The sequence below is a fragment of the Capricornis sumatraensis genome, chromosome 14, assembly GCF_032405125.1.
Source record: "Capricornis sumatraensis isolate serow.1 chromosome 14, serow.2, whole genome shotgun sequence".
Taxonomy (NCBI): Eukaryota; Metazoa; Chordata; class Mammalia; order Artiodactyla; family Bovidae; genus Capricornis; species Capricornis sumatraensis.
The window spans coordinates 76,349,334-76,637,691 of NC_091082.1; the positions used below are offsets into that span (position 1 = coordinate 76,349,334).

Here is a 288,358-nt window from a genome sequence, read left to right on the forward strand (position 1 = left end):
GTGATTTCTAAATATTGAAGCCATTAGAATTATTAATTCAAGAATTCCTGCAAGTAGCTATTCCTGTTTGTCTAAGTGTAGGGGGCTCAGAGGAAATCCTGTGTGGCAAAGGCTTAACGGCTCCCTGACTTAGGGAATCAAATTAACAAAACGATCATACGAACAGGAGATGATGGTTCTTTGTGCTTCACGGGAAACAGAAAGTTGAACAGAGAGGCCATGTGGACATGTCTAGCTTCTTTGGAAGATGAGAGCCCTGGAAACCTCCCAGCGAGAGCATTGCTGGCACAGGGCGGGTGGTAAAGCTGCTGTTGTTATTTTATTCTTGTGTTGTCCATGGCGATAATGTCATCACTGGCATTCATGGGACATCTGGGGGTCAGTAAATCTTGTTATTACTGAGTTAAATTTAGTGTAGTTTGGTGACGGGCTTTTGCATCAAACATTTTGTAAAGGAACAAAATGAGAATAGGGTGGTTCCCCACATCTGTCTAAATATTTGGTGAAAAAAGGATACAGCCGTGATTTTTAAGTACATTAAAGAATTCATGTATTCACTTTTTCTTAAAAAAAAAGTTGCAGACTAACTCATCATTAATTACTAATTAATAATTAAATGCATGTTCATTTCATTTTCTATCACCCAATAATATAAGAAAATAAGTATTAAAAATAGAGACAAATAATGTTAAAGAGGAGCAAGATTAGACTTTAAGTTCAGGATCAATGAATTGCTTAAATCGTTGAACCTCACTTTTTCCATCTGTAAAATAGGGATTATAAGTCAACACCAGAGAGCTGGTAAATGGGGTTGAAATGGACAATATATTTAGAAGTTTAAAAAAAGTTCAAATTTCACTCCTTCTTTCTTGAGCAGACAGGCTGTATTATGTAACAACCTAAATAGGAAAAGAATTTGAGAAAGGATACATGTATATGTATAATTTACTCACTTTGTTATATACCAGAAACTAACACAATGTTGTTAATCATCTATACTCCAATATAAGATAAAAAGTTTATCTTAAAAAAGAATAGAGAAGAGACTTAAGAAATTTGAAGTTAATGATACTTGAAGCAAACTTTCTGATAGCTGGGTAAAGAGGGGCAGTGAGATATAAATATCTTATTGAACTCCAAGTTTTGCTGCCCATCTGAGACTTCTCCAACCTTACGGTTAAAGTGACTTCAATACAAGCTGTTGGATGGTTTTAATAGAAGGTTGGTTCTTGAGTAAACATAATATCTTATTCACTATGTTTTTCCCGATCATTAAAGCAGTGTTCACGACAATAAAAACAGAAAATCAAGAGTAGTCAAAGAAACGTTTAAACCGCAAAGTCTCTCATAATTCCATTCACCTGAAACAACCATCATTAAAACTACCATGGGTACACTGAAGGAGCTTCCCAGTGGCTCAGAGGGTAAGGAATCACCTGCTGTGCAGGAGAGGGTTCAGTTCCTGGGCCAGGAAGATCCCCTGGAGAAGGGCATGACTACCCACTCCAGTGTTCTTGCCTGGAGAATCCCATGGACAGAGGGGCCTGGCGGGCTACAAGTCCATGGGGTCACAGAGAGTGGGATACAACTCAGTGACTAACACTTTCACTTTCATACATTGAAGGAGATTTTCTTTACCTGCGTTGTCATAAATATTCAGTTTTTAACTCAACCAGAGTTAATACAGTAACTTTTCCTTCTATCATCCGCGATCTAGGAGCACACGTTTTGGCTACCTATTTTTTTCAGTTATAAAAGTGATACTCTGTAAGTAGATTAAGAATAAATCTTTATTAGAGCACACAGAAAAGTAAAAGATTTCTCTCCCAAGAAGCAGCCACCCAACAGTTTTCTGTGCATCCTTTCAGAAATATTTAATGTATACACAAGAATATATCTTTTCTACGTATTTTTAATTTTATGCAACTGGAATCTATGCATACAGTAAGCATCTTGCTTTTTTAAATTCCATTTAATTCCATGTTCTAGACTGCCACACTAAAAACACTAGCTACCTAGCCGAACTCAAACAACTTTGCAAATGATATATTTATTTCAATTGTCAGTGATAGCATATTTTTACACTCTGTGGGTATAGTACTACTTATGTAACCAATCCTCTGTTGACAGAGAAAATGTTTCAGTTTTATGCTATATGCACATGCTAAGTTGCTTCAGTCGTGTCCAACTCTTTGCAGCCCTATAGACTGTACCCCACCAGGCTCCTCTGTCCATGATTCTCCAGGCAGAATACTAGAGTGCTACTTATAAACAATTTTTCAGTGGATGTCCTTTTCAAACTTGGTCAAATGTATCTCTAGAAAATATTTCTTAAAGTAGAAGTTCAGAGAGTAAAAGGATATATACATTTAAAGTTTTATGTATTATTAGTAACCAAGCTTTGTTTTTTTAGCATTTCATCAGTTTACACTCTCACCAAAAAATATTACCCAGCATTTTCCTCAGTGGTGGGTATTACTAATTTTTTTGGTCTGTGCCTATCTAATAAATTAAATATGATCTCTTAAAAATGTGAATTGAAATTGCATGGACATCGGTTTGAATACTGACTTTGCCATGTGGGTTCTTGGATGAGTCTTTTTAATCCTCTGAACATCCGTGTCTCTAGCCATAAAGTGGATCTTGTCATATCACCCTTGTAAGATAAGGTCAAGTGCATGGGTTCCACCAAGGCGCTTGGGAGCATCAGAGTTTGCAGGCTCTTGAATCTGGGCCTCAGGGGGATGTGCTCATGCGGGAGGAACGTGTGCCGCCTGGAGCTTCCCTTCCAGCCCGTAACCTTGCTGCTACATTTGTGTTTGCAGCGACCTTCCGGAGCACCACGCCGGGCATGGACGCCCTTTTCTGCACCTGGAGGAGCACGGGTGGTAGTGCCCCGTCACGAAGCTGCTAAGACCATCTCAAGGGCGTGGGCGCCGGGACACGAGGGCGGCATCCCAGGCCTGCAGAGCCATGCCTTTCGGCCTGAAGCTGCGCCGGACTCGGCGCTACAACGTCCTGAGCAAGAACTGCTTTGTCACTCGCATCCGCCTGTTGGACAGCAGCGTTATCGAGTGCACGCTGTCCGTGGAGAGCACGGGGCGGGAGTGCCTGGAGGCGGTGGCCCAGAGGCTGGAGCTGCGGGAGGTAAGGGTGCGCGTGTGAGGTGTGGACACGAGGCCGTAGTGCGGCCGAGGGCCTGCTTGTCAGCCTCAGCCTGGTTTCTAAGCATCCTGTGATTCCCAGCGTGGCCTCCTTCGTAACACCTTTCAGTGGATGTGGGGACCTGCTCTGACGCTGGGAGAAGCAAGGATACCCCCTAGAGCTTGCACAGGGATGGGGGCGGTGGGGGGGAGGAAATAGGTGTGTGTGTGTGGCAGCTCCCCTTTGCTTTCAGCCCATGAGGAGGTTGTAATGAGATTCTCCTCCCCAAAGTCATTTACTCTCTTTAAAAACAATCAAGTGGGGTAGCTGGGGTTTTGATGTTCCAGCTACATATCAAGGAGAAAACTCCCACATACTGGGTGGATATAGCTGCTTTTATTTTTTGTTTGTTTCTATACTCTCCTCTTCAAAGAGGGTAAAAGAAAAAAAAAAAGAAAAAAGCATTTATAGTGAGCATGACTATTGAAGCTTTTTTTGTGGGAGCTTGTAAAATGGGAGTTTTGTTCCTCTTAAGATTCCTCATGACCCGTGTTTTCTTTGGGCTTTAAGCAAACCCAGGGTTCACCATTCAGACAGTCACGTTACCTCTCTTTAGAAGAGACTCTTAGAGCAATATGCCCTTTGGTAATAAGCAAGCCCTGCCGTTTTGCAGCCTTGTAGACATTCAGGAGAAGAGACTTTTGAGAGGGACCCACTCAGGCATTTGTTTCTTGAGAGCTTTGTAGGTTGGTAGGTAAGGGACCGTGGTTGAACAGTTGCCAGCGTTGAACTGATGGCAGATCCCTGAGAGTCAAGCCCTCCTTAGGGTAAGGAAGAGCCTGTGATTGCCCTGGGCTCTGGGATATCATTGCCCAGTTCTCAGGGTAGTCCCTCTGGAAAATGATCATATTTGATCTCTTTCCTCACTTCTCAGGATCCACACCCTCTTTCCATTTGCACAAGGAGTTGGGGTCAGGGAAGGTCTTCCTCTCCCCTTGGCACCTACCGCAGGCTGCCTCTTATCTTCTGAAGGACTGTTTCACCTGAGCACTTGTTTCTCTGACTGGTCTTCATGTTTATACTTTGGTTTGGGTGTTCAGGTCTTCCTTTGACTTTTCTTTTCCTGTGGAGGAGACTGTCCGGCCCAAAGGATATATGTAGCTTGGTAACTTACACAATTGGATAAGCACGTGAAAGGTTCTGACCTTGGTGGTTGGTAGTTGGCTCTTTTTTCCTTATTAGTCGCACATTTGGGTGTATGCGTTTAAGCATCCGTGTGTAAACCGGCATGAAGCATGCATGTTTTAGAGTTTGCTGCTGCTGCTGCTGCTAAGTCGCTTCAGTTGTGTCTGATTCTGTGTGACGCCATAGACGGCAGCCCACCAGGCTCCCCCGGCCCTGGGATTCTCCAGGCAAGAACACTGGAGTGGGTTGCCATTTCCTTCTCCAGTGCATAAAAGTGAAAGTGAAGTTGCTCAGTCGTGTCCGACTCTTAGTGACCCCATGGACTGCAGCCTACCAGGCTCCTCCATCCATGGGATTTTCCAGGCAAGAGTACTGGAGTGGGGTGCCATTGCCTTCTCCGCTTTGTATTAAGAAAATAAAATAAATTTTGATTTCAGTTTTGATAGACATTAATTACAGTTGGTGTTGTATTAGATAACTTAAAAATAGACTATAGGGGGGATCCCTGGTGGTTCATTGGTTAAGACTATATGCCCCCAATGCAGGGGGTCCAGATTTGATCCCTGGGCAGGGACCAAGATCTCACAAGCTAGAATTAAGAGTTCACATGCCACCGCCAATGCACCCCAGAAAACAAAAACAAAAAGCCCAAAACATTGTAGGGAATTTCCTGGCAGTCCATGCTTCTATTGCAGAGGACACGGGTTCAGTCCCTGGTTGGAGAACTAAGATCCTGCAAGTGGTCAAAAAAAAAAACCCCAAAAAACATAGGCTGTATTTTTTCAGACAGTTTTAGGTTTATAGCAAATTTGAGTAGAAAGCACAGTTCCATATGCCTCCCGTCACGCCCACACTGCTTCCCCGCTGTCAACACCCCACACCAGGGTGGCACCTTTGTTACAGTCAATGAACCCACATTAACACATCATATCACTCAAAGTCCATAATTTACGTGAGGGTTCACTCTTGGTGCACATTCTGTGGATTTTGACAAATGTACAATGATCTCTGTCCATATGGTAAACTTGTTTTTTAATTTAATGAACAGTGATTTTTTAAATATACTCAAGCGTTAATGTAAAAGGATACACGTTTTAGCGTTAAACACATATTCCTCTTCCAACAAAATGAAAGGTCATCGTGAGGCACCTGGGGTCACCAAAGGCCTCGTTGTCTCTCTACTGGTGTTTGACTGTGTCCTGTATGACTTCATCCTCCTGTTACTGAATGCAGGATCCTGTGTTTGATACACAGTGAGGCCAAACCAACATATCCAAGTTTGGAGCAAAAAAAGGTTTATTGCAGGGCCACGCAAGGAGAACAGTGGGCTGGTTCTCAAAAATCCCTGAACTAATACGGTAAACTTTTCGAAGGTCAAATCTGGTTTTGAATGCACGGCTTTGCTGCCATTTTGGTTCCCAGGCCTGGTGCATGTGATTCGCAAACAGTCATCTCCTGGGGAAGCAGAATATGACAGGGTCTCTGCTCCCAAAAACCCAAGAGCTGGGAGAATAGGAAAAACAAGAAACAAAGCAAAGAGAACATCCTGTGCCAAGGTATAGAAACAGGAAAGAACGTGGAATTTTCAGGTAAGGGCAGAGGGCAGTTTGTACTGATCTGTGTATGTGTGTGGGTGTGTGTGGGTGTGGGTGTCTAAGGGTTATGGAGGGGAGGAAGGAGCAGGTGCGTAGATAGGTGGAGACCACTTTTGAAGGGTTTGATGTATCTAAGTACTTTTAATTATTAATAGATCCCATAGCACATTGTTCCTAAAACATGTCACAAAAATAATTAAAATAATCACCAGCTTTTAATGTATCAGGTGCTATGCTGAGCACCTTTTGTTGATCAACTCATTTAATGCTTCTTACAAGCGTGCCAGGCGACTACTCTTGGTTTCTACTTTTATGGTCCAGGTTGGCTGACTCCACTGTTCTAATTCCCAGGGATGTGTAGTGGCAGAGAAAGGGGCCGTGGTAAGATGCTTTGAGAAACACTCTCATAACTTCTGCAGTTAAAAAAAAAAAAGAATGTGTTGAGCTCAGTGTTTCACAGTTATTTACGCCTTCCAATAAATACTCTTTGAATCCTTTAGGGAATAAAACACTGCCTTGAAATAGAAAGCCATCAAAAGATTCCAAGGTGAAGCATGGCACAGGCACCTTGTGTTGTAAGAAAGAACCAAACGGCAGAAAAATGATGGGGATTGGGGTGACGGGAGGAAGTAAGTAAGCGCAAGTGTTAGCCACTCAGTCGTGCCCAACTACTTGTGAAGCCTGCCAGGCTTCTCTGTCCATGGACTTCTCCAGGCAAGAATACTGGAGTGGGTTGCCTTTCCCTTCTCACAGAGATGCCAATTAGGCATAATAAGAACCTGGCAAGAGAAAATAAAATGAACCCTTTAAGAAAAAAAAAATTTAATTCTTTTGAATAAGTTCAGAAAAAAAGGTGTGAGTTTCTGACTGGGAACTTTTATTAAGGAGGAGACGAGAGATACAGGAAGCTCAGAAAATTAGAATTCTGATAATACAGCTACAATATATTTGAATCAATGGATTTTACCCTTTCCCTTTTCCCCAAATAAACTCTTGTGTGGAACTCCGATAGATAAGTTGGAGCTGCTCTGTTTGCTGAGGGGTCGATAGGGTTTTCTGGAGTCCCATCTCCTTGTGCCTTTCTTACCCCCAACATGGCTTGAAAAATAACTGACCTAGATTGGGAGGAAAATAGCTAAAAACAATGCTGCCTTATGATTAGCTCTTATATTTGAAAAATAAACACATGGAGAACAGCAGAGTTTAGTGGCTAGGAATGTGAACTTGAGCCAAACTGTCCGAGTTTGAATCCTGGCTCTGTCACTGATTTGGGTTGTGATCTTGGGTAGTTTCTTAACCACCCTGTGCTTTTGTTTTCTCATCTGTGAATGGAGATGGTAAGAGTGGCAGCCTCCATGCCTTGTTGAGAGGATTAAGTGAGTTAGTTTTTGCAAAATTGCTACTGTATCACAGTGTCGGGCACACAGGAACCACTCAATACAGTGGTCTGCTTGGCAAGACAAACCACTCAGATCAGACAAAGAGAAACATCCTATGATATTGCTTATATGGGGACTCTGAAAAGAAATGATACAAGTGGACTTATTTGCAGAAACAGACACAGACTCACAGACTTAGAGAAGGAAATTATGGTTGCCAGATGGGGATGGGGGGAGGGGGGTAGTTAGATAGGGAGTTTGGGATGGACATGTGCACACTGCTATAGAATGGGTAACCAACAAGGACCCGCTCTATGGCACGGGGAACTCTGCTCAGTATTACGTAACAACCAGAATGGGTAAAGAAGTCGAAAAGAATAGATACCTGCATATGTATAACTGAATCACTTTACTGTACACCTGAAACTAACATCATGTGGTTAACCGATTATTGTCCAATATAAAATAAAAAGTTAATAAAACAGATATTACCCAGGCCCCTCCAGAGATTGGACTCTGACCCTTTCATAAGTCTTCTTGTTGCATTTTTAGGAGGCTTTAGTCATAGAAACTATGATCTACCACTGAGCTAAAATCTTGCAGTTCCTTGAACAGTTGCTAATTGCAGATTGTGCTGTCCAGTAGGGTGGCCATCGGCTACACGTGGCTATCGAGTGCTTGAAGTGTGGCTAGCTTAAACTCACACGTGCAGTAAGTATAAAATATACAGCAGCTTTTGAAGATCTAGTATGACAAAAGGTTAAAATAATCTCATTAGTCATTTTTATATTAATTACATAAGTAAGTAAGTGTTAAGTCACTCAGTCATGCCCGACTCTTTGTGACCCCATGCACTGCAACCCACCAGGCTCCTCTGTCCATAAGATCTTCCAGTCCAGGATACTGGAGTGGGTTGCCATTTCCTCCTCCAGGGGATCTTCCTGACCCAGGAAAGACCCAGGGAAGAAGTTGCATATTAAAAGCATAGAACTTTGAATGACCATTTAAAATAAAATGTATTGAAGAATTTTACTTCTTTGTACTTTTTAATGTAGCTGCTGGAAAATTTTAAATTAAGTATATGGCTCACATTATATTTCTGCTAAATACTGCTGCTCTAAGGAAAGCAAGGAGGCCACTTTAATAGTAATAAGGAATATAAATAATTCCAATAAAATATAAAAATATGCTGGAATTACTTCCTTTAGGAATAATCTTGACTCTACATTTTTTTCTGCGTTATTTTTATTGGAATGTAATTGCTTTATAATTTTGTGTTAGTTTCTGCTGTACAATAAAGTGAATCTGCTATGTGTAGATATATTCCCTCTCTCTTGGACCTCCCTCCTACCCCCACCCCCATCCCACCCATCTAGGTTGTCACAGAGCTGTGCTAAACAGCAGGTTCCCACTGCTTATCTATTTTTGCATATGGTAGAGAATTGACTATACTTTTCCCCTCGTGGCTCAGAGGGTAAAGCGTCTGCCTGCAATGTGGGAGATCTGGGTTCGATCCCTGGGTTGGGAAGATCCCCTGGAGAAGGAAATGGCAACCCACTTCAGTACTCTTGCCTGGAGAATCCCATGGATGGAGGAGCCTGGTAGGGCTACAGTCCATAGGGTCACAGAGTCAGACATGACTGAGCGACTTCACTTTTACTTTAATTAAAAAATAATAAAGAGAGATAAATAACAGAAGTACTTGAGACTACTCTTCCTGGCCATATTCTATTCAAGATCGATAACTTTTTTATTAGGAAATCCAGCACTTTGTGGAAGGATGAATTTGATAACTCTTGGGTCTCTTCTCAGGCTGAAATAAGAGTCCTGGTTTTTAAAGGAGCCTAAAAAAATCCATAACCATTTCATAGGGTTGGTGATTATCCTCTAAATTATCCCCTTTTCTTTTACAAATTTGTATTTTCATCTTTACTGAAAGCTGATTTATCTAAAGCTAGCAGTTATGGTAGAAGTGTCTCACACTTTGCTATTTTCATAATGGCTAGAGTTTATAAAGGTATAGCATCTTAACATGCATTTCCTTTCATCAAAGTAAAGCTAGCCTACATTAAAGACATTGCTATGGCTTGATTTTATGTTAATCTTTTGGGAATTGGAAATTTATCTGTGATAATGGGAGTACTCGAACACCTCATTCCCTGGCCCTGTGAGATAATAGCGGAATTTGCTGTGTTTTATAGCCAGCTTAAATGCATCTAGATATGTTTGCATTTGCAGAGGACTAAAATAGTCAACCATGATTAAGAAACGATTGAAGAGTAGGCTGCTGGGGAGATTTCTGAATTTTGTACTGTGTTTTCTCTTTGTAAAGATTATAATGTGAAATCTTATTAGCTTAATGTCAGTTTTGTAAGGTAAATTGGCACTGTCTCTGTTTTCTTGATAGACAGATTGTAGGTGAGGTAATCCCCTGGTCTTCATCTTTTTGTGTATTCCAAGTGAGTGGTATAGCCTCTGAAGGAAGGATTTTTCTTGGCTATGAGATTTGCTTCTTTGGTCTGTGTTACTCTGCAATTTCTTTTCCTGTACTTTTACGAAGAGATTGCCTAGGAAAATGAAGATGGTGCAGTTGTTAATTATAGACGTGTCAGTTACAGAAATCCCAGACTACCCAGAGTAGAGGTTGATTGCGCATAAGTTGTTTTTTGCAGTTATCCAACTGATGTATGGTGGTTTATGTTCCAAAGCCGTTGGAATGTAATTGCGTGAACTGCTATTTCAGAGTCTGCGTCTAGTCATCTTTTGAAGTATTTTCCATACTTCAGTGAAGGTTTGAATGCTTGTATGTAATTCCTCTATATTTTATGTGGAGGCATCTCAACTTCTCTGCTTCTTAATTTACAACCGAACTATATGTTCCTACAGAGAAACCCTTACAACCTAATGCAAGGTATTTTAAACTTTTGCTTCTGGATGATTACCTCTTCAAAATGCTTGTGATAAGATCATTGAATTTAATCCCTGGTGCCTAGTAATTGCCAAGACTGTGTCTGTAACCCTTATAAACAGTTAGCATTTAAGCTGTGCTGTTGGTCACAAAACTAGAAAAACAAAACCCTAAAAAAAATAAAAACAAAACCTTACCCTCATTAATAACTACTGTGGGTAATAATACCATTTTTACAGATAAATGGACAGCAAATCAAAAACATCTCAAATTGTTTTTAAAGGCCTTCTTCACTATAGTCTTTTGATGATCCCACAAGAGGGGTCTAACTTTCATGCTGGAGGATTTACAGGCCAATCTGCCACTGAAGAAACCTATTTTTGTGGGCTCACATACACTTATGCTTTCCTGTTAAAATGCAAAACTCCAAACCAAATAAACCAGGAAGCTACTCATATGAAAATGACAGTTTAGGGTGACTCTTCTCCCGTTGTTATTTTAGTTGTGCATTTTTAGCAGTTGATTCAGAGATGTGGTTCCTCTCCCTGGGAACTGGTTCTTCTGTCTTCTTTTTCTTATCTGCAGTGAACGCATTGCAGAATTCACAGCATCGGAGCTGTTTTTCTCTAAAGAAAACTAGAGAAAGAAAATGGGATTTAGAGCTCACACAGAGGTATTGTGAGGCTTAGATGGACCTGGCTTATGTTTGGTGCTTTGGAGATAAATCAAGCAAGTGTCTCAGGCATTTTGCTTGGGCAGTGCGGTAGAATCCTTTGGTCGTGGAGGAGGGGGTTTCTGTTCGGAATCCACCACGTTTTCTTCAACCACGTGGCAGTGTTTAGCAGAGGAGCTCAGCTTTCAGAATTCAGCTGGAGTTGAAATTGGCAGGTGGCTTATGCACAGGCCTGGTGTGGCCTCAGCTGGGCTGGATGGGATTGGTGTCCCCTTGGATGATACACAGGAAGTTAACTGGCGTGCATGTTAGTTTGAGTGAGAGGTTAGGTTCTGGTTCTGTTTCTTGTGACACACTGTGAGACATGGCTGAGTAAACGTGCGGCCTTGTGGACTTGAATAGAGCAGGGTAATAAGAACTTGGGGACAGGGTCTTTCTCCTCTGTTGAGCACTCCAGAGCAGGCATATGGCAGAGGAAGAATAGGGAGGGGTGAGGTGGGAATGGAGAACGTTACTTGGAGCAGAGCTTTACGAAACAGTGTCGGATGGGGTGGATAACGGAATTGAGCACTTCTAAAACTAGGTCGTTCTGGCCATAGCAGGTAGAAACTGTGTCCTCCAGGCTATCTGCCTCTTCTGCACTGTAACCCCATTTCTTGGATAGTTAAATAATTGTTTCACTGGATAAATGCATGTGAGTCACCCAGAAATACCCTGTATCTTGTGGAAAAGGCTATACTGCAGCAGCAAAAGTATCTTATGCCATGGATTAGGTTTCAATATTGAAAGTGATTTGCCTTGTTATTTGGAATTCTATACTATTAATTATAGCTCAAGACTATTTTCACAGCATGATTCTCATACCTCATCACCTTCCTTTTCTGTGTATGCACATGTGCACAACATGTGTATCTGTGTGTATATGTGTATTCCATGGAATACTTTCTCAGGGTGTTTTTTCTTTCTTCCTTTTTTATTTTGAAGAGCAGAGATCAGGTCTCGTTTAATGATTGGGTGGGAAGGAGAAAAGGAAACTTAAAATGCTGGCCTTTAAAGCACAGGAGAAGTAAAAGTTACCTTGTTTTGTTTCGTTTTTTTGCAAAATCAATTATAGAATGTTTATGCAGTTATGGTGGACCCTTTATAGTTTAAGTGCTACTAATTTGAGTGAATGTTACAGTTTGAGTGAAGTAGGGACCGTAAAATCATACCTCCAAATGTCAAGACTGCTTTTAGTGAAAGGTGATAAATCACAGCTGGCCTGCGAAGCAGTTGCAAAGTTTGCCCTCACTTTCTCCACGCAGGGTTACAAAAGGGCTCTTTTCCAAGTAAAATAATTATCACATAGCCCATCACTGCTTACATATATTACCTCATTTATCATATACAGACTCACTCCTAGTCATCCTGAATATGGTGGAATAATACCCTTATACGGCACCATGCTCCGTGAAGGAATTTGGTGCAATGCAGAACTGCATCGGATCTTTTTCAGATGGTTTATTAAATTAAGTCCCCGGATTGCCTCATTTTCAGGCTAGCCTAACCCACGTGATAGATCCCCTCGGAAAGCTTCAGAGTGATATTCCAGTGTCCCATAAACACCTTTAGTGAGACTCTTAAAGAAACTCTTCGGGGAGACACTGCTTTGTGATGTTTTTTCTTATACCTTTTAGATTTTTATGTTACTCATGGACCTTCCAGCTTCTGCTTTTGCCTGCCTCTTCTCCTTTATTTTCAGATAACTTCTGTTTTCTGATTCTTTGGTTGACAGGGATGGCAATAGCGGCTGATGACAAAGATGCTTGAGGCTTGCCTGCTTTTGTTTTTTTTATTACTGAGGAGGATGATCGTGGCGATACATAGCTGCAACAGAAAGCACCATTTGTGAAGTAGTTACTTAAGGTGGGCCACGCACATGGTGGATGGTCTTTATCTCATTTACGCCCCTAACAGCCTGTGGCTGATGGGGGTAATCACCATCCCCATTTTGCAGAGGAGAAAGCGCTGAGACTCTGCGAGGTTCTATCACTCATACAGTTACGGAGACAGCGAGTATAGAAGCTGGGAGATGAACTGACATCAAAGCCTATTTTCTTTCCGTTCAGCCACATTTCATTTCTTCTATATCATCAGTCACATTGGAACAACTAATGGACTTGCTGGAGCTGGGAAATGAACAATAGGGTCAGAATTCACTCAAGCAAGTTGGCCTAAGTTTTGAATAGAAACATAGCCTTGATTCTGTTTGTTGGCATTTTGTTGCTCGAGAAATGCATAGATTTCTGGTGTGGACTTGCCCTGTGAAACATCATGGAGGAAATGGTCCCATCTGAAAGCTCACACATTTAAAAATATCCTTTAGAATTTTTAGATCTGCAGTTTTATGTAGGGAAGGACGTGTCTGGTTTTCTAGTAAACTCAGAGTCAAGACTTGATTACACATTTTGGTGGCTTGGTGATGGGGATTGACATACTATATCGTTGAGGGTGCAGCCAGCTGTAGTGGGAACTTGGGCACAAAAATGCCTTTGGAAATTAAACATTGTAATGAAATCATGCCTTTGAAGGCAGATTTCCAGGTGTGCTGTAAACCATTCTAGGCTATAATTGAAATATAAAAGAATGCTTCAAAAGCAGTGATCTGTTTTGTGTGGGTTTTTTTTTTTTGGGTGACTGCTGTGCTAATCCTGAAATCCTAGCATGAATTAATATATAAAGACAGGATTGAATGCATAAAAGTACCTGTTTTAATCATTTAGCACATTGTTCAAAACTCAACCAGTTGAGACTTCAAGTCCAAGGGTGAAAAATCTCACTTTCATCTATCAAATCCCCCCCCCACTAATCTGCCAAGAACAGCCACTGGGGGCTCCTGTGGCAGCTGTGAAGAGCGACTCCTTCCACTCTCCATGCTTAATATAGGGGAGAGACTCGTTGCAGTTCATGTATAATGAAGTGGTAGAGGCCGATATTTCTTAAGGTACTTCATTAAAGCCCAAACAGAGTGAATCCATTTTCTGTTCAAATCAGGTACCCTATGAAAACATTCTACACTGCAACGCTTAACGCTGGCAGAAGGGTTCATCTTCGGAGTTGAGTAGAGTTAAGCTACTTTGCAGCAGGTGCAGGAGCTGTGTTTGCCTCTGCTAGCGAGCTCCACGTGATATCATGAAGCATTCCAAAAGCACAAGGAAGTCAGCCTCGAGATCTTAGAATAAGTCCGCACAGTCTCCACTCTGTATCACCCATTGCCCTTACCTAACACAGGTGCATCCGTACCCATGTTTACAAAGAGCAGCCATGGGTAGGAATACTGCCATCTGGAGACTTGGGGTGGTTTACAGTAAGTACTGTGTGCCTCTGGTTTCTTTTCAAAAGTTCCAAAGTAAAAGCTGGATCCTAGTGTCCAGGCTGGGGGACCAAAGGTGAGGTTAGACGCTGGAGTCTTATTTCCTGTGTGGTCTCAGGATGCCCCTTAGGAGGCCCGAACTGACGCTGTCTTGTCTTTTTACCTAGACACACTACTTTGGCCTTTGGTTTCTCAGCAAGAGCCAGCAAGCACGATGGGTGGAGCTGGAGAAACCTCTGAAGAAACATCTGGACAAGTTCGCTAATGAGCCTCTGCTTTTCTTTGGAGTCATGTTCTATGTGCCAAATGTGTCATGGCTTCAGCAAGAAGCCACAAGGTAGGTGCTTTTCTCCGTGTTTCAAGGAAGGGTGTGGAGTAACTGAGGCTTCAGACGAGGTAGATGAGCTGGTTGCTTTAGGGGTGTGTGTGTGTGTGTGTGTGTGTGTGTGTGTGTGTAGTGGAGAGGGGAGGTAGTTGGGGATTGTTTACCAGTCAATTTGCAGCTTTAGAATTTTTGTTTGAATCCATGTAGCTCATGCCAGTGGTCCCCTCTTCTGCTTGTGAGGTAGCAGTGATCCTGAGACAGGTAGAATTTTGTGTCTAGAAGCATAGAAATATTAATTGGAGACTGTGAGTAAAATAAATATGCTAGAATTTAATAAAAAAATTAATTAACCACCTAATGCTGTTTGGTCCACTCCTTTCCTCAAAATGTCCCCAGACAAAATGCATCATCTGACTTTGGATTTGAGGCTTGAGAAGGTCACTGAAGATGGGAGTAGAGTTGAGGAAAGCTCAGACAGGGTAAGAGTTTTGATTTGGTAGGTTTAATACAAAGAAACAGGAAGCCAGCAAACCGAGAGACCTGGGGATTGGCCCCACCCTCCTGCTCATGGGCTGCTTTACCTGGGAGAAACCCTGTGTGGTCTTTGAAATGGTATTTCTCCCCCATCTGTAAAGTGAGGGATTTGCATCTAAGTCTTCAATGATCTGATTAGTCTGCAGCTCTGTGAATGAAATGAGTATGTTTTTATTGATGTTCGTTAAAATATGCAGGGCGGGCTGTGTGTGCTTATCAAATGTTTATTTCCAGTAATGAAGGGAATTGCATAAACTCTCTACTTACAAGCCTTTTACTCGGATCACGACATTCAGAGTGCTTGGGAAGCAATGCCAGTGACATCTGGGGTAGAAGGAACAGTATGCTACTTGATTCTTAAATGTGTCATTTCTTAGATTTTAAATTTCTGAAAGAAGGATGCAGTTGAAATTTTTATTAACATTTTAAGGTGATAGTGTCCATCCTCTTCTTTTTTTAATCCAAACTATTGTTACATAGGTGGTGTTTCTATAAAACAGAGGCTGTGAGAGGGCTGACTGTCTGACCCAGGAAACCTACATCAGTCTTCAGGTGTCATTCATTTGAAGCACTTAATTATAGACCATCATGTGCTGGTTTTGAGTGATTTCATTTAAGTCCTTTCTGTCCAAGAAATTATCTCCTCAAATCTCCTCAAGTCAAATCAGATCAAGATGATTTCCTCCAGCTTTTGAATCCTTCTTGAGTACTTTATACAGTGTTTGGAGCACAGCATTAGGTTAATAAATACTTGCTGATTCATGGCTCTTGGACCTTTAAATGCAAGACCATGAGTGCCAAGGGTGAAACATGGGCTATAAATTAATGCATACTGAGAAAAGTTCAGCCTGTAAGAAAAAAAAAAAATGAAGTTGTGTTCCTCTAGACAGATTTATTCTGTAAGGTCTATTTAGGAAGAGCAGTTGAAGTGGTGAGGGACTCAGAAATTATGCTTTATGAAGTTAAAAAATGAAAGATTGTTTAAGCTTAGAAAGATGAAGACTTGCAAGGGTACAGTAGCTGCCTTTGGACTCTCATGGGGAAGGAATTCTGTGTTAGCTCTGGAGAACAAAATTAGGGTCAGTAACAATGAAGTTCAAGGAGTTGAAAGACGTTGGTTATTTGGCTTGACGTAAGAACAGAGTTTCTAGTAATTAAAGCCATATAAAAGTGGAAGAAGCAGACTTAACCAAAGAGCAGGCTCCTTGGTCTCTGGAATTGCTGTAGCTCAGGGTGAATAGCCTGTGTGGTGTCTTGAAGAGGAGACTGCCATACTGGATAGGATGTTGGAATCATCAGTGATTCTCAGACCAGAGCTTGCTGGATCATAATTAAGCCAAAGCATTTATTCGAAATATGGATTCTAGGACTGCACCAGAAGTCTGAACTAGAATATCTCAGGCTGGGGATCACAAGGATGTGTTGTTTAAAATAAACAATATTCCTCAGGTAGTTCTGATGTTCATCCAGACTTGGGAATCAAAATAAGTTAGTTAACCTATAAAGCTCTTTACAGTTTTAGATTTTCTAGATAAGTAAACTTAATGCTACATTATTTGTCAATATTTGCCTATATAAGCTGAAACAAAGCATGTTTAAATCTCAAAACCTGAGGTAGAGAATAGGAACTTTTGACTTTCTTTTTGCTTGGTTAGGTTGGTTCATGTAAGAGGTTTGATAAGGAAGGAAAGGAGTGTTTTTCAACACAGGAGTTTGAAGCAGACTCTCTTACTGCTGTTTGAGCAGAAAAACTAACTGAAAATAATTCAGAACTTTGAAGGACATTTTTTTTAGATGTAAACTCTGGAACTAACCTATGTAAATTTCAGGTATAACCTTCTCTCTGTGAGAAAGGATATTTGTAATTAGGAGCTGGGTTTGCAAGAGGAGTTTTTTGGTACTCCTCCCCGCACCCCACCCCCGAGCCCCCTGCACCAACATTGCAGGAATTTTTGTTGTCTCAGAGGGCCTGAAAACTGAAATGTGCCAAGGGGTATCAGAGCAGGTCAAAGACTTATGCTGGAGAGATGGAGAAACAAGACAGAAAAGTGTTGTAAGTAAATAAAGGAACATTGATAGAGGGATAAAGAAAAGAAGCAGGGAATTCCATCGGGGTTCAGTGGTCAGGACTCAGCGCTCTCACTGTGGGGACCCTGGGTTCCAGCCCTGGTTGGGGAACCATAATTCCATAAGCCACACAGTGTGACCGAACAAAGAAAAAGAAGAGAAAAAAGGAATGCATATACTTGGGCAGGTTGAGAGCCACCAACCATCACCCAGATTTGGCTCACTGAGACCCACCCTTAGTTTTGGACATATAGGCCAGAGTGTAAAGGAGGCCCGGTTCAGACGGAACAACACTTTGGAGTGTTTAGGATTTCTGAGTTTGAAGTTAGAGATGAACAGATGAGCTGAATTCAAGTGGAAGAGAGCTGTGGTACTGATAGTCATTAGGAGCCCTAGGGAATGTGAACCTTCCTGGGAGGTTTTAGAAGCATCTGGGGTCTCCACTGAATATTGAAACTGTCTTCCAGGCAGAGCGGCCGAGGAGAAGCCGTGGTGGGGCGGGGTCCCTGAGGACTGTCTCACCGAAGGCCCCAGCAGCGCGCACACGAGGAGCTGGTTAGTGACTGGCTCCCCAGTCAGTTCCTGTTTCCTGAGTGACCAGGGTCTCAGGTGCAGATGGCCTTGGGCTTCTGAGAGCACCTGGAGTCCGCAGCTTTGACACAGAACAGTTAGTCTTTGTGATGCCCACACAGTAAGATGTTTGCATAGATTAGAACTAGAGATCTGTCTTTCACTGCAGGCAACCCTTTGGAGGAGGCAACCATTCAACCATCTGTGCTTAAAAAATAAGCCTTTGTCTGGAGCCCACCACACTTGTTTTCATGCGACACATGTTTGCAGTGATTTGGCTACCTCTATTTGAGAGTAAAACAGGTTCTATAACATTAGCCACTTCTCTGGATAAGAACAAAGAAGTTAGAATTAATACTGTCTCTCTCTGTGTGTGTGTGAATCTATATAAAAACACAGAGGCGAAAAGAAGATATATTTAATGTATATTTCATTATGTGTGTTTCATTTGTGGTCTTCAGACAGTTCTATCCTTGAAAACTTGCAGGTTAATACAGTATTTGGAACAATACAACAAAAATTGGAGAAGGATGTTGATTGCGTGCTGTTTAAGAAGGTGATTGACTTTATTAAGATGATCAATGTTTTTTAAATTAGAAAATTGAGATACTGTTTTTTTAAAAAATAATTTTACTTATTTATTTTATGCCGTGCTGGGTCTTGGTTGCTGTGCGGCTCTTTCGTGAGCTGTGGCGAGTAGGGGCTCCTCTCTAGTTGCAGTGTGCGGGCTTCTCGCTGTGGGGGGCTCTCCTGTGGACCACAGGTTCTAGGCCGTGTGGGCTTCAGTACTTGCGGCTCCCAGGCTCCAGAGCACAGGCTTACTTGCTCCTAACCCTTTCTTACTGGCGTGTGGGATCTTCCCAAACCAGGGATTGGACCTGTGTCCCCTGCATTAGCAGGCAGATTCTTAACCCCGGGACCACCAGAGAAGCACCCCCCCTTTTTTTTTCCTCTAATTTTGACATACTGTGTTTCCTCTCATCTCCCAGATCTGACTTTTCAAAAACAAGCCTCTTCATAAGGGAGGGAAAAATGCCAAGATAACTATGGTGGAGTCAGGGATGAAACAGGCAGTTCAGAACCAACATTTAGGTGGTGATTGAATAGAAGACCAAAGTTATCAGAAGGAACACACACACAGAAGTACACATAAAAGGGGGAAAAACCTCTTAATATTCTTAAAGAAGTGTGAAAAAGCTGGTGAAGAGGACACACTAACAGACAGATGGAGGATGAGTCATGAAACCATGAAAAGGAAAGAGATTAGGGAGAGAATTCTCTCCAAGCTGTAAGATACATTACCTTGGGGCTTTAAAAATGTTCGTTTTTCCCCCTTTGGTTAAAATGACTCAAGGATGGACCACCATAATTTTTTCCATTTTGCTTGGCTTCTCTTCTGCCTTTTTGCCAGCTTTTCTGTTCAGCAATGGGACTCTGGTTAGGAGTTTATCTTCCCCCGTTCTGCCCTCCTCCTGACTCAAAGGAAAGATTTTTGTAATGTGTTTTAACGATGTGCATAGCAACAGGCTCATTATAAACACATGGTGTTCAGATTTTTCTGGACACAGAATGAAGAAAGATGGTTTGTGAGAGGTGAAGAAATTCTTAGTCAAACAGAAGGATCCTTAATAATAGCCAGGGAAAACCAGAAAGCTGCTGGCCAAGATCACTGCTTTTCGTTTAGATCTGGGGTTTTTCCAAGTCTTCCTCCAGTGAGGAAGTCCCTATTTAGTTTTTTCAATACTGAAGAGAACACTTTGTAAGAGAAGAAGTAATTTTTGAAGCGTGAATTGGCTTCGAGGTTGAAGTTACTTGGTTTCTAAAATTTTCAATTCTGGGGCATTTTTCCGTTATCAGAACGTGTTTATCTTTGCTTTATCCCTATTGAATGGTCTATTTGCATAGTGCCAAGGGCCTTCTAGGCTTCCCGGATGGTTTGGTGGGTAAAGAATCTGCCTGCAATGCAGGAGACATGGGAGATGTGGGTTCCATCCCTAGGTTGGGAAGATCCCTTGGAGGAGGAAAATAGCAACCCTCTCCAGTATTTTTGCCTGAAACATCCCATGGACAGAGGCGCCTGACAGGCCAAAATCCAAAGGGTCGCAAAGAGTTGGACGCAACTGAGCAACTAAGCAGCAAGCAGCAAGGGGCTTCTGATTGTCCTAAGGAGGCCAGATAACCGTTCCTTCTTTTCCAGGACACGTTTGTAGCCCGCTGTGGAGGTGGGGTGGTCCGCGCTTCTAGAGGTGAGCGTCGTTTAGGCAAAGCAGTGCAGCCGCCTCTGTGGCCAGCACAGTCGCTCTGCAAGGACCGTCTCGGGACACTGTAGCTCATCTGCTGGGGACTCCAGGTCTGTGGGACCTGTGGCAGGCTCCCTCCACCCAGTGGGCACTGCCTCTGGTTTCTGCACTTCTCAGCCTCTATGAGTCGCTCTTCTCTTGGTATCACTCTTCTCCTGTGCATCTCCCAACTTCCCTAAAGTGCTGGACAATGAGGCTACATGCTAGTCTGCTTGGTAGAACTGCCTAGCAGTTATTTCCAGAAAGATTTTGAAAAAAATTCTTAATCTCTTTATGGACTAGTAGGGAGCATTCCACAGTGGTAAATGTAATTCCTTGTCTGGGAAGAACTAATGGGACAATGTGTCATTCCACTAACTGGAAATACACGGCCGCGTTGCAAGCTGCGCTCTTTCGGTGCCATAGAGAGCATGGTGCATTTTCTGTTGTGATGGTGAGTGATAGGGAGGTATAACGTTATTACAGTGTTAGATGGTGGTGGGGAGTAGTACCCCACTTTTCTTCCAGTTATATGTTTTGGGCTGTTGGCAATTCTATTGATGTTTAAGGTAGATTTGCTTAAGACTTTTTATATCCCCGTGAAGGTCAAACTGGTGTTTTGATTTTTTGTTTTTTAACTACGCTTCAAGAAGTGGTTCCAGTGACCTTACAAAAGCTTTCTTCACCTTACCTTTCTTGTAAATACCTAAGGTTTCCTCCTTAGTCTCTTGACATCTGCCTCGAGTGCTTTTGTAAACAAGTCAGTGTTCAACCAGTGTTTAAAATGTCTCTTTTAAAAGCTCTAATTATGGTAACGTTTCCATTTCCTTTTACAACACCATATATTTTGTTCCTCCGGTTCTCTGAGTTCTTTTATTATTTTGAAATGTCATTTTAATGGCTATTTAAAGTTTACCCGTGGGCTGGGAAATAGGGACTCCCTTCAAGTCAGACTTAAGATTCAGCATGAATTCCCTGTGGATAATATAATTTGCTGAGAATGGCAAATCCTTCTCCGAGCCAGCTCCAGCCAGTGAATGAGAACTTGTTCTCTCTGTGTCTGATGACTGAGAACGAAATTGTTTCTGCCAGATATTTTAAGATGCTGTTGATACTGAGATTTAATCTCAAACATTATACTGTGCGGCCAATGTCACGTATGATGAGATGGGAGGGGAGGGTGACTGTGTGCCACAAACAGCCATCTTGACGGCCAGAAGAATTGATTCCCCAAAGGAGATGAGTTGATGAAGATGTGAGTTGCCATTTGCATTATTTTTTATTTCAACCTTTGTGTTAAGCGCCTGTTCCATGTTAAGACACTTTGCTAGTCAGTTGGGAGTATAAAATGAACAGATCTCAACACGTCCTCTCTCTTCTGAAAGAGCAGTATCTCCAAGCAGCGTCTATTTCATTTCCACTTATTTGATTTATTGGAAATTGGAGTTTGTCTGTAAAGCTTACACTGCTCATGTTATTTACTTCCTGGCGTGGGCTTTCTCGCTCTTTTCGTGAATCACAGGGAGCCTGGTAAGTATCTTCCTGGCCCAGCTTTGTGGGCCTGTGACCTGTGCATTTATTTGCACGGGGCCCCACACTCGGAAAGGTACTGAACTTGGCTTTGTGCTCTGCTGCCATTCTTTGAAATTCTTAATGATTTCTTTTTTTTTTTTTGGCTGCACCAGGCAGCATGTGGAATCTTAGTTCCCTGACCAGGGATTGAATCTGTGCCCCCTGCAGTGGAAGCTTGGAGTCTTAACCACTGGACCACTGGGGAAGTCCCAGAAATTCTTAATGATTTTTGAATTATGAACCCCGCATTTCATTTTTCACTAGACTCTGCAAATTTTGTAGCCAGTCCTGCCCAGGACAGCCTGCTACCTATGTCCCTGTTCATTCATTTCTGCTTGTTTTGTTATTGCCTTGTGACTTGCTGGGTGGATCTGAGTCTGCTGTTATGGGTGTGATCAAAGAGGAAGAGTAAATAATAATAATAATAATAAAATCCACAGAGGAGCAAAAATAAAATTTTCACTCTGTATGCACACTCTGACAGATAGTATGGAACAGGGAGGCCTGGTGTGCTGCAGTCCATGGGGTTGCAAAGAGTCAGATACAACTGAACGACTGAACAACAGCATGTAAATATGAAAATAAAATTGAGGCCTTAGTAACCGTTTCTGTCCCAGGACTTGACTTAGGGCAAAAATCCTGCTGAGTTGGGGGAGCCATTAATATTCTAAAATCAGTTGAATTTCCTTTAGGGAAGCTGATTAATTAGCTTATCTCAATCCTCAACTAGGATTTCCTTACGTTTTTCTGTAAAGAGGATGACTCTCCAAAGTTTAGACTTTTGTTAATTAAAGCAGAAGCACGCCTTAGTGCCTACCTCATCATACCCAGTCTTCCACATGTATGGATATCCTTTTTATCCTTGTCTTTCCCCTCTTGGGAAAAAGATCTCATTTGCAAGAATATGTAGAGAGATAGAAGTTTAGGCAGCAGAACAATGAGGGATACCCAAATAAAATGAAGTTAGTACTTAAACACAATCTGGTTGTTTCTTTGTTTAAAATTCTCATTTTCAATCATGTGGCTAATGTGTATTTACTAGTATTTGATGATCTGTTCTGAAATTCTCAAAAGCAAACAAAAATCATGTGTTTCTGTTGAGCTACTTGGATATAACTTGATGTCTTAAGCAAGGGCAACGATTTTGTTCATTTTGTATTCCCTGATCTTCAAAGATACATTTATTCATGTGTTTATTCACTGATTCATTGATTCCAAATGGTTCTGAGACTGAGAAGGATCCAACATTTGACTCATGGAGTAATAAAGATTTATAATACAGCAGGGATTAAAATTTTAGACTGTTGAATTATTTCAAAAGCCTAGTAGAACCCAATGATCCCACACAACAGTGTTTACCTTCAGAGAGGTAGAGAGGGGGTGAAAATAAACAGTAGTGATGAGAAGAGGTGTTTTGTCGTGTCAAAGCATGCCAGCTATGCTGTATGGATTTTTTTTTAAGAAAGCATCCACTTCCTTAAAAAGTATTTATTGGATTTTTTAGGATACCATTTGTAATGGGTGGGATTGGGAGGAGTGTGTACATTTCAATACTGGGGTTTTAAAAAAATCTTGCAGGGAGAGAGAGGCACAGGGGGGGAGATGTTTTAGAATCCTTTGCTCTGCTTTTCCCCTGGCATCTCAGTGAGGGGGACCTTAAGTTGGGGCAGAATGGGTGGGGAGGGAGGAGGGAAGTGGCAGGCGTGCGGGACTCCCACGTGAAAGAGCCCCACAGTGCCTGAGCAGCAGCAGCATCTAGAAAGCATAGAGTCCTTTTTTGTGCTTTTTTTGGCATAGCTGTTTTCTGACCCAATACGAGACCTCCCAGCCTAGCCAGCAGGGCCTGAGAATATAACTCTATGGGGTTTCGTGGAAGAAGGTAGTTGGTATTCTGTCACTCGACAGAATTTAATAGTAGTAGACATGAGAGTGCGAGGTACTGCAGTAAGTGTGTTCAGTAATTTTCTTTTTTGGTCCTCACTTGTGTGGTTAGCCGCTTAGTTGTGTCCGACTCTTTGTGACCCTATGGACTGTAGTCTGCCAGGCTCCTCTGTCCGTGGGGATTCTCCAGGCAAAGATGCTGGAGTGGGTTGCCATTGCCCTGCCTCCCGGGGATCTTCCCAACCCCAGGGATCAAACCCAGGTCTCCTGCATAGTAGGTGGATTCTTGTCTGAGCCACCAGGCTACAACCCCATAAAGGGGGCTCTATTAGCATTCTCTGAAAAAGGATTGTGGGTTTTTCCCCTAATAGAAGTTTTATTACTAATACGTGGACATTTCATCCATCAAATTAGTTGAATTCTTTACATTTCATTGCCAGAGAAATACTTCTGTCCACGTGTCCCCCGACTCCCCAGCTTTAGTAGAGAAACAAGAGTGGGGGTTAGTTCCTATTGAAGGGTCAGCAGAGAAAGGCGAGGAGTACCTGTGAAGTCAGAGATGGTGAACTGGCAGTGTGAGAGCTGATTCTGGTCTACTGTGGGTTTTGTTGTACCTGGACCATTATTTAAAGAGTTGGATTTGGATGCCTTGCAGGTGGGCATGTGCTATCCATCCAGTTTGCCCATTACCCCGACTCCCTGTGGTGCAATATGGACTCCTTCAAGTGATGTTCTGGTTCTATAGGCATTTAGGTTGTGACCACTGATACTTGTACTTTCTATATAACTTGGCGTGCTTCTCAGTACTGCAGTCAACCCATATCTCCGCAGTGGCCCATCTGGATCTATGGCACTCAGAGTCCAGCGGTCTTCATGCTTTAGCCACCTACCAGAAACTGGATGGTCCAGAGGGATGTGCGAGTATCGTTCTCCTTACATCCTTGTTTGAAAAGTTTCTTTCTATGTCAGATCTCTGCAGAGTGCCAGATAACATGTTCCTGTACTTTATGTGGTGGAGATATGGCTCAAATCTTTCAGATTTCTCCTCTTTATTGCTTTCAATATCTGCCTCATCTCTGATTACTCATAAAAGATTCCATCCATCAGAAAGGTACCAAATGTTCTGTAGGGCCAAAAGGAAAAAAAGAGAGAAGAAACCACCCAAATTTTAAGCAAACATAGCTTATTTGAAAAAGTAGTTTGCTGTCTATCAAGATAAACTAAGCTTTACCAGAGGCATGGTTTTATATCCAAACGTGAGATGCCACACATTCTAGAGGCCACTTGCTTTATTGTACAGATGAAGGAGACGAGAACTAGGGAGATGAAGGGGCTTTGCCCACAGTCACACCACTGCTTAGAGATGGAAGTCTGGCTCTTCAGCCGGTACTGGCATGGTTTGTAGGTTAGCCAAGGATCCAGACATGGGAGAGGATTTATTTAAATTTCCAAAAGCCTTAGCCCATACTCCCCTCCCTTGCCCTGCCACAGCTAAGACACCCTGTAGAACTGGAAGAGATGTGTTTTGTCAAAGGGAAGGAAGTAGTTTAGACGGAAGAAACAAAGGGCAAAGGAAAACAGGCGCTTCTTTGAATGGAGTCCTTTAAATAGTGAGCTTTCTGTCGAGATTGGAACTGAGATGGGTTTTATTTAGCATTTTTATCAGTGATCTGCCGCCCTGGGCATAGAGTGAAAGTGCCAAGCTTTCAGATGACACTAAGCCCTTTAGAAGAGTGGAAAATTGAGACATTGGAAATAAACAGTAGAAAGGTGTCAGCTGGTGTCAAGTTCCCAGGTGTGACTGTGAAAGGATGATACTGTGCTTTCTGGTGTAATTTGTGAGCGGGGGGAGGAGTCGTCCTAGCAGGGACATGTTGCAGCGTGTTCCAGTTTACAGCAGCCCAGCTCTCAAGGTTAGCCCATCAATCTTGTGCCTGCAGCTGGCCAGAATGAGTGGATGTGTTGCCAGTGTAAAAATGTTTCCTGCCAACATGAAAAGGTGTTACAGTTATTCAGAGCAAATCCCAGCAAATTTTACGTAAGTTTCACTGAAATACAAGCCAGACACATGATAATTTACCAGAAAATCAGAGAGATTGAAGAAGCAGTGTTAGAAACAAATGTTTTTGACCAGGAGACCAAATGTTTTGAAGAAGGTCTTCAGAAGACATGAACTGTGATAAATAAGCAGAAAAACCCACAGATCAAGGAAAACTCAAAAAGGTCAGTAATTTGGATCCTTGAAGTAAATGACCAACTGTGAAAAAATGGCTATTGGTGGAAAATATGAAGGCAAGTTAGGTATCTGCCAGACTGCACTGTGTATATATTTTGAATGACTAATAGAATCAGTGAAGAACTGGTATTTGGTCTAATCTTCAAGGAAAATATTAGCTGGAAGTAAAATATAGTTCAAAAACAAACTCTGCTGTAGTAGATTTGTACTCAGGAAATCTGCTTTGCAGTTATTTGTTTCTTGGTCAGGGTCTGTAAACTCCCTCAAACTCAGCTTTTGTGTTTATTATCAACTGGAGATGATGCCAGCATAGCTCCTGTGAGGATTAATTCAGAAAGCACCCATTACTATGTCCAGGACATAGTGGATATTCAAATAATGTTTGTTTTTTAAATAACAAAGAGGTACTGTGAGGTAATGAGAAATTGCTGTGCAGATAGTTGTCAATCAGTTTTGGCCCTGGTAACCAGAAATGTACAGGGAAGAGAATTCTGGGAATGTAGATTAATCTAGTCATGTTGTGACATTACGGTGCCACCGAGGGACTTAGTATCTGACTAAGCTAACTGAGCTCACTGTGCTCAGTTATTCAGTTGTGTCCGATTCTTTGAGACCCTAAGAACCATAGTCCATCAGGTTCTTCTGTCCATGGAACTTCACAGGCAGGAATACTGGACTGGGTTGCCATTCCCTTCTCCAGGGACGATTCCTGATGCAGGGATCCAACCCCTGTCTCTTGTGTCTTCTGTACTGGCAGGCGGATTCTTTACCATTAGCACCACCTGGGAAGCTCTTGATTCTGCTAACTGATGATTAGCAGGGTCCAAATCACTAAAAACCCTGCTTTTGTAGAAACTCTTACTGGCTAGAAACTTTTTAATAGTACTGACTTATGAGTGCTAGCCCCTTCATGGATCATACCCTTGTCATGGTGAAGGGGCTTGCCATACAGAGCCACCCAAGATGGACAGGTCATAGCAGAGAGTTCTGACACAATGTGGTCACTAGAGGAGGGAATGGCAAACTGCTCCAGTATTCTTGCCTCGAGCACTGCATGAATAGTATGAAAAGGCAAAAAGATAGGACACCGGAAGATGAGCTCTCAGAAAGTGTCCAGTAGACTACTGGGGAAGAATGGAGAAATAGCTCCAGAAAGAATGAAGAGACTGGGCCAAAGTGGAAATGATGCTCAGTTGTGGATGTATCTAGAAGTAAAGTCTGATGCTGAACGGACAATTCTGCATAGAAACCTGGAGTGTTAGGGCCATGAATCGAGGTAAATTGGACATGGTCGACCAGGAGATGACGAGAGTGAACACTGACCTCTTAGGAATTAGTGAAGTAAATTGCACTCATTTTACATGCTGGCAGGGTAATGCTCAAAATTCCTCAAGCGAGACTTCAGCAGTACTTGAACTGAGAAATTACAGATGTACAAGCTGGATTTTAAAAGGGCAGAGAAACCAGAGATCAAATTGCCAACATCCACTGGATCACAGAGAAAGCAAGAGAATTCCAGCAAAATCATCTGCTTCACTGACTTCTCTCAAGCCTTTGACTGTGTGGATCACAATAAACTGGAAAATTCTGAAAGAGATGGGAATACCAGACTACCTTGCCTGTCTTCTGAGAAACCAGTATGCCAGTCAAGAATGGAACAACAGACTGTTTCAAAATTGGGAAAGGTATATGTCAAGGCTGTATATTGTCACCCTGCTTATTTAACTTCTATACAGGTTACATCAAGCAAAATGCCAGGCTGGATGAATCACAAGCTGGAATCAATATTGTGGGGAGAAATATCAACAACCTCAGATATGCAGATGATACAACTCTTATCTCAGAAAGTGAATAGGAACTAAAGAACCTCTTGATGGGAGTGCCAGAGGAGAGTGAAAAAGCTGGCTTGAAACTCAGCATTCAAAACACTAAAATCATGGCATTCGGTTCCAACACTTCATGGCAAATAGATTGGGAAACAGTGAAAACAGTGACAGACTTTATTTTCCTGGGCTCCAAAATCACTGCAGATGGTGACTGTAGCCATGAAATTAAAAGACGCTTGCTCCTTGGAAGAAAAGCTACGACAAACCTAGATAGGGTATTAAAAAGCAGAGATATCACTTTGACGACAAAGGTCCGTCTAGTCAAGGCTATGGTTTTTCCAGTAGTCATGTATGGATGTGAGAGTTGGACCATAAAGAAAGCTGAGCACTGAAGAATTGATGCTTTTGAACTGTGGTGTCGGAGAAGACTCTTGAGAGTCCCTTGGACTGCAAGGAAATCAAACCAGTCCATCCTAAAGGAGATCAACTCTGAATATTATTGGAAGGACTGATGCTAAAGCTACAATACTTACGCCACCTGATGTGAAGAGCTGACTCATTAGAAAAGACCCTGATCCTGGGCAAGATTGAGGGCAGGAGAAGGGGTGACAGAGAATGAGATGGTTGGATGGCATCAGTGACTCCATGAACATGAATTAGAGCAATCTCAGAGAGATAGTGAGGGTCAGGGAGGCCTGTCATGCTGCAGCCCATGGGATCCAAAGAGTCAGACGCAACTTAGCGACTGAACAACAGCAATGTGAGTGCTAGAAATCAAATTACCCTCCAAAGATAGAGGATTTGATGTCATTGAAATGAAGTTTAACTTTGTCCCTTATTTCCTCTGGCACTTCGTAAAAGTAGAGTTGCAAAAAGTAATTTAAGCAAAACCTGTATTGTTATCATCAACGTGTATTTCCTAAGTAGATTCCCCACTCCTGCCCCAGTCCCATATGAGGGGTCAGATCTTGCCCAGAGGGTCGTGCTTACTGTGCAGAGGTTATCAGACCAGTGTGAGAAAACAGGATAAGGCAGGCCTGGCCTGCAGCTTCACAGATGGTCAGAGCAGCTGTTCAGGGTCTTGAAGCCAGGTTGGCTACAGAAAGAGGGGCTAGTCTTGCAGTACTTGTAACTTGAAGAGGGTGTAGTTTGAAGAGTATAAACAGATTTCAATTAAATTATTTAAGAAAATGATGACTCTTGGTAAGTGATGATTATAATTTTTTTTTTTAAAAAAAGCAAAACTAAGAAATTGGACTGCTTGTGTCTTTAAGTGTGGTCTTTAGCGTGCATGGCTCAGAAGCATGAAAAAATGCATGAAAAAATGAAAGTGTTGGTTGCTCAGTTGTGTCTGACTCTCTGCGACCCCATGGACTGCAGCCCACCAGGCTTCTCTGTTCATGGGTTTCTCCAGGCAAGGATAGTGGAGTGGTTAGCCATTCCCTTCTCCAGGGATCTTCCTGACTCAAGGATCAAACCCAGATCTCTTGCATAGCAGGTGGATTCTTTACTGTCTGTGCCACCAGGGAAGCCCTTTGCTCTACAGAAGAAATTAATACAACATTGTAAATCAACTATACTTCAGCAAAAATTTAAAAAATGAATCTATACCTTAAAAAATTGCATATTCTTGTACCCTGCTCTTGATTGCCTGGTCAAAATCTTTTAATTAATGCCACGTTGAGACTTAAACTTTGTTTGGTTAAATGAAAGGAAATTCTACCCTGATGTTCTTTCAGGTGTAGCTAGTGTTTTATGTTTGGAGAAGGCAGTGGCACCCCACTCCAGTACTCTTGCCTGGCAAACCCCATGGACGGAGGAGCCTGGTGGGCTGCAGTCCATGGGGTCGCTAAGAGTTGGACACTACTGAGCAACTTCACTTTCACTTTTCACTTTCATGCATTAGAGAAGGAAATGGCAACCCACTCCAGTGTTCTTGCCTGGAGAATCCCAGGGACGGGGGAGCCTGGTGGGCTGCCCATCTATGGGGTCGCACAGAGTCAGACACGACTGAAGTGACTTAGCAGTAGCAGTGTCTTATGTTGTTAGTAAATAGAGATTCTCAAGATACAATCTCAAGATATATTGGAAGAATTGGAAAGGAATTAAAGAGTTGGAAAGGAATTAAAGAGTTGCAAAGTTCATTTTAGGCTGAGGAACCTGGAGGATAGATTATTTTTGTTGTTTAGTTACTCAGTTATGTCAAACTCTTTGCCACCCAATGGCCTGTAGCCCTCTAGGCTCCTTCTGTCCATGGGATTTCCCAGGCAAGAACACTGGAGTAGGTTGCCATTTTTCCTCTAAGGGATCTTCCTGGACCAGGGATCAAACCTGCATTTGCAGGCAGATTATTTATCACTGAGTCACCAGGGAAGCCCAGAGGATAGGTGGTCTTATTTGTACAATAAGTGGGCATCTTCACGATGCCTAACATGAACACAATGGAGAAACCGAGGTTCTGCAGTAATTTTGGTTAGTTTTTATTTCTCATGTTTTATAGTCTAAAATTTTAGCCTTTTAGTTAAAATTTGTAAATGCATAACTGGTTATATATAATATAATGTGTGGTATATCCTCAAATAAGTCATTAAATTTCCTGACTGTACAAGAATTTAGCATTATGTTGTTGTTCAGTCTCTCAGTAGTGTCCGCCTCTTTGTGACCCCATGGACTGCAGCACACCAGCCTTCCCTGTCTTTCATTGTCTCCCGGAGCTTGCTCCGATCCATGTCCATTGAGTCGGTGAGGCCATCCAACCATCTCATCCTCTGTCGTCCCCTTCTCCTCCTGCCTCTATCTTTTCCAGCATCAGGGTCTTTTCCAGTGATTGGGCTCTTTGCAGCAGGTGGCCAAAGTATTGGAGCTTCAGCATCAGCATCAGTCCTTCCAATGAACACTCAGGACTGATCTCCTTTAGGATGAACTGGTTGGATCTCCTTGCAGTCCAAGGAACTCTCAAGGTCTTTTCCAACACCACAGTTCAAAAGCATCCATTCTTCAGCACTCAGCCTTCTTTATGGTCCAACTCTTACATCCATACATGACTACTAGAAAAACCATAGCTTTGACTATATTGGCATTATGTACATCCTTAATAGAACTGGGCTAAATTGTAGTACTCTAGGACCCTAAAACCGTATGTGAGACCTTTTCCATTGTTTACTCATGCTTTGAAATTATAAATTTAACTTAAAAAAATATTTCAAAACTGAGAATCTGTGTGTGGATTTCAGTAATTCTCTTGCCATGCCAATATGTCAACTTCTACTGAATTTAGGTAAATGTAAGATAAAACAATAGATGAATTTAGAAGTGATGATGAAAATATTTCAGCCAAATAAAATTCCCAAGTTGTAAAAACATCAGAGTTTTCATCATTAGTTTTATTAAAGAAGGTATAATTTTCTAGACTGGTTTATGGAATCCTTGATTCTAATTACCAACCAGAAGCACAATATATTTAAGTAAAAAAAAAAGCAAACTAAAGATAAAAATTCTCAGTTCTAGATTGGAGGTATTTTAATTTTCTAAACTATCTTTTGTGACCTTTCTATACTTTGAGAGGTTTTGTGTTTTGTGTGTGTGTGTGGAAGTGCTCCCCTTTGTTATGAGTACTGAAAGTTTTATCCTGAGAGCTAATACTCTGACAATCTTTTACAAGAAAATTTAACTCATATTTTTTGAAAACTATGGCCTGGAAGTTTTTTATCGACAGGAAGTTGGAAAATACCACATAAAAGAAAGCTGTGTTCTTTACATCTGGTTCATTTTCAAAAGAGTGTCACGAATCTTATAACCATTATACACTAAAGGAGATATTTTTCCTTCCTGATTTAATGTGATTATTTGCCAATTTGTAACATTGTATGATTATAAGGACAGTATGATTAGAAATCTGTTTAGAGCTTTGACCATCTGCAGGAGAGGAATGTTGAATCACAGAGGTTCTTATTCATTGCTCTGTGATACTTGCATTTACACCTGAAAATACACACACACACACACACGCGTGCGCGTGCACACACACACACACACACACACACACTAGGACTATAATATTTTACTTTTCTTTTCCCTTGACTCATCATATAAATAATTGGTTAGAGAGCATTAAATAAATGAGAGACTCAATCTAGCTTTTGATCATCCATAATGAAATACTGTATATATAATTTAATTATCATGTTTACTAACGTTGTGAATGAGGCTCATTTGGCCATTGTACAGATTCTCCTCTTATGATGTTCATTTAAGAAACACAAAACTTTATCATGATAAAGGACAGTACAGACCATCAAATGGGGCTCTTCTTTAAAGAAACCTCCCTGATCAGATCCAGAGCCAGAAGCCCAGGCTGGCGTCTGCTTCTGGAGTGGCGTCCTGTGCCCATTAGTATGTTCCAGCTCCTGCTTCTCTTCTCCCACCCTTCACCAGGCCCCAGGACTGGGTGTCTGCTGTCTGCACGAAGGTTGACCCTTCCACTTTTTTTTTCTTGACTGTCATTGCTTTCCCCAGGCAAGCTCCAGTTTCCAGTGATGTTCAAATATCTTTAATATCTGCTTCTCATCGATTCCTTGCCTTTTTTTTAATCAGACTTTTTTTTTCTATTTTAAAAACTCACCCCAAATATTCATTTCACATTTTTACTTCTTAATTACCATTTAGTATTTCTATTACCTCTGGGTGCCTGGTGTTTCTGCGTGTATTCTATTTATCTGCTTACTGCTTCCATCGTTTTTTGTTTAGCCATTCCATCTGGAGCCCTTGAGAAATTATGTCCATCATTTATTTGGCTCATTTGAGCCCCTTGCAGGTTACCATGGGAACCCCCACCTCAGAACCAGGGACCTTTTCCTATTCATTTCACTCCCGACCAACACTAGACATGGAGAGTCCACTCCTGAAATTCTCTCCCTCTTAGACTCCCAGTCCCGTTCCCTTATCTGATCCTTCGTTTGCCAGAACTCTGCCCATCTAAAGTTTTCTTTATCTATGATCTTTATAAAGCTTAAACATCTTCTGACTTTACAGGTAGTTTCTGATAGATGTGTCTTAACTTACATCTTATTCTTGATTCCTTACTGAGGACAGTCTAGAATACATTCTTACATATATTGAGTATCTACTGTATACATGGCCCTGGAAGCGTATGCATAGTACGGCCTTTTTCTTAAAGCTTCTGCGTTCATAGGAGCCCTTCTGTGGCCTGTTAGTCTTGCTTTAGGCTCCTCGGGGTGATGAGGGCAGTACTGTTTGTTGATAACCTCTCCCTGGGGCACTTTGCTCACTCTTGCACAACAAAGTTTTGCAAGACCTAGAAAGCTAGACAGTGATGAACTGTTACCCTCCTACCACCTTCTCCTGACCTTAAATCCTTCTCTAAACATCCCATTTTCCTGTAGATAGCTCTGTCTTTCTTTCCCTGTCATAAATCGACCGTCATCCAGGGCTCTCTATCCTTTTATCATTTGTTGTACCAGGCCCTTGCCATTCCTCCGCGCTCTCATAGACACTTCCACTTGAAGTCATGTTGTTACCTTCTTTCTCTACCATGAATCATTTTTTTTAGGTAAATTTTTATTGAAGTGTGATACATACAAGTGCAGAAATCAGACTGTGTGGTTACCAGTCCTTAGATCAAAACTTGGAGCATCACTAGCCCCTCACATCCTTTCTCTTGTTCCCTCTCAGCCTCTATGCCCCCAGAGTAACCATTAATCTGACTTCAAACAACATAGGTTAGCTTTACTTTATTTTTTAAAAAACTTTTTAAAGTGACTAATATGATATGTTGTCTTTGGTCTCTTCTGTAATCACCATTTTGTGAGTCATCCGTGTAACAGTATAGGAGAGTTAGAGCTCAGTCCTCTTCATTGCTGCCTAATATTCCAGGACAGACATATGCCACAGTTTGCACATTCTACTGTGAGGACATTTGGACTGGTTTCAGTTTGGGACATGTAACAGTATAGGAGAGTTAGAGCTCAGTCCTCTTCATTGCTGCCTAATATTCCAGTACAGACATATACCACAGTTTGCACATTCTACTGTGAGGACATTTGGACTGGTTTCAGTTTGGGACTGTTGTGGACTGTGCTGCTGTACGTGCAATAGACATTCTAGTACATTTTCTGTGGACATTCTCCCATATGGCTTTGACAGGTGGACTCGTTTCCTGAATATGCACGTTTGTTTTATTCAACGGTTCTACAGAATTTTTCATTATTACTGGGAAAATGAAAAGCAGATTTTAAGGCTAGAAAATTTGACCTTGCTTTCTCTGGGCTCCGTATATTGAGTTCATTATTAAACAAGCATGCCTACTGTGTTTGAGGTCCCTAGAGCACATCAGTAAACATAAAAATAGGTATTTGGGCACTTAGTTGCAGATCCTTATGATTATTGATCTTTCTAATTATTAACAATAATGACTATTATCATTTATTAAATGTTTAATATGTGCCAGGGTACAATTCTAACGTCTTTATGTGTATTAAGTCTTTTAGTCCTTAACAACAGCTCTTAAAGTTGTTGTTACTAAAATACTACTACTATTCTGATTTTACAGAATAGGCAACAAAAGCCCAGTGAAGCTGAGTAACTTGCCCCAGGTATGAATAAGTGATGGAGCTGTGATTCAAACTTATGCATTGTGGTTCAGAATCCATGGTTACCCCTGTGCTTTCCCACTTTTCATTTAAATCCATTCCAGCCTTGTTTGCCCTGCTTTATGTTTTCTTACCTCTGGCCCAAGATATAGGGAAGTGGTGAGGACCACAGGCTTTTGAGTTGCACAGACTTGGGTTTGAATTCTAGCTCTGCCACTCACTCTCTGTATGCCCTTAGGTGAGTTATTTATCCTTTCTATGATTTAGTCTCTTCACAGCCAGATCTGGTGAAGATTAATCTGGCTAGTAAATGGAAAAGCATGCTTCATAGTGCCTGACACCACTGTCATGGTTATTGTTTGGCCTCTTAACTTGTATCTTTCCCAGCCATCTACATGTTACATACCACATACATACCAACTTTAAGCATCTTCCTTAAGGGTGGTTGTTTACATCATTTTCCTTTTATCAAAAAGGTTTAAGTATCATTGCCTTGAAGATAAAGACAAACATCCACAAGCATTTGAAGCATTGCAAAATTGTATCTTCCTTCAGTTCATTTCAGTTCAGTTCAGTTGCTCAGTCATGTCTGACTCTTTGTGACCCCATGAATCGCAGCACGCCAGGCCTCCCTGTCCATCACCTACTCCCAGAGTTCACTCAAACTCATGTCCATCGAGTCGGTGATGCCATCCAGCCATCTCATCCTCTTTTGTCCCCTTCTCCTCCTGCCCCCAATCCCTCCCAGCATCAGAGTCTTTTCCAATGAGTCAACTCTTCGCATCAGGTGGCCAAAGTACTGGAGCTTCAGCTTTAGCATCATTCCTTCCAAAGAAATCCCAGGGCTGATCTCCTTCAGAATGGACTGGTTGGATCTCCTTGCAGTCCAAGGGACTCTCAAGAGTCTTCTCCAACACCACACTTCAAAAGCATCAATTCTTTGGCACTCAGCTTTTTTCACAGTCTAACTCTCACATCCATACATGACTACTGGAAAAGCCATAGCCTTGACTAGACGGACCTTTGTTGGCAAAGTAATGTCCCTGCTTTTGAATATGCTATCTAGGTTGGTCATAACTTTCCTTCCAAGGAGTAAGCATCTTTTCATTTCATGGTCGCAATGACCATCTGCAGTGATTTTGGAGCCCCCCAAAATAAAGTCTGACACTATTTCCACTGTTTCCCCATCTATTTCCCATAAAGTGATGGGACCAGATGCCATGATCTTAGTTTTCTGAATGTTGAGCTGTAAGCCAACTTTTTCACTCTCCACTTTCACTTTCATCAGGAGGCTTTTTAGTTCCTCTTCACCTTCTGCCATAAGGGTGGTGTCATCTGCATATCTGAGGTTATTGATATTTCTCCCAGCAATCTTGATTCCAGCTTGTGCTTCTTCCAGCCCAGCATTTCTCATGATGTACTCTGCATAGAAGTTAAATAAGCAGGGTGTCAATATACAGCCTTGATGTACTCCTTTTCCTATTTGGAACCAGTCTGTTGTTCCATGTCCAGTTCTAAGTGTTGCTTCCTGACTTGCATATAGGTTTCTCAAGAGGCAGGTCAGGTGGTCTGGTATTCCCATCTCTTTCAGAATTTTCCAGAGTTTATTGTGATCCACACAGTCAAAGGCTTTGGCATAGTCAATAAAGCAGACATAGATGTTTTCCTGGAACTCTCTTGCTTTTTCCATGATCCATGTCCACCTTTAGTACTTCCTAAAAATTTCTTGTCATTAAATACCACATATTTATCCTTAGCATGGAATATGGCAATATAATTTTTTATTAGCTTAGACCACCAGTTGGGGCAATATACCAGTCAATTGGGCTTTTCATTTATTCATTCATGTGAGCAGGTATACATTCAGTAAGTATTTACTGAACATCTGTTATGTGCTGGGAATATCCTAGTAATTAGAGATACAACAGTGAACAAAATAGCCTACCTCCCTGCCCTCTAAAAAGGTCGCATTTTAAAAATATTTATTGTAGTTTATGAACGTCTCCTTCCCTTTTATAAAATGGTAGCTAGTTATCTGAATAATTAAAATCAGATACCAGATTCCATAAAGAAAATTGTGAAACAGTTTTGTTCAAGTCTCCCCAAATGATTTCTTCTTACATAGTTATTAAAAGCCTTGCCATAGAGAAGATGATAATCATATAGATATTAAATACACACACACACATATATAATAAATATAATATAAACTATAGAGGGGTCTACGATGTTTGTTCTTTAAATAAGCTTTTGATCTTTAGGCTTGACTTAAATCTATGATTATGACTTTGATGAGAAAGTACTTGTTTACAAAGCCAGTCATTTCTTTATGTATGAATTGATGGAAGTTATACAGAATATACTAACTTGAGACAGTGAAGACCTGCTTGAGCTTTAGTTCTGTGTGGAATGTTTTCAGGGCTTCAGTTCAGTTCAGTTGCTCAGTCGTGTCCGACTCTTTGCGACCCCATGAATTGCAGCACGCCAGGCCTTTTCAGGGCCTAGTTGCAGTGTTAAAGAGGATAGTGGCTCTTGATGAGTCTTCATAAAGACAAAATTTAACAGGAAATGCATGAACTAGTAACTAGGAATTACACAAACTTGTTTTTTTTTCCTCCCTAGTCTTTTTAGTGCAGGTTTTTCCATCAAGTTATTTTGCAAAACATTTTTTTAGTGTTACTATTCTTTAATTCGATGATGACGATGTTGTTTTTAAAGTATGGCGGTTTTATCATGGAGTTGAAGTGGGAAGGGCCCATGGTTTGGGCTTCCCAGGGGTTTTGCAAAGACTTGATGGGAGTCATGGTTCATTTCCCATTTCCTACATGTCCTTTTGCTCGCTCCACATTTGCCACATGGGCCATTTTGCTGTTCTTGATCAGAGCTCAGAATTCAAATCACAGGGAATTTCCTGGTGGTCCAGTGGTTAGGACTTGATGCTTTCACAGCCGTGGGCCTGGCTTCAATCCCTGGTCTGAGAACTAAGATCTCACAAGTGTCACGGCACAGTTGGAAAAATCCCCAACAGTTTAATCATAGAAAAGAGGAAGAAATATCTATGAACTTAATTCATTTCTGCTTTTTTTAAAGAAAAAACTATTTCAGCCATGCCATGTGGCATATGGAATCTTAGTTCCCTGACCTGGGATTGAACCTGTGCCCCTTACGTTGATAGCACAGACTCTTAACCACTGGATCACCAGGGAAGTCCTTCATTTCTGCTTTTACAGAAATAGAAAGCAGAAGATTTGGGGGGACAAGGGAGAAGAAGAAACAGAAGAATGAGGAAAAAAAAACGAATCCATTACTATATCAAAGACACCCCCTTGAAACCTAAAAAAGAGTAAATCAAATATTCAAATGTTTGCAGTGTTTTAATGAACTCATCATAGTAAAAGATAATCTGGTCATAATTGCCTTTTAACTGATAGTAAAATCCATTTCCCTTCAAATTGACTTGTTGAAAACCAGTCTGTCAATTTTCCATAAAGGAAAAGTCTTTATCTGAAACCGTTAGTTTAGTTGCTCAGCTCAAAAGTCTTGCCATCATCCTTAAATTCTCTTTCTCCTACACCCTGTAGCCGGCCAGAATATGTCCAGATTCTAACTACCTCCCGTGCCCACGGCTGCTGCTCTAGCTCAGTGTGTGGTCATTTCTCATGATTGGTGTCCCTACTCCCACCCTTGCCCCTTGCAGCCCATTGTCTACACAGTAGACATGTCAGTTTATGTAGGGGCTTCACTTGTGGCTCAGATGGTAAAAAGTCTGCCTGCAGTGCAGGAGACCTGGGTTCTACCCCTGGGTTGAGAAGATCCCCTGGAGGAGGGCATGGCAACCCACTCTAGTATTCTTGCCTGGAAAACCCCATGTACAGAGGAGCCAGGCAGGCTACATACAGTCCACGGGGCTGCAAAGAGTCAGACACGACTGAGCGACTTCACTTTTTTTTTTTCTTTGCCCAGCTCCTCCACTGATTTGCCATCTTCCTTAGAACAGTCAAATCCTGACATTTTGCCCTAGAAGCTGTTTACAATCTGTACCGCTTCTTGTCTTTCACCCATCTTTCCCTGCCATCTGACTTCTTGCTCACTCCTTGTTACACTGGCCGTCTTGCCATTCTTGAACAATCACAACTTGCACTTCCCCACAAGCCTTCGTACTGTCTGTTTATCTGCTTGGAATGAGAGCATCCGGCACCACTCCCACCTCCCCCTCCAAGTAGCCACATGTCCAGTTCCTCATTTCTTTTGAAAATCTCTGCTCAGAGTTCATCTTAGCGGTGAAACCGTTCTTGACTGCTTCCACTTTGTTACTTCTTACCTCCTTTTATCTCAGTGAGCTTATTTATTTACTTAAATATTGCTTGTTGTCTGCACCAGATGTAACCCACGTGATTGAGAGCAGGGATGGGGACTTTTGAGCCACTGCTATTTCCAAGTGCTGAGAACCGCTCTTGGTATAGTAGGTCCTCAGTAAGTTTTATTGAATGGGTGAATACATAATTGAATTTATTTGCATTTTACCAGTAAATTGGGTCTATGTTGGCCTTACTTGTTTTTTTTTAGAGAGTAAGTTGGCTAAAAGGTTGAAACTGACTCTTTTTCGAATGTAATTCTCTGTATTTATTTTGGGCTGTGCTGGGTCTTCACTGCTGCACAGGCTCTTCTCTAGCTGTGGTTCTTGGGCTTCTCACTGCGGTGGCTTCTGTTGTTGTGGAGCCCGGGCTCTAGGGCGAGTGAGCTTCAGTAGTTGCAACGCCTGAGCTCCAGAGCGCAGGCTCATTAGTTGTGGTATGCGGGCTTAGTTGCCCTGTGGCATGTGGGACCTTCCCAGATCAGGGCTTGAACCCATGTCTGCTGGATTGGCAGGCAGATTCTTGACCACTGAGCCACCAGGGAAGCCCTTGACTTTATTTTTGAATAAAGGTGTTATAAGAGGTTGAAAAAAAAAATCACTGTAGTAGTAGAATTTGATGGCTTTTATTAGAATTACTCCCCAGTGGGTCTTGTGCTGGTTTCATGAACAGGTTAGCAAAGTGTAAGAGGCCATGTCTGTTCTGCGGTCATAATTTTTAAGGAGAAGCCCACTGAACTTTTTGCTTAAGGGGGAGTTTGAGTGCTTACATAGTCCTTTTCTGTAGGAATCCTGCCCTTTGAACATGGCCCCAGACCCCGTGTAGCCACTGACTCTCCGGAACTGGCTCCCTTCTTGGTTTTGTGTACCTGGGTTTTTGGTTCCTAAAGAAACATTTGCTGTGTTTTTATTCTGGTTCCTAGTGAGATAATTTTAAGTTCTTAAACACAGAAGGATAAAGAAACAGGTGTTTGTAGCAGCTTTCTGCATGAAATGAGAAATGAGGAATTTTCTTTGATGTGGGAATTGCAGTTCTCTGCTTAACAGTCCCCTTCCCTGCCCTCACACCTAAACAAAGGGCTTCTTTCCACCTGGGTATGGCATGTTGTCACTGTGGGTCATCATATTCATTTCTAGGAAATTAAATTTCCTATCTCTGATAGCTCGGTTGGTAAAGAATCCATGTGCAATGAAGGAGACCCCAGTTCGATTCCTGGGTTGGGAAGATCCGCTGGAGGAGGAATAGGCTACCCACTCCAGTATTCTTGGGCTTCCCTTGTGGCTCAGATGGTAAAGAATCTGCCCACAATGCGGGAGACCTGGGTTCTATCCCTGGCTTGGGAAGACCCCCTGGAGAAGGGAAAGGCTACCCACTCCGGTATTCTGGCCTGGAGAATTCCATGGACTGTATAGTCCATGGGGTCACAAAGAGTTGGACACGATTGAGCAACTTTCACTCACTCACTCACCCCTTTAAGTATTAGTAAACTGAGACTCTAATGGAAGAAAGGACAGTGAAAACTGTTTCAAAATTACATGCACCACAGGGACTATCTAGTCCTTCAATCCTAGGGACCCGTGAAAGGAAGAATTTCGAGAGACATTTTCATGCCTGAAAATATCAGAGACAGTTTTGCCAGGAAGCAACAGGACAGGAAGATGGTAGATTCTTGCCCAATGAGATGTTTGCTGGTTTGGTATTTTATCTTTGGCTGTTGTTGCCACATTTGACATTCTCAGCTGCTTTTGAAGATTCTGCAAAAGAATAGTAGTATTCATTTCCAGCAGTACAAATTCAGTAAGTGGTCAGCGGATTCATGTTGCAATGTGTTTACAACCTCCTGGAGTTTTTTTCTTCCTTCCAGTTTCTCCTTTGAGGTTTATGCTTCAGACTTATAGAAACTACAGACTCTGCCAGTTTACTGCCCAGGCGCAACGTTGTCATGAAAGAGCACTTGACTCTGACATCAGAAGTCTTGGCAAGTCTTCTTGCCTTTCTGAGTCTCTGCTTCCTCACGGATGAGAGGGAAATTGTAGGGACTGTCTCGAAGGGTTGTTGTGAATACGAGGTAATGTGTCGCAGTACCCGTGAAAACGCTTGGAAAATAACTCTTCAAATGGAAAGCACTGTTACTATTAAGGATTATTTGAATCTTCTGATTTCTTAACATCTAGAGAATTTCACTTGTGGAGAATGCAAGTTGTCCATAGGTTTTGATGCACAGAGGTGCGTTTTTATTGTTTCTTTCAGAGAACCCCGAACGATGTAAAGTTTCTTTCAGCTAGCCTGTAATTAACTGGCTTTTAAGTAAGGCTGCATCACACATGGCTGGCGTGATGTCTTGCTCTAATGAAGAGATGCAGTGAAGACCTACTTTATGTAGATGTTGAGATGAAATACAAAGATGTACAAAATAAGCTTATAAAGTAGCCAAAGAGGCAGAAATAAACCCCCATAATTAAACACATTGCCTGATTAGGCATGCGAGAGTTACCAAATGCTGCAGGAACATAAAGGATGGAAAGAATGACTCCAATTCTGTGGCTGGGGAAAGTCTTTATTTTGTAATACCTGGAGAATAGGTGATTTGAGGGTTTTGTTTTGCTGCTGAGTGTAGTATTCTTTTATGCCAACTATTTGGGTGGCTGGCTTCCAAAAAAAAAAAAAAAGTGTTCTATTTTATCCACTGGGTTTCTGTGAGTCAGTAAATGATCATAGTGTTTTTTTAGCACAGTTATTAATGTCATGTCTGGGATCATCTGTGGGTCTGTGAATCACTGAGCGATGAGGGGTGGTTCTTGCCCTCAGAGTGCTTCTGGCTTGATGGGGATGGGTGAGCCTGCCATCATTAGGAATGTGTAAAGTCTGTGATAATGTGAAGTGCTGTGATTGGGGAGAAGTTGAACATGGATCTCATTGGCCAGATAGAAAAAGGGCTGGAAGGGGCTCAACAGGTCCACACAATGGGAATTTCAACCATCCCTTAGGATTTCAAGGTCTCTCCTGTATTTCTGACTTCAGGACTGAAATTGCAGCTGTTTTGTTGTTTCTGATGAACAATCCATCCAACTTACGTGTTGTTGTTTTTTTTTCCTGTCAGTGTTTTTAAATATACTTTTAACATGAGTCACTCCGTTAGGTCTCAGACATTTTAAGCAGTGTATATGAGGAAATGTGTAGTGAGTGACTAAGAGAGCATGGGGTGAGTGGGCACCTGAAGACTTAAGCACTAAAGTCCAAAGCCTAGTGATGAAAAATATTTGTTATTATTATTTTTTAAATTTATTTATTTATTTTTTTAATTTTAAAATCTTTAATTCTTACATGCGTTCCCAAACATGAAAAAATATTTAAAACTTAATTGGTCACTATGTAAAAACAGCAGCAGGAGTGTAAAATTAGACTTGGCTAACTCTTAGTTCGGAGAAGGCAATGGCACCCCACTCCAGTACTCTTGCCTGGAAAATCCCATGGGCACAGGAGCCTGGTAGGCTGCAGTCCATGGGGTCGCTAAGAGTGGGACTCGACTCACTTTCATGCATTGGAGAAGGAAATGGCAACCCACTCCAGTGTTCTTGCCTGGAGACTCCCACCAGCCCTGTCTCCAGGCTCTGATACCTCAGTACTCTGTATGATCAGCACAAAGACACACACCGGCCCCACCACACAGTATCTCTGTCATCAAAACCATGACCCCATTCAGGTTTTGTCCCTAAGAGCTGAAAGTGTGCACAAGTGGGGGAGCCTGGTGGGCTGCCATCTCTGGGGTCACACAGAGTCGGACACAACTGAAGCGACTTAGCAGCAGCAGCTCTTAGTTGGAACTTCCCAGGTGGTGCTAGTGGTAAAGAATGTACTTGCCGAAATGGCAGCCCACTCCAGTATTCTTGCCTGAAAAATGCCATGGACAAGAGGAGCCAGGCAGGCTATAGTCCATGGGGTCACAAAGAGTCTGAGTGACTGGGCACCACTGGCTGCTTAAGTTACTGACCTAGTTATTGGGCTTCCAGGTAGTTCAGTTGGTAAAGAGACCACCTTTAATACAGGAGACCTGGGTTCAATCCCTGGGTTGGGAAGATCTCCTGGAGAAGGGAATGGCTACCCAGTACTGTATTCTTGCCTGGAGGATTCCATGAACAGAAGAACCTGGCAGGCTAGAATCCATGGGATCGCAAAGAGTCAGACAGGCCTGAGTGATGAACACTTGTGCACACTTTCAGCTCTTTGGGACAAAACCTGAATGGGGTCATGGTTTTGATGACAGAGATACTGTGTGGTGGGGCCGGTGTGTGTCTTTGTGCTGATATACAGAGTACTGAGGTATCAGAGCCTGGAGACAGGGCTGGTGGAAGACAGCTAAAGGCAAGGAGGATTCCCAGCCCATCATTGTGAACAGGAAAAAACCTCACAGTCGATGACAGATTATTCTCTTCCAACACTTATTTTAGACTAGAGATTCCCTTGGCCGGAGGGTATTGCCTTGGTTTGACTTGTCACTTGCCTTTTGCCAGTGTAGAATCTTTGATTATTTCTCAAGTCTAGTGGGGGTGTGTGAGAGTTGGATAGACTAGCACTTTTCATTTATAAGAACGAAAGAAAGCCGCCTCTTTGTGTTGTCCTGCTCTGACGATAGGAAACTGAGTTGGAGAAGATACTGGTAGAATCCTAGTACTCAGCGGTCTCCCCTTTCTGCTCTATCCATACTGAGTTTCCTGGGCACAAGTAATGATCAGATACCCTATGGGTCAAACCACGTGACTTAATACAGAGTGGAAACTTCTGTTTTTATCATAGTTTCTCAGAATGTGTAATTGATTAGTTAGTTACTTTCATTCCATCATTCATTCATCAAACATTTATTAAGCCCATAGTCAGAATGTCCTTCTCATTTCTGGGGCATTACCTCGTTGACCGAACTGGCTTCTTTTGACAGTTGCTGTGGAAATGTGGAGCTACCTTTAATTAAGGATTCTATCCCTAACTATGTTATATTTCCTCCTCCCACTGCAGTCACTGATCTTTTGGCCATTTTCATAGGTTTGCCTTTTTGAGAATGTCATGTAGTTGGAATCAGACAGTATGTACCCTTTCACACTGGCTTCTTTTGTCGATTGATATGCATTGAAGTTTCCTCCGTATCTTCTCATGACTTGATAGCCTAGCCACAGAGATGATCCACTTGCCAGCCTCCTGTTCATTGATTTATACTCATTTTCTCCTTCAAACCAGGCATATTGCTAACAGCAGTACTGCTTTTCCATCTGCTAGCTCACCAACATTTTAAGGATGTTATGCAAACTTTTTAGCCACAAACCTGGCTCTTTCCCAGGAAGCCAGATCTTTGAGCAGTTGACTCACCCAGTGGCCAGGTATAATTGAAGCACTCTTTTTCACACAGTGTTGTTATAGGTGATATTGTGAACATCTGATTTTCGGGGCAGGCAGATGTGTAGTTGGCGCTGACGAGTCAAGACATATTCATTCCTAGTGTTATGGGGCTGCGACTCCTGTTCTACAGCAGTGGTGTAGAGGAGTCGTTTGCCCGTGTAGAGTGCTAATTCAAATGGATTTTGTTCCTCCTTGATTTGTGCTGCTTTTGCCACCAGGAGGATTTACTTCATGCTATTGTTGATCGTAGACTGTGATTCATCCCCAAATTCCTTCTTTGCCTCTTGGTAGCTCAGAAAGCAGCATAAATAATTTGCAGGTAACCAAATGATTCACATGCTGAAGGAGTATTTATTTTTATTGAGTCTGTTGTGTGTTTTTTTTTTTAGCAGTTTTAGGTTTATAACAAAATTGAAGGATGGGTACTGAGATTTCCCGTGTACCCTGCTGCCCCAACACATGCATGGTCCCCTGCATTATCAATACCTCTCAGCAGGATTTTTACCACAGACCTAGGCTGACACATCATAATCACCCAAAGTCCATAGTTTACCTTAGAGTTCACTTTTGATGTTGTGCCGTCTAAGGGTTTGGACAAAGGTATAATAACATGTATCTGTCATTATATGGGGCTTCCCAGGAGGCACTAGTGGTAAAGAATCTGCTTGCCAGTGCAGGAGACACAAGAGACATGGGTTCAGTCCCTGGGTCAGGAAGATAATCTGGAGAAGGAAGTGGCAACCCATTCCAGTATTCTTGCCTGGAAAATTCCATGGACAGTGGAGCCTGGTGGGCTGAAGTCCACGGGGTCACGGAGAGTCGGACACGGCTGAGTGACTGAGCAGCTTCTGTCATTATATAATCATTGAGGGTGTTTTCACTGCCCTGAGCCCTGCTCTTTGCCTGTTCATCCTTCCCCTGCGACCACTGTCCTTTTTACTGTCTCCATAGTTTTGTCTTTTCTAGAATGCCTTAAAATTGGAATTGTACAGCATGTTGCCTTTTCAGATTGATATCTTTCACTTAGTGATGTGCAATTAAGTTTCCTCCATGTCTTTTTGTGGCTAGAGAGCTCATTTCTTTTTAGCCCTGAATAATATTCTAGTGTGTGGATGTACCAGAACTTATTTATTGATTCACCTACTGAAGGACATCGTGGTTTCTTCTGAAGTTTAGAAATTGTGACTAAAGCTGCTGTACACACCTATGTGTAGGTTTTTGTGTGGACATTAAGTTTTCAGTCCCTTTGGGTAGATACCAAGGAGTGCTGTTGCTGGATTGTATGGTAAGAGTATGCTTAGCTTTGTAGGAGATCACCAAACTGTCTTCCGAGATAGCTGTGCCATTTTGCAGTCCCCCAACAATGAATGTGGAGAAGGCAATGGCACCCCACTCCAGTACTCTTGCCTGGAAAATCCCATGGGTGGAGGAGCCTGGTGGGCTGCAGTCCATGGGGTCACTGAGGGTCGGACACGACTGAGCGACTTCACTTCCATTTTTCACTTTCATGCATTGGAGAAGGTAATGGCAACCCACTCCGGTGTTCTTGCCTGGAGAATCCTGGGGACAGGGGAGCCTGGGTGGGCTGCCGTCTATGGGGTCGCACAGAGTCAGACACGACTGAAGTGACTTAGCAGCAGCAGCAGCAACAGTGAATGAAGAGTGCCCATTGTTCCACATCCTTGCCAGCATTGGGTGGTGTCAGTGTAGTAGATTTTGGCCATTCTGATGGATACATAGTAGTATCTCATTATTGTTTTGATTTGCATTTCTCTGATGCTTTATGAGTAGTGCATCTTTTCATGTGTTTATTTGCCATTTGTCTGTGTTCTTTGATGGGATGTCTGTTAAGGTCTTTTGCTTTTTTAAAAAATTGAGTTATCTGTTTTCTTATTATTGAGTTTTAAGAGTTCTTTATGTTTTGGATCAGACTTCGATCAGATGTGTGTTTGGTAAATATTTTCTCCTGGTCTGTGGCTTGTCTCATAATTCTCCTGATATTGCCTCTTACAGAGCAGAGGTTGTTTTTATTTTATTTTTGTATGTATTTGGCTACACTAAGTCTTAGTTGCAGCATGTGGGATCCCGTTCCCCGAGGGAACTGAACCCAGGGCCCCTGCGTTGGGAGCATGGAGTCCGAGCCACTGGACACCAGGGAAGTCCCACACATCAGAAGTTTTTTAATTCAGTGAAGTCCAGTGTATCAATTATTTCTTTTATGAATTTTTGTCTTTGTTGTTTATCTAAAAAGCCACTGTCATACCCAAGGTCATCTAGATTTTCTTCCGTGTTCTAGGAGTTTTATAGTTTTGCATTTTGCGTTTAGCTCTATCATTCATTTTGAGTTAATTTCTGTGAAGAGTGTAAGGTCTGGGTCTAGGTTCATCTTCTTGCATGTCGATTCAGTTGTTCCAGCACCATTTGGTGAAGAAGCGATGTTTCTTCCATAGTGTTGCCTTTGCTCCTTTGTCAGAGGTTAGCTGACTGTGTCTGCGGGGGTCTGTATCGGGCTCTGTATTTTGTTTTGCTGATTCATCTTTTGATAATACCACACTATACTCTTGCTGTCACATTCTAGTAAGTCTTGAAGTCACGTAGTGTCATTCCTCCACCTGGAGTCTTCTTCAACATTATGGTGGCTCTTCTAAGTCTTTGAATATTTTTTCGCTTGGCCTGAAAATAAATAGGTGATGGCTTACATTTCTGAAACTTGAGGTGCCTGTTTCATACCGTCAAGACAGCAACTGAAAATCTTACCCTGAGGAGATCAGCCTCGCTTTCTCCCGCTTTCTCTCTCTGTCAGTATTTCTTCTACTCAGAAGCACATATTGTGTCTCTCCTTGGCACCAGGTACTGGCATTAAATGGTAAGACTTGTTCCCGAGTCTGTGGAGTGCGAGAGATGCTGAGAGCGGTGAAGAGGGGCCTGGGTGAGGCACTCTCAGGGCTGGGAGAGAGGTTTGTTAGCTGGGTGAGAGCATTTGGGAAAATGAGATACGTTTCGACAGAGCTTTGAAGGATGAGGAGGGGAGTGTCTGAATGGGATATTTCGTTTTGTTGAGATACAATTCACATAATATAATATTTACTATTTTAATGATGGTAAAGTATACGGTTCAGTGGTTTTTACTATATATACAAAGTTACCACAGCCACCACCACTCTCTCATTTCAGAACATTCACCGTCATACCCCGTCCCTTATCTCCCAGACTCCGGTAACCACCAGTCTACTTTCTATCCCTATGGATTTGTCTGTTCTTGGACATTTTGTGTGAATAGAATTATCCAATACATGGCCTTTTTTGTCTTGAGTTATTTCACTTAGCCTAATGTTTTCAGAGTTCATCCATGTTGTAGCAGTCTATCAATACCTTCTTCATTTTTGTGGCTAAATACTATTCCATCGTATGACTAGACCACACTTTGTTTATCCATTCATAGGTTGATGGATGTTGGATTGTTTCCTTTTTCTTGGTTGTTACAAATGATGTTGCTGTTTGTGTACCAGTTTCTGTGTGAATATGTGTTCTCAGTTCTCTTGGGTGTATACCTAGGAGTGGGATTGCTGGGTCAGATGATAACTCCATATTTTGAGGAATTCCTGAACTCTTCTAAGTCGCTGTGTTTTTTCAGCCATGGCAAAACATATTCAGGTGCTGTTTTAACATCACACACTTGAGGTCAGTGGTTTTTTTTTTTTTTTTTTTTTTGAGATGGAGTATTTATACTGCTGTTGCCTTGTTTCACTACTTTAGAGCATCACAGTTCACAGCAGGAAAACATATTTGGCTCTTTAAAATTCCATTGATGTGATTACCGTAGAGCAATCTGTACCCAGTAGCACATAGTGGGACAGAAAGAAGTACTGTCAGGGTATTGACGTTCTCTGTCTAGGATGTATTGTAGAGAATGAGTTTTTCTAGTTTAAAAAGAACCCTTGATTAAATTATAGGCTATTATTAGGGAGCTTATTGTACATATAAACTGCACTTGGATTCCCTGTAATTTGTTATAATTAATGCAAGAGTTCAAGAGCAGAAAGCAAGGATCAGGTTGTGGCATGCGTTGCTCTTTTGCAACACCTGGCTATCATTGGCCTTTTTTTCACTAGCAGTTAAGGCCCGTGTCTGTTTGTGTGCATTTAAACAAACATTATCCTTTTTAGGAAGGAATTGCAATCCTTTGACTCACTGAAACTTAAGGAGCCTAGGTAAGAAGTTAAGTGTCTCTGGCAAAATGGACTATTGATCAGTGATTGCCAAGAAAGTCTTGTCTGTATGTATTTGAATGTGTGCACATGTTTGTATTTTCAGGTATGCATGCGTGTTGGCTTATAGTGTGAAAAAGGCAAGAAGAATAACTTTCCCTTTTAAGGTTCTCTTTGTCGAGTTATGGTTTAGCCTTTTCCTTTCTTTTATCCCCACTTTGTTGGTTTGTTTCAGTTTTGCATAATTGCAGGCAGTGTGGAAATCTGTAAGCTGCTTGATGACGCAGAGTTCTCATTGACTGTCAACCTGAACATTTCATTAAATAGAAAAGATTTTAGATCGTTCATGGCTCAGGTACCGAACACATTATTATACTTGAATAATCACAAGCTGGGATCTCCTCAGAGGCTTTGAGGACAGAGAGGCTGAGAGAGGGGAGCCTTCAGGTTTGTCGGGTTGCCTGCTCACGTGTGGGCTTCCCTGGTGGCTCAGCTGCTAAAAAATCTACCTGCAATGCAGGAGACCTTGGTTCAGGTCTGGGTCGGGAAGATTTGCTGGAGAAGGGAGAGGCTACCCACTCCAGTATTCTCGGGCTTCCCTGGTGGCTCAGCTGGTAAAGAATCCACCCGCAATGCGGGAGACCTGGGTTGGGAAGACCCCTTGGAGAAGGGAAAGTCTACCCACTCCAGCATTCTGGCCTTGGAGAATTCCACGGAGAATTCCATGGACTGTATAGTCCAGGTGGTTGCAGAGAGTTGGACATGACAGAGTGACTTTCACTTTCACGCTCACGTGTGTACTGTTTATCTGGTCCTGGCAGATAGAGAGCAGGGTGGGCCACCCTCTCTATTATCTGGATTTACAGCTGTGAACACTCTTCCGAATGGCTGGAATGTGCTGTTCCTCTCGTATTGGTACCTCTGTCAGTCTAAGAATTAGATTTATGCGTTGCCATCCCATATCCCTGACTTTAAGGGCAACTTATGTTCAATCCCCTCCTTTTTTTTTTTTGTAGTAGAGAAATTTGTGTGTTTATTTCTTATTGGCCCAATATAATGCCAACCAGAAAGTAATGCGAGCGTTTCAGCACCTGTTGCAGTGTCCTGGGAGAAACGGGTTTTTAGGACATTCTAGCAAGATTCTTCTGATATTGCTGATTTTACTAAAGAGAGTTTTCTAATGAGGAAAGGACAATTTAAGTCTTCAGTTCAGTTCGGTTCAGTTCAGTTGCTCAGTTATGTCCGACTCTTTGCAACCCCATGAATTGCAGCACGCCAGGCCTCCCTGTCCATCACCGACTCCTGGAGTTCACTCAAACTCATGTCCATTGAGTCCGTGATGCCATCCAGCCATCTCATCCTGTCATCCCTTTCTCCTCCTGCCCCCAGTCCCTCCCAGCATCATAGTCTTTTCTAATGAGTCAACTCTTTGCATGAGGTGGCCAAAGTATTGGAGTTTCAGCTTTAGCATCAGTCCTTCCAAAGAACACCCAGGACTGATCTCCTTCAGAATGGACTGGTTGGATCTCCTTGCAGTCCAAGGGACTCTCAAGAGTCTTCCCCAACACCACACTTCAAAAGCATCAATTCTTCGGTGCTCAGCTTTCTTCACAGTCCAACTCTCATGTTCATACATGACCACTGGAAAAACCATAGCCTTGACTAGATGGACCATTGTTGGCAAAGTAATGTCTCTGCTTTTGAATATGCTGTCTAGGTTGATCATAACTTTCCTTCCAAAGAGTAAGTATCTTTTGATTTCATGGTCGCAATGACCATCTGCAGTGATTTTGGAGCCCAAAAAACTAAAGTCTGCCGCTGTTTCCACTGTTTCCCCATCTATTTCCCATGAAGTGATGGGACCAGATGCCATGATCTTAGTTTTCTGAATGTTGAGCTTTAAGCCAACTTTTTCACTCTCCCCTTTACTTTCATCAAGAGGCTTTCTAGTTCCTCTTCACTTTCTGCCATAAGGGTGGTGTCATCTGCATATCTGAGGTTATTGATATTTCTCCCAGCAATCTTGATTCCAGCTTGTGCTTCTTCCAACCCAGTGTTTCTCATGATGTCCTCTGCATAGAAGTTAAATAAGCAGGGTGATAATATACAGCCTTGATGTACTCCTATTCCTATTTGGAACCAGTCTGTTGTTCCATATCTAGTTCTAAGTGTTGCTTCCTGACCTGCATATAGGTTTCTCAAGAGGCAGGTCAGGTGGTCTGGTATTCCCATCTCTTTCAGAATTTTCCACAGTTTATTGTGATCCACACAGTCAAAGGCTTTGGCATAGTCAATAAAGCAGAAATAGATGTTTTTCTGGAATTCTCTTGCTTTTTTGATGATCCAGTGGACGTTGGCAATTTGATCTCTGGTTCCTCTGCCTTTTCTAAAACCAGCTTGAACATCTGAAGTTCACGGTTCATGTATTGCTGAAGCCTGGCTTGGAGAATTCTGAGCATCACTTTACTAGCGTGTGAGAAGAGTGTAATTGTGTGGTAGTTTGAGCATTCTTTGGCATTGCCTTTCTTTGGGATTGGAATGAAAACTGACCTTTTCCAGTCTTGTGGTCACTGCTGAGTTTCCCAAATTTGCTGGCATATTGAGTGCAGCCCTTTCACAGCATCATCTTCTAGGATTTGAAATAACTCAACTGGAATTCCATCACTTCCACTAGCTTTGTTTGTAGTGATGCTTTCTAAGGCCCACTTGACTTCACATTCCAGAATGTCTGGCTCTAGGTGAGTGATCACACCATCATGATTATCTTGGTCGTGAAGATCTTTTTTGTACAGTTCTTCTGTGTATTCTTGCCACCTCTTCTTAATATCTTCTGCTTCTGTTAGGTCCAGACCATTTCTGTCCTTTATCAAGCCCATCTTTGCATGAAATGTTCCCTTTGAATCTCTAATTTTCTTGAAGAGATCTCTAGTCTTGCCTATTCTTTTGTTTTCCTCTATTTCTTTGCATTGATCGCTGAGGAAGGCTTTCTTATCTCTCCTTGCTATTCTTTGGAACTCTGCATTCAGATGCTTATATCTTTCCTTTTCTCCTTTGCTTTTCACTTCTGTTCTTTTCACAGCTATTTGTAAGGCCTCCTCAGACCGCCATTTTGCTTTTTTGCATTTCTTTTCCATGGGGATGGTCTTGATCCCTGTCTCCTGTACAATGTCACGAACCTCTGTCCATAGTTCATCAGGCACTCTATCTGTCAGATCTAGTCCCTTAAATCTATTTCTCACTTCCAGGAGAAATAATGTACAATCATGAGGGATTTGATTTAGGTCATACCTGAATGGTCTAGAGGTTGTCCCTACTTTCTTCAATTTAAGTCTGAATTTGGCAATAAGGAGTTCATGATCTGAGCCACAGTCAGCTCCTGGTCTTGTTTTTGCTGACTGTGTAGAGCTTCTCCATCTTTGGCTGCAAAGAATGTAATCAGTCTGATTTTGGTGTTGACCAGCTGGTGATGTCCATGTGTAGAGTCTTCTCTTGTGTTGTTGGAAGAGGGTGTTTGCTATGACCAGTGCATTTTCTTGGCAAAACTCTATTAGCCTTTGCCCTGCTTCATTCCATATTCCAAGCCCAAATTTGCCTGTTGCTCCAGGTGTTTCTTGACTTCCTACTTTTGCATTCCAGTCTCCTATATTGAAGAGGACATCTTTTTTGGGTGTTAGTTCTAAAAGGTCCTGTAGGTCTTTATAACACTGTTCAACTTCAGCTTCCTCAGCGTTACTGGTTGGGGCATAGACTTGCATTACTGTGATATTGAATGGTTTGCCTTGGAAACGAACAGAGATCATTCTGTTGTTTTTGAGATTGCATCCAAGTACTGCATTTCAGACTCTTTTGTTGACCATGATGACTACTCCATTTCTCCTGAGGGATTCCTGCCCGCAGTAGTAGATATAATGGTCATCTGAGTTAAATTCACCCATTCTAGTCCATTTTAGTTCGCTGATTCCTAGAATGTCGACGTTCACTCTTGCCATCTCTTGTTTGACCACTTCCAATTTGCCTTGATTCATGGACCTAACATTCCAGGTTCCTGTGCAATATTGCTCTTTACAGCATCGGACCTTGCTTCTATCACCAGTCACATCCACAGCTGGGTATTGTTTTTGCTTTGGCTCCATCCCTTCATTCTTTCTGGAATTATTTCTCCACTGATCTCCAGTAGCATATTGGGCACTTTATGACCTGGGGAGTTCCTCTTTCAGTATCCTATCATTTTGCCTTTTCATACTGTTCGTGGGGTTCTCAAGGCAAGAATACTGAAGTGGCTTGCCATTCCCTTCTCCAGTGGACCACATTCTGTCAGACCTCTCCACCAGGACCCACCTGTCTTGGGTGGCCCCACGGGCATGGCTTAGTTTCATTGAGTTAGACAAGGCTCTGGTCCGTGTGATTAGATTGACTAGTTTTCTGTGATTATGGTTTGTGTGTCTGCCCTCTGATGCCTCTCGCAACACCTACCGTCTTACTTGGGTTTCTCTTACCTTGGATGTGGGGTATCTCTTCAGGGCTGCTCCAGCAAAGCGCAGCCACTGCTCCTTACCTTAGACGAGGAGTATCTCCTCACAGCTGCCCCTCCTGACCTTTACCCTTTTCATAATAATAACAGTGGCAAAACAATCTGTCTTTCTCATTCTCCCATCCCGGTAGTTTTATGGAAAAGCTTCTTCAGTTTGAGGATTTTCAGGACGGATTTTCAGGGCACCGATAATGCCCCCTCTCTCTAGATTGTCACCGTGCTACTGACCGTGCGCATGGGAAGAGAAGGGTCGATTGGACTGACATTGAACTTAGAGAAGGGAAGGGCATATGTGGCCCTCTGATGGTAACACTGCATGTGCATAGCTCGATAGGCAAACAGAGTGCTTTTACTGACCTGTTCTTAACTATGAAGGAGCATTTTCTTTCTGTCCCAGATCTCCTTGGGCACTGGGCACAAAAGAGGTCAATCTGTGGATGGTATCTGCTGATCAGACAGCTTCAAGTGTTATTAATACCTTAATTGAGGGAAGTCTGTGTAACTTTTAATGATCTGTAATAGGGAAGTATGGTTACTCAATGCAAGGCGGTAAAGACTGTATGTAATACTGATGATGAACTCCTGTTTATTCTTTAAAAACATGCTGCATTTAGAAATAAATGCATTTAAGAGACTAGTCTGCGCCTGCTTCTGGGTATAACCTCTCCTTTTAGGTAGGAGCCTGTAATCCGAGAACCCAGTCTCTAGATTTTACTTTTTTCCCTCAGTGCGTCTTTCAAGGTTGTCAGTGAGTAGCTAGAATGCATGGCACAGTCTCTTTCTCCTTCCTTCTGCCTCCGGGGGAGGAACATGCAATATCCCAGAGGCTACTGCTGGGAGAAAACACAGATCTGAGTAATCCACGGGCCAAACTGTGAAACGTGTCGTGTAATGTCTTCACAGAACAGCTTCTGCCTCAGTGTTTGTCTCATACGCTGTGGCATAGATGCTCTAACAGGGGCGGGAGGGCAGCGTGGTTATTGAAGCCTGGGATCATGAAAATCACCCGGCAGTGGTGTTTGTATTTTCGTTTCTCTCTCTCTTTTTAATGTGGCTGTGCTGCACAGCTTGCATATCATAGTTCCCCAGCCAGGGATTGAACCCAGCAGTGAAAAACTCCGAGCGCTAACCACTGGACCACCACGGAATTTCCTGTACTTTTATTTCCACAATACTTTTTGACTTCAGTGAAATCGATGGCTTGCCTACAATGGCTGGGAATCCGATCCCACTCTCGTCACCTCGTGGTTGCCATGCAGAAACGGATCTCCAAGCTCTGGTCTGTGTGGTCCTGCCTTTAAGGAGCAGTATTACCTTGGACCAGTCCTTCTCCTCCCTCAATGGAGCTTCCTTCTTTAGAAACGAAAGACCTGGACTTGAGTTGTTGAAATCCTTCTGTTATTAGATCACTTAGGCTAACTCATGCTGCCACCGTGTATGACCTCCAGCTGTGTGTGGCTTTCAAAACCAAAGGCTCACTCTTCACCATCCTCCATGTCCGCTGTGTCCACTGCCATCTTTCTCTGGGGCTCAGACTAACTGAGCAACAGTGCCTGCTTGGGTGCTGCACGTCTCATGGCAGAGGGAGGCCGAACAGGGAGCCCGACACGGGTTGGAAGGCTTCTGCTTGGAATCCGCACGCGCCGTTTGCTCCTCCATGTCATTGACCCCAGAGCTAACCGCAGAGTTAATTCGGTAGGTGGCTGTGCCCCTCTGGGAGGGGCAGCCCCGTGGCGCATTTCGGCAGACATTCAGAACAGTGATAATGACTTTTCGCCCTCCTGCCTCCACCATCCTGTGATTTGGGCCCAGGCTCTTGCCCTCGTGGGTAGAAGCCCAACCAAAATCACATCCTAATTTTATTTATTTAGTTTTTTGTAGCATAGTACGTGGGATCTTAGTTCCCTGACCTGGGATTGAACCTGAGCCATCTGCATTGGAAGGCAGAGTCTTAACCACTGGACCGCCAGGGAAGTCCCCCCAAGTCACATCTTAAAGCTTTCAGATTTTCATGTCATTCCTGTGTTTAAGGCATTTCTGCTGAACTGGACTTGGAAAGAATATTTCATTTGTGAGAGTCGGAGGGGGGAGTACTTCAAAAGCAGCACGTACTCTGCCTCCGAGTTCTCTCGCCTCATCTGTGGTTCTGTGGCAGCACAGTCCATACTTTCCAGGCCAACACATGGAATTTCTCAATCTGAGAAGTATCAATAGACCTGCAAGGGAAATAGGCTTGTACAAGTGCTTAGATAGAGTCCTCATATGTGAATTAAAATGAGAGATGAAAGATCTTAGCGGTACATCTGTAAACATTGAGGATAATGTTATGGGGTTTTGAAAGAGTCCTTTGATACCACTGGCAGAAGTACTGAATGCCTTATTGATTTAACTCACTGTGGGGTTTTTTTTTAAAACTTTCTTTTCATAATCTTAGGGAGAGGAGGGAACATGGAAAAGTCCCTTATTTTCTTGAGTTTGTATAGAAAATATCCTGATGCTGGGAAAGACTGAAGGCAAAAGGAGAAGGGGATGACACACGATGGGATAATTAGATAGCATCACTGATTCAGTGGACATGAATTTGAGCAAACTCTGGGAGATACTGAAGGACAGAGGATCCTGGCATGCTACAGTTCCTGGGTTTGCAAAGAGCTGGACATGACTTAGTGACTGAACAAAAACAAAATCAAGACAGGTGAAATCTCTGGGGATAGGTTCTCAGGGACTTCCAGTTTCCAGGTGTGATGTTTAATAGCACCAATTACCAGGAAGCCTTTGTTACTTTACCTAGAGAAACCTGCGTTCAATCCACAAATTACTATTCTCTGGAGATTCAAAACAAAAAACTTTGAAAACAGAAATGTAACCCTTATTCAACAAGCACAATTATGTTCACTAATTCTTAGAGAGAAAGCAAAATCTTCACCTAAAAGCATTCATTGGACCTCAGCAGTCAGATGGACTATTTCCAGGTCTTTGAATATAAAAATTATTTAAAAGTTTTCCTTGTGGGCTTGGGTTTTCAAAGAGGATCCCTTTGGAAAGTTGGCAAATACTTACTTTCCTGGCACAAAGATTGGTTTTTTTCTTTTCCCCCTCCACCCAAAGCTATGACAGGGTGGAGTGGAGTATACTTCCATGAAATTGCATGTTTCCAAAATAGGATTCACTGTTACATTTGACTTCTGTTAGATTTGAATCTCTAATCAAAAATAAGCAAAAACCAAACACTCTAGAAATAGAACTTCAGCTCATATTCTCTAATTTGGTCTTCATATAGGATAGAATTATTATATTTTATAAAAGGGCCTTTTGAGCAGAAATGTAGCAAACAATCAATTAACAAAGTGGTTCAGATTCCATTCCCGTGTCTGTGATCTCATGTAGTAATATCCACAATCTCAAATAGCTGTTGTACCATATCATTAACGCTATTCAGATTCTCTTGTAGTCTGGATGGCTTCCAGGAAAGAGCACTGCATTCTTCAGCTCCTTGGTTTAGTTTCCCAGTATTAGACCACGTTTAACCTAAAGGACCAGGAAACATCCGCGTGTTCCCTTGCTAATGGATTGGGATTCGCTGTTGCCTAGTATCGGATCTGTAATAGAACCTGCTCATGTGTTTTATAGAAGGATAATTGTAGCTGAAAGTTGGGATCAGCAAGGTAAAAATAAAATCATGACTGTTGTTTAGCTGGATCCTGTGGATTATATTTCCCCGAGGTCTCAGCTGCTCATTCTTTCCTCCAGGTGATGGGCAAAAAGGCTTCTAGCTGCGGTAGCTAATGCTAGGATAATACCTTTTACAATGCTTTTACTCACTGGTTCTTAAGCATTAAACCCTTAATAGTGCACTAGAGAGAGAAACCATGACAGCAATGGTCCGAGAGATGATGAGCATCCTTGCAGGGCAGAGACTGCCTTTAGACTTCCTTCAGGAACTCTTCAGCTTCTATCCAAGTTGGACGTACAAGGAAGTGCTTAATGACTATGTGTGAATATCCATGCGCGGAGCAGAAGATGAGTCGAAACCACTTGAGCTAGGATGGTTTCACGTATATAGAAGAGTTTCAAACATTCTATTAATAGGAGGAGTAGGCAAGCTTTACTCTCCCTTCCCACCTTGAAACTGTGTCTTCTGGCTTGTTTGGGTTTGGGGTTTTGTGCATGATGTTCTTGTCGTGAGATTCCCATTGTAGCTTTCTTCAATAAACATTAACATTCCTTCCTATCCTGAGAGTCTGATCTTGAGGTTTTGAGATGTTTTGTTTATTTGTTTTTAATATCCAATAACTTTTCTGAAAAAAGCTACGAGTGGAGGGTTCTCTGGTCATAGGCTGGTTAACACTTTTCCTTATCCCTCTTTTCTTATTCCCCTAGTTTTGAAAGTGTGGTCTTCAGATTCTAAGTGACCCTCCTTTAAAGGTCTATCTGCTTTCACAGTGAATTCTTGCCACTTGAAAGATCTTTGATGCCTAAGGACCCCCTTGTTTGCCTGGGTTTCCATAGGAAGGTGTTCTGTCTGAGAACCAGCTAGGTTATAAGCATAAAAGATCTTCCACGAAAGCGTTAGTTGCTCAGTTGTGTCCGACTCTCTGCAACCCCTTGGACTGTAGCCCGCCAGGCTCCTCTGTCCATGGAATTCTCCAGGCAACAAGGGTGGAGTGGATTGTCGTTTCCTTCTCCAGGAGATCTTCCCAACCCAGGGATCGAACCTGGGTCTCCCACATTGCAGGTAGATTCTTTACCATCTGAGCCACCAGGGAAGACCCACCAGATTCTAAGCATAAAAGATCTTCAGTGAAAGCCTCCCAAGCAATTCCTTAAGTCTCTTGAGGGAGAAGTTACCCTTTATGAATGAGTAGACCTTTTACTGTTTCCTGGAGAATTGGCCCAGAAGCACAAGAGAGGTGCCAGAGAAAAATCAAGAACCAGTTTAGGGACAGGGAAAGAGTGAGGCAGAGAGATACTGAGGAAAAACCCTGAAGGAAGGGTGGAGGACACCCCAGAAAACGTGGACTGTAGCTTCGCACCAGAAGAAAGCTCCCAACGCCTGTGTCTCCTTTCTTCCAGGAGATGAACCAATAGTGTACATCAGTAGATTATGGTTTTAGGCATGAAACTGTTATTTAAGTAAGGGCTATAAAATGCTGGGCTTTGCTTGTATTGATACTTAATAAGGGTGCATGCTCCTTGAAGCAAAGTGTAAAGCATTTTTGTTGGGGCTCTTGATTTGCTGAATGAAACCGTGGAACCTGTGACCCTTGGCGCTTGCCATGTGTGGGCTGGCCGTCCTTCCTCTTGGAACAGCAGACACGCAGGCAAACAGCAGGTGTGTGGATCCCAGGAATGTATGGGACTGCCCTTCTGTGATGGTAACTTTTCTTGGGTGAAACATCTGAAAAATATGCCTGAGCTTAGGGACTTGACTTGAGTGAACAGGGAGGAAAAATGGAAGCTAGAGGTAACATGTAACGTATTTTAACTCTGTAGCAATTTAGGTTTCTTAGGTCTTCAATACTTTGATCTGCTCTCATGCTGTTTCTTTTTTAATTCCTGTACAGTTACTGCTTCAAAATATTTTCATTTACTCCGATTCTCTCCTATGAAGAATGAGCAGGCGGGTCATGGCTTCCCCTTTTCCCGCCATTGTGTATTATTCCCAGAAACTCCATCAACAAAGAAATGCGCGCGCGCACACACACACACACACACACACACACACACACACACACACACACACACACACAAGGGCTGTATCTTCAACTTTACAGGATTTTAAAAAGCATCCTATCTAGTATTTGCTCCAAATTGTGCACACTCAGAAGCAGCAGACCGCCCCTTGAGTACCAGGAAAAGACTTTCAATCACAAGTTTTTAGATGTAACCTCTGTTCCTATTTGTTGAGATTTAGACTCCACGATGCCTTTAACCAGCTAAGAATGCAATGAGTAGGTGAGGGCAAGGCTGTGTCCTCTGAACTCAGGGTGGTGAGTGGACACAAAGATTTTTTTCTACACATACCAGGGACTTGTCTCTGAAAATCATTGAAGATACTTGTTATGTACATTAATTGATTTCAGTTCAGTTCAGTCGCTCATTCGTATCTGACTCTTTGTGACCCCATGGATTGCAGCATGCCAGGCCTCCCTGTCCATCACCAACTCCCAGAGTTTACTCAAACTCATGTCCATTGAGTCCGTGATGCCATCCAACCATCTCTTCCTCTGTCGTCCCCTTCTCCTCCAGCCTTCAATCTTTCCCAGCATCAGGGTCTTTTCCAGTGAGTCAGCTCTTCTCATCAGGTGGCCGAAATATTGGAGTTTCAGCTTCAGCATCAGTCCTTCCAATGAATATTCAGGACTGATTTCCTTTAGGATGAACTGGTTGGATCTCCTTGCAGTCCAAGGGACTCTCAGGAGTCTTCTCCAACACCACAGTTCAAAACCATCAATTCTTCGGCACTCAGCTTTCTTCACAGTCCAGTTCTCACATCCATACATGACTACTGGAAAAAACATAGCTTTAACTAGATGGACCTTTGTTGGCAAAGTCATGTCTCTGCTTTTTAATATGCTGTCTAGGTTGGTCATAACTCTTCTTCCAAGGACTAAGTGCCTTTTAATTTCATGGCTGCAGTCACAATCTGCAGTGAAAATGGACCCCCACAAAATAAAATCTGTCACTGTTTCCACTGTTTCTCCATCTATTTGCCATGAAGTGATGGGACCAGAAGCCATGATCTTAATTTTCTCAATGTTGAGTTTTAAGTCAACTTTTTCATTCTCTTCTTTCACTTTCATCAAGAGGCGCTTTAGTTCTTCGCTTTCTGCCATAAGGGTGGTGTCATCTGCATATCTGAGGTTATTGATATATCTCACGACAGTCTTGATTCCAGCTTGTGCTTCATCCAGTCCAGAATTTCTCATGATGTACTCTGCATATAAGTTAAATAAGCAGAGTGACAATATGCAGCCTCGATGTGCAGCCTTAATTGATTTAGTCAGCTGATTTTGACAGGAAGTCAAATTATTGACTCACTAGTGGACCCCCTGAGAGGTAGGGAAAATAGGGGAAGGTTGGTAAAAGGGTACAAACGTTTAGATAGAAGATGACTAAGAGCTGAGGAACTAATGTATAGCGTGACTGTGGCTGATAACACTACACTGTACGTGTGCTCAGTCGTGTCCGACTCTTTGCAACCCTTGGACTGTAGCCCACCAGGCTCCTCTGTCCATGGGATGCTCCTGGCAAGAATACTGGAGTGGGTCACCTTTTACTCCTCCAGGAGATCTTCCTGACCCAGGGTTCAAACCCACATCTCCTGCACTGGCCGTCAGATTCGTTACCACTGCGTCACCTGGGAAGCCCTGCTCTACTGTATAACTTTGTATAATTGTATTGAAATTTTCTAAGAGAATAAAACAATTTTTAACCAAGAAAAATGAGAATAAATAATAATATTCTCATATATATATGTATATGCTGCTGCTGCTAAGTCGCTTCAGTCATGTCTGACTGTGCGACCCCATAGATGGCAGCCCACCAGGCTCCCCCGTCCCTAGGATTCTCCAGGCAAGAACACTAGAGTGGGTTGCTATGTCCTTCTCCAATGCATGAAAGTGAAAAGTGAAAGTGAAGTCGCTCAGTTGTGTCCGACTCTTAGCGACCCCATGGACTGCAGCCTACCAGGCTCCTCTGTCCATGGGATTTTCCAGGCAAGAGTACTGGAGTGGGGTGCCATTGCCTTAATGGACCCTGTAAAATGATTATGAACATTTTAGGTGAAAGATAAAATGGTGGTAGGAAAAATAGGTGGCTTTTCTAATAGATACTAAATTTGACTAGAAAAAATATTTAGATAACTCAGAGTGTTGGTCTTTCTAATTTTAAGTAAACGTTTTCCCACTAGAGACTTCCCTAGTGACTCAGATGGTGAAGAGTCTGCCTACAATGTGGGAGACCCGGATTCAATCCCTGGGTCAAGAAAATTCCCCTGGAGAAGGGAACGGTAACCCACTCCAGTATGCTTGCCTGGAAAATCCCATGGGCGGAGAAGTCTGGTGGGCCCCCAAAGAGTTGGACACGACTGAGCAACTCACACACACTTTCCCACCAGAGGCTGACATGGCTGTCTTTACCCTGCCCTGTAGACTCAAGAGGAAAGAAGTAGAGAACTGTTTTGTAGAGAGAACTGGACTCTTCTTCTCAAATAGGTGCTAGGTTGACATGTAATAGGCTTCCGCAGTGGCTCAGACAGTAAAGAATCCGCCTGCCAATGCAGGAGACCTGGGTTTAATCCCTGGGCTGGGAAGATCCCCTGGAGAAAGGAAGGGCTACCCACTCCAGTGTTCTCGCCTGGAGAACCCCATGGACAGAGGAACTGGTGGGCTACATACAGTGCATGGAGTTACAAAGGATCAGACACGACTGAGTGACGAACAGTGCTACTGGCATGTGATGATGTCCTTGATATCAAGGCAGAGACAGCAATAATTTGCTCTCAGGACTGATTGCCTCTCTCCAAGAGAGCAGGGTTTTGGGTCACTCCTAAGTTCCCTTGGTTGACATGCTGAAGTTTTGAAGGCATTACAGAGTTGTGGTTACCAGGAGCAAAGAAGTTGTTAGCATTTGCCAAGAATTAATGCCTAAAAAGTGTGACTGTTCTAGAGGTAGCTTGTTTTAAGAGTATATTTAAAGGAAGTGGAGTCCTGGGATGTAAAGTTTGGGGTAAGGAGATTTCAAAACGCTTAGGTAATTCTAATTATGATTTTACTGGCAAGGAAACAATAGCACTCTGTTAGCTTCTGAGAACAGTGGTCTGATCTGAGGTTGATGTTGTATACGGGCAGATTCTGTCTGTCTGCACTTTGCTGCTTTGAGGATGTACTTTGGGTTGGAAGGCTCAGTGTCACATTTGATTAGATTTTTATGAGTCACAGATGTGGAGGGTGAGCCTGACTCTGAAAAGCTTTATCCTGTCCATTAGCAGAATTCTAAATGATTTGGCCTGTTTGTCTTCTACCCTCTATAACCTTGGGATTTGAAAAATGAGTGTGTTCCCATAATTTTCTTTTTCAGGAATGCACACTGTGGCGTGGCTTTGGCAGCTGTGTGTTGTGCGTGTCCAGGTGTGCAAGAGTGCTCCCATCCTCAGTCTCTTGTTATGAAGAGCTGGTCCTTATCAGTAGTTTCTCCTGCCGGCCTGCCATGAAATAGTGTAATGAGAGCATTTTCAAACTCAGAGCGAAGGGGACATGGCACCTGCCACATCAAACAAAGACAAACAGGGCAGAGGTCACTTTCCATCTTTTATAGACCTGACCTTTATCGACATCACCTGTGTATCCTGCTGTGTGCACAAGGGGTCATATCTAGAGGCATTCATGGCGTGGGAATATATTTCAAGTATGTGTTTTTAAGGTTATTTTTTCTTCTGTTTCCATGAATAGATATCAGTATTACCTGCAAGTCAAAAAAGACGTGCTTGAAGGGCGGTTGCGGTGTTCGCTGGAACAGGTGATCCGGCTGGCAGGCTTAGCTGTGCAAGGTAAGATTGGGGACCGGTGTGTGACAATCCAGCTTGTCTTGAATGCTGGCACCACTAGCCTCTCGGAGGGAAAAGTTAAATTTACTTAAATGATCCCTTCGTAACTCTTTTTACATTTTGAGGTATCTTACATTAAAAGTGCAGAGGTGGTGACTTTTGGTGGCAGAACGGTGGATTCCTCAAAGCTGTTTGCAAACTGCTCAAGCTTGTATAATTTTAGTTTTATTTGAAGAAATAGCAGCTTTCATCCTGCCTCTAATTAAAACTCCATTGCAGGGTTTGTAGACCATTTTCTTAGAATTTTTCCACTGCCCAGTGTGGTCCTATTTTGTGGCTTGATGTTATGACTATGTGACTTTCACATCAGTTTCAAGTATGAGAGCTTATGACATTATAGTGCACTTTATTCTGACAGTTAAAGAGAGAAATTTAAAATGCAGTGTTGTAATGTGAGATAGCTAATGTGTGTTAGAGTCAATTTATCTTTCATCCTACCCTACTTACATCAATCTAGATCAATCAGACAGCTGTTTTTTTTTTAATCTTCTGTAAATTTTCACACCTGTTTGTGTAGCACACTGTGTAATCTTTTACATATATTTATACATTTTTCTTTATCGACTGGTAGCTTCATTGTCTTTAGTCATGTTAAAAACAAGAAGATAAAAGACAAGTTTCTTTTTAAAAAGAAACATGTTTCCCTTGCAGAGACTTTCCTTAAAATCAGATACCATCCAAATATACGCCTGTCAGCTGCAGAGTCCTTGTTGTGTGGATTGTTCTTTTAGAAGCTGTGAACTGAACTTCTCATCCCAAACTCTGCACTGAAGTTAAACCTTCTAGATTTAAAATGCCTAAAGTGGCAGCCTTTCCTTGATAACTTTCGTTCCTGGGATATTAATGGGTTGGCGGTTTGGGTTGGCCATATGACGCTTATTAATTAGCTTCTCCCTGTGGATTGGAAGTCTGAAAAATACATTGTATCTCATCTGTTCACCTAAAGACTGGAAAGGGAAGGAGCAATGCCCAGACTGCATAACAGAACCATCAGTGGTTATAATTGAAAAATCAAACAGTGGAGAAGATACCCTTAAGAGGGGTGGTGCAAAGAAAGATCTGGTGGGTCCCTCATCTTCCAATTGGGTCTTTCTCCTTTAAGTGCTTCCTTTTCTTCTTCTTCCTTTTTTTAACTCTCTATTTTCCCCTCTCACTCTTCCATCATTGGGCTCATTACAAGCATCCTGGTTATTGGAAGGACCTCAGTGATCACTTTTAGGCTGAAGGAAGTTGGTGAACTTACTCTGGGGTCCTTTTACTTGGATTCTTGAAGTTCGCTATTCAATCTGATGAAATCCTCTAGCTATAATATTTGTAGAATATTTTTTTCTGAGAACTTTCATTGGGCAGTTAGAAAGTCAAATCAAGAAAGATATAAGCTGTGACAAGTATGATAACAGATGACTGACCTTGGAAATAGGCAGAGCTGTCGGCCTTTGGTATTTCCAAATGCCTCACCTCAGCGATACATGAACCGTGAACTTCCAGATGTTCAAGCTGGTTTTAGAAAACGCAGAGGAACCAGAGATCAAATTGCCAACATCTGCTGGATCATGGAAAAAGCAAGAGAGTTCCAGGAAAACATCTATGTCTGCTTTATTGACTATGCCAAAGCCTTTGACTGTGTGGATCACAATAAACTCTGGAAAATTCTGAAAGAGATGGGAATACCAGACTACCTGACCTGCCTCTTGAGAAATCTGTATCCAGGTCAGGAAGCAACAGTTAGAACTAGATATGGAACAACAGACTGGTTCCAAATAGGAAAAGGAGTATGTCAAGGCTGTATATTATCACCCTGCTTATTTAACTTCTATGCAGAGTACATCATGAGAAACGCTGGGCTGGAAGAAGCACAAGATGGAATCAAGATTGCTGGGAGAAATATCAATAACCTCAGATATGCTGATGACACACCCTTATGGCAGAAAGTGAAGAGAAACTAAAAAGCCTCTTGATGAAAGTGAAAGAGGAGAGTAAAAAGTTGGCTTTAAAGCTCAACATTCAGAAAAATGAAGATCATGGCATCTGATCCCATCATTTCATGGGAAATAGATGGGGAAACGGTGTCAGACTTCAGTTTTTTGGGCTCCAAAATCACTGCAGATGGTGACTGCAGCCATGAAATTAAAAGACACTTACTCCTTGGAAGGAAAGTTATGACCAATCTAGAGAGCATATTCAAAAGTAGGGACATTACTTTGCCAACAAAGGTCCATCTAGTCAAGGCTATGGTTTTTCCAGTAGTCATGTATGGATGTGAGAGTTGGACTGTGAAGAAAGCTGAGTGCTGAAGAATTGATGGTTTTGAACTGTGGTGATGGAGAAGACTCTTGAGAGTCCCTTGGACTGCAAGGAGATCCAACCAGTCCATCCTAAAGGAAATCAGTCCTGAATATTCATTGGAAGGACTGACGCTGAAGCTGAAACTCCAGTACTTTGGCCACCTCATGTGAAGAGTTGACTCATTGGAAAAGACTCTAGGAGGGATTGGGGATAGGAGGAGAAGGGGACCACAGAGGATGAGATGGCTGGATGGCATCACCACCTCAATGGACATGAGTTTGAGTGAACTCCGGGAGTTGGTGATGGACAGGGAGGCCTGGCTTGCTGCAATTCATGGGGTTGCAAAGAGTCGGACATGACTGAGCGACTGAACTGGACTGAACACCTTATAATTACTTGTAGGAATTTATACATACTTGTATGTGCAACCTTGCCTTCTTGGTAACGTCTTTACACTGGCCTTCTGTGTGGATCCCTTATTCTTGGTACCTTAAAGATGTCTGGATCCATTTCTACCTGAAAGTGAACATTTAACATAAAATTTAAATATCATACTGTTTTGATTTTGTTGTTGTTGTTGAGAGCAAATAGGATAAGATGCAAGACATTTATTGATTTATGATAGAGGTTCTCTGTGTTCATTTTACGTGTGTTCAGACTTACAATTGTGAGATGAAAACAGGACAAAACGGAATTCGAGGCATCTTGTAACACATGGAGTTGTTTAGGAGGTGTAAAAATTTGCAGCGTTGCTTGCCAAGGATGATTTACAGTGGGAATTTCCAGCTGCAAATATATGAAGAGATGCAGATGGGTTTGGCTCTTCAGTTCTCAAAATTAACCTTGTGTTAAAAAGTCCCCTTGGCAGATAGTCTAAAGATCTGTGTTGGCACGTATTTCATAAAAGATAAATATAGTTTGTTTTAAATTCTTAAAATAGATTAAGAATCACTTTCAAATGTCTCTATTCTTTCTAGAAAATATGTTGCAGTGCTTGCCTGCTGATATTTACATTATTGCTATGTAAAAGCAGTAGTAATAGCAAACCCATCTTGGCACTGTTTGTATTTAATACTAGTGCAGAAATAGGATGAGGTGAGAAGAGTAAATATGGTAATAAGTTTACCCTATTTTATCCCATCTTTAATGTCATATAATAAAGACTACCCTCCCCGCCTTTTCTTTTCAGCTGATTTCGGAGATTATAATCAGTTTGATTCTCAAGATTTCCTCAGAGAATATGTACTGTTTCCTATGGTAAGTGTATCTTCCTTATTCTTAATTCATGTTCTATCTTCTTTGGATATTTAATTCTTTCCTTCGAAGATCTCAGAGGAATTTACACATGTATTCCCTGAGAAGAATGTCCCTGCATTTATGGAGATGAGTTTTATAAGACCCTGAGAAAAGTAAAGATGCCTTTTCTTACCTCTTAAGAACCCTTCCCTGCCTCATACACTAGCCTTGAGTAGTGAGCGCGCTCTTCCATTTTTTTTTTTAATATTTGCGTGTTTATTTGGCTGCACCAGGTCTTAGTTGCGGCATGTGAGATCTTGCTGTGGCATGTGGTGTCTAGTTTCCTGACCCGGAATCGAACCCGGGCCCCTGCATTGGGAGCTCAGAGTCTTAGCCACCGGAGCCCCAGGAAAGTCCCTCTCTTTCCTTCTGAGCCTCTCAGCTTGGTCCCACTCCAGAGCCTCTGTCCCGTCCGTCCTCTGTCTGGAATGTTCCGCCCCGGGTCCTCCTGTGACTGCTCCTTCAGATCTTGATTCAAATACCGCCTCCTTGTCCTTGACCGCCTGTAGGATGCACTCCACCCATCCAGCGCTTCCTGCTAAATCCCCTTTTATATGCATGCTTTAGAGCTCTCTCAGGATCTAAAGGTGTTCCTTCTTTCCTTCGTTTTTATTGTCAGCTGAAATGTCTTCTCAATGGTGCTTAAACAGGGGGCTTCTCTGTCTTGTTCATGGTTGTCTGGTACATAATTTTGTGCTCACGTGGGTTTGTTGAATGAGTCTATGAAGTAAAATGTCCATTCTAGGGTTAAATTAGGGATGAGGCTAGGTTTCTATTCTTGGGAAAGTTTTGGTAGCTTTGGAGTAATTGAGAAGAGTTTTCATCAGGAAAGTTAAAATATTTGAAAAGCCATCTTAGGGAAAAGCCATGCCCACTCCAACATTCAGCTCTGATTTTATAAATCATGATCATTCACCACTTTGTGTGTGTGTGCATGCTCAAAGCACTGACCTGGGTTTGCAAAATCTGAATGCATATCCAAGTGTGATAAAATATGATCAGGATTTTATGTAGGGAGAGGTTACCTGTGTTTTGGGCTTGAGGGACTAATGGTGTGTGAACTGCATCTTAAAAGATGAGCAGCTGTGTGGCAGGTGGTGGTCAGGGCGAGCAAGGGATGCTCTAGACAGAGGGAGGAGGACCAGAGGTGAGGTGGCAGGCATGACTGGATAGGCGTCAGCTGGCCATCCTGATGGCCACTCAGGGGAGCGGCGGTAGAGAAACCGGAAACATCTGAGGGGTTCAAATGTGTGGGCTCCGTCCAGGGGTTCACAGACCCCACACTTTGAGAACTGCTGGATTACAGCAATGAGACTGTTTGCAGGAGGATGTTGGATGAGTGTTCTTGGCATGACATAGGAATTAGGTGTTGGTTCATGTAGCTCAGATGGTAAAGAATCTGCCTGCAATGCGGGAGACCCAGGTTCAATTCCTAGGTCGGGGAAGATCCCCTGGAGAAGGGAATGGCCATTCCAGTGTTCTTGCCTGGAGAATCCCATGGACAGAGGAGCCTGGTACAGTCCACCGGGTTGCAAAAGGCTGGACACGACTGAGCGACTATCACTACTACACTATACGATAGAAACAAAAAAAGCAACACGAGATATTTTGGAAGTGCAATGGGCAGAGCTTGGCATCTAACCTACTGTGGCCTCTGAGAGAGAATTGAGTGTCTGGAGACAAAGGTATTAAGTTTTGAGAGGCTAGAAATTATCTGTGTTAGTGCATGAGAGGAATCTAAATTAGTCCCAAGTTAAAAACTTTAAAAAATTTTTTATAGAATTCTTAAAGGTTAGTTTCAGTTTACAATTATTACAAAATCTTGGCTGTGTTCCCCATATTGTACAATACATTCTTGAGCCTGTCTTTTGTCCAGTAATCTGTACCTCCCACTCCTCCACCCCCATGTAGTTCCTCTTCCCTCCCTCGACTGGTCACCACTGGTTTGTTCTCTGTGTCTGTGAGTCTGCTTCCTTTTGTTATATTCAGTACTTTGTCATATTTTTTTAGATTCCATATATAAGTGATATCATACAGTATTTGTCTTTCTCTGTCTGACATGTTTCACTTAGTATAATACTCTCCAAAGCCATCTACATTGCTGCACATGGCACAAGTTTGTTCTTTTTATGGCTGCATTACCTGTGTCATTGTGTGTGTGTGTGTGTGTGTGTGTGCACGCACGCGTGCGCCTGCCACATCTTCTCCATTCATCTGCTGATGGACGTGTGTGTGTGTGTGTGTGCGTGCACTTAGCACATTTTCTCCATCCATTCATCTGCTGATGGACGTGTGTGTGTGTGTGCATGCGCATGGCACATCTTCTCCATCCATTCATCTGCTGATGGACGTGTGTGTGTGTGTGTGTGTGTGTGTGTGCGTGTGCATGTACGTGCGCGTGAGTGTGCTTGCCACATCTTCTCTATCCATTCATCTGCTGATGGACGTGTGTGTGTGTGCGCGTGCCTGCCACATCTTCTCTATCCATTCATGTGCTGATGGACGTGTGTGTGTGTGTGTGCATGCACGCATGCGCGTGAGTGTGCTTGTCGCATCCTCTCTATCCAGTCATCTGCTGATGGACGTGTGTGTGTGTGCATGTGTGCCTGCCACATCTTCTCTGTACATTCATGTGCTGATGGATGTGTGTGTGTGCACGTGCGTGCGCTTGGCACATCTTCTCTATCCATTCATCTGCTGATGGGCGTCTAGGTTGTTTCTGTAGATTGTCAGGGGCTTCTTCCCTGGTGGCTCAGGCACTAAAGAATCCACCTGCAAAGCGGGAGACCTGGATTCGATCCCTGGGTTGGGAAGATCCCCTGGAGGAGGGCACGGCAAGCCACTTCAGTATTCTTGCCTGGAGAATCCTCATGGATGGAGGAGCCGTGGTGAGTCCGTGGCAAAGAGTCGAACACAACTGAGCGGCTGAGCAGAGCACACAGTTTGTCAGCTGTAAATATTGCTGCTGTGGACTTTTCGGTGCATGTATCTTTTAGAATTAGTGTTTTTGTTTTTTCCAAGTACATACTCAGGAGTGGAATGGCTGGGTCATGTAGTGGTTTTTTTAATTTCTTGAGGAAGCTCTACACCGTTTCCTGCAGTGGCTACAGAAGTTTGCATTCCCGCCTACAGTGTACAAGGGTTCCCTTTTCTCTAAATTCATCTGAACCTTAACCTTATTCTTCTAAATTAGGGAAATACTGCGAGATCTCTAACTTTTTATGAGTAGCTCTGTCTTTAGTCTTATTCCAAGATAAGAGCAGTATTATCTGCTGGACCTGCTGTTTTTGGTACCTTATTAATTCCGCTGATTAAATCAACCTCTGTTCAAAGAGATTTGCAGATCACTTAGCAGAGAAGTTCTGCATGAGACTTGGTGTCCATGTCTCTGACATCTCAGAAGTTCACCTTGAAAGTCAGGATATTTTCCTGTGTGCGTGATGGAAGGAAAAATGAAGCTCATTCCTCAGAATTTTAGAGTGTGCATGGTTGTGTCAAATGAAGGTGATGAACTTGATCATTTTCTACAATTTCTTTCCTTTTTCTTTACCTTTCTCTCATTAAAGGTCTCTGCCACATAGCCTTTAGGCAGAGGCCAGGAGAATATTCAGAGTTGATTTCCAGCATGAGATGTGTGCATTTGTGGATGGTAAAATGCTTTGACAGGTTTAAGTGCTGTGAAGCAGTAAAGGAGTTATTTTGTACATATCATATCTTTTTCAGAATAAAACCTATCTCCACTTGTCTCTAAGCAGATTGGATATTAAAATAGCCAGACCTCATTCAGTTTCATTATGGACAGACAGATATTGGTGGTGGTGTTCTTGGGTCGAAAACTTCCCCTTTTGGGATAGTAGCTACTAGTGATGGGTGCCTATTTACAGTCAGATTGACATGAATTAACCTTAAATAAAATTTTAAATTTAGTTCCTCAGTTGCATAAGATACATTTTAAAAAATACTCAATAGCCACCTGTGGCTTGTGGCTACTGTCTGGAACATTTCCGTTGTTCCAGAAAGTCCTGTTGGGCACTGCTGAGGATGAAGTGGCAGAAGCTGATGTCGGCCTGTATGTCTGAATCGTGAATATTCCTTGGCTTTTGTCATCAGTCATGTATCTTCTAGGGCTTCCCTGGTAGCTCAGCTGGGAAAGAATCTGCCTGCAATGCAGGAGACCCTGGTTCGATTCCTGGGTCAGGAAGATCCCCTGGAGAAGGGATAGGCTACCCACTGTAGTATTCTTGGGTTTCCCTGGTAGCTCAGAGGGTAAAGAATCCCCTTGCAGTGAAGGAGATCTGGGTTCAGCCCCTGGGTTGGGAAGATCCCCTGGAGGGAGGGCATGGCAACCCACACCAGTAATTGTGTCTGGAAAATCCCATGCACAGAGAAGCCTGGTGGGCTACAGTCCATGGGATGGCCAAGAGTCAGGCACAGCTGAGCGATTAAGCACAGCACAGTGCGTGTCTTTCCTTCCACCACACCCCCCACCCCTGTTGTATTCTGGATGCACTGTGGCCCGTGGTCAGGCGGTCTAGAGTATAGGGGTTAAGTGTTCAGTGCCTGTACCCTGGCTGTGCCATTTACTGGCTGGACAAACTTGGGCACGTTATTTAGCCAAAGACTCCATTTTCTCATGTAAAAATGAGGAAGACAAGTCTGATCTGATTGTGAGGATAAAAGGAGAGAATGCATGATGTGAAGTGCTTCATTTGGCACACGGTAAATTCTCAGTAAGTGTTTATTCATTCATCACTGTCGTCGTCATTCATGTTATCGTCATCATCAGCGTATTTTTCTGTCTCAGGCAAGCACAGGATGCTGAAGTGCGTGTTTTCTAGGCATGAATACTCTGTGCTGTTTGAAATGTGAGCAGACGAAGGACAAGCAGAGGGTATCAGTGATCACTCAGCAGCTTTGTGTAGTTCAGACTCTACTCAGTACTCCATAATGGCCTGTGTGGGAAAAGAATGTAAAAATGAGTGGATATATGTATATATGCAACGCAGGGGACCCAGGTTCAATCCCTGGGCGGAGAAGATCCCCTGGAGAGGGAAATGGCAACCCACTCCAGTACTCTTGCCTGGAAGATCCCATGGATGGAGGAGCCTGGTAGGCCACAGTCCACAGGGTTGCAAAGCATTGGACAGGACTTGGTGACTAAACCACCAACCAATATGTACATGTATAACTGATTCACTTTGCTGTACAGCTGAAACTAACACAACACTGTAAATCAACTATAACCCGATAAAATTTTTTAAAAAACCTAAAACGAAAACAAGACAATCTCATTTGGCAACATGAAACTGACATGTTGTGTATTTGGTTCAGCTCACTCGACACTCATTGGTCACCTACTGTATGCAGAGAGTTTGTGAGCAGGTATCATTCAGAGCCCTGAGATGGGCCATGGAGGTGATGTGGAGGCTTGCAGCTTGCTGAACTTGTCTCCGTCATTTCTAGTAGGAGGGAGACAAGGATAAAGGGTAAGATGAGTATCCAAACAACTGTGTAAGAAAGACAGGGCTTCCCAGGTGACACAGTGGTAAAGAATCCACCTACCTGTCAGGGGATACGAGGTCAATCCCTGAGTTGGAAAGATCCCCTGGAGAAGGAAATGGCAACCCACTCCAGTATTCTTGCCTGGGAAACCCCATGGATGGAGGAGCCTGGTGGGCTGCAGTCCATGGAGTTGCAAAGAGCTGACACGAATGAGTGACTAAACAGCAGCAATAATGAAATGTAAGGAAGACAGTAGGCAGATTCTGGTAAGGACTACGGGAGAGACACACAGGGCCGAAGATATAGCTCCAGAATGGGAAACGCTTCTGTCCTGCCGGGGCGAACATGGAAGCCTTGTCCAGGCAGTGGTAGGTGTAATGGACCTCAAAGACGTCAGGGTGAGATGTGAAAGTGGTTTGTGTTGGGAATAGTTGGCCTGAGGTTACAAACTCTTCGGAGAAGAGGTCTGAAGGGACGTCTGGGTCGCCCTGAAGCGTGGTCTGAATGCCAGGCCCAGGTGGTGACCTGATTGAGCAGGCGGTGGGGAGCCATGAGAGGTTGTACACTTTCTGCTGGGTTCCACTAGTGCTTTCAAAGGGAAGAATGCATTCCTTTGGTGGGGGAGGGAACCGGGGATGAATGGCTGTGTTTGATCTCATAAAGCCACTGAAATTTGTCAAATGGCATTTCTGCGGCTGAGCAAAAGAACAAAGTTAAGTACACAGGGCGCTCCCCAGGTGTGCAGCTGTGTGCAGGCTCGCTCCCCGCCATTTTTCATCCCAGCTCAGCCGCTCTGGCCCGGCCCAGTGGCGGGGCCGCATGCCTCAGGGAGACCTGGATGCAGATGGAGCTGGTAGGGTTGAGTGAGTACAATAGTGGAGGGTCCCTTTGGACTTTTTCTTCTTTCAGAGAATCGGAGACAGCGGTTTACTAGAGCACTCTTTGATCTTCACTCAGCTTTATTTTATCCTATTGTACCACGCCTTTTATTGGCTTTTCAAAATTAATATCGAGTTATCCCTGGTCCTCGGTAGCCAGATGTATACCCAGAGCTAGATTTCTAAGCCACGTAGCATCTTTGTGATCCCACAGCGTAAAACGGAAAACGTCAAGCTTTGTTTCCTAACATGGACTTGAGTTGCTTCAAGTGGGTGGCTAAACAGACAACAGCAAATGAAACAGCTCACCTATGAAAAATAAGAGCTGCCAGTAATTCCCTCAGTCTTCTCTAAAGTGTCTCAGGACCATCTGCAGAGCTCTAAGAATTTCCAATATAGAGCTATGCTAGCATTTTCCAACTTTAAAAATATTCTGATTTTTTTTTCTTTTTCTTTTTTTTTACAATTTCATCATTTGAGATGGGATGTTTCTTACAGTTTTGAGATGTACCTTCTTGGGGATAGTGTTTCATGAAAAGTGGCTGAAGTAGAGGTAATCTTTATGTACCTGATATTTCACGACCAAGGGAATGAGGCATTTTGGATGGTTTGAAAGCATCAGCCCTCACCGCCTCACACCCCGCCCCCACCCCCAAGTGGCTGTGATGAGCCTCGGAGGACCTCCCTGGGACACACAGCCCTCCACTGGGGCTCAGAGGAGGATAAAACTTTCCAGGTTGCTGCCTAGGAAAGGCAGAGACAGCAGAGTTCCTGGCTGGAACCACCCACAGGATAAGCTTTAGAATCACCATGCCGGTCAGTGTCTCAGGAACCAACTGGTCTCCCCGCCTTGGATTTATGCCTCCAGACTCCATCTCACTTTCCCAGTAGGTGTTTAACAAGCTCTGTAAATACTCACACTGTCCTAGAAGGGGAGTTGAGAAGCCCTGTGTCCAGTTGACTCTACTCCCAAGGGAGCTGGCACAACACTGGTCCAGGGGCCTGGGGTTTATCTGGTCGAGACGCCAACTGGTTAGTTCCCCAGCTGTTATCTTCCGGAGCTCCCTTGAGGTAGTTTAGCTATCGTGGCCTCTTTTGCTCCCAAGGCCCTGCCAAGTAGCCCCTGAATGAGCCTGCTTTGCCTAAAGTGGCTCTGAATTAGTTTGCTGGGATTCAGCCAGTGGATAAGAAGGTCAGGCACTGTCCCTTCCTGGGCTCAATGTTTGAGGAGATGATGGGCTCAATTTTTTGAGGAGATGATGGCCTGGAAACTCATTTGCCTGTATATCCTCACATTTTTGTTAAAAATGTATAGGCACTTACAAAGCTTTTTTTTTTTTTTCCCTTGCCAGGTGGCATGCAGGATCGTAGTTCCCCAAGTAGGGGTCAGCCCCATGGCCCCTGCATTGGGAGTGTGGAGTCCGAACCATTGGACTACCAGGGAGGTCCCTTACAAAGCATTTTAAATAAAAGTCTGAGAGGCAGGCAGATAGGGAAGAAGAAGCAAAATGAAAAAGAGCTATTCTTAGGCCCTCCAGAGTTTAAGTGGCATCTCCAAATATGCCTTGGAGTAGCCTAAGTTATAATGCAGAGCCCTGTTACAAAAGTGAACACAAACCTCTGTTCTAAAAATGACAACCTTTAATTCAAAGGAATACAAGGCGCAAAACAGAAAGAGAGACATAGACGTAGAGAACACATATATGGACACCAAGCAGGGAGAAGGGGGTGGGATGATTGGGAGATTGGGATTAATATATACACACTACAGTGTATGAAGCAGATAACTAGTGAGAACCTGCTGCATAGCACAAGGACCTCTGCTCATGCTCAGTGGTGACCTCAGTAGGATGAAAATCCAAACAAGAGGGGGCATCTGTATGCTGCTGCTGCTGCTGCCGCGAAGTCGCTTTAGTTGTGTCCGATTCTGTGCGACCCCATAGACCACCAGTCTGTCTCCCACAGCCCACCAGTCTCCACCGTCCCTGGGGTTCTCCAGGCAAGAACACTGGAGTGGGTTGCCATTTCCTCCTCCAGTGCATGAAAGTGAAAAGTGAAAGTGAAGTCACTCAGTCGTGTCCAGCTCGTAGCGACCCCATGGACTGCAGCCTACCAGGCTCCTCCATCCGTGGGATTTTCCAGGCAAGAGTCCTGGAGTGGGTTGCCATTGCCTTCTCCAAGGGATCTGTATACATAAAGCTGATTTGGGTTTCCATAGCAGCTCAGATGGTAAAGAATCCACTTGCAATGCAGGAGACCCAGGTTCGATCCCTGGGTTGGGAAGATCCCCTGGAGAAGGGAATGGCTACCCACTCCAGTATTCTTGCCTGGGAAACCCTATGGACAGAGGAGCCTGGCGGGCTGCAGTTCATGGACCACCAAGAGTCAGACATGACTGAGTGACTACCACTTTAACACTTTAAAGCCGATCTGCTTTGCTGTCCAGTAGAAACTAACACAACATTGTAAGGCCACTCTACTCCAGTAAAAAATTAACTTTAAAAGAAAAAGGAATTGCAGAGAGGTAAAGGGAGGTTGAGGAAGGGAGGCGGGTCAGGGATATCTTTTAGAAAAAAGGAGCGTGTTCAAGGCTTAGAGCAAAATCGCAAGGGACCTGAACTGCTTTCCATTTTGACAGGACTTGGCCCTGGAGGAAGCTGTTCTGGAGGAACTGACGCAGAAGGTGGCCCAGGAGCGCAAAGCCCACAGGTGAGGCAGGGCTGCCCGCTGTCCTGTCTGAGACAGGAGGTGGTGGCCCCCAGCCCGCAGCCGGCGGCTTGAGTCCCCGCAGTTCTGTTCCTTGTAGCAAGTGGCTCAGCTCTGCTCTGAGAGTGCATGCAGACTGGAGATCTGTGCGCCCTGCCCCTCCTCCCCTTTCTTTTTTTTCTCTTCCTTTTTTTTTCCTTTCTCCCCCCGCCATCCCCCCTTTCCCCTGTTCTTCGACACCGGTAGACCCACGCTGATGTGGAGCTGTTGGCCAGAGGAATTCCTCTCTGTGACCTTCCTAAAACTCTGCTGCTGGACTTGGGAAGCCTGGGGCTGCCTGTGCTGAGTGTAGACCTCAAGAGCTACTTTGGGTGGGAAAGTCAAGGTCAGGGAGAAAAATGGTGAGATTCAGGTCGTCACTGAGAGCTTGCTCAGGGCTGCTTGGAGCTCTTTGGGATGAAAAGAAAATAAACAGCTTCTCTTCCAACTAAACCACCACCACTTCCAACCTCAGAGGATGTGTGCAGCGGTCCTGGACTCTCTTAACTTGGTTACTTGGCTCGCAAATTGTCATCCTCATAATCTTTTTCCTTTCTTCCTTCTTTTTTTCTTAACAGTGGAGATATTTTTCCCAGGTTGGAGAAAAATATTTTTTTTCAACCCCCCCCCAATGGTCAGCATTATTCACCAGGACTTCTGGATAATCCGTGTTCATAGGGCTGGGGCTCTCAATTAAATGCTTTGCCTTCCTCTTATTATTCCCTGTTGAGTGAAAGATTACTGGGGGAAATGTTAATGAATTACTTAGCAATGCACTGTGCCCACAGTTGGGTGATGATGGCTTTTCTCAGAACTAAAGCCACAGTTCTGGAATTTGCCACTAGGAGGGTCGGGCCTTCCACTGATTTTATTGCCCTTAACCATTTCCTCTTTTGATGCTCTTTTGGTTTTAGTGGAATCCTGCCAGCAGAAGCCGAGCTTATGTACATCAACGAGGTGGAACGTTTGGATGGATTTGGACAGGAGATATTCCCTGTGAAGGTAGCATTCCCTGTCCTTGCTTCAGCTGTCTCAGAACAGCACAGGCGTTTGGGAAACCAGTGTTGCTTGAGAGCAGAGCACCAGAAGGCTTGGCTTTCTCATTTCTACGTGGCATTAGTTAGCAAGTCCAATATACTTTAGTGAAAGCAAACCCTTTTCTGTTAATGGAGAGATTTTGAAGCTTTCCACAGTTCTCAGCAGACTATCTCAATTGTAAGACAGTGTTCTGAGTGAGTACCAACACCAGCCCATCTGGTGCTGAGAAGTTATCAAGGTCACAGCCGACCTCACAGCAGAACACGTAGCAAACGTCGCGTGTGGCTTAATACAGACCCTCCCTGGCAGTTTTCCTCCCCAGCCTTTTATTTTCTCTTCTTGGGGCTAATGCAGGGATAACTGTTTGTGAGAAAGAATGAAACATTTCCTGGATACAATCATACTTTATTTCTCTGGCTCTAGAGAGACTCTGTTGTGGATTTCCAGCCCCTTTGGTGTTTTCTGGAAAGTATGCGTAGGAAATGGTTATAAGCACATCCCACCCTTTGCAACAGATTCACCTCCTGAAGTGAGGGTATGGTGGTGGGGTCATGGTGCAAGGTTGTCTGTACAGCGGAGTCCATCATCCAAACTCATTTTCCTCTCTCTGCTGACCCACTTTACCAAAGACGGAGTTTTATCAGAAACCTAAAGCAACTGGCACATTTCAGCAATTTGGGAGACGCCTGCAATTTCAGCGTAAACATTTCACTCCAAACTGGCTCCACTGGCTGTTTTATAAGCGTTCTGTTCCCCCTCCGTTGCACGTTTGCAATTTGCCTTAATGAGAACTGCCCATGTGTATCAAGTAGAATCGAGCAGGGTGGCCGCAGCTTGCAAAAAAGGCTAAATGACTCTTTTTTAGATTTGTTTAATTTTCTTTTGCTTCTCTAATAGCTGCCCTTCATAGGGTTGTAATCCATTTTCCTTGCAATAATGCCTTATGAAGCCATCTGCATCCCACTTACATTTCAGCAGCCCATATATAGTCATGATATTTTGGAAAATCAGAGTAAACTTTTCTCCACTTCTAGAAAACCGACTTCTCGGGCCCTGGAAGTTGGAGGTTTGGTCGTGGGGGTCATTTGCTTGCGTGGTTTTTAGTCATTCTGAACTGTGGGAAACAGAGGCAGTGGAGACGGCGTTAAAATCTGCTGTGCTGGGTTCGGATGCATTTTTGAGTCTGTCCTTCAGTGGGAAAAGTACAGGGAGCTACCAGAGCTACTCCGAGTGGGCAGACGGGCTCGGCTGACTCACAGCCTGTGGGCGTAACTCCGCTGGGCTGCTGCCTTTTTTCCTCCCCCACCGCATATCTGTGCATGACTCAGGTGACCACCTACAGACCACATGATTCCTGGTGGCCCGAGGATGAGGGGCAGGGTGGTGGTACCCATGGGGGCTGTGATGGAGCCGGCTGTAAGTGAAAAAGCACCAAGGGCAGCCTGCCCATGGTGACGGAGTCCCTCTGGGCTGGTTGGGTCCTTCTTGACCAAGGAAGGTTTCAAACATATGTTATGGATATGTGTCAGGGAGGACCGTTTAAGTTTAGTGTGGGGTTTTTTTTCCCCCCATAAGTGATTTCTCAAAAAATTTTTCAAGATTGGGGAGCAGGAATACCAGTGCATTTCCTGACAGGTCTTCCCTTGCCCTCGACAAACACGGGTGTCTGCAGCCTCCGTGGGCTCCTGTACTGTCGGAGCAGGTGGGCATGGGGGGAGGGGGCTTCTGGAATGGGTCACACGGGGTCTGGAGCCTCAGTCCTAGCTGCGTGTGCTGTTCTAACGGGGGTCTGGTCCGTGTTTTTCCTTGTCCCACGCTGATGGCCTGCTCCTCCCACGTCTCCCTGCACCCTCCTTGACCTCTGCACCCACCTCCTGGCAGCGTCCCCAGCGAAGTCTTTCCACCGAATTTTCCTTTTTCTTTCCATCTCTACTTTGCCCGTCTTCTTTTCCCGCATAGATTCTTTTTTTTTTTTTTATCATGTAACTTACCTTTTAACCCCTTGTAATTACTGAGGCCCTCTCCCTACTCCCTAGTTCTTTCTCGCTCAGCTTTTGCCATCAGCAGTTGTCTTTCCCTTTCTCTCTCTCTGTGAGAAGAGTCCTACGTTAATGGAAAGTTTTGGGGAGGCGGGTTGAGAAGAGGTCCTTGAGAAGGGGGTCTTTGTGTCTTAAATGGGTATTCCGAGGAAGGTAGGGGTTTATTTTTTCTTTCTTGGGCTGAGTTGGACGTGTCTCTCCCCTCACTCCACAAAGAGGATGCCTCCCAAGTGAAAGCAGGGGACTGGGTGACAGTTTGCTCACTGGATGCTGAGTTCTGCTCCTGCTCTGCTCTCAAGAACACTGGAAGCTGGGTTATGCTTTCCCAGGCAGGAGGTTGGAGGCACCTGAGTGGACCAACAGACGGGACTGAAGACAAGACCCCTGGCCTCTCCCAGACAGGGCCCAGCGGATTGCCCAGCAGTGAAGCTTACAGTCCACGTGCCCGTCCTGTGCTCACAAAGGTCCCAGACAGTGTTTAGCCTCCCACTCTGGAGTGTGAATACATATCCAATCATACACCCCCGCCCCAGGGTTGCCCCAATAGGAAAAACAGAGCAATGAGAATGAAGCATCCCGAAAGAGGCAGAGATTCTGCAGGGTGAAGGATTCCACCATCCCTCACACTGTGAGCTTCAGGGATTTTACATATATATGTATAGGTATTTATATATATATTATGTATTACCTCATTGAAGGAATAGATTGCTTTTAAAAGAGAACATTTAGAAAATAAAAACTCTCAGAAATTTACAATACGATATTGGAATGGTAAACTTAATGGATAGGTTAGAAGAGAAAGAAAAATTTCACCCCAAAACCCGAAGTTAGAGAACGTGGGCGGCAGGAGATAAAATTGGAGGGCCAGCCCAGATGTTCAGCATCTGAATAATGGGAGTTCTGAAAAGAGTGAACGGGGGAAACAGAAGGTAGTAATTTGAGAAAATATCCCAGAACTGAAGAACACGAGGTTCTAAATTGGAAGGCCAAGCGTGGTGGGTGCAGAAAGACACACTCTAGGGCTTTAAATGGTAGAAGCGGATGCCTTTAAAGGAGAGGAAATGGTGGGGCTGGGTCTGCTGCTGGCTGCTTTAAACAAGATCTAAAGAATATTAGATTCTTCAAATTATGTGCCTGTGTAAATTGTACATATACAGTATGGATATATAATCAAAATGTATGCACATGCAATTTTGATTAAAAAAAAACGCACAAACTAGGGTTAAAAAAGATATCAATAGATGCACATGAAAGAGGTCTTAACTGCCAGCCAGTCTGAGAAAAATCCTAAAATTCTTTCTTAAACAGGAAATGTGACAAATTGAAATAAAAGAAGAAAACATATCTGTGTAGTCTCTTAGGAGGTGCAGCGGGGTGCCTGCCTTCAGATTGCCTTGTTGCCCCGATGCCGTCTGTGATTCATTCCCCGTGTGGGTGAGAAATGGGATGTGGTCCCCAAGGGGAGGCTGCCCGACCGCTGGGATGTTTTTCATCACGACGATCTCTTGTTGATCTTGTGCAGGACAATCATGGAAACAGTGTGCACCTGGGCATTTTCTTTATGGGGATTTTCGTGAGGAACAGAATTGGAAGACAAGCAGTAATCTACAGGTAGTCTGATTTGTCTCCTTTCTCCTTTTTCCCCTGGAGGTGCTCTCGCAAACCGCATGGAGTATGAAAGTTATACGGATGAATTAAGAGCCAGACCGTGGATAAGAGTTGATCATCCCCCTCTGCAGGGTTTAAGTGGTTATGAAGAAATTCCTCTCACTTTCCCTGGGGGTTTTTTTGGGAGCGGGGGATGGAGAATGCTCTTTCTTCCCACTGACTCCAAGAAGTGCATAGTTGAACCCCCACTGAGCCAGAAGCGTGGAACCAAATTCTATGAGTCTGGTTAGAAATGGGCTCTTTAGGCATGAGGCTCCTGCAAGATCACCTTTGCCCAGATTACCCATGACCAGTCATTACCCATGACCAGTCATTAAATCCAACCTGGCTTCCATCCATTGCCCAGCGTGCCCTTTGCCTAATGCCATGTGCTATAAAGGTGCAAACTAATTTTTCTATTAAAGAATGAGGGCTCTTTGTGAAAGTGTGTTTTGAAAAATCAACATTTGTTATCATTAATGAAAAGACCTTGGTCCTTTTTTATTACTTTGATCCTTCAGCCTTCTTTTCCATTTAGCAGCATAGGGAAGTGACAGGGTGTCCCCTGCATTACAGGTCCATGAGCTTGCCTTGTTATTGATGCCCACAGGTCCCATGCTAGTATCAAAATCTGAAAAACTGCATGCTTGCTTTCATTTATGAGGGTAGTGTGGCCTATTATTTACAGGAAAAGCAGCTTTCCTGCGTGTGCATCTGATAGGCAGAGCTGCATGTCCTAGGAAGATCAAAGATGGCTCTTAGAGGTAGAGCATGGTCCACCTTCTGGAAGTAAATTCTTGGTCAGCCGTGTACTTGTTGGATCATCAGTTACTGCAGGTCATTTTGAGAAAGTTTTCCCATTAAAAGCTTCCTAATTGGCTTTTGTTTTCCTAGGTCCCCACCCTGCCATTATTTTTGCCCATTTGTTTTCTTTTGCTCTTTGAATAGAGACATTATTGAAGGAGAGTGGAGAGAGAGTGCGTTGGGGCTACAAAATAAGCTTTTTGATTTTTGGACATGTTTTTGACTTTGGGACATGTTGCAGGACTCACATACCTGCAACGAATTGAGCAAAATATATAAATATGGGCAGAGTCGGAGCTATACATCTCTATGCCCAGGTAAAGCTACCCAGGCCTTTTGTCCCACACAGTTCTCTGTGGCTAAATCAGTGCTTGAGTCCAGAGAAGAGAATCAGATAGATTTTGCATTCTGGGGCTCTGGATTAAATCGAAAATAGCAGTTTGAAAGTTCACTGATCATAATAAGCCCCTCACAGGCTTTGTTCAGTTTCCCTGGGAACTGCTTCCAGCCCACTTCCTTTAGCATGTGCCTTGATAACCCTTATAAGATGTGAATTTACTGCTACTATAGTGTCCTGTTAACTGTGCCACTAAAGGTGAAGTCATATGGTGGCGTGAGGAGTGGATCCAGAATTTTGGCCATTGATTTCAGGGAATGGAGCCAGAGAATATCAAATATCTTTTCTCTTTCAAGACCCTCAGTAAGGAGCATGTAGCTGTGAGGCCATGTAGATGTGATCTTATGGAACTATTAGCAGACAGCTTGCAGAGTACCTGTAGATGTATATAAACACAGATGACATTGGTGTAATAGAAGGGTGATTGGAGGAAAACCTAAAGGGGATTGATAGAACTCATGCTGATAAGGAAGGTTGCTGCTGCTGTTAAGTCGCTTCAGTCCTTTCCAACTCTGTGCGACCCCAGAAGCGGCAGCCCACTGGGCTCCCTTGTCCCTGGGATTCTCCAGGCAAGAACACTGGAGGGGGTTGCCATTTCCTTCTCCAATGCATGAAAGTGGATAAGGGTAATTCCTCCCCTTTGACCTGAGTTGCCTCATCTCCAAAGTGGGAAACTTGTCTACCTAGAGAGCTGATAAAAGAACTGGCCTTTATACAGATAGGAGGCAACATCATTACTTTTCATCATTTCAGCAAGATTTGGCATATGGTCTATTCCAGATGTACTTGGCCCATGGAATACAGAGATAAAGCAAGCAGAATCTCTGCCCAAGGCGCGAGACCTATGGCTGAGTTTGGTTTAGTTAGGAATCTGATCACAGACATAAACCACTGTAATACAATGTGGTGACTGATAAAGGACTACACCCAGCTTTTTCCTGGCATGTAGGTGGTTGGGAATGAGGAGAGGCTGCCTGGAGAAGGTGGCCGCTTCTGAGTCTTAAAGGAATCACGCAGGCAGAGATGGGAGTGCAATGAGCAAACGCAGGATGGAAAGGGACTTCCATGGCAGTCCAGCGGTTAAGACTCTGAACTTCTACTACAGGGGGTGTGAGTTGGAGCCATGGTTGTGGGACTAAGATCCCTCATTCTGCCACAATGTGGTCAAAAAAAATTTTTTTAAGTTAAAAAAAAAAAAAAAGCAGGATGGAGAGGAAAAGGCAATGGGCAGGGAATTATAGGTTGGGGAGCAGACTGAAGGGCAGGTAGTGTAAGAGATGATTAGAAACTGGCTCTAAATAGAATGAGAAGCAGGAACTTTACCTTCCCTTGTCTGGTGGTTCTCTCTGTGTATCTCATTTTAGGTCAGATCTCCATAAGGAAAGGGAAGGAAATTTGTCTCTGTGTGTGTTTAGATCACAAAAATGTAGGCACACTGAACATTCCCTCAGCATTTTTTCTAAGTGGCATAATGAAATCTGTAGTGTACATTGCAACACAGAATCTCCGTGAATTCTTCAGCCTAGGTTCCTAAAAATACATAATTTATTATTATTATTTTGCTGTCCTGTGTGACTTGTGGGGTCTTAGTTCCCAACCAGGGGTGATCCAGGGCACACAGCAGTGAAAGGCTGAACTCCTAATCATTGGACCTCCTGGGAACTCCGCACATGACTTTTAAATGACCTGCTCTCCCAGCATTGAAAATGGGGTTCAGGGGAAAGACTTTGTTCGTCTGGAAATATGAAAAACTAGGCAGCAGAGATCTCTTGCATATTTTTCTCCTAGCTCATAAGGGAAAGTGTACTTTATCAAACAACAACGTTGAGATGGTGTGTAGCTGTTTAAGTAGATGAATATTGCATTTTATTTCCATTTCTGCTTTGAAGGAAGAAACGTTTAGCTTTTAAAAATACAGCTAAACCATAATTTGTAAAGTGAGGCTCAGTAATAGCAGATGACCCTCCTGTGGTGTCATAAATGTCTGGAAAGTCTTTGGGCAAACACTGTGGGATTTCTTCTGTGCAGGTGGAATGACATGGGAAACATCACCCACAACAAGTCGACTATCCTGGTGGAACTCGTCAACAAAGAGGAGACCGCCCTCTTTCACACGGTAAACAAAACAGACAATGAAGGCATGATCCTGCAGGCAGCTTGCGGCCTGACTTCTCAGCTCCTAATGTGCTTTCCTTGGTCTCCATGTCATGAGAGAATGAATAGTCTATCAGACCCATAACTTCCCATTACGTGCCCAGTGCTGCCATCGCTCATTTCCAAGGGGTGTTGGTGACCTGATGCTCACAGTGCCAGGGTTCCAAGCTGAGTTTCACTCCAGGCTTTGCTTTCCTCCGCCGGCCTTATTTGTGCTGGATCGCAATGTCTGGCATGCCCTTCACCAGTCAGCTCTGATGATATGGCATGGTATTTTCTTTCGTTGGCTTATTTGGATTTTCTTTGCCATCACAGCCCAAGGCTGATCTGAAGCAAACTGGTGATTGCCTTGAGTGCCTCCTTGGGAACCAAGGCAGTTCACACACCTCTCTGCCTCTAACTAAATGACGCTAGATATCCATGCCACACTCTGCCTTGATTCATTTATTGATTTGCAGAGCACTTGGTTTGGCATGATGTAAAGACACGCCAGATCACCAGTGTAACTCATGGACATAAGGGATTCTCTAGCAGGCAGTATCATCTAACATCCTTGGGTGGGCTTCATCAACATGACCGCCGCTGAATTTCAGCATGTTGGTTTGTGGCTCAGGCGGCTATTTTGTGTCTGACGTGAAGGGAGGAAGGGACGTGTCCCTGACGAGAGGAATCGTAATAAAACGCATATACAAACAAATGTTTATTTTTTCACCATTTCTTCTTTTCCAAGGAGGATATCGAAAATGCCAAATACATATCTCGACTGTTTGCTACGCGGCACAAATTTTACAAACAAAACAAAATCTGCACCGAGTAAGTAAACATTTCATCCACCTGCTCCCTGGATGGCTCGTTTCAGCTTAAATTCTTATGCTTTCGGAATGTTGTAGATCACCTTTTCGGCTCACTCTTTCGCCTCATTCCTTGTAGAAGCTAAAGGGGCAAGCTGAAGCCAGGCGGGAGGGAAAGAGCTTTAATGATGAAGACCGTCTGGTATCGCCTATATGCCTAGGGGGAAAATAATTTGCAAATTGACTGTGAATGCTTGACTTCCTGGACGGAGTGGCCAACATCAGTGCCTTTCCAACCTCCGCCATGAGTTTGGAGGAGCCGAGCGGTTCCCAATTTGCCAGGGCGCCCCTTCGTGTCAGATGTAGTGTGTGTTCAGAAGCGTGTAGCAGAGTGATGAGCCAACTTGAAAGAGAAGAAGCTGCTGTCATCCTCAGCCCTGTGGCACTCACACAGTTGGCTAACCCTGCGTGTGCTTCTGGGTCAAGTCACCCGCCTGTAAATGAGAGGCCAGGGTAATTAGAGGAAGACTTGGAAGACACTAATAGATGTCACAAATCCATGTGTGTGTTTTCAATTTAATTTGGAAATGGGGATGATAAAGAGAGTCTGATGAGAGAACTTAACCGTGACCTGACCTTGGATAGAGTGTGTCTGGCTCATGCTATCGTTGAATTTCCTCTGGTTGCCTTCAAAAGACATTCCTCAGCAGAGTACCTCAGCAGTTGGGGCGCCCAAGGTGCTTAATTTTGTTTCAAAGAACTTCAGGGATGTAAATGCAAGAGAAGAACTGCTTCCCTGCTTCCCCAGTGGACACAGCCAAGAGTGTGAAAACGCTGTCCTAGAGCAGATCCTGCTGTAGAAGGCACTGCTTTAAAACTGGAGGATCAGGTCCTGGCTAATTTTTTTGCCTACGTGATGGAGACTCTTCTAAGCCAGTCTCTGCCACTGGTCACTCTTGGAGTCTGAAAGTATATTTGATAGTACAATCAGTCAGCCCTCTCTATCTATGGTTTCACATCCGTGGAGTCAACCAACTGTGGATCAAAATATTTTTTAAAAATTCCAGAAAGTTCCAAAAAGCAAAGCTTGAATTTCCTTTGTACTGGCAGCTGTTTACATTATATTAAGTATTATGAGTAGCCTGGGATCATTTAAAGTATGTGGGAGGATGTGTATTGGTTATATGCAAATCCTATGCCATTTTACACAAAAGCATAGGTGGATTTTGGTATCAGAGGGGGTCCTGGAACCACTCCTCCTTGGATATCGAGGATGACTCTATCAGGTCTGCAAACAGAGTTTGCAAAAGTAAACAGAAGAGCACTGATTCAGGAGCAGCAATTTAAACAGCCGTGTCTGTGTTATGAAAGCATGTGTGCATACACATGTTCTCGTGCGCACACACAAACCCCATTCTTGTGCACACGTGCACACACACACATACCATTCTTTTGCACATGTGCATACACACACAGCCGATTCTTTTGCACACACACACCATTCTTTTATGCACACACACACCATTCTTTTGCGCACACACACACACCATTCTTTTGCACATACAAACCATTCCTTTGCATGCTCACACACAAACACACCATTCTTTTGAACAGATTCCCTATGGGTCACATCTTTGCAGTTTTCTGCTACTGCCTTTTATTTGTTGAGATGTCTTTGAATTAACAAGAATTCTATAGTTGACTTCCTTCCGTAGGGTGGGTTTAAGAAGAAAACTATTTTGAGGAGTAAATATCACTGTAGTCTTCTTGTTCAACCATATCTTAGCAAGTGGCTTTATTATAAAACTTTCTGAGTATTTGTATTTCTTTTGTGTCCTTTTCTTCTTATACAAGTGAGCATCACCTATTAGACTGAAAATTAAGGAAACTCTGTCCTCCTTCGTACTTCTGTAATAACCATTCCTTTCTTCTTCCTAACCAGGTGTGGGAGGTTCCTATTCTCATATCTGATGAAAACTGGGACTCTCTAAAAACACCCTCATCCCCTACATAGACAGTAAACTCTGTATGCAGTTTCAGAGTCTCACCGTGGGCTACATGAAGGCTTGGGATAGTTCTCTGGAGTTTATGAAATCAGCATCATCTGAGCAGTATCCTTCTCCAGAGGTCTCTGTTCTCTGACCTCTAAAAGATGGTCATTGATTTTTATTTCCCTTGTAATTCATCTTTAGAAAGAAGCCTCATTCTTTTCATATTACTTTGTAAAACATTATAAAATATCATTTATTCCAAACATTTTGCAAATAAAACAAGAGGAAAAAAGGAAATTAAATTGTCTTGGCTTCACCAACCAGATATAGAAAATGTTTTTGTTTTACCATAGTTCTTATTTATTTGATATGTAGGTCGGCTGGATCTTCTTTGCTGCCCTCAGGCTTTCTCTACCTGTGGCAACTGGGGGCTGCTCGTCATTGCCGCGCACACGCTTCTGTTGTGGCGGCTCCTCTTTTTGCAGAGCACAGGCTCCAGGTGCGCGGGCTTCCGTAGCCGTGGCCCAAGGGCTCAAAGCGAGGGCTCCAAAGCCAGGGCTCCGTAGCTGTGGCGCGAGGGCTCCAAAGCCAGGGCTCCAAAGCGAGGGCTCCAAAGCGAGGGCTCTGTAGTTGTGGCCCGAGGGCTCCAAAGCCAGGGCTCCGTAGCTGTGGCCCGAAGGCTCCAAAGCGAGGGCTCCAAAGCCAGGGCTCCGTAGCTGTGGCCCGAGGGCTCCAAAGTGAGGGCTCCGTAGCTGTGGCCCGAGGGCTCCAAAGCCAGGGCTCCGTAGCTGTGGCCCGAGGGCTCCAAAGCCAGGGCTCCGTAGCTGTGGCGTGCTAGCTTTGTTGCTCCTCGGCATGTGGAATCTTCCTGGACCAGGGATTGAACCTGTGTCTCCTGCACTGGGAGGCGGGTTCTTATCCACTGTACCACCAGGGAAGTCCCTGTTCTACTGTAATTCTTAACCCATTTTGTCTGCTTTCCCCTCTTCTCCCTCTCTCATCTATCAGCTCATCTTATACATGGTAAATAAGAATAACCATCCTCATTTTTTTTCAACTTTTCATATAGACAATCCAATTCTCCACCCCCTATCAGACGCCAGCCCACCTGGAGCCGGTCCTCCCTGGTATGTATGACATCTTCAGTTATCAAGTCCTCTGGCTGCTGGGATTCACGTGTCCTTCTGTGGTTAATTTTGCGGGGAGGGGTGGCCAGGGCATCATGACCAGGTGAAATCTGGTGAGAACACAGAAGGACATCAGTCTGCTCTGCAGGTGGGGTGTGCACACCCATGGCCCATCACTTCTCTAAATGTGACCCCAGGTTCACCCCTGGGAGTCTTATTCCAGGCCGACGAGGTCTTAGGCCTTCAGCATGCAGCTTACTGTGTGTGGGTTTTGTTTTTCCTACTTGCTTTATCACTGTTTCTGATTTTTGCACATTTAGACATGTCATCAGTTATAATCTCTGCAAATTCTTTTGTATTCACTGCCATAGACAGTTTAATAAACTAGTCAGAAAATGACTACTTGAAGGAAATATTGAAGGAGTCTAGTTGATGCTCTCAGGTAGAATATTTAGTGGGGAAAAAAATTAAGGTTAGTTAATTTTCTAATTTTAAGGTCAACAGAATTTGAGTTGAGGTACTCTTCTACCTACTGTTAGCTTTAAAAAAAACACACAAAAAACTGCTCTCCTCATATGAATAAGGAAACAACTCGTGAATAAGGAAATAACTTATTCTAGGTTATTATTTATTTTACACAAAATCAAAATAAACACATGACCTTTAAATGTCTGTAGGTGAAGAGTTCCTTTGAATTGATAGGAGAATAAAATTTTTCTTTATACATGATATATATCCTATAGGACATCTTTAACCTGTCATTTAAAAGGATCTATTTAAGGATTTTTTTTTTTTTTTCTGGAAAATGCGTTCACATGAATTCTTAGAATTCTAGAGTTTGGACATCTTATCATCACGTAATAATTCCTGAGAACCCATGTAAATACAATTAATTCTCTGTGTCAATGCACGATCTCTCACAGAAAGTCCTTGGAGATGTAATGAGTTGCTTTGGGCTTCTCCCCTGGAGCAGCAATGGATTTCCCTCTGGCACTGTTTTCTTTATTCCTCTCCTTTGTTGATATTATTTCACTTTTCCCTTCCTTAGAGTCCACAGGTCTTTACTAGTGAGATAAATGTTCACTTGTGTCCATGAAAAGCCAGGGGAAGCAGAGTGTTTCAGGGCTATCTTGTGATTTGATCGTATCCTGATTATCTGGAGAAGATGCAGAGGCTTTCCTGTTTCATTCGGATGCAGATAATCTGCAGGAAGCCAGGTTCCTGGCTTCTCCCTTTCCTCTGCCCTTTAGGATTAAACGTGTCAGCAAGCGTTCCTTGGGATGAGTGAGAGTAAAGCCAGATAACGTTGTCGCCTTTGGGTTTCCTAGCTGATAACCAGGGTTCCGGCTGGTTGTTTTTCTCTTGCTCCTCTGGCTCCTATATTGTGGCATCTAATTTGCTGTTGTCTTAGCAGATCTGGAAAGAAACAGAATAATACACTGAAATATATAAAGAGATAGAACAAATAATACAATCCTGAAATGGTATTTGGAAGATTGCTATTATTACTTCTCACTTGTATTGCTTATACACTTAGGTCGGTTCATAAACAGTTACTTGTAGGATTTTTCTTTTTAAAAAAATTAAAGCAAGAGAAGGCAGGATGAACCAACTTTGCCTTGCTGTGTATTTCTATTCTCTTGTATGAATCCTTCCCCACTGGCTTTTTTTTTTTTTTTTGGTATGTTTTTGTTGACTTGAAAACTGGCTATCCAGTCATGGAAAAAATTGAGTTGAATTAGGTGTTACCAAAAAGAGGACAAATATTTTTAAACTGCTAGTCAAAAACCAGCCAGAGAGAGATTTGGGAATGTTTAGAAGAACTGATACCCTTAACTACTGTATTAAATTGGTTTCAATTTTTATTTCTTCTCCTCTGATTCTCCCTAATTTTTGGATTTCCGGTCATTATATCTTCTTTATTTGCTCTTTTGATACATAAATATTATTTGCAGAAAAGGAAATAGTAGATGAGTATCAACCCAGCTTCATACTGCCAAGTGTTCTTCAGTCTAGGGATACTGAGAAAGTGTGACCCCTGCTGGCTTTGTATAGTTTTTTGGCTTGATCTCAATTTATGTCCCAAAGCAGTAATATTTAAACCAATGTCTATAAGACAAATTTAAAGATAATCAAATAGAAATGTAAGAGACCATCTGGTTTGGTGGTTTACAAGCTTAAAGTTTATTTTTTTAGCATTACAACTCTTTCTTCAAACACATTTTTACTTGCTGCTGCTGTTGCTAAGTCGCTTCAGTCGTGTCCGACTCTGTGCGACCCCAGAGACAGCAGCCCACCAGGCTCCCCCGTCCCTGGGATTCTCCAGGCAAGAACACTGAAGTGGGTTGCCATTTCCTTCTCCAATGCATGAAAGTGAAAAGTGAAAGGGAAGTCGCTCAGTTGTGTCCTCCATTTTTACTTGGAACCCCAATATCTAAATAAAATGGATAATGTTCAAAGGAGAAGACTGATTTGATTGACAGGAAGCTGAGACCTACTGAGATTAAATGACTTCCTCTAGACCACATTAACAACTAATTATATTTCCTTTGTTGGCTCCCCAAATAGCAAAACTGTCTAAGCATTTTGCTGTTTTGTCTAAGAGTTTTACCCTCTTCTGCAACACGCAGGTATTCAGATTGAGTGTAAATGGCTGTGTTTGAGTCTTATGGCAATGAGTCTTCACTGAAAGGGGAGATGATTGCACCTGCAAGGTTCTCTGCAAGACCTTTCCACATTTGGTTCTGCAATGGGGGAGGGTCAGTAAGTGATCTTGGGAATTGCAAACTTACTGTTATGGGTCCTCATTTCAGATTATATACGTTTGCAAGTGGGCCCAGCTTAACACTCCCCCATCCCTATTAGAGGTTGTTGTGGCAATGGAACTTGGGCCACAGGTACAGCTATGCCGATAGATAGAAGCCTGTGGCTTTAGGAGGGACCCAGTTTTGAATAGAAGGAAACAGGCTTCCTCTTGACTCTCATTATGTTTTAGGTGGAACATAATAATATGCATGTTCTGAGTTATTCCTTTGAAAAATGGCAGTGGGAACTTTGCAAGGGTGTTAGAAAATAGGCTATAATGAAGTGCCTTCATGTTGATTGCAGCCTCTTTCTCACCTTGAACCAGCATCCCCATTCCCCGTTTTGTGTGTCTCCAGTCCAAGGCTTGGTGATGAGATGAGGGTGCAGATGCTCAGAAGAGGGTGGCCTGAGGGAGGAGGGCAGAGAATCCCTTGCACGTCTCCTTGCAGGGATGAGGAGTGGGGCCCGTCGTGTGCTCGGGCTGGCACTCGTGAGCGTTTCGGTACGGGACCTCCCACGTGTGCTGTGTTCTCTGTTTCAGCCCCGGCAGCAGCCCTACATCCTTCCTCCCATGCACGTCCAGTGTGGCGAACACTACTCGGAAACACACACTTCTCAAGGTAACGCTGGCTTGCTGCTGTCCCTTCTTAAGACCTGAATTTGAGTACTGGGGATCAGTGCTGAGATTATTTTGTTTTAGGTGACAGCGACACTTTTATTTTAACTTTGTCATGATCTGAATGGCAGCAGTTTGGGATTTGTGAGAGTCACGGAATACCATTTACCCCTGAGACGAAAATTTCCCCAGAATTGCGTGCAGAAGGAGTTGGGGGAAGACAGAAGGCGAGTTCCTTTCTCTTCCTCCTCATCCTCGAAAGTGGGTTAGAGAAGAGAGTGACAGCTAAGCCCAGCAGAAGACTCTTCACCTTCCTTGCCAGGGTCAGAGAGCTTGTAACAGTCAGCCAGATTTTCGTGGTGACAGAGAACACAGGCGTCCAGAATAATTGAAAGAAACACACACATAATCTCAGCCCCTCATTTTAGCTCTCATTTGCCACCTCTCCCCCAGTCTCTTTCTCAGTGTACTCGTTAAACTCTTTAGTTCCTTGTCCCTCTAAACACTGCCCTGCAAAATGTATGGGAAAAAAAAAAAAAAACTCATTTCAATAATGGTCTAGCGATGAGCATTTATAGAGCAATTCTTTTCCTTAAGCACTGTTCTAAGTACTTGCATTTCATTGTCTCATTTCATCCTCAAAATAAACGAAGGAGATAGGTACTGTTGATGTCGTTATTTCCATTTGCTATAGAAACTGGGATACAGAAAGGGTATTGGAGGAGCTTGGATATGAAAATCAGTGTCTTAACTCTGGAGCCGGTGCTCCGTGATCATTTCAGTAACTGCATCTTAGAAAACGAATGGGATTAAACACTGGATGTTGACAGTGGGGTAAAGGATAATTCATTTCTGGGTTATTGTATGCTGGCTCTTGCACTGTCAAAGTGCAAGCCTGGAAACTAAGATCATCAAGATAACGTAATTTAATAAAACACGACTGTTTATGAGCAGACTAGCAAAAGTTACCCTGCTTCTATGGGAAGGCACCAAACCCCATTAGAGGTGGATAAATGCCGTGTTCTCTCTCTCTAGTTTTCCTTGCCTCTATCATTTCATTTTGTCTGTGTTCCCACCTCTCCTCTTTAGGCAGCCGAGTATTTTCAGCCACCTTTTCTGTTTTTTAACCTTCTCTGCCTTTGAATTCCTCTACTCTGCTCATGCTTAAATCTATAGTGTACAAACGAATATATTTTGCCCACAGAAAAATGTGTTTGTAAGAGCTTGCCTCCCGAGGATGTCTGTGTGTGTGTGTGTGTGTGTGTGTGTGTGTTAAAGGAACACTGGATGCATAGAATGGTCCTGACTTTAGAAATCTGGTTTCTATTCTCTTTGTTATTGCTGTTGTTCAGTCACTAAGTCGTGTCTAACTCTTTGTGACCATAGACAGTAGCATGCCAGGCCTCCCTGTCTTTCACTGTCTTTTATCTCTTTAGGTACCTGTTTAAAGTATTAATAATTTTAATGTGAAATTGACCTTGGTGATGAAACCAAGTCTAGAGGTGGGTTTTAGACAGTGGCTAAAATTACACTCCTGAGTCTTATTTTGCCTTCCCCTGGTGATCATAATGAAGTAGCCATGTTTGCTGACATCCTGACTTTGTTACTTGCCTTGTGTCTTGATTGATGTTCGGCAGTCCCTTAGATACAGGGAGTTTTTCCATTGCAGTCAGGAAGATCAGCTCCAAGAACTCAAAGTTCTTCACTTCCTGGCCCAAATATCCAGTTCTGTCATTAAGCCCTGCACAAGAGGGACCGGTCTTCCAGTGTGAGGACCGTTGTTGGTACCTGATTTAAAAACTCAGGCCAAATCAAGAACTTAACCCAGCTGACAACAGTTCCATATGTACCGAGCTTCATTTGTTTAGATTCACTCTTTCTTTATAGTGTGCTTTAAAATACCCTTTCAGTATGTTGGCATCTTGCCCAAGAAATTGCTGGGTTTTTCTATGGAATATGTGGGGGGAGACCTTGGGATTTCCCTTTTTATGACTTCTGTGAGTTAAAAATTACCCCCATGAGTGTGAGGACCAACTCGATGGAAGCAGGATGGCGTGGAGGTTCATGGGCCTCTGTTTGACTTCTTGCAGACAGCATCTTCCATGGGAATGAAGAAGCCTTGTATTGCAACTCACACAACAGCCTGGACTTAAGTTATTTAAATGGCACCGTCACCAACGGCGGCAGCGTGTGTAGCGTTCACAGTATCAACTCCCTCAGCTGCTCCCAAAGCTTCATCCAGGCTTCTCCCGTCTCCTCCAACCTCAGCATCCCTGGGAGTGACATCATGCGGGCGGACTACATCCCCAGCCACCGGCACAGTGCCATCATCGTACCATCCTACCGGCCCACACCCGATTACGAGACGGTCATGCGGCAGATGAAGAGGGGCGTCGTGCACACGGACAGCCAGAGCCAGTCCCTGCGAAACCTCAACATCATCAACACCCACGCCTACAACCAGCCGGAGGACCTGGTGTACAGCCAGCCCGAGATGCGGGAGAGGCACCCGTACACGATCCCCTACGGGCTCCAGGGGGGCTATGCGAACACACTGGTCAGCCCGTCGGACCAGCTCAACCCCACGAATCCCACAGTGCCGAGCAAGCCGGGGGGGCCCAGTGCCATCTCACACACGGTGAGTACGCCGGAGCTGGCCAACATGCAGCTGCAGGGCGCCCATAGCTACAACGCGGCCCACGTACTCAAAAACTATCTCTTCCGGCCGCCACCCCCCTACCCACGGCCCCGGCCGGCCACCAGCACACCGGACCTCGCCAGCCACCGCCACAAGTACGTCAGCGGCAGCAGCCCCGACCTGGTGACCCGCAAGGTTCAGCTGTCCGTGAAGACCTTCCAGGAGGACAGCTCTCCGGTGGTGCACCAGTCCCTCCAGGAGGTGAGCGAGCCCCTCACGGCCACCAAGCACCACGGTGCGGTGCACAAGCGTCACAGCCTGGAGGCGATGAGCAGCATGGTGAGGGGTATGGAAGCCATGACCCTGAAGTCGCTCAACATCCCCACGGCCCGCCGCAACACCCTGCGGGAGCCGGGGCCTCCCGAGGAGGGCCCCGGCAGCCGCGAGGTCCCCCAGCTCCCCCAGTACCACCACAGGAAGACTCTCTCGGATGCCACCATGCTGATCCACAGCAGCGAGAGCGAGGAGGAGGAGGAGGAGGCTCCCGACCCGGTGCCCCAGATCCCCGTGCTCCGGGAGAAGGTGGAGTACAGCACCCAGCTACAGGCCGCCTTGGCCCGGATTCCAAACAAGCCCCCACCCGAGTACCCCGGGCCCCGGAAAAGCGTGAGCAACGGGGCGCTGCGGCAGGACCAGGCGTGCCTGCCTCCTGCCGTGGCCCGGGCCAGGCTGCTGCGGCACGGGCCTGCCAAGGCCATCAGCGTCTCCCGGGCCGACCAGCCGGCGGTCAACGGGGCCTCTCTCGGGCCATCCATCTCGGAGCCCGACCTGACGAGCGTGAAGGAGCGGGTCAAGAAAGAGCCTGTCAAGGAGAGACCTGTGTCTGAAATGTTTTCCCTGGAGGACAGCATTATAGAGAGAGAGATGATGATTCGGGTAAGTGGCCACTTCTCCCGGGGGCACCTTTGAAGGGACGGTTAAAGGGGCTGGTCCCCCCCGACCCCCACCCCAGAGCACCCTCTCTGTTCCTTTTTGGTGATTCAGACACACCTCCCTCCTCTGGGCATGGAAGAAAGCGTGAGGCTTATCAGGGAACATGGGAGGATTTAAACATGTGATAGAATGTAAAAGTCACTTGCTTTTAAACAGGTAGGGTTTCGTTTCACAAAACTTTGCTTTTTGCTCCTTCCATTCTCATTCATGGCTTCTCATAGGCCTGCGTGGGGCAAAGTGCTGTGACAAAGTTAGGATCTTACAGGTATGTGGTATTGAGATCAGTGTCTAAGCCAGCATTTTGGTGTATATATTCAGGGTCAGATTTCCCATTGCCTGAGCTGCCAGGAGCTCACCTTCCTCCATCTCCTGGCATTTTGGTTTTCTCTGGGGAAAGCAGTTCGTCCCCAGTTAGATTTTAAAAGAGCAGCCTCCCTTCCAAGCACAGCTTTCTGTGTAGATCTGGATGTCAGGATTGCTCATCAGTGTTGACCTTGGTGTGTCCAGTTTCAGTTTCAGATCTGCTTTCAGTAGATGGTCAGCACAAATCTATGAAAAATTACAATAAACTCAGAAGCGTGCAGTTGAGCTTGAATTCACCAGTGAGCTTACTCTATCAAGAACTCGCACAGGCATCTTCATACACTCACGCACACACGTGTAACATTTGACAATGCCTAATATTAGACGTAAGTCACTCTTCTTCAGTATGTTTCCTCTGGAAGGTTAGTTATGTTGCCGGAGCAAAAGTATGCAGTAACAGTTGGACATCTAGAGCAACAAAGTGGATTACATCTTACTAATGAGGAAATTGCTGGATTGTAGTTGCTACTTTACAAAATATTTTATAATACCATTGCTGTTTGTCCTGGAGATGTTCACTCCCTTAAAAAAAAAAAAAAAAAATCCTTTCATTATCACTACTCAAACCCAGATTGACTTCTCCTCTGCATGTACCACATCTGGGTCATAAGGTAGCCAGCGCTTATTTTAGGAACTCCAGCACAGTTGTAACTTACATTTTGCTCTGAGGGAATTCATCAAACTTTCTTCGTGTATAAGTCTCCCCAGTTCTGCAGTGGGAATCAACTTGTAAAGAATCGTAAAGAGCCAACGTTTTAAGAAAGCCAAGTCCCTAGGTTTAGGAATCTAATCCATAGCAATGTTCCGGCTTGAGACAAACCTCAAGAACATTCTCAGCCTCACGGTTTTAGCCATCCATGGAGTACTGCTAGGAATTTGGTTCAGGCATAAGTTTTTCCACTTTTCGCAAACCTGGAGGGAAGTTGTGAAAGACGTGCTTGTGCCTGTGGCAAATAAAACCGTTTGGCTTGGGGATGGAATGAAGTGCGGGGTGGGTGCCTGGGGGAGAACTTTCCACGTTCGGGAAAAGTAATCATTGGTAGAGAGGGAGTTGCAGCACTTCTGGGCCGGCCCCTTTCACACAACTCAGTGTCAAGAACTCATCAGTCCAACCATTTGGCCTTGTTATTTCCCTTGCGGACTGGCTGTTTACTGCCACCTACATGATTGCCTAGCCTCACTACGGTCATATTCATCCTCTCGTTACCTGTATTAAACAAAAGCCTGCAGCTAGCTGATACTTACGGCACTGATTCCTCACATAGAGCTTCCTGCATTATCACAGAGCAAAAACAAAGCCTTTCTTCACTGTGTATCCACATGTCCTCCCACCCCATCCATTGGGTAATAGTGAATAGCTGATTTTACCTCTTAACTAGTTCAGTAACGTTGTTACCCTGGCCCTATGTCATTTTCCCTTATTTTTTTTAAAGTGTACCTTTTCTAAAAAATTGTTTTTTTGTTTTTCGGCCACGCCGCAGAGCTTGTGGGATCTTAGTCCTTGACCAGGAATCGAACCCATGCCCCTCACATTTTAAGCACAAAGTCTTAGCTACTGGACTGCTAGGGAAATCCCTTCCCTGGTTTTTCTCCAAATCCTACATACTCATGAGCTCAAGGGCAGCCACCCTTGGTTGTTGTCCCGACCTCAGAGGAAGACTTGGAGGGTCTTCAGTGAGCCAGGCAAGATGGTGACCTGGCCCCTGACACTGGAGCTTGGGGTGGGTCTCCATTGTCTTTCTGAAGAAACTCACCCCAGTGACCTCCCCACATCTCAGATGCCTCACTCTGGTGCCCATCATGGTCGCTTTTGCCTGGCTTGTTAGGCATAGCTAAGAGAAGGCTGTCAAGGCCTTCCTAGGATGAGAAAATGTCACCAAATAGGAACTGGAAGCAGACAGCTATGGTGAGAATTTGCCCTGCAGGCAGCCCTCTCTCCCTTTCTGGAGCGGCGTGTCCCCTTGATGGATAGTTCAGGCCTGTGGTGTGGATCCGCACAGCTCCTGCAGCTGCTTTGAAGACATTCCACTGTCTGTGGTTCCCAAACCCCCAGTCAGGTACTGGGGAGAGAAGAGGCCAAAGCAGATCTTTGAATTCATTATTTTTGATCTCTGGTAATAAGCTCATAGGATAAATGAGGAGGAGCTAAGAGAAATAGTTTATCATTGGGGTTTCAGTGTTGCCTGGGTAGTAATCCTTTCCCAAGAAAGACAAGTAAGTTACTTTTTGCTTTGGGTCCAGTTGGGGTCACCTTATGGTGCAGGTGAGAAGGAAGCAGAAGGACTGTCAGAAGGATCTGAGGACCATTTACAAAAAAAAAAAAAAAAATCATTGCTGTCTCAAAATTTTGCGGAGGAGTGAAACATTCTCAACTGAAAGAGATAATAGCAGGCAGAGAGGAAGTTCACCCTTACAAAAACAAACTAGTAAGCAAATACACCGACAAAACTCCCCAAATTTAAATCCTGAATTTTCAAAGTCTGCCCAGGGTTGAGAAACCAGGATCATTCTTCAGAATAGAATATATTTTAGCCCTTTCTCACTTTCTCACAGTTAATCCTCCTCTGAGATGCTCCTTCGGTTTATCTGATGGGTTAGCCCTGTCACGGGACCAAGCATCTTATTGACAGCATCACCCACAAAGGCCAGGGCTCCATTCTTCTTTCTTTTTAATTGAAGTATAGTTGATTGGCAATGTGTTCCCTGGTGGCTCAGATGGTAAAGAATCTGCCTGCAATGCAGGAGACCTGGGTTCGATCCCTGGGGCAGGAAGGTCCCCTGGAGAAGGGCATGGCTACCCAATCCAGTATTCTTGCCTGGAGAATCCCATGAACAGAGGAGACTGCAGAGATACAGTCCATGGGATCAAAAAGAGTTGGACACAACTGAGTCAACACACATAACAGGTGCTCTATCCTCCCCCAATACCACAGCTCCATCAAGACACTTCTTTAGGAAGTAAATTGCTAAATGACAGGCTAAGAAAAAAATACCTGAAGATTTGAAAAAAAACAAAAAAAATCAGAGTAAGATCACTCCTTCATCTGTGGCAACCAAAGGAACCTGCAAACTGTGGGCCAAAATTGTAGACTGTGAAACTCATCTCTTTCTGTGCTTTATAGAGTCCCTCTGTCCTTTTGTCTTCTAAGACAGAATTATTGGGTGGAAAATGCCCCTGTTGCCTGAAGTGAGCAACTGGAGATTGGTCACGCCCCAATCAGCTTAGAGGAAGTGGGAAAGCACAGCTGTAGATGAAATAACAGGAGCCCAACAGTTTCAGAGTGTCTGTGCAGGTGAGGACAGAGAGGGGTCACAAAGTCATAAGCAAGGGCTGGGCGCGGTCTGCATGGTCCCCAGATGGTGTTCTCCCACGGTTTAGTCACCGGGAGCCATGGCGTCCATTCCCGTGGGTCTTCTGGATGAAGCATGAAGGATCCTGCTGGGGGGTCATCTCAGGTGGTTCCACGCTATGGTATTAGTGAGTTTGGTAAACTACATCAGCTCCCTTTCTGGGGATAATATCCCAGGGACCAGAGAGATTCAATATAGAGTTAACACCTCAGTCTTAGCCCCTCTGAGTGGGAACTTGGGAAGGAAGTTTTTTCTCTACTTCTGTATGTATCCATCCTCTTATCAAAGGGACAGTTTTTCTGCTATATCCTTCTGCTTCTCTATATATTCATTCTACTGATTTTTGAGAGTTTGATATTGAAATTGCAACTAAAAATCTTTAATTTTGCCACTTAAAAAAAATAATTATGTGATGGAGCTGTATATAACCTTGTTCTGTATTTTTCAAATCTCCTATAAATGTGTTATCACACTTACATAATTTAAAATGTAAAAAAATAATCTAAAAAAAGAATGCAGCAGTTTTTATAAGCTTTTTACCATTTAATCTGAGTAAAAGGCCCATCATTTTGATTAGCTCTGATTATTCATGAATCTCTGTTTCTCTTTTCTTTGTCCTGTCTTCGTTCAGTGCTCACCGTCCTAAGGTGACTCACGCATGCTGTTTTTGTGAGCCCTGTGGCAGGGTGTATTTGTGTAGAGTCTCTGCTCTTGTTTGTTTATTTACTCCATTTTTAAAGAAATGCTCAGGAGGCCCAGAGGAGCCGGCTTCCTTGGGCGCAGTGGGAATGGAGGGGAAGGCTGTGTTTGAATTTGCCCTGCTAATGGTAATTGTCTGCATTCCTTGGCTGGGGAGTTATAGATTTGGGGAGATTAAAACACATTCCAGCATTCTCCTGATATTACAAACAATGAGAACATGCCTTTTCTTGCCGCAAGAATCTAGAAAAGCAGAAGATGGCAGGCCTGGAGGCGCAGAAGAGGCCACTGATGTTGGCAGCCTTGAATGGACTCTCAGTTGCTCGGGGCTCAGGGCGGGAGGAGAGTCGCGTCGATGCCACCCGAGTTCCCATGGACGAGAGGGTAAGCGCTGGGCTCGTCAAACACGTGACTCATTCTCTGTGGTCTTAGGATTCTGACGCTCTCTCCTCGTCCAGACACGCCAGCACGAAGGTGTGTTGGACGAATTCATTCTTCAACTTGAAGATTAGGGCGACCTGGGTTGTGCTGTATTAGACTGATCCTCTCCAATAACTCTTGTTTCTTGGTCAGGTTGGTTCAGTGATGACGCCTAGAGACACCAGCCCCTGGCCACCTGTCTGTGTGGCCTCAGTCAACCCATATTTCTCTGGGCCTGTTTCTTTGTTTTGCAGAGTGAAGAGGTTAAGCCCTTGCCCTAGTGCTCGACTTCTGTGATTTTTGTGAACAAGTACCCTTTATTAGGGAGTAATTATTTTACCCAAGCACTTATAGAATTCTTTAATATGCTGGCCCCTTGCTAGGAACTTCCTAGATGGCGCTAGTGGTAAAGAATCCGCCTGCTCACGCAGGAGATGCTAGAAATGCAGGTTTGATTCTTGGGTGGGGAAGATCCCCTGGAGTAGGAAGTGGCAACCCACTCCATTATTCTTGCCTGGAAAATTCCATGGACTGAGGATCCTGATGGGCCACAGGCCATGGGACTGTGAAGAGTCAGACATGACTGAGCAACTGGGCACATGCTTGGCTATAGAGTATGACTGATATATAATTCTTGGGGTAATGCATTGTGAGAACTTTGGTTTTGAAAAGCAAAGAAAGTTGCACCGTAGTGTTTCAGAGGTGAACAAACATGTTCCTTTAGTCCCTAAAATTGCTGTCAGGTTAAAAAACAGGTTGTGTAAATGTATGAGAGTGCCAGTAAGATTAGGGGTTTAGGTTTTGTCAGCGTATATGAAGTATTAGCATGCTCTGAGAGCCAGAAGTGTCCTACTTCTTTTTTTTTTTGGCCGCATCACATGGCATATTCCCTGACCAGGGCTCGAAAACTGTGCCCCCTGCATTTGAAGCATAGAGTCTTAACCAGTGGACCACCAGGGAAGTTCCTAGAAAGGTCTTCAGCAGGATCATTTAATCCAATTAATACCACGTTATTGTAATTAGTATTTTGGCCATGGGAAAAATAAAAGGAAGGTGTCTAATCTGCATGAGTAGAGAACTACGGACCAGTATCACCCTAAAATTTAGCTAAAAACAACTACATAAGTGGAGAAAAGGACTTTTTTTGATAACTAAGCTTTAAAAATCTCCTTATCACTAGAACTTGAAACAGCAGGTGGCTCAGTGGTAAAGAATCCTCCTGACGATTCAGGAGATGTGGGTTGAATCCCTGGGCTGGGAGGATACCCTGAAGGAGGAAATGGCAGCTCACTCCAGTATTTCTGCCTGGGGAATCTTGTGGACAGAGGAGTTGGCAGGCTGCAGCTTCTGGGGCCGCAAAGAGTCGGGCACAGCTGAGCGGCAGAGCATGCATACATGTTAATACCAAAATGCTAATTTTGAATTTCACCTCTTGCCTAGTCTGGCAGACCTTACTGTTTAAGGTGTGAGTGAGGAGGCAGTTGGTTATTGGACAAGAGAAACTTGCAATATGGTGAATGAAGGAGACCGAATAATCAAGTTTTGATTGTCCATCTTGAAACTACTGATTAACACTCTTCGCTGTAAATATTTTGAGAAATCTGGTGGTTTTGTCAGAGTGTTTGGATCAGATTATTCAGAGAGCTGAAGATCACCTTCTGTTGCAGTTCAGAACCCTGAAAAAGAAGCTCGAAGAGGGAATGGTGTTCACAGAATATGAGCAAATTCCAAAGAAAAAGGCAAATGGCATTTTCAGCACAGCGGCTCTGCCAGAAAATGCTGAGCGCAGCCGAATCCGCGAGGTGGTTCCCTATGAGGAGAACCGCGTAGAGCTAATACCAACCAAAGAAAATAACACAGGCTACATTAATGCCTCCCACATCAAGGTAAGAAGGGGGGCGTGTTGGGAAGGCTGGTCGAAGATTGCTGGGTTAACGGTAAAAATGCAGCGAGGAGAAAACAGATGGGCTGCCACTGCGCAATTTGGCTGGTCCCCAGACCCTGAGGGAGTGTTTTTGAACTCATGGAGTTTTTCTTAGTCAACTCGAAGGCCGTGCCTACTGCTGCAGAGAGGAGGAAGCCGAGTGGCCTCAGGGAAAACCTCAGGTCAGCTATTTCTGAAGCTTGATTATGTGGAGGATTTAACTTTTTCTTGTTTCTGTAAGTGGTAACTTTTCAGGAAACTCACAGGTAAAGCTGAGGACTGTCCCTTTCAGTTTGTAATTTGCAGGCGATTGAGGCTGTGGAAGTTACTGGCACTGTGTTTCTGTCACTGGAGTTTTCCTGATGTTCAAGAGAAACAGAGAGTTGTCATTTCTCACTTGTGATACTGGTTATGCATTTTATAGCTGAAATCCCCAATTTGTATGATATTCACAAGAGTGGACTAATTTAACCATCAACCACAATGGTGACGTTGATAATGAATTTTACAAGGTTTGCCAACTTTATTCAATGTATTTGAGTCGTTACATTTTTGTTAACTAGTTTGAATACTCCAAATCTTCATATCTCAGTATTTCATAGACTTTAAAGTTAGTCAGCTTAGCTTTACTTCGGTTAGAATTTAGAGTTATAGATACATCTGTGCATGCAAACAAGTTTTCCCTAAACAGCTTAATTTCACCAGGGCCCCTAATGACAGAGCATATTTCTTTAGACTGTCACTGTTTGCCCTGGCCTCCAAACTAGGGGAATTATTTGTATACTAATGTGAATTGTATCCGTGTCACTCTTACAGTTGTTACGGGATGTTTTTCAACAATACAAGGTTCACGTTAGTAGTCTGTTGTGGTCAATAACCTTAGAAACCTATCTCTGGCATTATTTCCTTTCTTCATTGAATTTTTCAACTGTAGCCAAATCACAGGTAGGTTTCTTTGAGCCTCTAAAATACAGCCAGTTGTTGGCCCGTGTATCAGTTCAAACAGTTTTGATGCAGAATGTGGAAAGTGTACCATTGTTGATATAGTGTTTTGTTCACTGAGCATAGGTAACCACATATTTTTCTATTGGAATATAATTGCTTTATAATGTTGCACAACATTGTGAATCAGCCATATGTGTACATATATCCCCTCCCTCGTGAGCCACCCTGCCACCCTCTCATTCCACTCCTTTAGGTCATCATAGAGTGTTTTTTTTTTAAACTGTCAGAAAGTCCTGTCCAAAGGAATAGAATGGCATAACTCTCATGGATCATAATTGTGTATTTTAGTCATATTTTTGAGAGTGAGAACTCTCGAAACAATACTAATGCAATAAAAAAACAATAAATAAACTAAAACAATAAAAACAATTTAAAAAAAACTGAGCCCCATAAAACTCTTCAGGAAACTGACAGTGGTGAGTTTCCTGGGCTGAATTTAGATGACGAAATAATGACCGAAAAAATGGACTCAAGCAGAGATGCAGATCGCACAGCTGCTTCTTGCTAGAGTATCTCTGAAAATCTTCCACAGCTGTAATATGCTCTCTTCTTTTGGCCAAATCGCCTCTCCTGTTTTCCATCTACTCTCTGGAAAAAGCTGTCAGTCTGCATGGGCTGTGCCCGTCGGGCGTTGTTAACAGAAACGTGCCTTCCTCCATATTCTCCGAGGCCCACATTTCATCTTGTGGATCTGGGTTAGACATGGGTGCGTTTAATAGACCCAGAGAGCCTGTGAGAACTTGTCCTTGTGTTTTTGGAGTGGAGTTGTATATCTTGCCAGTGTTTCCTCCCTGGATTCCAAGCAGCCGTTAACACAGAACAGAGATTTATTTGCTCCAGAGGTGAAATCACATTTGTGAAACCCACCTCAGTAGCATTGGCGGTTGGGTTTTAATACCCTCCTGTCAATACTTGGGAATATGCTGAAAGGCCCCAGGCAGCAGCATACTCTGGAAGTATTTATGGCTCCTGTATGTTGGGTGCCAGAGAGGATAATGTTTAAAAGCATGATTCCACAGATAAGCCAAATTCCTAGCCAGCCAGCAAATACACGAGTGTCATCTCCCACCAGTAATCAGAAAATGGATTTTGCTTGCCAGCTTTGACCTAAACATGTCTTGTGTCACGAGATAATAACTGACATGGTTTTTGTTTGAATCAAGTTAGTATATAGTTTCATAAAACAAATGAGAGAAAAAGTTGCAAACAGTGATAACTCCATTACCCCTAAAGCTATCTTGAGATCCACACCGGTGAATGTGTAAGGAAGCCTTACTTGGCAATATCAAGGCACAGGAATGAAGAGATACCCAGAAAGAATCCCTCCAAAGGCCCATTTCCCCCTGCTAGCATCACCTCCCACACTCGGGGCACGCCTTTTTATTGGTGAGTCTCCACTGCTGATATTTATCTCTGCAGAATTATCCTCCCAATGTGGGCTTTAAAAATATTCACAACCTAAAAGTTGAGAGTTATGCTTTATTTGGTGGGGATTTTTCAGAATGTAAAGCCTAGGAGACAGCATCTCAAGTAAACCTGAGGGAATTGCTCCCTGGAGGCTAGGGGAGGAGCCAGGTTATATAGAAGTTTTGCAACAAAGGGCGGGGTAGTCAGAACATCAGGAGATTATTGTTAATTAAAGAAAACCAGATAACCCAAGTTAAGGAATTTAGCACTTTTCTGAGAATGGGAAGATGCAAGAGTCTGGGCTCACTGAAATCATTCCTTTGATATGCACCTCAGCTATCTGGGGCCAGCATGGTCTTTTTACCACCTGAGCTCCCTGGAGGCTCACCATGGGGAGTGGCTGCAGTCTGATGGCTGCTAGAGGGCAGGTGTTCTTTCCTTCCCGAGTCCCCTCAGGGCTCACCAGCTCACCATCCATGCTGGTGGTGACTGTGATATCCTTTATTTACTGATATGGCAGGAAATACTCCATTTCTCACGAAGGTCACCCTGAGCTGTGTAGGGTAATGATTTTATTATCCAAAATCATGTCAGGGTTCCAGAGTTGAGTTGGATGCTGTGATACTGCACAAGGGGAAGGTAGCGATGAAGTATCATGCACTGCTGGCTTCTGTGCATTCGTAACACCTTTACTGTATGCGGTACAGAGCAGTGGGTGCAGCGGACGTTTAGGACACACTTCCCATCAGGGCAGTGGCAGAAGGACATTGTTATTCCAAAGGGGTGTTATTCCATGGTAGACTTTTCTATTATTTAAAAGGATGCCACCAAGTACTGTTTCTCAATATAGCAGTGGGGTATAAAACCAATTTAGTAAGGGAGAGCTTGTGGGGTTTTGTTTTGTTTTTTTGCTTGTTTTGTTTTTTTAATGGATAGACTATAAAAAAGGAAAAGAACGGCAATTATTAATGCATTGCATATTGGAAACATAACTATTATGTCTGTAAAAATTGTTAGATTACGCACATATATATTCATATAATATACATGTGTGTATATATATGTGTGTGTGTGTGTGTGTTTAATATGCACTGATTTATACATAATTACTGTGAGTTGAAGACCAAAACCCATGAGATATATTTTGATAAGCTTGAGTGGCATAATGTTTTCATGTGAGTCTGTGTTGCTAGCCACTCCTGGTCTCAGGACTGTTGATAATGGCACTAACACATTGGACCTAAAAATGTTATCCAGGGTTTTCAGGTGGCTGCAAAAGGACCTGTGGTCAGCATGGAATTCTGTCCTGGATTTGGGGTTCATTCACTGATGCTTCCCTTGGCTTCCAGGTGGTGGTCGGTGGGGCAGAATGGCACTACATCGCCACTCAGGGGCCCCTGCCACACACATGCCACGACTTCTGGCAGATGGTGTGGGAGCAGGGAGCGAACGTGATCGCCATGGTCACTGCAGAGGAGGTAAGGGGCACGGGCACCCCGCCATCTGTCCCCGGGGGAGGGAGTGGTCGGAAGATGAGCTTTGTGTCGGCGACCCCACTGCCCTGTCCCCCTCTGGCATCTTTTCTCTGCCAATCCTTTTCTCTCTGACGCACCTCTCTTTTCTCTCCTTATTTCCATATAGGTTTGTTTTGTTTTCCAAAGATCAATTTATTGTTATGTCCCATTTTGATCCAGCTTTTAACTGTTTTTCTTGAATCACCATGTACTACAATTAAACAAGCAAACAAAAAACAACCAGACTTCAGTCCAGCCAGCTCACTTTTGTTGTGCCAAACAAAGCAATGGTCTTTCCATTGGAGTCTGAGAACTTTGGGGGATCTCCGAGTAACTCGGCGTATATTCCCAAACCCTGGGCATGGCAGCTCATAGGCTCTCCTGTTTATCAGCTGAAAAGAGACCAGAAGTTGTTATTTCTGTAGAGGAGGCCTCTATTCTTCGGGGAGAGAGAAAAAAAAAATCTGTTTCTTCCTTTGCCAAGTCAAACATAGTTTTTCCATTGTAACTGAAGAAGTCTACGTGGTGTTGCCAAAACTGGCATATACCCCCAGTCCATCTAGCAATTCACTCAGAGCCTCTTGTCTTTGGGGAAAGATGTTTTGTGTTTCTGCTCTTGTCACAGTCTAATTTTTTTTTAACCACTTCCTTTGGTTCCCTCCATTAAATTTTACCTTATGTTTTGAAGTCATTTAAGGGTCAGGCTTCATCTGGGTGTCTGGTTTTTTTTTTTTAACCATGTACGATCACATGCTTTCCTGGTGGTTCAGACAGTAAAGAATCCACCTGCAGTGTGGGCGACCTGGGTTCAATTCCTGGGTTGGGAAGATCCCCTGGAGGAGGGCATGGCAGTCCACTCCAGTATTCTTACCTGGAGAATCCCATGGACAGAGAAGCCTGGCGGGCTACAGTTCATGGGGTCACAGAGACTCAGACATGACTGAGTGACTAAGCACAGCACAGCATGGTATCATATACCTATTTCCTAACAAGTTTTAAAGGATGGGAAACAGAAAGATGTGAAAAACAAGTCATATTCCTTTTATTGACTCTTCTGAGCAGATGCTTTCCAGAACAGCCCATTAGAAGGTGGTGATGAAAGGACTTCGGGCCCCTTCAAGCCAGCTGTATTTCTCTAGGCTGACCTTTCTGTCCGGACAGGGAGTAAACGCTCCTTACAGTCTCTAGTTTTATCACCCTATTGAATTACATCCCCAGAAGGGATTCATTCCATTGAAAACAATGTACTTGCCCTCTGTGCTGACCCCAGGGAGGGACAAGGTGGTAAACACAGCAGGTATGATCCTTGTCCCCAGGGAGCTTACATCCCAGTGGGATTTACCATAAAAAGTGAACCAATAAAGTCAGCTTACCATAAAAAGTGAACCAATAAAGTCAGCTCAGATAGTGGTGAGTGCTGTGAAACCAGTAATGGGCTGGAGGGTGACTGCGGGACTACTTTAGGTTAGATGGCAGCCCAGGGCCCTCCGAGGAGGCTGCATTTGAGCTGAAACTTGAGTGACAGGAAGCCTTAGGAAAAAAGTCCAGTGATCTGTGAAGCAGCCAGAGGCTTACAGTCTCTGAAAATCTGTAATTGATGTAGGTTATTGCTGAGTCATGTTGAACTCTTTGCAACCCCATGGACTGTAGCCCCCCAGGTTCCTCTGTCTGTGGGATTTCCCAGGTAAGAATACTGGAGCAGGTTGCCATTTCCTTCTCTAAGATGATGTAGGTACTCAGCAAGTTATGTAAAGACCTCCGATAAATCCTCTTTCATAGGATGGTTCAGTAAAAGAGGTGTGCTTCAAATTTAAGAAGACTCAATTCAACCAAAAGAGCCAGGGCAGGACCACTTGGGTCCCTGAAGCTGTGTTGCTCTGTCAGCAGACCAGCCACCACTTGTGGCTCATTCCCCCCGCCCTGTACGCTGGGCTTCTCTCCTCTCTCTCTACCCACCTCCTGCCCTAGGTACCCTTCTTTATTTTTATTTTTAAAAATTTTTAATTAAAATAATGTTTTTTGGCTGCACCATGTGTCATGAAAGATCTTAGTTCCCGGACCAGGGACCAAACCTGTGCCTCCTGCATTGAAAGCACCAAGTCTTAACCACTGGACCACCAGGAAAGTCCCCTGGGTCCCCTTGTAAGCCACCATCTCATCCACCCTGGCTCCCACCCCTGTGATGTCAAAATTCTGCAACACTTTAAAACAGACCCTGTTTTTGTCAATGGCTAAGAATGCATATTCCCCAGAAAAGATTATAAAATTAAGAGAGAGCAAAAGGGGGTAGAGCCAGTTTTCTCCTCTGCTTCAGTTGCAATGGAATTAAATGAATCAGGCTGGGAAAAAAAAAAAAAAAAAGGAAATTGACACCAGATGATAGAGACGGTGTCGCTGGTTGGTGGGGGTAACAGAGAGTAGTACCAGGGTCAAGCATATGAAATGAGAAGCATGACCTAGAATGGGAGCTTCCCAGGTGGCGCTAGTGGTAAAGAACCCTCCTACCAATGCAGGAGACGTAAGAGACATGGGTTTGATCCCTGGGTCAGGAAGATCCCCTGGAGAAGGGCATGGCAACGCACTCCAGTATCCTTGCCTGGAGAATCCCATGGGCAGAGGAGCCTGGCAGGCTATGGTCCATAGGGTCACAAAAAGTTGGACATGACTGAGGTGACTTAGCATGCATGACTTAGAATGAACTGGGATCTCTCTCACCTCTGCTGAAGGTCACTTCATCACCTTCGGATGGCGTCCCACCATCCATGGCATGAAACCCCTCCCTGCCATGGACCACAAGGCCTTTCTAACTAACCTCCTCTCTGCCATCCACACTGAAGACCTTCCTGCAGTTCTCACAGTACCTAGCTTGTTCCCATCTCTGGCTCGTCCTTACTCTGGTTCTTCTCTCTAACATTCAACTGCAGCCTGGTTGGGAATCTTTACATTTTTCCATTGATATAACTGCATGGTAAGTCTTACTGCTGGCCTTAGCTAAACTGTATGAAATCTGCTCTGTGGGAAACACTGCGTGATGTTACTGAGTCAGTGACTTAGAAGCCATTCAGGTTTTCTGCGGTCCTCAGATTTTAAAACAAAGAGGATAAGATCTTCCCTTGACTCCTGTCCAATTTTGCTTCTCTGTGTGATTCAGGAAGGCGGACGAACCAAGAGCCACCGATACTGGCCCAAACTGGGTTCCAAGCACAGCTCAGCCACCTATGGCAAGTTCAAGGTCACCACGAAGTTCCGAACAGATTCCGGTTGCTATGCAACCACAGGCTTGAAGGTCAAGCACCTTCTGTCTGGGCAGGAAAGGACCGTGTGGCATTTGCAATATACTGACTGGCCAGACCACGGCTGCCCAGAGGATGTCCAAGGATTTTTGTGTAAGTTTTTGCTTCCCAGTCGGAGTTTTACCAACAGCATGTATGGTCTGATCAGTTAGAGGTGAAATGAAAAGAGAGGATACTTTCTCTTAGGTGGTGAAAGTATTGTAACATTGAAGTGTATAGTACTTTATATGGTATGTGTAGAGCAGAGAAGATTAATACTTATATTGTTTACCATTGATGGAGTGAGCTAAATATGGTAAACTAATTGGTTCTACCGTGATTTAGATCTTTAGTACCTATTCTGATTCACAGCGCATCCTGGAACCTTGGAAACATGCTAAATAAAATAAGCCAGATAGAAAAGGACAAATGCTGTGGGATTCCACTTATGTTGAGTTACCCAGAATAGGCAACTTCATAGAGATAGTATAATAGAGGTTACCAGGAGCTAGGGGGAAGGGGAATGGGAAGTTATAGTTTGATAGATACCAAGTTTTTCTTTGGGACCACAGAAAAGTTCTGTAAGTGGATAATGGTGAGGTTTGCAGAACTCTGTGACTGTACTTACTGTCACTGTATACTTAATGTTATGTACTTTTAGAATGATCAAAGTGGTACATTTTATGTTATGCATTAAATGTGTTTTACCACAATAAAAAACAGAGCAATAAAGAAAAAAAAAACTTTAAAAATTTCTCTTGTAAAGTAAAATAAAGTAAAAATAAAAATTAAAAAAAATTTGTAAAGTAAAATAAAGTAAAAATAAAAATTAAAAAAAAAAGCTGGCTTAAAACTCAGCATTAAAAAAATAATTAAAAAAAATTTCTCAGGAAGATTTATATCTCAGAAGCCTTGCATTTCCTACAGCAATAAATCCCCATCAGTAGTTTCTCCATACCTATGATTAAAGGTAGGTGGCTAACTCTAAACACAGAGAATTATTGAAATCAGCCTGTAGCATTTGAAACTTTCATTTTCAAATTCATTCATTTATGTATATTTTTCAAGTTATGATCCTCTTAGAAACGAATTCATCCAGATTGTATGCAGTAGCTATTTGAAAGGCCAACAACCTGGGCGTGCGTGTCCACCATGTGCCAGACACTGAATGCGGCTCTTAGCATGCAGAGATGAAATGGTCTCTGTTTTAAAGACTCTCTCAGTCTTCTGATGAAGGCAGCCCAATGATCACAGTCTGGGGTGAGAGCTGATGCTTCTGCTGCTAGCTGTAGCATCCTCTTTCCTTTCCAGAGACTCCCCTAAACATCCTGCACTTGTGGGAAGCCCCATTGCTTCCTCACCCATAGGAAGGTGGTGCGAGGGTGCCCTGCAGATTATTGATTATATCCCTGCTAAGTTGTTGATTCACTAGCTGGCAGAGGACCTGTGACCACCACAAAGGGAGAATGTTGAATGTCAAAACCTTGATTTTCATTTTGATAAGAATAGGAGGGGTGGGGAAGAGAAGTGAGAATAAGTTTTCAAAAACCTAAAAGTACCATTTCACAAGTCCAGCTAGAAAGACTGTGGTGCAGGTAATTTCATTCCCCATTAATGTGCTGATGGTTCTTGGGGAGTTGGACACTGAAAGTAAGAAAGATGACTGGACTCAGAGGACCTAGAACAAGGTCTAGAGTGGGTTAGTGGTTTGCCTGAGGCCCGACAGTTACCCATAGCTCAGAATATTAATAAGGAGCATGGCGACCTCTGCAGAAGTTTCTTTCTTCGTAACAGTGTGCTTTTTATTCTTTTTTGGTAATCTTTTGCTAATTGCTATTAGAAACAAGACTTAGAAATTGGAACCAATGAAAGTCAGTCCATCAGATGGTTGACTAACAGCTCTGATAAAAGATTGAGTTTATAAGATGGCTAAAATTACAATCAAATCTTTTAAATCTGAGCCAGTTTAAGAAAGATCAGTCTAAATTACTGAAAAAAATAGAGAAAAATTTTAAATAGTATTAATTACTTTACCTTTCTAAGAAACTCAGGACAAGTGTGCTGAGCAGGGTCTTAGAAATGATGGCTCTTTAGGTCATTAAGAATTTTAAGAGATTTTTGTTTGTGTTTAAATTAGATTGCCTGGATACAGAGAAACTGGGTCAAACTGTCTTCCAGCCTCCAGAGGTCTTCACTGAGTTATAGCTCAAGAAACTTTATTAATATGATTGCTGGAGAAAGAATTCATTGAAATCTAATTTCTCTGTGTTTCATGAAATTCCATTTGATAGTGGCATCTGTTTTATTGATCAATATTCTTTTCACTTCTCTCCTTAAATTTAACACAAGAAAAACCTTGTCTCTTGTATGTGAACATTGCCTGCCATCAGAGAATGTTCCTCGTTTAATATCTCTGGAAAAAAATTGTGAAGGGGATTCCATGCTCAGTATTTAGCTCATGTTGGTACAAATAGCAACTACTTTATGTAGTCACCTCAGACTGCCTTCTGCCTTGTTTTTTTCTATCTCATTTTACATCACTGATGGTGGTAGTAAATGTTCATTTGGGTAAAACTACTTCAGATTACTAATTAAATAAGGTTATAAAGGAAAATAGGAGTTCTTAGTCATTGTATATAAACTGGTGCTTTTACATTATCAGAATGGTTTGAATGCAGTTTTTTTCTCTTTAGCAGTCTGAATTTTTCTCCTCATTTGATTTTACACTACTGCCCTGGAACAAAATTTTCTGAGCATCAAGAACCTTCAAATCTGCTTCTCCCCTGAACTATAACAATCTCAACTACAAACTGACTTTTTCTGATTCTTAGACTGCATGAGGATTACAATTATTCTTTTCCCTTTTTTTGTGATCATGGGGAAAAAAAGTCTTTAAGGTTTAGATTGACTAATTTTTCATTTGTGACCAATTGGAATATTAAACAGTTCCTTGCATAGCCCTGCGGGGCCAGGCAGATGTTGGAAGCAATGAGGGAGGTGGCACCCCCCTCCCAACCCACACATTGCATCCAAGAAAGGGGGGGCCATTACCTTGAGCTACTCAAGTAACCACAAGGGATCCAAGCTGAAAACCAGGCTCCCCAAAGTCTATTTTAAAGTCTGAAAATGGAGTCAAGCCTCAGCTGATGTTCACTCACTCAGTGAAGGGAAGGAAGGAAGGGCAGATGGATGCTCTTCCCACCAGAAATTGGCTCTGACAGGCGGGCATTTCAAGGGGACCTAGCTGGTGTTCTGATCCCAGTCTGTTAATAGTAGGAATTGCTGTAAGTAATGTCGAGAATCATCTGCTTGGGGGACTTTGGGATTTGCAGAGGGGAAAACAGAATTTAATTTTTAAAAAAGAACTATTTAATTTAAAGAACAAATTCTCCCATGGACTAATTGACTCCCAGCTGGTCCTTTCTGGATCCAGGACTGTACAGTGGGTACCAGCCAAATAATTAGTGTCTTGTAAGAACTGTAAATTATTGTCACTTAAAAAAAAAAAATTCACCGTCATTTTTGCCCCCCTCTCTTGTATGGAAAGCCGTGGAGGACTTCAGTGACGAGATTTGCATTTTGTCTTGCAGCCTACTTGGAGGAGATCCAGTCAGTCCGTCGCCATACCAACAGCATGCTGGAAGGCACCAGGAACCTGCGCCCCCCGATCGTGGTCCACTGCAGCGCCGGGGTGGGGCGGACCGGTGTGGTCATCCTTTCTGAGCTGATGATCTACTGCCTGGAGCATAATGAAGTAAGTCTCTCCGGGCTTCTGAATCATTCCCTTTGGGGGCCAGGCTGCACCACGGCCAACCTTTGACCTGTGCCCTTCCATTTCCACAGCTTAGTTTCCCCTCTTGACAAGAGTTTTCCAGACCCGTGATTCCCACCTGGACTCTGACATTTACAACCTTCCGTATCTTCTTTCCCTTTCATTGCTCTGTGTAGAGACCCAAATAATATAGAAGAAGAGTGCAAAGTGTAAGAAAGGAAACATTTAGAAAATCTGATCTTCACTGGCATCGACTTCCAAAAGCCTGCAGTGGTTTTTGTAGAAGGTCTGGTTTTATTGTGGGTAATTCTCCATGGTGGGTTATTCAGTCCATATAGCTTAGCATTTCTGGGATGTATTTTGGCTTAACTCCTCCGTGAAAATGTGTGTATTTTAAAAGCCTGTTTCATTCTTCAGAGGGAGGTTTCATTGAGGAGGCTGTTTGCTCTTGTCTAGGTTGGCAGTGGTGTGTAACAGAGCTGGGTGGATGACCTGAGGGTACTGACATGGCCCGCCTTTGCCCAGGCTAGACGTGGCTGGCTCTTTCCCACTAGATGCGGGCTGTGGCTATCTGTGCCCACACGGTGCATGGCATTCCCTTCTTGCTATAGGTCAGAGTTACACTGAGGGACTTTTGATTTTGTGGAGATGAGAAAATAGCAATTAAAGGCTAAAGACCAGTTCATCTGCCCTCTATTCTCATGAGGCTTTAGGGGGTTTAAATGGCTTTCATTTTTTTTTTTTCTTAACTGGATTCTTCATAGCAGCTTTGTTAGTTTTCTGATTTTAGAGATGATGATACCAAGGGCCAGAAACAATCGAATGACTTGCCTAGTGCCAGGTGGCTCTTAAGCACTGGTGCCAAGGTTTGAAATGAGGTCCTTCACTTCCTGGCCCCGAGTTATTTCTTGTCTTCACTCTGCCTCCAAATGCCGAGTGTCATTTGGTTCTTGTTCAATTTCCAAATTGTATAACTTGGCGAATCAAAGGAGACTTTTGAAATGATAGTTTTAAAATCAGGAGATGTTATCATGCACATTCTGTGAAGGAATTTATCCAACAATACATGTATTTGCTCAGTAGCATCAGTGGTTTGAAAAATCAGATTAAATATTGCCCCATGAAATTTATTATATTGAAATGTCTAGGAAGACAGTCAATGCAGAGTTTAAACATGTTCAAAGGATGTTTTAAGTTCCCTGACTATAAAAAGTTAATTTTGGAAACTTTCAGCCTGTACATATGAATGTTTATGCTGCTAAAAAGTAGAAGAAGGATTATATCCATGTGGCCTTTTGTTCAAACAGACAAACATTCTGTTGGGGAATGAAATGCCCATCACGGAATCAGTTGAGTCTACATCACAGAAATCTCATCATCTTCTGTGAGTTTTTATCCTTTTTTCTCACAGAAGATTTCTGGGTTGTTTCCTTCCCTGTCCCTGCTAGAAGTCTCTAGGAGTTTCTATTAGAATAATGGCTTACCACTAAGTCGCAGATCCACTCAGTGCTGGGAAGGTGGATTGAGAGACAGTAGAAATGGGGTACATATGACTGCAATGCATCCCAGCTCCCCTGGTGGGTTCCTGGGGAGGAGAAAGGGCCTCATCGTCCCTGTTCCACTTAAGAGATCTTGTCCCCATGTCAGTTTCTTTGACAAACTCCTTCTTTTTGCCATCCCCCACATACCCTCCTGTGCTCCCCTTTCCTCCTTTTTGACTATGAGAAGCTATTTTCTCTGTCTTGTCTGACATGGAGGAGCACTCTGTTCTGAGCGCTCTTTGGAGACCCATCAAAGACTGAGCTTCACTAATGCAGTGACATGAAGGCTCATCGATCACCAGATGTCATTGGCCCAGGGGAACATAAATAACACGTGTCAGAGCCAGCTTGGTGCAGAGTGAGGGATGTGGCCATGAGCATCCTGTGTGGACTTGGTGAAGGCTTGGGGGGATTAGACTTTCCATGGGGTTTATCCAGACGTAGCGGATTTCCTCAATGCCTAGTTGCATGCCAGGACATTCTTTATGGGAACCGGCGGTCAGTCCAAAAACGACTTCTGTTCCCATTGATATTCCAAGATAGCAAGATGACTCATATTTTTCACTTCCCTTCCCCTAGCACAAATATAGTGAGCCTTATCTGTGCCATTTCCCATAACTGCTATTGGTAGCTGGCTAGGGGAAAAAAGTTCTCTACTTGTTCTGCTTCAGGCCTGTCTAGTAAAATTCAAACCCTTATTTTAGGAGTGGGACTCATTGCTTTGTTTTTTAAACAAAAGATTTTGCTAAATCAGTATAAAATCAGGTGACCGATTTTTCTCCTGTCTAAACTTTCCCATCTCCTTTTCCTGTCTTCTGGATCTCGGATACTTTATGTTTTAGTCAATAATCCATGGAGTTTGAATTTTCTCAGGGAGATGCTTTTTATTGGAACGAAGATCCTTACTGGGAAGTTGGGCAGCTGTGAGGTAGGAATGGGAGGGGATTCTCAGGGGCTGCCCTGAGAAGCTTCTGTGTGTCCTGTTACCTTTGGTCACCGAATGTTAGCTGTAACATTTCAATGCCCAGACATTTTTTTCCTCCAGAATGCACCAGTTTCATGGTTTGTGATCCTCTCTCCTGGCTGCCTGTCCCCGATCAGCTAGATTACAAAAGGTCAGGTCCTCACTAGCCACATAGCAAGATGTCTTGATCTTGCTGCTTTTCTGAATCGGCTACCCCCTCCTCCCCGTTCATAGAGTAGGAAGAGAAAATGTCTCCTAAACAAGGTAGAGAAAGCATCAATGGCCTCCTGATTCCTTGAGCTAGGGACAATGGACAGCGGAGCCTGTGGGAGTGAATCTTCAAGGCAGGTTGAAGGATTTCCTTGAGGACCAGGGGAACCTTGGTCTTGTCCCCAAACGGCCCCACATCAGCTAGTACATCACCCTTGAGTCAGCCTCGGGGGCTGAGTCTTGCAGGCTAGGGAGATGGTAGTGATCTTGATGACAGTGGTGGTGGCAGAGATGCAAATGGAAGTGATGGCGGTGGTAAGAAGGTGGTGGTGGCGATGATTATAGAGGTGGGGAAGTTGGAGGAGATAGTGGTGGAATTGGAGGAGAAGGTGGAAGTAAAGGAGATGGCGGTGGTGGAGGGGGTGATATAGATGGTGAAGGGGGTGGTGGAGAGGATGAAGGATGGTGACAATGACGAGAGGAATGAAAATATTCTAATAACCACAACTAACATGTGTTTAGCATTTACCAGGTGCCAACACTGGGATTTCCCTGGTGACTCAGCAGCAAAGAGTCTGCCTGCAGTGCAGGAGACTTGGGTCCAACCCTAGGGTTGGTCAGATTCCTGGGAAGAGAGCATGGCAACCCACTCCAGCAATCTTACCTGGAGAATCTCATGGACAGAGGATTCTGGTGGGCTGCAGGCCATAGGGTCCCAAAGAGTCTGATGCAACTGAAGCAACTGAGCACTTGGACATGTGCCAGCATTGTTTTAAGAGCCTTACACCTCGTAGCCTTTACAGCAACCTTATGAGAGAGGTCCTCCTAGTGTGTGCGTGCTTGCTAAGTCACTTCAGTCATGTCTCACTCTGTGTGACCCCGCAGAGGGCATGGCAACCCATTCTAGTATTCTTGCCTGGAGAATCCCTATTAGAACCCACATCTAACAAAGAGAAAATGAGGCACAGGGAGAGAACCTCTTAGCTCCTATGTGACTCTGCCTCTCTTGTCAAAGCCTTTGATGGGCGTGAGGTGGAAACAGTCTTATCCTATCCTTCCATTCAGGGCCCCACACAGAGCAAGGCTCATCATGCACTATGTTAATTGTCTCTGTTAGGCGCCCTGTGGTACTTTAGAATATAGTTTAGACACAGACCCACTGGTTACCATCAGAAGCTTATGGTCTAGGCTCTGTATTTTGACAAATGGTTTGAGGATTCACATGCTTTTTTCTCTTTCCTTATTACCAGGGACTTGTCCCTTTGAAATCTGTGGTGTGTGTTACTTAACTCGTTGTGCTCAATGAAATAGGACGGTATGTGTGGTATGGCTACACAAAATTTGGAAATAGCTGAAATGACTTTTGAAAGTAAAGGAAGAGAAGACATATGACTGAGTTTTTATTGTTATTCTGTTTTCGATGCTTGCTGAGTCCTTGGTAGTTTCCTGGGTGTGGTTGTTCCCCTGGACCAAGGGCTCCCAGAGCAGGGGGCCGTGTGCCAAGGGCATGATGGCACATGGACTCCATGGTGCTTCTGCCCCAGCTGGTGCAGGAGGATGGAAGTGACACAAGGAGGGCACACCAGGGCACTGGTGACCCACTTTTTCACTCCTTTCCATTGGAGATCCTCAAAGGATTTACACACAGGCAGTCTCATTTAACACTCAGGATATTGTTCGTTAAAGGCGATCACTCCAAACACGAGTGGTGTCCAGAGATTGTGCTTTGACATTTTAAAGGTTTACACATACATGATCTCACGGGGCTATACCTGAGGTCCTGCGAGGTAGCAGGATAGGCACGGGTGCTCTTATTTCACCAAGACTGGGACACTGAGTAGGCTTTATCGAGAGCTCTTGTGTGCCAGACACTGTGCTAAATGGTTGACATGCACTTCTTCACTTGATCCTGTGAGCTGGGCATGGTCCATCATCCCGTGTGACTGCTGACGAACCATCACTGACTTGGTCAAGGCTACATGGTGTTAAACCAAAGCATCGGTATGCTGGTATCACAGAGGAAGAAATGAAGACCCAAAACTGGCTTAAATCCTACCGTTGGGCCATGGTAGCCTTGAGAGGAACCAGTTGGGTTTAACTCCAGCCTCTTTGTTTTCTCTAACAGACTGGTCTGTATTTAAAATATCACACCAGTGGTGCGGGACAACCAGCTTCTCCGGTTGTAGGCACGGTCTTTGACGGGGTAACCTAGAGGGGGGCTGTCTTTGGCTTCCTCCTGTTCCTGTACAGGGGTCACAGGTAAATACATTCCTCATTCCAGGTAAGGGAATGAGAAATGACCCAAGGGAAGCACCCCCCGCCCCAACCATCTCAGAATCTTTTCTTTTCTTGCAGAAGGTGGAAGTACCGATGATGCTGAGGCTCCTCAGGGAGCAAAGGATGTTTATGATCCAGACCATCGCTCAGTACAAGTTTGTCTATCAGGTCCTCATCCAATTTCTCCAAAACTCCAGACTCATTTAACCCCGCATCCCCGACAGCAGTTCCTGGAAGAGGGGCCCAGCTCCATCTCGCGGATGGGGAAACACCTCCAGACAACATCTGTTTCCCAGCAGGGCGCAGATGGCCGGAGCAGGCAGAGGCCGCGGACTCCCTGAAGGCGGGAGCCAAGATCACTCGCAAACATTGTGTACTATTTTATATGAGATAATTTATTTTTTCCTCCTTCGGGATAACTTTTGTGAATCATCCTAACTCAGTTTTCACAATAATATAGTCTTTTCATTTGAACCACATTTTGACTGATCTGCAGTGTAAATAGGGCTGTATGGAGGGAGGGTTGCCTGGTGCATCCTTTGGGCGGGGGGGCAGAGGCAGAAGGGAACACATCTCTAGTGAAGTTGGAGCCAGATTTGTGACCAACCCTGAAATTCATCAGCCTAATTGCTCATATCCAAATCAAAGATGGCAAGAAAATGAGTGCATCCTAAAATATAAAGCGCTAAGACCCTATTTCTGAAGGGGAAAAGCAACACTATTCTCTTATATAGGGGGTTCCTGTGGCTTGATGGGGGCTTTCCAGGTGTCTCTAGTGGTAAAGAACCTGCCTGCCAATGCAGGAGACATAAGAGACACATGGGTTTGATCCCTGGGTGGGGAAGATCCCCTGGAGGAGGGAATGAAAACCCACTCTAGTATTCTCGCCTAGGAGAATCCCATGGACAGAGAGCCTGGCAGGCTACAGTCCATGGGGTCACAAAGAGTCAGACATGCTGAGTGACCAAACCATGACACCGTTGGTTTGCTGGTCACCGTCCTGAACTTCATAGGTTCGTACACAATAAAGCATGTTCCGGGTGCTTTCCCTCTTGCTGACTTTGGGGAATTCTTCTGTCATCTGGCTTCTCTTGGTGCAACTTTTCAGTCGTGGCTTTGTTCTTAAAGTGACTTTTGTGGGTATTCTATGATGTAGTCCCCCACTGCTTTTTTCCCCCCTCCTGAGCTGTAAATACGTGGAAAGAATGGCACCCAACCTACCAGAAGGATTTCCAGTCACCACACAATAGACGGGTGTGGAGGCTGATTCCCGATGGGCTTCTTTGGAGTATAAATCAACTTGGTTTCATTCCTGGCCAGGTATGAAAAACTCAGTTTCACACCTGAGTCTGTATTTGGACTCAGAGTATCTGGCGAGGGAGGGTCTCTTCCCTTCTCCTCCAAGGACTGAAGAATCAGCCAGGAGTAGAGCTTCTACTGAGCCCCCTCGGGTCTGGAATTTTGCTGAATGATCTGAAGAAGGAAAACCACTAGGATGACATGTATTTTCAGCGGATCAGAGCTCATAACTCTCACGAGGAGATGCTCAGAACACGGATCAGCAGCAGGCAGAGAGGTACTTGTTTCCTTTTCCTTAGAGACTTTCCATGCTTGGGATACTCTGCCATTAGGGATGTTTTAACGGTTGGTCTGCAGTTACTGGCTTATTGTTTGGTGAACCACATCAGTATTCCTCTTTCCTCTCTCAGCCCCCCGCGTGGGCACTGTTGATGTCTCATGTGGGCAGCGAGTAGATGTGCAGTCTCTTTGAGCCCACCACTCTTGGACCTCCTTTCAACTCACCCACTGTTGCCACTTGGTGCCAAGGGAATACTCATGAATGCACAAAATGTGGAGAAGAAGTAGGTTCGGTATCCAACTTCCTAGCCAGAGTTTATATTAAAACGCGAAGGAAAGCATTTAAAAGTGATTCCCCGTATTTTGTTTTTAAAAACAAATGCTTTTGGTCCTTGAGCCCATTTTGCACTCCTTTTCGCATCTGCAGTAAATGCCAACCTATCTCCTGTTAAATTAGCAGCAGCCATTTAAAGTCCTTTCAGTGGCATCTGCATTGTAATTGCCCAGAGATGCTTTATATCTGGGAAGCAAGCCAAGGAATAAACCTTGAAGCAAAGTGTATTAAATTAGTTATCTAGTTAGAGCTTTTGGAATGAGTTCCTGACGACATATCAAGTCTGAAGCTGGAGCTGCCGGGGTCTGTTGCTGCAGTGGGGAAAAAATAAAAAATGGAGGGGGAGAAAAAAAGACACTGTGTCACCACAAGGCTGTCCAACACTTTCAGGCCTCTGGGTTTGCAGCTTTTCTGGTTGAAATGTCTTGTTTCTTTCATCCATCTCATTTGGATGCATTGACCCAGGGTTCATCCTTGTTTACTATGGTCCTTGGACCAGGGGGAGCTGAGTTTGATGTCTTCATCCTTGAGCTGAGCTGAGGCTGCCAGCAAAGCCAGACCATGTCCTGCTGTGCTTTACTGGAATCCGTAGGCTCTAAGGAGACACCACCTTTTGGCTGTATTTATCTTTAGACCCATCTCTTTCCCTGGATGGGAAGCAGATAAGGATTTGCTGGCTTTAGGCAGGGATGCCAATCGCTGGTCCCTTTATAGGCAAGGAATGGGGTTCCTCCCCTCAGCTGGAGAGAACAGTAAGGTCAGGGACATCTCCACGTGGACTGTTCTGAGTAATAAACTTCGGAGAACTTTACTTCTACATTTGTGGTCCTAGATTGAGAAGCACGACTATTGTTTTGACTGTCGTTAGTCATTTGCCTCCAAGTTCCTTGGTCCTCTGGCACCTTCCTCCATCAGCCTGGATAGAGGGTCCTTGTGGTCTCTGCTGGGTGGGGTCCCGTGGGACTTGTCCATTGGCTGCCCAGGACACATTTAACCTTTATCCTGCCTACACTCAGCTCTTTCTATAAACCCTGGTGGCTACAGTAAGTCAGCACTCTGATCCAGTTGCCGACCTTTCTTATCCTTTTCCAGGTTGACTGCTATGAAATTTCCAGTATTTGGACCATTTAAAAAATTCACAATGACAGAAAATTCACTTGGATCAGCCTAATATGTACAGTTTGTTTCTTCCCCTTGATTAGTGGGGATCCCAATGTGCCATATGTCTTTTCTCAAGAGCTAATGAACACGAAAGCGTGTACGTTGGGTTCTTTCTGTGAACCTGTGGCCTTGCTGCAGCGACCCTTGCCTCACTTGATGAGTGGGCTGTCTCCTGGGGCTTGGAGTCACACTTTGCAGAGATCCCCGTGCACTTTGGATTCTCATAAGCATATGTCTGGGGGTTTTCAGCTGTTGTTCTTTCTTGATGTATAGTCCGTATTAGCTGGCCTCAGCCCAGTGGTTATGGAACATAATCTGTGGGCCCAAAGGTGCCCAGAGTGACAAAGCAAAATGTGCTTTCAAATCTCTCCCCCACTTCCAGTCGTGTGTATGATGGAGAAAGTGGGTAGAGTTATTGATTTGGGGGGGGGGGAGGAATCTGTCAATCAATTGAGATCAAGGGGTGGGTAAGCACAGGGGCCTTCTGTTTGCCAGGAAGCTTAGATTCAAGGAATGGAGATTGAGTCCCAGGTATATCAGTGTTAATCTACCCTTCATTCCTCTTTCATGTTGGGAATAACTGTCAGCATCCTAGAGGAAGAAACTTCCAGAAGCACCAAGTAATTCCTGTTGGGCTGTTAAGGTGGCTCTTTGTGGGAATTCAGTTTCCTCGTGTTTTACCAAAGATTCTTCTGCAACTGTGTTTTGTTTTATGGCCTAGGGATTTCATCAGGCATTTATCATGCTCTTATTTACTCATTTCTTTTTGTGAGCAAAGTAACAATTCATCTAGCACTACTTTCCAATGGAGAAATTTGGGGTTTTCATGGAGACTGCACAAAATTTCCATTGGTCTAGAACTTTATGGGTGACAAACTAGTTGGGCCTATGGGGTTAAAATAGTCCTAGTTGGCCCTACCGGGTGGAAATCTCTAGGACGTTTGACACTTCTGAGCCCTGAGCAAGGTAGCAGAGTGGTCTTTCTCTTTGCCTCAGCTTCTAAGACATTTGGGGGCAGAAGACCTTACTGTTAAAAGGAGCAGCAACATTCCTGGGAGAAATGGGCAGGTGTATTCAATCAAATTCTGCCAACTCATATGTATTACCCTGAAAATTCGATGACCTGCTTGCCGAATACTCAACCTTTATCCTGCCTGCTCTGAGCTTTTGAATTTCCATTAGAAACTCAGATGGGTAGGTGTTTTTACCAGCTTACTACTTTACTTATTTTTTCCAGCTTATTATAGCTGCATCTTCTTTCTCAAGGCCAAACTAAAAAGTTCTCTGTTAAATGTCCATGAGGCTGGCATTGAATATCTGGCATCCAATCGATGTCACAAGACCGCATAATTTATTGTTGTTTGGTGCCGTAAAAGGGAGGACGTGCATCAGTTCCTATTGTTCAGCTTCGGTCAGCCTTCCCATTTCAAAAATAAATTCAAGGACATTTTAAGACAGGAGGGCATGAGCTGATGGGCAAGCCTGACTATGATGAACATCTGTCTAAAAGTGTCTGTTCCCTCTGCATGCTCTGGGCTGTCAAGGCCATTCTTTCCCCAAAACACCAGGAGCTTGCCCAGAGAAGAGCTGTAAAAGGGGGGAGGAAGAGGAAGGCTTTTATAGATCAGCTGTGGAGTTGCTATCAAAACGTTCTGGACTCAAAGAACTTTTTGAACTCAGGGGTGTCTCTCCTACTCCGTCCTTCTCTGCGAGGTCAGAGGGGTGCAAGTGAAGCCTCACTCCTAGGTAAGACCCGGCTGCAGTGGGAAGATCGATGGCACCCTCGCTGGTCGTTTTAAACTGTGTCCTCGCTGTTGTGGAGAGCTTGAAGAACGTTCTGCGTTCTGCTCCCTGCCTCGATCCACTGCTCAGGAAGACCCCTCCCCTTGCTTGCTAGTGGCCCTCCCTTTGCTGGCAGCCTTTTCAGCAGAATGTTTTGCTTATCCACGCAGCTCTGGAATTAGCCATCGCCGCTCCTGGGCGTCTTGACTGTGTCTCTCCTGAGGGCCCCCGGGTGGCTGCAGAGTGGAGCACCCCCTTCCCAGCATGCCGTGTTTGTAATCAGCTCATGAGAACCAGGAGGATGTCAATACATAACGGCAGTTCCCTGGCTCACTTGAGAGCACAGGTGGGAATACTTTCTGATGTCACCCTCTCCTTTCTAAGAGCACCCTGCGTGCACTTAGGAGGGTGCTGACCTCTCCTTTTCTCATTTGCTTTTATGGAGCAGCTCTCGACAGCAACACCTTTTCCTTCCTTACCCTCCTGGTGCAACCCTTACAAAACGGTTGAATCTAGTCATAGGGACTCACTCTTTAAAATCTCTCCAAATTATAAAATTAGAAAATCTAATTCTTAACATGCTTTTATAATTTCAAAAAGTAAAATCTGGCACTTGCGTGGTTTCAAGGAATAGAATCTGGCAAATGGAAGTAACCAGAATGAAAATAGCCAGGTGCTGTCAGCAACCAGGAAGCCGACCTTCCACCCTCTCTTTCCCCTTGGTGATCAACACTATCATTCAGGACTAGAAGGGATGAACGAAAAGCTGGATTCGATAATCAGTCCTGTTTGAACAAAGATTGCAGCAGTCTCTCAGGCTTATTTTGAGGTGACCTTTTATGGATCCCCAGTGACTGCCTTTGGCATAATGACACGTGTGAATCAGATCGTCTCCAGCCCCCTCCTGCAGACCGTGTTCCTTTCATCGTGGCCCCTACAGAGCCTAGCTGGTCTGGTGAAACGGGTGAAGCTCTGGGCTCTTTGAGGACTTTTTACAAGCTGCAAAGCTGTCTAGGGAGGGGCAGGATTGCTATTCATCCAGTCTGTGATGGGACCTTTCTTCCCAACCTCCTCCTCAAGGGAAACACAGAGGCCGCCTTACCTGACAGAGGTCCTGGGGACAAGCCTGGAAACATTGGATTGGGGTCTTTCTGTGCTTTGGGGTGGAACTGTTTTGCTAACAGCTCAGGAATCCTGCTCCGAATTGAGCTTGGCTGGCTCTCAGAGCAGAGGTACCTGGTATTCTCAGCATTTCTCAGGGGCCGCCCACCTCCCTGAATTGCAGTGTTAGCTAATAAATACCTTCAGCTTGGAACTGAGAGCTGTAATTCAGAGCCATTTTCTGCCCCCCACGTGAACACTGTAAGATGTTACTGCAACTTCCTTTGACTGAACTTTCTTGCCAGTTTGGAATCTTTAAAATCTATCAAACTTATCCTTTCAAAAGTAAGGTTACTCTTCATCAGAGATGATTTCCTGTGTATGCCCTTTGTTCCTTCAATAGTCAACTGACTTGCTTGAGGATATATATGTAAATGGGATAAAAAAGGGTTTACATATGCAGATGACTATTAAATGTGTAACCTTATGTAACCTGTGTTACATCAAGTAACATGCTAATCTGTTTTGTTTCATTGGACTGTAATTGTGCTACTTAATTCAGTATTTTGAAGTTTTCCTTGGTCTCTGTCTTTAATATGTTGTCAGTTTTTATATCATTCAAGCCAGTTGACATTTAATAGGCCTCATTTTGGATGTCCAGACAAGTCCCTAATGTAGAAACCAGTTTGTTCTTAAGGTTCTTGAGTCAGTCCATGGAAGCCTTCTGACATCCAGCACCACTGAACTGCAGGGCTGTCAGCCGTGCGTGGCTGGCTGGCTGGCTGGCTGGCTGGCAAGGGCTGACCTGGACATTTAACCACCTATCGAGTTCTTGCTGTGAGACATGCATTCCAGAGTGGGGACTTAGGATCCTGAGAACACATTCTTCTCCCAGAGGTGTCCACTTGCTACCGTGCAAGATGGAAGTCCAGTCTCATTACGACAAGCTAGTTGTAAGGAGAGGGGGAGGGGCAGACATTTATAGGATATTCCCTGAGTTGGGGAGTGATTAATATTCAAATGTCAACTTTACTTTTATAGACTCTCTCTCGAAAATATTAAAAGCCTTAAATAAATCTATGCATGCTCTTCTATGTGCTTTTTTTATATCAGTAAATAAGCTTATGCTTGTCAGTTTTATACGCAGTTATGAAGTGTATGAAACTGACTTTTGACAGTATTTTTGCACTGTTTCTTATCTGTTTTTATAAAGTCTTTAGATATTGGTCCTAGTTGTGTATTGTTTTACGTCCTCACTGCCCTTGTCATTGCTGTAAAATGTTTCATATGTGCCTTTACAAATGTGAGATCTTTATTCTAACCTTTTTTGTAAAAGATATCTATTGACTTCCAAATGCAATAAACTTTTTTTTTTCCAGAGAAAACAGTTGAATCTTTTCTGTACTCTGTATGTTTTGCCTTAGTTGAAAGCATCTGCTCACTTTTAGGATTATTTTCATAGGCAAATTGTGCCTGGGAAAAACCTGCTTCTTAACTTCTTTAAAGCCCATTTATTTCTACCCACTTTTCATTCCTGTATAACACGCTGAAGAATTAGTTTGAAATTTCCCAAAGTCATCATTGTTAGAACAAAACCTGAAAGGGGTAATTGCTAGGTAAATGGAGTGTGAAGAGCCTAGAAATGGAGCTTTCTCACTGCTAGTGATAACCCTTATTAAACGCCAAGAATGTGCTGTCCCCACCCCACCGTCATTTATTTACATCCCGATCTGTCGAGGGAGAGAAGACAGGCAGAGGCTGCTATAGAAAACCCAAATTCTCGTTTTTGTCTTTCAAGTTTACTAACAGCATGACTCATCTCTTTAAAAATGGCTTCCCAGGTGGTGCAGTGGTAAATAATCTGCCCACTGATGCAGGAGACACAAGAGATGTGGGTTCGATCCCTGGGTTGGGAAGGTCCGCTGGAGGAGGGCATGGCTACCCACTCCAGTATTCTTGCCTGGAGAATCCCATGGACAGAGGAGCCTGGTGGGCTGCAGTCCAGGGGGTTGCAAAGAGCTGGACATGATTGAGCTGGGCAGAGCATAGCCCCGGCCCGTATTTTCAGCCAACTGATCAACCGCCATAGACTCTCACAGCAAGCCCCTGGTGATGAGGGTGGACACCTTTCCTGTCTCTTTGATGAGTAACAGGGCACTATAACCGCTTCAGCAACTAACCCACTTTTCAACCCTATTACTGTACAAGGAGTCACTCACCCACAGAGGCGTCCCGGCTTGTTTCACGTCATGAAGATGGGAGGCACCATAAGCCGCAAGGGGTGACAGGAGATGCAAGCAGACTTCACTAAACACACGGGTCATTCTGCGTAGAAGCTGACTGTGGCAACAAGACAGTGATACGTCTTCAAAAGAAAAACGACGTCGTGTTTGAAAAGAAAAGCTTACAGGAGATCCTCAGAGCCTCAGCTCCCCTCCTCTCACAAACACCCCCAAAATCACAACTGTCTGCAGCACCACCACTGATGAGCAAGCTGGAACCCACCAGCAAAGATCTTCTACAACTAAACACACGAGAGAAGGAACCGTAATGAGAAGCGGCAGCAGGGGCAGACTCGGGACATCATCAAGTGCCTGGGTCCCGGGGTGACCCACAAACTGGAAAATAACTCGACTGCAGTGGTTCTCCCACAGGAGTGAGGGCTCTGAGCCCCCCATCAGTCTCTCCCGCCTGGGGGTTCTGCACAGGAAGATAAGTCCCCAGAGCACTTGGCTTTGAAGGCCCATGGGACTTAATTTCAGCAGCCCCACAGGACTGGGGGAAACAGAGACTCCACTCTTAAAGGGTGCACGCAAAACCTCTCGCACTTCGGGACCCAGCAAAAAGCAGCAATTTGATAGGAGCCTGGGCGAAACTGACCTGCAGGTCTTGAGAGGCAGGGATGGCTGTGGCTTATCCTGTAGATATAGACACTGGCGGCAGCCATACTGAGGGGCGTTCTACCACGTGGCCACTGGGGCAGGTGCCATCGTGGGATCCTCCCTCCAGCGCATTAGTGCCCAAACTGGGCCCCACCCAACAGCCTGTAGGGGCCAGCGCGGGGCTGCCTCGGGCCAACCAGCTAACTGGGGAAGTGACACAGCCTCATTAATTAGTACACAGGCTGCCTAGAAGCTTCCTGAGCCCACAGCCACCTCTCAACACACCTTTAGACGGGCCCTGCCCACCAGGAGTCCAGCATCCACCTCTGTCTGCCAGCAGACAGGCCCCAGCCCTGCTCTAGCCTCTAGACCAGCCTTACTCACCAGGGGGCAGACACCACACCAAAGAAAACCACAATCTTGCAGTGGAATGAGTTCACCCAAAAGAGAGACCAGACCCTACCCTGGAATCAGCCGGTCCCTGACACTGCCCACTAGCAGGGCAACACAAGCTTTCAGACACCCAGACTCCACACCCAACTGTGTCAATAACCGGTCTCCAATGACGGTCTCCAGTAACTGGGTCTCCCCTGGTCCTCCCAGCAATCCGACAACAGCTCTGGGATCTCTGAGCCCCATAACCAAACTCCAGGACCCAGCTCTGCCTACCAATAGGCCAGCACTAAGTCCAGGGCCTGGTGTCACCCACCAGGGGGCAGGCAACAGCCCTGGAGGCTTCTGGGCCCTGACTCTGCCCACCAGTGAGCCGGCACCACCCCAAGGCCCCCAAGGGTTCCACGGCCAGCTGCCTCAAGACCAGGCCCCACTAACCAGCAGCATCCATACAAGGCAGGGATGACAACCAACCAGACTAGGGGCCAAACTTATCAGACCACCCACAAAGCCCCCCAAAAGAAGGATACATGCAGCTCTTTTAGGGGGCACTCCTCGAGCATACAGCTTGGGCAACGAGAGGGGGAGTGTTCTGCTGGGAAACAGAGGACATCTCCTACAGAGGGCCACTTCTCCAAGGTCGAGAAACGCAACAGAGCTACCATACACATAAAATACAAACAGCAATTCAGACAAAATGAGGTGGCAGAGGAAGATGTTCCAGACAAAGGAACCAGACAAAGATGCCAGAACAAAGTGAAGTGGAGACAGGCAATCTACCAGCGAAAGCGTTCACGGTAATGACTGTAAAGGACTCGGGGGAAGAATGGATGCACAGAGCAAGTTTTTAACAAAAAATTAGAGAACAAAGAAAACCAGAGATGAAGAACACAGTAACTGAAATGAAAAAGACACTAGTTGTTCAGTCACTAAGTCTTGTCTGACTCTTTGTGACCCCATGGACTGCATCACACCAGGCTTCCCTGTCCTTCACAATCTCCCAGAGTTTGCTCAAACTCATGATGTCCGTTGTATCAATGATGCCATCCAACCAGCTCACCTGCTGTCGTCCTCCTCTCTTCCTGCCCTGAGTCTTTCCCAGCATCAGGGTCTTTTTCCAATGAGTCGGCTCTTTGCAGCAGGTGGCCAAGGTATTGAAGCTTCAGCTTCAGCATTAGTCTTTCCAGTGAATATTCAGGGTTGATTTCCTTTGGGATTGACTGGTCTGATCTCGTTTCTGTCCAAGGGACTTTCAAGAATCTTCTCCAGCATCACAGTTCAAAAGCATCAATTTTTCAGTGCTCAGCCTTCTTTATGGTCCAACTCTCACATCCGTACATGACTACTGGAAAAAACCATAGCTTTGACTAGATGGACCTTTGTCCATCTAGTGATGTCTCTGATGTTCCCCCAACCAACAGAGGGGGCTTCCTTCGTTACTCAGATGGTAGAGAATCTGCCTGAAATGTGGGAGACCTGGGCTCAATCTCTTGGTCAGGAAGGTCCCCTGGTGGAGGGAATGGCAATCCATTCCAGTATTCTTGCCTGGAGAATTCCACAGAGGAGCCTGGTAAGCTACAGTCCATGGGGTGGCAAAGAATCGAACATGACAGAGCGACTTTCACTTTCACCCAACAGAGGAAAACACAAACTTCAAATCCTATTATGTTTTTTATTCTCTTTCATCATTCATGTTTGCTCAGAACATTACAGTAGTCGTGAAGGGAAAAATAACTACAGTTTTAAATCTTCGGACACAATCTGTCCGAAGTATAATATATGAAACCATGCCATTATCTCTTGGGGTGGGGGGAAGCATTCAAAACTGAATTTGATATTTTAGGTCAAAGATTAAGATCAATGTCCAAGTAAGCCATGTGCAAGGTTTAAGTGCAAGTCATGTTTTCATTCAGTGAGTTTACAGAAATGCTGGCGTGACGTGAATGATCTGAAATAGTCAAATCCTTGAAGGTTTCTGCACTAGGATTTAAATAAAAACTAATGTCAGCATAGTTTCAGTGGCTTTCAATTTCCTGTTTGATCTCAGAAATGTACGGATGGTCTTTGCCATGAGCTACTTCCATGATGGCGATGGCCTAGGAGAGAGAGGAACAGGGGTTGAGAGTTTGAAGCCAGCCCCGTCCCTCCCCTAAGCTGACTTTAATTCAGGCTAGATTTCTCTGCTTGACGGTGCAGGATACTAAGTGGCTGTCAGAGTCCTTGGCTTTAAAAAAAAAAAAAGGAAAAAGACAAGATTGTCTCATATCTAGTCATCCAGTCTCTACTGTTGAGGAAAACATTCTTCAGTAGCTGAAGAAATGATAGGGAAATGATTTAGGGACAAACGTTTCTGATTTTAGTTCATATCACTAATGCATAAGACACAACCAAATCATTTTTCCCTTTCGAAAAGTGTATGCTGACGTCTTTTTATGTATTCTTTAAAAAACCTAAAAATAGGCATGAGGAATCCAGAGAGAATATGTTTAATAAGATTTCTTTCCAATGAGAGTGTGGTGGCTCCATCCTTCCTAGCTGTGTGACCTTGGGCAATTTACTTAACCACTCTGTGCCTCAGTTTCCTCATCTGTAATAGTAAAACAGGAGCAATACCTCCCTCTCAGAGTTGCTGATATACATCAAGTGTTTAGAACAGTGTCTGGCATATAGGAATGACATATCTAATGTAATCCATAATAATTTATCTTGCTCTTCTGTGTTCAAAGGTATTATTCACAGATAGAAACACTTAAATCATTCCCATTCCCTCAAACAGGGAATTTTTGGCGGCTTGTGACTGTTGAGCAGCCTTCCTTTCTGTTCCTATTCTCTTCCTAGGTCTCAGACCAGCGGGAGTGCAGGTCTTCAGGAACTGTGTGACTTAAATGTCTCTCCTCACTCCCTGCATTCACCTCGGGATATGCGTTCCTTCCTCAGATCCACTCTGTCCTTCAGGGATCTACAATCAGTTTATTTACTCTGCAACTGAGACCTAACTGCTTAATGTTCCTCCAACCTCACCGAGGCAATAAACGTCTTAGAAAAACCAATTCCGTGGTTCAAAACCAGAATATTTGATCCTTAACTCCCACGTCCAGGCTGGGTGGGCCCTGGCACTTCCTTCCACCATGTGGGACCATATTCCATCTTCCTGTATAGTATACTGGGGAGGTTTGGGCAATCTGGAGGGTTTGGCATCCAGGCCTAGTCCATGACCCTAAGGTGTTTCTCTTAGTGGTACAAAGAGACTGTCCCAAAGGTTATAGTTGATCAACTTTGGGCTTCTCCATAAATAATGACTGTCCCAACGATTGTATTTCATCAGCTATTGACATCCATAGAAAGAGCAATGAGAAGAAAGATGCAGGACAGTGACTGTGCTTCTGTAAGGAAAGGGGCACGGCCCGGCGCTCTCACCCACTGGGCACAGGGCAGCTGGCAAACACCACGCCCAGAGTCTTGGTTCTCCCTGCATGTTTGTCCCGGCATGAGTGGGTAGACTTGAAGCTTTCAACTCGGAAAGACCCCAGTTTGAATGAGAACCTCACCATGTACCCTCAACAAATTACTTAACCTGCTTGCATCTCAATTTATTCACTGGGAAAGCCTGTCTCATTTTTTTTTTTGAGAATTAAAAGAAAAGGACCACATGAAGGTCCTGGCATGTAACCGGACTCAGTGAACACTGTCAATGATTATCAGGTTCACTTTAAAAAGCATAATTCTCACACTGAGGGCCTCTCCAGGCCCAAATGCCTTGATTTTACCACAATTGGGCATCGTGAATCTATAAACCCCGAAGAGCAGAAATTTGGAGAATTCCTTCACCACAGTCTTCTGACCTATCCTTGGCGTTTTTTTTTTCCTTTTTATCTGTTATAGTGGATCAGAAAAGACATTTTAATAATGCTGGCCTCTTAGCATGGTCATATTCAGCACTTCCAAGGCTTCCCAGGGCACAAGGGCAGTACCCCCTTAACAGCTGTGAGCCTGTAGCCACAATGTGGACATACCTTTCTCAACAGGAGGGTCAGGACGCAAACTTGCCAAAGGCGCAATTACTTCGTCCCCTGCTGCCTGCAAACCCACCTTTGTCCACTCCTATGGCCAGAGGGTGGCCCACGGCTGGTCATTCTCTGTGGCTCTATCAGTCACCCACGTCCCGCAGGAAGGGAAGTGCAAGGAAAGGAAGTGCAAGGCACTGGGCAGCCCAGTTGCATCACACACGCACCTTCTTCAGGGCTCTCTCCCCAGCCGCTTTGTTCTCCAGGCCCATGTACAGTCTTCCTAGCTTCAGCCACATGGAGGCCACGTTGAGGGAGTACAGAGGGTAGTGCTTACTGGAAAAAGAGAAGACAACAGGCCACCTTGTCACAGCTTCTGAGGGTCCACAGGCCTGACACAGTGAGCCTGTGGCTGCCCAGCTGATGGCTGCACTGTCCACAGCAGCCAGGCTCCTCCAGACCCTGGCAGGGGCTGGGTGGAAGACATGGATGGTTCAACCCTGCCTGCTCATTGTGGATGCACTTCCTTTTATGCAGTTTGTGTGCTTCTGAAAAACCACATAAAATCTACAGGGGAGAGCCTACATAAAGACACAAATAAACACAAAATTCAATCCTAGCCTCAGATTTTTGTTTTACGTGCACCTGCTGCAGGCATTGGGAAAAACGTCTTTTAAAATAAATTCCTGGGACTTCCTGATGGTCCAGTGGTTAGGAATCTACCTTCCAACACATGGGACGCAGGTTTGATCCCTGGTCGGGGAAGAAACATCCCACATGTCTTGGGGCAGCTAAGCTTGTGTGCCTCAACTAGAGAACCCGCATGCCACAACTACAGAAAGCTTGCACACCGCATGAAGACCCAGCACAGCAAAAAAATAAAAAGGTAAATTCCCTCTTTATGAATATGCCGTCACGTTAAAAAGACAGTATCCTTAAAGATACATACACACCAGTGAATCAAGACCTCAGCTTTCTGTCACACTCTATGATGTCATTTGGTTTAGCAAAATTATAAGCTCTCTAAAGTCATACTTCCTACTTCTTTTCTCCACTGTCCAAGAGAGGGCTTTGTATACAAGAGGTCTTCTCTTTCTGGTTTCAACTGAAGGCTGACTGATAGGCCTGCCTAGGAAAGAGCCATCTCCCTATGAAGAGCCCAAGAGGCTTTTGGGGGTGGGGAGGTAGGAGCTGGAGGTGTTTGTTTACAGGCTGGTCTGTTCTACCTGCTGTGTCCTCAAAGTCCATAGACACATTCACGCTGTATTCCCAGGCATGTGGAATCCCTGGGGATGCCCACAGTATCAAATTCTTCCCTGGTAGCTCAGTTGGTAAAGAATCTGCCTGCAATGCAGGAGTCCCTGGTTGGATTCCTGGGTTGGGAAGATCCCCTGGAGAAGGGATAGGCTACCCAGTCCAGTATTCCTGGGCTTCCCTGGTGGCTCAGACAGTAAAGAATCCACCTGCAATGCAGGAGACCTGGCTTTGATCCCTAGATTGGGAAGATCCCCTGGAGAAGGGAATGGCAACCCTCTCCAGTATTCTTGTCTAGAGAATTCCATAGACAGAGGAGCCTGGTGGGCTGCAGTCCATGGGGTTGCAAAGAGTCAGACACAACTGAGCCACTAAGCACGGCACAGTGACCCAGGGAAGGCAGTGCTGGGCCTCCCCAAAGGGCCTCCCTAAAGCTAATAGAGGGTGGAGCATGGCAAGCCCTGCTGGGAGAGCAACCACAAGGCCAAGATTCATGCACGTTCTCTCCCCCCATACAGATCTCAAGGGGGGAAGTGTACATGGACTTCCTCACCCATCTCAGGAAGGACAGGCTGTGAGATTATCCCCACAGGATCAAATTCTGCTGCTAGAAGCAGATTTTAGGAGCTGGCTGCCCCGTGGGCTCCCCCTGCTGGCTCATCACGGCACTGTGGGGTAAGTAGAGGGCCAAGTGGTCAGTGGAGATTCAGATTAGACACAGGTTACAGCCCTGATCTTAGAACTTGAAGGAGTACTGAGGACTAAGCAAAAGCACCGGGGGGCCTGACACACAGAGATTTCAGGTGCGATGCCAAGAGACTCGAAGCCGCTTGGTCTTGAAGAGACTCTGTGACGTTTAACAGAAATATGTTTAGCAAGCACCCCAGTGATCTGATCTAGGTCAGCCTGGCCCTGAAGCAGCTAGTCAGAGCCGCCTCCTGTCACCCACTTTAAGGTTTACTAACCTTCCTAACCCTCTCGATAGGAAACCTTCCCATGATTTACATTCATTATTATTACAGGTTAAAATCCAACTTACTTTAATCAAATCTACGGGAGAATATTAAATAACTGCAACCAGCAGTCCCAGAGTTTCCTTATTTGCAAACTGAGTGAGTGAGTGAAAGTCACTCAGTTGTGTCTGACTCTGGGACCCCACCGACTGTATAGCCCTCCAGGCTCCTCTGTCATTGAGATTCTCTAGGCAACAATACTGGAGTGGGTTGCCATGCCCTCCTCCAGGGGATCTTCCCAACCTACAGGTCAAATCCAATTCTCCCGCACTGCAGGTGGATTCTTTTCCACCTGAGCCACCAGAGAAGCTGGTGCAAACTGAGGCTGCACTTTTAAAAAAGAAAAAGAAGGAGATGGAAAACAAAAGAGCGTTTCTGAGGCCACCGCTAACCAACTACTCAGAGCCATTTAACTTAAAAGGCACAGCAAGGAGGAGAAACCAGCCGGTGGCTTTTCCACACTAGTCTGAATTAACTCCAGTGAACAGTGCATCCTGGACGGGTCCTAGGAGGGATCCTGCCCCAGCCCTCCCCTCACCCGGTGTCACCTCAACCTGCCTCCCTGGGTGTCTCTTCCGGGTGGTAGAGGGCACAGGCTGGGCCCAGGGGAGGCACCCTGAGCCTGCACCTGCAGATGTCATGGAGAGGAGAGAAAGCTGCTCCCGGCCCGCTCCAACATGGCAGTGTGAAGACACGGGACGGCCAACGGGCGCATTCCAAACCACCCAACTCTACTCCGAGCTACGCTAATGGGAAGAGCCCGTGCAATCACCTGTAGGGCTGGATGATTTTCTGTCCGTACCGCAGGGCTCCCTCCCAGTCCTGCATGTACAAGCAGACGCCCATGGCCTGGTACATCATGTGCAGCATGTACACGTTAGTGTCCTCGAACACGCAGCTCATCTTCTCCTGGCTGAGCTCGCAGATCTCCAGCAGCTCACTAGGGGGTGCTGTGGAGTCAAGGAACCAACCGGCCCGGCAGTTCACGAGGACGCTTCCCAAGGGCGGGGGGTGGGGAGGGGGCGAGGTGGGGAGAGGGAAGGGGGGAGAGGGAAGGGGGGGAGAGGGAAGGGGGGGAGAGGGAAGGGGGGGCGGGGGGCGGTGAGCAGCGGAAATGGGGCAAGGAGTTACTGTTTTGCCCACTCCACCCCCAGCTACACCCTCTGAAAACGTAAATTACAGAAAGGCAAGCAAGTGAAAGGACTCATATTTTTCTGGAAGGAAAAAAAACCTAGGAAAAACGGAAGACCTCAGCTGTTAAACACAACTAAAGAATTTTAGCCACAGGGAACACAGCCTTCCTTCAGCTGTGAACAATGTTGATTAGAATAAAAAAATTCTTCAATCTTCTGGTTAAATCTAAATCCTCACCCAAGCTGGGAACTTTTGCTAAAGCTCTTAAGGAAGCGTTCTCCAACACAGGAAAGTTCTTTCTTACACTCCGGAAAAAAAAAATGCCTTTCTTTAATTCCCTTTCACTGGTTTCCTTTCTTCAGTACAAACCTATCCAAGAAAACGCTATAATATGGTGGTTAAAAATATGGATTGTGCTGGCAAACCTGAGACAAAATCTTGCCTTGCTGAACAGCGTGCCCTGGGCAAATAACCTGCTACCTATAAGCCTGTTTCCACCTGTTACACAGCAAAACCCTCAGTAAGGTGCCTTGCCCAAAGGAAGATACTCGATCAGTAAGGGTCTTCAAGGAACTGTTCTCCACTTTTAGAAAATAAAAGCCGTCCACCAGGATGAGCTCCTGAGCAAACTAGTCCAACAAAGAAAAATAAGGGCAACGAAAAAAAATAAAATAAAAAATAAGGGCAACGTTGTGAAACACTGACGCAGCTGACTACAGGTCGTGGATGGCCAGTAAGTCTTCACCCTGGCCATCCTTTGATAGGAAACGGCTTGCCTTCAATACTCAGAAACCCACCCTTCTCCTGCTTCCGGTGCCCAGCTCGCCGACGCCCCCTGTAAGACCGGGAAGGTTGCGAAGGATATATTTGTAGTGCTTGGCTCGCCGGAACTCCTCAATGACATTGCGCGCGTATCTGACCATGTCGCGGATGGTTTCTGCCTTCGGTGGGTCGTTGAGCTTCCGAATTTCCACCTTGGCCTTATCCTGAGGGAAATGGCCATAGGTTACTTCCCACGGAAACCATACTGATGGGTGAATCTCTCAAATAGAACATTTCCCCACCCAGAGGTACAGGCTTGCCCCTTCTAAGGTTACGAAAGAATGAAAGGGAATCAGGCAGCGGGAAAGTTCGATATTCATTACCTACTCACAGAAAGACAAAACTACTCATTTTTGAGGTGCTTCTTATCGAGGCAGGACACCTGCCTCGATGTTTGCTGTGGGCAAATATGTCTTCACACATCTATGAAGTCAAGGGAGTAAAATAAGGAGGGGAGGCACTGACGAGGTAACCTGGGCGATGTCCGAGAAAATTCTGTGGAGTCTGCTGAAGAAGTGGGAAAGCTGGAGAATGCTGTCCACCTCCTTGTGGGTGGACCTCGCTGCTCATCTTTCTCCCTCCCCTCTCTTTGGAGCATCCGTTTCTTTTAAAGAAATAGCAATTTGGTGAATCCTTCTCTTATTTGTACAATGTGATGGAAATGTTTTCATCAGCTCTGAGAATCAAGTTGGAACAGAGACCTGGTCTGACTGGATCCCCTGGGCTGTGCTAGTAAAGCAGGTTTAAAGGCTCAAAAACACAATGAGGAGACGCCCAACTCAGGCAGGGGTGCTCGCTTGGCAGAAAGGTCCCGAGAGAGAGCTGAGTCAGCATCTGTGCTGGGAGAAGGTGCTGACCTTGTCTTTGGTGGTACACTCCTGGCATTCACAAGTGAAGAAATAAGAATCTCTTAACCGGTCATTCCTATCTTCCGTTGGGTACAGGAGGTCAATGTAGCTGGTAAAAACCTAAAGTGAAAAAATGAAAGCATTAGTTGCTCAGTCATGTCTGGACTCTTTGTGACCCCAAGAACTGCCACCTACCAGGCTCCCCTGTCCATGGAATTCTCCAGGCAAGAACACTGGAGTGGGTTGCCATTTCCTTCTCCAGGACCTAGAGATCGAATCCCGGTCTCCTGCATTGCAGGCAGATTCTTTACCGTCTGAGACACCAGAGAAGCCCGATAAAAATATAAGGGAATCTGAAAAGTTGGTTTGCCACAGGCCAGCTCATGCTGTGTCCTCCCTGTTTGGCTCTGCAGACACTCCTGATGGTGGCTGTGAGGAGGGCCACAGCTCAGCATACAATCTTCACCCTAACACACTGAATTCCTTCAACTGGTGCTGCTAGTGTTGTCCACCTCCTCTTACAGAATCAAAGGGTCCCTAAAGTGGTTAAGTCGGAGGATTCAGAGCAGCCCTGCCTCCCTCCTCCGCAGAGAGTGAGCTGGACTTTGGCCCAGCAGTGGATGCCCTTGTGGAAGGGAAGCAAAGGGCACCATCAACAAAGAGTCTGCTTGGCCTTGGGATGGGGCCTGCGCTGTCTCCTCTTGGCCTTTGTTAGGCGTCTTTTATCTCATGACCTGGGATGGCTCACATGCACTGCTGGGTGGCTGGTGGGGAAGCATGAACGTGCATATGTGGACACACACACACACACACACACACACACACACTCTTCCCTTTATCCTGCCACCAGCTGGCGATGGAGCAGGAAGTCAGATCAGCAGGCTGGGACAGGTCAGTGCAGGAGGGCACAGCTCCTAGGCCACCAGCCCGCTGCTGCCTTACCCAGCCAGGCCGGAAAACCTGGAAAAGTCGTACCTTTGGGCTCATCAAGTCCGTCTGTCCTTGCTTTTTCCTAACAGTCTCTATAACTGAGACCTGGAGCATATGGAGGAGGCCGGCATTTAACTGCCCATTATCTACTCATTGGGACAGCACTGGCGGCTCATCCCACACCATCAGGCAAATGTCTGACGGAACAGATGGGTGTCCCACAGCCGTCACTGTGCCAGTCACCTCGGGTGCTGGCAGGCAGGCCGGGGCGGGGGACCCACACGAGCTGGGTGCTCACAGGTGCCCTGAGCTCTCCCCAGCCCGGAGGGCAGAAACGGAGACCCCTGGCTCATTGGACACCCCAGCAAATGGCTTCCTCCCCTTTGAAGGGCAGGTCACCCCCAAAGCAGCAACTCCCCCCCCAAATGCAGAGGGTGAATTTCTGATGGGTGACAGCTGCTGCTGCTGCTAAGTCACTTCAGTCGTGTCCGACTCTGTGCGACCTCATAGATGGCAGTCCACCAGGCTCCCCCGTCCCCAGGATTCTCCAGGCAAGAACACTGGAGTGGGTTGCCATTTCCTTCTCCAATGCATGAAAGTGAAAAGTGAAAGAGAAGTCACTCAGTATTGTCCGACCCTCAGCGACCCCACGGACTGCAGCCTTCCAGGCTTCTCCATCCATGGGATTTTCCAGGCAAGAGTACTGGAGAGGGGTGCCATGCAAAATCACAGGAAGGAGGCCTGTCCTGCCCGTGGCCAGAGCCCTCAGTGCTTCGAAATGACTGATGGGCATGGGGTGCAACAGACAGAAGGGCCCAGAAGAGGGCGACAGAGGCCGCTCAGCATCACCGCTCGTGGTCCAGACACAGCCAGGGCAGGTGACAACGTGCTCCAGGCAGTCCAGGAGCGGGGGCCTGGGGACTTAGGTTCTGGCTGATGGGTATCGGCTGTTTTAACAAGAGGTGCTGGGGCAGCCTCCACAAGACATTCATAAACTGAGACACCCGGGTCCTCAACAGGGTGCCCCCTGCAGGACGCATTTCCTACAGAACGGCAAGTCTGATCTGTACATGGGACCTGCGGTCCCAGTTCAGCTGTGGCTTATTGAACACCACCCAGAGAAATGGAGCCTTTGATCATTTTGCCACACTAATCATATTGAAAAGATTCTAAATATCCAGACATGTAACTTAAAAAAATAGCGGTAGTGTTAGTCACTCAGTCACGTCCATCTCTTTGTAGCCCCATGGACTGTAGCCCAGTCAGGCTCCTTGGTCCATGGAATTCTCCAGGCAAGAATACTGGAGTGGGTAGCCACTGCCTTCTCCAGGGGATCTTCCCAACCCAAATTATTTTAAATGAAATGTATTTAAAGTGATTACATTGCCTAAAAATCCAAGTGTCTTGTTATGGACATCAGGATTTAAGAACGTATTGTATACATCTGGTCGGAGAAGGCAATGGCACCCCACTCCAGTACTCTTGCTTGAAAAATCCCATGGACAGAGGAGCCTGGTGGGCTGCAGTCCATGGGGTCGCTAAGAGTCGGACACAACTGAGCGACTTCACTTTCACTTTTCACTTTCATGCACTGGCGAAGGAAATGGCAACCCACTCCGGTGTTCTTGCCTGGAGAATCCCAGGGATGGGGGAGCCTGGTGGGCTGCCATCTATGGGGTCGCACAGAGTCGGACACGACTGAAGCGACTCAGCAACAGCAGCATACATCTGGTAAGGGCTGGTCAGCGTTCTCAAGGGGAGACACCTGACGCGGTGGTTGTGGAACCACATGGCACAGGACAGAAGGGAATCGCTGAGCAGGCTCGCCCCCTACCCTGAGGCTGGGGAGGGCAGCTCGTGGTGGCCCTGACCACAGACTGCCTCTCCCTACCCCATCTGAATTCCATCCCCAGGAAGGGAACTGTCCCAAGGGCAGAGGTGCAGGGGATGTGATGTGAATGCACCATGTGTCATCTGGGGCTGTAACTCATTAGCTACTGCTGGGTTGCTTTGCTCTTTGGGGGGAAGAAAAACAGGCCGAAATTCACGAATCAAAAGTGAACTCCATTATTTGGAAGTGGGAACTCAGAGCCTCTAAGATTTCATCATGGTTATTTTGGCAGTCTCGTTTCTCTATAAATCTCTGTAGATCTTTGTGAGGAACTTTATTCGAATTTAATCTTCCTTGTTCCCCCCCCCACCCCGTTTGGCCACAGCTTCCCAGGTGGCACTAGTGGTAAAGAACCCACCTGCCAATGCAGGAGATGTAAGAGACATCTGGGTTCAATCCCTGGGTGGGGAAGATCCCTTGGAGAAGGGCATGGCAACTGACTCCAGTATTCTTGGCAGAGAATGCCATGGACAGAGGAACCTGGTGGGCTACAGTCCATAGAATCACAAAGAGTCAGACACAACTGAGCGACTAACACTTTCACAGGTGGACACGCTGAGCACCCAATGGGAGTGAAAAGTGTGGACTCCACGCCACAGGTCTGATCCTGAACCCGGAGGACCCGAGGACGGTACCCACCGCCACAGCCACCCTCAGCCACACACTCACCTCCTCTCCCGGGTGGATTTCCTGCACAGCTCTGACTTCGGCCAGGGTCCCCTTGTAGGTCACAATGACATTGGGGCAACAACTATGATTCATCAGTGCAACACTGTCAATCAGAAGAGAAAACCCAACATTCTCAGGAGGCAGATGGACTGTTCAGCTAACTCCTTGGCCACTTACTTGCTAAATTATGGAAACTGTGTCTTTGCAGGACATTAAAAAAAAACAAAAAACAAAAAACTAAGAGCTAGTCTAAGGGGCTGTTTTGCATGCATTTACAAGATCTAACATCTTAAATTGGAACAATAGTGAAAAGTGAAATCTGCAATGCAAAACAGTGATATCTAAGCCAAAAACGAAGAAAAAATAAAAACATAATAAAGAGTGACAACAACAAATGCCTTCCTGTTAGACGCAGGACTCAAAACTCAACACCCCCAGTGGACTGCTCCTCCACCGGACACTGTGCAAGACAAACAGGCTGTCGTTGCCAAGCAGGTTTTATATCAGAGGATGACTTCTAACATGCTGTCTTCAGATGTTGAGAAATCACCACCGGGGGAGACGCTGGCTTCCTGAGTGAGGGTGTGGGATCCCCCGAGAGACCCGGAGGGGCCCGTCTGACTCTCTGCAACCTATCTCCTCATCCGGAAAATTGGGCCATCAGTCGCTCCTGCTGCTCGCAGGTCGCTTTACAGGGGACAGTGGGGATAGACAGTCGCCTACGCGAGGGCTTTGAGCTTTCTGGTTATATCAAGGTCAAAGTTCTGAGAACAGAAATTTCTAAACTACAGGGGAAGAGTGCTTGATCTCTGAAAACGCTGCCTTTGAAATCACAATGTTGATATGATTCTCAGCAAAAGGAATTTTTCCCCCCCAATTAAAACTGGAAACTGGGACTCAGAGGGGCACTCAGATCCACGTATACAGCGGCTCTGGTGGCCGGGGTCACCTGCCTGGACCCTCCACGACCAGAACCCATTCTCCTGTTTGCTCCGTGAAGATAAAAAAAAGTGAGAGGTTGGAAATGGTGCAGAAGAACCGCCCCAGGTTGCTGTGTCTGGGGAAGCCACTGCTAGAAGTTTCGGTGAAGGGTGGGGCTGGCCTGGGGCCGGATGTGCAGGGGTTTCCTGTCTTGTCTGCGGGAAAGGCCATCTCCACCCTCCTTCCTGGCCCACCTGGCTCCCTGGCAAGTCATGCACAGGGAATCAGGCCCTAGGAAATAAACAAATGCCCCAGACACTGTTCTCAACACTTTGTTGTTGGTGTTTAGTCGCTCAGCCATGTCTGACTCTTTGCGACCCCATGGACTGCAGCCTACCAGGCTCCTCTGCCCATGGGATTTCCCAGGCAAGAGTACTGGAGTAGGTTGCCTTTTCCTTTTCCAGGGGATCTTTCTGACCCCAGGGATCAAACTCCTGCATTGGCAGGTGGAGTCTTTACCTCTGAGCCACCAGGGAAGAAGTATTAAGTAACCAAGCTCAAAATAGACCGCTGGCTATCTTTCTCATGAAGGCAGGGGAGCTGCCTGAAGGCAGAAGACCTGACCTAACTCATGTTCTGGGTGCCGTGTTCTCGTGGCAGCCGCTGGGGTGAAGCCTCACACACCACCATGCTGAGCCTGGTTTTCACTCTTTCAGATACAAGAGGAGACATTCTAGGGCTCGTTTCAGGGCTGAAGTAGTCAACGCAAGCCGTCTAAAGAGGTCTAGTCACCTTTCTCTATTCTCCTTCCTTTTCTCAAGGGCAAAAGTCCTAAAGAACCTCTCCTGAAACCATTTCTTCCCTCACTGTCGGAAATCTAAATGCAGACAATTTTGGCCATAGAAACAGTAATATGACGGGAATACACTGTTTGTTTCTCTGGTTCGAGAAAGCCTGTGTAGCTTCTCAAGAGACATGCCCCTAACAGAGTTTTCTCTTTTGGACCCATATGATGCATGGAGCTGGGTATGACAGACGTGGAGGCTTCAGGTGCCATCCATGGCCAATGCGTGGGTGTTAAGGGTTTCCTGCAACTGCTCCAACCTAGAGGCAGAGGTGCCTGTAGTTTATATGAAGCAACATCACTCTAGACCAAACTAATCTCCAGTGTGGATGGACTCAGATAGCGGGTGCTGGAAGCTCTCCTTTGCTCCATCTGTGAAGCCAGGGCTTGATGTTTGGGGCTGATGTATCAGGAGACTATCCTGTCCTTTAAACAGATAACGGCAAAGCCATGCTTGGCAGAGCTGTAACGTTAAAGTCAGAGCTGTAACGATTTCCACTGGTCAACTGACTGGCCTTTCTTGAATTACTTGTATATTCCTGAGGTTAAGAAAAATCCTATAGGTCCGTGAAATTTATCCCTAGTTCACTACTTTAGCATACTGTCCCTCCAAAATGTGCTGTTTCCATACTGGTGTATTTCAAAAAAGGACAGATAGGGAAGGAGCTTATATAGTCCCTACGTACGTCTACAGTCAATTCCCGGCAATTAATGTTTTCCTTTGAGTGAAAGAAACCCAAAGATTTCCAGAACCACAGCTATGCAAAAAAGCAAATTTCTCAGCAGGGCCTGGGTTGTTTCTTCTATGCGCACTCTGAAATATTCTTTAATAACAGCTCTCTACCTAGCAGGACTTAACAAGCAACTGTTCTCTTAACTACTACCTTCAGATCCTTAAATGCAGGGGAAATATTTTGAAATCTGGCAGAATTAAAAAGGGGATTTAATTCACTCAGAGTTTCATGTCTGCCACATGCAGCTAGGGAGGTTATTGGAAATTAAAATAAAAATTCAGTGTTAAATAAGTAAAAAGGAAAGAGATGAAGTCACACTCAGCCTACTCAGGAAATATTGCTGATCCCAAATGAGAAAGTTCTTCATCTTCGATTGTGAAGCCATTACAGTTAACCTGCGGTGAGAAAGGGGAGAGAGAGAAAGGGGGAAAAATGAGCTAAAGCTTCTTTCTGGATAGAAATCACCTCTTTAGCTGGGAAGACGTTTGGTTTAGTGATCGGAACACCTCTTTTGAACAAGGTATCCTACGTTCAGACACTACTTACCGAGCGGTCTCACGTGTAAACAGATACAAGCTGAACCGTCAAGTCTGAAGCATCTAGTCCAGCCCACCTGCCCGTGGTGGCGGAAGGTCACAAAGCACCACTAAGGCTCCAAGGACTCAAGTCTGCAGAGCTGCATGGGAGCCCGGACATGTGCACTCTAACCCCAGTTCTGCCCCAGGTCTGGTGTGGGATCTCAAGCCCATCACTGTGTCCCTTCTGTGCTCAGTCTTCTTCTGCTAAAAAAAGAAGCCACTTAATCTGGTACCTCGCTCATAAGGTGAAGTGGTACGTCTGACAGGCTTTACACAGCTAATCTAACTGCTGTCCATCCCCTTGAGAGGCAGGGAGACCAAGACCCTGAAGCCAGGGCGCTGCGAATGTCCCTTCCTGCCTCAGACACATCAACCACTGGCCACCTGCTCATCTGTGGCAAGAAGTATTACCCTGAAAATCACCAAGGGCAGCTCTCAGCATCCTAGAAGTCAAGCTTAGAGCTGGCGGGCTAAAGATGAAGACTATACATCTCCAACTTTAGGCTGTTCCATAAACTCACTCTTTGCACATTCACCGAGGAAAACTTATATGCTGGGTGCTCTGCAGAGAAGGAAGACCAGGCCAAATCTGCACCCTCCAGGAACACCCAGGCCACTGGGAGACAGCTCGGTGAGGGTTTTTCATTTGTACCTACAACTTCACAGCTGGAAGGGAACTCTGTCCCTTTACTTCTCAGATGATGAAACTAAGGTCAGAGAAGGGCAGTGACTCGACCAAAGCCAGCAGCAAAGGCTGAGAGCCTGCCTCTTCCCGTGCTGCTAAGAGGCTGTCTGTGAAGCGTGCATGCTGAACGATTCCACCCCGTGAGCTGCAATCAGGCTCTTCCCCACCAGACACACAGCACGGCTGTGTTTCAGGCCAAGGGATGAGCTTTTTGAAACACTACTTTGCTGAGCGCTTAGTCCAGACTACCCACTGGGCTGGGTGCTGCACATTGAAATTGAGGCCCAGGGAGGTCAATGATTAAGTAATTCAAGGCCATATAAGTAGCAAGTGGCAGAAAAGGAGTCAAAAGTCAAAGTAGGCATTCTAATAGCGAGGCTGTCAGAAACACAAGTGTGTCTTTTCACCATACCATACTTCTTCTAAAATTGTTCTGATCTCTGATTCTTCTGGTTGTAATTTTACTTAAAAGCAAAGGGCCAGTGTCAAAGGCTTGGAAATCTTGGTACATAGAGAAGTAAATACTCCGATGGGTTTGACTTACAGCTTTAACCATTCGATACATTTACAACCAGTATTTATGATTTTCAACGCAAAAAGAGATGACTGCAGGGAGTAAAACAATATACAGTCTTTGGAATCCTGAGGTGTCAGGCATTTTTATGTAGAAAACACAGCATAATGTGTTTTGTGTCGGCCTCAGGTACTCTAACCTCTTCTGTCATCAGGACATTCACCAACCATCATTCACCAGGGACCGCCAACCAACATCGGGTTAAGAGTAAATCAGGATTTTCATTCATTCAGCTAAATTTACTGAGGCCTGAACTATGCGTCCTGCACCTGACCAGGTACTGAGGGATCTATACGCAGTCTCGGATTGGGATACTAACATGCCTCGGCCGTGTCTGGTTCCCATAGGACAACAACAAATTTTGCAAAGTGGAAGAAGGCGTGTAAGATGTAGCAATTTTCACAATGGATCTCGGGACTGACAGCTCCTGACTAGCTCTGAGGGGTGAGGGCCCCAGACATGCGCCTTTGCTTCGTAATCTCTTCCTCTATAAGGACCGTTTGTAATTCCAAATTCCTTCCGGCTTGATGTTCACGCCCACGGGCCCCTTTATTCCCTCTCCCCGTCCTCTTACTGTGAGGGAGAGTGCGTTTCCACCACAAAGAAAGACTCCTGCAAGCACAAGTGTCATCGGGGAGCTGGCGGTGATGTTCAAGCCTAATCGCCTAGCAATTTGCCTGCGAGCCTTCCCTCCCTTCTGAAAGATCCCTAGGGAAGAAAAGTGAACTTGCCTGTTAAGAAAGATGCATAGGCCATCGTTTTTTTTTTTTTCCCTGAGTCAAATCAGGCGTAAGTGCCTTGCTGAAGCTATTCTCATAATTAGCATTTAGACTAGATGTAGGCTGCACACCAAAAAAACATTTCCCAACCATGCATATGCTCCTGGTGATTAAAATGCGCCTCGGCACTGTCGAAGGAGCGCAGTCACCTTCTGCTGCCAGCTGCTGCTGGGCCACGAGTTAACCCACAACAGCCTCCCACGAACCAGACAGGAAAGGGCTCCAAGGCCAGAGGGGAGGACATGCCGGGGGAGGGGCGGGGGGGGGGGGGGGCGCTGAGCAGCAGGGCCAGAGGGGCTGGAGCTGGGACAGCGCTTTCCACCTGCGCTTCAGAGTTTTCTTTGGGGATACTGAATGTCCCCTTTCAAATCTGTATGTGAGAAAAGACATGAAGGTGTGTGTGTATGTACGTTGGTGTGTATGCGCACCGTCTCAGAGTGGATATTATGATTTGATTAATATGAAAGTCAAAGTCACTCAGTCGTCGCTGACTCTTTGCGACCCCATGGACTATACAATCCATGGAATTCTCCAGGTCAGAATACTGGGGCGGGTAGTCTTTCCCTTCTCCAGGGAATGATATCTCCATTAATTATATTGATTAATATAAAGCCTTTGAAAAAACTACTTTACCTATATTTACATATGTGTGTGCGTGTGTCTGTATCTATCCCCTGAATACTCTGAGTCAGTCCAAATTTCAAGGACTCTGAGTCACTTTCAGCACAAATTTAACACTTCTATTTTTGACAACAAAGGTCCGTCTAGTCAAAACTATGGTTTTTCCAGTGGTCATGTATGGATGTGAGAGTTGGACTGTAAAGAAGGCTGAGCGCTGAAGAACTGATGCTTTTGAACTGTGGTGTTGGAGAAGATTCTTGAGAGTCCCTTGGACTGCAAGGAGATCCAACCAGTCCATACTAAAGGAAATCTGTCCTGAATATTCATTGGAAGATCTGATGCTGAAGCTGAAACTCCATTACTTTGGACACCTGATGGGAAGAACTGACTCATTTGAAAAGACCCTGATGCTGGGAAAGATTGAAGGCAGGAGGAGAAGAGGACGACAGAGGATGAGATGGTTGGATGGCATCACTGACTCGATGGACATAGTTTGAGCAAGTTCCGGGAGTTGGTGATGGACAGGGAGGCCTGGCATGCCGCAATCCATGGGATCGCAGAGTCGGACACAACTGAGCGACTCAACTGAACTGATTTGTGACATCAACTGCCTTGATTTTTGGTATGGTCCCATATCTACTATGTCAACACTGAGAAGGCCCATCAGCATGCACTACTCTGTTGCTGGAAGTGAAAAGATACCTTATGTTTACTTCATCACTCTTTCTTTCTCACAAAACCATGCCTCATCTAATCCAGAAAAGTCATATATCCAAGTTTTTCTAAAAATGTAATAGGAGAAGTCAATTCCTCCACTGTGTACTGTTACCCAAATCCATTGCCTTAGCGTGGGTAGGGAAATATGCTGGAATCCCAGGATAATATAATGAAATCAGGAAGGTTTTTCATTATGTCTAATTTAACACCCATGACTTGAACCGATTTTCTCTTTTACTGAGAACAGCATTTTTTTCTGATTATGACAGTCATATAACAGAAAAAAATCCACATAAACATAAAGTCTGTTAAGGAACTCATCAAACTGTTCTCACTAGTTCTCACTGGGGGATGAAGCAGGTCAGTGAAGTGGTGAAGACTCACCTCTTTCCTTATAGGAGCAGTTTTTAAAGTGGGAGAACTATGGGCGCTTTTCATCTTCTCTTCTTTTCACTATTTTCTTAAGTTACAATCCTCACTGTAGAAAATCCAGAAAAATCACCCCCCAAAAAGTAAAAATTTTCCACCACTCATGAGATAACTAATGGTGAACTTCCATTTAAGCTTTTTTTTTTAACCAAAGTCAAATTTCATATCACACATTTTTTCCCCGGCTTTTACCCTTGACGTTATGTCATCAGCGTTTCACATATCTTTGCTCTTTGAAATATAATTTATAAAGGCTATATAAACTTTAATCGAAAATCTAAGCCATGATTTACCTAATGACTACTGCTGACCATTTATAACATGTATTTCCTTTTCCTTTTTCCCCTTTCTTTTTGTTTTCATGTTTTTTAAAAAGAACCACACAGTAAACAATTTGCATGTCAATGTCTGTCCATAATTTCTGACTACTTCCTTAGGATAGAGTCCTAAAAATGGAATTAGTGACTCAAAGAGTACCGAGGTGACGCTTACTCTCTTCTAAGACGACAGTGTGTAAGTACCCACCCGAGCTTTTTCTCCCGTCTAGACACTGAAGGCAGGGGAGTGTAGCGACTTGCGCCCACAAAACAGTATTCCAGTGTTTCTCCCTCTGCGAAGGTCACCTTCAACTACACATTCGGCTTGTAGGGGAAAACACAAGCGTATGTTAGGGAGAGAAATCTGATCTGGTGAGTCAGGCCAGGAAGAGCCACCCTCACAGAAACAGGAGGAAGGATGCGGCCAGACGCGTCCAGCCCAGGGTGCTGACCACATTGTCTTCTCCTGACCTGGCCAAGTCCAGCCAAGCCTCAGCCTTTCCAAAAGGCTGGTCGTCAGTTCCTTGGTGCATTTAAGTGGCTCTTGTCTAGAAGTCTAATTTTTTTTTTTTTAATCCTATCTGATTTTGGTAAACCTAGGCTTCTAGTCTACACAGGATTACTTAGCAATCATCGGGAAAAACCCACTGTAGCTAGACCCACTCAGGCTCCTCTCTGCGATGTCTGTCCTTCCTGGCCATCTGTATTTGCCTCTGCTTTATCACCACAGTATTGGTAAGAGTAGAAAAAGAAAGAGTAAAGAAAAACAAAAACCTACAATCCACTACTGTCAGACGGGAAGGTTTAAGAGAAGAGTAAAATTGAATGTAGGAATCTCAAATGGTCTTTTCCATCCAAAGGTGTTGCAGTCTCCCACAGTTCTGGGACCCTGGCAACTCTGTTTTCATAAACTCTTTCTGCAGCAAGAGACACAGGGAGGGTGGATTTCCTACGCTCCACCATCGGTGAGGGCCAGCACAGACAGGACCCTGATCTGCTCAAGGTCAGTTTAGGCAAAACATGGACCAAGATGTCAAGAACTGTTTCAGGTAGACGGCATCATTCTGCTTTCATTCATCTTCACCAGCTATGTGCTGGGAGAGGGACACTGGCAAGGAAAGGCTAAACTTAGTGTTGCCTGACACTCGCGTGCTTACCTGGGCAAAGAGCACTACTAGGCTATCGTTGTCGGGGAACTCAAGGTGCTTGGAGTAAAAGTGATGGAGAGCAGCAATGTCACTCTGAATCAAATCCCTCTTCTCATTGTCTAATTTATCCAGATCTGTGGATAAACAAACCATTATTCAGCACGTAGAAAACTCTGGATCTCTAGCTATACATCCTTTCAGTACTATCAATGGCATAGAGAGAAAGAAAGAAAAAAAAAAAAAACACACGTGGAGCCTCCAGGAAATATTATCCCTCCTCCCTTGGTCTAACTAATAAGCCCTAGGGCAAAAAGAGCATGCCATTTCTTCCTTCTCTTCCTCTGACAAATGGAAGTCACTCAGGACAGGGAATTTCAACTGACCATTAACAGTGAGGTCAGGAATAGTGGCAGTGACTGATAACCAGCCTTGGTCTAGTCAAGGGTCCCCCAATTGGCCCCAGAGTCTGTGTCATGATGGAGAAAGTGGACAGCCCCTGATTTAATGCCTCCAGTAAGGACATCAGCTGTGTACAGGACTGCAGTTCAGCAAAGATCCAAAAAATATTCAACATGCCAGGAGAGCCAGCAAGAGATAGCTCAGGATGTAATAATTTATCCTGCAAGTTCGCACTTCCCCTTAATTATTTCCTAGCAATCCTGTCAACTGAGGGGGTGGGGGGAAGTTATAGTCCATTTTCCAAAACAGCACACAAGTCAAAATAAAAACTGATAACTATAAAATCCCCACCACCACAAAGAACCCAGCTATCCCTTCCTTCTTTCAATCCTGTCTAATCCACAGAAAACATGTGGCTGAAATAATTCCTCAGCCAGTCACAGACAGACTTACGTGACTCAAACTCCTTCACGGCTAACAATTTCTCTGAAGGTGTTCTCTCTGGGTGGATTTTCTAGTAATTAGGGAAGAAATCACACAGTTACAGACTGCAACAACTTGTGCAAAAAATAGTGCTTTCACGCTTACATCAACATGAAGAAAAAAGCAACGGTTCTAAATGAAGTAAAGAGCAAGCCAAGGAGTCTGCCATTTGGGCTCTGAGAGCATTTGCCCAACATCCAAACCCAAAGGACTCTTTTAAAAAGCTTTTAAAAGCATCGGCTGCGTTCCTAACACCCTGATAATGCTATGCACACAGTAGGCTCAAAAATGCTTGTTATGGGAAAGAACAGTGGCTAGAAAACAACTTTTTAGGGCCCTGACTTAAAAGGACCGAGTCTACAGATGAGCCATCCCATTTATTATCTCTCCTTCTAAAAAGGAACAAAATCAAACCCCCCCCCCCCATCCATTTTACACTTTCTTTAAGCATAGGCTAAAATGATCTCAAATTCCTGCGTTTCAAAAAGAACACTTTCGGTTGTATCCGTGAGCCGAGATTCACTTGAAACGTGTTGCCGGCTTTGTTCTAGACACCCCAAGAGGAGCTGACAATAGTAAATCCGCCAGGCTTTGAGAACATGAATAAACTTGGTGTTGACAAGAGTTCAAACGCAGAGCTCAAGAGCCGGCCCAAGGCCGTGTCTTTGTAATCAGGCTATTCAGCTTGAGGATACAGGTGGTCCACCCAGGCGTGCTCACCTCCCTAGTTAACATGTTACGCTTCCCCTCGGTAGTTGGGTAGCCTGTCCCCCTCCTGAAACCTTTGCAAGTGACTAGAATACAAATGGTCTGTTTTTTTAATCATTAAGTCCTACAGAGATGAAAAGATGGCCAGGTAACTTTTCATTTAATAGACTATTAGTGGTAGCAGTAATTATAATAACAGTTGAATGAAACTGGTATAAACTCATCATAGCTTTCAGACTACCCTCCTGGGGCCAAAACATTTCAATAGTTCTTTTTTGGAGTGGAAATCTTCCCATTCATAGGATCCATTTCTATAAGATTAGTAAGTCATTTTGCCTGGGAAAACTTTTCATTCAGAAAAGGGCACCAGCTCTTTCTGAATTCTTAACCACCACACTTTCAATAATGTCAGGAGATGGGGCCTGGGGAGAACCAGGAGACTGGCCACTCAATCCTGGCAAGATGCTTACGGATTGAATCTGATGGCTTATTTACCCTGACACCTTGGTGGCTCAGACGGTAAAGAATCTGCCCGCAATGCGTGAGACCCAGGTTCGATTCCTGAGTCAGGAAGATCCCTTCAAGAAGGAAACGGCAACCCACTCCAGTATTCTTGCCTGGAGAATCCCAGGGACAGAGGAGCCTGGTGGGACTACAGTCCATGTGGTCGCAAAGAGTCGGACACGACTGAGCAACTAACGCACACACACATACACTCACCCAGTCACACCATTTTCTCCTACCCTTTCCTTCCGACCAAGTACTTGGCCTGTATTTAAAGACAACTGTGAGCAAGGAACCAAAAGTTAACCTCCTCCAGCGAAAACAATTCTGACTTTTCGTTCCCACTCTAAAGGCCAGCCTTGAGTGCCTCTGGTTACCCTGAGCGGGCGAAGTGGCATTTCATCAAGCACCTGACCCAGGCTGAACATAATGAAACTATGACCTCAGAGGTTCAAAATGTTCTACTTCTGTTTACGAGGTCGAGGAGCCTAACTTGGTCTGGGGACAGATTTGAGTGGACCATTATGATCACGTTTGGTTTCGATCAAAAAAAAAACCGGAAAGTTTTAAATGGAGGGAGGTGTGGTAAGGGAAGATAGAAAGAAGGAGCAGATGAAATTTCAGCTTTAAGATTTCCAGTACAGAGGCCCTGCCTGCAGCTTATCACTGGCAAGCAGCTCTGTGGACATTCGCCTTTTAAGCTCCGTGCAGCCCATTTCACTGTGTCACAAGGACACATCCTGTGGCATTTTCCTCCCCTCCATTTAAGCTGGTCCTGTCAAGATCAGGCGTCTTATTATCATGCAATCAGTACGGGACTGAGCCAAAAAGGGGTCAGGACAGCCAGCCCTGGCTTCATCTTTGGAGGAAATTGCTGATGGCCACATGGTTCCCACCCCACCTCCCCAGCCTTGATTTTTACTTTTCCACTCCTCTTGTTCCTCTCCCAGCAGGTGCCATGCTGGTTATCTCACCCCATTCCCTGCCTGCCGAGGCAGGACAAGTATGGAGACAGGGAAGAGCAGGAGCCAGCCCAGGACAGGGGGTGAGCGGAGGTGGCAGCAGGGGTGCATGCTGTAAGAGAAGGAAAGAGGGGACCTCCCAAAGCTTTGAAGGCCAGTCTGGTTCCCTAGGACGCTCTCATTACCGTCACTCAGGTTTTCATGCCCTGAGAGGCCGTATTTTTCTATGCAAACCTGTCTCATATAAAAGCTCAGAACTTAGCAGCGGCTATGTTCCCGGCCTGGGATGAGTGACATCCTAGGTGCACAAGGCAGACAAGCCAGCTCACTCCTGGAGCCTTGCACTCATCTCTGCCCATAGGAACGTGATGGGAAATGCGGTCCCAGAATGCTGAGCGAGAGATGATCACCATGGGTCACTCACTCATCTTTCTGACCTCAGAGTAAAAAAATAAAACACACTTGAACCTGTTCCCAATTCCTCACCTGTTTGGCCAGAATCCTTGCTGTCAACCTTACAGTCTCGGAGGGATTCCAGTTTTCCCCAAAAACAACCATGGGAGAACATTCCAGCTTGTGCATGGGCCAATCTTCTCTCTGGGAAAGTTAAAAAAAAAAAAATCACACACACACATGTGCGCGCACGCGCACACACACACACACACACGGCAATAAAGTTCAAAACAAGAGGATGCAGCAAGTTCTCCTAGTTGAGGTCAAGTGAAATATGTTTCCTTTTGGAAAACACGACGGTGCTCACAAAAGTTAGACGAAAACATCCTTTAAGATAGACGTGGCTGTATGACCTTGACTCAGGCCTGGCTGAGCTTGCTGGCAAGAGAAAATCTGCTTTGTGTGGTTTCCTCAAGCATCTCATGCCCCTCACTATTCCGAACACCACGCACACCTTTGCATTATCTGTGGACGCTGTCATGCCAGTCACGGGGTGAGTGACTTGGGTATCAGCTGTTGGTCTGGCTCTGCTCCCTACGGTTCTGGTCTGGTTCTGTTCTCACATGAGGGCAAATAACCGAGAAGTGACATCCACAGCACCTCGTCCTCTTCTATGGGTGATAAAATCCTACCAGAGACGAGGGCTCGATCAAGGACCCGTGAAAAGTCTGGCCAGGGCAACTCTTGGGAATATTTAGGACACAGACTCCCTGAAGAGTCACTGGAAAAAAGAGGAAAACTGGACTCCTTTCTAACACCGGTCTCAATGCTTTTTGCCCCAGGCTGCGGGGTGAAGGGCATGTGCTCACTCCTGGAAGGGTGGAGATGCCCCTTTCGCGACGGGAAGACTGGGGAAGGAGGAGGGTGGGGTGCTGGGGAGGAATGCACTGAGGACCCGGGCGTAAAGGACGACGCTGGTGCTGGTAACAGGGTCAGCGGGGGATGGCTGGGAACTGGCTGAGCCACACAGGCTCTGATAAAAACCAGCTGTGGTGGTGCGATGGGCTTGGCTGTGGGAGCGGACTCAATTGAAGTCTGCAAACACTCCTTGCTTCAACGGAACTGGGTACCATTGTGGGCTTCCCTCTGCCTCTCCTTCCTCAGAAAGGGGCAAGTCTGACTTTTCCAATGCTCAGGCCAGAAACCTGGAGACTTCCTGGCCGCCTCTCTCTCCCCCACACTCCATGTTCACCTTTCCAGTGAATCCATCCTGTCTGCCTGCGGAATACACTCAGCCTCTGATCATTTCCCACCCACAACTTCCTCAGTGGGCAGCAGACCCTACACCTACGCCGTGACGGCTCCCTCTGCCTCCTACCTAGACACCTGCTTCTGCCCCCTCCACCCCCCACCCCACCCCCAGCTCCGCTCCAGAGAGCAACCGGAGTAATCGATTCTGAAAAACACAACTCAGATCCTGCATTCACGGCTCAGCATGCTCTAATGGCTTCTCCCCTCGGAGCAAAAGGCCAAGCTGTAACGATGACTCACGAGGCCACACGTGGTAGGAGCTGACTCTCTGCTACTCCGAGCTCATCACCCCCACCACGCTCCCTCACCTCACTCCACCCGGCCACCATGTCTCCTCGCTGCCCCCTGGACCGACCACGCTTGCTCCTGCCTTGAGAACTTTGGCACTTGCTGCATTTCCTGGAGAGATGCCTCTTCCCCAGACGTCCTGTTGGCTCCCTCCCTCCTCCATGTCTCTGCTCTGATGCCCCTTTTCAAGGTACCCTCCCCAAACCAGCGCTCTCCCCCACCACTCCCCCTTTTCCTCGCTTTATGTGTCTACCTGACGGATTTATTACACACTGATTAGATGTTTGGTTTACTACGTTTTCCCCCCTGCCCCCACTATTCATCTGTTTCGGGTAAATCTATTATCCCAGAACCTAGAACTGTGCCTGACAGTCACTAAGCACTCAATAAAGTTGTTGAATGAATGACGATGTCTCCCTCCCCACGGCCAAGAAGGAAAGACACACTGTCACTTAATGATTTAATGCACCCCCCGTGACACAGACCCTGGGCTCAAGCACTGTGCCAAGGTGTTCTGCAGAGTTAAATAACAGCATGCCGAATATAACCAAGAGCAAGGAGAGACAGAAATGACAAGATATACACAAGGGAGAAGAGGATCTGTTTTTAGCCAAAGCCTAAAACGAGAGCTCGGTGATGAAGCAATGAGGTAGGAACAGGTAGGTCCAGCTCCCAGCAGACAAACTGACTCCGCACACAAATGCAAAGCAAAAAGGGAAAGACAACAAGGGCTTCTGACCCTGGGGCATCCGAAGGAAGTGAAGAACGCTAGTGGGGGACAGACGGGTAACTGACGCCTACAAACACACACAGGAATTTCACTGTGACCCTAGCTGTGCTAAGAAAAGGTGTTTGCATGGCCTTAAACATGCTAGTTTCCTGAAGTATATGTGGTGTCTTTGGTGTTTAACAATGAGCTCCGGTGAGAAAAAAGTTTAACATTTCTTAATATGACTTATGTGTTTTTAATACAATTTAATTAATACGAATATAAATAAATAAATACGAACACACAATGCTGACATCTATTGATGTTAATGTCCTCCAGGGAAGAGAACCTCACTACAGCGCTCGCTGTGGGGGAGAGCAGAGCTCTATTTAGCAAGAGGAGACTTGGCCTGGGGCTCGGGGAGACCTGCATTCTCACCCCGCCCTCCAGCGAAGCAGCTATGTCACACCAGACAGTCCTCTTAATCCCTCTGCCTGTGTATCCTCGGCTGTAAATAACATGATCCCTAAGTTACTTAGCAGGTCCGGAATTCCGAGTCTACGATTGTATGCCTTCCAACAGTGATAATCAGACACAAAGCTTGAAGCCTACCATTATCAGGCATTCATGCAACCACAAAGGGTCGTTGTGAGGATCCAATAAACAAGCTAACCCACAAGAAGCACTCAGACCAGTGCCTGGCACACAACGTGCTCTCAACAAATGCTGGTAATTGTTCACGTCCTGGTTCCTTCATTCATTCAATAAGCCCTTGATGACCCCAGAGGCAGGGATGGGAGATGGAGTCTTTGACTTCAAGTCGTTTATGACTATATCCGAACACAAAGAAAAGCAAGAGCACCTAGAATGTAATGGAGACCCACACAGAGCAGTGAAATCGGAGAGCTGGGTAAATTCAAGGACCGGCAGCATCATGTTAAGTTTCATCAGCGGAAATTTGTCAGCTAGTAAGAAGTTTTCCTTTTCTGTCAGACGGTGGAAATGTCAGAGACATACCACAGTGACACTACTTGGCTTCCAGTTTTCCTTCAAAATTTAAGCTGTTACTCCTTCAATGGTTGCAATCTTTATAAAACTTTATGTAAATTCAGATGGATCCCACTTTCTAGGAAAGTAATATATTACAAACAAACGCATAGGAAGGATTCAGAAAGACACATGCCGAAGTGTTACTAGCGGTTTTCTCTGGAAGGATAAAATTATGAAGTATGGATACTCTTTCTGTTCCTCTTTCAGTCTGAAACTTCTGATTTTTCTATAATGAGCACAGATGACTCATGCAATAAATTTAAACAATTAAATCTATGTAAAAAGTATGAGAGGGAATTTTTTTGACACCCTTGTAAACTTCTAGTTCATTTTCAGCCACTGTAACAACAGCTCTGCATGACTTTCCTTTTTGTGTGTGGACTGAAATGCTTAAAGATGCATAAAGAGTTGAAAAATTGTCTCATGGTACACCAGCACTTCCAACGCTGGAAGGAAAGAATGATTGTTATGTCAGCCAGTTTTCTGCTGAGCAAATGATATATTGTCTCCCTGCATAAGGAGACTGGATTTTTATTGTGAAGTCCCCTTTTCTAACTCCTGCATTTGGTGTTTCTCTTGTTCTAAAGGGGCTTTCAATTTAGACCATAATTCCAGGGGAGCTATTTCAAATCCTGAAAGATGATGCTGTGAAAGTGCTGCACTCAATATGTCAGCAAATTTGGAAAACTCAGCAGTGGCCACAGGACTGGAAAAGGTCAGTTTTCATTCCAATTCCAAAGAAAGGCAATGCCAAAGAATGCTCAAACTACCACACAATTGCTCTCATCTCACACGCCAGTAAAGTAATGCTCAAAATTCTCCAAGATAGGCTTCAGCAATATGTGAACCGTGAAATTTCAGATGTTCAAGCTGGTTTTAGAAAAGGCAGAGGAACCAGAGATCAAATTGCCAACATCCGTTGGATCATGGAAAAAGCAAGAGAGTTCCAGAAAAACATCTATTTCTGCTTTATTGACTATGCCAAAGTCTTTGACTGTGTGGATCACAATAAACTGTGGAAAATTCTGAAAGAGATGGGAATACCAGACCACCTGACTTGCCTCTTGAGAAACCTATATGCAGGTCAGGAAGCAACAGTTAGAACTGGACATGGAACAATAGACTGGTTCCGAATAGGAAAAGGAGTACGTCAAGGCTGTATATTGTCACCCTGCTTATTTAACTTATATGCAGAATACATGAGAAATGCTGGGTTGGAAGAAGCACAGCCTGGAATCAAGATTGCCAGGAGAAATATCAATAATCTCAGATATGCAGATGATACCACCCTTATGGCAGAAAGTGAAGAACTAAAGAGCCTCTTGATGAAAGTGAAAGAGGAGAGAGAAAAAGTTGGCTTAAAGTTCAACATTCAGAAAATGAAGATCATGGCATCTGTTCCCATCACTTCATGGGAAATAGATGGGGAAACAGTGGAAACAGTGGCTGACTTTACTTTTCTTGGCTCCAAAACCACTGCAGATGGTGATTGCAGCCATGAAATTAAAAGACACTTACTCCTTGGAAGGAAAGTTATGACCAACCTAGACAGCATATTAAAAAGCAGAGACATTACTTTGTCAACAAAGGTCCGTCTAGTCAAGGCTATGGTTTTTCCAGTGGTCATGTATGGATGTGAGAGTTGGACTATAAAGAAAGCTGAGCACCAAAGAATTGATGCTTTTGAAGTGTGGTGTTGGAGAAGACTCTTGAGGGTCCCTTGAACTGCAAGAAGATCCAACCAGTCCATCCTAAAGGAAATCAGTCCTGAATATTCATTGGAAGGACTGATGTTGAAGCTGAAACTCCAACACTTTGGCCACCTGATGCGAAGAGCTGACTCTTTTGAAAAGACCCTGATGCTGGGAAAGATTGAGCACAGGAGGAGAAGGGGACAACAGAGGATGAGATGGTTGGATGGCATCACCGACTCAATGGACATGAGTTTGGGTAGACTCCGGGAGTTGGTGATGGACAGACAGGCCTGGCGTGCTACGGTTCATGGGGTTGCAAAGAGTCGGACATGACTGAGCGACTGAACTGAACTTATTTATATACATGCCTGTGTGATTTCCTGAAATGCAGAGTAGCATGCAGAAGTGATTTCATAAAATGTGGAATAGTAAGAAAATGTCATAGGACTACTGTTCTCCACCACTATTCTCTGTGAGAGGAAGAATGCAAAAGGAATCAGGGGCTTAGCGACTACCTCACACCGGGATGACACCGGGATGACAGCCAGGGCTGGCCCCTATCTGCTTTGTTTTCTCTTTCCATGAAAGAGTGATGGGACACACTCATTGATTCTTACTGGTGATGTTAAGCATTTATTCACAGGAAAAAAAATCAGTGGCTCCTTTGAGGATGCTTCCTATGTCTGAATGAAGAGAACAAAGTGAATTTAACCAGGACTAAACCCCTGACTCTAGCCTACCCACTGATCACCCAAAAAATGACAGGGTCATGGGAGCATTTCTTAGACATTTTCTACACTTCAGTTACTTTGTAATTGGTGATAAAAGTCGAGAATGTTCTCACATCTTTGGTCACATACTCCTCATACATGCTTTCTTCAATCTTCATCAGAACATGCCCCCTCCTCCTTTCAAAATCACACTCGTAATCCTAACGCCTCCACTTACAACACACAAACCGTTTTCTTCTATTTTTCAATGTTAAGAAATAACACCTTAGAAAGTTCTACTCCACAATGATTCCTCTATGTAATAACTCTAAAACTCTTCTCTTCAATGTGCCGTGGTACAATTTAACAAAAAAGTCTGAGTGAACAACACTCTTAGTTTTCTAGGCATATTTATAAAAATAAATATAGTTCATTAAAACACACAGCTTACAAACTGAGCCTAACTAAAAAGGAATTTCTATTTCTTTTATATTTCCTCCCATTACCCTTTCATGCATTGTCAATTAAAATCTCTCCTCTGGCAGGATCACACTGAGTCAAATGAACGAAAAGGAGAATAAATGGGACAAGACTTGAGACAAACTGTATAAAATAAAGCATGGTCCTAGAGTCCTGCAATCAGAGAGGATGGCTGGGTGCAGGAAGCAGGGTCCTGAGGAGCTCTAACATGCTGCATTCCTGGAAGGACGCCCTCAGGCAGGGATGTGGACCTTAAACTCAAAGGGATCTTCCCTTTCACCTCCATGAAAGGCCACTTCGTCTCTGACTCATCCCCACAGCGCCTCTTCTCCTGGAGGGTCCTCAGGACCCCCAGGCGCAGTGCTGGAAAGCAGTGAAAGCCCTCCCCAGGGATTCTGCACACTCTGTTCTCAGTTTTGTTGCTGTGTGACCTTGGGCAAGTCACTCAGCCATTGGGGACACTGCTTTCTTATCTACTGATAAGCTCCTTTCAACCCCTGTCATCTGCTCTGTGGTGTGGACCCCCCGGTGGCTCCAGGTGGGTGGGGTCTGCCCGTGAAGAAGGCCCAGTGAAGAGGAAAAGACCCTGATGCTGGGAAAGACTGAAGGCAGGAGGAGAAGGGGATGACAGAGGGTGAGATGGTTGGATGGCATCACCGACGCGATGGGCATGAGTTTGAGTGAGTTCTGGGACACGGTGAAGGACACGGGAGCCTGGCGTGCAGCAGTCCCAGGGGTAGCAAAGAGCCAGACATGACTGAGTACCTGAACAACAGGGGCAAGGGCCACGCTTTCTTAGGTGGAGAATCACTCAGTCACCTTCCTCACTGCTGCCCTTGTTTTGCACCCCTTGTTTTACCCTGCAGCAGAGTCTCCACCTTGATCCCATCCAAGTATTCCCTTGGGCAGAATTCCGAGTCCATTTCCATCTAGAGCAAATACCCCACACTCCTCCCCAGTGATTTTATGGATGAAACCCTTCTACGGCCGTTTGTTTCTAGGCACTTAACTTTATGGCCATCCTGTCTCACTGTGATACGGCGTCCTGCTCCTACTCAGCCCTTTAGACGACAGGACCAAAGACCTTAATGATTATGTGCCTCCTCCTGCCAGGACAGGAGAGACGGGAAACAGACATGAAACAGGCCAAATCCAGCCTCATTTCTAGAAACAGGTGGCTTTTGGGAAGTGTGTTACTACTTGTCATCTACAAGAGTACTTTGGTCACAAGATACTTCACAGAGCACGGGGAAACTGAAGTGCAAAACTACTCTCTAGGACCAAGGGTGTCCTGGCCCAGGGGCTGGCAAGATGCAAGGAAGATTGCACATGGTGGGGCTGGACACAGTAAGCTGTCAAGCCCCGGACCTTTGACATGACTTAGAATCACAGGACTGTGTCCCCCATCCTGGGGTTCCTTGCTACAGCAAGCACATTATGATGTGACCTGTACAATCTATCTACACCAGGAGGAGGACATGCAGCCTGTCAAGCTGCTTGATGTAAAGTAATAAAAAGGCTCATCTTTCAGTGTCATATCTTCCTGCCTTTTCATTCTGTAAGGTGACTGATGCGGAGGCTGAAGCTCCAATACTTTGGCCACCTGATGCAAAGAGCTGACTCACTGGAAAAGACCCTGATGCTGGGAAAGACTGAGGGCAGGAGCAGAAGCGGGCAACAGAGGATGAGATGGTGGGATGGCATCACCGACTCAACGGACACGAGTTTGAGCAAACTCTGGGAGATGGTGAGGGAGAGGGAAGCCTGGCGTGCTGCAGTCCATGGGGTTGCAAAGAGGAGGACACGAATTAGAGACTAACCAACAATAAAGAGGCATTCTGGTTCACACAGGTTGATATACTTGGTTGCCGGGAACCTCCCAAGGCCAGGCACCTATCACAGTGAGTCAGCAAATCTGGAAGACTAGGTCCTAAAGGCAAGGGAACCACAATGGCCCCCACAACACCCCAACCTGGACTACGGTTATGCATCAGTGTAATGCCACCTGGGGGGCCTAATGGAAGACAGCTCAAGAGACCAAGAGGTAGCTCAGCATCTCACAGATGCTCATGTTTCAAATCCATGCCAAGTCTACAGTTCATCAGAGAAGTTAAGGCTCCATTTTGTAACAAGCACTATTCATATAATGTATACCATTAAGGATCTCAAGTTTCTTAGAATCCATCCATATGCTTTGGTGAAAAAAACCCAGTCCTTTAAATCTAAAGTGGGCTGCCTACTTTATTCTCTGCATAAAGCTAAGCTTCAGTCCAGCCTGAATTACTATCATATTATTATTTACAAGCCCTCATGCCTGCACGCAGCATCACAGTTTACATAGAACTTTGACATCTCACATATCATTTGATCCTTATAATTCATCAAGATAGGGGCCACTGTCCTCATTTACACTTAAAGAAAAAGACTCTGAGATGTCCTTTGAATTGTCAAGTTCACAGAGGTAGGCAGGTGCGGGGCTGGAACAATACCCTCCGAGTCTTCTGTGTTACAACAGTCTGACCTGTGTGTGAGTTACTAGCTGGCTTCTTTAAAGAACCAGAATATCATGAGCTACTTTTTCTAGAAGCGTTTAACTTAAATATAGAAACAGCTAACTTATCAGGCCTGGAACCTAATCACGTCATTCTGGTGCTCACTGACCTCTTCGCGGGCCCAGCAATCTAACCACAGAACTCTCTGTCCATAATCGGGAGGAGCAAAGCACGGTCTCTCCTCTTCAGAAGAAGCTACACTCCCTGATAAACCAATGACAAGCCCATCTATATTCTCACTGCCCTGCAAGCTGGAAGCCTGCATGGAGACACAGGGAGGTGGACCATGCACATGGCCTTCAGAGCCAAGGCAGCCCTTCCCAAGTCAACGGCTCAGCCTGTGTTTCCTCTGGCCAGGGGCTCTGTGAGGGTAGCTCTGTCAGATAAGACTTTGGGGCTTAGCAACCTCTCCCACTGCTGCACAACACCCTTTGGAGACATTCAGAGACCAGCTGTGTAGGGAGAAAACAGAGGAGAAAAAAAAAAAATGAAACCATGGGTAATGTGGTCGACCAGAGCAGGGGTGGGGGGCAGAGGAGAGTGACAGTTACGTATGGGAAGAAGAACGAAACCGAGGTGCAGGTATGAAGAACGGCCTCCCTCTCCCTTAGACCCACTATTTAGTAGCATCATTTCCCAAGCCATATTAGTAGGTTCCCATTTAAAAAATAGATTGGGGAGGATACACAGAGATTGAAGATCACATCCTCCCCAAATTCAAACTGCTAGAACATGGAGTGCATTTTCTGTAATACCTGTAAACATTCTGTGTAACTATACAGTATGAAGTAGAAAAGTTTGGGGGGAAAAAAAAAAAACTTATCCCTTAAAGAGTCTACCAAGAGTTCCTCCAAATACCCTCTTGAAATCCTCAGTCCTGGGTTACAAGACTCCCTCGAGATGCAGCCAGCCAGCCAGATGGCCTGTGGTCTACACGCAACCTGCTGCCTGAACCGCTCCCCTCCCCCCCCCCCCGCCCAGGTCTCCAGGTCCAAGTTTAGACCAGTCCACCTCTGGCTGCACAAAAGCTGTGTCAGGGGCCCACCTAAGTCCAGCTGGAATCAGGCTAGATTAGACCAGCCCAAGGGTGACGTGTAGCCTGCCAGGGGGATAGATACAGACTTGGTGATGGTACAGACTAAACAATTTTAAAGACAGCATTTTAACATTTTTCACTGGTTGTCTCTGCACATTCCATCTGTTGCTGGGAGCCGTGGGGGGCAGACTGTTGACCTTGGTGAAACACCTGCCTGTATCCAATGTGGTCCCTATGTCTTTCCCACTTTACCAACCTCTATTTTTGATCCTGTGTGGGGCCCCAAAATGTTACTGCCCACTGGCTGCCCATCACCATCAGTCCTGGGTGCCAGCACACAGGGGCATCCAGCCACACCCTATGCCACAAGAAGGCTTTTCAGCTCTGGCTGCGGGAGGGCCCTGGGATGCCGTGACAAGGATGAGAAGGATGCTGGGGTCCCGAGCTTCCGAGGAAACCAGGCCCTCCCTGCCAGCTGGCCCAGAGACACCTACCTGACACTCCACATTGCAGTAAAATGCCTGCTTGCATCTTCCACATTTGGACAAGCCTTCTTTCCTTAAAAAACAGAAAGGGCACTGTAGTGGCGAGAGGCAGAAAAACGTGAAGCTGCTCATTTTATCATGCAATAACAGCCGCCATCTGGTTCGAAAGCAGAGCCAAGAGTCACCTTACCTTGCTCTCCCACTGCTACATGGGATTTTCCCAAAGGAGAGTTTGACCAGACTCAGCCCTTGAGTGGGAATGAGTTAGTCAAAGGGGACTAACGCTGCCACTGACCGACCCCGACAGCATGAAGGGTACTTTCCAAAGAGACGAAGGACATGCTCTCTGACTCGTGAGCCTGGCCTGGGACACCACAGCTGTTAACATCAACCTGCACTATGACTCAATGCTTTGGGGCAAGTCAGAGGCTCTTGTGTCCTGTTTTTCTCAGCTGCTAGAAAGGGACAGAAATAAACAAAGCCATCTTGGAAGCCTGGTCTGTAAAGACAGAGGACTGGGGTCGACCTATATTGCTGAGAACACAAAGTGGGTGACAATCTTTAGTATTTAGGGATGGAGCGTGTCAGTAACAAATGTCTGAGAAGCAAAGTTCAAAAACAACGCTACCCAGCAACTGGAGGCATATTCTTAAATAAAATACCCCTGGATCTGACTGGTACACACATCTACCTTGTCTGTATCCCACTGAATGATTCTTCTGCTTTGTCATAATTAGGTTAGTCCTCCCCGTTCATCACCACAGAATTCATTTTCCTGCTTCTCATAGGGGACAGGGACGTTGCTATTCCCCAACTGTTAGATGCTGGTGTGTTTGCTGCATTAGACAAGCCATGGGATTTTTCAAAAGCTGTGAAGCCACTAAGTTAAACCGCCTATGACAGAACCCTTCAAATTTTTCTGAGATGGGGAACAACCACTTCGTTAAATGAGAGTGCGATCTGTAAAGCCCGCTGTCTGCTTCTCACTGACCACCCTGAAGCCAGCTTTCCAATGTACAGAAATGCTGGTGCTGCAAAGGGCACTCTCGCTTACTGCCAGGGGTGTCCCCTCCCCTGCCATGGAGCCCCCTCACCCCAACCCCATCTGCAGCATGCCCGGAGGGCTGACATTGCAAGACATACATATCATCACGCTGCAGAGTCCTCCTCCGCGTCTTCTCAGAGAGTGGTAGTCACCACACTACTCCCACGGAATCGGGAAAGGGTTCCAAAAATGCTACTGTTGGAACGAAACTGGCTGCCTTGCAGTTTTCATGACAGTGCTTGGATTCCAAGCAGCAGGCTGAAGAATTGTGTGGGAGAAAAAAACGCAGCTCACAGTTGAGGTATAAATAAATATTCCGAGTTTGCACATCTCAGTGGTTCAAAGAGGAGCCCACTAATTTGGCTGAGTGCATCCTCTGGCCTGAAATACCCTCCGAGGATACATGTGGATGAGATGGCCGGCCCTGGCGTCTCCTGCATTTTATGCCAAGGGGGAAAGGACAGACGATGTGCTCAAAGACAACTGTGAAGTGACTAGTGAGCAAGTGCTAATTGACAGGCACCGTGAAGGAATGCCAAAGGGATGGAAAGAGCAGACGGGCAAAGCTGCAGAGGGAACTCTGAAAATTCTTTTCCAAAAGACGTGTGTTGGGACCTGGACAATGGATGGGTAGATGCCACCCATAACAATGTCCATCTGAAACAGCCATTTGGTGACGGTTGGTTTTGCAGGGGGCGAGGTCATAAAACCTCTCTGAGAATTTAAAGCTATTAACTCTCCCCAACAACCCAGCTTATCCCCAACCCTCAAAGAACAACAGAAAATGTTGTGAAATTTTGAGGGCTCACCAGCCACCTAGAATCTATGCACAGACTAGTGAAGTGTCTCTGAAACCAGAATTAAGACCCTCGATATAACAGACCAGGAAACTATCACAAAAAAATGTCTTTATTAGCTCTACACCATACAAAAAGAAAACAAGGATTATATACAGAGATCTTCCACACATAGATGTGAGCAGTAAAGCTAATATGAAACCAAGGTTTGTTTTCAGCTTGTTTTTGGCTTGTTTCGGATATTACCAAGGTACTATCCCAGGAAGGAAAAAAAAACTGGGCTCTGGTGAACGCAGGAAGAACTCTATTGGGGTTTCATCAAAATAATAGATCTCCCAAAGGCCAGGCTTCATTCAGCCTGGCTAGTCACCAAGTCCACGGCCACAGACAATGAAGACCAGGAAGAAAGTGCTAACTTGTCAGGAGGTTACATAATGCCAGTGGTTCTTGAGGTGTGGTCTGTAGATTACCGGAGGCCCACAGGCCCTTTCAGGGAGCCCGTGAGATCAAAACTATTTCCAGAATGAACTACTGCCTTTAGGGTCTTGACATTTGTGCTCTAGAAAGTGAAGGGTGCCCGGAGGGTGAAACCTGCAAGGTTTTGAAGTGAAATGAAGTGAAATTCGCTCAGTCGTGTCCAACTCTTTGAGATCCCATGGACTGGTACATGGGATTCTCCAGGTCAGAATACTGGCGAGGGAAGCCTTTCCCTTCTCCAGGGAATCTTCTCAACCCAGGGATCGAACCCAGGTCTCTCGCATTGCAGGCAGATTCTTTACCAGCTGAGCCACAAAGCCTTTGGTACAAATCAAAGCAGCGAGTAAGTCGTCACTGTATTCCTCCCTTCCACATGCTCACAGTCAGGGGGGAAAAGCCAGTTTCAGTAAAGAATACCCCTAAAGAAATCTAAACTGTGATACAAATGAACTTACCTATGAAACAGACTCACAGACTTAGAGAACAGACTTGTAGGTGCTAAGGGGTAAGGGATGGACCCAGAGTTTGGGATGAGAGAATGCAAACCATTACACGGTGGTGGCAATCTCACTAAGTTGTGTCCGACTCTTGCGACCCCATGGACTGTAGCCTGCCAGACTCCTCTGTGTGTGTGTGTATTCATATACATATATAACTGAATCACTCTGCTATATAGCAGAGATTAACACAACATTGTAAACCAAGTAGATTAAGATAAATTAAAAAAAAGGATGTCCCTAATAAAGCCGTGTGTGCATGCTCAGTCACTTCAGCTACGTCCAGCTCTTTGTGATCTCATAGACTGTAGCCTGCCTCTGTCCATGGGACTCTCCAGGCAAGAACACTGGAGTGGGTTGCATGCCCTCCTCCAGGGGATCTTCCTGACCTAGGGATCACACCTAAGTCTCCTGCAGTTCCTGCATTACAGGTAGATTTTTTACCACTGAGACACCCGGGAGGCCCACTAACGCAGGCACAAATGTTAATGTCCTTGAATCGTGAGTCTTTGGTATGTATCATCTCGGCACCCTGAGATGAAGGGGGCAGAAGGCAGGAAGTGTTTCTGCTCCTACTGAAGAATGAGGGTTATCTCAAGGATGAACTCTTGGCCATCCCTGGAGCTATAAACTGAACGTGCCACTGTTTTCTTGAAATATCACTTTTATTAAGAAGAACAACTTTAGACAAATTGGCTGTTCAGACTTGTGTATTTGGCAGGTATATTATGGAAATAAATGAAGTGAGTCCATCACATCAAAGAAAACAATTGGCAATATTTGTTGCCAATGATAAAATGTGGGCTCTTAAGCAAAAATTAGAATTTTGGAACACATGTATCTGCTACCCAGAGTTTGACAGTCTCTCATCTGAAAGATTGGTGATGGTTTTAAAAATTGTGGGGGTTTTTTTTTGTTTGTTTGATTTCGTGGTTTGATGAAATAAAGTTTTAGGAGGTCTATATAACTGAGTGAACCAACGTTTTCCAAATGACCAGAGTATGATGTTTAAAAAATTACACATGACTAAAAGAGTCATTCAAAGTACAAGACAGACTAAGGGATTTTATGTAACAGAGTACATAAAATTCAGAGACATGGCTTCAGAGTGCACGTTACAACTAATATTTAAGACAAAAATCACTTCACTGAGTTCTAACGGTCAATCAAAGAATATCCACAATTAACTGAAAAGGCTTTTAAAATACTCCTTCCCTTCCAATTACACACCTATTTGAGGCCAGATTTCCTTTGCATATGTCAACCAAAACTACATTACATGCCAGACTGAATTCAAAAGCATATCTGAGAATCCACTTGTATTCTTTAACCTCTCATTAAAGAGATTTGCAAAACTGTAAAACACCACTCATTAATTATTCTCATTAATTCTTTTGTCTTGAAGAAGAGTCCTCATTTTAAAAAACAAGTGCTTTATGATATTTTCTATTTTTAATTATAAATATGGTAAATACTGATAAATATCTCAAACAAAAAAGCTCTTTGGAGTTCTCAATTTTTATAGGTAGAGAGGGATCTTAAGAACAAAAAGTTTGAAAACTGCTGATTTCTTCTAATCATTCCATCAGCTCTATGAAGAGGTTATTATTCCAGCTTTTCAAATGAAGATACTGAAGATCTTAGAGGTGAAGTATCTAACTCAACATGGCCATTCAGCAAGTTGGTAGCAGAATCAGAATTCACACATCAACGGAAATATTTTGTCTCCATCATGCAAAATATCCTTCCTTGAGTATGATGACATGATCAAGGAGCATATACTACAGCAAACAAAAATAATCTATGTGTCTAGATAAGGTAATTCAGTTCAGTTCAGTTCAGTCGCTCAGTTGTGTCTGACTCTTTGTGACCCCATGAATCACAACACACCAGGCCTCCCTGTCCATCACCAATTCCCGGAGTTCACTCAGACTCACGTCCATTGAGTTGGTGATGCCATCCAGCCATCTCATCCTCTGTCATCCCCTTCTTCTCCTGCCCCCAATCCCTCCCAGCATCAGTCTTTTCCAATGAGTCAACTCTTTGCATCAGGCGGCCAAAGGATTGGAGCTTCAGCCTCTGCATCAGTCCCTCCAGTGAACACCCAGGACTGATCTCCTTTAGGATGGACTGGCTGGATCGCCTTGCAGTCCAAGGGACTCTCAAGAGTCTTCTCCAACACCACACTTCAAAAGCATCAATTTTTCGGCGCTCAGCTTTCTTCACAGTCCAACTCTCACATCCATACATGACCACAGGAAAAACCATAGCCTTGACTAGATGGACCTTTGTTGGCAAAGTAATGTCTCTGCTTTTGAATATGCTATCTAGGTTGGTCATAACTTTTCTTCCAAGGAGTAAGCGTCTTTTAATTTCATGGCTGCAATCACCATCTGCAGTGATTTTGGAGCCCCAAAAAACAAAGTCTGACACTGTTTCCCCATGTATTTCCCATGAAGTGATGGGACCAGATGCCATGATCTTAGTTTTCTGATAAGGTAATAGCAGTAAGTAAATAAGTGTCAGTTGTTCAGTCGTATCAGACTCTTTGTGACCCCATGGACTGTAGCCTGCCAGGCTCCTCTGTCCATGGAATTCTCCAGGCAAGAATATTGAAGTGGGAAGCCACTCCCATCTCCAAGAGGGTCTTCCTGACCAAGGGATCGAACCTGTAATAGCACTAATGAAGAGTAAATAAAGGCATTCTTTACCCTCATCTGCACAATGTCCTAGCTCCAGTGGAATCCTGTTAATGCTGCTCCATGCTGTACTTGGCCACTCAGTGTGTCCAACTCTTTGTGACCACATGGCTGTAGCCCGGCTGGCTCCTCTGTCCGTGGGATTCTCCAGGCAAAAATACTGGAGTGGGTTGCCATGCCCTCCTCCAGGGGATCTTCCCAACCCAGGGATTGAACCCAGGTCTCCCGCATTGCAGGGGAATTCTTTACTGTCTGAGCCACCAGGGAAGCCCAAGGATTCCAGAGCAGGTAGCCTATCCCTTCTCCTGTTAATGCTACTTGGCTTCAAAGATACAATGGGAAGAATCCAGTCATTTCTGAAAATGAGATCCAGGAAGGGGAACATCCCCACAGAGGGTCTCTTAACCAACTATGCCAGAGGACTCAATGTCACCTGAAGTGGACTGGAATTAAAATAAGGGCTGATTTTGTATTCAGCCTGTGCAAAGAAGGTCCCTCTGTCTCATTCAGGGAGTAAATTCAGGCAGTAAATCCAGGTGTGTTCGCAGACAGACACTGGGCCAGTCCACATGGGATTGCGTCCTCTGGGAACTGGGTGATAACACACTGCAGCTTTCAGAAAGGACAGAAAAGCCTTGCCTGGCTCGGATGCAGATGTTACTGTATATGTGCTTATGGGGTCATCTACCTGGCTTACCTGTGTGAATATCCTTCACAAAGATTCTCCCGGCCAGACTGCCTTCAGTGGAGAGAAGGAGAAAAGCTAAGCCAGTTACTGACAGCGAACAGTTTAAGAATCTCCTTTGGTCTATTTGGTAACAGCAGTTCTCAGTGAAATGGGGTAGGGATGGGAACTCTGTTTAAACTACCCAGATACGTGCTTCAGTTCTTCCCATAGCTTACACAGGGCGAAACCCACACGGTCTGTAGGTCTAATGGTAGAAACCCCGATTACAATGTGCTGAGCTGGCTCATGCGGGTGTGTGTGCTTCAGAGAGCAAGAGAGGGTTTGTGTGTGTGTGTATGTGCTTCAGAGAGCAAAAAGTAGAGCTCCTGAGAGTCCAACTACTGCTGACTGCAAAGTTCAGCCAGAGAGAAACTTCATATGGGATATCCATTTTCACTGTCGAATACACAAGGCTTTTAGAATAAACTCTGTGCCTGCAGAAGACCCAGCTGTAAAGCTTTCATTTGCAATGTAACCCGATCTGAATTGTCCAGGAGGTTTGGGGAAAGACTGCAAAACAAGGAACAGAAAACTGCCCTCCGTGACAGAAGAATAAAGGTCATTCAGAGGAATGAAGTGAAATAACTGAAAAGGAAGGGAACGAAAGGAACATTAATGGTGAAATCACGCACAACCTCTCAGAGCGGTTCTCAGCTTCAGCTGCCCACGCCCGTCTGGGGCTGGGTCCAGCTAGTCTCATCAGACTGGTTTGTCCTGGGAGTTTTAGAAAGCCACCCAGGTCAAATGTGCCTCCATAACACACAACTGCTGGTCTAGGCCTATGGTCGTCCATTTAGGTTGAGAGTTTTCGAGGGCAGAATTTGATGAAGAGTGTTGAAGCATTCTTCTCTGCAGTCCAGACTGCTTACAATGTAACTCTTCTTAAGAATGACTCACACACAGGATGGATTAGGTGGTTTAACTACCTTGATGATGGATGGATAGGTCGGAATAAAGTGCCAGACACTGTATTTTCTTACTATGACAAGCAAGTGTTCTGGAAGCCAGGCTCAGCTTTCTTTCCACCTCTTCCTGATTCCTGCTTCACAATGCAGGATGACTGTGCTGGGCTCCTTTTCCTACTTCCCTCTCTCAAATCCTTTTTCCTTCTCATGCTTGAGTGCTATGCGATCTTGGGCAAGTTAGTCATCCTTTCTGAACCTGTTTCCTCCACCATAAAGATATAGTTTCTATCTCGCAGGTTTGTTATGTAAATTAAATGAAAAAATATAAGCGAAGCCCGCCACTACTACACTTCTAATTAGTCTTCATACTTTTGTGTTTTTTTTTTTAAGTGATGTCAACTCCTGAAATATCTTCAGTACCATCTTGCTCAGACTCATATTTAGAGGATTTATGCTTCTAAAGCCTTTGTTTTACAGGCAAATATCTACTTTGCTGTGAATGGAAGGGCTCTTTGAACTTAAGAAATGGTTCCATCCACAAAAGGAGGAAAGAAATGTGACAGGAAAATGCAAGTGTGTGATTATCAGTGGCTGAAACAGAACTCAGAAGACACGCTCCTGTCATTTTCGACAGGAGGAGACACGCGCAGTGATTAATTTTCTTGCTTTTAAAATTTGGAAGCCGGGAAGATCAACAAGTCAGGATTGTAATTAACAACTCCTGCTAGTTAATGCATTGCCGCAGGTGCTGCAGGTCCAGATAAAAAGGATTTGATCCTGTAAGCTCCCTCCTTTCTGCTACTGAAATGAATGCTTTGTGGGTTTTCCCCATGAAAGAGAATGATACTGGCATGGAGTGGGTTTGCAATAACAATTACTTTTAACTAACGATGATAGAAGAAGTGACAAGGAGGCTCTGTTGAACAGAGGCAGCCCCGGCCAAATGAAAAAAGAAAAGGAAAAAAGCCCCAGCGGCACAATATAACTTCACCATGGGTTGAAATAAGACAATCAGAAACAAAGTTAGCCTCCCACCCAGAGTGAGTGGTTCCACTAGCAAATTTTTATTGGAGAGAAATAAAAATTGGAGGAATTGTGGCAGAACCCTATTATAGCCCTGGTCAGGTGACAAGGATAATACTCAGGGTATGGGTTTTTGTGTAACCCTGAAAGATGCTCCATGTAGCACTTTAATCCACAATGTAACAGTGAAACGGGACCACGTGCTGCGGGAGCTTCTTCCCAGAGCAGGGCTGAACCTTCCCCCCAGGGCATCTGGCTTTGTTCTGAGGCTTGTTAAAAGTTAGAGCCCAGGGCCTCCAGGGAAGCAGGAAATATTTAGGGCAGTAAGGTAGCAACTAATAGGTTTTCCCAAATGTTGGAACAGAAGCTGTGATTTACAAGGAGAAAGAGGAGGCTTGGTGGTCAGCACTGAATAGTTGGCCTTATCATAAAAATGATGACCCTGGAGAAATGGAGTGACACAGGTCAAAGGGCAGAAAGTTTCGGCTGTAAGGAGAAACAGGTCTGAGGACCTACTGGACGGCACGGTGACTACAGGTAATAATATAGTAGAGTATGCTTGAAAGTTGCTGAGACTTGAGCTTAAACATTCTTGTCACACAAAAGGAAGTTAGCTATGTGAGAGGATGGATGCGCTGATTATCTTGATCTTAGTAATCATCCCACAGTCTCTATGTACACTTTACATACAATCATATCTGTCGATTTTTCCTCAATAAAGCTAAAAAAATACTGTAGACATGACTCTCCACATCACTGACTCATGAAAATCAAACTCAGCAATGAGAAAACAGTGAGGATGCTGATTTAAGATTTGTTTCAGTGAAGGCTCTAGGGAAGCCTGGCATGCTGCAGTCCATGGGGTCGCAAAGAGTCGGGCACGATTGAGCAACTGAACAACAGCAAAGACTCTAGTTGAGACAAGATCCTCCTCTGCCTTAGAAAGAAAAAAAAAAAAACCATGAGGCTCACATACAGAACAGAGAACTACTGAGCCTATGGAACAGTGGCGATGACTCTTTTCAGCCACTGGACAGCACCTACAACCAAACCTCATCTTGCAGGCCCTGTAAAATCCCTAACAGCTGAAGCCTGCCCAAAGAACAGATGTGTGCGCTTTTAAACTGAACATTCTCCTCTGAAATTCTGTATATGAACTTCTGTGGGAGATCACAATGATGCTTCCTTGCAATGTGTCTTTGACTTCTCTGATGCTTACCAATGAGGAAGTCAAAAGGAAAGAAACAACAAACTCATTTTTAACTTATTCTCTCTTATAAGAACTGACCATAGGTAACAGCCACCATTGGGGAATGACGCAGCACCATTGTGGGGGAACTGGAAAGACCACTTATATTTTGTTTAGGTTTTAAGTGAAAAAAGCAGTAAGGGATAATTCCAGGCAGGGTGGAATATGGAGGACTTGAGCAGTCAAGATTCTGCCCTGAAGATAGGGATCAATGAAGTGTTCTGTAAGAATCTATAAGGATCCAAGAACGAACAGAGAAGGGGATGAGGCCTGCCCACAGAGCTGTTTGTAAAATAAGACTGCAGAAATGAGACTGTTCATTGATTAAATATTTATTGAGGTCATGGACTATCAGGCCTCAGGCTAAGTGCTGGACCTGCAAGGTTGAAGAAGACCTGGTTCCTGTAGTCAAGTAGCAAGTGTGATGAAGGAAGTATGCAGAAGGTGCTACGGGTGCAAACACACGCATGTGTGTGTCCAAGCATGTACGCATGTACCACTATAAGCACTTTGGAGCTGCTGGAGTGAAATTAAGACCGCAGAGCAAACTGGACCATTGTGATGCCCAGCCTTGGGGGCACGCCTGCAGGCAGCCTTGAACCGACAGTGGCCTTCCACTGGGTCACTCTCTGAAGATGCACAAAACAGAACTTGGTGGTGGGCTGCTTTCCCCACTCTGTGCCTAGAAAATATTTAGCAGGTAGGAACCTCGGAAGGCCTGAACACGTGCTGAAATCAATATACTACTGAGTGAAATAAGTCAACTGTTAGTTTCTGAATCTCTACTACTTTGTGACCCTGTAAGTTTTTAAGGTGAAAAAAATCCTAAAGCTTTTGAAAGTTGTATTTAAAAATATGTATTCAAATGTATGAATAAACACTTCTAAATACAGTTGAATAAATATTTCTAAATACAACTTAAAAAGCTTAATGGATATACATGAGTTTGAGTAGGCTCCGGAAGTTGGTGATAGACAGGGAAGCCTGGCATGCTGCAGTCCATGGGGTCGCAAAGAGTCCGACATGACTGAGCGACTGAACTGAACTGATTCAAGTGTATGAGTAGACCAAATTCCATCAAATTCCAAAAAATGTCTACCCAAAGTGCTGCTGTTTTAACACAATGCAGGGATGCTACAGTTTCATTTGACCCAGTATTATCTGATCAGAGTTCTCCCTTAGTTTGCATAAGTCATGAACTACAGTGTGTGCTTAAACTTCTTGGTGAACAGTTTTATGACATACATACATGGATTATCAGTGTTTGAGGAAAGAAAGCACTGAACTCAAAACATTACTGCCTTTAACAAAAACTCTGCTAAAATGACAAAGTTCAAGGCACTACAGCATCAGCTAAAAATTGTCACTTGCTATCTGCTTCTACAAGGATGACATCACTAGCCACTGCAGTCGCTGACCTTGAACCACTGCCTGAAAGGAGTCCAGGGTGGAGACGAGGGGTGAGGCACTGTGCGCTCTGGGAAGAACCGGCAGAACAGGCCTTCAGATAGCTAGAAATTTTCAGACAATTTTATGAGCCCAACTTCTGACATCTCCTCGTATCTAGAAAAGCACTAAAATCATTAGCAGAGACATCTGCTGCTCGTGACTAGTCACAACCTTCTTGAGACTCTTTGCGACCCCATGGACGGTAGTGCACCGGGCTCCTCTGTCCATGCGATTCTCCAGGCAAGAACACTGGAGAGGGTTGCCATACCCTTCTCCAGGGGATCTTCCCTACCCAAGGATGGAATCTGGGTCTCCTGCATTACAGACCAGATTCTTTACCCACTGAGCCACCAGGGAAGCCCCCTTGGGATTAGCAGCAACCTTCTGCTGTGCGTTTCACCAAAATCAAACGTACGCTGAACTCCCCCACCCACCTCTTCAGAACAGGGCCTCAGAAGTATCTGAGAAGCTGTCTCTTGGGCAGTAAGTCCTCATTCTGCCCCCAAATAAAACTTAATTCACGACTCTCATGCTGTGCTTTTCTTTTCAGTCTACGGTGCATAAAATAAAGATGAATTAAACCTACTGGAAGCTTCATGGTGGGAGGGATTTTTGTTCCTTTTTTCCACCGGGATTCAGAACCTAGTGTGTGCTCAGTTGCTCAGTCCTGTCCGACTCTCTGCGACCCGTGGACTGTAGCCCACCAGGCTCCTCCATCCATGGGGTTCTCCCAGCAAGAATACTGGAGTACGCTGTTATCTCCTTCTCCAAGGGATCTTCCCGATTCAGGGATTGAACCTGCATCTCCTGCATTGGCAGGCAGATTATCACTGTACCACTTGGGAAGCCCAGAACCACAGTGAATGCCCCATAAATATAAATATTTGCTGAATATATTAAAAACAGAATCCCTGCCCTCAGACAGCTTAATCATTAAATGTCTCTTACTGCTGAGGTTTTAAGAACCTGTGACTGACAGTGACCGTCACTCTGCTCGAGATTTGTGTAACTGAGGAGTAAGAGATGTTTTCAGGTGGCACAAGTGAAGAAAATCAACAAGATCTGAGCCCAGGGCCCACATCCCTTGAAGAGCCTTTCCCGGTCCTCACAGACTCAAGACAAAAAACTCCTCCGGTCCAACATCTTTTCATTTTGTCACAGATGGCAACATAACTCTTTTCAAGTGCCAGGATATAAAATCCTTGAGATTTCTATTTGGCTCAGATGAAAAAGTGCATCCTGCTGTCAGCCAGACTTCCTTTGCACCTCCCTCCCTCAGGATACGCCTATGTCTTCAGGCCTTGGTGTGAAATTCGCTTCTCCTTGAGGGAATCGTCCTTATTCTTCCTCTCCTCCAAGTGTGACCACAGATTCCCTGGGCGATGAGATGTCCTGTTCATCGCAGTGGACTTGCAGATACACAGTGGTGTCTCAGCTATCACAGCAAGAATTTATTTTGGTTTCCAGGGACTATAAACTTGTGAAACAGAAGCACTTATGGATTCTTGGATGTACTCCTTTAAAAAGTGAACCCAATCCACTTGAATAATGCACATGCCATATTTCCACTCAGTCATCAGAAACCTTCCACTTAGCCCCTAGGTTTTATTTAATACATTGGCACAAGGAGTCCCATAGTATTTTTAAATTTTTGATGGAAGGAAAATATGAGACACACAGTTGGATTCTCAACAAATGCATGGACTAGAAAGATAAGTTGTTTCCTGAACCCTCAAGACACTTTGGTCTTATTTTCCTGCTAAATCGCATATCTCTGGCCTTCAGAGAAGTCTAGAAGAGATCCGATTTCCTTCTGTTCTATTGTGCTGGCGTGAACGCCTTTGCAATTGAAAAGGAGGCCTCCGAGGGTGGTAGGAACAGAGTCAGCAGAAGTTACACAAAGTGAGCTGTGTGGCTTTGTGACTGGTTAGAGCGCCTGTGCTAATGAGGCCAAGGTCATGGGTTCAGCCCCCTGAAAAGGCAGTTACTTCAGTCAATTCCCTGCTGGAGGACTGCACCCCTAAACTCCCACAGATTCACTAGAAATCCAGAGATGCGAGGGTTGGGATGAGAATGGGAGACTGATGGTGGTGTACAGAGATTGATCGCATTAATACAGATCCCTTGAGAGAGGACAGAGACCTCTAGTCCCAGAGTGGGCCCCTCTCCAGAGGCAAGGGGACGGCTCCAGAAGCGACTAACCTCCAGGCTGACCAGCGCTCTGTTGTGCTTAGTGGCTCCGTGTCTGACTCTTTGTGCCCCTATGGACTACAGCCCGCCAGGCTCCGCTGTCCATGGGGATTCTCCAGGCAAGATTACTGGAGGGGGTTGCCATGGTTGCCATGTCTTCCCAACCCAGGGATCAAACCCAGGTCTCTCACACTGCAAGCGGATTCTTTACTGTCTGAGCCACTAGGGAAGCCCAAGAATACTGCAGTGGGTAGCCTATCCCTTCTCCAGGGGATCTTCCCAACCCAGGAATTGAACCAGGGTCTTCTGCATTGCAGGCAGATTCTTCACCAGCTGAGCTACCAGGGAAGCCTCTCCAGAAGAGGGCTCGAAGCCTGCATCTGGTCAAATACAATCAGGGTGCCCTGTTCCTAGTTCCCTGGTGGTGATCAGGACTATATACTCATGGACTTAAAGGCAAGCAGGCAAAGCAGAGCCGGGCTGCCTTTGAGAGGAACAGGACATGGGAATGCAGAATCAGTAAGAAAGGAGAAATTTCAATCCAATTGTCCTGGCACAGGTCAGATGAAAGCAGTCCTCGAACTGAGAAATGTGATTACTTCCCTCCACGTCTGAAGTACAAAAAACAAGATGTGCGTATGGTGGGAACGACCTTAGTTATTGACGACTCCAGTTACAAAGGGATATTTGTAATTACTGACTGCCTCCTCGGGATGCAGAAATACAGCGGCTTAAAATTACAACGATTTCACGTTTTCTTTATATTGACAAGAAAAAGAAAGGGGATATGAACCTCAGGCAAAAGAGTTAAGTCTCAAACACCAAAATCAAGTAGCAACTTTCTTTGCAGTTTTCAAGTTCTATAAGATGAATTGATGCTTTTGAACTGTGGTGTTGGAGAAGACTCTTGAGAGTCCCTTGGACTGCAAGGAGATCCAACCAGTCCATTCTAGGGAGATCAGTCCTGGGTGTTCTTTGGAAGGAATGATGCTAAAGCTCAAACTCCAGTACTTTGGCCACCTCATGTGAAGAGTTGACTCATTGGAAAAGACTTTGATGCTGGGAGGGATTAGGGGCAGGAGGAGAAGGGGACGACCAAGGATGAGATGGCTGGATGGCATCACTGACTCGATGGACGTGAGTTTGAGTGAACTCCGAGAGTTGGTGATGGACAGGGAGGCCTGGCGTGCTGCGATTCATGGGGTCACAAAGAGTCGGACACGACTGAGCGACTGAACTAAACTGAACTGAAGATAACTTCACTGTCCCAGGTTCTTAGCAATTGTGAGTTCTGTTGTAAATCAGCTGCTGCCAAACTACAGCCCTGAACCCTGAATCTTCCCAAAGAAATTTAAGACATTTCTGAGCATCTTTTAAAGAATCTTTGGTCAGACAGTGCTTGTCCTACAGGAATACCATCCAGGGGCCTTTCAGCACAGCTGCATCATGAATTCTATTCCCAAACCATGTCTGTTTAACTTTGCATAGAGCAAAGTTCTGAAGAATGGGTCTGTTTAAGGAAAAAAATAGGCAGGAGTGGTTAACATCCTCATGCTGCCCTACCAGAGCACACAGAAACAAACTCTTTATATGTACCTATAAAGACAAAGATGACAAACTCCTTTTAAATAATTTGAACATATTTAAGAATATCCCAGACTTCCCTGGTGGTCCAGTAGTAAAGAGTCCATCTGCCAATGCAAGAGTCCAGTCCATAGAACCTGGGTTCGATCCCTGGTCTGGGAAGACCCCACATGCCATGGGGCAACTAAGCCCAGGTGCCACAATGACTGATGGTGAGGACTGCAACTACTGAAGCCCACGTGCCCAAAGACTGCGCTCAGCAACGAGAAAGGCACCGCAATGAGAAGCCTGTGCACCTCGACAAAGAGTAGCCTCCACTCACCCGAGTAGAGAAAGCCCGCACACAGCAACGAAGACCCAACGCAGTCAAAGTAAATAAATAAAAGTGAAATAAAAAAAAATAAAAATATTCCAAACTCACCAAAGGACTAGAGCCTCATATTTATTTTCACATTTCATCAGTTAATAGTGGACGATACAGAAGAATATATGCAGTTGTTATACAAATTCCAAACCGTTGGGATTTAAAAAAAAATTCCCTGAAACCGCAGCAGCATAAGATATAAATCCAAGAGAGATGAATCAATTGATTTTGCTGAACTTTTAGAAACGATGCATTAATCTGTTGCATTATCCACAGGGGCAAGGGGAAGCAAAAGAAAAGAGGTGATAAAAATTGTGTTCACCTGAGAAAGCAGAAGTGACTTAAGTCCTCTTGTCCAGGTGTGAACCACATGGTAGTTTCAGGTCAAAAGGGACAGAGATATGTGTGGCTGAGTCATGTAGATGTATGGCAGAAACCAGCACAATATTTCAAAGCAATCATTGTCCAATAAAAAATTTTTAATTAAAAAAAAAAAAAGGACAGTGAAGGAAAACCACACTCAGAACAGAAAGACACAGTTCCCTCCATGGAAAGGCTGGCCCTTAGGGGGCACTCAATATCTGCCCCCCAAAAATGTGAAATTCAAGGAAACAACTTTTCCAACACTCAGTTACTTCCTATGTAACACAGGACAAGGTCTTCTCTACACAAGCCATCCTGGGAGGATCAAAACACAAATGTACCTGGAAACGCTTTATGAGTTGCAAAGAGCAACACGATTTAAAGGAATATCATTTTATACGGGATCTTCAAATTTTTACAATCGAGAGGATATTGTGCAACTGCTTTTTGGAGGGAAAGGGGTTAGATGGTGGTTTTAACTCACCAGGGTTTTAATTTCACTTAGGATATCTATCCTGCTGCCAGTCTGCCTCTTTCATCTCAAATCGTTGCTAATCATGCCGCTTGGTCACTGGGCCCTGATACACCAGCACAGAAATGATGCTCCCTGCGTGTGAAAAATGTTCCTGTCCTGGCACTGTGCACACCTGAAGTCTTGCAGGACTGCCCCTTGCCACAGCTGAATCATGCTGAAGGCAGAGAGCAGAGCAGAGCTGTGGTATCCTTGCTAGGTGGAACATTCTGTTTTCCTCTGTTTCTTATTTCAAACCTTTGTTTAATTCCAGGGCAAAAGAGTATTAAAGTCGTTAATCATTTTGGAGCTACACAAGGCTCCTTAAAAAAAAACAATAAAGCTTTACCTGTGTAGGCTCATCATATCATTCTCATCAGGTTTTGGAAAATACTGAAAACTGATCCCAGACACCCATTATTTACGCAATTGAATGGGAGGTTGAGAACCGCTGCTTTCAACTCTGGGTCAACTTGCCATCTGAATGATGATTCCACTGGCCAACAAGGTATAATATTTTCTTCCCAGTATTCCCCAGCTCAACCTGACCGCCATAAAAATGTTCCTGAAATGAGAATATGTTCTCATACTGTTTAACATTTAGCCAACAGAGCTCATCAAACAAGTCCATAAAAGCAAGACACCGAGCCAATTGTGACACCTCCCGAGGGGTCTGGGTTGTACTAGGCACTTGACTTCCCTGACTCAGGACCAGCTCAGGAGGTGGGTGTTAATGTGCACTGCTTACAGATAAAGGAAGCTGGGAGTAAGTGCGTGCATGCTAAGCTGCTTCAGTCATGTCTGACTCTGTGCCACCCTATGGGTTGTAGACTGCCAGGCTTCTCTGTCCATGTGATTTCCAGGCAAGAATACTAGAGTCGGTTGCCACACCCTCCTCCAGGGCATCTTCCCCTCCCAGGGATCAAACCCACATCTCTTATGTCTCCTCCACTGACAGGTGGGTTCTTTACCACTAGTACCACCTAGCAAGCCCAGAGGGGCTAAATAATTTGGCTCAAGACAATCCATCAGGAAGGGATGAAACCAGAATTCCAACCCAGTCCATCTGGCCCCAAAGTCCCTCCTTTGCAGTCCCTAAATAAAAGAAAAACTTGAAATACTGAAATGTTGAAAATGGCAAACCAATATCTCATTATCTACTGTACAAATGGCTGAATTTTATATTCTTCAGTGTAAATTTTTAGAGGAAATCTGTTATCTGTGTGTGTGTGTGTGCGCGTGTGCCTGTGTGTGTACATATACCTTTTTTGGGGGGAACACCATGCAGATGAGGGGGTCTTAGTTCCTGGACCAGGGATGGAAACCTATGATCCCTGCAACGGAAGTGTGGATTCTTAACCACTGGACCAGGAGGAAAGTGCCTGTTGGCTATCTTAATCTTCCTACCCATTTCTTTAAAACACACGCAAAAAGATGCAGGGAATAGATTATAGGAGCATGTGCCTATAGAAAGTGCAAGTCACTCAATCAGGTCCAACTCTTTGGGACCCCATGGACTGTATAGCCTGCCAGGCTCCTCTGTCCATGGAATTCTCCAGGCAAGAATACTGGAGTGGGTTGCCATTCCCTTCTTCAGGGATTTTCCTGACTCAGGAATCAAACCCGGGTTTTTTGCACTGGCAGGTGGATTCTTTATCACTGAGCTACCAGGAAAGCCCTCTCAGATGGAACATGGGTTACAGATTTTTCTCTTTCTGAGACAAATACTAGCAAGTGTTAAAATACATTAAATATCAAGTGGAAAAGTGTGCCACAAAATACTGACCATACCCAACGTATGTGCTTGCATGCGTTGTGCGCACACACACACACAAAATCTGAGAGGTCTGATGAGGACAGCTCCCAACTTGAAGACATTTATATTTTTAGGAGCTGCCTCTTAGCAGCTGAGGCAAGATACACATCTTCCCAAGTGTCACCCTGAGAAAATGTGATACAGAGGCAAACTTTTGCCTGTGTTACCCTGACAGTAAGAATTCCACTTTGCTCTGACTTAAGAGACTTCCTATTATTTTTCCATTTGCAGAACATGCTTATTCTGAAAAACATCACTTCTTTTCCTTCAAAATAAGTCAAACCCTGATACAATTAATATGATAGGGAAGATCTCTGCAGGCTCATTTGCCTTAAGCAATATTATTTACCTTCAACTTCTGGCACAAGAAACAATATGTGCAGCTTTCTTTTTATGGCAGAGGAGGGGAAGTCATGGAAGAGTATTTGAGAATTTTGTTCCTATCCCTGGGGGAACCATGGGGACATACACGTGTGCCTCCAGTATAGCTGAACAGAATAATCTGTCCTCGGTCTATACGAACAGCTGACAGGGGAAAGAATGCTAAATCTTTGAGATTGATCTAGCCACTAATTCTAAGTGAACTGGATTTAAAAGAATCCACAGAGTGAGTACAAAGATATTTCTGATTTCACAGGTGTCATGATGTCATGATGTCATCATAGCCTGTGTGTTATTTTAGCTGATTTCAAATGAGTCCTCAGGGAGAGAGAGGAAAGGAACTGTGGGTGTTGACAGAAGTTCACCTAAGCCAGAGAAAAGCAGGAGGAGGTGCAGCGGTCCCTCCCCAGTGCAGGGGCAGCGCCGGAGAGGGGCCTAAGGCAACAGTGACACTAATGACTGTCATTCAGAAAAGGGGGAAACAGAGGCAAATGCCATCCCATAGGGCGGGGTGACTGGCCAAGCCGCACCTGGGGCACTTTCCGGTCCGGAGGTGAGGGCGTGTGTAGCAGGTACAGTTGGAGGCGAAAGAGAACCATCTCTCCGCTCTGCTGCTCCACTGCGAACCCAGCTGGATTTGATCTATAATTCACCGGAGGAGGAGTCTGGTAACAGACATCTGAGTGCCTACTAGGTGCCTGGTCCCGCAGTCTTCTCTGCCACGATGGATCCCAGGAATCACCAGGATCCCTGACGGAGGAGGGAGGCCCCTTCTGTGTGGGGTGACCTTGCTTTGCTCCTGCCACTCCAGACACCCACGCTGCTTCAGACTCTGAGCCACAGCGAGGCTCAGAAGATCAAGGGACCAGACACAGCAGCCTTTTTAACTTTGGGAAAACCCAATGCTCACTTCACTCAAACGTCGCAAAGTGGTGCCATGACCCTTTAGCTCTTGGCTCACCAATTCAAAGAGACACATCACATACAGCCCTTAAGCTGCCCACGGCATGATTCTGTGTCTAGTTCCTTTCCAGGTCCCCCCAAAGCGGAAGACAGCTCTGGCAGGGAGTCTGGGCAAGATGACTATAGTATTTAGCTTTTGTCCCTTCTTTTGCTCTGTCTTACCGTGGAATAAGATGAACATATCTCAGGCACTGAGTTCTTCGGTGTGTGTTGGACCGGAGACCTGTATTCAAAAGGTACCTGCCAACCTCAGGTGGGCTTAATCTAGCCCAGAAATCTCCACTTGGAAGATGAAGAAACTGAGGTTCAAAGAAAGGGAAACAGGGTCCGGGAAGGTCCCATGGCATAAACTCCAATGCCATGGTTCCTGCCTCAGTCCTTTTATTGAAGACTTGGCTAGGTAGGCAATGGGCAGAACTGAGAACATCAGATTTCATTTTCTTAACTGTAAGCGTGAATATACATACTTCTATGGGCAGTAGTTCTCTCCCCCTTAAAACTGAAAGCGTTGCATTCACGCTTTCTAAGGGTGCCTTTAGGTCTGAAATCGTCATAAGGCTTGAAGATATAATTATGCGTTGGTGTATGTGAATATATACACATACACACACATACATGATTTGCTCCATTTAAATACCAATTCTAACCAGACGTTTTGCCTAATCCCCCAAGCAACCAGGTTTTCCCAACCCCAAACCAGGGCTAGATCCCGTCCCCCCGTTGCAGTCCCTCTGAACCCCGGATCGGTGCCCCCCTGGCTTCTCCCCAAACACCAAGCGCAGAGGGTGACAAGAAAGACAAGGGGCCACGTACTTCACATGAAATACGAAGTGTCATTAAGTTCCTCGGCGGTAACACGGCAAGCCTGCGGCAGCGCGGGGCTGGGGGGAAGTAGGAGGGCACAGATCTCATCGCAGGAAGCACAAGTGAAAGGTGACTTGTGCTGTGGCCGCTGCGCGAAACCTGGGGCCCCGCCGGCAAAGCGCCGAGTGGCCAGGGCTGGGGAGCAAGTCTGGCTCCAAGCCCACGTGTTGCAGGCACGACCCTGCCCTGGCGGGTTCGCACAGCCCGCCGGGGCCAGCAGGGAAACGTGCCGTGGTGCAGGGCGTGCGGCGGGAACTTGGCAGGTCTTGCTGAGTGCACGTGGCCCGGCCAGTCCCGGGTTGCAGGTCCCCTCCCGCTCCCCACCCCCGCCCTGGAGCCGCGGGCGCTAGGACCCCGCGAGGCGCGCGCACTCCCGCCCGCCCGCGCGCGCGGCGCCCCCCGAGCCCCTGCGCGCCCGCCGGCGCCGCCCTACCTGGCGAAGCAGAACTCGCAGTGGTTGCCGCGCTCGCTGACCGTGAGCACGTAGGCGTAGGCCGGGCAGGAGAAGAGCAGGTCCCCCACCTGGAAGGGCTGCAGGGCCCGCAGACCCCGGCCTTTGCCCGGGCTGCAGAAGCGCTCCAGCCCGCCGTCGCCCTCGGCCCTCATCCCGGTGGCCGGGCTGGCGCGGTGGGGGGGGAGCCCCGCGGCTGCGGCTCCCCGCGCGCTGTTATTGGAGCAGCGTCACCCGGAGCCGCGGGGGCGGGAAGCCGCCCGGCGGACGCGGCGGCCACCGCTTCCCCGGAAGGGACGGCGGCCCCGCCCGGCGCTCGCGCGCCCCCGGGAGGCGGGGGACCCGGCCCGGCGGCCCCGCCCCGCGCGCGGGACCCGCGCGCGGGACCCTCGCCCGGGGCCCCCGACTCGGCCAACTGTCGGCCGCTGCGGCCACCACCCGGAGCTGCGTCCCCCGGGGCGGCTCCAGGCAGGAGGGCGGAGGCGTGTGCGTCCTGGCGGAGGGCGCGGGCCGCGGCCGCGTTCCGGTGGGCGGGATGGGGTCGCGGTGGGGCAGGTACCCAGCGCCTCCCCTGGACCAGCCAGTAGGATGGCCCGCGCGGGGTTAATAGAAGTTGGCGGGGTTGGGGGGCAAGATGCTTCTCAACCTTCAGTTCGGTTCGTCTGTCCTTGTCGAAAACCCTAGAAGGAGTCCTCGGGGAACGCCGAAGGGAAACCGCAGTAGGAAACTGATGTGCAGAGGGTTCAAAGGTGCCTCCCCAAGGTGAAAGGTTTTTAGAGCCCAGTGTGACTCCCAGCAATCTCAAGTATTGATTGTGAACCTACTTTTTTTCCCTCTGCCCCTCCGGTGGAAGTTAATTACGTGGACGGAAAAGGAAGTGCACTGGTCAGGCTTGCTCACTCAGACTCTGCGTACAGGCAACGATGCGGAGGAGGCAGGAGATAACCTTGCAGTCAAGGAGCTTAAGACTTGCCCGGAGACAGTGCCGTGCTGTGGCCAGAGCACACGGCTAGGGATCGAATCGGCTTGACCACGCACTGTCATCTTAGAAAAGTCAATTAGGTTATGAGTCACAGGATTTTCCGTATGAGAAAGAAGGGTTTAATCTGTTCTGCATAGGAGTGTGGAAAGGCTGCAGTTGATGTGCGTGCTTAAGGACTCCGTGTATGAAGAGAGGGTTTAGCAAAAGCACGAATACTGAAACTGTGATCTCAAACTAGGTTGCCTGTGTAAGTTCAGGAGTGGTTCAGCAAAGGGTAAGATCAATGTGATTTGAGTATGTCATCAGAATTTTTGACCCTTCAGTAAAACTCCTAAAATGAATAAGCCTCTGGCTTTCCTGAAGAGAAGAGTACATCATGGATACTCTCCCATTTAGACAGTTTAAGAAGCATTCACTGAGCACCCACTGTGGCCAGTCGGTGGGATAGAAAGAGGGGCAAAATGTGGGCCTGGGCCTTTTCATTGCATACATTCACAATCCTTATTGGGTGTTACCAGGTCAAATACTGGGCTAAGTGGCTTAAACACATTACCCCCATTAAATATGTAATTCTAACTGCCCAGTGAGTTAGGTGTTATATGTTTCCCATTTCCAAAACTAGGAAACTAAAACTCAGAATACTTTCCAAGGCTACACAGCTAGGTTGCAGAATTTGGTTTCAGCCTCCAGTCAGTCTGAATATGAGGCCCATGCTCTTAAGTGAAATGACCCTCTGCAAAGACAGCTCTCTGAGACAAGTGGTGTTATGGCGGCTTGTACAAAGCGTTCTGCAGGCAAACAGGCAGGAGAGGACAAACAGCGTGGAGAATGCAGGTTTGGTCAAGGCAGGTGCCACATTCACGTAACCTTTGAGCTGGGCATGGATGATGGATGAGACTTAAGTACAAAAGAAGAGGACAGTTGGCCCGGCTGAAAGAATTGCATGTGAAGACAGAGGGACTTGAAAGAAAGAATGGTGTATAGTTGCAACCTGCTGTGTTGAGTGGAGCCTGAGATCTCAGGGAGAGGACAGGAGGTGAGGCAGGAGCATAGGGAGGGCATCTTCTCAAGAGACGAGTTTCCTCCCAGAGGAGGTATGGGGGTCACTGAAAATGGTTAAGCAGAGGGGTGCGCTGATCAGTCCAGTGCTGTAAACAGTTCTGCTGCAGCTTCGCCGATACACTGGAAGGGAGGCGACTGAACACGGGACCACCTGTTAAGACACCACTGGACACGGCGGGCACATGACAGTCAATCTTGTAGGCTCAAGACGGGAACCAGAGACTTCCCTGGTGGTCCAGTGGCCAGACTCCAAGCTCCCAATGTGGGGGCCCGGGTTGAATCTGTTTGGGGAACTAAATCTCGTATGTTGAAACTGAAGATCCCACATGCTGCAACTAGGACCCAGCACAGCCAAATAAATAAATAGTGTTTTTTTTAAACCCCCCCCCCCAAAAAAAAGCAGGAACCATAAATATTCTAGAATTTGGGGGAATGGAAGAGGCTTTTTCTTACTAATGAGGAAAATGAAGCAGAGCTAGCAAGAGATTCCATGACATATTCATTCATCATTTAAATATTTATGATATGCTTACTGTGTTCCAGCAACAGTGATAAAGGCTTGTGATATAATGGTAATGAGAACAACAATAAAAAACTGACTTATTCCCTGCCCTCACAGAGCTTTGTACAGTCTGTCTGGCAGAGGAAGCGGACATTAATCAGATAATCACATAAACAAATATAAACTGTCAACAGTCTCAAGTCCTGGAGCAGTGCTTAGAGGACATGACCTAGTCTAGGAATGCTTTTCTGAGCACCGAAGAATTGATGCTTTTGAACTATGGTGTTGGAGAAGACTCTTGAGAGTCTGCCTGCAAGGAGATCCACCCAGTCCATTCTAAAGGAGATGAGTCCTGGGTGTTCTTTGGAAGGAATGATGCTAAAGCTGAAACTCCAGTACTTTGGCCACCTCATGCGAAGAGTTGACTCATTGGAAAAGACTCTGATGCTGGGAGGGATTGAGGGCAGGAGGAGAAGGGGATGACAGAGGATGAGATGGCTGGATGGCATCACTGACTCGATGGACGTGAGTCTGAGTAAACTGCAGGAGTTGGTGATGGACAGGGAGGCCTGGCGTGCTGTGATTCATGAGGTCGCAAAGAGTCGGACACGACTGAGCAACTGAACTGACTGACTGAGGAATGCTTTTCAGAGACAGTAATGACTGAACTAATATCTGAAGGATGAACAGAACTTAATCAAGAGAAGAGGAGGGACAAGCATTCTAAACAGAGGGAACAGCATGTGTAACCGAGCAGGACCCCGTGGGGCCTTCTGGGAACAGATCCCATGTCCCCCACCTGCCTCCTGTCTGTAGGAAAACTTTAGCCTCCCAGGCCTTCCCCAGGTTCCAAGGAGTAAGTTTAAGAAGTGAGAGAATGTACAAAAAAGGGAAAACAGTCAAGCAAGACAAAATAATAGTTTATCCATTAAATAAAGCCAAAATCATTTAGTTCCTCCTCAAGGGTTATATGGCAACTCACTCCAGTGCTCTTGCCTGGAAAATCCCATGGAAGGAGGAGCCTGGAAGGCTGCACTCCATGGGGTCGCTGAGGGTCGGACAAGACTGCGTGACTTCACTTTCACGTTTCACTTTCATGCATTAGAGAAGGCAATGGCAACCCACTCCAGTGCTCTTGCCTGAAGAATCCCAGGGACGGCAGAGCCTGGTGGGCTGCTGTCTATGGGTTCGCACAGAGTTGGACACGACTGAAGCGACTTAGCAGCAGCAGCATCAAGGGTTATAGGTAATATTCTGAGCCATCCTCTGGGCTGCTTTACAGATACTGAAATCCCTGTCAGGTGGAAGAAGTTAACTGCATGGTGACCATCAGCACATCACAGACCCCAGACAGGTTGGAACCAGGAGGTTGATGATGTTGACTCCAGATTACCTCCCTCCCAACTGATCAGAAGAATGTCTGCAAGTTGGTCGTACACCCCACAACCCCATCACCATTTTTAAAACCATTCCCTGAAAGCCACTGGGGAGTTCAAACCTTCTGGGCACTAGTTATGTGGACTTCTTGCTTGGTATCCTGCAATAAATGCTGCTCTTTCCTCACCACAACCTTGTATCAGTAGATCAGCTTTACTGGACACGGTGAGCAGACCCAAGCTTGGTTTGGTAACATGTGCAAAGTGTCGTTGGTTGGAAGAAGTGTGACCACAATGAAAGGGTGACTAGAGCAAGGCTAGAGGAAGAGTGTTCTAGATGATTTTAGGAGGTAAGTAGGTCCTGTTGGACAACCCACAGGAGTCTCCTCTGATTAAAAAAGCCTCTGACAGATGCCAGATTCTGTTAGATGAGCTTTATGTCAGTTACCATACCTAAATCGTATTCCCAAGTGGTGCAGTGGTTAAGAATCTGCCTGCCAGTGTAGGAGACACAGGAGACGGGGGTTTGATCCCTGGGTCAGGAAGATCCCCTGGAGGAGGAAATTGCAACCCAATCCAGAATTCTTGCCTGGAAAATTCCATGGAGAGGAGCCTGGCAGGCTACAATCTATATGGTCGCAAACAGTCGGACACGACTGAGCACACACTTACACCTAAATCAATTTTTATTACTGTGTTTCACTACACATGGATGTTGTATGTTAATGCGAGAATTATCTTAAACCTCAGAAGCTTTCAGATATACACCTACATAGGCAAATCTTGGATAAATTCAGTGACTCCACATAGTTTTATAACTTTCTGATTTCTGGCAGCTCTAACCAGCACAAAGATGAAAAGACTGGCATAGAAATGCACAATTACAACACAGTAAACAATGTGCCGTATAAGGATTCCTTATGCAAAGTAATCTGCTTGTTAACTTTTTACTGCGAGCCATCCTTTCCTCTTTCGCTGAGAAGGATTTCCAACAACTGAGCAAAACAATCATGTTAACTGCTGAATTGTCTTTCCAGGTGAGTGGTGGCAGGAACAGACTTATGGTGAGGATGGGTCTAATTTAAGAACACTGGAAAAGAAACAGCCTCATTTGAGAAAAATGCCTGTGCTGAACCCAAATGACTCAAGATGGAAAGATGGTCAGTTAAGTTTAGCCATTAATTTAGGAGCTTAGCTTATGAAGAAAACTGTGTTTAAAATAAACTGCCAAGGGATGGCAGCTCACCAGGGCAGCAGATCGGTGACAGCACTCTTAATGCAGCTCATGCTTGTCAGCCAGCCGCCACGCATTCTCGCATTCCGGGAGAGTCTCCATCCACCTTTTTCACTGCCTGCCACCCCACAGCTTGGAAAGAATGGAGCTTGAACGGAGCTTTTTGGGGACTTTGCCTCACCATAGCTCAGGAAAAGCGATAAGAAGTGGTAAGTTCACTTAACTTCTCTAACCTAGAAGGTGATCTGTTGAATAATGTATGAGTGAAATATCCTTCCGGCCACAGATTAGCACATGAAGGCCACAGCTCTGGCCTGGGGCTATAAAGCCTTAGCAAAGAAGGAATACCAATGAACACGGACAGTGGGCCCCTTGCCTATACCACCGTACCTCTGTATTCCGTGTATTCCGCTCATTGACTACATGTTCTTACCCTGTGCTAAATCCTTGTCGTACCATGGTGAAAAGACCAACACATGTGCAAGCCGTTCTGTAGTAGCTGAATAATGGCACCCAAAGATATTAGGCCCTGATCCCCAGAGCCTGTACATGTTACCTTATATGGTTCAAAAGGGCCTTGCAGATGTGTTAAATTGAGGATCTTGAGCTGGGCGATTATTCTCGATTGTCCAGATGGGCCCTCAATGCCATCACAAGACCCTTCCCACATCCCCAGAGGGGATTTGACACAGACCGACCCAGAGATGGGAGGGATGTGGCCATAAACCCAGGAATGCGGGACCTCCAGCAGAAACTGGAAGAGTCAAGGAGCAGATTTTCCCCTTGGAGCCTCCAGAAGGACTGTGGTCTTGCTAAGACCTTGATTTCAGCCCTGGGACACCAATTCCAAACTTCTAGGCTTCAGAACCTCGAGAATACATTTCTGTTGTTTCAAGCCACCCAGACTGCAATAATTTGTCCCGGCAGCCACAAAAAACTAAAATAAATTGTAATACAATAAAAGTGTTCACAGGGGGATTAACAAAGTGAAGTGGAAAGGCTTCACAGAGGAACTGACTTTTTAACTCCTCCTAGAAGACTGGGCTCGGAGAAGGCAATGGCACCCTACTCCAGTACTCTTGCCTGGAAAATCCCATGGACAGAGGAGCCTGGTGGGCTGCAGTCCATGGGGTCACTAAGAGTCGGACATGACTGAGCGACTTCCCTTTCACTTTTAAGTTTTCATGCATTGGAGAAGGAAATGGCAACCCACTCCAGTATTCTTGCCTGTAGAATCCCAGGGACAGAGGAGCCTAGTGGGCTGCTGTCTATGGGGTCGCACACAGTTGGACACGACTGAAGCGACTTAGCAGCAGCAGCAGAAGACTCGGCTTCCCTGGTAGCTCAGATGGTAAAGAATCCGCCTGCAATGCAGGAGACCTGGGTTCGAGCCCTGAGTTGGGAAGAACCCCTGGAGAAGGGAATGGCAACCACTCCAGTATTCCTGCCTGGAGAATCTCATGGACAGCGGAGCCTGGTGGGCTACAGTCCATGGGGTTGCAGAGTCGGACACGACTGATTGACTAACACTTTCACTTTGAGAAGGAAGACTAAAAATTGACCGAGGGAAAGAGGGGCCCACAAATGGGATTAAGAACCTGAAGGTATAAATTCCCTGGGGTAGGAGAGACCTTGACAATCTGGGGAGGTATTTTTGTCTTACTGCAGATGCTTGCATAGTTCTGACTATGTACTAAGTGCACTTTTAAAATAAAGTCTCACCTAATCCTCCTAACAACATTTTATAGATGAAGGATCACTATAAATAACTTGTTCAAGTGAACAGCGGGGTGAGGACTCAAAGCAGGCTGTGTGTAACGAGTCTGTGCCCTGGACCACTGCACCTCGCTGCCTTCCTGCTTGGCCCAAGCTGCAGCCTTAGGAAGGAGACCTTAGGTAAAGCTGGACCAGCAGGAGTGGCCCAATGATGAAAGGTTCTATAAAGGTTCTATAAAGTTTCTATAAAGGTTGTATAAAGCTGTGTGCCTAGGAGTTAGATGCCCTGTATGGTACTATGGAGCCAGAGAAGTTTGGCAAGCGTGATTCAATTGTTGCTTAAGGTCATTTTCACAGCTGAATCAAGGATACATTACAGGAGGGTGAGGACAGAGAGAGAAATAAGAAGTGTAATGCAGTCTGTAGCCCAGAGGAAGATGTCGCTGGCATGAACAAGGGCAGTAACGGAAAGAAGGGATACGGGTTTGGAGAACTTTTAATTAACAGGACCTGGTGCTAATAGTGCATGAAGGGAAAGGTGAAAGGGGAATTTGAGCCATGGAAAAATCTGTCTGATGACAGCTGACATCAGTTCCATTCAATCCCTCAAGTTCATTTACGTCCTGTGAGTATGTCACAAACAAGATCTTGTTATTTCTTTCTTCCTTTCCGCTATTTCTTGCTTAACCTCACTTCATTTCTATTCTTATGCCACTCCTTGCTGATGGCTTTGTTGCTGGATTATCACAGCAGCACTAGGCAGCCAGAGATCATACACAGCTCTGCATTTCTTTCTGAACCCCTGCCATCACCATCCAGTCTGCGGCGCTGACTCAGAGATGAAATGACATCGCAGAGCAGGACTGAGAAAACTCTTGGGCTCCAGGAGCCTAGGAACTCAGGAGACTCAGGGCTCACTCCAGTCATAGCAGATCCGTGGTGATGTAGGAGCAAGGCCTCTGCCCAGGAAGTAAGAGGGAGAACTGGAGAGAAAGCCAGAGGGAAGATGGAATGTTTGTGAAGGGGGCATGCATGTTTATTTCCTCCCAGGCTGCACCCTGAAGGAATGGAATAACGCCGTAAGAACCCCCATAGGTTTGAGAGGATTCAAAAGAGAGATAACCAAGGACCAGGGGTTCTGACATGGAGAAGGCAATGGCACCCCTCTTTAGTACTCTTGCCTGGAGAATCCCATGGATGGAGGAGCCTGGTGGGCTGCAGTCCATGGGGTCGCTAAGAGTCGGACATGACTGAGCGACTTCACTTTGACTTTTCACTTTCATGCGTTGGAGAAGGAAATGGCAACCCACTCCAGTGTTCTTGCCTGGAGAATCCCAGGGACGGGGGAGCCGGGTGGGCTGCCGACTATGAGGTCGCACAGAGTCAGACACGACTGAAGCGACTTAGCAGCAGCAGCAAACACATCTTGCCTTAGCATCATGGTGCCACCCAAATACAAGACCCCACCCCCAAAACTGATAAGACATTTCTACCACCCCGGGGAAATGAAGGCTCCTAACACACTCTGTTCCAGTTTTTCAAAATGTTCTGTGCACTTATAGGTGAGCTTCATCTCTGGTCTCTCCCAACTCTGTGTGCCTTGGTTACTGCTGTCAAACACATCATCTCAAAAAACTGCTTTTTCTGTTGAAGAATGTTCAGTTGCTCCTTACTGGATATCGCATCAAGGACAAGCTCTTCTTCCTGGCTTTAAAAATTCTACCTCTGACTGTCATACTCAGCTTGAGTTCTATCTGTTCTGAGAAGCTGTCTCCAAACATTTCTGCCCATAATGATTTCCATTTCCTAAGGTAAGTCTTTATCTACCTGTACTTCCTGACATATAATCAACAACTTTATATATGTAATCAACAACTTTGTATATAACCCCCTGTAAGTCAAAAGGTCCTTAAAGGAAGACACTCTGTATCATATTTATTTGTAGTATTAATACTTGTTATGTGGTACATTCTGACACATTTTCTGAGTGAATAGAATCATATGTATTGACTTGGAGTGTTTACAAAGCAGACAGCCAGAGGCACCCGTGTATTTCTCACTGGCAAGCAAAGTTGTGGACTCAATAGAAATCAACCTCTGTTTCCAGGCTGGAGTGCAGCAAAAGCTTTCCTAATGCGAAATTTACAGTCCAAACACTGGCACCTCAGTCATATTGCATCATTTTTACTAGAGTCAGGGTTTCTCCAGAATAAGAAGGAGCAGAAAGAGAGCCAGAGAAAAATAACCAACTATTTGAGAGTCAGATGGATCAAGTCTCAAACTACCAATCATGTTCTCTTGTATCTGGAGTGAAAAAGAAAGAAAATGAGGCGGGAGGGTGGGGAGGTTAAGCTGTGTTTGTCCTCATGATGCAGGCAATATAGTGATTCTGACTAGATGCAAAAAATTGAGTGAAAAGGCAGCCCCCCAAAAGGGGTAGATTGGGAGTTTTGGGGTTAGAAGAGGCAAACTATTATATATTGAATGGAGAAACAACAAGGACCTACTGTATAACACAATGATAAACCACAATGGAAAAGAATATGAAAAAGAATATATATATATGTATATATATATATACACACACACACATATATATATAACTGAATCCCTTTGCTGTACAGCAGAAATTAACACACCACTGGAAATCAACTGTATATATTCAATAGAGTAAAGTTTTTAAAAAGGCAGCAAAAACCCAAGAAAAATCCCATTACTGACATAGTTGGTTCTGATCTAGACTTGTCAGCTTTTTTCTTTATCTCTAGAAAGTCTTGCTACCTTTTTTCCCCACTTGAAAAATGTATTGACGGTAACAGGTAACTGAGTTTAGAGGTTTTCCACACTTAAAGGTCTTGCTGAGAACTATTAGCAACTTTCTTATTGGGGGGAGGTAGTGGAGGAGGGGTGGTGGGTACAGAACTTGAGTTTGTTACCGAAGGCGCATGACCTTGAACAGCTCACCTGGAGCCAGAGTTCCAGGGCTTTTTGCTGCCTGTAAAGGCCCCTCTGATTTAGCTGAAGGCAGAAGAGTTCCCCAAAAAAGAGAGAGGAAATATGATGTTTAATGCCTTAAAGCCTGAGTCTATCCCTTTTATAGGCTTAATCTTTACACAGAATTTGAATACATCAGTATAGTTTATTGTTTTTTTAATAAGAGGGAAGAAAAGATTGGGAGGAAAAATGTCAATCACTGTGAATTGAATTCCTGAAGAAGAATCTGTGCAAAAGTGACTGTCATCATCTCCACTGTGAGCAGTGGCAACACTTTGAAAAAATCTTTGGTTTAGTTTTCTTTCCTATTAAGGGTGAACAATTAGTAACATTAAATGTTTATTAAATCATGCAAGTTTAAGGTAAATACAATGTATTTTTTTTTAAGCTGGGAAAAGAGGATTTATGACTTGGCTTGATAAAAAAATAAATGTATACAATAGTATTTTTAAATACAGCAAATTTAAGACCCCAATAGGTTTTTGAATGATTTTGGAAAATATATACTGGTCAAAAAATTTTCTTATCGAATATATTTTAAATGCTACTTTTCATGAAAATTTAAACATTCAGGCATTTATTTCACTGACATATTTCTGAAATAGAGCACTTTGAATGCACCAGGTGAAATGTTCTTTTTTTTTTGCTTTTGCTTCATTGCTAGTTTTCCTTCACCACAAGTTCTCTCTCTGATTTTTCCTCATCGTCAGAATTTTATAAATTGAAATCAGGAAAATTAAAAACTGAAAAAAGGACAGGTTAAGTGGAAAAAAGGGAAAATGATTGGTGTGGTTCTTACGGCCAAAGCGTAAATAAACTGAAGGGCTATGGAGACTTTCGTTGTTCGGTTATTCCCTGATAGCAGTGCAGAGGCTCTCTTGTGTGCTATGGAGGAGTCAGAGTTAAATTAGAGCCAGATCTTGTCCTCCCGGGACTTAGAATCTAGAGGAGGAAACATGTCATATCCTTAGAGAGCTGCAAAAGTCTACTAGAGTGTGAGCCTACTGAAGGTAAGGAATGTTGTCTGCTTTGCCCACTCACTGCTTTGCCCAGGAAGTGTCAGACACAAAGTGGGTGCCCAAGAAATATTTATTGGATAAGTGAATAATACAAGGTAGAGAGTGTTGAGCCATTTAAGAACTGTTAAAAAAAATTGAAATTGGTAATAGGAGAGATAGGTAACTTGCAACATCTGTAAAATTACACAAGTGTCTTACAGACAATTAAGCTGACATGTCACGAACAGAATCTCCTATGCATTGCTACTATTTTTCAAATCCATTAACAGCCCTGCCATTCTCTTCAAGGAAGACCATAAACACAGAAGTAAAAAAGAACATTATTTAACACGCTGCTCCTCAGTGAAATGAGGAAGTTAGACTATGTGAGTGTTTGTGGAGACAAATATCCAAGATCCTTTAAATGGCAGAATGGTTAAAAGTGTACACTTACCCACCAAACCTTTGATCATGGATATTACTGCCGAGGAAAGAGGTTGAGAGGAAAAATATAAAATAAATAATAGTGGAGGTGTTCTGCAAATATGACAAAACTTGTAAACACAACACATGAATGAGGTTTGGGAAACAGGAAGAAAAATGATTAGGTTCATTTTAGTTTCAGTTTACTGTTATTTAAATGAAATTCAACAGGAAAAAAAAATTGTCCTTTCCTAAATAATGTTAAACAGTTCACTTTCTTAAATCCTCTGAATTGCTTCTCCACAGCCTTCTGAATAGCTGACCAAATACACACAGTGTTTACCCTGTTTTCTTTTTTTAAACAGAGACCTCTTGACTTGATAACAGGCTTAAAAAGCAGTGCTAGTACCTGCTAAAGGCTTTGCCAGCAAAATGAGACAAACACGAACAAGATACTGCTTTTATTTGTAAAGCTAAAGGGACTTTCCTTGAAGGACTTTTAAAAAAATCTGAGATTAGGATCTTTTCAAGTTTAGAATATCTTTTCTTTTTAAATGATGGCGGCTATAAATGATAGAATATTTTAGGCAAAGTAAAAATTGTCAGCCTTCTGGGGATCCCATCACCTTTTAAATAAATCATACTATTTTCAGAAATTTAGAGGTATGAATGTTAAGAAGGGCTTTACAGTTTACAGAGACTACTTGGAATTATTCCTTAGTGTGGAAAATGGTGAGTCTTCAAATAACCCAGTGATAGGTATTCAGAATCTTGACACCTTGGTTTCCTTTATTTCCCTCTTGGTCATGGACCTTGGTGATGATCTGCACCATTTAATTTTCAGACTACTGGGGATCAAGAAATATCAAGCCATGTGCAGTTGAAACTATCATTTTTCAAGGGCATTAAAAAATTCATTTCTGTCCTTATTACAGTTTTATTATTTTTGGAAAAGTGATTAGGCATCTTTGACGATTTTACCATTTAACATTACCATTTTAAGCAAGGATTTACTGATACAGTTCTATTGAATCATTTTTTTTTTTTTTGGACAATAAGTGATTTATTTATGTTATCCAGAGTCCTTAGAATAAACTGTAGAAAAAAATCCCTAAGTCCACTGATTGTATTGTTCCATAAGCAATGTATATTAACTTTATAAAGTTTAGAAGACACATATAAACCCACTGATTGCCAGGTAAAATTTTTGTTGTAGATCCTTCCATACCTTTGTTTATGAACGTATACATATTTTACAACAGACATATGGGACCACATTATAAATGCTATTTTATAACCTTTTTTCAACTTAAAAAGATAAATCTCTTTCTATGACAAATATTTTCCTCCATCTGTTGTGATTTTCTATGATGTACAGCCATCCATTTAATTAGTTCCTCTTTGGATACTGTCAATGTCTTTTTCCCCCCTATTATAATGTTGAAATGAGCATCTTTATCAAGTTAAATTTTTATATATCTTCTTGAATAATTAATTAGGATAAATCCTAAAAGTAAAATTGCTGGGTAAATAACATACAAATTTATAAGACCTTTGATAACACTGCATGGAACTGATATAAAAATATATGCATATATTTATTTGATGATTTATTATGTTTACCATATGTGAAGAGGATAGAAAAATAACTTAAATCACTGTATAGCACTCCCTGCATTTCATTTACTTTCCAAAAATCTCATTACAATTAAGACGAGACATCTTAGGTAAAACCATTAAGTTTTGGCTAAAGGAATGCTACAGACCATTTGGTCCCTACGCCTTACTCTAGTGTTCAGGAAATTGAGGCTAAAGCCATTACAGATCCTGGCCACAGGGATAGTTAACAAGGTGAGAGTCAGTCCAGCCCTGGCTCCAGACACTGTCTTTGGCTCCCAAGATGCTCACTGTGGTTCAAGTTGTTCTTTAGATAGTCAAGTAACACTAAGAACTGAGACGCAAAGAAGTATTAGACAGTATAAAGAAGTTATACCATTATACTTACCAGTATACGTTTTACCATTAATTTTGTTATTGCTGCTTTTAGCAAGCTAGACTATTTAAAAATAATTTTGTGATGAAAGTGTTCAGCTTGGAAAAGTTTTCTAAAAGGTTGGTTTACTATTTACAGTTTTACACCACTGAATGCTGTGTAATTCCATTCAATCAATGCAGCTTATATTTACTTATTGCTTAAATATTGAAATAACTTTATTGTTTCTTCTGACCAAATAGATGTATTGGTCACACAAAAAATAATAATCAAAAATAAAAATATAAAATACAAAGGGAAAATCATATATAATTGCACCAACCAAAAATAATTACTATATACATGTATATATATACCTATCTACTTAGACAGATAGCATACAAAATTTCATAGTGTTCTAAAATCTAATTTTTCTCCTATGTCATTAACATCTTTTAGTGTTGATAAATATTAACCTATATTATAATTTGTAATGGCTACATGGTCTTTTACTGCACCATAATTCATTCAGCCAGCCTCTAAGGTGATGGACATTACGATTGTTGGTTGTTTTTATTTTTATTTTTTTAAATATAAATTTATTTATTTTAATTGGAGGTTAATTACTTTACAGTATTGTATTGGTTTTGCCATCATCAACATGAATCCGCCACAGATATGTTGGTTGTTTTTAGTTAGTCCAAATAATCCCACCATAAACAATCTTTTAAATAGTTGTTTAAATATCTCAAATAAATTGTTTTCTTTTACCAATTTACTTGTTACACGTAGTATTATTTCTTGGAGATTCAAAATGCACATTCACATATTAAGCAAATATTTATTGGTCCAACTGTGCTAGGTGCTGGGATTAATGTAGTAAAGGCTCTGAAAATTCTCACAGTAAGGAGACCCTGTAAAATTTTTCTTACGATTTTTTTTTTTTTAATAATGGAGATCCCTCCCACTCCCTCCCTCTTTTTAATATAGAACATCTACTAGTATTTCACTGATTTTATCTGGAGCAGAATTTGGAAAATGCTAATCTTGTTGAAAACTACTAATTAAGTGCCTGTGCCTACCTGTCACTTTTCTGGGAACTCTGAAAAAACCCTGGGAATTATTTAGAGGAAAGATATATTTTAGGCACTTCAGAAGAATACATCTTTGATCTAAATTGCCCGATTAACTTTCAGGATAAATAGCATTTTGGTACAGATATTTCCGTGAGACACTGGAGTTTTGTTTCCTTAATAGTATTCATATCATTAGAACAAAAGGGAGACTTGAATGTAAAAGGAGAATGTGGGCCATAAAGTACTCTTTGGCTCATCAGCAGAGTTGCTGGGGAGAGAGCGAGTCAAGAGATGCAATTATTCAAAGGAATTAAGGGTGGAGGTTATGGAGATTATATGACAACGTGAAGTAATTAAAATAAAACATCTTGTAGAAAAAGGTTACAAAATCCTATACATGGTATGTGAAAACCCATTTTAAAAAACCCCGAGGAATCCAGTGAAATAACATTTTTTGGGTTGGGGGTGCTTTTTTTCCTTCGACCTCTAATTGTCGTTTTCATTTTTATTTTTAAAATATATAATAAAATAGAAAAGAAAGAAAATACTAAAGGATCAGAGAAAATTAGGAGAAGAGAGGCTTATGGAGGAGGAGGAAGATAGTGGTTGAGTCGAACAAAGGCAACAAATAGATTAAAGTGAATAAGGGTAGAAGAGCGAACATTCCATTTGTCCTGGAAGAGATCATTAATGGCTCAAGTGCTGTGAAGTGGACAAAAGCCAGACTGTAGTGGGGTCAGATGAGAGAACCGGAGAAGAATAATTTTTTTTAGGACCTAGGATCATAATAATTCACTTAGAGTTTCCCCCCAACCACTATTACTTTAGTTCTGGTTTTATCGTGTTGGGATTTTGCCTATACCAGTTTTTTTTTTTTTTTTTTTCCCCAGGAGCTGATAAATGAAAACCATAAAAAAAGAAATCCTATGAGTAACTTTCTTTGCCTTTATATTTGAACTGAATAATAAAGAAATGGTAAATGCTCTTACTGAGCTGTGCTAGAAATGCTACCATATAGAAATCTTAATAATATACCCTGTGTCTGCCATTTAAAAACAGAAGAACTTGGCCTCCCAAGGTCATTTCAGATGCCTTTTTTCCTAAGTGATTTGTGTATATTTTATCCATAAAAGACAAATTACTATGAAAGGATATGAAATATAGGTTTAAGAAACTCAAGGAACAAAGTGCATCCTTCTCTCTTTGAATTTCTTAAAATTAAGTTCTTAAGACTCCTGCTGCTTACCTTCAAACAAGCAACCTTGAAACTACTCCATGAAACCCAGTTAAAGGACGAACCAAAGACTTTTCACTTATAAAGAAAAAAAAGTAGCACATGGGAGCGAGAACGTTCAAGTCTTCAGTATCCATACTTATTAACTAAATTGAATGCCTGTGGTGGGTCTCACGGGAGCACACAGTGGCAGCCTCTTTATATTACAACTCAGCCAGAAGCACTTATTCCCTTGTAATTAAGGCCAGGGGTGCAACCAGTGATGCAAATGAAAGCAGTCATGTGGATTATTCAGTTCCCTCAACAATTCTCAAGAGGTTGTGTGTTTGCGGCTTTATGTTTGTTTGAAGTCCTTGTATGACTCCCTCGGTTCTCCTTGCTACTATAGGTTCAACCTCAGACGAGAACAATAGCTTAAACTCAGACAGCACTTCCTATATGCCAGATGCTGTTTTAGGTGTTTATCCTCCTCTGTCCTTTCTAAACTCGAAGAGGGCTAAATATGAAGTCCTGTGTCCCCAGAAGCAGATGCTGAGATGAGGTCCGAATGCAAGGGATTTATCCCTGAGTTGGCCACAGAAGAGACCAGTATGGAGCGGGGGAAGCAGGTCAGGAGGGGGAGTTGAGCCAGGTAAGGCTGCATCTCAAGCCAAAGTCCTTCAGGGGCAACGCTGGGGTGTAGGCTAGAAGGGGGAGCTTGGCTTCCATCCTCCCCCAGAGTCACCGGTTAACAACCAGCAGGAGTGGCAAGAAATGTGGGGTGGAGGGGGAATCCATGAAAGAAGAGCATCAGTTGCTTACTGAAGATGATGAGTCAGAAACATCCACATCATCTGCTACAGGTGGGTACAGGCATACCTCGGAGATGTGGCAGGTTCAGTTTCAGACCATTGCAAGAGAGCAAATACAGCAACAAAGTGAGTCACACAAATTTTTTTTGTTTCCCAGTGCATACAAAAGTTATTTTTACCCTCAGTTCAGTTCAGCTCAGTCACTCAGTCATGTCTGGCTCTTTGTGACCCCATGGACTGCAGCACGCCAGGCCTCCCTGTCCATCACCAACTCCCCAAGTTTACTCAAATTCATGTCCATCGAATCGGGGATGCCATCCAACCATCTCATCCTCTGTCGTCCCCTTCTCTTCCCACCTTCAATCTTTCCCAGGATCAGGGTCTTTTCAAATGAGTCAGCTCTTCGCATCATGTGGCCAAAGTACTGGAGTTTCAGCTTTAGCATCAGTCCTTCCAATAAACACCCAGGGCTGATCTCCTTTAGAATGGACTGGTTGGATCTCCTTGCAGTCCAAGGAACTCTCAAGAGTCTTCTCCAACACCACAGTTCAAAAGCATCAATTCTTTGGCGGTCAGCTTTCTTCCCAGTCCAACTCTCATATCCATACACGACCACTGGAAAAACCATAGCCTTGACTAGATGGACCTTTGTTGGCAAGTAATGTCTCTGCTTTTTAATACGCTGTCTAGGTTGGTCACAGCTGTTCTTCCAAGGAGTGAGCGTCTTTTAATTCCATGGCTACAGTCACCGTCTGCAGTGATTTTTACACTGTACTCTAGTCTTTTATGTGTGCAACAGCATTATGTTGAAAAAGACAATGCACAGGCCTTAATTAAAAAGTAACTGGTGGAAAATGGTGCCAGTAGACTTGCTTGATGAAGAGTTGTCATAAACCTTCAATCTGTTAAAGAACAAACACAATATCTGCGGAGGACAATAAAACAAGGTATGTATGTGTTTTGAGAGCTTCCCTGGTGGCACAGATGGTAAAAAATCTGCCTGTAATGCAGGAGACTTGGGTTTGATCCCTGGTCTCCTGGGATCAGGAGATTGCTGGAGAAGGGAATAGCTACCCACTCCGGTATTCTTGCCTGAGAATTCCATGGACAGAGGAGCCTGGCGGGCTATAGTCCATGGGGTCACAAAGAGTCAGACACGACTGAGCGACTTTCACTTTCCTGTGTTTTGAGATATGTGACTGTTGAGACCACTGAGTCTTGCCCAAGATCTCAAAGCTTATAAGTGAAACAGCTGGGTTTGAAACCATGCTGTTTGACTCTAAATGCGGTGTGTTTAAACCACTATGTTACAATGGAAAGATCAAACGTTTACAGTGTGCTGTGGTATTATTAAACTTTTCTACAGTTTTCACAACGGACTATAGAGCACAAATTATTTTGATTTTATTTGATTTCTAGAAATGCTGAAAGTATGTCTGAGGAGCAGTCATTAATAATTTGTTGAACTAAGCTTCAGATACTCAAGCCCCCAAGCCTAAGAAAAGCTTAGAGAACAGACTAGAAAATTAGACAGTTGGTATGTTTGCACTGCTCTGAAACCACTCTAAACACTGGAACCCACCCAGTCCTCAGAGAATTATGGAAAAAAATGATTCCACAAGTCTTTCTTAACAAGATATATTCACACAGACCCTGTTTTTACATAAGATAATCTCAGTTTAAAAATGCTGATCCTATTTTCTATATATTCATCATCTTCTTAATCTATTTGTTAAACAACGTTTATTTTCCCTCAAAATCACTCAAGTGATTTTTGTTGCTGTTCTTTTGGTATAACAATATCTGTTTTCTGAAACGTTTTTAATTCTTTTTTTTTTTAATTTTAAAGGAGTTCATTTTATTTTTACTAAAGGAACTCTATTGTTTCATTTTAACATGGGGAAATATGTATAATATTTTTAATAGGGGGAAATATGTATAATACAGTCTATCTCTTTCGACTTGGTTAAAGGAGAGGAAAGCTTGTGCATAATGGTGGGTGACCAGTCAAGTATTCTCCCTAAGAGGTTAGAATGGCAGTGCTGGAGCAGGTGATCCAGAGAGAAACAAGTGATCACCCCACCTGCATCCAGAAAATCAGCTGGCACCTTGCTGGTCCAGAGAGGATAACGCAGGACTATACTGAAAGGAACCAGATGGGTCAAGGGCCCTTACATGGGGAAGGCTTAGGAGGTGCAGGAATTGTCCAGTTTTTTCCTGTGTGTTTTAGTTGAAAGGAAGAATGCTCCTTTTTTTTTTGCAGAGTGGCTCAGATGGTAAAGAATCTGCCTGCAATATGGGAGACCTGTATTCGATCCCTGGGTCAGAAGATCCCCTGGAGAAGGGAATGGCTATCCACTCCAGTATTCTTGCCTGGAGAATTCCATGGACAAAGGAGGCTGGCAGGCTACAGTCCATGGAGTCACAAAGAGTCAGACACGACTGAGCAGCTGTCCCTCACTCACTCATGCGGAGTAATGCTCTGTGGACACACTGGATCCTAGGTGCTGCTGTGCCGTCATGGATATCCAGAAGCAAAAATAAGGCGGGGAAAACTTGAACACCTGCCAAGGATTTTGAGACTCTAAATAATAAAAGCTAACACTTCTATGGTGCTTATTAAGTACAAGGGCCTGTTTGAAGAGTTTTATACATATTAACTCCTTAAATTTTCCTAGCAACTCTATGAAGCAGCTACTATCATTATCCCCATTTACAGAAGAGGAAACTGAGGTACAGAGAGATTAACTTGTTCAAGACCACATGGCTAGTAGTTGTGGAGCTGGGATTCACACCCAGGTTATCTGCTTTCATATTCCATGACCCGTACTGCCTGTCTGAAATGTTGAGAATGTGCTAACCATGTTGCTGATAATTATTTATTTACAGTTTACTCTATTTTTGAATACTCTGAAAAAATTTTTGTAGTTGTTTAGTCACTAACTTATGTCTAACTCTTTTGTGACCCCGTGGACTGTAGCCCGCCAGACTCCCCTGTCCATGGGATTTCCCAGGGGAAAATATTGGAGTGGGTTGCCATTCGCTCCTCCAGGGCATCTTCCCAAGCCAGGGATGGAATCTGAGCCTCCTGCATTGGCAGGCAGGCTCACCACCACTGATATACCAAGGAAGCCCAGAAAAAACAATTTAGGAGATGTCTATTTCGGCACTTGGTAATAACTCAGCTGTAGGAGAACACTTGAATCCTGATAGGAACGTTCACCGTAAGGTCTCAGAGTTGACAGGATGTAGAAAAACCTCTGTGCCCGTGTTTAGACACCAAAGAAGAAGAGATAGCTGCTGTGCCTCTGTTCTGCTGGGACAGGGTGGTATTCCCTGCCCATGGGAGCTGGCACTGACAGCAGTTATATCAGAGTCACTCTCAACACTCAGCTGCTTGCTAATAATTAAACTGCTGGAACCAGATCTAGTGAGTTTCATGTTACCATGGTTTGGATGAGGCGTTCGCACTGGTGTGATATATTTAGTCTTCAGAAACAGTTAAATCTAAGCTTAGCTTTCTTACCAAAATGATAATGTACGTTGGTATTACTTGCGGTTATTTGCTTCATCTCCCAAGTAACAGATCGCACACCTCTTTACTCTCTTAGGGGTAAGGCCAACCTCCAACCCTGTTTATGGAGTGAGTCAACCGGGAATTTATTGCAACGAGCCGGGAGCAGCTAGTGCCTCTGCTGCCCTCTAGAGGCGTGTCAGAGCATGACCGCTCACCTCGGAACCATTCCCGTGGGTTGCACAGGGCCGACACCGTCGCTCTCCGTTTTGAATTTCCAACCAATGCCGTTTGTCAAGAGGAGATGAGGTGAAAACACTCTGAACTTCCAAAAACAATAATGGGACCTAGTTAATTTCAAGCTAGGACTTTCATAGTTACCTTGTGTCCTCCTCTCAGCCACTAACTGGAAATCAGTCCACATTGTTTGAAAACTATAAATAGAGCTAACACAGAGCATTTGCCAAATGCCAGGTACTGTTTAAGGGTATCCCATATACTAAACGGAGAAGGCAGTGGCACCCCACTCCAGTACTGTTGCCTGGAGAATCCCATGGATGGAGGAGCCTGGTGGGCCGCAGTCCATGGGGTTGCTAAGAGTCGGACACGACTGAGTGACTTCACTTTCACTTTTCACTTTCATGCATTGGAGAAGGAAATGGCAACCCACTCCAGTGTTCTTGCCTGGAGAATCCCAGGGACGGGGGAGCCTGGTGGGCTGCCGTCTCTGGGGTCGCACAGAGTCGGACACGACTGAAGTGACTTAGCAGCATATACTAAACTGGGGGCTTCCCTGATAGCTCAGTCGGTAAAGAATCCGCCTGCAATGCAAGAGACCCCGGTTGGATTCCTGGGTTGGGAGGATCCCCTGGAGAAGGGATGGGCTACCCACTCCAGTATTCTTGGGCTTCCCTTGTGGTTCAGCTGGTAAAGAATTCGCCTGCAATGTGGGAGACCTGGGTTCGATCCCTGTGTTGGGAAGATCTGCTGGAGAAGGGAATGGCTACCCACTCCAGTATTCTGGCCTGGAGAATTCCCTGGACTGTATAGTCCATGGGGACGCACACAGTCGGACACGACTGAGCGACTTTCACCTCATACACTAAACTGTTTAATCTACATGACAGTACGAGTAGAAGGATCATCTCTATCTAATAGGGGAGCTGGAGCAAAATACTACTAAATATTTCTTGCAGTACATGAGTGGTAGAGCTAGATTTAACCACCCCCTGCCCCGCACCCGCCTTACATCTGGCCACATGGACTAGGCTAGTAACCAGTTCATGCAGACACTTTTATAACTATCAAAACATGCGTCGAAAGCTTAATTTTAAAGGAGAGGTTTTGCTGAAAATCTTTAACCTGAATCCAGTAATGAGGAAATGATTGGCTTGGATGCTTTTGAAATGTCAATGACATCACAGAGAAGGAGAAAGAGAAGGGGAGGGAGGAGAAGAAGACAGCTGGGAGAAGGAAAGAGCAGTAGGAACTGTCTTAGGTACATGGTGTCTAAATATAATGCACCGTCCACGGTTATATCCTAAATGTAAAAAACAAGACCATAAACAACATTATTGGGTAACTGAGGAAATTTTACTATGGACTATGTTGGGTAATAATGTTGATTTCCTTGAGTATGATTCGTTTATCATGGACATATAGAATATGTCTTTATTCTTAAGTGATGCTTGATTTACGTGTTTGGAGGTAAAGTGCCATGACACCAGAAAATTGCCATCAAACAGTTCAGGAAAAAAATTCAAGTATAAATGAGAAAAAGGAAATGTGACAAAAGGTTAAGAACTGGCAACACTAGGCAAAGGGGTATATGATGTTCATTATGCTATTTTAAAAACTTTTTTGTAGGTTTAGAATTTAGGGAGTAAAAATTAGAGGAGAAATAAACTTCATCTTAAGATAAGAGCCAGCCAAGGATGTGGCCACGGTATCGGCCTGGACTGAGTTAGGGCCAGTGAAAGACATGTGCTGGGGTTGTAACCCATAGGCAAGCTTGGAAATCTGTAGACATGTGTGATATATGGGTGTTCTGTTCAGTTCAATTTAGTCGCTCAGTCCTGTCCAACTCTTTGCGACCCCACGGATGGTCATACGCCAGGCCTCCCTATCCATCACCAACTCCCGTAGCTTGCTCAAACTCATGTCCATTGAGTTGATGATGCCATTCACCATCTCATCCTCTGTCGTCTGCTTCTCCTCCCGCCTTCAGTCTTTCCCAGCATCAGGGTCTTTTCAAATGAGTCAGTTCTTCGCATCAGGTGGCCAAAGTATTGGAGTCTGAACTTTAGCACCAGTCCTTCCAATGAATATCCAGGACTGATTTCCTTTAGGATGGGCTGGTTGGATCTCCTTGCAGTCAAAGGGACTCTCAAGGGTCTTCTCCAACACCACAGTTCAAAAGTATTAATTCTTCAGTGCACAGCTTTCTTTAGAGTCCAAATCTCACTTCTGGAAAAAGTGAGGCTTTAACTAGACGAAACTTTGTTGGCAAAGTAATGTCTCTGCTTTTCAATATGCTGTCTAGGTTGGTCATAACTTTTCTTCCAAGGAACAAGTGTCTTTTAATTTCATGGCTGCAGTCACCATCTGCAGTGATTTTGGAGCCTCCAAAAACAAAGTCTTTCACTGTTTCTCATCTATTTGCCATGAAGTGATGGGACCAGATGCCATGATCTTCGGTTTCTGAATGTGGAGTTTTAAGCCAACTTTTTCTCTCTCATCTTTTACTTTCATCAAGAGGCTTTTTAGCTCCTCTTCACTTTCTGCCATAAGGGTGGTGTCATCTGCATATCTGAGGTTATTGATATTTCTCCCAGCAATCTTGATTCCAGCTTGTGCTTCTTCCAGTCCAGCGTTTCTCATGATGTACTCTGCATAGAAGTTAAATAAGCAGGGTGACAATATACAGCCTTGACATACTCCTTTTCCTGTTTGGAACCAGTCTGTTTTTCCATGTCCAGTTCTAACTGTTGCTTCCTGACCTGCATACAAATTTCTCAGGAGGCAGGTCAGGTGGCCTGGTATTTCCATCTCTTTCAGAATTTTCCACAGTTTATTGTGATCCACACAGTCAAAGGCTTTGGCATAGTCAATAAAGCAGAAATAGATGTTTTTCTGGAACTCTCTTGCTTTTCCAGTGATCCAGCAAATGTTGGCAATTCGATCTCTAGTTCCTCTGCCTTTTCTAAAACCAGCTTGAACATCTGGAAGTTCACAGTTCACATACTGCTGAAGCCTGGCTTGGAGAATCTTGAGCATCACTTTACTAGCATGTGAGATGAGAGCAATTGGGCGGTAGTTTGAGCATTCTTTGGCATTGCCTTTCTTTGGGATTGGAATGAAAACTGACCTTTTCCAGTCCTGTGGCCACTGCTGAGTTTTCCAAATTTGCTGACATATGGAGTGCAGCACTTTCACAGCATCATCTTTCAGGATTTGAAATAGCTCCACTGGAATTCCATCACCTCCTCTAGCTTTGTTCATAGTGATGCTTTCTAAGGCCCACTTGACTTCACATTCCAGGATGTCTGGCTCTGGGTGAGCGATCACACCATCGTGATTATCTTGGTCATGAAGATCTTTTTTGTACAGTTCTTCTGTGTATTCTTGCCACTTCTTCTTAATATCTTCTGCTTCTCTTAGGTCCAGACCATTTCTGTCCTTTCCTGTGTCCATCTTTGCATGAAATGTTCCCTTGGTATCTCTAATTTTCTTGAAGAGATATCTAGTCTTTTCCATTCTGTTCTTTTCCTCTATTTCTTTGCACTGATCACTGAAGAAGGCTTTCTTATCTCTTCTTGCTATTCTTTGGAACTCTGCATTCAGATGCTTATATCTTTCCTTTTCTCCTTGGCTTTTTGCTTCTCTTCTTTTCACAGCTATTTGCAAGGCCTCCCCAGACAGCTATTTTGCTTTTTTGCATTTCTTTTCCATGGAGATGGTGTTGAACCCTGTCTCCTGTACAATGTCATGAATATCCGTCCATAGTTCATCAGGCACTATCAGATCTAGGCCCTTAAATCTATTTCTCACTTCCACTGTATAATCATAAGGGATTTGATTTAGGTCATATCTGAATTGTCTAGTTGTTTTCCCTACTTTCTTCAATTTAAGTCTGAATTTGGCAATAAGGAGTTCATGATCTGATCCACAGTCAGCTCCTGGTCTAGTTTTTGCTGACTGTATAGAGCTTCTCCATCTTTGGCTACCTCTCTTATTTATTTATTCATTTATTCAGGAAATATGTATTGAATGTTCACTGTGTTTCAGACACTGGTCACAGTGCTTGAGATACGCAAGTGGAGGAACCAAGATCCCTAAACACAAGGCACTTATCTTCTGGCAGGAGAGAGAGATAATAAACATGATAACTAAGTACCTTGCAGAGAATGTTACTGATCATTGCCAAGGAAAAGTAGAAAGAAAAACAACTGTGGCAGGAAATTGGAACAGATGGTTGCAGAGAAGAGGGCTTGTGATTTTTAAATAGGATCCCTAGGGTGGGTTTCACTCAAATATGACCTCATGATGATCTAAAAGGAAAGTGGAAGAGAACAGGGAAGAAAGACTGTCTAAGGTGAGGGTGTGCCCAGTGTGGCAGGAGCTGAGTGATAACGGGTGGACGCATAGAAAGACATGAAATCACAGAGGAAGTAGAGGGCTATTCATAGAGGTCATTGTGAAGGTGCTGTTTTTCATGCTGAGTAAAAATAGAAAGCCTTGGGTGATTTTGAGGGGAGTAGTGATATGATGTAACTTAACATTTAAAAGAAGTTATCTTGAAGTTACAGGATAAAGGTGGGAGCAAGTTTCCAAGCGAGGAGCTATTGCCATGATCCAATCAAGAGGTGACAGTGACTCTGCATAGGCTAATAGGATTCATGGTAGAGAGATGTCATCAGATTCTGGGTATGTTTTAAAGTGAGAGCCAACAGGAAAGATTATTGATAAGTCAGAATGTGGTGTTTGGGAGAAAGAGATGAGTCAAGGGTGACTCAGTGTTTTGTCCTGAGCCGCTGGAAAGATGACGTTGTCTTCCATCAAGATAGGGAAGACAAGTCGAACAGATTTTGAGGGGGAAGAGCAAGAGTTGTTTTGGATGTGCTGAGCTTAAACTATTAGACATCCAGATGGAGATGTCAAAGAGGTATTTGGAGACAGAAGTTGTGAGATTGGAGAGAGGTCAAGGGTGAGGTTTTAAAGCTGTTCTTAATTCATGTACAGATGTTATTTAAAGCCATGAACCTGGATATGATCACCAAGATAGTGAGTGTGGATAAAAACAAGAAGAATATTAAGGACTGTGTCCTTGGAATTATTCTGTTTTATGTGTTTATAATTATTTTGTCCTCATTTTATTTAAAAAGTTATTACACAATGCAAACTAAAAGGGAAAATTGACAGTTACTTAAATTACTGAAGATAGTCCATCAAATAATTAAATTTGCAAAATATATTAATTTGCCTCCATTATCTGGTTTTATTTTCTATAAATGTCTGCATTATTCAAGCACTAGGACAGCTAAAATTTGAGCTGCTTTATCCTTGTGTTATTTAATCAATAACACATTAATCTTTGGGACAATAGAGATCAAAAATGCTTTCAAGTAAATCTTGAGGTGGCGTGATTCTCATGGGTATATGTTTTCTTAATGTAAATAAAATGTTTTGTTGAAATATGATGATCATTTCCTAGTTTTCAAATGCTTATGCCTTGACAGTTCTTATTGTGATGGTATAGTAAATGGCTTCTAAAAGTTTTGCCAAGCAAAACTGTTAGTACTAGTCACGAGGAGGCAGGGGCAGGAAAATGCTTTCTCTAGGCAAAGACAAAAACATGTAAATATATTTGTTGTTTCATCTTGTAAAGATAATTTGTGAAGATAAGTTCACTTAACTACAAATAAGCCCATGCCATAAATGTATTTTGTCAAGATTTGAATTTTTAATATCAGAACCATTTTTATACTATCTTTATAGTTTAGTGAATGTGGACAAGCTCAGAAGCATTTTGTTTTTTTCATAATGAACTATATAATAGTGGTTAGGCAATCTAGAAATGTGGGCATGTGATCATATTTATTAGTAAAGAAAACTCAAATTCAACCAACTTTCAAAATAAAGGTGTTTGCTGACCCATATACAGTAGAAAATAGGGAGGTAGTCAGGCTTCTGGGTTTGTTTATCTAGAGTCTAAATTTTTGGCTCTCTGCTCTGGCCGTCCAATGAGTTGTATTCAGTCCAAAGCTGGCTTTCTTGACAGGCCTAGGGAGGCTGCCGAAAGAGCCAGGCTGTTTGCTTTCTTGAAAATGCCCCAGGAGAAGAAATGTTTTCTTCAGTTAGCAGGCAAGTGATCCGAGCTTAGTGCCAGTGCTTGTGGCCAGCAGAGTGCCATGTGCTGATGGTCTTAAAGCCTGGGCCACTCAGTGACCCAAGGATCGGATTGCCTTAACTTGCTTACATCTTTGGAGATTTCAGTGGAGCCTGTGCCCTTGGAAGCATGTGGACTGCTACACAGCAGGGGCAGGATGGCACGTTGTGGGGGAAACAGTCATCATAAAAAATCCATGGGATCCAAACTTGACTGGCGCTCCACTTGGATTTGCTCTTGAGACTCAGCTTCCTGACCATTTTCTCTTGCTGAGGGCCTTTCTCCACATGGTAGTGATGGAAAACCAACTATTGATATATCTAGTTATGAAAATGTTTAACTAGAACTCAGAGGACATGGAAAAGGGGAAAACTTTTACTTTTCCTCATTTACTAGTCAATAGAAACAATTGACTTGAGTTGGGAAGATCCTCTGGAGACGGAAATGGCAACCCACTCCAGTACTCTTGCCTGGAAAATCCCATGGATGGAGGGGTTGCAAAGAGTCGGACACTACTGAGCAACTTCACTTTCACTTTATAAGCAGTTGATGCCTTTTCACATCTCTAGAGAATCTCTTCATTGCATCTATAATGTCCTTTCTTTCCTGTTACTAGAGCAACAGATATATAAAATCCTTTTTATATGAGTACTTCTCTGTTACTAATGTTTAACAAATTTTTGTGACAAAACGTATTTCTAATGCCTTAAGTTTTCTTCATATGAGTGATTTGGAGAAAGACATCATATTTATATCACAGTTTAATGGGAGACAGGGGGATTCAGCTAGTTGATGAACTGAACATTTGTGATTACCACTTCCTCCTAAAATGATGCCAAAACAAAAAATAAAGGTTTTTTTTAAAGGCATAGATCATTAAGAACAAAGAGAACGTGAGAGCAGGTAACAACAACAACAACATGATATTGGAAGTTGGAAAGGCAACGGACAGATACTAGACATGAAAACTAGCAGTGAAAAAGCACAGAAGAAACTGGATTTGAACTTCCAAACCACAAAAGGCTCAGGAGTACAAGGGTCTTTGAAAGTGAAGGTGTAGATGGGACTGAGACTGGAATTGCTCACAAGGCTGTTAAAGAATCAGTTAGGCCCCAGATCAGTATTCTTATACTGGCAATTGCTCCCTTCTCCATTCCTCACACCACAATATGAAGGGAAGGTATTTTTTTCTGGAGGGGTGAACCCAAGGAACTCTGGACTGGGGAATACCAGCATAGCTGAGGGAAAGGGTAACCTCTAAAAACAAGATGATTAGAATGGATCATAAAAAGGGGAGAATCTCAACTTTATCCCCTCAGTAGGCTTCCAAAATGCCAGAAATGAGGCAGGAGATTGGAATCCTTTCTCTGAGTAATCTGACTAGCCTAAGAGCACAGACTCCAAAGTACATACAGCATCCAGGAATGACAAGGCCAAGCAAAATTATCTTAGAGTGAAGTTCATCATTCATGAAACCTCACTCTCTTAGAGCTTCCAATTCATTTTCTCTAGTTCTCCATTATGAGCAGATATATCCAAGGAAAACTCCTAACTGGAAAGACAGACCAAATAACTGAAAAAGGAATTTGGAGGAAATAGAGACCATGTGTAGAGAAGAAAATTGTGAGGAGAAAAATTAGCCTCAAAAATATGAGAAGTTATACCTATGAAACAAGAACATGATGCTATAAAACAAGAACATTCAGAAACTATAAAAGAATACTTGAAGTTAAAAGTATGATTGCAGAAATAAAGGAGAAAGATGAAACAGTGGAAATTGTTTAATAAAGTAGAACAACTTAATAAATATAAGACATAGAATTTTTTTAATTTAAAAGTTTGAATCCTTCTAGGAATTCCTGTATTTAAGTAATAGGAGTTCCAGAAAGAGGAAATAAACAAACATAAGGAATAGAAATCACTAGAAAAATAATTCATGAAATTTTCTATTACTAATTGAATGAACCCACCAAGAGCCTCAAGAAATGGATGAAAATAGATTTATCTACATTATGAGAGATTACCATAAAGTTTTAGTACACTAGAGACGAAGAGAATGTCATAAAGCTTTGAGGGAGTGGAAGGTGGGGGTCAAGTCACATACACAGGATGTCAGTAGCATTTGAGTTAGCAATAACAACACTAGAAGCTAGAAGAGAATTGGGATAATGTTGTAAAAATTGAGGGTAAATGCCTTCCAACCTGAAATTTTATATCCTGTCAAAGTATCACCTGAAGATATTTCTTGACATGCAAGGTCTCCAAAAATATGACTCCTATGAATCTGCTTCACAGAACTAACTAGAGGATGTCTTATACCAAAATGAGGAAATAAATCAAGGTGAATGATATGGTATGAGGTACATATATACAAGGAGAAATAACTTTCCTAGAATGCTAGTGATGGAGGATAATAGGATATCAGCTGCACAATAAACCTCAGAGCACCCAGTTCAGCCTGGAACTAATCAAATGAAACTGGGAATATTCCTGATCTTGATTTCTTGCAGATATTTATACTTTTAGAGAACAAGTTGTGGATGAATCTGTGACAAGCATTTAGAAAACAAGACAAATAAAAAAATGAAACATATTCAAAAAGAAATTAATCATAATACTATATATTGGTGCAAAAGTTATATTATTGGTATATTACATTCCATATTTTGTTGACTCTCAGACTATAAATAATAAAATGCACCAACATTTTAGACTACTAAGAAAGAAAAATCTCTGTAATCAAATGATGACAAATCACTTAATGTTAGTTTTGCATGATGTATTAATAAATGACATCAATCTCTTTTTGCTTTGAAACTTTTTTCTTCTGTACAGATGGATTTGGTGTATTTTCCTGTCTTCAGCTGCATTGCTGTGATAAGGTACCTTTTCCATATTCTTATTAACCAACATAACATGGTTTCTCTACCTTAGGCATCTTTCTTAGATCTACATGAAGAACGTAGTTACACTTTGTAAGAAAATGAATTGTTATCATTCTTCCACTGAGATATTTGCTTTACTAATAACATATTTATGCCCCACTACTCTAGGTTTTTTTTTTCTTTTAAGGTGCACAGTTACTTAGTGTATTAATTCAATTCATAGTGTAATAGTTTGAAGATGTTTTGAATGGCCGTTAAACTCAGCATGTGTAGTGCCTGACGTATACAAACCCAACTGAAGTGGTAACATTATTAACCTCTTCGACCAGACTTGCACATACACAATGGCAGCTACAATACAACAGAATATTGTCTGGCTAACCAGACAATAAATGAAAGACACACCCAGACTTCAGAGATGTTAAAATGTAAGAAAAAAATTATCTAATAAAGTAGCACATCTATGATTAGGATAAGCATAGTAATAATACTGTAAACATTGAATATAAACTAATCAAAAGTTAAGACATAACAATATTGGAGAATTGGGGAGGGAATATATATACACACACATAATTATATATGATGGTGGTGGGTGCAACATTGTTGAAGGAAAGTTAAATCCTGAATTTTTATAGTGAGAAGACAATTATTTATGCCCAGTCTTAAAAATTTGTGAGTTACATATAAACTTGCTGTTGAAAGATGATATTAATATGTATTAGCTAAAAGAACAGTCAAAACCTTTGACTGTGTGGATCACAATAAACATGGAAAATTCTGAAAGAGATGGCAATACCAGACCCCCTGATCTGCCTCCTGAGAAACCTATATGCAGGTCAGGAAGCAACAGCTAGAACTGGACATGGAACAACAGACTGGTTCCAAATAGGAAAAGGAGTACGTCAAGGCTGTATATTTTCATCCTGCTTATTTAACTTATATGCAGGGTACATCACGAGAAACGCTGGACTGGAAGAAGCACAAGCTGGAATCAAGATTACTGGGAGAAATATCAGTAACCTTAGACATGCAGATGACACCACCCTTATGGCAGAAAGTGAAGAGGAGCTAAAAATTCTCTTGATGAAAGTGAAAGAGGAGAGTGAAACAGTTGGCTTAAAGCTCAACATTCAGAAAATGAAGATCATGGCATACAGTCCCATCACTTCATGGGAAATAGATGGGGAAACAGTGGAGACAGTGTCCGACTTTATTTTGGGGGGCTCGAAAATCACTGCAGATGGTGACTGCAGCCATGAAATTAAAAGACGCTTACTCCTTGGAAGAAAAGTTATGACCAACCTAGAGAGCATATTGAAAAGCAGAGACATTACTTTGCCAACAAAGGTCCGTCTAGTCAAGGCTATGGTTTTTCCAGTGGTCGTGTATAGATGTGAGAGTTGGACTGTGAAGAAAGCTGAGCTCCGAAGAATTGATGCTTTTGAAGTGTGGTGTTAGAGAAGACTCTTGAGGGTCCCTTGGACTGCAAGGAGATCCAACAAGTCCATTCTAAAGGAGATCAGCCCTGGGATTTCCTTGGAAGGAATGATGCTAAAGCTGAAACTCCAGTACTTTGGCCACCTCATGTGAAGAGTTGACTCATTGGAAAAGACTCTGATGCTGGGAGAGATTGGGGCAGGAGGAGAAGGGGATGACAGAGGATGAGATGGCTGGATGGCATCACCGACTCGATGGACATGAGTCTGAGTGAACTGCGGGAGTTGGTGATGGACAGGGAGGCCTGGTGTGCTGCGATTCATGGGGTCGCAAAGAATCGGACACAACTGAGTGACTGAACTGAACTGAACTGAACTGAAAAGAACTGAGAGAGTTGCCTCTAGATTGCAGTTCTGGGTCAGGGGATTATTAAAAAATTATTTATGAATGTATGTATTTATTTGACTGTACTGGGTGGTAGTTGCCACACACAGAATCTTTGATTTTCATTGCAACATGCAGGATCTTCAGTTGCAACATGTGGGATCTAGTTTCCTGACCAGGGATTGAACCCAGGCCCTCTGCATTGGGAGCACGGAGTTTTAGCCACTGAACTACCAGCAAAGAACGGACTTTAAAAAAATAATAATGCTTTGTACTATTTGAAATATTAAACTATGTATATATGCATGCTAAGTCACTTTACTTGTGTCTGACTCTTTGTGACCCCAGATACTGCAGGCTCCTCTGTCCATGGGATTTCCCAGGCAAGAATACTGGAGCGGGTTGCCATTTCCTTCTCCAGTGTATACGTAACTTTGATAAATATAAAATTTAAATTTGAAATAAATCAGTGGCAACACAAGGATTGCTAGCATAATTGTCCATTCTTAGCAAACTATTTTGAAGCTTACAAGTCTTATTTGATATTTTAAAAATCTCAGGAATAATTTTCTAGTGGCAAACATAATATAACAACTGTGGTATATAGAGTACACTGTAGGCCTGTTACTCTTATGGAGTTGGACTGAACTAAGAGAGAGATCCCCTGTGTTGATACTGAAAGTGAATTTTTGTATTTTGGTTCAGGTATAATCTTACCCCAAACATGTGGAGATGAAAACTTTCTGTCTAGATATTTCATTGATGAGAGAATTTATTGTTTGAATCATTTCCATCTCTCTGCATGTTAGTAATCATGACTAGCTGGGTTTTTAGTCATTCCCCAAATTTTCTCCTTCATATAGTTTGCAGATCAACCTTCGTTCCTTGTGATTTATCACCTCTTTGTGGGTTCTTCTTCCTCTGCTCACATCTTAGGTTGCTTGTATGCTGATAGATAAGCTTTCTTATTCAAGAGTAAGTAACTCTAATTTCTTAATTAATTCAAACCCTGTTAATTAGTAACTATCAGGGAAATATGGTTTAATAGGAAAAACACTGGGCTAGGAATCAGGAGACTTGATTCTTATTCAAGCTGGACCATCTGAGGGTCTCAGGTCTCTGCACCTTTCTCACTTGTTGATGGAAAGATTTAGAATATAAGCTCTTGAAGGTATCTTATGGGGCTTCCCTGTAGCTCAGCTGGTAAAGAAGCCACCTGCAATGCAGGAGACCCTGGTTCGATTCCTGGGTTGGGAAAATCCCTTAAAAACGGGATAGGCTACCCACTCAAGTATTCTTGGCCTTCCCTGATGGTTCAGATGGTAATGAATCAGCCTGCACTATGGGGGACTTGGGTTCAATCCCTGGCTTAGGAAGATCCCCAGAGGAGTACTTGGCAACCCACTCCACTATTCTTGCCTGGAGATTCTCCATGGACAGAAGAGCTGGGTGGGCTACAGTTCATGTGGTTGCAAAGAGTTGGACATGACTGCGTGACTGAGCACAGCACAGCAAGGCATCTTATAGTCACCATATTGTATGATTCTGGGAATATGCATTTATCTAAATGCTTTATTACAAGATTAAATTGTAGTATGAGTGGATTGGGACTTTTAAAAAAAAATAAAATTCTGAATGACTGTGTGTTGGTAAAGAACTCTCTAGCCAATGCAAGACACATAAGAGACTCAAGTTTGATCCCTGGGTCAGAAAGATCCCCTGCAGGAGGCCACGGCACCCACTCCAGTATTCTTGTCTGGAAAATCCCATGGCCAGAGGAGCCTGGCAGGTTACAGTCCATAAGGTCACAAAGAGTCGACATGACTGAAGTGACTTAGCACCCACGCATCACTGTGTGGAACAGGCTGACAAATAAGGACTTAAAAGAAAGTCGGATAGACTTAAGTCACTGGACCAAGGAAATATCTGGGTAAAGAACACACACAGTTCTTTAAAGAACAATATTAACATTGCATTCTATCTATATTAGTGTGTCTATCAAGATATTCTAGGGATAAATGCTTGATTAGTTGCAGCTTATTTGTGAATAAACAGGGCATATACTCTATATTTCTAAACATTGCATCTAATCAAATTAACTACTTTAAATAATAATCCATTGGCTTTTATTCTGCCACAACTATAACTGCTTGTTTTATGTACTCTGTGAGGTCACCAGTCAATGCAGAAGCTGGCTTTGGAAAATTGGATGAATAATTGCCTTGAAAACATGTCATCTAAACTCAGTTAACTGAAGAATTAGAAACTATCCTGAAAATGATGTCAGATTAAACATAAAAATGTTAGTGGATATACATAATGCACCATCTAAGAAAAATATCCTTATTTCAGGTATTGTATTTAATGAAAACAGTAATAAACATTTGGAGAAAGAAATGGCAACCCACTCCAGGATTCTTGCCTGGAGAATTCCATGGACAGGGGAGCCTGGTGGGCTGCAGTCCATGGGGTCACAAAGAGTCAGACACGACTGAGTGACTAACACACAATAAACACTGGCCCTAATATTAAGAGCTACGCCACCTCTCAAAGGCCTTACAGTAGAAGACAGGCCATACTGTGCTTGCTTTATCTGGTGAGTCAAGGCAGTATGAGCTCTGTGCAGCTAGTGGGGAGTTGAGCTATAGCCGAAGGACGACTAGCTTTCCCTTCCTCGTCCTACCATCTCTATGGAATGTCGTGCGATAAACAGGAACCAGGTGAAAATACAGATCCAATCCTTTTACTGCAAAAAGTAACCAGAAATGTCAACCACATGTCCAAGAAATCACAGATGATTAATTACCTTTAAATTGTACATTGACCAAATCCTTACCTTAACAGGTTTCCCCCTTTTGACATATATGACAACAATCTGAAGATCTGTATTTTCAAATTCATGTTGCCCAAGCCCCATCCCTTGATATTTTCTCAATCTGTCTACTGTCTATATATTCTGAAAACTACATTAAATGTTGGTTCTAATGTCAACCAAAGATGAAAAATGCTGATCTACTTGATAGTTAAATTTTTCAATGAAACATTTCCAACATGACCAATTTACCTTAAAATCTACCCAAATTCTAGACCATTACTCTAGGATCTTTGGGAGGGAAATGTTAGAGATATACCCTATTAACTTACCAAGTCATGGCTGCTTGTTTGGACAATATTTCATTGCTTTAAGGAAAACAACTAGTTCTAGTTTATTTTAATCATCTTTATTCTTTCCTTTTTAGGAGGTTTTACTGAATTATTTATTCTGTATTCCTTAAAGTCTTGGGAACAGGAAGATCCTTGTCTTAGGACACGACATATGAAAAAAATAGATAATAAATTATGTTACCACCACTTTTCAATATCTCATTTCCCCCTTTGGCTTTCCTTCATTTGTATGTGGGATCAATACCCATCATATGGTCATTTCCCAAAGACACTGGACAACTTCAGAATGTCACACTTTTTTGTAGATTTTTTTCAACTCATTTATTCCCCATTTTTATGGAGTACAGCAGTTAAGAAAAAAAAAAAAGTCCAAAGTTAAATATAAGTTACAAGTAGATTTGCTTGCTTGGCTCCTTTTGTTTCCTATTATTCATGACAAAAAGTAACAGGGGTATGAGTGATAAGAATGAGGCCAAGGGAGCAAAGATTGGAAAATTTTGACAAACACTGTTGAGTAGGAAAACTTTTAAATAAAACTTTCTCCCCAGCAGGTCTCGGTGCATCTCACGTCTTTGACATGGATGAAGACTAAGAGATGAAACTCATTCCATGTGCAGTGAGGAACCACAGAGTAATTTACAAGCCAGCGGGGCTGACTTGGAAGGCCTTCATGGAGGAGCTACTCAGCAGGGCCCTCTCCTGGCCTTGTGATGGGCCACCTGCAAGCTGTCTTTCTGTTTTCACTTCCGGGCACGGCCAGAGCCCTAGACTCCAGCCCCCAAGCTATCTTCATGAGCTGTCGAAACCAAAGCCTTTCTTGGGCTAGGTTTTATCCCATCTTACCCTAGATATATTCTTTAATTCACACACACATGCGCATCCTTTCCTTTCCGATGAACAAGATGAAGGCGAGAGAAAGGAAGGTGATGGATCCCAGAGAACAGACAGATTCTTTTATCTCAAGTCCTTTGCTTCTATGGTTCACGGGACTTTGGTTTTGGAGTCTCAGCCCAATTTTAACGTTCAAGCTGCCTATTACTGGTGGAAAAAGGGGGGGAAGAAAGAGCCGCTTCCCTGTCTCTTTGCCTTAATCTGCCGTGCACGTGGACGTGTGTGCAGCTGACCCAAACCTCGCTGACATGTCAGCGTGCAGCCCGCAGGGCGAGGGGCGTTTGATTTATAAATGGAATGTATAATAGGCACGGTGCCTTCTGAGCCGAACGTTCATGGAAAAATCACATGCCGCTCACATGAGGGACCAAGATCTTTTTTTATTATTTTAATGAATTGAGTTTTTTCAGTGCACCAGGGAGATAAGAAGATACCTGCCAATAACCCTCTGATTGTGTCCTCGGCCAATGGGTGGGCTTCAATACCGGTACTCCTCTTGTCAATTGAGTTTGTGTGTTAAGTCAAGGTTTAGCTTTGGATTTGAAGCTCTCCCTCAAACAAAGCCACAGACGCTCCGACGGTGGAAACCATCGCATAATTCTCCTCTTTGTTTCTTTAAAGAGCACGGGGTTGGTTAAAAAAAAAAAAAATCCATTTTGGGAAGACTGGGTCTGGAGATAATGATAGAGAAGATGAGAAAAGACAGCAGGCTGTAAGTTCTGGCCTAAGTTCGGAAACAGGCGGGAAAAAAAAAAAAGGTTGAAAAGGCAATAAACTACAGCAAGGCCAACAGATCAACCAACATGAGAAAAACCAACAGGTAACAAGGGGCCTCTGGAGCTTCTGAAGAATAGGGATCAGTAGGAAGGCATTTTGAATGAGAAATAAAATGCTCCTTCCTGTCAGGGAGGAAGGGAGGTATCTGGTGCTTGAGAAATGGAACAAAAATGCAATTAAAACCCAGAGATGAATAAAGATCAGGTGGGAGAGGATGTCACCCTGTGGCCTTTGGAACTGTGTTTCTGCTGCTTCCCCAGATTATTTTTTTTCCTGGAACAAAGGAATAATGTTGTGGAAAAGTGGGTGCCAGCTACTTTAGGAAAACAAGACACAGCAAAGCGGATAACGGAGACAAAGACAATTGCCGTCCTAGGCAGTAACTGAAGGCAGCTGAGGCCTGACACAAAAGGCGAACATTTGGAGCCAGCAAGATGACTGAGCCATGGGAAGGAAGGAGGGAAAGATGATTCACAATAGCACTTGAAAGACATTGGCTTGAATATTTATTAGCATTGCACACTGCTTGGCCTTGGGGGAACTGCCTTTGTTCGGCGAGCCATTTCCCAGTTTTAAGGCAATAAACAGGAAAAGAGCTTGAAAGATGGCCCTGTGCACTTGGTACGTCGTGTTGGAGAGGGAAGGTGAGATAAGACCTTGGCTCTCAGAGAGTGACGGATGCGGATGGAGGAGCTGTCACTGAGGAGCCTCCTCCATTCCCACACTCTGCCTCTAGGGGGGAATGTATGATTAAAATGCTATGAAAGGGAGGATTCCTTGTCATGAGGCTAAACTTTCCATCACATCTGAGTGTGGGGTAATTTCACTTACGTTTAATTCATCTGGAATACAGAAAAGAATAAAGAAGGCCGCAAAGCCAATGGTAGGATAACTGAACTGCATCAACCCATAAGCCATTCACCTTTGAGCGGGCCCGACGTCGATATTTGTATCTATATCCTCTCATCAAACAAGAATCAGGGGCAATTTTAAGTAAGACTTATGGTCCATTCATCTCAGGATTTTTCTTACAAGACACAAGGATCATTTGCAGAAGAGGATGATCATCAACTTTTAGGATGCAATTCTCAAAATGTTAGCAGTGTACCCCAGATTATAATATCCCTAATGTTCCCTTACTGAGCACTATGGCTGTGTCAGCATGGAATTTTCCTTCTATGTTTTGGTCTTAACTATAAAATGAATTTTTCCTAAGCCAGTCAAGGACCTACTCATCTAACTACTTGATCAGAGTTTATTCTGGCAACAACAACAAAAAATCACTCGAAACTCTGGAGTTGCTGGTTAAGAATTTATTAGGAAAACTGTGCCCGAAATGGAAAACAAGAGCATCTACAGATAAATGAAAAAAAAAAAAATCCCAAAGTTAGCTGGCTCTCAACCCTGTGGAGTTGAGATATTGCACCAAATGGCAGGAGAAAAGACAGACAGTGAGAAGCGAACTTGGATAAGAGACTCGTCTGAGGCATCAGTGAGCCCGAGCTGGCTCACCAGTGTTTCTGTGCAGTTAGCGGAAAATAAATGCCTTTCCTAATCTTCCAGAGCTCTCTATCAGGGCCTGAATGCACCCACACTAGCCACGGGAATGGAAAAGTGACTCAAGCATTGTCCAGCTCAGTACCCAGAGCAGCATAGTTTCCACTGTCGAGCCCTGATCACTGGCAGACCAACGGGGCAGAAGAAATGGGGCAGTTGAGACGACGGTGCTGGACAAAAGCACTGACTTGTGGTTGGAAAGGACATCCATGTTCAGAATCTCAAGACATACTGAGGTGGTTATTGTTGCATATCCTCTGCAGAGGCACAGCAGAACAGTTCTGGAGACGTTGAAACCTACAGTCCCTTCATTTGCCCTTTTCTCCATTGATGAGGAAGTTTATTTACAAAGGTCAACTGGGATAAAGTCAACTTGGTTTCTGACTGGTTAGTTCAGCAGATATGCAGAGGTTATTTATCAGTCTTCCCAGACTGGGGATATGGATGCCTTAGGTTGCTCCATCATATGATTAAACTCTTGCCGCAATATCCTGAAAAGAAAAAGCAGTGCAAAGGTGTTTGCTTCACATAGAATTCCAGGGCTCAAATGCAAAGAAGCCATAATTATACATTATGTCTCCCTAACATTCATGGTTTGCAAATGCTTTTAAAATATGCTAACTCATTTAATAACTAGAGGGTGATTGTTTGCTTTGATGTGGTAAGATGATTGAGGACAAAGCTCACATCTTGTTTATCTTCATCCTGTCATTGCCTAATATAGAGCAGAACACGTGGTTGGCATGTTGTTAAATGCTTGTTGAGTGATGAAAACTTTTTGTTTTGTTTCAAAAGAGATTGAAGTGTCTCATTAACAATTCATTTAGCATCTCTGTTTCTCACTTAAAAAAATATGTTTGGACTTGATTTGTCCACCTTGGCTGGATGTCAGATCAACTCTGGGGCTTTTTAAATGAACTCATTCCCAGGTTCCTGCCCAGGCTGCACAACCAGAAGCTCTAGTTGTGGGTCCAGCCAGCAAAAGCAAGTTGGAGGACCAGTGAACTAGATGAGCTGTGTAGACCCTTCCATCTTGAAGGTTCTCCAAGATAAAAAGCTCCTTAATACTTCTAAAGGCTATTTATCATTAATTTTCTGACAGCTAAGTAAGGACATGGGAGTTTTCAAGTCTTTACCTATTAGAAGTGAAGAGAATGCATCTTTGAAATGACCACATAAGGCAAAAAAAAAAAATCATGCTTGGTTTATAATATTTTTTAATATACTTTTCAGAGGAAGCTGCGACTATTGTAATCTCTTGCATTTGTATACTGTGTTGTCAGTGGCTTCACTTCATTATCTGGTGGGATTTTTCACAATAATTCCTTCCATCCCCATTGTGTTTGTCTTCTGAGACTCACAATGACAGGTCAGAGAGGAGAGAAGCGAAGTACTAAAAGCACCGAGAGCAAAGAACTATAAGAGGTAGAATATTTTGCCCTCCTGGTCATTATGGGATTTTTGTATTGTTAGTTATCCAGTTTACTGCAATTTGGAAATTTGTAGTTGTCCGTCTCACCTGAATGAGCCACATTGACCCAGCTGCTTTCTTGCCATGGTTGATAATGAAAGAGTGACTTCTGCCCTCCTACAATAGGCAAATTTGGAGTCACACTATCTTGTTTTCACCATGTGGCCACTGCAGGGCTCTCTCTGGGCAGTTTGACAGCTAGAGGGCAAGATTTCAGACAGGACCTGATAGAGTCACACAGGATGGAAGTAACTGTTAATGAGAATTTTAAAAAATATACAATCTAGTATGACAATACCAGTGTTTCATTTCTTCTTAATGAACATGGTGTGGACTATTTTGGATTTAAGACCACATTAAATTAAAAGTAAAGACTTAGAAAGAAGCTGCAGCCAAGAAGAGAAGAAAACCTAGTTTTTATGTCACTTATTGCAAAGTCAAGTGAAGATGTTTCTGAAGGAAAGATGAAGATTTGGAGGGATATTCCCAGAGGCAATTAATTAGACCTTGTCTTGGACAATTAAGGTGTGTGTGTGTGTGTGTGTGTTTGGAGAGTAGGAAGTGAGCTGAGCAGGGGGTTGATCAGTATTTCTTAAAGCTCACATAGCTTTGCAGGAGAAGAAAAGAGCTAGAGAATTCCTTTGGCTGGATGGATCCACGGAAAATCCCTAGGCAGCCCTAGTGAAGTTGCTCAGTCATGTCCGACTCTTTGCGACCCTGTGGACTGTAGCCTACCAGGCTTCTCTGTCCATGGGATTCTCCAGGCAAGAGTACTGGAGTGGGTTGCCATTTCCTTCTCCAGAGGCAGCCCTAAGGCAACTGAAATAAGCTCTTTTCTCTTGATCTTCTGGAGATACATCTTTATTGAGATGTAGTGTTCTGAATGCCACAGGCTGTGGGAGGGTGGACATGAGCCTCTAGGAGGTGTGGAGGGGAGCATTATCCGTCCTAGAGGTGGAGGAGGCAGCTGTGATGGATGAGAGCGACGAAAGGAACTCATGAACACATTTGGAGCAGAAACCCAGAGTCATGAAACCAGCTTTGCATTGTAAATGCACACGCTCAGTTACAACCATATGAAAATATCTATGTCTGTATCAGCAAAATGGGGGGATTTTAGAATGGTATAAAAATTTCAAAGTTCCTGTGTGTGTGTGCATGTACATGCACGGAAAGTTGTGAAAAAAGTTAAATTCTTTTAGAAAAAAACATTAATAACCAATGTGTCAGAGAATTAATTCATTCAACAAATACTGATTGAGAACATCTTCCGTGCTGGGGACTTTCCCAGCCTTTGGGCAGACAGCAGTGCCCAAGCTCCCTGTTCCGTGTCTTCTAGGCAGACACACCAGCTTTTCCCAGGTGGGTCCTCAGCGCTGAGCACAGAGAACCTGGAGACACAGGCTGTCACCACGGAACTGAAACCCACAGACATGTCCGCAGTCGACTTCCTATGTTCTTCCTCCAAGTGAGGTCTGGATGAAGGAAGGGAAACCAAAACGTTGTTTTTATTGATATATATATTTTTCAGGCCATCCTTGGAAAAAGTCATCCTTTCTAATGTAAATTAGCTTGTTTACCTTCAGGAAAGAGAAATGCTTCCCCTTTGACATCACTTTGAGTTACTAATGTGGTTCTGTGCCCAGGCAATAATGCTTTCCTTTCCCTCATCACTTTAAGATGTATATTTCTCCTCCCATAACACCAGGGGCAGACCCAGGACAGTCCAAATGTGAAGTCACATGGAACCCAAGTTGAAGGGACTCTGAATAGTTTCTTTTCTGCATTAATCTCTCTCTCTATGTGCACACACAGACACACAGACACAGACACAGACACAGACACACACACACACACACACACACACATTTTCCTTGAAACTGACATGAGGCTTTATTTAGTGTCGAGGTTAAAGCGTCTGCCTGCAAGGTGGGAGACCCGGGTTCAATCCCTGGGTCGGGAAGATCCCCTGGAGAAGGAAATGGCAACCCACTCCAGTATTCTTGCCTGGAGAATCCCATGGACAGAGGAGCCTGGTAGGTTACAGTCCACGGGGTCGCAAAGAGTCGGACACGACTGAGCGACTTCACTTTCACTTTCATGGTAAAGATGTTGATTTCCTAAGGTTGAGTTTTACAGATCTGGAAAATCCAAAATGTGGCAAACATTAAGACAGAATGAAATTTAAGAAGGATGCTGGGGCAATGTCTGCAATATTTCTTCAAGTGTTTAGACCATCGGCATCAAAATCACCTGGATGTGTTGGTTAAAGTACGGATTGCTAGCCCCACTCCAGACCTGAGAAATCAATAGCTAGGGTTGTGGGTTGAGGGGCAGACAGGGAGCTCTAGGCAATCTTGTGTTTCAAGAAGCAGCCTGGGAAATTCTGGTGCACCCTTTATGATCCAGCGCTTTAAGGCTCCTTGGTTGTGGTGCCCGTGCTCCGTTGCTCGGCGGAACGTGGGATCTTCCTGGATCAGGGATTGAACCCATATCTTGTGCACTGGCAGGCAGATTCTTCACCACTGAGCCACCAGGGAAGCCTTTCTTGTACAATTTTAGATCCAGTTTCTATGTAGCATTATTCTAAAGTCTCTAGAAGACAGTGTTAGAGGTCAAAACTAAGATCTCTGGAGGTAGAGTGTTAATTACCCCACAGAATTCTCATTTTGCATAAGCCAGTCAGCACTGATGTTGAGACACTGGAAGAAGACCTGCAAACTTCCCTTTTGCCTCCGTCTGTCCACTTGGTTCCCAGGTTCCCTTGCATCCCTTTCCTCTGCTCTGCTCTTCGCCCCTTCCCCCTGCCATTGTCTTCCGTTAGAATTCTCTTGTTCAAAGGATCACCATTCTGATTTGCAAATTCTTCTCTACATCTTTCTGTGTTTTCTCACTTCCCCTCATCTTTCTGGCTTTCACCAGTTCTCAGAGGAGGATCTTTTGAGGCTATTTCTAAAAACCATGGTGAAGAGGCCTGACTGTAGGGCTGTCTTCTTTTCTATGATCTTTTGCCCTGACAGCCTCCAAAAACAGAGGAAATGAGCAAAACATATCCAAATGTCACCCTAGAATAGTCCAGCCCGTGAGCTCCCAGATCACTATACTTGACTGATGATAATGTTGATGGTAAAAGTTTATTATCACATCATGTCTGCCTAAGGGCACCAGAGCCTCCCTCTAAATGACATAGATTGGGTTTAATCTTTGGCACTGGTGTTTACTATCCAGAATGGCAACAATAATTCAGTGACGGTTATTCCTCTCTCAACTTGCAGAACATTATTATCCCATGAGAGATGGGAGGGAGGAAGTGATACAATAAATACAAGACAGCTTGATAGAAAGCTGGAATAGAAATGTCCCGAGAACATTTATGAATGAATGAGCCTAAAGGCAATCTCTGTAAGTAACAATGGTCTGGAGAAAAAACAGCAACAACAACAACAAAGGAAAGATTTACAGCATTGAGATTCATGGGATTAATAATTGAATAAATTAGCCTATTAATATTGTAACATCATAAAAAAGAAAGTATTCAATGAATATTTGATGACTGACTTAGTGAAAAGTTTGTTTTTGTTTTCCTCATTAAAATGTGTGAATAAACAAAGCCAAAAATATATTGCTTTCCATGTGGGAAAGCCATGATCACTAAAAATTAATCTGTTTCAGATATTTCCACAAGTTATCAGCTACTCTTTAAGGATTCAAGGGATTGTTGACATTAACTGGGATTTCCAGGAAATCAAGATTTGATTCAAATTGAGAGATGTAAGATTTTATGAACCCAAAGATTTAACAGGCATTAAAATAAATATTGACTAATCCCTGAGGGAAATCAGTCTAGGATTAGATTATGTTCCTATGATAAATTAGAAATTTTCAAGAAAATGGATAAAACACCATGGACATATTAAAATCTGTGTATTACCTGGAAAATGTGAGGAACAATATATTTATGTTGATGTTTCATAATATTTGTGATTCTTGTTTGCAAATTGTACTCAATTTTATTTAAACATAATATCATAGAATAATGTCATGAACATATTGGTTATTCTTTTGATTTTTCAGAGAGGAAATAATGCTGACATCTGAATATATAAAATCATGGCATGACATGATGGCAAGGATCTTTATAAACTTTGTAGAGAAACCTCTTTCCTTTTCCTAAGGGGAAACACAGCTCACAGGGGGACTGAGTCGAGTCAGAGGGGGACTCAGAGTCTACTCTAAATCACGACCACAGTTCTCAGCAGAGATGGTCTAAGTGCAAAGCCTGTAATTTATATCTTCTTCACAATCACTGTCTTTGACAGATGGTTCTTCAAAAAGGAAGAAGCAACCAGCTAAGCTGCCTCTTGAAACTTTTCCTGATTATTATAAGTCACTTTGTTGCTAAAAATGTGATATTATAGAAGAGGAAGAATTAGTTCCTTGCCATAGGAAGAACCAACTGTTCACTGAAGCCTGAATGGAGTTTAGAAAAAAAAATAAGACTACATTGAGGAGTCCGTGTAGCTACCAACTGACTCGAAAATAACAGCAAAGATAACTGAAATGCATTGACTGATTACCATGTGCTACACATTTTATTCCATTCACTTTTGAGAATCATTATTTCAGTTAATCTACCCAATAACCTCATAATTACTATATTATGATGATATGTAGTATTATATGTTGTAGATGAGGAAATAGCTTCAAACAGGGTGAGTATAACTTGCCTCTTGTTTCATGTGGGTAAGCCAGGGTTTGATACCAGGCAGTCTGAGTCTGGATCCTTAACCAGACTTTAAATAAATTTTTTTTCCATAGAGTTGATTTACAACACTGTATTAGTTTCAGGTGTACAGCCAAGTGATTCAGTTTTTTGTATATATACATTCTTTTTCAGATTCTTTTCTTGTATTATTACAAGGTATTAAATATAGTTCCCCATGCTATACGGTAGATCCTTCTCGTTTATCTGTGCCACAGTATATATAGCAGTGTGTATCTGTTAATCCCTAACTCCTAGTTTATCTCTCCCCACTTCTTCCCTGGCTATTAAGCTTTATACCTTTGTCACAAACAGGAGGGAACTGCTCTGTTAGACATCAATGAGGAGGCTCACAAGAACAGCTCATTTGGCATCTCAATGAGAATCAATGATTCAGTGAAAATCAGACAGTTTTACGTCTGGTAAGCCACCTGTGATTTCTCTTCAACTTTGAAATGAAAAATTCCCACCACATAAAATGCAATAAAGACCCTTGTGTTTTTGTTTGTTTATTTGCTAATTCTGGTGATACCTTATTGACTAGGTTACTTTACTTTGATCATTGTTTTTTACTAGGCTACTAAGACTCTGAAGTTGGAGTGTCTTTGATCTGTGGAAGGTAGTCCAATATAATTCTTTGTTCTTGAGCTCTCTGATCTCAGAACTGTTTTACGTACTCTTCAAAATTATTGAGAACTCCAAAGAGCTTTTGTTTATATGGGTTATTTCCATAAATGAATATTAGAAATTAAAACTGATAATTTTTACATACAAGAATATATAAGCCCACATTCTATTAATATTAGCTGTTCAGAGTATTGCCAATGCATAGCTTCTGAAAAACTTAACTGTATATTCCTGAGAGAAACTTAAAAAAATAGTATTTGGATTATGAAAAAGTGTTTGGTCAGGGAGATGCACACTGGTATAATGAGAAACACTGTTATTATGGTTCAAATTCTCGTTCTGTTGCTTACTAACTGGCTAAGTTGCTTGATCTCACTAGGATTCCGTTTCTTCATCTGAAAATGTGTAGAATAGTGTCTTCTTGCAGGTTTGGTGTTGGTATTCAATGAATAGCATACATAAATACTGTCGCATGGTTCCAGTGCTGGTGATTGTTTTTAAGACGGGTTGTGTACTTGACTGTGCCCACTAGCATCACTATGTAGCAGAGCAGAGATTATTTGTAGAATACGATATAACAGTGTTGTATTGTCTGTCCTAATGGAGTCCTCTGCAGTCTGTTTTATCCCCACAATTAACACTCATTTAAGTAAAACAATATCGCTTTAATAAAAGCCAGTCTTCTACAATAAATGTGATTGACAGAAAAAGAAGGTAACATAACAGTGTAAAGTTACTTAATACTTTTATAATTTATGAGCAAATTAAAGAAGATTAACATATTTTATTATCATTTAATTTTCATTAAAAAATAAAAGTATTTTTACAGAATGAGCTATTCCATAAAAATGTTATCTGTGCCAAAGAAAAATTCCACTCAAGAGCTATTACAACAAATAGGACTGAAGTTAGCTTCTCTGAGATCCAGAACAGATCTGCACGTATAAGTTCATGGCCCACTTACTTCAGGGCCTCTTTTACATACTCACACTCTAACGAAGTAAAGAGTTGGGCATTTGCTGAGACTAATTTGATTTAGTAATTTATGAATAGCAATTGTTTGTGGTACAGAGAATAATTTGTAAGAAATGCCTTGAAAACATATGGGAAAAGATGTATAGGTATAAATTTCATCTTGACTCTATGTGTAATTAAGTGTAATGTGATATTCATTGAAACGGAAATTCCCACGGTCTCATTTGTCTTATTCTTGCTATTAATAAAGTAACCCACTTAATTTAGTCACCAAAGAGCTATATTTATATATACTAGGATTGACATGTTGCGATTGAAATGTCCACAGAATTGGTAACTGAATCAAAGGGAAAAGAAAAGGGTCAGATAAGTATCTAGGTTTTTCATTTTTGAGAAAGTGGAAAAAAAAAGACAAGTCAAAAGATATTTGTCAATGTATGGCAAAACCAATACAGTATTGTAAAGTAAAATAAAGTAAAAAAAAAAATTAAATGAAATTTTAAAAAATTAAAAAATAAAAAGATATTTGAACCTTGTTCTCTAAAGCAATGTCTGTTGTATGTCAACCAAACTTGTGTGTGTGCGTTTGTTCGGGGGTGTTCGACTCTCTTGCGACCTCATGGACTGCCAGGCTCCTCTGTCCATGGATTTTCCAGGCAAGAATTTCCTGCTCCAGGGGACCTTCCCAACCCAGGGATCGAGCCCATCTCCTGCATTGCAGGCAGATTCTTGATCACTGTGTCGCCTGGGAAGCCCAACCGAACTTTCTTCTATGTAATTGCTCTATGAGGTAACTGAGGGTCAGCATTAGTACTTGATTCTTTGCAAAACTTACAAGCATCTTCCAGATGAGCCTGGAGAGGTCTGCCTTGTTCACAGGGCTTCAGGATCCAATGACTCTTGATTCTACCGATTGAAACATCCATACTTCAAGTCACATGGATGAATCTAGAGGATATTATGCTAAGTGAAATAAGCCAGTCAAATATCTACTACATGATTCCCTGATATGACATACCTAACAGTCAAATTTAGAGAATCAAGGAGAGAAATGGTGGTTCCTAGGGGCTGGAGTGAGGGGGAAATCGGAGAGTTGCTAATCAGTGGGCATAAAATTTCTGTTAAGCAAGATGAATAATTCTAGAAATCTGCTGTACAACATTGTATCTACAGTTAACAGTATATCCTATACTTAAGATTTGAGAGAGTAAAGTGTTCTTACGACAATAAAATAAAATGAAATAAATAATTTTAAACAACTCCTTTCTCTGAACATTCCAGATAAATGTACTGTCTCCTGACTCAGCCTAGTCAGATTCAGGAAACTCAGTTGCAGGAATTTCTCTTAGATTTGAGAATCAGGTCTTGGAAGGACTGATGCTGAAGCTGAAGCTCTAATAATTTGGCCAACTGATGTGAAGACCTGACTTATAAGAAAAGACCCTGATGCTGGGGAAGATTGAAGGCAGGAGGAGAAGGGGACGATAGAGGATGAGATGGTTGGATGGCATCACCGGCTCAGCGGACATGAGTTTGAGCAAGCTTCGGGAGATGGTGAAGGACAGGGAAGCCTGGCATGCTGCAGTCCAGGGGGTCGCAAAGAGTAGGACACGACTGGGGGACTGAACAGCAGCAACAGTGAGTGATTCAGGGAGATTACCCAAATTAACTGGTATTTTGAGAGACAGTATAAGTGAAAACCCCAACTAGTTGTGACTAATTGAAACAGGATCTCCACATGGGATTCGAGAGGACATCTTGTGAATCTTAAAAGTGAATGGTAATGTTTGCTCTTATCCCATTGTTTTTAGACAAATCTGCAACAGCAGGAAAAACCAGATCATAGGCCAATGGTGAAGAAGAGTCAGGAATGAGTTACTTCAGGCGAGGAGCCTGAAACGACCCCTGCCAGGTGCTCCAGATGTTTCCTCTCGGCTTGTCTCATCTCTTCAGTTTTATCTGTGTTGAACTCTTGCCAATTTCTTCTACCTAACCACTCACTTCCCTCACCCCCAACCAATACTCTGTATAAAGCTTCTAAGAATTGAGAAGGGACGTGTTGACGAAGTGTTGGGTATACTGCCAGCAGGATCTATTTCACAAGTGTGAATGCACATCCTTATCTGACCTCCACTTACTGAATGATATTTCCACCCCATCTCCAGAAGAAGTTTTGTGCTCATGTCTAGTACTCTTTCTGAAGCTGTGGGATGAAAAAAAAAAAAAAAAAAACTCCCCCCTCACAGAAGATTATTTATGTTGGAGCCAACCAGATATTTCTCAGGCTCCTACACTGTCGCTTCAGCCAGTGATGAGCGGATGTTAACTTCTTCTGATACACAGAGAAGAAGAGTATAATGTTCTCACCATCCTGATGTCATCTCCGATTATTATTTTTGTTGTACTTCTAAATAATAGGATTTCTGGCATAAAGATTTATCTCAGGATTCAGCACAGTTGGTGTTCTAAGATCAAGGGCTCCAGTGACGATAGATTTATGTAGGTTGTGATTCTCTGACTAATTTGCTTTGAATCCAGTGAACACTTGGGAAAACCAAAAAGTTATTCCCAAGATTTTACATCCTAACTGGAAAATAACAGGAAATATAGCGCAAAAAACCCCCCAACTATTTTTCACTTCTGAAAGTCAAAATGGGCTTTTTTATTTGTTACTCAAATGAATTTTAAATATAGGTGATAGATGCTTCAGTCTTACTTCTTTCCACAAAATTTCAAGACCTTGCAGAACTTTTTATTTTCCTTTTTGCTAACGTAAATTATTTTTAACACTCTCTGTGTCACTGGAAATTGTGACTATTTTTAAAGTTTCCCACTCCATGCTACATATATGTATGTTACTGTTTTTAACCTCAACGTCAGGGAAGGGAAAGAGTTCAAGGCACAACTGGGATTAGGATTAGTCAGCTAATAACAATGTTATTGACATCACCAGATGGTCAATATTGAAATCAGGTTGATTATATTCTTTGCAGCCAAAGATGGAGAAGCTCTATACAATCAGCAAAAACAAGACCTGGAGCTGACTGTGGCCTAGATCATGAGCTCCTTACTGCAATTCAGGCTTAAATTGAAGAAAGTAGAGAAAACCACAAGGCCATTCAGCTATAATCCAAATCAAATTCCTTATGATTATACAGTGGAAGTGACAAATAGATTCAAGGGATTAGATCTGGTAGAGTGCCTGGAGAACTATGGATGGAAGTTCATAACATTGTACAGGAGGCGATGACCAAAACCATCCCAAAGAAAAAGGAATGCAAGAAAGCAAAATGGTTGTCTGAGGGGGATTTACACATAGCTGAGAAAGAAGAGAAGTGAAAGGCAAGGGAGGAAGGGAAATATATACCCAACTGAATGTAGAGTTCCAGGGAATAACAAGGAAAGACAAGAAAGTCTTCAGTGAACAACACAAAGAAATAGAGGAAAATAATAGGATGGAAAAGACTAGAGATCACTTCAAGAAAACTGGAAATATCAAGGGAATATTTCATGCAAGAATGGGCATGATAGAGGCAGAAATGGTAAGGACTTAATAGAAGCAGAAGAGATTAAGAAGAGGTGGCAAAAATACACAGAAAAACTATATTAAAAAGATCTTAATAACCTGGATAACCACAATGGTGTGGTCACTCACCTAGAGCCAGACACCCTGGAGTGTGAAGTCAAGTAGGCCTTAGGAAACATTACTATGAACAAAACTAATGGAGGTGATGGAATTCCAGCTGAACTATTTCAACTCCTAAAAGATGAGGCTGTCAAAGTGCTGCACTCAATATGTCAGCAAATTTAGAAAACTCACTAGTGGTCACAGGATTGGAAAAGGTCAGTTTTGATTCCAATCCCAAAGAAGAGTACTGCCAAAGAATGTTCAAACTATGGTACAATTGTGCTCATTTGACATGCTAGCAAGGTAATGCTGAAAATCTTTTAATCCAGTACGTGAACTGAGGATTTCCAGACATACAAGCTGGATATAGAAAAGGCAGAGGAACCAGAGATTAAATTGCCAACATCTGCTGAATCATAGGAAAGGCAAAGGAATTCCAAAGAAACATCTACTTCTGTTTCAGTGACTATGCTAAAGCCTTTCACTATGCCAAAGTCTTTGATTAGGTGGATCACAACAGATGTGGAAAATTCTTAAAGAGACGAGAATACCAGATCACCTTACCTGTCTCCTGAGAAACTTGTATGCAGGCCAAGAAGCAGCAGTTAGAACCGTACATGGAATAGCAGACTGGTTAAAAACTGGGAAAGGAGTACATCAAGGCTGTATATTGTCACCCTGCTTATTTAACTTATATGCAGAATACATCATGTGAAATGCCGGGCTTGATGAATCACAAACTGGAATCAAGATTGCCAGGAGAAATATCAGCAATCTCAGATATGCAGCTGATACCACTCTAATGGCAGAAAGTGAAGAGGAACTAAAGAGCCTCCTGATGAAGGTAAAACATCTTGAGAGTCAAAAAGCTGGCTTAAAACTCAAGATTCAAAAAACTAAGATCATATCATCTGGTCCCATTGCTTCATAGCAAACAGATGTGGGAAAAGCGGAAACAGTGACAGATTTTATTTTCTTGGGCTCCAAAATCACTATGGACCGTGACTGCAGTTACAAAATTAAAAGATGCTTGCTCCTTGGGAGAAAAGCTATGACCAACGTAGATAGCATATTCAAAAGCAGAGACATTACTTTGCCAACAAAAGTCCATCTAGTCAAAGCTATGGTTTTTCCAGTAGTCGTGTATGGATGTGAGAGTTGAACTCTAAAGAAAGCTGAGATCTGAAGAATTGATGCTTTTGAACTGTGGTGCTGGAGGAGACTCTTGAGAGTCCCTTGGACCTAAAGGAGATCCAACCAGTCCAGCCTAAAGGAAATCAGTCCTGAATATTCATTGGAAGGACTGATGCTGAAGCTGAAACTCCAATACTTTGGCCACCTGATGGGAAGAACTGACTCATTGGAAAAGACCCTAATGCTGAGAAGGATTGAAGGCGGGAGGAGAAGGGGACAACCAAGGATGAGATGGTTGGATGGCATCACTGACTCAGTGGACATGAATTTGAGTAGACTCTGGGAGTTGGTGATGGACAGGGAGGCCTGGCGTACTGCAGTCCATGGGCTTGCAAAGAGTTGGACATGACTGAGTGTCTGAACTGAACTGAACTGAACTAATGGTTTTTCCAGTAGTCACGTATGGATGTGAAGGTTGAACCATAATCAAGGCTGAGAGCACTGAAGAATTGATGCTTTTGAAAGTTGATGTTGGAGAAGACTCTTGAGAATACCTTGGACAGCAAGGAAATTAAACCAGTCAATCCTAAAGGGAATCAGTCCTGAATATACACAGAACAGACTGATGCTGAAGGTGAGGCTCCAACACTTTGGCCACCTGATGCAAAGAGCTGACTCATTGGAAAAGACCCTGATGCTGGAAAAGATTGAAGGCAAGAGGAGAAGTGGGCAGTAGAGGATAAGATGGTTAGACACCATCACTGACTCAATGGACATGAGTTTGAGCAAACACCGGGAGATAGTGAAGGACAGGGAAGACTGGTGTGCTGCAGCCCATGGGGTTGCAGAGTTGGACACGACTGAACTACTGAACAACAAGGGCTGTTATTCTGAACAGAAGGTAAAACTCGGTTACCTTGTCTCTAGAGGTTTCTGGAGCCTCTCTGCACACTTTCACCAAGAGTCCAGAACGGAACCTGCTTCTCTCTCAAAAGAGGTCACAACAGGGAAGGTCACCAGGGAAAACCAGGTGAGGAGTGTGGACCCTCCGCTCCCTGAATGCTCCCCCAGCTGGGTTCTTTACTAGCTCAAGGTGACATCCCTGGACGAGGAATTGTGATCCTAACTTTACAGACCAGGAAGCCTTGACTGGGAGTGGTTTAGAAATGATTGTAAAGCACTTAGTCACAGAACCAATCCGTGTGGGAATGAGGATGGGAACCGCATCTGCCCTCCTGCAGGCATCACTCTTCGCTTGGAGGATTTAATTATAGCCCGAGTGAGAGGCGGTGTGGAGAGTTCTGCGAATGGGGAGTTAATGTTGGCATGGCCATTCGGATTAAAAGAGATAAAACCTTTTGAAGGCTTTGGATGAGCTTTGGAAAAGGCTTCGCTTTCTTCCTTTAAGCCAGACTTCTGTATCTGTGTCTTGGTGCAAAGGAAAACAAAGATGTGATAAACACTGGGTCCTGTGCCCCATTCAGCATGCCTGAAGTGGTCAAAGGACGCTAATATGATTGTGAAGAACTCTGTTAGGTCTGTACGTGGAAAATAGCATTTATTCTTTTTAAAATTTTTGGCCATGCTGCAGGGCATGCCAGATCTTAGTTCCCCAACCAGAGACAACCTGTGCCCCCTGAGTTGGAACTGTGAGGAGTCTAAACAACTGGACCACTGGGAAAGTCCTTATTCTTTTCCCTTAAATAATATAATTTTTGCATAAACAAGCCACACAAACTCTGCGAGCCTCATAGTTACCTCAACTATGAAATGGAAAGGATTGACTAATGTAAAATTTAAGGTTTCTAAAATAAGTGTCTGTGAAATCCAAACTGTGTGAAAAATATACATGTATAAATTTATATGTACATATATATTTAAGGCAAGACAATAGAAGCAATTTGACCACACAGACCATAAGCTCTTCAAGGGCAGGGACCACTTCTTTAATTTCTTTTGATTCCCCCTAATGCTTGGTACTTAGCACTAAGCAGGTGTCCAGTAAGCCTTGTTGGCTGTCAAGCCAAGTGTTAAGATGCAGAAGCTTTATTTGTCTGCACAAATCTGTTCTGGGGGCCATCCCTGCCAAAGTAGGCCAGGGAATTAAAGGCTCTATAATTAGGCCTAGAGAATTGCACCAGGCACTCTGTGTCCCTGTTTGTCAATGTGTCCCCATGATGACGTAGTGACACTTGCCAGTCTCTCTGGGACCTGTATTCAGCTAACAGGAATGTTAATTTCACTTTATTTTTTTCTTGACAGAGGATAAGCTTATCATTCAAGCCCATCACAGTAGTGCTATTGTTTTATAACTCAAAACAGGGATTTCCCTCCTTCCACCCTTCAACTGCAAGTCATGGGTTGCGGGTTTAAGTTAGAAAAAGGAAACAAAAAAAGGAAAGTCTGCAAAGTAAAACACATGTGGCGTGGATAGTCTGAAAAAGGAAATACATATATGACTTAAGCCCATTAATGAAGAATTTAGGATGTCAGGAATTTGACTTTATTTTCACAAAACCTCATGGCAATGCTAGTATATTATTTGCCCTTTTTACAAATGAGAAAATAAGTTCAGAGAGATAAAAAGCTTGCCCACATTCACATAAATGGTAGCTGGTGTGAAAGATCATGTCTCTGATCCCCAAGCTGCTATGCTCAATCTGTCCTCACTTCCCGCCGCACCCCCACCCCCCCCACTTACTGTTATCTTTCCTGCTCCCTGTTTCATAGGGAGGGAGGGAGCAGGCATTGGTGTGTTTCTACAGTTGCCTTTCTTCTGCCTTCTCCCTGTCTTCAGTGTGTGCTAAAGGGATAAATTAGTAGTCCTCTGAAATACATGTTATGATTGTTCTGTTTGTAGGCAATTCTCCATAGAGTTCTAGGAGCTGAATGTAATATTTCAAAATTTTTTCAAGTGTTTTCCTCTTCTGTCCCTATTACTTTAGCTTAAAAAAAAAAAGAAAGAAAAAGAGCTAGGGTTAGGAATAATAGCAGTCACAAAGACATATCAGCATTTACAACTGAGAGTTACTGGTTTACCTGATCCTCATAACAAACCCTTGGCGGCAAGTAGGGCAGTGTGGTTAATCTTGAATTGATAAATGAGGAAGGGGAACCCTGTGTTTTAAAGGACTTGCTCAAGATCACTCAGATGGTAAAGAACGCATGGCATTCGAATCCAGATCATTGACTCTTAGGATTCTTGAAAGTACGGTGGAGTGCGATTTAAATACTCAGTGCCGCTAGTTTTCTAGGGGATTTGGGGCCAGATGGCAACCTGACTTCATCCCACTTCCCCATCATTCCCATCACTAAACCTAGTTGTCAGTCCTGATTCAAACAGCTGCCGGGCTGGCAGGCGGCTCAGAGCAATTAAGACCTTGGACTCCATGGGAGTTCCAACAACTGGGAGAAGTCCCAAAGAGCAGACAAAGAAAGATGACACGAACAAGCGTGCCCCTCAGCCAGATAAAAGATGAGCAAACAAGACAATGGGAGCAAGGTAGAGCAGCCTGCGAGACATTTGCCCAAGTTCATTAAGAAAATAAGACCACTTATGGGGATTTAAGGATAGCTCAAAATAGAATTTACATTAAAAAAACTGTGACTTGTGAGCGAAAATGCTTAGTAATCAATTTGAAGACGAGGATGGACACTGTTCAGATTCAAATGATAATTTGCAAGACCAGGTGGAAGAAAAAAATCTTAAAGCAAAAGATAAAAGCCAACCAACCCAAACAAACAAAAACACAAAAAAGGCAATCATGAGGGAAAAGTTAAAAGACTTGAAGAACAGATCCTGGATGGTTAGCATGTGACAAAGGAATATACGGAGAAAACAGAAGAGTTGGAGGAGAAACAATAATAAAACAAAGAGGAGGAGACAGGTGACAGTTGTGTTGAGCCGAGGCTACTAAAGGAATCCAAGAGGAGATGGTGGGTGATGGACAGTTCCATTAACCCATGGGATTCAGACTTTGTTTGATCAGTAATGATGGTCACTCAGCCATGTCTCTTTGTGACCCCATGGAATAGTTCATGGAATTCTCCAGGCCAGAATACTGGAGTGGGTAGCTGTTCCCATCTCCAGGGGATCTTCCCAACCCAGGGATTGAACCCAGGTCTCTTGCATTGTAGGCAGATTCTTTACCAACTGAGCCACAGGGGAAGCCCAAGAATACTGGAGTGGGTAGCCTATCCCTTCTCCAGTGGATCTTCCCGACCCAGGAATCGAACCGGAGTCTCCTGCGTTGCAGGCAGTTTCTTTACCAGCTGAGCTACCGAGGAAGCGCCAGTAACGATGGAGAGGTTATTTTTTTGACTTTCAATGTGTTGAACACTATGTATATGTATGTGTATAATCTTACAGTCTAAGGTGTAAAGAGATGTATGAGGAGAAATATGTACATAATGTGTATTACTATATGTGAGTGTGTGGATATATATATATATATATTTGCTCTCTCCTCCCTGTCCCACTTCTGTGTCTCCTCCTACCTTAAACTGTAAGTTTAAAGGCAAGATCTATATGTTTGCGATCTGTGGTGGCTTGTATCTCTGAATCTAGAAAGTATTTAAGATTGGTGACCCATTTACTCTCATTTTTACCTTTTTGTTGCACTTTCTCTTTGTTCTCTGGCCAGAACTTTCAGCTTTTAATATGTATTTGTTGAATATTGGCTGCGTCGGGAGGGAAAGAAACCATGAGATGAGAAATGATTTGGGGGAATGGGAGAGGATAACATTTTTTTCCTTAAAATCACAGCTGCCTCCAGGCGAGGTTGTGAAGTGGCATGTTGCCCCCACCTATCCACTCACCTGTCCCATGTTAGGGCTTTAAAGAGCCTTTCTCTGTCTTACTCACCCTCTGTCAACAGAGGTCCCCAATCCAAAGAGATACCAATCCTTGCTTTCTTATGCAAATTCTCCAAAAGCTAATTGCGCCCATTCCTTTGGTTCAAATCTAATAACTTCTAAAGAGTGAAATTTCAGGTATTATTAGACCATGAAACAAAGTATTTGGGGTCAGGAGAGCCTTTGATGAGCTCCTCAAATGACAAGGATTGACCCCTAAAAGAATCATTTAATAGGAAACACTAGCAGGTTTGAAGGGCAGACTTGGTCAACTCACATAAAGGGGCAGAGCCAATGGTCTACGGTTTGAAGCCACCAGCGTCCTGATGGCTAATCAGGTAGCTTTCAGTACAACTTTTCTTTCTTATCCTGCTTCTGAATGACCAGGCCCATGTGTAAGATGCTCAGGCTTCTTTTAAAATGGAGCCAAGAAAGGCCTGACAGATGAGCACGCAGCACACACAGAAATATTCAACGGGGAGAAACTGAGCGGAAAGGAAAGGAGGCAAACAGCTGAGCCGGCTTCCCCTGAGCATTAACGCAGGCATCAGAGAGGAACCTGATGACGGTGGAGCAGCGGTCAAAGGCCTTGCTGTGGGAGCAGAGGCCGATGAGGCAGGGCTGCAGAGCTGAAAGCACGCACTGTCGGTGCCTCCCCAGAGCCAGGCCGCCTGGCCCCGGCGCGGGGGTGAGGAGGCGGCAGAGAGCAGGGCAGCACCAGCGGGAGCGGGCGGGAGGAAGGAGCAGGCGCTGGGGCTTACGTGGGCGAGGCTGTGACTGATACCAGAACCCGAGAGTCGAATTTCTCCAGATTTCATTCACTCCACGTCAACATGGGAAACCGAGAGGGCTGAAGAGGTGAAGGGCCTGCAGAGTTGGGCCGCAGGACGTGCTCTGGACCACCCGTCATCTTTTTCTCTTTTTCACCTGCCTCCCAGATGGTTAAGCATCCAGCCCAGCGACAGTGGTGAGCATTTGCGGAATGCCAGCTGTTTGTATGAAGCTGGGTCCACATTTAGTTGAGTCTTAACTGCTGGGCCCTTCTCTGCTTCCTTAGTCTCTAGACGGAGACTGGACTGGGTGGGAGATGGCCTTTCCTTGATGGAGCTTCAGCCAGGCTCCTCTGTGCTCTCTTCCCAGCTACGCCTGGACTTTTCCTGCCAAGCTGGATTAGCAGACTCCCCCATCCGATCGCACTCCTGTATCTACCCAGACTGCTCATTCCCCACCTTTGCCTGGGTGTAATATCTGATTTCTCTGACTTCAGCAAGAATCTTGTTAAGTTAATTTAACCAGAATCCCCTCTTACCTGTGATGTTTCCCTGAAGTAAATTTCCATCCACTGACCTCCCACCTCTCCCCCTTCTCATTGACTCTAAAAGCCCCCCTTTTCCTTATTGCTTTCAAGGTTGAGCTCATCTCTCTCCCCTACTGCAAAACCCCAGTGCGGTAGTCCCTGTATCTATCACAATAGTCCCCCTGAATAAAGCTGGCCTTCCTGTTTTAATGAGTGTCATGAATAAATTTTTTCTTTCACAGAAGAGAGGGCCAGTTATCTTCTGATAATCTGAGGAAAAGCAGATGAACTGAAATGAGGCACCCAAGAACTCACTAGAAGTAAAAGCATAGCCTTCAGACCCAAGGGTGGGTTTTGCTCACTGCAGCAGTCTAAATTCCTCTTCTGTCTTTCATGTTCGACCCTACCAGTCCTCTCTCTCTGCCAGCCTCCACATTTGCATAATTAATAAATGTGAAATTTGGAAGATAAAGCCAGACTTTTGAAGTCCACTTTAGGCTCTCAGTGCTTCCTTCTTAGGTCAATCCTTCCAAAATTTTAATGTGCATTTAAATTGCTTGGAACTCTTCTTACACGCAGATTCTGATGTGGTGGGCCCAGAGTGCATTTTGAACAAGATCTCAGAAAATGCCAGTTCAGGTCTTAAATCCTTGTTTAATTCCCCTAAAAACATATTGATGCCTGGGTCCTACCACCAACGTTTTTGGTTTATCTGGTCTGGGTGTGATCTGGGCGTGGAGAATGCCATGTATCTTTTTGAATTACAGTTTTGTCTGGATATATGCCCAGGAGTGGGACTGCTGGGTCTTATGGTGACTCTATTTTTTGTTTTTTGAGGAAATTCCATACTGTTTTCCACAGTGGCTGTATCAGCTCACGTTCCCGTCGGTTTTCCCTTCTTTGGGAGAATAGCAAAACCTGGTGAGAGTGAGTGTCGCTGCGCCTTGGGGCTGAGCAGCGCCCATCTGGCTTGGAGAGGGCACAGTCCCTGAGCCACGTGCATCCCACTGTCTCCACCACACTCCGAGTGTGCATCACTACTGCCCAGCCCCCTCCACTCGCATTGCCTCCCTGGGCCTCCCAGACCTTTGAGTTTCCACTGCTAGCCTACAAACCTATGCTCCCGTTCCTCGCCTTCCAGGATATGGTTCCAAACGACTCCTCTCTCACATGACTTCCTCTCTCACATGACTTCCTCTCTCACATGACTTCCTCGTCTTTAGGCACGCGATACTCTGGGTGTGTTCCTCTTGCCATGTGTCACACAAAGCTTCACACTCTGGTGCTCAAGGTTTCCTCCCTGGTCCCTGTGAGTGAGATGACCTTCTTGCTTCTTCACATGTTGAAGGATCCCAGTATTTGTTTAATGAAGGAAAAGTGCACGTTATGGATTGAATTATCTGTCCTCTTCCCACTTCATGTGTTGAAGCACCAATGCCTCAGGGTTCCAGTACCTCAGCATGTGAGTCCAGAGATAAGACCTTTATAGAGGTAATTAAGATTATGGTTAAACGAGGCTGCTAGGATGGGAAGAGGAACTTTTCATATACAAAGAGACAGCAGGGATGTGAGTACTCAGAGGAAAGGCCACACGAGGACACAGCGAGGAGACCTTACACGCAAGGAGAGAGACCCCGAAGTAGCAACCTGCCAACACCTGCATCTTGGATTTCTAGCTTCCAGACTGTGAGAAAATAAATTTAAGTTGTTTAAGCTCCCTAGTCTTTGGTACTTTGTTATGGGAGCTCTAGCAAACTAATACAGTGGGGAAGAAAGTTTCTGTTTTCAATAGAATCAGTTCTTTGAAACGGATATCAGGTTAATGATACAGGATGGTCTAGTAGCTTTTCTGTGGTTTCTGTGCGTGGTTTGATATGGAAAAACTTTATCTAAAGAAATTTTCCTGCCTAAAATGACCCTTTATTTGTCACTTTCTCATGGGGATTCTATCCATTTGTTGTTCTTCTGTTTTATTACTTCTACCATCATGGATATTTCGAAAACTACCAGAGGCTTGAGTTGATAGGTAGATGAGATGGCCTGCAGTGTGAATCCTAGTATTCTCGAGATGTGAGAAAGAGAAATCCTGAAAACCTTCTTAGACAATAAGCTTGTTTTAAAATAAATTTTAGGAATAGAGATTTTTTTTTTCCAATAGACAAACCAGTAAAAGAACCAAGGAATTAGATCATCTAGTTCTACTTTGGGTAAAAGTCATCTGAGTTACTGTAGTTAGCCATAAACTCCCAAAGGACATTTCTTAAACATCTATTGGGATAGATATCCACACTTGGCCCAATCTGGAAGCCCACAGTGGCACCAGTCAGGTGTCCACTTCCCTGGAATTGCTCATCTTCCCAGTTTATTGGCAAGCATCACAACTGGTCTTGACAACCAAAATATTCAGTAGGATGGCTTTAATCAACAGTAGGATGAGTTTGCCTTTGGAGGCCAGGAAAAGGAGACTAAATAGACAAGAAGTAGTGTTGGAGGAAGTCCTAATCTCAGAAGTACCAGCAGGAGAGAAATGTAGTCTTCATAAAGGCCATCAGTTCAGTTCAGTTGCTCAGTTGTGTCTGACTCTTGGCAACTCCATGGACCACAGCACACCAGGCCTCCCTGTCCATCACCAAATCCCGGAGTTTACCCAAACTCATGTCCATTGAGTCGGTGATGCCATCCAACCACCTCATCCTCTGTCGTCCCCTTCTCCTCTTGCCCTCAATCTTTCCCACCATCAGTTCAGTTCAGTTCAGTTCAGTTCAGTCGCTCAGTCGTGCCCGACTCTTTGCAACCCCATGAACTGCAGCATGCCAGGCCTCCCTGTCCATCACCAACTCCCCGAGTTTACCCAAACTCATGTCCACTGAGTCAGTGATGCCATCCAACCATCTCATCCTTGGTTGTCCCCTTCTCCTCCCGCCTTCAATCCTTCTCAGCATTAGGGTCTTTTCCAATGAGTCAGTTCTTCACATCAGGTGGCCCAAGTATTGGAGTTTCAGCTTCAACAGCAGTCCTTCCAATGAACACCCAGGACTGATTTCCTTTAGGATGGACTGGTTGGATCTCCTTTTAGTCCAAGGGACTCTCAAGAGTCTCCTCCAACACCACAGTTCAAAAGCATCAATTCTTTAGTGCTCAGCTTTCTTTATAGTCCAACTCTCACAAAGGCCATGTGCCTGGCTAAAACTCAAGATTCAATATTAAGGAATGAAAGAATAGTATTTATTGGCAATTAATGAATTCTGCCCCAGGTACCAAGTCCATGAGTCAAGGGTTCATTGCATTTCCCTTCCCTGTGACTGAACTGGTTCTGGGCTATCTGGAGAGGCTTAGGGCTAAGGTGGATACATGCATGCATTCATTCACTCATTCACTCATTTGCTCTTCAAATATTCGTTAAGTTCATGTCCATTGAATGGGTGATACCATCCAACCATGTCATCCTGTCACCCTCTTCTCCTTCTTAGTTCCCAAATACCAAATATTCTGAAACTTTACCAGGATGTGCCTTGTGTTTTGTGGGTTATTAATATTTTCTTCTACTGTCCTAAATTTTCTAAATTATTTCTATGATGAGTTTCTCTGAAAGAGACTGTTTTTCAGAGCAGTAGGCTGGAGTTTCTCCATTTTCATTAGGGAAAAAAAAATATTTTTGTTTAAATTCATCTTTTTATGGCCAGCATCTTAGCAATAGCACCAGGCATTTGCTTAAGTGGTAATCAACAATTTCAGTAAATGAATCCAGTTGAAATAAGCTTCTTGCAAAGTTTAAGTCTTTGGATTCAAATTTATGATGATACTTCTCACTGTATCAGCAAAGGCGCAAGATGATCAAAGTACTGAGAGACTGGCTTGGTTGATGACCTCTTATTCCATCTAAGGGTTCAGTAAAGTGAGATTGTGGAGTGACTAGTTGGTAACATGAATGTTCCCAAATGTCCCATATCTTTCCTGTGAAGTATTCCTCCACAGCTAACTCATCTTTCTCCATCTCTTCCCACAATATATGCTGGATTTTCCATGCGGGGGGGCATGGGGGAAAGTGGTGGTCAAGGAAGGAGGCAGAACATGAGTCTACCGGTTTCCTGCTGAGTTGATGGAAGCTTTTCCTGTCTGACCTGCCCTCAGAAAGAACTGCGTGCTAAGGCATATACTGAAGGCTGGGAGAGACTGGAGTTGAGAGTAGGGCCGGAAATGATGTGCAGTCCTGTTGGGAAAATCCAAAGAAATGAAGGTTAAGTGTAGGAATTGCTGGATTTAAAAGGAAATCCTTTGGGATGCTTATGAGAAGTAGTTTATCTTTTAACTCAGGATTTAAGTTTGAAATGTATATGGTTACAGAAGAAAGGAACATTCAAATACTTCTTTCAAAAAATGAACAGAAATATCATTCTCACCCCGAAAGTTCTGCACTTCATTATAGAATTAGTAATAAGTAAGACATCTGGAAGGGACTGAAAGTGTTTCTAAAGAATGTTGGGATCTGGGCATACTTCTCTGTAAACGAAGAGCAGGCTTGGCTTTGAAAAGTATTCTTTAAAGAAACGGCCAAGGACTTGTCTCCCATTCTCTTTTCCTTGGGTTACCTTCACCAACCACAAACTTTAAAAAAAAGAGAAAAGAGTTTACTTCTTCAGAGCAATTTTAGGTTCACAGCAAAATTGAATGGGAGGCACAGAGATTCCCCATATACGCTTTGCCCCCACGAATGCAGAGCCTCCCCTATTATGAACCACCCCCTCCCCCGCCCCGCCACAGCTCATTAACCTAAAACAATGCATCATAGTCACCCAAAGGCCATAATTTACATTGGAGTTCACTCTTGGTGAATGGCTTTGATTAAATTTGTAGTGACGTGTGCTGTGTGTGTGTGCTCAGTGGTGTCTGACTCTTTGCAACCCCATGGAATTTTCCAGGCAAGAATACTGGAATGGGTTGCCATTTCCTACTCCAGGGGATCTTCCCAACCCAGGGATTGAACCCATACCTCCTGCACTGGCAGGTATGTGCTTTACCACTGCGCCACCTGGGAAACCCTATAGTGACGTGAATCCATCATTATAGTATCAAACAAAGTAGTTTCACTGCCCTAAGAATCCTCTATGCTTTGCCTGTTCATCCTTCCTCCCTATAACACCTGACAACCACTGACTTTCTTTTTTTTTTTTTTACTGTATCAATGTAAATGAATTCCTGAACCCAATTTCCGATGTAGGGGTGGAGGTTCCCATGAAGTCAAGTGAAGTCGCTCAGTCATGTCTGACTCTTTTCGACCCCATGGGCTGTAGCCCACCAGGCTCCTCTGTCCATGGGATTTTCCAGGCAATAGTCCTGGAGTGGATTGCCATTTCCTTCTCCAGGGAATCTTCCCAACCCAGGGATTGAACCCAGGTCCCCTGCATTGTAGACAGACGCTTTACCGTCTGAGCCACATATCAACATGCAATTCTTGGAACACCAGCTCGGTGTCTTGCACTCGACTCATTTCTGCCACTATCGACCCAGAGATACTATCAGATTCCACAGCTTAAGGATTCAGTCCTACAAGCCTGTGCCCAAGCCCCTAGGAGCCGATTGAAAACCCAGGTTGTTACTTGTGCTTCTAATCAACTGGCTATAATTTAGACGTTCTTGTGAACTTCTCCTTTGGGTCAATTAATTTGCCAGAGCAACTCATGGAACTCAGAGAAGCATTTTAAGTAAAATGCTAGAGTAGTGGCTTATTATAAAAAGATATGGTTCAGGAACAGCCATATGGGAGCGAGGCAGAGGACGAGGCATGAGGAAAGCACTCTCTAGGTGTGCTCTCTGCATCTCTACGTGGCCATCAGCCTGAATGCTCTCTGTATCCCATCCTTGTGTGTGTTTTATGGCTTCATTGCATAGGCATGAGGGATTAAATCATTGGCCATTGAAATTGATTCAAACCCAACCCCCTTTCCCTTCCTGGATGTCAAGGACTGTGGGACTGCAAGTTCTATCACAGGGATCAATCACAGAATTGGTTCCACTGGCAGTCAGCCCCATCCTTAGATGCTTTCCCCAAAGCCACCTCATTAAATAACAAAAGACACCTTGAATACTGTTAACACTCAGGAAATTCCAAAGGTTTTGGGAACCCTGAGCCAAGAACCAGGACAAAGCCCAAATATATATAAGAAATATCCTTTGGTCATCCCAACAGCCAGATATATGTTTTTCTTAAGAGTCACAATGTTGCAGCACAGTTCTGCCTTTTCCAAAAAGTCGTGTAGTTGGAATCATGCATAGAATACGTGGGCTTCCAAGGTGGCGCTGGTGGTAAAGAATCCACCCAGAATGCAGGAGATGTAAGAGACACAGGTTCGATCCCTGGGTCAGAAGATCCCCTGGAGGAGGGCATGGCAACTCACTCCAGTATCCTTGCCCGGAGGATCCCATGGACAGAGGAGCCTGGTGGGATACAGTCCACAGGGTTACAAAGAGTCAGACACAACTGAAGTGACTTGGCACAGTACATGGGATATGTAGCTTTTTTAAACTGACTTCTTTCACTTAGTGATATACATTTACACGTTCCCCAGGTCTTTTCATGGGATGATAGCTCATTTCTTTTCAGTGCTAAATAATATCCCATTGTTTAGGTATACCACAGTGTATCTCTTCTCTTACTGAAAGATATCTTGGTTGCTTTCAAGTTTCAGCAGTTATAAATGCAGCTGCTATAAACATCCACGTGCAAGTTTCTTTCTTTTTCCTGTGGATGTAAGTTTTCAGCTGTTTTGGGTAGATACCAAAGAGAGCAATTGCTTGATCATATGGTAAGAGCATGTTGAGCTTTGTGTAAAGCTTGTCAAACTGAGCACCAAAGAGGCTGTGCCACTTTGTGTTCCTGCCAGCAGTGAATGAGAGTTCCTGACACTCCACATCTTTGCCAGCAGTTGGTGTTGTCAGTGTTTTGGATTTTAGCCATTCTAATAGATATGTAAAATTGTTGTTTCAATTTACGTTTCCCTGATGACATGTGGAGTATTTTTTTCCTGTGCCATCTCTATGTCTTCTTCGGGGAAAGCATACACCAAATGCGTGTATATCTTATGATTGGATCGTTTATTTTCTTATTGTTGTATTTTACCTAGTGTCTTTGGGGGTAACTTCCTATAGGAGGTGATATGGACTAAGCTCATAATTTGAATTCAGATCCTAAAATGGAGGGAGAAGGTTTAAAACAAAACCAGCTTTGGGTGATATCTGGTTTAGTTTAAACCAAAGGTAGAAAAGTGAAAGTGTTAGTCGCTCAGTCGTGTCCAGCTCTTTGTGACTCCATGGACTGTAGCCCTCCAGGCTCCTCTGTCCATGGACTTCTCCAGGTGAGAATACTGGAGTGGGTAGCTGACCCTTCCCCAGGACATCTTCCTGACCCAGGGATGGAACCTGGGTCTCCTCCATTTAGGCAGACAGAAAGGATACTTCATAAGGAGCAGCAGCTAATGGGATTAGGTTAGTCCTGAAGGGTCATCAGAAGTGGGCAACAAGAAGCAGAACTTCTTCCTAACTGTCTCCTTCTTCCACAGAAACCATCCCAGAACTGTGGGCCTCAGTGGCCTTCAGTTTAGCCTTGCTCATTCCCCTTCCACAAATATTAATAACTGGGCCAGCCTTGCTATTTCTGCATCCTCTGTTCAGAGCCTTGCTTGAGCAGAAGGTAGTATGGAGAAAACACAGAACAAAGCTCTAGGACGTTTTCTGTGGTTCAAAGGACTTATGTAATTTTTTTTTCGTGCCCACTTGCTCTGTTCCCAACATCTACAGATGGCATCCACTCTGAGTGTGGTACTGAACTGTTCCCCATAAGAGAAGTCAAAAAGGGCAATCATAGTGATTCTAAGGAAATTCTTGTGAAATGAATGGATGGAGGGTCAGCACAACAAACCCATGTAAGCAGATAGCCGCAAACGTGTATGATTTCTGTATGGGCCGAGCTCTTTCAGAGAGAGTCTTCCAAGTTGGACCTGGGAGGGTGCTCGGGGCAGTTTTGTTGAAATTGTATCCCAATCTGCCTCCCCGCACTGATGCTTCCTCCCTGGGCTGCTGGTGCTTGGGATGTATGGCCCTTTTCAAGTAAATAATGTTCCAGAAGTGTCCATGGGAACCTTGACTCTCGTACATGAGCATAGCAACAGTGAGTTTTAACCTTACTTGTAGAAAACCCCCTTCTTAGGGAATGGGTTGTGCTGCGCTTAGTCACTCAGTTGTGTCTGACTCTTTGTGACCCCAAGGACTGTAGCCCGCCTGGCTCCTCTGTCCATGGGGATTCTCCAGGCAAGCATACTAGTGTGGGTTGCCATGCCCTCCTCCAGGGGATTCCCAACCCAGGGATCAAACCCAGGTCTCCCACTTTGTGGGTGGATTCTTTACTGTGTGAGCCATCAGGGAAACCCAAGAATAATGGAGTGGGTAGCCTATCCTTTCTCCAGGGGATCTTCCCAACCTAGGAACCGAACCAGTGTCTCCCGCATTGCAGGCGGATTCTTTACCAGCTGAGCTACCAGGGAAGTTACTTTGCACCGAAAGTGTGGACTTTTCTCCTTAGAACCTTTGTAGTTGCCGGATCTGCCACGTGAATGGTGCAGAGAACCTGCTGACGTCTGTGAAGGATGTTATTTCATCCGAATTACCCTTCTGGAATACTGCTGTTTAGGGACAACTTTCATGCCATTTCATTGCTCAGGAAAGCACTTGTGATACAGATTAAGTTTCTAAACTTAAATGTAGACATTGAGTTTCTGTCACTCTGTAAACTTAATTGTAGACAAAAATCCAGCATGATACATAAATAGCCAAGCTTCCCCAAGTCTTGGCTAACCCCAGGGGCCCCGCAGTGGTTCAAGGACTAAGGGAAGACATTCTCCAGAGGGCAAAGCAGCAGTCTGTCCGCTCGGTGCCATACCTGCCCCAAAGCCTTGTCCATAGTAGCTGCTCAATAATCAGTGAAGCAAGCAAACAGTAAATGCAGTTTAATATCTCTCTTTATCCTCACACATGTTCCTCTCTGCATCAGATTCTGACGCAGCTGGTATTTAATGGACACTTGTCGTGTACAAGGCTCTGTGTTTCAAATTTGTTAGTTCACTTAAGCCTCATAGCCATCCTGTGAGCTTCCTTAAAAGTCAAATCTAATAACTACACTTTTCTCAAACTTTTACTATAGTGTCAGATATCATCAGTGAGACCTCAGGGCAGCTTAGGGTCAAAATCCCTTTACTAACTCGACTTCAGCTTTCTGGAAGGTTAATGCAGTTCCCTCTTGCAGCCTAACAACAGAGTGCTTCTCTGATAGTCTGAGCTCTGGATTCTCTGGTTTCCATGTACCATCTTTTTTCAAAGCTTAAAAAAAAAAGCATTGTAAAAGAAGTAAAAATGTTTTAAAAAACTTTCAAAAATGGTACAGAAATATATTTAAATAAAATAACAATATGCCTGGTTCCTGCTCTCTTCCCCGTGTCTTTCTCTGAGAACTCTAAATTTGCCTTAGGTAGCGGACCAGTCATCACTAGTTTGGAGGTTGTCTGTGTGCTAAGTGGCTTCAGTCGTGTCTGACTTTTGGATCCCTTTGGACTATAGCCCGCCAGGCTCCTCTGTCCATGGGATTCTCCAGGCAAGAATACTAGAGTGGGTTGCCATTTCCTCTTCCAGGGAATCTTCCCAACCCAAGGATTGAACCACACCTCTTACCTGCATTGGCAGGTGAGTTCTTTTCTACTAGCGCCACCTGGGAAGCCCAGTTCCCAGATATTCTCCTTATTCTAGTACTATATTAATATTCACACTGCTTTGTAATTTCAGCCTTTATTTCATTTAACGACATGTTGTTCCAATATAATTGGTTTCTATAGTTTTCACACAACAGTAGGATAAAGATTCTATTCAATTTTCCATAGACTATAAACTAGGAGACACTGGAAGATATCCAGGGACATAAAACAAGCTGCAATAATTTCATGGTCTAAAGATATTGATGATTTCACTCATTTTTTAAAAAATGACTGCGAAGTAGTGACTGCATTTCTTGAGTGTGTCTAGATACCAATTACTGAGCATTATTTTATTTTATTCTCATAAAAACCACATGAGGTAGGTACTTCTATCCCCTCTGTATTCTATATGCAGAAATTGAAGTTTTTAAAAGATTATCATAGTTCATGTAATTGTTAACTAGTCCCTATTAAGGGTCTTCCCTGGGGGCCCAGCAGTAAAGAATCTGCCTGCAATACAGGAGACAGGGTTTGTTCTCTGAGTCGAGAAGATCCTCTGGAGAAGGAAATGGCAACCCACTCCAGTATTCTTGCCTGGGAAATCCCATGGATAGAAGAGCCTGGCGGGCTACAGTCCACAGAGTCACAAAAGAGTTGGACATGACTGAGCGACAAAACAACAGCAACAAGTCCCTATTAAGGCACATTTAATTGAACGTATATTAAATATAATTACTTACTATAGTGTATATATAGTAAGTAATTATATTTTATACATATATATATATATATATATACAGTCTGCAATGAGCATCTACAGATTAGAGTCCTAGACCCACTTATTCTGTACCTATTTTTAAGAGCTTGCTATGTGCCAGGAAATGTTCTAAGTATTAGGAACACTGTGTTGAAGACAGATGAGGGCTCTGTTTTAATGGTGCTTATCTGGCAGTGGATAGAAAGATAATACATAGGCAGATATGTTAGTATGTCAAGATGTGGGCTAAGAATGACAAAGCAGGGCGAGGGAGTGGAGAGCAATAGGGTTTCTGTTTCAGAAAGGGAGGTCAGGGAAGACTTCTCTGAATGAAAGACCTGAACATTGGGCTGAACATCTGAGTTCCCATCACACAGCGAGGGAGAGAACATTCTAGAACAGCAAGTGCAAAAGCCCCGGGACAGAAATGTCTCTGGCATGGTCAAAGAGAAAGGAGTATCAAGGATGACTCCGGCTTTGAGACTTTGCTAAAATGCTACATGGTGGGGCCATTTACTGAGAAGGGGTGGGAGGGGAGAGGCAGCAGGCTCGCGTCTGAGGAGGCGGGGCAGTGAGGAAGGGTCCCTGTGAGGGCTGAGCTTTGCAGAGGGGCGCTCAGGGCTGACTACCTGGTTTGGGCACCAGTGGCCAACAGGACACTTTTGAAGACGCGGGAGTGGGTGAGTGCACCCAGGGACTGAGGGAAGCAGAGAAAACTGGGATGTCTGAGTCAAGGCCACGCGGGCATGTTTTTAAATGTTGCCAAATTGCTCCTTTAAAACTTTGGCCAGTTTCCACTTGTTAGTATCCTGGGAGAGAGCTACACTCAAAAGTAAGCTATTTAAATGTGCATTTGGACTTCTCTGATGGTCCAATAGTTAGGAATCTGGCAGTGAATGCAGGGGATATGGGTTTGATACCCAGACCGGGAAGACCCCCATGCAACCCCATTAGCAACTAGGCTCACGCACCACAACTACTGACCCCACGTGCATAGAGCTCTGTGCTTTGCAACCAGAGAGGCCACCATGATGAGAAGCCCACACAACCCAGCCAGAGAGTAAGCCCCTCTCAGCACAACAAGAGAAAGCCTGCACACAGGAGTGAAGACCCAGCATGGCCAGAAACAACAAAATAAACTGAATATAGAGAAATAAAGCCTAAAGCATTAAAAATGCATTTAATTATACATAAAATCGAGCCAATTTAACTTATATGCAGACTACATCATGCAAAATGCCAGGCTGGATGAAGCACAAGCTGGAATCAGAATTGCCAGGAGAAATATCAATAACCTCAGATATGCAGATGACACCACCCTTATGGCAGAAGGCAAAGAGGAACCAAAGAGCCTCTTGATGAAAGTGAAAGAGGAGAGTGAAAAAGTTGGCTTAAAACTCAACATTCAGAAAACGAAGATCATGGCATCTGGTCCCATCACTTCATGGGAAATAGATGGGGAAACAATGGAAATAGTGACAGACTTTATTTTTTTTGGGCTCCAAAATCACTGCAGATTGTGACTGCAGCCATGAAATTAAAAGATGCTTGCTCCTTGGAAGAAAAGCTATGACCAACTTAGACAGCATGTTAAAAAGCAGAGACATTACTTTGCCAACAAAGGTCCATCTAGTCAAGGCTATGGTTTTTCCAGAAAGCTGAGCGCTGAAGAATTGATGCTCTTGAACTGTGGTGTTGGAGAAGACTCTTGAGAGTCCCTTGGACAGCAAGGAGATCCAACCAGTCCATCTTAAAGGAAATCAGTCCTGAATATTCATTGGAAGGACTAATGCTGAAGCTGAAACTCCAGTACTTTGGCCACCTGACGCGAAGAACTGACTCATTTGAAAAGACCCTGATGCTGGGAAAGATTGAGGGCAGGATAAGGGGACAACAGAGGATGATATGGTTGGATGGCATCACCAGCGTGATGGACATGAGTTTGAGCAAGATACGGGAGTTGGTGATGGACAGGGAAGCCTGGTGTGCTGCAGTCTATTGGGTCACAGAGTTAGACATGACTGAGCGACTAAACTGAACTGATGTTTTATTGGCTATTTTCTCTTTGAAAAAAAAAAAATCCTATGAACTGCATGCCTTTGCCCATATTGCTGATTTAAGAAGGGTTATTGATACACATTTGATTAATTTACAAGTTCTTAGCCTAAATGTATTTAAGAATCTTCGTCTTTTGTCATCTGTTTTGCAGTCTTTTTATTTTGAAGTTTAAAACACTTTTTACAGTTGAGAAGATAAAAATTTTATATAATCAAGTTTAGTAATATACTTTCCTTTATAGATTCTGAATTCTCTCTATTACTATTTCAAGAGGTAAACACCTCTTATTAGGTGTTTGCCTATCATTTAGGTAACAGTTATTACTTAGGATGATAATCAAATTCTCTTAGGTTTTTTGCCATTCTCTCCGGGATAGTTTCAGTTTCTCCTATGTTTGCAGCAAAGCCACTTAGGAAATGAAACCACAGAACTAACTTTCCTAGATCATTTTCCAACAGTGAGCAGCAGGGAGATCAGGAGGAGATAAATAGTCGCGGGCAGACTTTGGGGTTGAACCCAGAGCCTGGCATACAGCAGGTGCTTGACATACATTGTTGGAGAAATACACAGATGGCCTTTCTCTTAACTCAACAGGGGTAGAACTCTTCAGACATTGCCAAGGACTTTCCAGACATTATCACTTGCACAGCCCCAGGAGTTCCTGCAGCAGAAAGAGAAGTTGGGAATGAGTCCGGGGCTGGTCAGCACCCGCCAGAGCTGGATGACAGCTTTATAGAGGAAACCGCTGGGACGGTCCATCCTCACCGTCCTGGGACTGGGTGGCTGGAGAATGTCAATCAATTACAGTTTTTACTTGGGAGCTAGCTCACTTTGAGGGAGAATTTGTTACTTGAAACAAACTACACTGTAGGCAAAATACATTTTGTGATGCAAACTGGGAGCCACCTGGGTGTCCCCGCTGTGGCTTCCCGTCCTTTTCTTGTCCGTTTCTGCCATCTACCGGCCACAATGCAAATTACTCCGGGTTTCTTGAGATTCTACCTAAGAGGAAGGGCGTTTTATTCCTGTACCTTCTCAATCTGAAATGCAATTTCCCAGATAGGTTGTGCTGTAATTCACCAAGATCCAAAATGTATTTCTCCCCAAGTCATAGTTCTGAGGGGACTGAATTATCTGTTTATTCATTCGCTTTATTAGTTTAGTTTTGTCAGAGAGGCAGTGTTTGAATTCTGACCACCTGTGTTTAAATCCGGCCACTTCCCTAGTGGCTTCGACAGTAAAGAATCTGCCTGCAATGTGGGAGACCGAGATTCGATCCCTGGGTTGGGAAGATCCCCCGGCAAAGTGAATGGCTACCCACTCCAGTATTCTGGCCTGGAGAATCCCATGGATAGAGAAGCCTGGCAGGCTACAGCCCATGGGGTCGAGAAGAGTTGGACAGAACGGAGAGACTTTCACTTCACTCCTACATTGGCAGGTGAGTTCTTTACCACTGAGCCACCAGGGAAGCCCCTTCCTTAGTTTAGGCACGCATTAGTTTGGAACATAGCGAGTTCCATAAATTAGTTATTATTTATAACCTATGCCCAATATTTGCAGAGAAATTTTGTTTCCAAACTGTTTCTATTTTATCTCTTGAGACTCAGCCCAAGAGCTGCAGCTTCCATTTTGGAGCTTTCCTTCATACTTCCTTCTGGAATAATCCATTATCCCTCTGAGTTCCCATAGCACAGTGTCTAGACCTTTCTTGGACTGATGATTTTCACTCTGGAATCTAAACCTGCCTGGCCATGTACACTGCCTAGATCTCCATGGGAAAGAGCCAGTCTGATTCATCACTGTGTCTCTCACAATATGATGCTAGTTAGCAAGTGCTCAATAAATATTTGTTGAGAAGATGAATGAATAATCTCTATTATATAATTCCACTCGGGAATCCTGAGTCAAGCACTACAGATATGAAATGTACCCATTCTATAGATGAGGAATTAAGTGACTTGCCCCACAAGAAATGGTATGGTACAGCTGGGACCAGGTTTTGATGGGACCAGGTAGAGCTGGGAATTTTGCCAGGTGGAGAATGTACACGAAGGGAAACAAGGGCAATCACGTAAAGGAGTAAGGTTCACTCTCAGCCCACATGCCCTGGAGCTAAGTGCTGAAGGCTGACCTTAATAGAACTGGAAAGAAAGGTTCATGACTGAAGCTGCTCTTCTGGTTTCCCCATGCCTCATCCAAGGCCTATTGAACTGCAGCCTCACAACCTAAGGCCAAGTTCCTAACGTCTGCTGCCCCATTCTGGACTGTTGGTCTCACTTGTCATCACATGACTAGTGTTTTAGGTCTAGATGTCAAAATATTTATTCCCCCAATTCACATGTAATTTTCAAGAAGCCAAAGGGTCCCATCAGAAGACCCTTAAATTTTTTTTTTTAAATCATACTTTTTCTTTTCCATTATGGTTTATTACAGTATATTGAATATAGTTCCCTGGGCTATAGAGTAAAAGTGAAAGTGTTAGTTGCTTAGTAGTGTCTGACTTTTTGTAACCCCATGGACTGTAGCCTGCCAGGCCCCTCTGTCTATGGAATTTTCCTGGCAAGAATACTGGAGTGGGTAGCTATTCCCATCTCCAGGAGATCTTCCCAACCTAGGGATCAAACCAGGATCTCCTGCTTTTTAGGCAGATTCTTTCCCATCTAAGCCACCAGTGAAGCCCCTGCTGCTACACAGTAGAACTTGTTGTGTATCCATACCATATATAATAGTTTGCATATGCTAATTCCAAACTCCCAATCCACCCACACCCACCCCACCTTGGCAACCACAAATCTGTTTTCTATGTCTGTTTCAGAGATAAGTTCATTTCTGTCATATTTTAGATTCCACATATAAGTAGTATCATAGGATATTTGTATGTCTGTCTGACTTACTTTGCTTAGTATGATAATCTCCAGGTCCATCCATGTAGCTATAAATGAGCCCTGTTAACTTTTTTATTGGGTAGAAATAAACTAGTTGCCCTGAGAGCCCGAGACCACACGGGCATCTCTGTTCTTTTATCCTCTATCTTCAATGTATATTTATTAAGCATCTACCATGCCCCAAGCTGTATCATCAAAGTAGTTCAGTTCACCAGTTCAGGAGTCAGAAAGATCTAGATTTCTGTCTTAACCTTGGTCACTTACTAGAGGTGTGATTTGAGGGCAGTTACTTAACAAACATTCTCTAGTTTGTTTCTGAGTTTCCTCATTGACAGAATAAGGTTGTTAATAGTACCTGCCTCACGGATTGCTATGAGGAATAAATAAATTAAGGCACATCAAGGATGCATTAATAGCAAAATCCCTGGCACATTGTAAGTGCTGAAGGAAGTCGAGTTGCTGTCATCATTGTCGTCGCTGTCATATCATCATCGCCACCACCAGTCCCTATGCGGTGTCAAGGATTTAAAAAGATGGATAAGGTGCAGAGCTCTGTGTGTGTGATTGTGTATCATTGCCCCCCTAGGTCCTGCATGTTGCAGTCTGAAGGAGATGAGTGCAGGGGGATAGGGACCTATGCATGCATGCTCAGTTGCATCCAACTCTTTGGGACCCCATGGACTGTAGCCCACCAGGCTCCTCTGTCCATGGAATTCTCCAGACAAGAATACTGGAGTGGGTTGCCATTTCCTCCTCCAAGGGATCTTCCTGACCCAGGGATGGAACCTGTGTCTTCTGCACTCCTGCATTAGAAGGTAGCTTTTTAACCACTGAACCACTGGCTTCCGTGGTGGGACCTGTAATAAGAAAAAATTAAAAAATGAAGAAGATACAAATCCTGACCCAAGCACCTCACAGTTCAGCCCATCCTGGGACTATTTCTTCTCTTTGAAGCCTTGCATAGGTGATCCAGGCAGAATATTGGCTATATTCCTAGAATGGAGAACATTTTTGCCTGGGAAATTTGCAATGCTTTTGCCTCGAGAAGGGTATTTACTCTCCCCTAGTGACACCTGACTTGGGAATGTGCTTCCCTGGAGCTCTGCATGAAACTGAGACAGAGATTTGAGTCTTTACTAGGTCTATGGGTTTTACGGGGCTGAAACTTCTGGTGTTCAGTCTTTATAATAATACAAATGGACAGATTTAGAGATTAGGAGTCCCAGCTTGCTGCATCCTTTAATATATATTTGCTGTATCCTTTAGTATCTATTTCATGCATGTGGCTGTGGTTTGTATATTCCAGGGTATTCTGAAGATCTATAAAATAAAATAGGACAGAGCTGCCATTATACTCCATGTGTGCTGTGCTTAGTCAGTCATGTCTGACTCTTTGCTACCCCATAGACTGTAGCCCGCCAGGCACCTCTGTTCATGGGGATTCTCCAGGCAAGAATACTGGAGTGGGTTGCGCTGCCCTCCTCCAGGGGATCGTCTCAACCCAGGGATCGAGCCCAGTCTCCCATATTGCTGGTGGGTTCTTTACCATCTGAGTCACCAGGGACCCTGCATAGGAATCACCTGATTAGGGAGGTAGCATTTTTAGCATTAAAGTGGCATGAAAGTTGTGAAGTAGAGGCTTCAGTAAAAGGAATTTCTTAGTTATCTGAGCTTGGGATAAGGCCTTTCACTCTTGGTTTACGGGAAAGAAAAAAAACAACCTACAAGTCCTTGCTAACCTCTTTTACTCTAAGAATTTTGAAGGCTAAGGTGTAACTCTGCTCAGAGGTGGGGGCCAGACCAGTTGGTTTTCAAGTTTCCTTTGCCTTATGGTGTTTAGCTCGTCTGTGGGAGGATGAGCAGGACAAGGAACAGTTAAATGGGGTCTCCCATCAGTTCCAGGCCACACAGAGTTCTCTTAAGGCTTCTTCCAAAGCGGTCTCCCACTATCTGTCGCAAGTCAGCCTCCAAGGAGAAGGACATTTGTGTATTTTTAGATAGAAAAGTGCTGTCTCCTTGTCACTTTGCAGGAAGCGCTTTTCTCTCTGCTTCTGTTCCTCAGGCCTGGTGGTATCTCCGAAGGGAAAGGAGCTACCTGGTAAATAAAGATAAGCTATGCTTATTAGCGGAGATTTGCAAGAGAAGAGGCTGTTTAAAAATGGATAAGGAGGTAATTGTGTTCCGCCAGCTTGAAATCAGGGAGTCGTTTTCCTCCACCAGGGCCGGGCAATCCAGCGAGGAGCTGAGCGGGTGTGCTCACCACCGCGGGGTGACCTGGAGTTCACGAGCACGGGGCCGCTCTCAGCTGCAGGAACCCTCAGGCCTTTGAAGCTGCCGAGTTGTCCCGACAGTAGAGCTCTTCCACGAAGGACTGATGCTCTGCCAGGAGAGTGAGACGCCGTCGTTCTTCGACTGCCCTTTGGAAGAAAGGGGACAGGCATGCGGTGCGGCCCCAGTGGCGGGCTCACTTCTGATGGCGCTGCCTTTGTGCGTCTCCCCAGCCTCACCCTCCACGCAGCAAGCGAGGGCTGCAGGGATCGGGTACCGCGTCCCTTGAAAGAATCCAGGTGAACCGTTGGGTCCAGACATGAAGGATGGGGGTAGAGGCTGTGTCGACATGATGTCTAACATCTGGTTCAAACCCGAGTTCAATCAGCTTTCCAGATGTTCACACACACACACACACATACACACACACACACACACACACACACGTTTGCCACTGGGAGGACAAAGCCACCTCTTGGTCACACTTCCCACCTGACCATTCTGGAGACACCAGTCTCATCTATCAGCTTTGCATTTAGATGGGAAGCATTGATCTGGGCCACACGATCGAGACACCCAAGTTTTTCTAACATTCATCTCCCAGCTTCCCCTGCCACCCCCATCAGGGGAACGTCAAGGAAACAGGGGAGCCCTGCGCCCAGGGGACTAAGTCTGCTCTTTGTCTGCCCTGGAGCTCGGCTTATCCCGATTGTGCTGACTCTGTGGGATTCCGAGAAAATCAAAGCCAGGGACAATAGCCGGGAAAATGACCTGGTCCACACGTGCCTGGCCTGCTTCCCATACCCCCACAGCCTGTGAGTACCCCCGGGGTGGGGGAAGGCGAGCTGGGAAGGGAGTTGTGATGAGAAAGTAGACCCTTTGCAGCCTCCACATTGTCTTCTCAGGCTGATTTCTGAGGCATAATGAATGTGTGTGTGTGTGTGTTTGTGTGTATGTGTGTGTGTGATTCCCCAGATAGTGTCATAAAGCACAACGCAAAGTCTGTTTCCTGGTAGTTGGAGATGAATTGTCAACTCTCCACCCCCTACAACATTTTTGCTGAAGGCATTTTAAATATCATCTGATTATTTGGTTATTTCTGAGGAATAAAGAATAACTGTGAGCTGAATGTTACTGAAATCTCCATTTTCAGCTGTGATTTTAATTGCTTGGCAGTGCAGAAGTTTGGTTTTTAAATTTTCAGACTGTATCTCTTCCTGGCACTTTCTCTTCAGCCCCCTTTTGCAAGAACAGACAGAACCCAAATACTTGTAGAATAAATCTGCAACTCAAGAAGTCCCTCAATCAGAGATGGATTTACCATGAATGAATTAAGCTTAAGCTCCAGAGCTTCTTGCTTTTATAGATGGCTTTCAAGGTCCTGAGAGGGGGCCCACCAGTGTGTTCATATGGTCTTGTAAATTTGCAAAAATAAGACCTTTCAAAAACAGAATTTTTCTTAAAGAGGCCACTTCTATGATATAAGTTTTAGATTCCTGAGCAAGCTGTTATAACAGGGTGAATAATTTCTTATAAGCTGTCCATCTTCATCTTAATAAAGGTACATGAATTAGATTAACTAAGAATAATTTAAAGAGGAATTTGGGGGCAATTGCCATGACCCTCTCAATATGCAGAGCACCATTTGTTATACTTTGATTTGTCTTGAGGAAAGAAGCTGCGAATCACAGAAGGGTTTCCAGAGGCTTTCAGAGTGCTTACCACCAGGGAAGAAAGTAACAGCCCGCATTTCCTGACAGGAAGGGGCTGCCTCCTTGATGTTTGGTGGGCCCTTAGCTGTGGGCAAAAGGACTGCGTGGCGCAGCCTCTGGGCCCTTTCTTCATGACTGGGAGAAATGAGAGGGAGGCTTGATGACTTAGGGGGTCTCGTATCTCCTTTCGTCTTTCATCTTCCAGGTTTTTTGTGGTGGCAAGCCTGGGGCCTAGATGTTTCCCGTTGATCTTGGATGGCCTCAGCCTGCAGCAGCTTGAGGCAGGAACGGAACTCAGGCCCCTGCAGTGAGGATGCTGACTCCACGCTGGGGACGCTAGCCACCAGGGACCATGGCCAGTGGCCAGGCCCTGGCCCGCCAGCTATGTAGAAATGAGTTCCTCCCATGTGCATGTGCACAGTGCTTAGCCAAGACGGATTCCAAGGAAGAGGCCTATGGGTAGTTGGCATCGTTTGCTTTGAAGTGGCACTCCCTGCCTTTCTGACCTCCAAGGAGCCTTTCAGTGCACGTGTAATCGGGAAGGTCTCCTTGACTTGGTGACTGAGGAATATGTGGTCTTTTATATCTTATCTGGGCAGGGCTCAACTCCTCTCTTGCTCCTGCCACTTTGGAGGATCTGTCCATAGGGGAGAAACTGTTCAGCCTGGGTTCTGTATTTTTCCTGCTTCACTGTGATTGGCTTTCGTGGTTCCAAAGGAGCAGGAAGCAAAGAGGGACCTTCGGGCAGTTTGTGGGCTCAGGAAAGGATTCAAGGAGAGCGCTGCCTGAACCCCAGCTCCTGTTCTCGTAATCACATCACAACAGGGGAGCTCACTGAAGCAGAGATAGAGGCAGGACCTAGTTAGTACAGTCCCAATCATTACCCCTCTCTTTTCTCCTCGCTTCTCCCTGTGTGTTTTAAATTAATCCAACAAACCACATGGTTGAAGCATGTTTGCTTGCTCTGTGAGTCCTTCTGTCCTATAATCTCAGAGGTAGTTTGTCTAGAAATACACTTGAAGGCTACCATTACATCAAAGTAATTTCCCTTTAACATGACTATGTTCATCAGAGTTATTTAATGCTGGTAATAACTCCCCCGTTTAAGAGGTTTAACAGACTCTTTGCTCAACAACAGTCCCGTTAACAGGGATGTTCCTTGTCAGGCAGCTTTCCTAGGTAGCTCTCCTCAAAGCTCAAAGGGGACACGAGAACCTTCCATCTTGTGGCTGAACCTCCTTGAGGTCCTTGGAATCCTCTTCATTCATTAGGCAGATAGAGTGGACGATTATACATGGAAGGATTTTAATGGGCTAGAACTAGAAGAAGCACATCACACTTACATTCTATTGGCCAAATTAAGTCACATGACTGTGCCCAAGTGCATGGGAGTCTGGGAAGTGTCTGGCTTGTGACCAGGAGGAAATGGGAAACAGGATTGTGAAGGTTTAGCTAGTCTGTGCTGAAGTGTGACTGCAAACCAGCTATGAAGCAAAGGTGTGGAATCTTCATTTCTCAGAACGAATACTGCAAGATAATTCTTTCTTTCTTTTCACTTCAGAGCATGGTGGTTGAAGCTGATGGCTTCCTAAGCTAGCTAAACATGACAGAAATAGTCAAGGCTCATTTTAGAAAAATTAGAAAATACCGATTCAGGTGACTACTTGATATACATTTTAATCAGTGATGTACTATAGTAGTAGAAATCTGCTGAGTGATGAGAAGGGTGTGGCTTGATTTTTTAAGACTGCTTTGAATCATAGAATAAAGCAAAGAACTAAATATGTAGAGTTTTAGAACCAGAAGAAACCTTAGAAATGATTTATCCATACCTTTAATAGGTGATGAAACTGAAGGCAAAGCAGAAGGAAGGCATGTTTGCCGAGCTCTGACAATGCTCTGAGGTCAAACTCTCTCCTTTCCACGGGGAAGCATGATGACATGACTTACCCAAGGTCCCACAGCTACTGAGAGAAATGAGACTGGGACCCAGTGCTTCAAATTATGAATCAATGTGCTCTTTACATGTATCTAATAACCACCCCCTCCACCAGCTGTGTGCATGTGTCTACATTCATACTCCTCTTCCAAGTCAGTCATGTGAGTTTAATTTACAGTCTACTGACTTGGAAGGAAGACTTGACTAATGTGTATTTTTCTCATAATATGAGGCTACCCGGTCTGTGGAGTTCCATCTGTAATAGTGTCGTTTTCACGGCTTGTATGCTATTCTGCAAATAGCGCCAGAGCATTCTGCTTGGTGGTCACCAAGTTCCAAGAGAAATGAGATATTCTTTTCGCAGGTCTGGAAAAGAGCAAGTTGCACTGGCTGACTTCAGACTGACCCATTGTTCTGACCCCAACAGGTGCAGGTTTCAACACTAAGGGGCGGATCCCATTACCACTCGAGTTGCATGGATCGCTGACCTTGAAAGGGGTCTGCACTCACACAGCAGTGTGGGACCCGTCCTTTAGGAACCAAGGCCACTAATCTGAATGGCTATTTAGAGCCATGAATGGCATTTAACAGGCACTCCTTCATTCTTCCACGGTCATTGAAGAGTCCCAGGGCTTCTCCTCTTGCTCATTAGAACTGACACTTCCCAGGCCAGAGTGATGACAGTGTGGATCAGAGAGGTGAGGTCTTCACCCTGAAGGACAGGATCCAGCTCAGGGCCAGTGAGGGAGGAAAGAACCTGGACTTGGAGCTTATGATGTGTCCCCATTACAACAAACACAGCCAGGTGGAATATCTGATACCTCAGTTTGAAAGTTAGATTAATTCAATCAAGTCATTTTATAGTAGCCTGAAACAAAGACTAAGTCGTTCAGCCCTCGTGTGTACACCATCTGCCCACTCTTGATATTTCAAATACACAAGCGTTTTCCCTCTGAAGCTGGTTTAATGTTCTGTTTCCATTTTACTTGCTTCATTTAGGGTGTGGCTTGCTCTTGTAGACTTGGTGGTCACGTTTATCACTTTGGCTAATTCCTTGAAATCAAAACATAACAACGACACATGTTTGAACCTTTCCACTGAATTCTGAGGGTATGCGGGACTGCCTGGCTATTTCATGGAGCATATCTGTTTGTTTGCTACTGGGTACAAATTAGGAATTTACCGCTCTTGAATCCCGTGGTTATAGTCAGTCACTCAACTGATGTCCTACTGATGGATGAATGGCAGGAGTATTCCACACAAGCATGGAAATAACTTCCCTTCGGCCTAACGAGGTGAAATGGAAATGATTTTCTTGGGGTTTGATTGCCTAGCTAGTTCATCTCTTCTGATCAAAGTCAATGCAGTTTCCAGGTGTGGATGTGGTTATAAGGAATTAGTCAATGAGGAGGAGGCTCTCCTTACAGATTTTCAGGGATGTGATGAGTGATCTTTGCCAGAGGCAATAGTCTGGAAAAAGTTTTTATTATTTTGAGAAAGTAGCCCTGTGGCTTGCACACGATAACTATTAATTAATAGTGATTAATAATTACACTCATTCATTTAGCAAACTGTTGAACACGTCTCATGTGCAGAATGCTGGAATACAAAGATAAGTGTGACATGATGCCAGCCTTCAAAGGGTTTACAGTTTAGCCGAGGAGATAGACAAACATCTAGCTACTAAATGATGTGATAAGGATTTTGGTGGTCATATGTGCAAACCTACGTAGGGGTATAGGTGTATGTGTATGTGTATATACGTGTATATATATTTGTGCTGCCCTTCCCAGCAATTCAGGTGAATTTAATTTATAGTTTTCTAGGGGGCTAGAGGAGTCCTCCGGAGAAGGCAATGGCACCCCACTCCAGTACACTTGCCTGGAAAATCCCGTGGATGGAGGAGCCTGGTAGGCTACAGTCCATGGGTTTGTGAAGAGTCGGACACAACTGAGCGACTTCCCTTTCACTTTTCACTTTCATGCATTGGAGAAGGAAATGGCAGCCCACTTCAGTGTTCTTGTCTGGAGAATCCCAGGGTCGGGGGAGCCTGGGGGGCTGCCGTCTATGGGGTCTCACAGAGTCGGACACGACTGAAGCGACTCAGCAGCAGCAGCAGCAGAGGAATCCTGCGAGGGGAGTATAGAGGAGGAGTGATGAGTTTTTCCAGGGAAAGTCAGAGAAGGCTGATGGAGGAGATCTGGGAGGTTTGCTTACGGAGGTAGGGAGGACGTTAGAACGTCCTTTGCTTAGAAGCAAAGGGAGCATGTGGCACAGAGGGACGGAGGAGTGAGCGAGAGAGGCCTGGAGCGAGGAATGGGCTTTTTAGCGCAACTGAAGCATGAAGTGCAGGTGGATGTGGTGTGTGACACGAAAACACATGGACGTAGAAAAGTAGTGGGAAGAGTGGAAATCTGGGTTCACATGCTCAGGTGCAAGGGTGTAACTTATTCTATTCATCAGCTTATTTTTTTCAGCTGTCATTCTGCTATGTGAAGGAAACTTAATCTACGTCATTTTGGAATCCTCTCCACGCTGGAACCCAAGGAAATGACCACAATCCTGCCTCACCCTTGATCATCATCTCTTTGTGGCTGCTGCTAAGTCATCTTCAAAAGGTTGCCTTGCTATTCCCAGAGTCCCGGGACTCAGCGGCTGATCCAAGGCTCTATGAGGCTGTTGAAAGCCTGCCATGGTTAATCACTTGACATCCACTTCTCATTAGCTAAGTTTTAGCTGCCCACTTGGGACTCTGCTGGGAAACAAGACATGGGAACTTCCGATCTTAGATCCTATCAACTTACTGAGGAGAGGTCTGTCTCCGATCTTTCCTAGGAAGGTCAGAGTACAGGGCCTCCCTTCTTGGGGAGCTAACCTTCCAAGGTCTCACTGGCTCCTTTGGTACTACTTTCCTTACCAGAGCCAGCTTTTGCAATCTTGCAAGTGTAGGATGTGAGGATTCTGGTAGTCATGGTAGAGAATCTTTGCTCTTAGTTGTTACATATTTTCCAAAATTGTTGGTTTCAGTCCTATGGGTTTTTTTTTTTTTTCTCATTCCTTCTGAAGGCTAAGCTTTTAAAACTTAAAAGCCAATAACATTCCTTTCTTCCTTGTTTTGTAATCCCTGTTCTGAGGTAAGGGATCTAGAAAGGTCTAGATCAGCATTCTCAATCGCAGCTGCATCACTCTGAGTGCTTGGAAACAAATACATACGCACAAATACAGCTCCACTTCCCGAGCTTTTGATTTCATAGTCTGGGGCAGATAATGGACATTGGTATAGTTTAACAGGCTTCCCAGATTCTAACTACAGTCAGGATTGAGAATTACTAGACTAGCACAATAGTTAAGGGGTTTCCCAGGTGGCTCAGTAGTAAAGAATCCACCTGTAAATCAGGAGATGTGAGTTCAACCCCTGGGTCAGGAAGATCTCCTGGAGAAGGCAAAAGCACCCCATTCCAATATTTTTGCCTGGGAAATCCTATGGACAGAAGAACCGAGTGGGCTACAGTTCATAGGGTAGAAAAAATCAGACACAACTACAGGACTGAGCATGCACACATGAGCATGGTGGTTAAGAAAGGCCCAAAATATTAAATAAAATGCAGAAAAAGTATCAGCTAATATGGCAAAGTATTTTTCCAAGTCAGCATTTGGAAGAATCTTGAATGCCCTATAGTGGAACTGTGAATTTATCATGCTGGGAATGCAGCATGATATCTTTTCTTTCAAGATATGGAAAGAAAATATTAAATAAAATTTACTGTCTAAGTGCTATGTGTAAATATTTGTCTGATGTCAGCCTGAGGAGAATCCTGCAAGGCAGGGCTTTAATATTTTTTTATTGAGATGTAGTTGCATATAAGCTTTTGTAAGTTTCAGTTCAGTTCAGTCTCTCAGTCGTGTCTGACTCTTTGCAACCCCATGGACTGCAGCACGTCAGGCTTCCCTGTCCATCACCATCTCCTGGAGCTTGCTCAAACTCAAGTCCATCGAGTCTGTGATGCCATCCAACCATTTCATCCCCTGTCATCCCTTCTCCTCCCGCCTTCAATCTTTCCCACACCAGGGTCTTTTCCAATGAGTCAGTTCTTTGCATCAGGTGGCCAAAGTATTGGAGTTTCAGCTTCAGCATCAGTCCTTCCAATGAATATTCAGGACTGATTTCCTTTAAGATGGACTGGTTGGATCTCCTTGCAGTCCAATGGACTCTCAAGAGTCTCCTCCAACACCACAGTTCAAAAGCATCAGTTCTTTGGTGCTCAGCTGTCTTCATAGTCTAATTCTCATATCCATACATGACTACTGGAAAAACCATAGCTTTGACTAGATGGACCTTTGTTTGCAAAGTAATGTCTCTGCTTTTTCATATGCTGTCTAGGTTGGTCACAACTTTTCTTCCGAGGAGCAAGTGTCTTAATTTCATGTGTGCAGTCACCATCTGCAGTGATTTTGGAGCCCCCCCCAAAATAAAATCGGTCACTGTTTCCATTGGTTTTCCATCTATTTGCCATGAAGTGATGAGACCAGATGCCATGATCTTAATTTTCTGAATGTTGAGTTTTAAACCAAATTTTTCACTCTCCTCTTTCACTTTCATCAAGAGTCTCTTTAGTTCTTCACTTTCTGCTGTAAGGGTGGTGTCATCTGCATATTTGAGGTTATTGATATTTCTCCCAGCAATCTTGATTCCAGCTTGTAAGTTTCAGTTAAGTTCAGTCACTCAGTCGTGTCCGACTCTTTGCAACCCCATGAATCGCAGCACGCCAGGCCTCCCTGTCCATCACCAACTCCCAGAGTTTACTCAAACTCATGTCCATCACATCAGTGATGCCATCCAGCCATCTCATCCTCTGTTGTCCCCTTCTCCTCCTGCCCCCAATCCCTCCCAGCATCAGAGTCTTTTCTAGTGAGTCAACTCTTCGCATGAGGTGGCCAAAGTGTTGGAGTTTCAGCTTTAGTGTCAGTCCTTCCAGTGAACACCCAGGACTGATCTCCTTTAGGATGGACTGGTTGGATCTCCTTGCAGTCCAAGGGACTCTCAAGAGTCTTCTCCAACACCACAGTTCTTTGGCGCTCAGCTTTCCTCACAGTCCAACTCTCACATCCATACATGACCACTGGAAAAACCATAGTAAGTTTAAACATATTCAAATATTGATATATTTACATTTTAATATGATTATCACCAACATAGCATTATCTATACTTCTATTATGACACACAATTAAAGTTTCTTTTCCATGGTGAGAACAATTAAAATCTAGTCTTTTGGGAACTTTGGGGTTTATAAAACAGTATTGCTGCCTATAATCAGTATGCTGTGCATTAGATCTCCAGAACTTAGTTATTAGTCATTGGGAAGTTGTGGCCTTAAATGATGTCTGCACCCCATTGATTGCCAGGGTTGATTCAGCTGATCTCACTGACTAGGTGGGTGTCCCCTTCCTCCCTCGCTGCTCCATGTGTATGCCCCATCGATGAGAAGGCCCTTCGCTGACAGAGGAGGGTCATTCTTAAGTCAAGGATGTATGAGTAGCTCGGCTCCCTGTTAGAATCTCCAAGTACACTCTCAATGTCTCATTAACTCTAGTTTGCATTGGGGAAATGGTGAGGTTATAGAAATTTTTCAAGGTTGTTGAATAAGATAATGGCAGGTCTCTCTTTAGAATCCATCTGCTTCAAAACCTAGGGAATTTCATGAACTACTGTTACCTCCCAAAGTGACCTGATAAGACAGTATATTAATTGAATAAATCAGTGAAGAGTTCTGTTAACAAAATAGTAGAAGAGCTAAAGACTAGCCCTAAGGAAAAGAAGCTTGTTGGCTGAGATGGCCTCCTCTTTCAGGTGGTTGTCATCATCCTTTTACTCATTATTATGGCCTAGGCCTTAAGCTTTCTTTTAGCATAATTTAGGAAACCAGAGGGGCTTCCCTGGTGCCTCAGTCCATAAAGAATCCACCTGCAGTGCAGGAGATCTGGGTTTAATCCTTTGGTCTGGAAGATCCCCTGGAGAAGGGCATGGCAACCCATTCCATTATTCTTGCCTGGAGAATTCCCAAGGGCAGAGGAGCCTGGTGGGCTGCAGTCCATGATGTTGCAAAGAGTTGGACACGACTGAGCGACTAAGTACAGCACACAGGACAGGAAACCAGAACTTAAAGTATTCATTTGTACTTGTTTTACAAAAACATAATTCTTTACTAAGTGATTTTTTTGAGTCAGTTTCTCCCTATTTCTTGATTTATTTGAGGTAATCAGTTTTTGTAATTGATTTCAGCATTTTTTGCCCTAGTAGACTATAACATCACTGAACAAAGATAAAAAACTAAAATCCTAAGTATAAATAAAGTATCCTTGCTACTCCTCTGAATAGGTCTATATAACTTTTGCTTTCTTTATATGCTTTGGAGGAAGATCATTGCCTTGTTTTGTCTGTAGGCTATTTCAATCTCTCTTTTTCTTTTTTAAAATATTTATTTATTTATTTGGCTGTGTCGGGTCTCAGCTGTGCCACGAGTCACATGGGTCTTTTGTTGCATTGCCTGGACTCTCTAGTTGTGGCACCCAGACTTCAGGAGTTGCAATGAGTGGGCTTTGCCGTCAGGCTTGTGGGATCTTAGTTCTTAGACCAGGGAATGAACCTGTATCCCATATATTGCAAGGCATATTCTTAACCACTGGATCACCAGGCAGGTCTTGCTTCAATCTCTTTTGATGACAGCCACCAGCATGATTCCAATGAAAGTTGCAATTACTTCTTTACCTGGAACCATTCATTTTCTTACTTTTTGCCTTTCATTGTTTAGGATGCATGTATGTTCATACTCACTGAATCCATTTTTCCTTCTTGAAATGAAGATGAATAAAACCCCTTCTTCAAAACTTGCTGTTGGATAATTTAATTGCTCAGAGAGCACACTCCATTTTACTAAGTGATTTCTTGTTGGAGACATCAGAAAATCAGAATATATACAAAACATAGTTTTGCCTCCACTGATGATTGTACAATTACTTTCCCCAGTAATCCAGATCTAGTTGAGTACGTGGTACAGTGTAATTATTGTTGACTCTGATGTGCTCTTCATGTGCTAAACTGGCATGGGCTAAGCCAGTACATTTCATCATCCATTGTTGAAATGCAATGCCTTAGTTATGCATCAGGTGTCCAGAAGTATACAGTTATGATTTGAGAGAAAGGCATAATGAATTCTGACCTTCTTCTGATGTTTAAGTCATTTCTGCCCAGCCCTCCCACCTTCAACATGATAGTGAACTTTCCTTTGATGTCCCCAAATCTCCATATTTGTTTCATTTCCTTTTCCAGAGACCACACTTATTTATCTTCCCAATGTGTGTTTTGGGGATGTATCTACTTAGTGAAAAAATATTTTCAATAATGTCTTCCGCTTTTATGATACTTCTTTCAGCTTCCCCTTTTATTACACAAGTTGACCTGGGCCCCATCAAAGAAGCAAGGGGTTTTCAACGAACAGGATCCAGGTAACACAGAGTAGAGACACACAGTGGTGGAAGTAAGATTTAATACTGAGGATTGAGCCAGTTAGAAAGATGAGAAATCATGGCTAGTGGAAGAACTAATGAATGAGTCATGGGTGTACTGAGGCTGTGTTTTAGGATGAATATGTGTTTTTGAAGACAAAGTGGAAGCAGAGAGATGACCCAAGAGCTGAAACAAGTACAGTGGTTCCTTTTAGGAATCTGGGCTCGAGAGTAATAGGAGCACTGGCTTTCCAAGTTTTAGATGGGTTTCCCCGGCTGGTTTAGATTTTATTTTTTTTTATTTTAAAAAATTTACATGAATTACAAAAACGTACATAAATCTTTTTTTAAAAAAATTTATTTTTATGTATTTGACTGGGTTGAGTCTCAGTTGCAGCACACAGGTTCAGTAGTTGCAGAGCTCAGGATTAGTTGCCCTGAGGCAGGTGGGATCTTAGTTCCCCAACCAGGAATGGAGCCTGCGTACCCTGCATTGGAAGGTGAATTCTTAACCACTGGACCACCAGGGAAGTCTTAGGTTTGACTTTTATTAAAATATATTATTGTTATTATTTTTTTCCTTTTTTCCCTTTTGAAGCCCTCTGTTGTTCTGATATTACATTTGGATGGTAGGGTGGGAGGATAGTTTTAAAAACTGCATTGTCCTGATCTGAGGTTGTTTTGAAATTTTCATGGTAGAGAAGGAGAGGCAAAGGGGAATTCACCAGTGTTCTCATATTAGCGAAGATTATTCACAAGAAGTGAGGTTTTAGCAACTGCTCTGATAAAGGGGCAGAGCGTGCTGGGGAAGAGGAGGCTGGGAGGCGGGAATGGAGGAGGTGAGTGGAGAAGCTGTGAATGCTGGAAAGGAATTATGAAACAGATGCTTATTTTGTGGAAGCTGCTGCTCTGAGCTTGTCCGTATCTGACACTCTTGGTGTTCTCAGAATTGGTTCAGCATCGTTCATTCTTACCTGGAGACTCCCATGTTTGCAATGGTCCTTGCAATGATCTCACAATGATCTCTTAGTTTGCAGTGATCACATAGATATGTCTGTATGGGCACACGTGTGTGTTAACCTTTACATGCACCTGTGTATTTGAAGGCAGTGGTGGGTAGAGTCCCAGCAGTCAGGCTCTGGCCCTGCCTGCTTGGCCTTTGAATCTTAGGTTTATCACCATCCAGCGATGTGATCTTGTGCAAGGATTCAATCTATTCTATTCAGATATTCTGGGATGATCTCTAAGACAGTTGTCAGAATAAAGTAACACACGTAAAGTCCTTAGAACAATCCTTTTTGCCAAAATGCATGCTAAATATTAGCTATTGATACTATCCTTATTATTCTGTTCAGTTCAGTTGCTCAGTTGTGTCCGACTCTGCGACCCCATGAACTGCAGCACTCCAGGCCTCCCTGTCCATCACAAACTCCCGGAGTTTACCCAAATTCATATCCTTATTATTATGGTTTCACAAATTCTTTCATCTGTGTGTCTTATCTCTGATTCCAGATTATAAACTTCTTGTGAGTAGAGTTTGTTTTGCTCTCTTCTGTATTTCCTAGCTCAATCTTAAGCAGAGAGTAAACTTTTTAATAATTATGTATTTCTTAATTGTTGGAATTAAGGTGCTACTGGAGCCTGAGAGCTCATGGTATTTCAGAACATTTCCCTGAAACATTCCAGGCAGTAAAAGTGTAAAGGTAAATGATAGTTCTGAACCCAGAAGAATCCCATATTTGGTTGGAAAGGCCAGGGCCTCTGGAAGTTTCTGAGATGGTAATAAGAAATATTTATAGCTATAGGCAAACCTTTTTTCAACAAATATCATTAAAAAGAAACTATACATTCTCCAAGTTCTAACCAAGTCCATGTTTTAGGAGTAAGAAATTCCAACAGGGCTAATGAACTTAGGTAATTTTAATTTTTCCTTTGCTCTTGATTTTTTCTTTTCTTTTCTTTCTTTTTTTTTTTTAAGTAATGAGATTTGTACTTAAGTTCTGCTTCATTGCTATGTCTTGCATTTGTCTTATTTATGATAGTGTTGATGTCTAGATGGTGCAAGAATTAGTCTGGGAATATTCATTGCACCTTTTTAGACTTTTCTCTTCACAGAGGAAAAGGAAAAGAGAGCCAGCAAGACTGTGATATTGGAAAAATATCTGTCTCTTTTTCAAACACTTTGAGATGATGAGATTCCCCATACATATTGCTAAATAAATGCCTCCTTCACCATGAAACCATCAAATAGTTCAAGAGAAATTAAATCCTTTAGACTCTGATTCTTTTACACTTGACTCATCAGAATCTTCTTTTGTAAGAGCAACTTGATAGCTAAGAAACTCCCAGAGCCTTTATTCTTGAACTAGGAGGTCACACTTTTTTGTCAGTGCTCGTTGCAACTTGAACCGAGAAAAGCTCAAGTTCAGCTTCAAATTTGGAACCCACAACCTTGAGTGAGTCACCATGCCAGTAAAATCCATTCTCCCTGCAAACTCACTCAGAGGCCATGTTTGGAATAGGATGGTCATCTTAGAAAAAGTATGCGTTCTGAGGAGGGAAAGAACTGCTAAGCCAGTCAAGAAATGTCCATTGAGTTAGGTCATGGGCAGAAATCATCCTATGAGTGTCATTCTGGGAAAGCTGAAAAGTTGGAATTCAAAGACGTGGACCCATGTGCTAAGATGAGAAAAGAGTAAAACATCAGGGGCTGTGGATGGGGTGAATGGGTTTTGTGGACTGAACTTCTCAATGAATGTTCTGCAGTGAATACTCAGTGTCTGTGCCCATTCATTCTTTTAACAAATATCCGATCGAGCCCATGTTGGGAACAAACATTGCACCAACATGGGAAATACAAAAGCAGCAAGGCAGAAGTGTCCCTTTCATCAAAGATAAACAAAGCTGGACACTAGCTAAAGCGGAAGGGCAGAATTTCATCAGTAGCAACTATTGCATTAGGGAAATGAGTCCAGTGTGAACTGAACTCTTGTTCCATCTGTACAGAGGTGACTGGATATTGCAAAGAGGGAATGGGAGACTAGAGTGGGTAGTGAGTGAGGACTCAGTAGAGTCAGGGAAAGTGGGAAGAGAGGTGGGCCCATGGGAAACCCATCTGTGTTTGCTAACTTGCGTTTCTCACAGTTACTTCTACTCTCCCACAGATAGGTTTTGGCTGGAACAAACAGTGGCAGTCTTGAGTTTTCTCAGGAAGGCACTTTACAGGGGCTAGGGTGTTCTTAGGGATGTGGCCTTAAACTATTAGAAGCTAAGCTGGTATTTGTTCAAGACTTTATAGGTTGAGGACTAATCGAGAAGAGGGCTCAGAGGAGACCAGCCAGAGTTTGGTCGAGAGGAGGATCTTTATCACTTCTCTTTCAATTCTGCCAGAAAGGTAGAGAATAGCACTTTAGTTAAATGTTTAATTAAATCTTTAATATTACTTTATGGTAATAGTATTTGTTCTACACTTCAGATGTTAATAGCAAGATGGGTATAGAAGCAACTTGTCAATTTTTTATGAACTTAATTAACTTGGGAAATTCATGCAAGAACTCCCTCTGAGTTAGGTTGATGCATGCAGGTCATCTTGTTTGACATGTTTGCTTAATCCTCAGAATGCCTAAAAGTCTACCAAGATGTCTGAGTGGTCTACCTTCCCATTTGGCATACCAAGATGAGCTACGCATACTGTACTCAGAAAGTCTGGACTCCCCCCAGATCAACGATTTGGATCATTTCAATACAGGGACACATCTTTCTTCCCCAATTTTGACTTTGACAAGATGACTTGGACACTTTCAGAACCAAATGCTACCCCAAGTCTTGATATCACTTCCTAGCTCAATTGACCCCTGAGCACTACCTTCCACCACTTTTGTATTTTCAAAGTGGAAAACTCATAATCTCAGGGGACAATATGGGTGGAAGTCTAACCTGAATTCTGTTTCCCATCCACATCACTCTTTCTCTATGATAGGGGACAAGCCAACCTTCTGTGGCTTCAGCTTCCTACCCTCTGCTCAGCAGGACACAATGAGTTGTGCCCAGATGGGCTGTGAGGATGATCCTATACACTTGCTAGTTCCCATCAACTTCATGAACATGTGCTGTGGGCAGAGCACGTGGTACTAGATTGGGCTCTATGTTGGAGGCAGTTTACACGAAAGACTTCGCTCCCACCCGCAAGATACTGGCAATAAGTTCAAGTTGATGACATACGGAATTAACAGCAAAACAGGGAATCATATTGTGGTTTTGTTGTATTTTTGTGGTTTTTTAGTATAAGGAATTGAAACAGCATTAATGCGCTTTTTCCTCTGTCTTAAGCCCCATATATGAGTGACTAGAAAACACAATTATATTTAATGTGCTGTAAAGTGAAGAGGAACAAAAAGCCTCTTGATGAAAGTGAAAGTGGAAAGTGAAAAAGTTGGCTTAAAGCTCCACATTCAGAAAACGAAGATCATGGCATCTGGTCCCATCACTTCATGGGAAATAGATGGGGAAACAGTGGAAACAGTGTCAGACTTTATTTTTGGGGCTCCAAAATCACTGCAGATGGTGACTGCAGCTATGACATTAAAAGATGCTTACTCCTTGGAAGAAAAGTTATGACCAACTTAGATAGCATATTGAAAAGCAGAGACATTACTTTGCCAACAAAGGTCCATCTAGTCAAAGCTGTGATTTTTCCAGTGGTCATGTATGGATGTGAGAGTTGGACTGTGAAGAAGGCTGAGCACCGAAGAATTAATGCTTTTGAACTGTGGTGTTGGAGAAGACTCTTGAGAGTCCCTTGGACTGCAAGGAGATCCAACCAGTCCATTCTGAAGGAGATCAGCCCTGGGATTTCCTTGGAAGGAATGATGCTAAAGCTGAAACTCCAGTACTTTGGCCACCTCATGCGAAGAGTTGACTCATTGGAAAAGACTCTGATGCTGGAAGGGATTGGGGGCAGGGGGAGAAGGGGACAACAGAGGACGAGATGGCTGGATGGCATCACTGACTCAATGGACGTGAGTCTGAGTGAACTCCGGGAGTTGGTGATGGACAGGGAGGCCTGGCGTGCTGCGATTCATGGGGTCACAAAGAGTCGGACACAACTGAGCAACTGAACTGAACTGAACGGTGATGCATTAGAATATGGGATGCAGAGGTAGTGATCTGGCCACATATACCACAAGGAGATTAGGCACTTGCTTCTTGGATACAGCGTTTGATGATCAGGGCCACAGGCCAGATGATGACTCCCTCCACCAGGTCTTTACCTGAAATGATGACTGATACCCTGATTGGGGAACACGACTGTTCAGAAGAGCCTTTTCTCCTGAGAGCCAGGATATGTCCAAAATGGATCAAAATCTCATTTCTTCTTGCTTTCTTTAAAAGCATCACTGGAGTTATTTGGAAATTCGACAGTGACAAAATTCAGAGTCTTCTTACTCCCCAGGCCGTGACTTCATGTCTTTTCTGGCCCTTTATCAATACTCTCTAGAGCTTAGGACTTTTGCTGATAGAAAGGAGCCAGGGGATCTCAATGAGGTGTTTGCTATTCTCGACCCAGGGTGCCAGGGTGCCAGGGTGCCAGGTGTCAGGCTGCCTTCTCCTCCAACCTGCTGCCTCCAGATGAAGTGACAGCTGAAGACTGAGCACAGCGAAGGCAGAGCTGCCGAGGGGACAGGGCACTCAGTGTCCCCCGTTCCTTTTCCTCTAATATGAAAATTATGCTGCATCCCTCGAGGGAAGCATTCAAAGATTTATAAGACTGTTAATAACAAGAACTCTCACTGAAAAGTCAAAATTGATGGAAATCCGACTTCTGATTTCCTTTGGTTTGAAATGCATGCTGTTGCAAAGGCAAGTGACCTTCCTTTATTGATGAAACACCTTGAAAGTTTCTTTCACAGTCTTTTTCTGGCATGCCCAACCGAGTAAATCCTGGCTTTCTCTCTCTGCTGCCTAGAGCAATGCCACAGGACCACACCAGAAAAAGCAAACGATCGATTCATGATGAAACTGGCCAACTTGCCAGTATCAATAAATTGCTTTGTTCTTTGCACAGCAAGGATGCCAGCTTGGTGTGTAGTCTGTGCCTGGAGATGAAGGGTGGGAACCCTGGTCAAAATTAACACGGATGAGCTTTCAGACCCGAAACGAGCACAGTGACAACAGTAAAGGTGGCTCACACGTTTGCCTTGTTTTTGACCAACTTACTATGTTTCACATAGTCTTACGATCGGATATTTACACTCGTGGGAAAAATGCAAAGCTAGTAGTCAAGATTTGGTCTAAGCAGGCCTTGCCGTCCTTTATTTGAGTAGATGAAGAGTGTCAGGGATGGACAGGCCACATTTTAATATTTTACATTTGAATTTTTCTGAAGACAGCAAAACAACAAGAAAACCCACTAGGAATCTACAGTTCCCTCAAGGAAATGAAATCTGCCCATGCAACCATGTGAAAACAAATAGGAAACAATATGCTATAATGGGTGAGTGGATATACATGGTCATTATTTTTATTTGGTATTTTTGAAACCATGGAAATAATTGTTTTTAAGAATTACATTAGTTATGCCATACAAATAGAAGAAATACATAAAACAACAATGATGAAAATAACTATTAACTGCAATCTACCACTCAGGAAAAAGAAAAGCAGTCACTTAACATTTTAATGTAATTATTTCTGTTCTTGTTTTAGGAAAGCATATACATTTTATTCATAGAAGAGCACTTCATTTTCTACTATTTTTTTTTAAAAACAACAGTGTGCAGTAGTGTCAAGCATATTTACATTGTTTTGCAACTGATTCTGATCTTTTAAAAAAGAGATGGATATGACAGTTTTCTGATTATATTTATTTTTATAAGTAATTTTTCCCTAGCATCAAAAATAATTCATGTTCGACGCAGAAAGCTTAGAGAATACCCATTATTCTAACACTAAATAAGTTAAATTTTACTGGTTATTCTTCCAGCCTTTTCTCATGTGAATACATGAGTGCCATGTAGGTATGTATATATACAGTATTAGGATTTGAATCTGTAAAAACAAAATTATGTCAAAGGTATCAGATGCTTTTTCCTTTTGGATTGTTTTGTGAATTATCTCCTGAAAATAAATTTGTACATACAGTTTGTCACCTGATTTTCTTTTAGTTTTTCATTTAACACTGTAGCATAGGCTAGTTGCCATGAAAAGGATGGACTAATTTAAGGTAAAGGAAGGAACCTGATTTATCAGGGAGGGCTTTTTGGAGAAGGGGAGCATGAAGGCTGGAGGAGAAGGGGGTGACGGCCTCACAGCCTCTTCTCCTGCCCACCTGTCGGCTCCCTCTCGCTGCTCTGGCCTCTGAGGCACTTATGGGGGCAGGTTGTATTTGGAGTCTACCAGGGGCACAAGATTATGGGAAGTTCCCTGGGTTGTAGTGAAATGGGCTAGCCCAACTGTTGAAAATTAAGCTTCCTGCTTCTGGAAGCTAAAAATGTTTCTTTTCATGTTGTTGAGCACTGAAGGCAAGAGGGGATGATACTGAAAGTCAGATACTTAACTGCTACCTATAATATTATGTTTCAAGATACACAAAGGAATTTATAACTGCCCTTTAAAATAAATAATTTCAAAACTTGCAAGCAATTAGTAACAAGTAGGAAGCAGGCCAGATTATGGAGTGAATCACATCCTGTGCCTTGACAAACCGAGAACTTGGGTTCATAGGAGTCCTCTTTAATCAGTCAGTCAGTTCAGCCGCTTAGTCGTGTCTGACTGTTTGCGACCCCAGGGACTGCAGCACACCAGGCCTCCCTGTCCATCACCAATTCCCAGAGTTTACTCAGACTCATGTCCATCAAGACGGTGATGCCATCCAACCATCTCATCTTCTGTTGTCCCCTTCTCCTCCCACCTTCAATCTTTCCCAGCATCAGAGTGTTTTCAAATGAGTCAGTTCTTCGCATCAGGTGGCCAGATTACTGGAGATTCAGCTTCAGCATCAGTCCTTCCAATGAGTATTCAGGACTGATTTCCTTTAGGATGGACTGGCTGAATCTCTTTGCTGTTCAAGGGACTCTTAAGAGTCTTCTCCAACACCACAGTTCATATGAATCAGTGATTCATATCAATTGATACATATCACTAATCACTTTAATAAATCATACAGGCTGCAGATAAGCTGAGAGAGTTGTTATCAAGTGGTTGATGGAGGGGGTGGAAGTAGCACATGTGACTGAGGTTGTAGAAATTCACTTACTATGAAAAACTTTAATGCACACAAATGCATACATACACGTACAACATATAGTCCTGCTATCTGGTTTGATTATTTTAAAAAAACAGTAATTTTGAGGTAAAATTGGAAAGAGCAGATCTTCTTGTTTTACAATTGAAGACAGATGCTGAGTGATGGCTTAGGGCAACCGAGCAGATTAGCAATGTCTGACTTCTCTGGATGGCTTCCTAGGGAGTCTAGGGTGGCAGTCAGGAGCCTGGACGGGCTGGTGAGTGGACAAACGTGGTATATGGTTGCAGGCCACGGGTGTCAAGTCTGAGTCTCCGCAAGGGTAGTCTACAGGGTCAAGTCTAGGAGCTTGCGGGATGTTAGACGGGGTGAAGGCAGATGTTGGAGGGATTCTCCAAATGACACTGCAGAAAGACTGAAGAAGGAGCGAGAGAATGAGCTTTATACCAGCAACCTGCATCCAGTGGGTAAAGACAGTCAGCCCGTTCTGACAAGTGCAGAATCACACCTAGACCTTGGGTGTCCTGACTCCCAGGTAATTTCTAAAGGCCACACAAAAGGTCAGCACACTGCACCAGCAGGACGCTCTTCTGAGCACTATTCCTGAAGCACACATCCAAAGCCAAAGATCAGTGTGGTGGATGTGGTGGGCACCACCCAGCTCCCTCCCCAGGAATAGAGGCCTGAGTCCCCAGCTGGAAGACCCCTGGCTGTCAGCTGCTTCCAGGCAATTGTCTCCGCTGAAGAAACCCTTTCCCAGATGGCTCCGAACACAATGACTCAAAGAAGAATAAAGGTATGGGCCTTTCTGCTAACTCGGAGCGATTCTGAAAGGTCACCAGCTTCAGAGGACCATGTATGACTGGTTGGGGACTGTGTTAAGAACATCCTAGCTCATTTCTGCTTCCTTCCTTTTTCTTCCCCAGTATTGCTCCCTGCAAGCTAGCCTCCATCTCAGAGTCTGTTTCCCAAGATCTGCTCTGTTTCTCTGGCTGAGAATCAACTTGTCTTCCAGGAGACTAGGGTTGTCACTGAACCCAAGTCTATGTACCCAATGCACAGTGAGACCAAATGGTACAGAAACATTGGAGTTTGGAGCAGAGAAAGGTTTATTACAGGGCCATTCAAGGAGATGGGTGGCTCATGCCTTAAAAACCCCAAACTCCTTGAAGGCTTAAAGGAAATCCGTTTTATAGGTAAGATGAAGGAGGGCCATGGTTACTTGTTGAAATTATCTTTGTGTCAAATCCTTTGTTCTTTCAGCTGTCCATGTAGGTCAAGTTATGGTCAGGTCACAATGTTCCTGTAAGCCTCCATCAAGACAAATGCTTTTCTCTGTTCTGCAACTTTCTTTTTAATTAAAAAATTCCTTTTATTGAATTAGAGCTGATTTACAATGTAGCATTAATTTCTGCCTTAAAGCAATGTGATTGTTATATATGCATCCTTTTTAAACATTCTTTTCCGTTATGGTTTCTCATAGGACATCAAACATAGTTCTTTGCTGTATAGGAGGACCTTGCTGTTCACGCATTCTGTATATAGAAGCTTCCATCTGCTAACCCCAACCCTCTACTCCATCCTCGCAACCACCAATCTGCTCTCAGTGTTCATGATTCTGTTTTCATTTTGCAGATTGGTTCATTTGTGTCATGTTTTAGATTCCACATGTAAATGATGTCACATGGTATTTGTCCTTCTCCGTCTGACTTAGTTCATTTAGTATGATAATCTGTAGTTTCATCCATGTTGTTGCAAATGACATTATTTTGCTCTTTTTCATGGCTGAGTAGTATTCTGTTGTGTATATATACCACATATTCTTTATCTGTTCACCTGTCAGTGGACAGATTTCCATGTCTTGGCTATTGTAATAGTGCTGTTATGAACATAAGGGTGCATATACCTGTTTGAATTACAGTTTTGTTAGGAGTGGGAATGCTGGATCATACGGTAATTCTATTTCCAGTTTTCTGAGGACCCTCATACTGTTTTCCATAGTGGCTGCACCGACTTACATTCCCACCAACAGTGAAGGAGGGTTCCCTTTTCTCCATACCCTCTCCAGCCTTTGTTATGTGTAGACTTTTAAGTCATTGCCATTCTGAGCGGTGGGAGGTGGTACCTCCTTATAGTTTTGATTTTCTTTCCTCTAATAATGTTGAGCATCTTTTCATGTGCTTATTAGCTATCAGTATGTCTTAATTAGAGAAATGTTTATGTCGGTCTTCAGTCCATTTTTTGACTGAATTGTTTTGTTGTTGTTGTTAAGTGATCTACAACTTTTTACCTAAAGGTATAATGTTCTTAAAGGTCATAGCCTTGAGAATAAGCAAAGTGGAATCATCACCCCTCATTTAAGTTGTTCAAGGTCCCAAGGCTCAACTTTTGCCTCTGAGGTCTAAGCCCTGGCTAAGAGGAGCAGCTCTCTCCCTGGTTACCCTGCTCCAGAGCGTTCCTTTAGCACACGGTCTGAGTCCCCAGCCAGTTCCTAGGCCCAGCTGAAGAGATAGATCTCAGCTGGCATGCCCTGGAGGCCAGGTTCCCAGACCCTGCTCAGCAGTCATCATTGAGGGATCGAGGTACCCAGGACTCGGCCAGCCCTCAGGCTCCTCAGGCCACCCAAACAGGGCCAGGTCCTGCAGACTGTGACCCAGGGTAACTGCAACCACCGGGACTCCCTTTGATGCTGACCATTGGCAGAGTGGGACCACCAATCCCGGCACACAAAGGTCTCTCGCTAACAGTTTTGGGTGAAGAGTCTCGAGGACACAGTCTTGCATGAACCTTAACCGTGGTGCACTGATGTCTGGTGCTGACTGGCTGTGAGCCTGCCTCGCCCCTACTGCAAGAATCACAATCGTCACAATAGTTTGATAACATGGTTGGCTCTGTGATGGTATTGCCAGCTCAGTTTAAAATTTCAGAACGTTTTCTACAAGGTTTTAATCATCAGGAGCAGAGGAAACCGTGAGAATGCTTGGGCTGGCCGCACTGTGCACCACTGTGCCTGTTGAGGACACACAGAAGTGCGTTAGAAATAACCGTCCTCTGAGACTAAGCTACAAGTGGTCCGTGCAGCTACAGCACTGGAAACTGGAAAGAGAACCTGCATGACAGTAGCAAATCATCTCAACGACCTTATGAGGTAGGCAGGACAAGTAGTTTTTTGTTTTGTTTTGTTTGCCCATTTTACAGATGCAGAAACCAATGCTGAGGGTTACTGACATGAACAAGAGTCCATGACTAGTAAGTGGCAGAATACAGACTTTGAACTTAACCCTTTTGATGCCTGGTTTATTAACCTTATAAAAAATATGAAAATGAGACTGGCCTAGATTAAAAAGATAGGGATTTATGGGGACAGCGCAAGCAGGGAGGCGGGAGATTTGCTCTAAGGATCTCCTGAAGTACCAATGACATGGCAGAGATGTGTAACCATGGACAGTTCAGCAGTGGCAAGGACAGCTGGGGGTGGGAAGCTGCGGGGTGGGAGCGGGGCTGGTCTCAGGGATTGTGGCGATGTGGGGAGCGGGTTGTTGAGGATGCTTCCCTCTCTTTGAGGTGAAAAGTGAGAGAGATCTGGGGACAGTTGCTGAGGTTGGTAGCTCTAGCCCCAAACTGAAAAGCAAATTTTCTGTGCAGGATTTTATGACCCTACAGGAATCACACCCTTTCTGTCAATATGTTAGTCTTTCAATAACAAAGAATAATTCTCTCTTTGGTTACTCAAAATACACACATATATGTGCTGTGCTTTAGTCTCTCAGTCCTGACCAACTCTTTGCAACCCCATGGACTGTAGCCTGCCAGGGTCCTGTGTCCATGGGATCCTCCAGGCAAGAATGCTGGAGCAGGTTGCCAAACCTTCCTCCAGGGGATCTTCCCAACCCAGGGATCGAACTAAAGTCTCCCGCATTGCAGGTGGATTCTTTACCAACTGTCAGTTCAGTTCAGTCAATCATGTCTGACTCTTGCAGAACGCCAGGCCTCCCTTTCCATCACCAACTCCTGGAGTTTACTCAAACTCAAGTCCATTGAGTCGGTGATGCCATCCAACAGTCTCATCCTATGTCCTCCTCTTCTCCTCCCTGCCGCGGCCAGCACAAGCAAGAGTTGCACCTGTACAGGGAGAGAACGGAGCGTCCCCGCTAAGAAAAATAAGAGAGAGACAAAAGATGGGGTTGAGAGGATCAGACCAAAAATGGCTGATGCCTTTCTTTATTAGGCTATAGTATTTATAGGATAATGTACGTGACGTAAGACGTGTACAAGATTATTTTTTAACCTCAGGATACAATCACTAGACCCTTACCATTGTGTACAGAGTATACTAAGTAATCTATCTTCTATGACATGTTGCAAGACATCCTGACCTTAAGGGCTATAAAAATTCTTCAAGGGGGGCGGGACAGGGAGCTTAGGAACGTGCCTAAGGCTCTGCATACCTGCCGAGCAGCTCCCAAGACTTAACCCTTCACGGGCAGTCCCCCGCACTCCCGCCTTCAACTTTCCCAGCATCATGGTCTTTTCAAATGAGTCAGTTCTTTGCATCAGGTGGCCAAAGTATTGGAGTTTCAGCTTTAGTATCAGTCCTTCCAATGTATATTCAGGACTGATTTCCTTTAGGATGGACTGGTTGGATCTCCTTGCAGCCCAAGGGACTCTCAAGAGTCTTCTTTAACACCACAGTTACCAACCGAGCCACCAGGAAAGTCCACAGCTATATATACATTATAAATATGTAACTGTATACCGTATATATGTAACTTCCCCCCCACTGATCACTTTCTGGGGCTACTGTCCTGCAAACTTTCTTCCCAGCCTCCGGTGCTATAGCTGTATGGACCACTTCCAGCTTAGTCTCGGAGGACAGTTACTTCTAACGCACTTCTGTGTGTCCTCAACAGAAACAGTGGTGCACAGCACGGCCAGCCCAAGTGTTCTCACGGTCTCCTCGGCTCCTGAAGCTGCTTTCTTTTTGGCCCCTGAGCCACAAGTCACAGGCAGCCAGACAGATTTCTTCGGGGATGGACTGCACGGCGTCAGCCTGCTGGTCCAGCCCGGCCCCTCTCCTGCGAACGGACCACACTGGGCTTGAGGCTGATGAGAGCAAGCACGCTGCTTTCTGGAATCTGTGACCCGAGACGCGACCTCAGAGTGCGGACACCCGCTCCACATTCCTATCAGGCAATGAGCTGATTGCTCGGAGCCCGAGCGCTGCTCGGGGACTGCTCTGCCTGCCCGCCTCTGCTGCAAATACAGGCACATTTCTCCGGCTTTGATAGCTCCCTGGGTTCCTGTGAAAAACAACCACAGCCTTTCCATAGCGTATTTCTCAAATACTGGCATCAGGGGATCGCAGAATTACAGCAACAAATGTTATGAGGTGCTATTTCCAAATAGACATGCGGAAAAACAATCCAAATAGGACCATTAAATAATAATCCTCATTAAAACCAAACCAAACCCAGCGCAATCGGTCTTCAAAGTGTATGAGAGGAATACGCCACAATGTTTTAAGAGAAGATTAATAATTTGCTCATTAATTTCATTGGATAATGACTCATCACTGGTCTTTTCCAGAGTCGTGCATTAAAAAAAAAAAAAAACAAAAAACTAAAAGTGCCTTTTAGATTTCTCCCGTGCAATGTGAACATCAGGTGTGCAGAGAGCTTTTTAACATGCAAAAAGGAATCACAGTATTAGACAATGTGCTATTTTTCTATAACAAGGCAGCCTTTCCTAAAACATTAATCCGTGGCACAAAGATGCTCCTAATTTAGAAGAAATTAGAGGCAGCGTCTACTCAACAAACACTTCTGCTAACACTTCATTAGTATGTATTTTCACATAATTCAATTAGCCAAAACACATAGACATGCTAACGGTGCTGTTCCCTGCTCTGGGAGTGTCAGCAAGACTTTAAGCAGATCTGAAACAAAATTGCATAAATGGCATGTAAAGCTCTGTGCATACAAAGATACCTTCAGGGTTCTAATAAATTCATGAAACTTTTTAAAGTATGATTTCCTAGCAGGCAATCACTTTTAATTAACAGGATCACCTACAGCAACACATGTCCTTCAAAAACTTACATTATTTTTTCTTTTTGAATTTCAAAGTTTCTGTAGTAAAAGTTGAATAGCTGAGTAGCTTAACCTCAAAAGGATTCCAGGCTTTTATGACAGTTATAAATCACTGTGGTGCCTTCTTTATAAGAAGAAAAGATTCTTAACACAACAGAGAAAGAAGGAAATCTCTTTTTAGTCATAGCTAGAAGCAAGCATTTTCTCCAAAGGTCAAAAAACTTTTCCTCAGTTAAAGAATAATTTTAAGGACATTGCAGCTACTTGTACAAGTAATCTCTTATAATTTACTTTATGAATTAAACATTCAATTTCCAGGATTGTGGTTTGACATGGGATGGACTCACCTCTTTCCAGAGCTGGCTTTGTGCAGTGTCTCTTCTTTAGTTTTTAGTAAACAAGAGCCCTGGCTGAATGTAGGGTCCTACTTAATGAGCCCTCCTCCAGGAGGGAAATGAGACTCTATATACTCACCAAAGGATTCAGTTGAGTGGTTCTTGCTATTTCTTTTTCAGGCCTTTGTTTGAAATATACAGCGACATGCTCATAGAATGTCTAGGGCTAATGGTAAAGATTGCAGAAATCTGAAAGGGACCTTGACAATTGAGTTGAGGGAAGAGTAAGGGACACTAAAGAGAAACTTTTCCTCCTCTTGTCCTTAAGGAACTTGGACAGTTGCTACATAAGGGTAGACGGGCTCCAATGACACCATCAGGTGAGGGATCTCCCCGCCAACTTCCTGCCTCCCAGCCCCAACCCCTCTTCCCCAGTGCTCTTCTTCTCTTTCCCAGGAGACTCCTTTTGTTTTGTGATTCCCCCAAATATCAGAGGACAGCCAGGTGGGAATCTGAGGCAGGGAGGATTCAGATGGTACCTTCCGCTCTTCTGCCAAAGCTGATAAAATACCTGAAGGGTGGAGACTGCATAGTCAGGACCATAGGGGAGAGGGGTGGGAGAGTAGGCAGGTACTGCAAAATATCCGAGCTCTTCTCTCTACTGCACGGCCCTTCGTCCAGCCAGCCAGCATCATTTCTCACCTGGGGGACCACAGCAGCTCACCTGCTGTCCTCCGGCCTCTGATACTGCTCCCGTCAAACCCATTCTCCATAGAGTTCCTTTATTGGCTTTTTGAGTAATTAGCCTGGCCACATAGACTGTTTCAGGTGTTAGGAACACGAGACCTTTACAGAACATAAATCTGATCGTTTACATTCAAGCTCAGCTCTTTCAATAGTTTCCTACCATCTTTAAGATAAAATCTAAATTCCTTAATTTGGTGCTGGACGCTTTCATGGTTTTCCCCTCTGCTTATGTTTCCAGCTTCAACATTTGTCCCCTTTTACCATCAATCTGATTTCCAACTATATTGGACTGTTTATGTAGACCCTGATGCTCACCAAAGGGCCATTTTATTCCTCATTTCCTGCCCCCCTAAACATGGTTTTTTGTTGTTGCAAGTCCAACTCTGTGACCCCATGGACTGCAGTATGCCAGGCTTCCCTTCCTTCACTATCTCCTGGAGTTTGCTCAGATTCATGTCCATTGAGTTGGTGCTGCCATCCAACTGTTCTGTACTTGACAGCATTAGTTACTCAAAAATTTTTTCTTTGAAGAGCTTTCTTAGATATTTATATGTATTTACTTTTGTTTTTCTAAAAAGTCTTAATTTTTCTCTTAAATAATGATTTAGCTGAATCCACAACTGGGGCTTGATGTATATTTTCCTTCAGCATTGTTCCATTGATTTTGGTTTCCATTGTTGCTGTTAAAAAGGGTATGAAAGTGAAAGTGTTAGTCGCTCAGTCGTGTCCAACACTTTGGAAACCCATGGACCGTAGCCCACCAGGCGCCTCTGTCCATGGGATTCTCCAGGCAAAAATGCTAGAGTGGGTAGCCATTCCCTTCTCCAGGAGATCTTCCTAACCCAGGGATCAAACCTGGGTCTCCTGCATTGCAAGAGCCACCAGGGAAGCCCAGATAAAAAGTGTATGATCAATCTAATTATCATTTGTTTCTGAGTGGTCTGTCCTTTCTCTGTGGTTGCTTTTAGGAATTTATTTTTTATTTTTTCAATTAAAGTTAATACAAATATTTTATTGAATTTCAGGAACTTAGTGCTTCTAAAATTTCAAATCTCTGCACACAGATCACCACTATACTTTCTAGAAAAGTTGGGGTTAGGACTTGAAGACTGTCACCGTCTCCTTGTGTCACATAGCACAGAAATCTCACGTCCTGCCACGCCCCACCCCCTTCTGACGTGGCCTTGCTCACTCTGTTGTTCTAGGAGAGGACGATGTAATTTGTGATGCATTTAAGGAGCTCAACTGTCTGAGTGGAGACTCTACTGATGCAAGAAGATCAGCCCAAAGCCATGCGCAGACCCCTTGATATGCCTCACATCAACTGGATCACATGTGAGCTTCCCTTTTGTAATTTTGTCTGGTTCAGGGCGAAGCTGCTGAAGTGAAATTTCTAGCCCCTGAGGAAGCTCAGAAGTTTGGCAAAGGTTGAAGCAGAGACGTTTGAAATGAGACATTTAGGGACAACGAGTGGACAGCTGGGCAGGAGTTAAGTGCAACGTGACTGCTGATGTAGCGCCTGGCATCGGGTGGGGCCTCAAGGACACAGGATTAGTGACACCCAGGTGTTGAAGGGCTTCTGGCAATTCAGAGCTAAACTCAAACATTTCAATAAGCACCCAGGACATGGTAGTCTGTTAATCTATGGTTGTTTGTTTTCCCCTGCTTTCCTCTTGATATTCTTAAATTTCTGCTTGCCAACAAATGAGCCAACTAAGACAGCAGGAAAAAGGAAAGAGGATGCCCTGCCTTTGAAAAAGGTATGCTCTAGCTCCCCGCAGCAAAAACTATCCTCTCCCTTCTTTAGATCTGAGAACAGGGTGCTTTTCTTACCTATAGACCCCGCTGAAATCCCTCCAGACTCATAGAGTCTATCTTTTAGGCTCAGAAATAATCAACTAATAGACTGGCCTTACACAGGGAAAAGCTACCAGGGTCTTTCTGGCTGGCGGTGGAGATGCATCTCCTGGACAACACACGAGGCATTGCTTAGTGTCGCCTGAGCTGTCTCCCCACTGGGTGGTCTTATCCACTCACCTCCCCAGATGAGTTGAGGGGCTGCAGTGGCCATGACTGAAAGTCTGGAGCACTCAGTGGAGTGACCCAGCCCCACATACAGGGTGATGGGGGGACAGGACACAGCAGATCCAAATTATTTTTTAAATTGCAAAACTTCTGTGCAAAAAGGCAAATACAAACATACCTTCCAAGGTACCCGTAAAGTGCCTGGAAATGCAGATTGCTGCCCTGGGGTGCTCTGATCCATCCGTGCTTCAGTCTGCAAGTTAGATTTTGCTATTGACCCACACGTGGTCTCATTCACACGATGATTTTATTTTTAATTTTTAAATGGTTGAGTTTAAATCGAGCTAGTGTGCAGTAATTTTGTAATCTCAATATGCATTATCTGCAATACCGTTGTGACATCTCCATACATGAATTGACACACAATACTTGGAACAGATTTATCATATTTGGACTTTAGGTAAATAATAAATGTTTTAAAATTCCCTAAATATACCATTCTCAGCCATTTCATTCCATGAGGAAAATACAGGGTTTTTTTTCCTGTCTTTAAAAATATCAAAATAACTACATTTAAATAAATAATGTTATGACGATGACATTTAAAAATTTACAATAAGGCCTTATTGAGGAACCTGGGCTGAGGCCGAGTGGGCTTCCTGCTTTTCATTCTCCTGCCTTGTTCCCTTTCCTCTCGCTTGATGTTCCATCAGGATGATCTCTAGTTGAGGATTTCTTCTTATTCTCACTGGAGATCTGCTGTGATCTGAATATTCATGTCTATCATCAGAGGCACTGTCTGTCCTCTCTCTTCTTCTGGAAATCTAACTAGAAGTATGAAAGGCCTTTTCATTTTATCCTTCATGTCTCTTAGTTTCTATCTATTTCTCCTCTGGTCTACTTCTAGATTTCAGAGTGTTCCAGGACTTAATCATTCTATCTTCTCTTTGTAGGTGAATTCATCTAAAACTCTAACTAGACTCCTTGCATTCACTTATTCTCATTGAATCATTTCTCCACTCCAGTCATAGAAATTTCCTTAAGATGTAAATTAAGTCATACACCTGCTTAATATTCTTTAGTACCTTAATATTGTACTTAAAATAACAATTAACATGTCTTATAAGGATTTATGTGATTTTTGTGCATCATTTGACTGACTTACTGTGTTACATCCTCCCAAGTGGCTCAGTGGTAAAGAATTTGCCTGCCACTGTAGGAGACACAGGAAACTCAGGTTTGATCCCTGGGTCGGGAATATCCTCTGGAGAAGGAAATGGAAACCCACTCCATTATTCTTGCCAGAAAAATACCATAGATAGAAGAACCTGGTGGGCTACAGTCCACAGGGTTTCCAAAAAGTCGGACATGAGTGAGCAACTGAGCATGCACACTATGCTATACGTCCCATACAGACTTTCTTGGTCACCTTTAAACTTTATGTGCTGGTATCAGTTTCTTGATTCTTAGCTCCAACGTCACTCTTTATTGCATGCTCTGCAAAAATGGAGAGACAGGTCCTTAAAATATTTTTCCTTTGCCAGCTGGCACAATGTTATATTCTGTTGATAGAGGCCAGAGGAAAGACTTTTCAGACAGAAAAGATTTTGCTTCCTGGTTCCCCCATGCTTTTTCTCCAGGCAGGCTTTTGCAGGTCTTTCAGCTTGTCTAGCACTGTACATCTGTAGTTTCTGTACCTCCCAAGTGCCCTGTATCTATAGTGTGGGCAATTTCTCCAGCACCAGGCTTCTGCGCTGCTCCCAGCTTCTTTCCTGCCTGGCTCTTCCTGTGACCAGTGACACTCAGCAGTCAGTAGTTTCTCTTTGAACTTCTTTTGGGCAATTCTGTAGTGATGTGCCTCTAATAAAACACCTCCCCATGGATGTTGTTTCTTGGCACTTTAGAAGGTAGATTTCTAGCAAGTTCTACCAATGTAGCACCCCAGTGGCTTCCTTAAAAGATCTGGATCTCAGCTATGAGCAAACTCCTCCTTGGGCACTCTGTCTCAGCCCTGGGGGGTGGGGGTGGGGTTAACAGCTGCTCTTTACATCTGTTTTTCCTATATTCTTTGAAGTTTCTCTTTATTTTTACTAGCCATTGCCTTGTTATTCCAATTCTCAGTAGTAGTTGATAGTTTTTATATTAAACTTTTCCTATTCAAATCACAATGCAGTTTTCTATCTCTTGATTGAACCCCTAATTGATACAGAAATGGTACCAGGAGATAAACTGGCAATAGAGGATCTTGAGTTTGCCCTGGTCATATCCTTGGTTTTGAGAGAATTACTGATCTTCCTCACCAATAGGAAATGGGATGATTGCAGTCTACATCATACAATGACCTCATGCCTAAGCTGTCATCTGTGGTTGATTGTGATGGATTCCAACAGAAGCACTTGCCTTGAGAACCCAAGTGGGTGCAGGTGACTGTTATGGCAAAAATGATGACTTGAACAACTGTGGTATGGAACGGATTTTTCTGCGTGCACTTGAGTGACAATAAGAAGAAAATGTCAAGCTCAGATCCAATAACTCTCAGCTTAGGTCATGGTCTGAGAATCAGAGTGTTCCCATGATAGGCATAAGGAGACTTATTTATTGTAATTAAGGACAGATACTGCTGAAAATCAAACACAAATTTAATTGTGTGATTTGCTAAATTTCAAAGACGGTTGAATTTGTGTCTCACTGAATTACTTAAGTGAAAGTTGTTAGGACATTAATTGGTAAAGGGAAGGATCCTGACACATGGAATCTGGTTGGATCCAGATGAAATTAACATTCTTAAAGCCCTAAATTACTATGAGCCTCCCTTAACAGTAGAATTAGTTTTCTCTGTGTTGGTTTTTTATTGCTTAAGCTTTTTAGTAAGTATTGAAGTTAGGTAGTAGAAATCTCGTATTCTGAATGTTTTGAATAGTCTAAGTTCTTTGTGTTTTCATATTAATTTTAGATTCAGCTTGTCACTTAAAAAAAAACGCTGCAATTTTAGTTGAGTGGTGTTGAATATATAGATCAATTTTGGGGGAATATATATCTTAATATCTGTTATGGGTTGAATTGTGTCCCTCCAAATTCATATGTTGAAATCCTATGAAGTCTCTCATAACCTCAAGTTGTGATCTTATTTGGAAAAAGGAAAAGTGAAGATTTAATTAGTCAAGATGAGATCACTAGAAAGGCTAAATCAATATGACTGGTGTCCTTATAAAAAGGTAGAAATTTGGACCCAGAGACACATATATGGGAAGAATGCCCTGTGAAGAAGGTGGAAACCGGGGTCATGTTTCTGAAGGTCTAAGAATGGCAGATTGCCAGCGGCAGCAGCTAAGGTGGAGGCAAGAAACAGACTCTTCCTCACAGTCCTAAGAAGAAAACTACCCTGCTGACACCTTGATTTTAAACTTCTCGCCTCCAGATCTGTGAGACAATAAATTGTTGTTATGTAAGTCAATCAGTTGGCTGTTCCTTGTTATGGAAGCTCTAGTAAACTAATAGAATAACATTGGGTTTTTTAGACCATGGACATGGTATTCTTTTCAGGTATTTAGGGATTAAAAAATTCCTCTCAGATTGTTACCTAATTTTCAGTGTATAGGTCTTTTGAACATTTGTTAAACACACCCCTGAGTAGTTCATGTTTTTGATGCTATTATAATGGCATTAATTTTTAATTTTCCATTTCCATTTGTTTGTTGCTTATATGTAGAAACAAATTGATTTCCGTGTCTTGACCTTGTATTATGTGATCATGTGAAATTTGTCTTATTGTTTCAAGCACCATTTTTGAAAATTCCTTAGAATTTTTAACGTACACAACTGTGGTTCTTCCTCTTTTTTTTTTCCTTCCTTTATTGCTCTGGCTAAGCACTCCAGTACAAAGCTGAGTATTTGTGAGAGTGGGCAGCCTTGCCTTGTTCCCAATCTTATACAGGAAGAATTCAGTCTTCTACTATGAAATAGGATATTAGTTTCAGGTTTTCTGAAGTTATCCATTGTCTCAAGTTAGGAAGTTTCTTCTCTTTCTCTTTTCCTGATATTTATTTTTAATCATGAATGAATGTTGAATTTTGTCAAATATTTTTATTGCGTCTTGAAAAGATTGCTTGCTTTTCTCTTTCTAGTTTATTGATGTGATGAATTTCATTTATTTATTTTTGAACCATATTAATTTAGCAATCCTGGCATGACCCCAACTTGGTCAAATGTACAATGTATTTCATAGATTGTTTGATTCTCTTTGCTAATATTTTGTTAAGGATTTTTGTGTTTTTGTAAATGAGAGATATTGGCCTGTAGTTTTTGTCATGGTTTGTCTGGTTGTTGCATTAAGATTTCACAGAATGAATTGGGAAGTGTTTCTTCCTTCGTTTTCTTTAAGAGTTTGTGTATGACTGACATAATTTGTTTCCTAAATGTTTGATAGAATCCACCAGAGAAACAAACTGGGGACAAAGTCTTCTTGTGTGGAGGGTTTTAGTTATTATTTTGATGCATTTTATTTATATAGAGAGATTTAAGACTCTACTTCTTCTAATGTCAGCTTGGTAGTTCTTATCTTTCAAGGAATTTGTGCATTTCATCTAAGTTTTATAATTTATGGCAAAAAGTTCTTTGTAATTTCTATTATTGCCCATTTAATGTATGCATGATTTTAAATAATGTTTCCTCCATTTGCATAATTTTTCTTATTTTCAATAAGTCTAGATAGAGTTTAATACATTTTATTAATCTTTTCACAGAAACAACTTTTGGGTTTATTGATTTCCTGTATTGTTTTCCCTGGGCTAGTTTATTGATTTTCTTTCTTACCTTTATTATTTTCTCTTTCTACTTACTTTGAGTTTAGTGTATTCTTCTTTTGCTAACTTCTCTGAGTAGAAGTTTAGATAATGATTTTAGACTGTTTTTCTCTTCCACTATATGCATATAAATATTTTTTCTAAACTTTGACTTAATTACATCTTGAAAATTTGGATGTGTTACATTATCATTTTCA

The 288,358-nt window shown here is 43.8% G+C and overlaps 2 protein-coding genes across 2 annotated transcripts; one reads left to right on the top strand and one right to left on the bottom strand.

The window, feature by feature from the left end:
- The first annotated feature begins 2,973 nt into the window (after positions 1-2,973).
- On the top strand, positions 2,974-117,149 carry PTPN14 (protein tyrosine phosphatase non-receptor type 14). Its single transcript, XM_068986211.1, has 18 exons — positions 2,974-3,147; positions 14,404-14,573; positions 62,069-62,166; positions 65,699-65,766; positions 74,824-74,894; positions 75,845-75,932; positions 79,530-79,618; positions 82,884-82,971; positions 83,740-83,822; positions 86,861-86,918; positions 90,265-90,343; positions 92,430-93,913; positions 98,624-98,767; positions 100,471-100,689; positions 104,489-104,617; positions 107,805-108,039; positions 111,516-111,679; positions 116,768-117,149. Exons 1-18 carry the CDS (start codon positions 2,974-2,976, stop codon positions 116,894-116,896), a joined length of 3,570 nt encoding a protein of 1,189 aa, XP_068842312.1. The 3' UTR covers positions 116,897-117,149.
- A 10,453-nt stretch (positions 117,150-127,602) lies between these two features.
- On the bottom strand, positions 127,603-181,152 carry SMYD2 (SET and MYND domain containing 2). The gene is made up of 12 exons (XM_068986019.1): positions 180,934-181,152; positions 160,606-160,669; positions 150,375-150,485; positions 147,685-147,745; positions 146,842-146,966; positions 141,312-141,379; positions 138,486-138,588; positions 135,005-135,115; positions 134,191-134,311; positions 132,964-133,138; positions 130,152-130,260; positions 127,603-128,016 (listed from the first exon to the last, which is right to left on the bottom strand). The coding sequence occupies exons 1-12, from the start codon at positions 181,104-181,106 to the stop codon at positions 127,936-127,938; spliced, it is 1,302 nt and encodes a 433-aa protein (XP_068842120.1). The 5' UTR covers positions 181,107-181,152; the 3' UTR covers positions 127,603-127,935.
- Between the last annotated feature and the right edge of the window lie 107,206 nt (positions 181,153-288,358).

Coding starts and splice junctions, on each gene's coding strand:
- SMYD2 (XM_068986019.1), bottom strand. CDS start 181,106: ATGAGGGCCGAGGGCGACGGCGGGCTGGAGCGCTTCTGCAGCCCGGGC. Junction 134,312..135,004: donor AGTGTACCACCAAAGACAAG/GTCAGCACCTTC, acceptor CATTTCCCTCAG/GATAAGGCCAAGGTGGAAAT. Junction 133,139..134,190: donor GCGAGCCAAGCACTACAAAT/ATATCCTTCGCA, acceptor ACTCCACAGCAC/CCCCTAGTGAGCTGCTGGAG.
- PTPN14 (XM_068986211.1), top strand. CDS start 2,974: ATGCCTTTCGGCCTGAAGCTGCGCCGGACTCGGCGCTACAACGTCCTG. Junction 14,574..62,068: donor CTTCAGCAAGAAGCCACAAG/GTAGGTGCTTTT, acceptor TTCCATGAATAG/ATATCAGTATTACCTGCAAG. Junction 86,919..90,264: donor CCTGGAGCCGGTCCTCCCTG/GTATGTATGACA, acceptor TCTCTGTTTCAG/CCCCGGCAGCAGCCCTACAT.